The following is a 244830-nucleotide window of genomic DNA, read 5'->3' on the forward strand; positions in this document are numbered from 1 at the left end:
GTACATTTGTATGTATTTAAACCTGAGTACTCAAAACGATTCAAATAGATAAAATATAGTATGTATTTAGTAGTTCTATATCAAATTTGGAATAAAATTCGTCAAAGAATTGACATCTGTCGATCTGTACATTTGTATGCATTTAAACCTGAGTACTCAAAATGATTCAATTAATTAAAATTTAGTATGTATTTAGTAGTTTTATATCAAATTTGAAATAACATTCGTCAAAGAATTGACATCTGTCGATCTGTACATTTGTATGCATTTAAACCTGAGTACTCAAAACGATTCAAATAGATAAAATTTAGTATGTATTTAGTAGTTCTATATCAAATTTGGAATTTACTCAAAATGATTCAGATAGATGAATTTTAGTATGTATTTAGTAGTTCTGTGTCAAATATTGATTTTAATCGATCGAAAAGATGCGCTCAAAATTCATATTCGATTAATTTTTTTTTTTTCACAATTCAACAAGCATAAAATGCTGGTATATGGGACTCTGAAAATAAATCTGAGCACTCATGGCGTTTCTCAGCCTTACTCATGTCGACAATTTCTATGCTAGAGAAAGAGTAGTGACATCTCTTATTAGGATGTGTATAAGAAGAAATTATAGATATTGTCAGACATCATTTCTTATTTTTATATAACATTTCTTATTTTTCCCCTCAGGTATAAATTTCTTAGATAAATGCAGAATACACGACGAAAGTTATTTAATTAAATTGACAAACTATATATATATAATATATATCATATCATATCATATTGAGAGTTAGAGGGGAAAATAGGTGATGCATCATAGCTTTCATTTAAATAAACCTCAATATTTTTATGGACAAATCCGTCTGTGTGATTATATGGTAAATAAATTACTGAGTCAAATAGATTCAATAATGGATCACGATCTTTATTTGATACAAAATCACGAAATACAGGTACCAAAACACAAATGAATCATACACAAGAACAATGCTTACAGTAAACAACAATACACTCGTATATATTGTTAATAATAAATCGTAGTAGCAAAAGCGAGCAGAGAGAACTCAAGAAAGGTCAAGACTCCAAAGGGAGAATTCACTCAACTACTCACTGATTTTGACTCATTTTCTATTGCGCGCCTTCAATTTTATAGCCCCCATATAAGTATCGAATGTTCTAGAACAAACACTGGAACTCGGGTCTTAACGTCGCCAAGATTCTCGAATGCTTAGGATTCATCATTTTTGTCGCCAGAATCGCTAAATTCATTATCAAGGCGCCAAATGGGCTCCAAAGATTACAGATGGCCCCCGGCAACCGATCAGCATCTGTTACAGTTATAAAACCATTTTCTCAATCACGCTGGGAAAGCAATATTAGAAATTCATATCAATATGATTGAAATGTTTTTAAAGGAAATTTATGTAGTTGATCAGGATTTAGTTTTTAAAAATCATTCATTCTTGTTATGTGCAATGAATTATTTTATATTTGAAATCAAATCTGTTTATTTATTTAAAGTAGGTACTTCTGCAGCTCTTAGACAAGGAGAAAGAAAATTTACAAAAATATATTTTTTCTATAATTTCTAAGTATTCACAGTTTCAGTTTCCATTGATAAATGTCTTTTTGTTCAGCAAGTAAAATTACTCCTTTTCTTTACTTTTTAAATAAATTAATAAAATTTCTTTTTTCTAGATTCCAATGAAATCAGCTTTCTCCGAAGCTATCACTTTATTCGAAGCAATTTCTACAAACAGATAGCAGTGCTGTTTTCATACGAAAAGTAAGTATTATTCGAAACATTTTATTTTGCATGTAAAGGTTTCTCGACTGTTTCTCAAATCTTTTGTTATATTTAATTCTAAATAAATATGTATAATATGTACCAGCCGGAGTGGTCTCCTTAAAACTTTCTCGGATAATCTATAACTGAAGTATTTGCCCTCTCCTTCCTCATTAAAACTGTAGGCCTTAAAAAAGGTAGTGAATGCCTCAAGTACTTAGAATTTTATTTTCAAAATCTGGCACATGAGCGTTTTGTGCTTCATAGCATTCTGAAGAAAAACGAGTTCTGCCTTTTGTCGACTGCTTATAGACGAGTTGGAATCAAAATTTGATACAGATTTACAATTTTTGTAACCCGATCACATCCACATTTCGCTTATTGAGGTCGTTTAGTTTTTGAGTTAACGCATTTAGGCGTATGCATCACTTCTATCCATCATTAGACTTGGTTCAATGTTTGAAAAGAATCCACATTTCAAATGATTAACACTTTGACTGTTGTGATGATCAGTGGTGTCCAGCGGGAAATAAAAATTACAGTGCAAGAAATTCTGCGCGGCAGTCAACATGTTAATATGTGTATTAAATTTTATCGATGTGTTATCCTTTGCATTTTGTAATTATCCAGTTCTCTCGGTCTTAGACAAAGATCTTGTGAGTTGTCTTCATTCAAATTTGATAAAAGTCTACAAATTTGATGTAAATACCGCTCACTAACATCTAACCGAAAGTGTTTTTGAGTTATCATGTTCGCAGACAATCAGACAGACAGACAAGCAGATACAATTCCAAAATAATATATATATTTTTTGGATGATAAGAAATCTGAAACATGGAGATTCGTCAAAATAATTACGCCGAGTTTTAGATATATTCCTAAAGGAAGACTACCTATTGCAATAGTTCTCATGACCAGACTTCAGGAATATATATATATATATATATATAATTCTAATTAATTTCTCGATTTTTAGCCTAATTCAGCCCATGTCAAAGTCATTCTAAAATATTCTCTTATTTCCTGATCCTATTCCACTTTTTCTTTCTAATTAATTCAACTGAAGCTTTGTAAAAATGACTGCGTCATCAGTTCCACGTGCCGAGTGAAGGGATCCCTCTTTTTCTCTTGTCAAGGTCGATACGTGTGAGAAATTCCAATTAGAAACGACACGTGTTAGAAATCTCAAGTTATATAAAATCGGGGATAAAATGTTCAGTGGGCCTTCATTCTTCTCTTTTCGCTCTGTGTTGTGTGTGTGTATTCGTCACTCCTGCTTGTACTTAATGCGTGCTTCCCCGAGATGAAATAAAACGACGTCAAGAAAACGAAAGTCTCTTCACTGTCTTCGAAACTGCCTTCTGATTATATATATATATATACAAAAGTATTAGAATCAAGTTAATAGGAAAAACAAAAATCAAAGAAAAATTAAACCAAAAAAATTATTAAAAAATATTAAAAAAGAATCCGGCCTGAAGACTTTTTCAAGGGTCACCCTCAGGCAGGGATTCAAATAAAGGGATTTTTTCTGTGAGGACATACAGACATTAAGTCTAATAATGATTCCTCGTGACCCGAAAATCCCCCGAAATTATGCTCAAGAGATATACCATTTTAACAGAAAGGAAATACCAAATAACAAATTAGAAAAAAAAAAAAAAAAAAAAAAAAAAAAAACACCACAAAGTAAAAATACAATAAAAACAATAACAATAAAAACAAAAACAGCATTAAAATTAAAATTAAAAACGAAAAGCCAGAACATACCATCCAACAGTGAAGTAAACTTTAAACAATCGATTGTGATTTCCTGTTTTTGAAAGTTAACGGTAAATTATGTAAACAGAGGTAGGCACCCAGCGCCATCTATTGAGTGAACCAATATGCAAGTAAATTTCTATTTTGATTTAAGCCAAAAGATTAATCCCAAACCATACCTTGTTTAATTAAAAAATTGACATTACAGTAATTTCTAGGAAAATCATTTTTAATTAAATTTTTAAGGAGGTTATTTGATGCTTCAATATAAGAATTTTTATTATTGCAAACCCTTTTGATCCTGTTAACTTGTGAGAAAATTAGATTTTTGAAAATTTTAGAGTTTAGATTGGAATGGTAGTTACATAGTTTTGTTATTTTAAAGTTGAAATCATCCCTTTTATCGTATATACCAACTATTGTTTTATCATTAGCAATTTCGATTTTTAAATCCAGAAAGGTAGCCTCAAGTTGATTTATATTTGTATCTTTTAGAATTAAATCTTTTGGATAGCAATTAGTAATAATATTAGTATTGTCGAAGTTAATCAAAAGTAGGTCATCAATATATCTCCACCCGTTTATTAAATTATATTTAATTATTTTTTTCTCATAGTAATGCAGGAAAATATTAGCTAAAGCACTTGAGAAAGCTGTCCCCATTGGAATGCCCTTGACTTGTTTATAAAAATTAATACCATTAAACACGTAATTTTCAGTAATATTAAAATTACATAACTCAAGCCAGTTATTTTTAGGAATGATATTTTCATTTAAATATTCGTCATATATAAAAGTGCAGACCTTTATTAATTTTTCGTGAGGTAGATTAGTGTATAAATTTTCGAAATCAAAAGTATTAAGTTTATTAATGTTGTTATCTTTAAGAAAATCCAATACTTCTTTGTTACTAGAAATAATAAAGTTGTCTTCATTTTTTATTTTGTCCAGGATAATTTTTAAGTATTTAAAGAAATGTTTACCCGTATAGTAATTATAACTACCAGTGCTATATATATATATATATATATATATATATATATATATATATATATATATATATATATATATATATATATATATATATATATATATATATATATATATATATATATATATATATATATATATATATATATTATGTAGAGGTATGTTAACTCTGGCTCGAAAAACAGGCCTCTACTAATCGGATAATTTATCAAATTAAATATCTCTCATGGGCCCTAGGGGAAAGCCCGATTGAGATTAATGCGTAGAGATGGCTCATATTAAGAGAATCACACACTAATTTAACATAAACAAATTTAAAGAACTGCTGGGCCGCTTTACATCGATGGACACTAGTACAGTACCGAACACAGTTCTTAGAGAGGGAATCAGATAGCTTCTTATTGGCTGTTGAGAGACGACGCGAGCGCCGCTAGGATGACACTCCGTACCGCGAACGCCGCTAGGATGACGCTCCGTACCGCCAACGCCGCCAGGGGGACGCTCCGTACACTATTTATATATATATATATATATATATATATATATATATATATATATATATATATATATATATATATATATATATATATATATATATATATATAATATTGAATATGTTGTTAGAAATGTAAAAATCTCGAACGAATTCATAAATGGACCCTCTAGCTCAGAGCTAGTGAAAAAAAAAAATTTTTTTTTTGGGGGGGGGCGTGGGGTGAAATTTTCGTTTCGCTATAACTTTCTTAGTATTGAAGATAGAAAAATAAATCCAATTAGCCACATTAGCGCCTCATTAAGACGAACAACTTTTGGGTTTAAAGTTTATCGATAACTGAAATATTTCAGAAGTTAGGGGCTGAAAAGCAATTTCCAAGTCCTAATTTTGACTGTTGCTAACATCAACGATTTATGCTGCCAGATTGTAACTTAGATGTAAAGGAATTTACCTTAGTTATCCAGTTTGCCAAAATGATTTTTTTTTACTATTACTTTTTGCATATTTCATATACGAGAAAGTGAAAAACAGACTTTTAAAAATATATGTTGCATGGGAAATAGTTTCATTAAATACGTATTTTATCATAAAAGCCTTTCATTTCGTTTTCCAATTTGATACCAGCCAGAAAAATTGCATTTTATATAATAACACAGTTCAAACCGAAATATTTTCCGCTTCAAAGAGTTGATGTCCAAACTAAGTGGGGAGAAAAATCAAGACAAGCTGAATTCTTTGTTTCTTAAGAAAAGTAAACTCAATAATCTATGCAAATTACTATGATTCGATAATCGTACATTTCGAGTTTTGGGGCTTTTCTATGACGTAATATACAGTGACAAAAGCAGAAGAATTTCAGAGAAACAAAAATATTTCGTCAGTAGCTCTCGTCCTGACCTTGAACCAAAACATCAAAGAAAGCTCCAAGATTGATAACAAGACCCGTTACTTTAAGATATTCTTGAGTATTTCCTTATAACCTGAAACTCGAAAATATCACGTTTGCTATCGCCAACCTATGGGTTGCTAGATCCCAGGTACAAATATGGAGTGAAGCCTGCATTATATTAAATATTGAACAAATAAATAAAATATTTAGTTTCTAATCTAAGAATGGAATATGTAATATTTATTTATCTATATAGTAATATTTCCCTTTCAACACGTTGAATTAGAAGAAAAATAAAACTAATATAACATATTTTTCTTGTTTTAATAAATTTCAACAAATTAATGTCATTCATAAATCGTTATCGTTTATAGATATTTACCATTCAAGAAAGAAAATCAAAATATCAGAATTAGAATCGTTCTTCTAATTTACAAAAATTATCGTTATTACTAAACAAACGAAAACATTTGTATAAATATAAAAATAAATGTGTTCAGCATTTTCGCAATCGTAATATTCCAAATCATTAAAGGTATAATTTATGGTGTTTCCATGTTGAAATCTCTTGCCTTAATAGCTGAACATTTATTTTTAACTAGCCGCCTTCAGCTATCAGCTGATTCCTTGGAAATAAGGATCACTATAATTTTCAATTAAATATTTTATTACAATTTCGTCTTAATATCTTCTTTAGAAGAATATTCTTAAGCTTCAAATTTTGACAGTCATTAATTAATGGTGTTTAAGAAACCTCACATTGCTCTGGTTTATTGTTGAGTTTGGTATTTCTCTCATTTTCTGTTGTTTACCCTAAAATTAGAACTTTTTTATTTACTTATATGGCTAGTGACTTCACTGTTTGTAAACAATATTCTTTAATTAGACGTCCTGTATTTCTATAAACACTATTAGAAATGACACAGATTTAAACTGTATTTTACTTATTAAAGCATTAATAAAGTTATTATTAATGTTTAATAGCTTATTATTTTGTAATTCATAGAATTTTAATTTTTGGCAAATTTATTTGTTAATAACAAATTTGGTAAATAAGTTAATATAATTCTTTTGATAAATCTGCTTACTGTTAACCATATGCTCTAGACAGCTGTCTAATTTGCTATTCGAAATTCACTATTGCCTAGAGCTGGGCATATACTACATGCAGGTGGAGGAGTGTTTTTTACATGCTTTCTAGAAAACTACCCGCTTTTTTAAGCTTCAAAATAGAGCTTGCAGAGCATCTTAAATTCTTAAAACTAAAATAATACTCCAAGCAATTTAGAATTCATTCGGCTTGTTTATTCTTTCAACATACAACTTACAAACATTCCAGAATGTTTACAATTGATCATCAGCTATTATACAAAAAATAAACGAAATAATATTTATAAAATATGTTTATCAAAGAAAAAATCGTTTGCTTTTACTTTTAAATAATATTTTAACAAAATAAAAGTAGTAGCAGTTATAAAATGTCTGAAAAGGAATCGTCTGCTAAATGTCTATTAACAGATTTAGCTTATGATATTTACCGATGTGTGTATAAGTGTTAATCTTAAGCCGATATTACTAGGTTGTTAGAATCACGCATGCGCAAAACGAAAAAATGATTGAATAATGCCATATAGTTATCACGTTGGGGTAAATGCTTGCCATTCTCCGGATAGCAGTTTTCTTTTTCTGCGCATGCGTGGTCGTACTGACTTGGGGATACTGGCTTTCAGGATGTTTACTCCTAACCAAACACAGTGAAAAATCTTTGATAGTGATGCGGTAAGGAATTCATTCAGATAACAAATTCGTTTTTGAATGGAAGAACCGGATTATCAAATGAATAGAATAGGCAACAGACTAAAGGACGAGGAGAGGTTCGATGTTTTGCATTTTTTTAATGCAAATTAATTCCTTACTTTCATTTGATTTAGTACTTTCATTTGATGTAATCAGAAACTTAATAAAATTTCAAAATATTATTTTTGTATATTTTTTTTTTCATGCTTCAAAAATCTATTTCTAGATAAAAGTTGCTGTTGTTTCTTTTTCAGTTGTCTCAATAATTTACAAATCAACAGCTGGAGCAAATTTTGTATTAGAACATTTAGAGAGCATTAAAAATCTTTGCTCTTTCTTCTTGCCATTTTATTAAAAATTATTTTTTATTTTAAATTTTTTATGCGCGAGATACGATGAATTTTCAATTAAATATTCTGTAATTTTAATCTTTACCGATATTTGTTCAATGAAAATTGCTTTTATGAATATTAAATTTAAAAAATCAGATCTTCTTGAATATTGGGGAGGAGGAAGTGGAAAGTTAGCTTTAAAACACCTATTATTTGTAATCCCCAAAAAGGTATGGTGAAAAGCATATAAGCCAGTTAACAGCTACGCTACCCGAGCAATTTCTTTTGTATCATGGTCATGTTACTGGGCTGCAAACCACAAGGTCCCAGGTTCTATCCTCGCTCCTAACAAACCGCCACATTGGTGACCTCGGACGATGATCCTTCAACAGCTGTTGTGGTGCCATCTACCCACAGCAAAACAAAGTCGTCGCACTCACTTGACGCAGCAACACAAAGCCGTCAGACTCACTTGGCGCAACGGCATCAGCAACAACAACCACTCACCCACACACAATCGTCATAACGCTTGGTATTTCTCAAATGTTCAAATGGGTACAGGCGCATAAGAATCAACAGCTAATACATCACCAATCAACAGCTCTATCGTTCATCTCACCTACGGCTCACTGGAGGGAGAGTCTGTGGTGAGAAGCGTATATACCAGTTAACAGCTACGCTACCTGATCAATTGCTTTTCTATCGTGGTCATGTTACTGGGCTGCTAACCACAAGGTCCCAGATTCTATTCTCGCTCCTAACAAACCACCACAAAGGCATAATCCGGTCCTGATAATGAATTACTTAAACTGTTTAGATTCATAGCACCCTCAGAGCTATGTAATCTTCTAATAGAACTCTATACCCCTTTTCAAATGCATGTCTATATTAGATATTTGTAATCGCAGTATATACGTGCTGTTAATAAGGCAAATAAAGAAAAGAAACGAAGCAGAATTTAAAATTTGCATAATGTTATTTTATTTATCTACTTAATAATAACATAATTTGAGCTACTGGTATATTACTAATGCTTTAATCATCTGACCTTGTAAATTGGACAAACATAATATCTTTATCTTTTTATTCAAAATAGATTTATAGATGTTATGTGCAGACTCATTTCGTATTCTGCATTAAGAGCTTTCGCTAGAATTTGCATTTTTTTTTTTTTTTTTTTTACTGTACCTTTTACATTGTCAGATTTTCGGACTAGATAGCTGCTTAGGATCACTAGACTAAGAGGATGGGGGGGAGGGAAAGTAATCGATTTTTTAATAACTTCATTTTCCTAACTGCCAAATAAATAATTTGTATTTATAAGCAACACAAATGTGCGTATTATAGAATATTTCAATAATATTATCAATAACCGTTTATTAAATACAGTTGATCAAGTTTGTATATGTTTCAACACGTTCACCTAGTTATTAGAATATTTTTGAACATTAAAATTCTTCTTTAGTAATATTAAGATCAGATGTAGATGCCCGACTGTCCAGATAATAATTAGATAGATGATAAAAAAAAAACATTTTTGCAAAGGAAATAAAATTTTATAAAGAGGCTAAATTAAATAAATTATTAACTCTTTAAAAATATGAAACAAAATTGACCATTTAATTAACAGAGGGAACATCACTGACCCTTAACATTCCATAAAGCGTGCCGCCTTATCTGACAAATACACGATTACTTCGTTTTTCAGTAACTATATGATGCCATCTGTGAGAGAAAATTCTGTCGAGTTATCTTCCTAGTTTAATTTCAAGAAAAATATATTGAGTTTCTGTTTGTGTCTGCTTTAAATTGTGCTTATATATTATTCTAATACTAATCTATATTATTTACTAATTTTAACAATATATACGGGTGTATCTGAAGGATACAGTGCGACCACATTTGTTTGAAAAAACACGAGAACAGAATGTTTAGGCTTATCGAAGAGCTTAATTTAAAGGTCTTTTGATTATATTCGTTAATCGAATATCCACCATACTCTAGTATGTTGCAAGAATTACGAGAACCTTCACTTTCGATTAATTAAAAGGCCAATTTATTTTAAGCTTTCATATGCGCATTCAACGCATTAATGCTTGTGCATCATACGTGAGACGATTCGCACTGCACTTATAAATCAAAGCCTCAATTTAATGGAGGATTTACAAATTTTTCGGAGAACTCAAAAGATTTTCTATCTTTCTTGTTCCAATGCATTTAATGATATATTATTAGACAAGCAATCAAAAAAAAAAAAGACTAGCAAGTTTAGTATGGCAAAGGCAAGAGAGCAAACGATTTAAAATATTGCTTTCTTTACTCTCTTTTTTTATTTTTTCTAATCTTTTCCTCTTTTTTTTCCCGCGCGTGCAGCAAACGATAAAGTTTCGCGCCTGTTTCGAATATCTTATCGGTGCTGTTAGTTGTCTGTCATTTTGGTCGAGTTTAGTTGCATGTGTTCAGTGAGAGATGAGCAGTAATTTAATGCCTTATCTGTTTCATTCTTCGAAGTACTTTTTTTTTCCGTTTCGTTCTTTTTGAAACTGAAAACCGAGAAGTAAAATTTATTCGAAAAAGAGAAAATGAGATGAAAGAACAGTTTATTTACTCCAAACTTCACTCATTTGGTATCTTAAATTTGCGTTAGAAGCCTCAGATAAGAGCGTTGTTAGAATCGTGTTTTACGATATAATAGAAGAGGTGGTGATAAATTGAGTAGAAAGAAAGGAAAATTTCTCTGATAAGAGAATTATTTCTTTTAATTACTCTCATTATAAAATGTTATCTTTATTATAATCGTTAATAAAAAGTGAAATTCGTTGCTTTAAAAGTAAATTATCGAAATTGATCCATTAATTCAATTAATGTAGAAGCTTATGCATTTATTTAAGTTGCTTTACAGTTCATTAACTTTTTTACGACTGTGCGTCAGATTGTTTACTTTTTCTTCTTTTTAATTCAAGGAAAAATTATACTTGATGAAAAAATACTACTATTTCAACTCTCTTATAATAATGAAATTAAGAAAAATGAGTAAATCACCCAAAGCCTTACCGAAAATTTACCACCCCCTCCCCCCCCCAAAAAACCATTAATGTTTTCTGTATTGCTTTTTACCTTCTGTATTGTTATAAGTTTAAATATCTCATCAAACCATTTGATGACCATTATTCAGTTTGACACAAATATGTCTTTGTGGATAGGAATGTGGACGGGCTGTTTTTTAATAATTCGAATTGATTTTTTTTTTAAAAAATAGTTTGATTTTTTCCGCCATAATTTCTGAAAATAAGACACACCATTTTAATTTTGTTTTTTAAGAAAACCAATATAATTATGATGCAAATTTTCCCTTTTGCAATGTAGTTTAAACCTTTTTCATTGTTTCGTCAAATAATAAACCTCGTGATTTTCTTTTATTGCTAAAAAGAAGTTGCAAATAATAAAGAAATAAATATTCTCTTTAATATCTATAAAGTATAATGAAGAACAACAAGGCGGTTTTACGTTAGAGAAGAAGACAATATGCAGCTTTAACGCTAACTACACAAACAGTTATGTTTCCAATGACATTGTGAATTTATAAAACTTTATTAGGAAATTTCAGGCACACGGTAACAGCACAGGTATAAGAAGTGTTGGATTCCCAATTAGACAGCTGAGGTAGAAAGAGGAGAAACACAAGAAAGTATAGAGAAAAATTTTAAAAATACTAGCCAAATATATGAAAATACAATAAAATATTAGTATAATATTTGCATTTTGTGAAGCATAATTAGTCAGGTCCCGATGTGTTTCATTTAGTTATTACAGTATTTATAAACATCGAACGTGTACTAAAATACTATTGTACGTATACATGGATAACGCGCAACAAAGAATCATTATAAATCAATAAATAATAACATATTTATTTTTGCAAAGTTACTAAAAATATTAACCTGAAATAAATCTTCAAAATTTGATTGAATTAAAAATGTGTTGAAATGTGGAACTAAATTTATCACTATGTTAAAAGAAGAACCCTTACAATGCTTATTTCGTAATTCCGCAAAATATTTAAAACTGATTTTGTATTTAAGGCTATTAAAATGACAAGACTTATATATGTATCACAATCTGATGCTAAAGCAAAAGGAAACTCTTTTTAGGGAATTAATAGTTCTGGAGAAACAGCTGATTGCCAAAAGAGACATTCAAAAGATCATACCAAGTACTTCAGTTTAAAAAAAACATCATAACTTTCGTAATAGAATGGTAGCATTTAACAGCCATTGCATTATGATTTCAATTTTTTAAAATTATTGTGCTGCCATCTATCAACAAGATAAATAACTTTTTGTTATTGAGCAAGACAACCAAGTTTTGTTTCGTTATTGTTAAACTCAAACAAGAATATTGACAAAGAAATTACAATGGGATTTAAGTCATCAACAAATGAAAATCCCAAATATTCGAACAAAATATAGCGAAATGTCGAATATGCATGATTCAATTTAAAATATACTGACGATACTATTTTCCTAAATATTTTTGGGAAAACATGCAATTAAAAAAAAACTTAAATTATCTTTTTTTAAAAATTATAATCATTTGTACAATATGAAAGTTAAATAAGCATTATAAAGTATCTAAACTTCGGGCAGTATACATTTCTATTAACTTCTTTTCTGTCAAAGGGCGAGGGAAAAGCAATTCTGATATGAGTATGAAAAAGAACAAACTCAATTTATATGGTAAATAATAACAATTAATTAATTCTTATTTTTCAAAATATATTAGCATTTAAGATTTAAAAAAAGTTATAAAGACTTATAAGATATATAAAAATCAAATCAAACCTGCTTTGAAATTTTTATCAGTATCCTCCTTGTTCATGAAGTAACTAAAATCATTTCAGCATTATGTTCTTCTAATTAATTAAATAAAGCATGTCATTGCCTAGAGTAGATAGCTACTTGTAAATAAATTTAAAAGCATATTCAAAGAAAGAAGACCATCCCGAAAGTGTTCGATTGATAAAGAACAATAAATGGGGGAATGACATCTTTATCTAAACTTTAGTATGGGAATAAAATGGTGTGTTAATAAAAATACATTAAAAAAATGAAATAATTATGACTGGAAGATGCTACAGATAGATGAAGTTCAGAAAATAGTTTTGTTGTTAAAATTGTAGTCTCTTATAAAATATTGGCTGCAATCTGACGAAAGAAAAAAAATACCCAAACTGGATACTCGGTTTTCTTCGTTATTCTACGAAGCAGAAAACATTCTTGAAAATAAAAATTCGAATATTCGTGCCATTCAGGGCCAGTTTCAAGGTCCACAATTTTATGCAGGGGTAAAAGATATGAAACTTAAAGATAAAAGAATAGATAAGACACAAGTAAAAGCGACCCCTTTATTCAATAAAGCGAAAACATTATTGAATATTAACTAACCCCCTATAGTTTTTTTGGGGGGGAGGGGGAGGAGAACTATTCCTTGCTCCTTATTTCCTTAACCCTTTAAAGGGCCATTTTTTTTCTAGTCCTATTATGTTAAAATATTTTTAGGCTTGAAATTAGAATAAGAAAAGGGATTCATTTAGCTTATTAGATAAATTTAAGTTGATTCATTAATTAATTTGCTTAATTAATAATTAAGTAGCGAATCAAGACACATCATTTTGTCTGAGATAAAGAACTAAAGCCTCTAAGTCTCTGACTTACTAAAAATATTTGTCAGAACTTATGCCAACATGCATAATTTCATACAAAGATTGATAAATTTGGTGGGAAGCATACTTCCCACTGCCCTAGAAAGGGTTAAAACAGATGATTCAGGCATATTGTATCATCTTAAGACGTGCTAAAGTGATTCACTGCAGCACTGGTGTCAAAGATTTTAAATCTTTGTATCATTTAGAGAAATTTATGAGGATTACGCTTTGCCAAAATTACTTATTACCGCATTACACCCTAGAAAAATGCATAACCTCAGTAATATTTTTTTTTCATCTTTTATATTGAATGTAGGAAAAACATACAAGACTAATCTATTCAAAAATACTTTGCCTGGAAACTGTCACAAAATATCCTTTTTAAAACCTGCGGAATTGTTCCTTGCCTTTATTAGACAATATAAATGTAAAGCAAGGAGTTTGGAAGAAGACGGTAAATCTTTGAAAGTCATGCGCAAGTCTACTTCCGAATTTCATGTAAACTAGGACAGGGTTTTGTGCTTCTTAATCTAGCGATAATTTTTTTATAAATACTTTGTAAGCGCTCTTTTCGACAAATCTACAATCTTGGTCAGAAAACTCTATACCAAATTTTATTTATGTAAGGCATGACCTTTATAAGTACAGAGAGAGGCAGATACAAAGAAATAATCGGCGAGATAAACAGCGAGGATGAAAACGTGGAAATTCATCAAAATCTCGATGCCAAATTTATAATACAGTATACTCCTGAATATCCAGCCTAATGTTGGGGAAGGGCAGGTCGGATAACAAAAGAGTCGGATTAGCCGGAGTTCTATGAACTCATTTCTTTGTCCACCAATGCCAGAAGACAAAGTTTTTATACCAAAACTCAAATGTTAAAATAAGCATTTCCTCACTTCTAATTGAGTACTAAACCCTCCATTTATCTCAAGTCTCATAGAATGTGAACGTGGCCGCGGCCCGATGAAAGATAGAAGCAGTTGCCGGTAACGTGTCCAGTTAAAATAGAAGGCTCTGTGCTGGTAGTTTATATATGTTTATATACTGCAATACAAAAATTTATTAGAAAAAAAGTGTGTTAAAGGATATAAACTGTTCACTTCTTAGCATGAATTCTGTACACTTTACAGTGATATACTTAAAGAAATATTAAGAATACTCCAAGAAAAATTTACAAATATTTGTTAAGAACAGCGGCAGCAATTAAGGTCCGTTATACACTGACGAAACAGTGAACTACGAGCAGTACGCTGCTCTTTTCCTGCCATAACTTGCATTTTGCACACGACACTTAGGAGGATCGTAACAGAAGTCCACTTCCAATGCCTTGGTAATGTTGCCAATGCAATGCCTTGCCTTCCTCAATTAACTACATAAAGAAACTACGCCGGATAATCGTGAACCGGATTCTCGGGTGTGTATTGTACTTTCTCTTTATGTTTCTTGTGTAAGAGACGGAGATAAACTGTGAAAATAATATTTGAAATGAATACCAAACAGTAATTTATCAACTAGAAAGTCATGGAAATATTTCAAAACAAAGCTGGTAATGTTATAGTTGTGGTAGCCCTGCGCTAAAAAAAAAAAAAAAAAAAAAAAAAAAAAAAAAAGGAAGAAATAGGAATATAACAACATCTATCCATTTTTATCCTTTTAATTTTTTTTTTCAATTAGCCATGGGGAAAAGTGACGTAATATAAGATCAAAATAATAACTAGTTAATAAGGGGCGGAAAAGAGAATGGGGTTGGTGGCAGAAGGAATTTAGATTACAATTCATTGGAAAATTGTCTTTAAATCAGTTAATTAAGTATTAAATTCAGTTCATTTTTGATAACAATAAAGATTTTTTTAATAAACATTCTATTTGTATTTTCTTTAATATATTCAATCATTTTTGCATAGATTGGTGAGTCATTTCCTTACTTTTAATTCGGTGAAAAGCAAGTTCGGAATCTTTGAAGTATACTTTCTTTTTAAAAAACGCATCTTAAAGGTTCTTTTGAAAGCTTACCCTAATTAATTTTTCAACTTAATATTAAAATTTAAAAAAAATTCTAAAATAAAAACAATTTTATTTAATTCATTTATTTTATTGTTCATTTAATTAATTTAAAAAGAATTCTATATCAATAATCAATTGAAATTTCATTTTGCAATAGTTATTCTAAATAAATAAAAAGAATTTGTTAATTACTCTTACAAAAAATAAATTCTCGAATTGGATGATGACATTATTGAATTCCTTATATAATCTCGGACTTGACATATTTCTGCAGAAACGCAGATTACATAATTTGCAGATGGAATTTTATTATTCTTGAGATGTATTTTCTTTAATGCAATAATATTACAATATTTTTAATATCTCGAGCACTTTTTATACAAATTTATTCAATTTATTATTCGATTAATCATATTTTACTTCTTGGTATTTATGTTTCCCACAATTCATTATTTCCTGAAAACGATTTTTTTTGGGGGAGGGGGGGGGAGTTCTGTTTAAAGCCTGTATTTGTCCTTAAACATTTTTAAAATTAAAATCGATGTTAGCTTTTATTATTTATGTTAAAAAAAAGATTTTCCCATTTTCGCCTTACGACAAAAATATCTTTATTTAAAATTCTTCTGGGATTAAATTCATGCATAATTACAATGCCAATCTTCCCTGAATTTTGACAATACCTAAAGGATATTTTCTGCATAAATTTTAACTATAATTTCCTTTGTTTCAATATAATTCAAACCTCTTTCATTGTTTTGTTAAATATTCAACCTCGTGACTTTCTTTTATTGTTAAAGGCTAAGAAATAAACATCCTCTTTATTATCTGCACATTATAAATGAAGAAAAAGAAGGTGAAGTTATGTTACAGCGGAAGACAACATGCAGTTTTAACTGACCACATAAGCAGTTATGTTTCGAAAGACACTTTGAAAAGAAAAAGAAAAAAAAAAAAAAAAATGGGAAAAAACTCCCCAAACAATGTGCCATAACATTAGAATTTTCTTAAATGGATCATTTGTTAGAATGATTCAATGAATTAAAAAAATGTTTATAAATTAATCTATTTATATGGAATAAATAAATAACAAACTAATAGTCTTACTTTTTTTTAAATCTCAAATGCGGAGAATTACCAGTTGTTTATGAAATGCACAGTTCAAAATATCTATAGCTTTAGAAATTACAAAAATCTTCTAAAAATATATGTGCACTTAAGATGGCACGAAAATTCTAATCCAGCATTAACCATTACCTTCTGCTTAAGATCATAGAGACAGAGAAGGAGAGTTTAATATTCATAAGCAATAAGACCACTTCAGAGCCGGCCTTCTCTATAAAGGGGACCGGGTGCAAGAAACCATTTGGGGCCCTAACTTTTTTATAAAGTAAAAAAATAACAAACACGAATATATAATATTATTGCATAATTATTTAATGCATGCTTTTGTTTTACAATTGATTACTTCGGAAAAATTACAATTTTTTGATTGTCAGTATAGCAAGTGCATGTAAGCGTTCCACACACATGCTTGATCGAAGAAAGTTTTTTATTAATTTTAATTTGATGAAAGAAGGCAGAATTAGCTATGGTAACTGCCATCGTAAAGAAAAATTAACACAGTTAATATAGTTAGGAGTAACACATTATAATTATTTAGTATGTATTGCAGTAAATCTTGTACGTTATTTACATCCCTTTCACACAAAATCAAATTTATATATCAATGATTAGTTTGAAATACTTTTAAATCTATTTTCTAGTTATATAATACAGTATCAATTACAGTGCTAAAAAATAACATCTAAATTTCTCTACTGGATTTTCTATAACTTCAAATTCTGCTTTTCGGAGTGTAACCCTTTTATCTTTCGAATTTGTTTTTTACGAAAATGTTCTGAAATATTCAAATTACGTGGTATCACTTTTGCTTCTTCCAAAAATGTGTTGAATTTCATTCTTAAATTTTGGATTCAAGTTTTAATTTTATTAATTAAATTAAAAGACGAGTCAAGAACAATTGTTTTTGCTTGAAATAGTTTATTGATAGTGTTAATTTTAGACAAAGTTGCAAACTATATTATTAAACAGAAAATAAATGGTATTTCTTGTATTTAATCCAATAGATTTTTGCTTCGTATATCAATTTATTATCGTTATTTGCGTCCATAAACTCTTCTAGGGCATTAAAATTTGTACAAACTGTTTATACATTATTTTAACCGAATCTATTCTAGTTTCCCAAAGAGTATTGCATAATGGTTTAAGATTACATTTAAATGCTTTTATAGAATGTCCCATCTTTTTGTATATGCAAAAAATAAACAATATAAAAATTGCAAAATCCCCCCCCCCCCAAAAAAAAATGTACAATATATACTGTTGTAAATTGCATCGCAAATTAATACATTAAAAAAGTGTAATAGGGAAGATACATAAATTCCATTAGGGTTTAGAGCAATTATTCTAGGTAATACATTTTTATATTTCCCTCTCATGTTATTATATGCTTGTCGCCTACAATTCATAATATTTAAATGAAGCTCTCTTAATCTTTCTAATAGAATTTTCTAGTCCTACACCATCATATCAGTTACTTCAATAAATCTTATAAATGATTCATTTATAGTTAATTTTTTCTCTTCAAAATTTATATACCAAATAATAACTGAAGTGAAATATTAGGAATATAATCCATTTGGATACTATAGCACATGGTGGCTTTTATATGGTCTTTAATTTTGTTAAGGACATTATTTCCTAATGCAGGAATAATTTGTTCTTGTGATTTACGTGCTAAATGGTGTGCAGTTCTATTTTTCAAATTTTTTGCATGGAATGTTCATTGCTCACTTATTAATTGCTCATAATGTTATTTTAGTTCTTGGCCATATTGAGGGCCCCGGTGCATAGCATCCACTGCACCCCCGCCCCCAGATGGCTGGCCATGGACCACTTACTACTTTTTCATTACTTCATGATTTAAGATATCAAGTAAAGCAAAATTCAAGATGTTAAATAAAGTAAAAATAACAATTTAAGAAATTATGTGAGATACAAAAAATTGTTTCAACAGAAGAAAAACAAACAATTTAAACGTTTGACAAAGCAAGGAAATAAACCTGAATTCAATTCCGACAAATAGAGTTAATATTGTAGATCATATCTAAAAATATTTCCATTTAAAAAATTGGGTAAAAACTATACAATTAAATATATAATTAAAAAGTTGAATACATGATTTTTTTAAAAAAATTTAATTTGGTGTAATTAGTAACTATTTTTGTATGTAATTATAACTTCAGAAGTTATCTTTAAAACCATTGTAATTCTGCTTCAGTTTTGGGGAAGTCAACTGATTCAAGGGTGTGGAAAAATTGCTTTGAAATGCATGTTCCCATTCTCCAAAGTATATTTGCATAAAGTTGAGTAACATTAATTCCAAAATTTGACTTGTAAAGCAACACTGGACAGACAGCCAAGACACAAATTTCTGCTTTAGTATTATTAAATATAACTGCAAAATGAACATTAAATACACACAGCTTTTTCTTCATAAGATGTATAAAAAAAAGGTATCATCACAAAAATGTATAAAAAAAATTGCATTTCAAATATTTAACTTTTGGTTGTTAAGACAGGCAAATTATTTTTACAATAGAATATTGGGTTGTAACCATAAAAGATAACCACTACAGGGGACTTCTAATCAGTAAAAATAAATAAAGTGTTTAAGAAAGGTTTAATGGAATATAAATAACATGTAAAGTCTGTAGTAGCAGCTTTAAATGACAAGCTTCAGAACACTTATCTAAGTATTATTTAAGAGATTATTGCCGATACTCCATTTTACTAACAATTTTATCAGTTATGCTATATATGACTTGTAATGCTTTTGCCCATACAACTTTACTTTTGAGAATTTGTAATCCCTTAAATCCCTGTAGTTCATTTTTTTGGTATATCCTTTTTTATTTACCTAATTCACTAATAAAAAAGAGCTCCCTTTAGTGGACGTCCTTGGTGACTCCATGAACTCTTGGTGACGCCTTTAAAATAATTTATTTCTGTGTGCCTGACCCAGGCTTTAAAGTTTGTAAATGATGTTTTAGAATACTTTGTACTTAGGACAATTAAAACAAATAATTAATCATATACTAACAGATAATTAACCTTCTTAAAATATAAGCTAAAGAAGAGATGGATATATTTAAAAATGAAAGAAATTTTAAACTTTTTAACCTAAGAATCCTTGAAATTTCTTTTCATACACACAAATGACACAAAATTCTGTAATTTCCTTTCAATAATAAAGATACTGGATGGAAATCTTTGTTAAAATAAAACTGGACAAAAGTTAAATAGAATAATTACTTTTTCATCACTTTTCTTTTTTAAACACAAACAAAACTTATTGGTTTCTACTGATTTTGTGTAAGGTCAGATGAAAATTAATTAATGATGTGCCATTAATTCTTTCACTCATTCCTAATTCCTATCTCAGTGATTAGTACACTTTTTTTTTCTAAAAATAAATAATCATTCTATAAGAATTATCAAAATGTTAAAATTCTTACAAATAAGATATATATATAACCAGAATTCATACACCCCCCTTTTTTTTGCAATGATTTTAAATTAGTTAAATCGCATATACACATTTGCAGAAATCAAAACAATTTCACTCCCACAAATATTAAATTAGATCATTAAAGTAAATATTTCAGATAGAATAAAGATACTTAAAAAACTAATATTTTATAAATTTCAATAATCAGATTAATCAGTCAATAATCCTCCATGAAATTTGATAAGATAAAATTTTCTTATTTACAGTACAATATAGAAAAATAATTAATTGTCACAAGAGCATTAAATCTTGATTCAATACATTTCAAAACACAGAGAATATAGATGCATAAACGTTCAATAATGTATTATAAGAAAAGGAATATCTATAGACATAATTCAATGACACCATCAATAATCCAACCACAGTAGAGAAGCACATTAACTATGAATTGTAAATAATATAGAAAGACAAGATATAACAACAAATAACATAGATAACCAAATTTCAATTAAATTAGCACACGTAAATAAATGTATGGAAAAAGTTTATAGCATGTCATTCTTTTTCTTTTGTTCTGAAATATATTCCAATTAAGATTTAATATTCTTATGTGACGTGCCCTCCTCCCCCAATCTCTGCAGCTCTTAAATAATCCAACTTTTATGTTTCTCTTGTAATTGACACATTTTCAGTTTATACAATGAAAAAATAAAGGCAGCATTTTCATACAAAAGATTGTGATTTTATTTACAACTTTCAATGAATTTACATAAGTGTATATAAAAAGTATGTCAAAAACTATCTAATTCACATTAAGAATGCTTATAACACAGTATTTCTTCCACATAAATTAATTTAAAAAATGCATTTGTACTTAATGTTGGACCATTTTGCTGATGCGCTGAGACTTGACCTAGTGGAATTTATTATGATAATGATGCATGATTATTTAAAATGTCTTTCTGATTAGTTTTGATTTGTGAATTTTATGCCCCAGCTTTATACTGCAAAGAAAAGGAAAGAAAATATTTTAGTTATTAACACATGGAGCAGTAACAAAATAGCACATCAAAAATGTAAAAATAACAATTTCATTGTTTCCAAAGTTTGCTTTAACATATAATTAATAAAAGAAATAAAAAGTAATATTTTTTTCCATATAATATATTGATATAGGTCCTAAATTTATATATTCTTAAAAAGAGGATACATTTACAAAGTTACTACATATAAAATCTTTAAAGAACAATAATTAAAAAAAAAAAAAAAACTCCCAAATGCTCTACACAAAATAAAAACACATACATAAAGATAGTGACAATTAAGTTGGAAAAGAGTCTCAAATTTCAAATAAACTTGAGAACAACAAACAATAAGATATGTGTCCAGACAGTAATAAAAACAAATTTCCTTTTTAGATGGAATGCAAGATAGCATATATTTTCCAAATTCATCACTGCAAAAGGGTTTTTAATAAAAGCAGAACTAGATGATTGACCTTAGATAGACAAAACAAAGAAGGAACTCAAATTAATTTTTTTAAATGAACAACAATGACAAAAAGACTTATCATGTATATGATACAAAAAAGGACACAAAATACTTCCATTTTTTCCAATAGGAAAAGAGCAAGTATTCATAGGATAGAAGTCTACTTCATATAAATTTACAGAAATTCACTTTTAAGAGAAATTCTGAATAGTTGAAAGAATTTGGCTTAAGTCATCAGAGGAAATATGGATTAAAAACTAAAACAAAACTTTAATTTCACACAAAATAAATGTCGCAGCCACCTTTCTAGAATTCTGTAAATTATTGCCCAAGACTTGATTTTATTTAACTAGATGCAAGAGGTTAAAAGTCATTAAAAAAATAAGAAACTAAAGTCAAAACAGCATGTAAAATACAGAGAAATTCCAACATCTGAAGCATATGCATATCTATTTTTGGAAAAAAAATAAAAATTGAAAAAATAATAAAAACAGTACAGACATCCTGAATGAAGTTATTTTGATTTGTAAATGGTGAATCACCGCATTGATATGATTTAAAACATAAGTATAGGTATGTAGATATGTAATGTGTATCAGACACACTTTAATTTCTGATGGGTTTTTTTTAAAAATATAAATCATACAGCATTTATAGTTTTCTAAATTTTATGTTTGTTAAATTTAATTTCATAAATTAAAGTTTTTCTTAAGCTTCTTTTCTTCCGATGTTTGAAAAACACACTCACTTCACCGATAAGCTATCTGTTAGCTGCAGTGTCTGTCTTCATTTCTGAGCACAATGTGCAATTACTCCAGATCTATTTTTCACATTCTTACAGAGTATTCACCATTTGCTTCGCAATGCCTAACGTTTTTTATGGTGACCCTATTCTGTTTTTCATTTGTTATCTGTTTTTTAACTTTCTTAATTTCCTTAAGACTTTAACACTGAATTGAATATAAAACAAAGTTCTTATACTCAGCATAAGTAACTTTTTTTTCAAAAAATTTCCTTATTAGAATTCTAGTGCTAATATCATGAGCTACTTCCTTTTTATAACATCTACTAAATTTTTATTTCCTCATAAGTAAATTTTTGAACAGGGTTTTACATTTCAAGTTTGTTTTCTTAATTCCTTTGTATTCCACTATTTTAATACTGAATCTGATATAGCATAGCACAAACTGTCTTATACACTAAAAATTCTAACAAACAAATCTGATGTCTTCTTTAATTAATTTTTATTTAACCTATTGAATTTCTCGCATTCATATCAGTGTATTCTGATCATTGAAGTTCTCTTATATTTAGATGTTTGCCAACTGGTGAGTACCTTTTCCTTTACAGAAATAAATAAATTTTATTTCAGTATATTGTCACAATATATATTAAACCTAATATTAAAAATGGGGATATATTAACTAATAATCAAAAATGGGGATAATATATTAAGTCCCTGATAAAGCATTACAGATACAAAGTATAAATCTGATTGTGCTATAAAATGTTCAAGGTTCCATTAACAGAGACATGTAATAGAAATTGTAACTCTATTATAATCTAAAATAAATAAGCATATATTTTTTAACAATCATATGAATAATAATAATACTTTTAATAGGTTGTATCACAATAGTATAACTTATAAAAGTTTTAATTTTTAGATTAGATAACTAAAAATAACTTTATACACTATTCCAAATTTTACAATAAGCAAATATGAATTTTTTTCAATTACAAAATATTATTTTCATATTTAAATTTTATTATACGATAAAAATGTTGTGATGAAAGGTCATCTGGAAAAAAAAAATATAGTCATTATGAAAAGTTACAAATCAGTTAATTTCAAATTGGAAACTTTTAGGAATAAAGATGAATTTACTCTTTCAAAGTAATTTTTACTGAATCCAAGACATGACTATTGGAAACAAATGTGATACATGCTACATAGGCAAGAATTTTTAAAAACAAAGAGGGCAGAAGGGAATACTGGCAACTTTTAGCAGTTCAAAAGAGAGAACCCTGTTCCCAAAATAAAACTGGAAATACATAATAATAATGCAATACTGGTAAAAGCACGTGAAGCAGATGAAGATGAAAATTGCCATTTATGCTTTATTCATTGCCTACGTGATTTCCAGCTTCAATTATTCATTGCCTACGCGGGCTTCAAATCTCCCTGGCCATAAACAATATCATGTTCTCACATGATAATAATATAAGAAAATGCTTACAGTGCAAATAAAGACTGTTAAAATTAGAACAATTAGGTCCTTAGAAGCATAAGAGTCCTACATAGCTCAGAAGCTGAGGTGCTTTGCAAATTTCAATTTATACTTTCGGTGAGTATGCCTGCATAAATTTTAAAATTAACAGAATATTTTATATTCTACTGTCACACATAGCATTGAAATTTTTAATTTTGTACTCAATTCATTCATAAGAGGTGACTGCCAATCTCATATCAAAACAAATCAATATTTAAAAAAAAAAATAATTTAATGTTTTATCTTTGAAAGTGCATTACGGCGAGCCATTGCTCACAGTTAAATAACCATAAAAAGTATTTAGTAGAATTTTTAGTGACTTGGAAACTGATAAAAAATATGAAGATTTTCCCCACATTCTTCAAGAATTATCTGATAGAGGTTTATAGATTTAATTTTTACTTTTTATGTAAAGATCTGCTTATTTAACTTCCAAATATTTACTATTACGAAATATCTTGCAATTGCAATAACATGGGAGGGGGCTATTGTCTTCTAAAAAGTACGACATATAACTATTTGTGTAAAAATTTAATAGCATGCCTGATGGAAAGTCAAATGGTAGATAGAGAATTTTAGGTATTCTAATAATGTGATTTTATTAAATCTATTATTTATTTAAATTATAAGTTTTAATCAGATCATTTAACATCTTTTCTACAAATGCAACTACTATGATAAACACAAATAACTAAAAACAGAGTAAGTTGAAAAACACTCAGGTTTATTTTAATAAAAAGGAGTAAATTAACTCATTTTAAAGAATTACGCAGAACATTTGCATATTTTAGTTGGGCAAAGATATTCAATATTTTGTAAATATTAGTTACAACATAAGAATATATGTTCTATTTTAATCACTGATACAAAATTATATTTTAATTCATAATTCACGGATCCAATTTTGATGGCAATACAAATATAATTTTTAAAAAATGCTAATAATGAATAAAATAATTTTATTAATAATTTCAATAATTTATCAAATAAAAGTACTTACTGAATAAATGAGCAGTTGTCTATTTTATGATGCAATTCATTCATTCAGAGCTTCTTGTAACCTCTTCCTTGCTTCTAGAACTCTCTTTTCTTGTATTTCAATATCTTCATCAGTCACATGAAGACCCTGGATAAGGAACAAATATATTAATAACTTTGGATCATGGGGAAACTGAAATTAGTATTACTACAAAACTATGAATTGCCATTTGTGAATTACATCATATGCTTTTTATGAGTCTTAAACCTATAAAAAGAGTTTCATGAAGAGAAATAATTTTAAATCCAACAAAAATTCGAATTTATGTATTCAATGTTGAATTTCAGTTTTTAAAACTAATTCTCATCATGCATGTCATTGCTTTTATACTTTTGGATCTTATTCAGAAATATAGAACTATTCACAATGTTATGTGAGAAATCTTCCAATAATGTTCTTTCCTAAATCAAGATTCATTGAAAAATTTTAGTTACCCCCTTCCCTATATTATATCTAGGGAAGGAAACATATCTAGTTATAATCTAAATTTCTTTAATTAATTTGTTATGAAATTCACACAATGTAGCCCATTAATGAGTTTCACTAGCATTAATATGTTCTGTAATTAATTTTTGAAACTTTAATCAGGGTATTTTAAAATGGAGCACTGATCAGAGCATTTTAAATAAATCAGAAAACAACAACAACAACAAAAAAAAACCTTTAAATATATTCTTGAATATAGCAGGCTCTAAGCAAATATTATTGTTACAATGGAAACATCATCCATTTCTTTTATAAATATTTTTTTGTATTATTTATAGGTTTTTAAACATATCAATCATTAAAATATTCTTAACATTATACTCCGGGAAGCCGAAATGCTGTTACTGAATACAGATTATAATTTTAGGAGAACAAATTTAAAAAATGTCTCGTAAAGTAAAAATGTATACAGATACTCACAAGAACTAAAGGCTGTTTTGGATTGATATAAACTCCTGGATTTTTATCAAGAAGAGCTTTAGGTTTATTCTGCCCAGTGATTGAATGTTCATTTATGTGCAAAGCTGTTGCAATGCTTCTTAATATAGTTTCATCTCCTAACTGCAAGCCAACAGCTAAAAGGGAAACAAAATAAAGAAATGATTATGATGATTTTAACAACAGGAAGTTGGGATTTATTTTAAAACTTTTGTACCTTTGATTTTAGGTGGCAACTCAAATGTCTCAATAACTCTTCCTTTTTTATCACAAGCATGTATTCCTTGTAGACGTTTCTCCCAAAACAGCTTGAAAAAAAAATTAAGATTTTAAAATAATCTCTCTATACATAAAGCATGACATTTATGTTTCTTACAAGAATTTACAATTTTTATTGAAGATTGATGAAGTTTGAATCATGTGATCTTCAAAAAGAGAGAAAAACACTATTAACTTTTCAAAGTCCAGAATTTAATTAAAATCAAAGCAAGATTTTGACATTTTTCTACAACATCTTCCAAAAATAATAATAATAATCTCACAAAAATAATTTTTGCACGGTTTTAAAATCAAAAACATAACCTTCTTATGTTACCAATTTAATTGTGGTCAGTTTCACCCTCTAATGTTAACATTTTCATTTAAAAATAATTTGTAACAATACTACAGAAATAAAAATCAATTTCATAGTAAATTTATGCATTTCTGTTCTGCATATTATTCATGATGTATAAGATTATATCTTATTTTTTGTAATGATAATTGTCACACAAGGATGTAATATTATGTTTTCTTGTTTATTTATTTGGAAATTTTAGTAATATTTTTGTTTCCTCTAAGGATTAAAATAGAATAACAAAAATTTAAAAGAGAAGATTTTAAAGAAAGATTCTTTTAAAAGTTTAATTTTTTTTATATATATATTTACTCCAAAATAGAAATTAATAGATACTCCAAAATAAAATTTAATAGATTTAATATTAACCATACTTTGAAATTATGAGTTCAAACAATTATTTCCCAGCTTACACTCATTTAATGAAGTATTTACTTATTTGATTTGATAAGTCTTGAATAATAAATGAGTTCCTTGCACTAGTACAAATTAATAATATTTATAAAGTGATAATGGACATTTGCTTTTTACTTTGATTTCTGTTACCAAATTTAACTTTCTTTGCAATTTCAACATTTCCATAATTTGAGTTTCTTTTCTTTTAGACATTTTATCTACAAAAAATTAATCTTTACTTGTCACAAACAAATACATGTCAGCAATGTTAATAAGGTTTTCAAAAGAATTTTACTAAACTAAATTTGCTGCTCTGTTAAAAATATCAATCAACATTTAGTACTTAAGAACAAAAATTTTAAATATTGGAAAGTTTTCTTTTAAATATCAGATAGTACATATATTAGTATACTAAACAAATATATGAAAAATTCATAAAAACTAATAAAAAAAACCACTATTTTTAATATAAATTTTCAAACAATTTAAATAAAAATATGGTATATTATTTTTTGAGCTAATGCAATAATAAAATAATAGTATAAATTATTTTGCGTAATAGCCTAATACCAATATAAATTATTTTAATGTTTTCTACAAACATAAACTAATCTTAATATATGAATTAAATCATTCAATAACCGTCTCAATCATAAAATGAAAATTTGAAATATAAGAAACAGTAAGTGTAAAATTGTAAATTTTACAAAAGCAATAAATTAGATTTAGATAACTTTTGATACTCACTACAATAAACTCTCTAGGTCACATATTGAAGTAATTGTTATTATGGGTGATATAAACAGATTTATTTTTTTTAATTATTAAGAGAAGATTGGATATTTCCATCTTTTTCAGAAGAAAAACTGTAGCATTTACTATGTTTTGACATTTATTTTGATTTTTTTTTTAATTGTGTTGCTAAGTGTTTTCCATCAACATAAATCTATCCAACTTTTATTTCTCAGAAGGAAATACATTTGCCATATGTTCAATAAACAAAACTGAATTTAAAATGTCTTCCTATCAGTAATATCCCAATGTTAAGATGCATTTTTACAAGATAATTAATCCTTTAAGGACATTATTATTAATTAATTGGATTTTATAGTTTTAAGGACAAAAAAAAGTAGCTTTTCAAGTATATAAACTGAGTTTTTTTGGCATTGAAACAGATTTCTAAAATATAAAGAATATTTCAACAGTAAAATTTATTTTTATATCACAAAAAGAATATTTGCTTTTGTATTAAGCTTTATATACAAAAATAACGACATAGTCATTTAGGAGATAAAAACTCCCTTAACAAAGTTAATGAAATATTGATCCTCAACATTATTTTATATACATAATTCTAAACAATTATGGAAACAGAGAATAATAAAACTCTATTTGATTAGTATCCTGGAAGTGAAATTTTACATTAAATTAAGTTTAACTTTAGTTTATTTATATTGAATATGATCCCAAAATGGAAATCTTAAAAAACATGTGATTATTAAATTCAGTTTAATGACAAAGAAAATAAAATAAAAAATAAATATGAGTTAGCATGAATTCTTAATAAATAATGTATCAATAAATTAAAATTTTTTTCTTTTATTTTACATTTAAAAATATATTTTGGATACATTAAATAAGACTTCCTTTAAAAATGTAAGAATTAACTATGAGTAATTGTCTTAAGAAAAAAAAAATCATAAAAATTTATGGTATGTATTTTTGAATATTAAAATCAATTTTTTTAAAAATTTCAATTTTTCTGGTTATATTCAAGCCTGATATGTAGAAATTGCAACTGTGTATTATTTTTAGATAAAACTTTTTTTCCCAAAGCCTTTTATTAGCCAAAATAAGCAAATGTATGAAGGTGCTGATATTATAATAAGAGAATGATAATTGAAATCTTACAAGTTTTTTTCTATGTTGATACTTTTATATCAAAATATTTTCATCTTAAAACAAAAATTCAGTTAAAAAACCATTTTACAATAAAAAGTTAATAATAAAAATTTTTTTAAAAAATCAAAGGCTGAAACTTTTTTCGAAAGAATAAACAAACTTGTTTGGGTTTTTCTTGTGGACCATGTATCACATCAGAGTTAACCTTGGATTCTCGATTCCGAACTATTGTTACCGACTGCTTGAAAATGGAAGCAGTTTGTCGAATGGGCAATACAATAGAAGTGTTGACTTTTGTGGTAGTTGTTTCCTTTTCTTGCTTTTCATCCTCTCTCTTTCTTTTCGTCAGCAACATAATATTTTATGGTTATTCACGCAGCATACATGGACACCTAGATAATAAATATACTTAACTAAATAACAAGAATAAAAAGCAAACAAAGAACAATTGTAAGAACAATCACAAACTGTTTTTTTTTTAGCAGTAAAATGCCTCAAATTAATTATTGTTAATAATGATATAATAACAAGATGGCAGAATTATGTCAATATAAGATTTTGATAAGACATGCTACATCATATGGGAGTGAATGTTGAATACTTAATAAAGAATGTTCATTTTTGACAAAAACATTTTAAGGGAGATTTTTGGAAAAAATAAAACAACATTATGTAGTAGATTATAATATCTAATCTTAAAAATTATTTAAAAAATATCACAAAACTAACATTTTTAAAATAGTAAAAGCATCTCTTATTATATAGTTGGACCATAAATTTAAAAACAATGTTGCCTTTTCCAAAAAAGTTTTCAAGGTGGAAAAAAACAGAAAGTGAAAAGAGATCCACCAAAAGTGTTGAAAAGGATCCAAGAGAGATGAAAATGAACCCATGGATGACTATTGCACTCGATAAGGTAAGATGGAAAAAACTTGAAGAGATAATCTTAATTTGTAACAAATTGCAGAGCTTGAAAAGAAGAAGCAATATTGTGGGACTAAATCAGAATAATAATTAAATTTCACTGTTTAACTTTTTAAAAAAGCTTTAAGGGTTTAAAATTTAAAACTTTAACCTCATTTGGAATTATTTCCTTAAAAGAAAAGACTGGGCATTTTCATTTTAATTAAATTGAAAATGTGTAAATAATAGTACATACTCTTAAGCTTTAACTTTACATCACCAGTATAAATAACAAATTTTCTACAAAGTAATACTCATAAGATAATTATAAATAATACAAATCTAGCAAACTACAGAAAAATGTTAAAATCTACATTTTTATGAGCACCTTGGTAAATCATATAGTGAATTTCAAACTAAAATCAATACTAACAATTTTTGAAGTTCAAATAAAACAAATGACAGCAATGTGAAACATCAAAATGCAGTCAAAGCAATGGCTGGCAAATAGAAATAATGCTTCTTTAAAAATCCGTTTATTTCAGTTTCTTTAAATACAATTAAAGAAAATCTATATATAAATATGTGAATTTTTTTCTGGAAGATAATAATAACTATTAAACAAACTATGCCAAAAGAGTATATAGAAAAGCAATTTTTAGAAATTTTATTATTTAAGTCCTTAACTTAAGAAATTATAAACTGTATTTTTAAATAATAAGCCTTTCCTCAGTACTAGAAAATCAAACTAAAAAAAACGATACAATGTAGAATTTCTAAAACACTAATAAAATAAAATATAAAATGAATAAATAAATTCTATCCAAAATAAATTTACTTTCTTCTTTCAAATCCTCAGAGCGAACACATCAAAATATAAACTGCGATTCATTTCGTTTCATTTCTTTTAGTAGCTTTTCTTTTTATTCAAAGACTATAATAATTCTAATAAAATCAGCAAATTCAAGAACAAAATTGTTCGCTGATATAAAAACATAAAAAGAAAAATGAATAACAATTTTTAATACATTTTGTTAGGTGGTTTAAGGAGGTATTATGCATTAAAGAAATGAATGCTAGAAGATACTATGGCTAAAGTGAACTGAAGAACTAACAAATCCATCCGAACGTGTGGTTCACTTCAATAATCTGGCAGCGGCAGGGTAAATAAGTGTTTTCCATAGGTTGGATTCCGTAAGGAAATATCTAATATGGTAAGATAAATCCTTTAACATCTTGCTTATTATTTGCAAAATTCTATATTTATCAATCATTATGTATTTATTTATGTCCAGAAATTGTATTTTGTAGATTATTTTTATGCTGTGACATATAAGTATTAACCCTAAAACATAACACCGCTGTATAGTAATCTTTAGCTTTATGCATTGAATAACTGTACAATTTTTCATAATGGTATTTTCATTTAAAATTATTTAAAACAGATAAATAATTTTTGCATTATGTTTTTCGCGGATTGTACGAATGTAACTAATTATGTTTATAATTCTTTTTCAGGGTCGGGTTCGTACGAAAACTGTGAAAAAAGCTTCACGTGTAATAATTGAAAAATATTACACTCGTCTTACTCTAGACTTCCACACAAATAAAAGGATATGTGAGGAAATAGCTATTATTCCAAGCAAAAAATTAAGGAACAAAATCGCAGGGTAAGTCTTAAATTTTATCAATAAAGCTCTTTTCCATGTTGGTAGAGATAAACTGTTAATTAATTTGACAAGAACATATTGCTATCAATACTTTAAATCTGTATTTGACTGGAGTTTGTGGATATATTCATGTTTACTTTGTTACCATGGTACTATTTCTGTAGTTAAGTTGTCAGAAGCATTCAATCTTCTATGCTGTACCATTTATAATATTACCAAAAGGAAATTTTAGTGTCATAATACATTATGTAAATCCAAATGCATTTCTTGTTCAGTTGTTGATGTTGGAATATATTAAAATTGCCTTTGAATGCATTATCAGATATCGCCAACAATTATCTAATTCTTGTAAGTATGATTTGGATTTCATATTTCAAAATACAAATGGGTGTATCATACATGTATATCCTTATATCAGAAGCAGAAAAAGGTTAAAATTTGTATTTACTTTGTCTTGATGGACTATTGGCATCTTCATATTTGAGATTTATCCATTATCTGAAAGGAAAGGCTTTTCGCTTACTTATATTTTAGATATTTATACACCAGAAGTTCTCGTAAGATTTTAGAAAGATATGAAGAACAACTCTAAGCAAAATATTTTATATAGTGTCATAAGCAATATCTTATATTAATGAATATTAGTGTATAATTTTAATATAAGATAGTAGCATAATTTTGATATAATATTTGGAAAGGTATTAATTCTAAGCTGTTATTATTCAGCTAGTGTATTTTCATGTTTAATTAAACAGAATATACTGAAATTTAAGCTAATTAAGCATATTCTGTAAAATTAATTGGAATACCTACTTCAAAACAAAAGTGCTAGCAAATAAAACTTGTGTATTTACAAGTTTTATTAATATGAGTACTATGTTTGTCCAGTGTTAAATAAAGTTGTTTGGATTTACATGAATTTGCCATCCATGTAAGAAACTAACTAGACTGAATGATTTAAAATTCTTACCATATATCAGATATAAATATACTTTTCATAAAAATAAACAAGTATGAATTCTGTTAAAAGTTTGACCTTTTTGAGTTTGACTTTGAAGTCTGATATGTTGAATCAAATCACATATTGAATAAACATTAGGATTAAGATTAAATTAACTTAATTAAATCAATCCATCCATCCTTATTTACATGGTACAAGGCATTTACTAGTTTGAATGAAATTATACATTGCCAGTTTATACACAGGTATAATTAAATTGAATTTTAAAATGTTCATGATAAAATTACTTGGTCTTCCTTGTTGTGGTAGCAAATCGATAATTTCAAATCCGACATTTCGTTCTGTCGAAGTTTTGTAGAACATTTTGTATGGTGCAGCCCTTGTAAATCTGATCCAGCATATGGTTAAACAATTCTCTGTTTCACCATTGGTATTTTTATTTCTTTTTAAAACCGCTTTCTCCCATAGGTTGTGTTGAAAATAAATATCTGCATTTCATTTATTAAACATTTGTTATGTTTTTGACAACTTCATATTACTTTATAGTTATCCTGGAGAATATACAAGGAACTGGTTTTCCGGATTGTCAGTTCTACCACTTTAAAATAATGATCATTTGGTAAAGTTGAATGACCTGACAACAATTGAACAATCGGTGATAGAAGTAAACATATTATCTAAACACAAAATTAAGATATACTTTTTATTATTTATGAAATACTGTACAACCACCGATTTTCATTGTCAAAGATTGATAATGTGTCTGAAATCTAGGGTGTTTCTAATTGCCACATTTGCTTCACCATACAACAACCGGAGCTAAATTTTGCCATAATATATTTGGTCAAAAATAATTTCAATCTAAGATGGACTTGCACCACTTTCAAAATAAATTTTCAATGCTGTTAAGAGCTAAAACTTCCATCTTCCACTTAGAATCTGATTTTTTTTATTTTAAATTGTTTGCACATAAAAGAAATGTAACAAGTTTTACCTGTAACTACCATTATCTCTCTCTCTTTTTTTTTTTTTTTTTTAAATGGACTTGCCCTACTTTTAAAAGAAATGGCTCATTTATTATGATTGTAAAATTCTCTTACTGGTGATTCTTTATATTTAAGACACATTGCATCCCTGTCATATTCTTTTATTATTGAAAATATTTTGAGTGTTTGCCAACTTAATATTCAAATGAAATCAATTTTAAATTATTTGAATTTTCTCTTTCAGTTGCAATTAACTTTAAAAAAATTTGTTATTAAAATACCTTATAACTTTTATATATGCATATTTTCATTCCAAATTGTTAATTTGTTATTTGATTCATTAATATAGATTACACTAATTTGTGCCTGAGTTTGAGGATATATAATATTTAGATTAATATATTGATTTTTGTTATAGTTAAAAAAGTGAGATGTTATTATATCAGTTTAGATCTTATATGTTTGTATAAATAAACCTAAGATGTTGAATGCTAATTGCATACACAATTTTACCATATGCATAATTGTAAATAAATACAAGTAAATTTAATGGGATTTTTTTTTTTAACTGGAGGGGGAATGTAGCTTTTTTAGAATGTGCTTGTTAAAAAATCTTATAGTAAAAAAAGGTTTTTGAAATTCTCATTTGCATAAGTTTTGTTATAATAATCCAATTTAAGAATTGTTAAAAATAGAAAACTGAAATATAGCGCAATGAGTAGAAGGTTAAGAATAATGAAATAAAATAAAGATATGTATTTTGATCTATTTTTATGTAAAGTATTCCCATTAAAAATTAAAAGCTGTTTTGTTATGTTAGTATGTCATTTTATAGGAAAATAATATCTAAATCTGAAATGCTAAAGTTAATGTACTTTTTAAAACAAATTAAGATATCAATTGTGTGGTTTATTAAGCTGGATTTCTGTAATCGGGATTATTTTGAGATGATTCAATGGGCTTGTACTAGATGGCTATAAAGTAAAAAAAAATCATTGTATTCTAGTAATGCTTGCAGTGAGTCATTCTGGAGAATTTAAAATTTTTGTTGCAGTCAGATGATGCATTTGTATTGACTTGTTGTTTTCATCTGATATTTTTAATGTGGAATCCCAAGTCATTGTTTCTTCCCTTGGTAATATTGCGGATTTATTTCATTCAGATTTGTAACACATTTAATGAAAAGAATCCAACGGGGCCCAGTCCGAGGCATTTCCATTAAGCTGCAGGAGGAGGAGAGAGAAAGGAGGGACAACTATGTACCAGAAGTATCTGCTATTGACATCGATGTCATTGAAGTGGACCCAGATACAGATGAGATGTTGAAACAGATGGTGAGTATTTGTCTTATAGTTATGTCCTGTTGTAACTTTTGAAATGGTCGAGAGATTCTGCGAAAGTTATTGGTATAATGTACATAGTTTAAATACGTTTTAAAAATTCATTTACCATTTCTCATTATCCGATGTGTGAAATCTTACTAATGCAAATCCCTTTGGATGAACCAAAACTATTCTTGAATGTCTCCGTTTTCTTATTTTTAGTGGTGTGATTGATAGTACAGTTTGGAGAAATAAATGTTCTCATAAATTCATTATTTGGTTGAATTTAGTATGCAGCAGATGTTTCTTTTTGTTGCTTAAGATTTTATTTTGCAAGGCTACAGTGCTATTAAAAAAATTGGGTAGATCAGTGGTTCTTAACCTTTTTAAGCCGCGACCCAAATTTGAGAAATAGAAAAGGTCAATTTTATCATTGCTTTATTTTAGATCGTATTTTTAAAAAATCATCAATCCTACGATGATGATTTTTTTTAATTCTACAAATTATTTATTTATTTTTTTAATAATAAAGATAAACAAAAGTACTTTTCGATCCAAGGAAAATTTAAATAATAATCAAGTGTTTTTAATAATTTTTATTGACCAAATTAAAACATATTTATAACTTTTTGAAAATAATTGACATTTTATCTTATTCCTAAAAAAAAAAATCAATACCTATGTTAAGTCTTTTAAATTTTAAATGCAGTCATACAGTTTTAATGAGAACCTTGTGCTTGAATACATTTTGAAAGATCTTCAGACCTCGGTTGAATGCTTGTCAAGGAGCGCCTTATATCTATTTCAGGATTTAACTTGTTCCGGTAATTGTTTTTGATTACACACAGCCGAAAAACCAGCCTCACACATATATGTTGTTGAAAAAGGCAATAATACTTTTAAGGCTTCTTTAACAATTATTGGCTTTTCGGTTTTTAATTTTAACCAGAAAGCACATAAAGATTCGGTGTTTTTGTAGAAATTGTATCGAAGTGCTTGGTCACTTTGTATTTCTATTAATTGTTCTTGAAATTGATTAATATTAACAAATTCCTCATGCAAATCACTTACATCAAAATTAAATGGCATTCGAACCCAATTATATTTGAAAACATCGTCAGCAGGGAAATATCGATCAAAGTCTGCTATTGGTTTTTCTAAATGATTAATAATAATTTTCTGTATTTCAAAACACTGTATTCTCTTGTACGCCCTCGCCAGCTTTGCTCCATTTAGTTCTCACCGTTATTATCATCACACGTACTTTTTTCTCTCCCTTTTTAATCAGCTGATATTTTTTGATCTTGTTAATCACATTCATTTTCGATTGTTGATATTTATTCAAGTTGTCATTTCTAAAATGTCTGAAATTTGGTGTATTACTAACTTTTTTGGTTCGACTCAGCGCGACCCAAGAAATATGCTTCGCGACCCATAGGTTAAGAACCGCTGGGGTAGATCCTAGCGCAGCCCACCTCTTGGCGTCTTTTTGAATTCTCGCCAAACGAGTGGCAATAATGTCACCAATGTGACAACCTAGGCGTTTTTTATTATTTATTTGCAATAATATAATAAAATAAAATTAATTTAATTTAAAAATAATAACAAATATTCAATTAGTAGTCAGCTTGGCAAGATTTCAGATAAATCGCCAAGAGGTGGGCCCATCTAGGATTTTACCAAAAAAATTTGCAATAACTCTTATCTTGTTAGTTACTAGAAAATTACTTAAATATTTGAGTTTGGAGATTAAATTTTGCATTCATATGCTGCAATAATTATGGATTATTTCTATAAATTATGATGTTAATTTCCAAAATGTTTGTCATTTATAAAAGTTTTCTGTATAGTAATATACATTTGTATTTTGTATAATTATTGACCAAAATATTGAAAATTCACTTTATTTTTAAACTAGTTGCAAACCTAATTCACCTGGTATATTGATTATATTTAATTCTAGAAAATATATTTATGTCTATGATTGTGCCAAATTGTTCATGCATTAAGTTTTTTTTTTTTAATTGCTCTTTCTTATGCAATGTCATAGTTCTATTTTAAAAAATTGTAAATGTCTTTCTCATTTACCTTCTAAATTTTGCAATATTATGACTTCACACTTTTTTCTTGCAAACTGTATAGATAATAATTAGGATCCTTTAATTTTCAATAGGGAAAGGAAATTATTTATATAAATATTTAATGAAATTATGTAAATACTGTTGAAAATTATAATAAATAAAACATCCTTAGAAAGTATTCAAAATTCAGGAAAAATTTGCAGAACATCAGATTAGTATATATATATATATATAATATGTGTGTGTGTTTTAAATGATGTAAATTTATTTTTGCTGTTGTATTCTTGGAAGTTATAATAGAAAAATGACAAATAAAAAAATTATGTAAAAATCATTTGTGTGGCTGTATATGATGGAAAAACATAAAAATGGTGCTTAATTTTTAATTCATATTTCAAAAACATTGAAATGCACATTCTCATTCTCCATAGTATGCATGTCAGTTTTGGTAGCTCTAAGTATAAAGGTTTGGCTTATAGAGTACTAGCCGCCTTCGGCGACCAGCCGGTTCGCCAATCTTAATGTTCGTTAAAATTTTAATAATTAAATATTTTATGCAATTTCTACTTTAATAGCTTCTTCAAAATATTTTAAAACTTCAAATTTTGATTATCATATAATTCATTCATAATATTATAAAGGCCTTCAGTCATAACGTAATATGTATCTCTCTCATTTTCTGTTAGCACCCGTAGAATTTATGCTTTAAATTAAAGTGGAAAGAATTTATCTTCAATTAATATAATATTTTTTACTGAAACAAAGCATTTTTTTATAATCTGGTTACTGAAAATAGAGTCACTCAGCGTTTAAACTTTATGGGCACTAAAGAATATCTTTTTTAATTTATGTAATATCTCAAGAGTTGGTCAACAAAATTTTCTTAGATTCATTATGAGCAGATCGATTCATTAACAATGTTTAAATTTAAATGCATCAAACACTAAGAAAATAAAACGAATCGTTTAAAATAAACGGTTGAAAACAGGTTTTAAAAAAACTACTTAAAAAACGATGTACTTAAAACTATAAGCATATACAAAAAAATATATAACTAACATAAATACAATTTACTTACAAAAGCATGGAACTAACCCAAAAATAATTTAAATCATCCATTGATAACGTTGTCATGGCAACAATCAGAACAGAATGCGCATGCGTGAATTATCTTCGCCGGTTACGTAACACAAATACGTGATTTTTTTCTACGCCAGTTGGGGTAACGCTATGCGGATTAGAAATTTTTAATTTCCTTTATTCTGTTTTATTTTAATTCAAAAGTACTTCAGAATGAATCTGAAAGATTGATTCATTAACAATGTTTAATTTTAAATGCATCAAACATTAAGAAAATAAACAGAACCGATTGAAATAATCAGCCGAAAAATTTTAACCCTAGCCTCATTACTGTTGGGAGAAAAAAAAACTGAAGCCTTTCTCGTTTGGCGCTGGATATAATGGAAGATTTTTTTGGCGGGAAAGTTAGTTTTTAATTAATAATTAAAATTCTAATTAAAAATTCGAAAAAAGAAACCGCAGGTGCACATTCCCAACCTCCAGGGTATACATGTACCAAATTTGGTAGCTGTATGTCAAACAGTCTGGCCTGTAGAGCGCCAACACACACACATTGAGCTTTATTATAAGTATAGACTAATGCATATACACATTCATCATTATTATAGGTAAAGATAATTGAAATTTGAATTGATCTCAAAAAAGTGCTCCAATCTATACAATCTCGCTTTCTAAAGTAATTTGATAATCTTCAGCAATCTGGGTGTTTGTCTTTATTTGTATAAATGTTTTTATTTCTTTCTCCATGCCTTCTCTTATTGTGCACGTAACATAGAATATTATAGCATTTTTGTCTGCTGGTATTTAAAAATGAATTTTTATACTATTTTGATTTAACACTCATGGATTTTTGCACTGAATTTTATTTTACTGATTATTAAATAGCTTTTAAATGGTTTCTATTTAATGGGTTTTGGATAACCTCATATAAAGATAATGTGTTAAAGAGGGAGGAAACAAAATATTTGAAGCAATGATTTTCTAGTTCATATTGGGAATGTTTTGTGTTAAAATGCATTTATAGATGTAGATGATTTATATATTCTGACATGCAGGCTATTATGCTAAGTTGAAAGAGAAATCTAATATATGTTTTTCTCATTGTTTTTTATTCTATTACAGGATGTTGGGAAAATCCCCGGACTGCAAGTTGCTATGCCATTTTCTGGTGGACCTCGTGTATAAATTAATAAAAAATTTGTAAACAATCTTGGTGTCTTTATTTCTAAACGCATGTTGTTTTTTCCAAGTATTGTATATGATAAGTATGTGTACAATCTGAAGATGATTTTTTTTTAATTGTAAAAGGGTTTCCCCTCCCTAAATGATTTTCAAAACTGGATTAATATAATTGAAACTAGAGAATTCTTTGAATCTGAGTCTAATAAATATTAAATCGTAAAGAAAAATGAAAATGTTCTGAATCTGTTTGAAATGAGTATTTGTCATAAAAAGATCAATGTTATACCAATTGCAAGTTTGTTCTTTTTATTTATTTATTTAAAGCAAGATGTTTGCTAGATTTATTTATCTTATTTTTGAAGTTTCTAGTTAAGATTCCTATTAAAAATGAAGTTGATAAAATGAAACATCTATAATATGTTCTATTGGTAGTAATATAAATGAATTATATACTGCTGATAACTGTTGTATTTGTGATGAAACTAGTATCCTGGTGTTTGTTTTTACTCATTTCATATATTAATTGGCTGATTTTCTGTAGTGTCTTATTCTAAACATCTAATGGCAGTAATTTTTTCTAAAAAAAAGATTTTCTTCATGTAGATGAAAAAGTTTTTGAAGTGTACACAGAGATGAATGAAAGATGATAAATTATACTGGGAAAGTGATAGTTAAAAATGAAAATTTTGGAGAAGTTTAATTAAAAATTAATGGAATCAGTGCATGATTGGGTTAGGATTCCCAAAAATTAGGGAAAGGAGACCAGCTTGTAGAATTCTGGGTATTTCCACAAATCTAGGATTTTAAATTTGTGAAATGTATAATCTGAAATTTTTTCATTAGGGAAATGTATTCCAATTATAAGTACATGGATGGTTTTCTACCAACAAAAATATAAAATTTCTTGTTATATTGATGCATTCTATATAAACAAAAATGTTAGTTCTCTTGAACCGAGCATCATTTATAACATTTTTGTATCGGCCAATTCCTAATTGAGGAGATTTTACCTTTAAAAAATATAGTGTCTTTTGACATTTGAACAGTGGTAATTTTTAGAAAGGAAAAAAAAAAAAAAAATCACAAGTTACTGTAAGATTTGGTGACATTCAAGATTTTCTAAAATCAATAGATGTAAATGAATGAGTGGGAAATAAAAGAAAATACTTTTTATAATCCCCATATTTTTTTTTTGTTTTAATTACTTTGGTGAATTGAAGTAGTGGTGATTGATGAAGGTGCTAATTACTGGAAATTTTCTTCTCGAATAAAGCCTTAAATTCGTCTGTTGTATCTTGAAAGGATGTTGAGTACTGTCAAATGTTCTCCAGGACTTGGATTATTTCTGTCTTGATGGATGTGGTTTAATCCATTTACTCAGCATCACTATTCTCACATGAACTGCAATGTTTTTCGTCCAAAAATTTTGATATGAAAGCTTTTACAGTTGCATGTGGGCATATAGCAATGTTAACACATTGATGCTGCACCCCTTCTTCATTTGTAGTTGGCAGCAAAATCTCCAATGGTTCCGGGTCGATGTCTTCGCTGATGGTTTCTTCTTATTCCGCTTTATCTATGAAGCCTATATGTCGAAAACTGTTTGTAACGTGTCGTTTCTATCTAGTACTTATATCAAATCCTTTACGAGCTTTTTTGTATTTTCGTATCAAGTTAAAAGCTGTAGCAGTGCAGTTACGTGTGGGGGGGGGAACAATTGATAGCTTTTAAATTTGGTGTTAATTGTTAGTGGTAGTTATCGACAATAATGGCAACATTTCTTTTCTGACACGAAAACTGATAATCCAGTTTACGAATATGTCATTGCCAAATCATAGTAATCAGTGCAGTTCAATTTAGATCCATTTTCAGTTGGAAAGGATTTAATAATTTTAAAGGAGCATGTGCTTTCACTTATCACAAGGGTTTCAGTTTTCCATTTCCACTCATATTAACTCCAAGCAGAAGTGCCGGACAATCTTATATTTCCAGAATTGTCCTTTTCATCATCAAATGACAGTTTTATCGGACAAAAGAGTAAAATAAGCCACAAAAATATTTGATGCATCAAACGTACTATTTTTTCACTCTTCTGTAGCATCAAGGGCTGCTGTTTCTCCGCAAATCATTTTAAAAGAAAAACGTCTTTGAAGCGTTCTAGCCAGCCGTTGTTGCTGCCGAAATCTTAAATGCTCAACTCGGCAATTTCCAGTTTTTTATTTATTTATTTTTTGAGAATCATGACAGGAATTGGCATGTTTAACCATCGAATTAAAACCTCATTCTCTTTAAACTTCAATTTCCATATTTTCTTTCGTCTTTGCAGCTTTTGCAATGACTTGTTTCGATGAAAGGGTATCTTTTAATGTATACTTGGGAGTATAATTTTCTTTGGCGGAGAATGTTTTCGAACCATTTAAGTTTTTATTCTTCCCCTTTAAAAGATAACGAAGTAAATTTTCGTTTTGCTTGGCATGTTAAAAAAATAACCCTTATAGCGGTGCTTATTCGCTATGAAATGAAGTCGTACTTGATTGCTGTCAAGAGAAATGTTTACACTCGACAAAAGTCGCAGTGAGAAATATAGTGTGTTGCATAGAGAAATTCCAAAAACGCGTATCCCGAAAATGGGTGTTGTATGAAAAGGGATGTGTAACAATAATAGGGATCTACAAGTGTTTTGCTGAAATGACAAACAAGGTCGAACATTCCCAGTAAAGGCTTGCCATTCTTAAAATGGAGGGGCGGGCTGAAAAGATATCACTCGGTAATGCAAAATAGAAAGGGGCCATTTTTGAGGGTAACGAATTATCTGGCTAGAATTAAATTTGGCGATGGGTAAAGGAGAGTTGTTTTACATTCTGGTGCATGAGACTTTATCAGGATCAAAGGAAAATGACTTGAGGTTTTACTGCAGTTCAGTAATTCTTAGCAAAATTTCATTACCATTCGATTACTTAATATCTGTCAGTTGCACGTATATTAAAAGAAAACCCGAATCTTGATCATACTGTAATTGCAAATATTAATGAAGCAACAATTGTTTTAATTATTCTAAATTAATTTGAAGCTTTACTCAGTTGTCTGTACTTTACAAATATGATCACAATCAATCAGTTGGATAGTAATAGCATTCTTAATGCATTATTTCTACGTGGGAACTAAAAGAAATTTATTTTAAAAAGTGGAATAGGTTGGTTCTCTTAATGAATTACAAGATTGTATTTTTTTTTTTTTTTTTTTTTTTAATATACTTAAGTTATTTGAAAATTCTAGTCCTGAATCACTAAAATAAACATTCGTTTATCCTAGAGATTATGGACTGTTGAATACAAGAATTGCCTTTGATTTTCCAGTCTGAATTATAATCGGATACATAATTTCATTAATTTTGATGACTGAATTAGAATTAAAACTTCAATTTATTGGTATCGTCAGATATGTAATTGTCAATGTCACTGATATAGCTTGAGGATTCACGGATGAAGCTACGAATGCAAAATACATTTGAGGCTTTTACTCGTTATTGTAAATTTGCCAATGATTTAGTATTGCGATCTGTCAAATTTTGGGACTCGAAAGGCAAGCAAAAAAAAAAAAGATTTCCTATGCCATGTTATCAGATCTGAGAGAAGATAGACTCCAGATATGGATATATAATTTTGTTGAGATGATATTAAATGAATCCTGAAGCATGTACTTGGATAACAAAGAATCTAAAGCTAATTTAACTTGTAGCAACTGTAGAATTTTAATAAAATATGGAATCACGAAAGTCAGGTTGGATATGCAGGGCGTTTTTGGTCTGTTTTTCAAATTGATCGAACTGTTTGCACTAAATATTGTACGACTCTCCACAGTGTTATTCAATATCCTAGATCACATGTAATATTATAGTGTGGAACATTTTGTGTTAATAAATAATGAAAAGAGCTCAAGCGATTTAAAATTCTTACTCATTTAGTGTAGAATTAATTTCTTCTTGATCAATAATAATACAGGATTTGTGAATCGCGCCAGAGAGAGGTAAGAAGGATATCGATGTCCATGAGAAATAAACATACACGGTTTTTTTCATTTTTTTAACCTTGAATATCAAAGAAGCGAAAACATATAATCTTTTCTCGTATGCTATTTACATTTACTAAATCACTGGGAAGGGGGGAAATTATTACATTTACTTTCTCAATTCCGTTATCATATCGCGAAGCTTTTTTTAATCTATTCGCAATATTCAAAGTAGTTAACCACTATGCTGCTCTAGTGTGACATGTCGACAAAGACCACGTATCCTGTTTAGAATAAGAATGAAGGAGAACACCCTTGTTTATTTAACAAAACATGGGAAATACAATAATTAACTGAACATCAAGGAGTTTATTTTATTCTTCACTTAAAATATCTTTATTCATCTGTTAAATTACTTTTTGGCTGAACTCTTGCAAAATTGTGAAAAAGAGAGTATCGCTATTCACTTTTCCATTTTAGCAATATTTTACACGCATTTTCTTAATGCTTGTTAGAGATTGAAATTTAGTATATTTAAGTTGGTTGATATGAAATTGAAGACAACTTGGGATCGATATGACTGCCATCTTAGCATCTGCAAACTGTATTACTTGTTTATTGAGTGCAATCGAAGCTTAATATGGCTAGAGTTAAAATTCAATTGTAGCATTTTCAAAGAGCAGGTCCTAACTCATCCGCTTAGAGTGTCTGACCATGATTTCCTTTGTGTTCCATGTTTTCTACCTTCTCGGATAGTTTGCAAATTGAAATTGGAATTGCCTTGCATATTACAACGACGTGCCTTATAGCAGGTAAGATATAGATAACTAATTCAGACATTATGGAGACTGAGAAACAGAATTTGAACTTATCCTTCGAGTAGTAATTTCATATAAAAAACATTTATTTATTTTTACGTTTTTAATTATTTGTATACAAAGTCAAAGTGTAGTCATCGTAAAAAAATTCGACGTCGAGATTTTATCGAATCTTCCAATTTCACACCTTCCTGAGACCGAAAAATAAATTTTTGGAATTATATCTGTTTATCTGTGAATACGATACAACTCAAACACGCTATAAACTAGCAGGATAAAATCTAATCTAATATGCGGTTTTAACACTAAATTTATAGATTTCTATCAGATTTTGAATGAAATTCATTGATAGGAAACTTGTCTGTCTATTCAAAGTGCATAGTATGAGAGAAAATTTAAAGAATTAGATCAATATAATTTGGTACACAGTTTTGGCATCTAAAATTTAGATCCGTATCAAATCTTGATCCAAATCCGTCGGTAGATTGACCGTTCTTGATTTTGGATCTGAACATTCGTATGCATCTAAAACGCTGTTACTCAAAAACACACTGTCAGATATAAATTGAATTTAGTACATATTTTCTTTTACAATTGCACTTCTGTGCCAAATTTGGTTTCAATCGGACAGTTTCAATTCTAACATTAAAAATCTGAGCAGTCGTGACGTTTACAGCCTTGTCGAAGACGTATAATTTTTTTCAGGATATTATTACACTTTTGCTTGGGAATTTCAAATAAGTGTTGAGGAGGCCAACGTCTGTGGTTTAATTGTTAAGAGCTTAGAGTAGATTTTCGGTTTCTATAATACCTGTTTGCATTATCATTCAATTCTGGTTTATCAAAGCATTTAGGAAATGATTTGAATTGGTATAATCTATAATTTATTTAATATCTATTTACTATTTCCTTGAATTTAAATAATAATGTTCTGTGGTAATATAAATTATATGTATATATAATTTTTTTTTAACTTCTTATTTCATTCGACTATGTTTCATATGAAACATTATGATTCAAAACTTTTCCCATTTCCTGGTGTTCTAAGGTTACGAAATTTTACACAATTGTTTCATTTTGATGACAATACGTCATTTTAATATTTTCAACATTTAATTATTGGATAATTATAAATTGGATTAAATTTTTATTCAGTACAAACAGTGTCACGTGGTAATGAGTTTGTAGAAAATTGATTTCATAATAAACCAGTGTGAGTGGTCTACTTAAAACTTTCTCGCATACTCTCTAATAAAAGTGTTATCTCAGAAAATGCCTTGCATGGAATTAGCATACAATAGTTACGAAATATTAGCGTTTGGTATGAATTTAGCATTTTTACTGGATCTTTCTTTGGCGAGTTTTTTGGCGATTGACTCCTGGCATATCCGAAAATCGAATTCATGATTTAGACGCGTTTTTGCCAAACGATTGAGCCCAAAATTTGTCACAAAGTGTCATATCAAATTCTATATGTTTCAGTCAATCCGATTTTCTAGTTCCGTGTCGAATTTTGGTTTGAATCATACATATTCTCACGATAGATTCTGTAAAAAAAATGTTAAATTCATGCCAAATATGAGAATTTTGCAATTATCGTTCGCCAACGCCATTCAAAGTATTCATGGCTTATAGAAGATTCAGAATTTTCTGAGGGGGAGAATTAATCGCAGGATATGCGAGAATACATCGTGGAGACCATTCCTTCTGGTTTTTCTCTAAGGATTGAAATGAATTTAAAAACACTAAATTAGATGTTAAGGAATATGCTTTTGTCTTCTAGCTTGCCGAAAGGATTTTTTTTTTTTTTTTTTTTTTTTTTTGAGGAAAAGTTAATGGAAATTTGGAAATTAAAAATAAATTAAATATGTTAAATAAGGAATTCATGTAAATGATTACGATATGTACGAAATAATAATTTACATAAATTAGTTGCACTGAAAAAACTGAAAAAAAAAACTAATAAAGGTCTCTCAGATTTGCAACTCATTTAACAGTTTCACGTCCGCATGGATTATAAAAATTCCCTTCTTTATTTAGTCAGAATTCTGAGCTGATTCTCAGAAGATAATTCAGAATCTTGTAATAAATAGATACTAAAGTGTATTATTTTAATATCTATTTATATTATTCTATCTATTAAAAGGATATTTTAAAATTAATAATTTGGTAAATGTTTATCATTTGCCAGATAAATTTTAAAATAAAAAAAGAAAATTTTTCTTTTAAAAATTCCCTTATTCGCGCTTTACAAGTGTTATGTGCCAAGAACTCTGAGAGAAAATTCCGAAAGAAAGATCTTCTAAGAAAAGTGAAGGCCCTCTAAAGAAAGAAAATCCTGATTTCTTCAGGAGTGTTGATTGTTCTCTATATAAAATTATCTCTGGCCTTATTTTTGTGCATGGTAATCTCTTAATATGCTATCGCTATGTATTTATGTATGGTAATAGCTTTCACTATGCTCGGTTATTTAAAGAGGGCTCTCTATTCAAAATACGCCTTTGCAATTAGTTTCCTGTATGCAGTAGCAAAAATAAAACATAAAGAGTTTTTCGATTTTGCTGACGATAGCATTTTTCTCTCTTATCTGCATCTTTTGCGTGATACCAACTTGAGGGACTTTTCTCAGTATATAATTGTAAAATCTCGACCTTTTTCCGAAGCTATAATTTACTGTTATTATCCATTTATAATAGATAGTTATAATAGCTTAGCATAAAAAAAATCATGATTAACGATTTTTTTTTTCTTTCGGATTTCTTTTTTGAATGAAGTCTGCATTTTTCATGCCTATTCATGCCGACGTATAATTTTAGCAGCATTTTATTTATGTGCTGCATTTTTCTGTGCGTTATTTTAATTTTAGCTATAATCCTTGATTCAAGTATATATGAAAGAAATTTGATCAAAGCATGTAGGTACCACTCGAGGTAAAAATCTGGCTTAGTTCCATTAAAACAAGGTAGGATGCCTTACTGAAGGATTTTCAGAAAAAAAATTGCTAATATTCCTATTTCTTGAAAACCAACCGGGTCCCTAAAATAGAAATTTGCTGTTAAAGCGCACAAAATCTACCAGTCTTTGAATAAATTTTGTCAAGAAAAAAGACAGGTGATAGAATACTCAACCACTTGCGGTGGTAAGAAATTCATATGTGCACATGCCAAAAAAGTCAACTGTAGCCTCCAGAGAGGCGTACATAATATCCTATACCTAATAGAAAGCGGAAAAATGTTAATATCTTTTTAATAAATTAATTTTTGACTTAAGACTGTACTCCTGTTAACTGTGGTCCGGAAAGTACTGTCGACGGATTGCGAACATCATTTTTACTTCTGTGACAATTGCCTGCTGATGTATGTAGTATGTCGTTGGCGATTCTGTGATAAAAGCATGGCACGTCTTTTTACAGCAAGTTAATCTTTTTTTTCCTTCGATACGTTTTCCTCGACCATGCCAACCATCATTGATGAGCTATTACTAGAATACTGTAAAGTTAGAACATCTGAGAAATTGTTTAATCAAAACGTTATTTTAAAATCAATGATTTTCTCTGGGTTTTTTCAATGAGTATCTGTGATATGTTGCTTACAAAGATGTTGCGTCTAATGAAAAAATTTATAGAAACACAAATAAAGGAATGAGTTTGTAAATAACTATACAGTATTTATTTACATTCAACTGTACACGAGCGATTTGGTCTCACTGCGAAGGAAAACATCAATGAACAACAAGAAAATGAACAATAAGCTCCAGACCATGAATAGTAAGCTCTAGACAAGTGCGTACAATAAAGAGATGCAACAACCACTTCAGCAGCTTATTCAGTTCTGAAAAAATGATACGATTGCAAGTTTCATTCTGGAAAACGGAAATACCCCAAGAAGCTTCAGTTTTCTAAATAAATCGGATTTCTTGTGTTTTTTTATTTTTTTTTCTTTAAATGACCATTTTCTAAATACTACATTCCTTTTGATTTCGCTTTCTTAAATTTCATATTAAGATTGTCTTAAACTGATTCGAATAAATGGTTGGCTTTTATCCTTTTTTCTTTTATAAGTAAATCCTTTTATATCATTTTACATCTCATCTGCATTAATAAGTTTCATTAGGTTGGCAAACAATAGTTTAGAAGGATTTATTACAAATTGTTGAAGTAAATCCTTCGTATAAGTTGTAATGTCGAAAGGATAAAAGAATCAATGAATTCATACGAATAACAAATCAGGGGTTTTACTCTTATACGAATATAAGAAAAGCTACTTTGAATGGAGACCTGAGAAATTAAGTTTTTCAAGCAAAGTTTCAGAATGACTCAAATGGTCACTAATATTAATTTGTATATTATTTTTTCTAACATTAGGGACATTGTCATTAAAGTTCATAACTTCTTATTATGTAATGAAAGGAAAATGAAATAGCAATGAACTTAGAAGCAAAGGAAAGAATCTAAGTAAATGCAAATTTGAAATGTAATGGAAATGCATCCTTTCAAACCAAGTTGTTTTTTTTGTTCCCAATAAAGCCTAATATTGTCATCCAAATGCTTTGTACTATATTTTCCCTAAATCTTTGAAAGCTAATTTTGTTAATTTAAGTGATTTTAAAAATTAGTTAATCAGCATGTAGGTTCAGAAGATTTTAGCCATACCTCATATATATTTCTCAAATCACATCTGTGGACAGAAAACCCAGAAAAAAATGCACACTTTCTTATAAGCTTATTTACGCTACTGATGAAACTCGCAAGTCATAACATTCTCAAAGAACTAAATAAGCAAAATATGACAAACGTTTTTTCCCCAAAAGGATTCCCCTTACCAAAACCTAAAATGCTGCTTAATAAGGTGGGAGGATGATATTGGGTTGGTAGAAATCATCTGAAAATGTTTCCACAGGGAACAGCACAGTTTGATCGCCAGCGATTGGGAGTGCCTGTGGAATGAGACTTGAACCTCTCAGTGGGAAGTATCTGCCGTTGTCGACTGGAACAACAGTTGGGATGACGGTGGGTTGGAGTGGGACGAGGAAGGGTTGGCCTGGTCGGCTGATGATCCTTCTAGGGTTGAAGGGCTGTCTTACCGTGGGGATTCTTCGAGCAGGTACAGAAGGAATGACGGCAGCGGGTGGAGACTGCAATGACTGGTAACCTGCATTCAAGCATTAAATGTAAACATCTAATAGTGAATAGTAGCACAGTTGGTAGAATAGTAGAACAGAAAAAGAATTGAACGCATTTATCGTTCAAGAGACTTTTGTAATGCCTTAAGGTGATATTAGTGATGAAAACTGGATAAAGAATGGATTTTTGTTTGAATATTTAAACTTCTGCAGGGACGTATAAAATACAGTTAGAAGCTAATTTATCAATTCATTTTAAATGTGGCTTTTGTACCGAGTGAGTCTTACTAAAGCATGAGTATTTTTGCAAACAGCATCAAATATTTTTTAAGTTAATCTTTTTTTAGAAAAAAAAAAGGAGAGATAGTAGTCATGAATTTTAAGCTGCTTTTATTAACTTTCAGTAAGATTTAATAATGAAAAATTGTGCATGAAATAACCATTTTATTTTTATTAAAAGAACTTAGTTCACTTTACAATTCTTGCATATTGTTAATTAAAATTATATCATTGATATGGATATAATTGTAATTTGTAAGTTCATATTCAACACCTCTTGAAAATGCTCTGACTTCGAATTGACCCCTAGTTTTCGAGTTTATTTCAGGCATTACCGTATTTTTTAAATTTTATTTCAGGCACATTATCGAATCCTTTCTGATGATGTGTCTTCGATTCTAGAGCATTCACTAAAATCACTTATCAGTATTTCAGCACATTTTTTTTTTCTTGGTAATATTTCACTATCGTTAGTTTCATTATAAATATCAGGTAAATGCATGTTTATTTCTTCTGATTTTTCTAAATTTCTACAATAACCTTCATCTTCATGGTGTGCACTACTCTTATTCGTTACGGTATTTGTTTCACAACATGTTTTTCCTTTAGTAAGGCAGATGTTCATGCAAAATGTTTGTAAGAATGAAATCCTCAGTACAAGTCAGGACCAAATTGTTGTTGGTCAAAGTCAATCTAAGGGTAAACAATACAGGATAGTTATCTATGATATCACCATAAGTAATAAAATTGTTGCTGAATTCAGTACACTAAAAATTTTTAACGGAATTTATTATATTCAACAGTAACTTTAACTGCATGACGAATATACTGAATATGAATTGTGCAAAATGGCATGAAAAACCAATGGCGAGGTATACTAGTCATTTTACTGGAAAGGTTTAATTCTTTCAAAGATGCTCTTGGAATGTGGGCCTTCATTTGAAGCATTCGGATTGTTATAAAATGTATCAATAAAACGATATATCTAAGGAATTTTGCTAATTAAGGCTAACATAATATTCTTATAAAATATTAATGAGATTCCATGACATTCAAAAAATTTTATATAATATGGAACTTAAACCTCAAAGTGTTATATGAAAAATAAGTTTTCTTATTTGATCATAGAAAGCATTGAAAAATATAATTCTGTAGACATTCATCAAAGTATAAATACTTTTGTTACTGTTTATTTTCTCTTTATTTAAATTCTGATAAACAAATCTTCGATCTTAATGGGTTGCTTTATATTATTGCTAAATAATATTTACAAATCATTCCTTGCTTCTATGTGCAAATTAAGTGCTCTTATATGCATCGACGGCAAAATTATATTCAGAGCTTATTTGTTAGATTGCTGTAATTTGAATTTTTTTTTTTTTGATTTCTTAAGTCTATTGTGAAGGGAAAAGAATTTTCAAGTGCAAAAGAAAAAAAAAATATTTAAAGATTAAATTTCAACTTTTTTTTTTTTTTTTTGTTATTAGCATTTTATTAGGTTTTTAAATAATTTTTTAACCAACATACTAATCGAATTTTAACTATAACATGCCAAATATCCTGGGATAATATTAAAAAAAGCTCAAATGGCAGGAATAGTTACATTTTGCTGGCAAAGTGCCAAGAAGTGCAAATGATGGTTTCTTATTCGTCGTTAGACTCAATGCTATTAGTATCTTATTGTTGAAAGGAAAGTTAACATGGTATATTCTTACCGTCATCTGCGCTAGATTGAATGGTAACATCTGCTGGGTTTTGGTTAGCAGTGCCGGGTTCGTTGGTGGAGATGGACGCTCTGAATCCATTTTCATCGGCTACGTACTGGACGATTCTTTCACTTCCATCTTCATTTTGTACAGTGTAAGATCCTGTTTTTCTGCCATATTCATCTCCCGTCTCTTCGTGGGTGCTTCCACCGTTGATTGCAGGAGCCAAATAACTGAACTGGTAGGGGGTGGAGGCTGACAAGTCATCGTCCTGAAAGAAACGAGAAGGTACTGTTTGCAAAACAACCAGTGAGAAAGTGACTCCGATAAAGATTATTTTCCTCCCCTCACTTAAAAATCGTACAAGGCCATGCACACCACGAGGATTCATATTATCAGTTGCAGAATCCAGTGCATGAGAATTTTGTGCTTCGTAGTCTAATGAGGAAAAACGAATTTGCCTTCTGGACGTCTTTTTGTCGATTGATTAAAATCAAAATTGAACATAATAAGTATAATGTTGGTAACAAGATTACATACTGAATTTCATTTATCTGAATCATTGCATTTACACGGATGGGGATATACAGATCGACACATGATTAATCACTGAACGGATTGTTTAAAAATGTAATATAAATCTACATTTTAGACTCTAAAACTGTGTTCCAAATTTTATGCATCTTGCTTCTTACGTTTTATAGCTATCATATTCTCTTGCATATGGAGAGACAAACTTTGTTGATGGATTCCCTTCAAAATTATGAGAAATCTACAAATTTTGTGTGAAGACTATAAATCAAATTTTATCTATCTAATCCAAAGCATTTTAAAATTATCGGGTCCATAGGGAATTAAGAAGAATAAGATATTCGAAATACCAATTCTGCAGACTTTATTTATTTACTTTAAAAACTCTTTTTGGAATTAAATAGATATTTTTTAATGTTATTATCGAGCCAAGGCGAATGGGACGGGCGATATACAAACAGCCAACCCACTCTCCAAACTTTTGTGCATTATATCTCTAACTTGTAATCCTCTAGTTACAACATTCAAATGATCAACAAATTACCACGGCATTTAGCTAGATTCCTATAGGGTTGCCAAATTCAAGTAACTAAATAAAAACTGAGTGCAGATATAAATAAATTCAAATCAAAATTTCTGGCTAAAGTTTGGCAAAGTTTACCTCAAGTATTTAAGTTTTTGCATAGAAAAATGTGTTTAATTAGATACATTTCACATGTACATAGATATTAAATTTTACGCAATATATTTCTGCCACTGAATCGGAGAAAGTAATGCTTTTGTGATTAAGAATTATTCTTATCATTTAATTGTTTCTATATCAATTCTATTTAGGCGTAATTAAATATATGTAATAAATAATTGATTCACTTAACCCTAATTCTGCTACGATAATCAAGATGCAAATTAAAAATGCCTCGAAATAAAAAAAGAAGCTATGGAAATATTTAAAGAAATTTAAATCAAAATACTTATTATTTAAGAAAATTAAAATTGCTGCCTTTATAATGAAATTTATTGTTCAGAAGTTTATGAAAGAATAATAATAAGAAGAATTAAATAAGAATTTTATTCGGAATTTATTGAAAAAACTAATAAAAGGATACTCACTGTTAACAATACAGCTTGGGAGTTTACTAGGGCTGCTAAAGCAAGGATAACGGCGAGCTATAAAGAATGGAGTAAATATTTTAGATATTTTAACTTGCTTAACTTCTCTTTTATAATCAAATAAAATGAATGAAATTTAGTTTTATGGTTACATTATATGCTGATTTCAGGCTTTCAATTTTACAGAAGGTAACACGGTTAATATTATGGAACCAGTTTCAGCACTATCATATATTTCAAAGTTAATATTAAATGAAATCGGAACAGCTTTCAACTGTGATATGGCCTTATAAACGTTATGCACACTTGGACGACTGCTTTAACATACGATTTTATGATTATAAGAAAAAATAAAATTCGAAAAATTTTCATTAATAAAATTATGAATATAAAAATTATAATGAAATGATTGCGATTTTTCAAATAACAAATGATATTTAAGAATTTTTTTTTCTAATTTTTAAATTAATAAAACTATAAAATCAAGGATTTCTAGATTTATATGCTTGTTATTGCACTCAAATATGACATTAAACGCAGGATTCTTTTTTTTTTTTTTTTTTTTTTTTTTTTTAGCAGCTATAACCCAGACAACAAAATTAAAAATTTTAAATATTCAGTTTTTAGTTTTTGCTAATATTCCTTTTGGATACAGACTTTTTTTCTTTTTTTCTATCTTTCTCTGTCTTAGTTAATTCGAAAAATAAAAAAAGCTGATTTTTGTTGTTGTTTATTATTACATTGAAAAATGATATTGAAATGCTAGATCTGATTAATGCCTCATTGCGTTTATTCATTGTTCTAAATGAATTTTATTCATATTTTAGAATTCTTTTTTACATTTAATTAAAAAAAGTGTTTGAATTTTTTTTTTATTATTTTATGCATTTTTTTTTTCATTTAATTTTAATTTTTTTCTTATTTTTTCTATTATAATATGCAATAGCAATACTATAAAAATACACTCAATTTTGATACTATATAAATGCTTATAATTAGCATTATCTACAAGAACATTATCTTTATACTAATTCTTTGAAGAATTTTTAATGTGTAAATGCTTATTTACATTTAGCTTTAAGATCAAGTAATGCTACTGTATATTCTTTGAAGGATTCGTAATACATAAGTATAAGAAATTACCTGAAACATTGTTTTTGACACAAGATTCACTTTAACACCAAAACCTTTAGTTGATATTTGTTCCAAAGCACTGGAGTGAGTATGACCATCTCCATTAAGTCAGACCCTTTTATACTCCTCTTGAGAAAACCGGAAGCGGCCCAGCATCACGTCATACCTTAAGGGAAGTAGGCAGGATGAGCTATAGGATGAGGGATGGGAGGCACGAAGAAAAACCAAACAAAAACAGCAATAAAAAACTGTAACAAAATTTCCCTTTCTAATGTTCAAAAAAACAAGTTTATCTCGCCATCTTGAGTGTGACATCTCAGCATTTAGGCAGTGACACAGTTAGTGTCACTCGAGGGAGACTTCCCGCTTTTGTTTCGTCGTCGTGCATAATTCATGGTTAAACCGCGGAAGATGGCTGTTGTCGCCGGGAGGGGACATAACATTGAAAAGTGCTTCTTACGTTAAGTAGACCACTTTGCCATTTTGGTATATGTAGATGTTAGGGATTATGTAGCGATTGTGCAATGGTCGGTTAAACTGGGTGTTAACAAGTGGATAGAAAACACTCAGTTGGCAGACTTGTTTGTGGAGATTGCGTAAAATGAAATGCTCATTTTAATAGCAATGATATCCAATACTTCCTACCAAATAAGTTAAAGATAAAAATAAAACTAAAGTGTATCTTTTTTAATGTGTTCAAATTTATACGAAATAATAACAAATTCCAAAAATGAGGTTCAATATTTCTTATTTATCGTATGGTATATACAAATCTTTAAGTTATGCGGCTGTTATTTTAGTGAAATGAATTTGAAGTTACATAAAGGCTATTTTACGAGGATTGAAAGTTCAATATAGGGAACACTATAATTGCATCTATATATCACAGGTAGTAGCTTGTAATGTCTTTAGTCTTTATTTTGTACATTTTATTTCCGGAGACGTGGAACAAGTGAAATATTTGAGCCAGTACCAGTTCTGATAGTATCTCGGATAGGACGATTTATTAGTAAAAATATTTGGAGCAATTTGATACCAATCCTTGACAAAATTTTTTGTTCACTGGGAGGGGAATTTACTACTCCCAGATATGGACAAATAAATGTTGATCTAATTGGGCGCTGATTATTTCATCCAGATGCTTCATAAACGCTGATGATTGCATCAAAGTTGATATCTGTGTTATATGAAATATATTATTGCTATTATTATATTCTCGAGACCTTCTTTTATTATAGAATAGACCTCCTTATTTTGCACTGCGTTCAGATACCGAAAAAGTTACTTCGGTGAGTAACCCTTTCTCAAAACTTAGCATTCCATTTCGCTCATTGCGCATAATATTGTGTACTATGTGCATAATATTTAAGTTTTATATGCAATAAATTCGTAAAGTAAGAAATCAATAAAATCACACCATCAATTCAAAACTATTTGAGGGCTGTTTTGCGACAGTCCTTATTTTGAATCAAGGTCACTCCCATCTCGAAGCATAACAACCTGTTGAATATTTAATGGAATACATATTAGCTGCGTTTTACTGAAATTAACATACAACAAAATTTTAAAGAATTAATTTAAGAGGCACTACGCCTTATTTAAGGAGGTGGGGCGTTTCTTAATCTCTCTCTCTCTCTCTCTTTAATATAGTATAGTATAATTGAAAATCCGTTTTATGTTTGAATCGCTTGCAATTCCATCTCCATAGAGGAAACCTTTTTCACTCGAAATTTTTCTCGCATATTTCTTAGTAATTGAAAAGATGTTTTTTATGGCACTTGCCATGGTCAAACCCGTTGTTACGAAGACAGCGATTTAAGCCGGTGGGAGAGAGTCTCTTGTATTTTTAATAGCGCCAACTAGTGCCAAGAGTACGACTTTGCTACTCACGCATCACTCACTCGCTTGCACAACCCCTTTTTACAGGAGGGCACATTCAAACATCTCACAGATAGAACAACGGAAGAACAACCATGCCCAAACCAGGACTCGAACCCAGGACGTCCAGATCACGGGGAAGACGTGCTACCCCTATGCCAGGACGCCGGCATTGAAAAGATTAACAGCGTTATTAAAAAGTTTTTACTTCCCACTAAAAATAGCAAAATGAGAGTTAAAATATTTAAGGTTTTTGAGCCATGACTTCTGAACCAATCACCACACAAAAATTATTCTTACACCATATAGAAATTCAAAAATTTAATTTTATAATGACACCAATTTCAATGTCAAACCTTTTTTTTTTTCAGATGTTTAATCATTTTTTAAAAATGTATAATCTAAACACAATTTTTATCAATTAGTTTCTTTTTTATCGGAATATTAAACCTATTTCACTTTTTAATCATATATCATTCACTCGCTTCGGCCAATATGAATGTTTATTTTCGTTCTATAGAAATTTTTATTTTTAGTACGAAAAATAAAAGTGAAGATTTTAATATGACATATTCAATATATATAACATATTTCATAATGTTGTAGAAAAATAATATTCAATATTCGTGCTGAAGGCTCAACATAATTTAGACAATGACTTTTAAAAGAGTTTAAAGATCACTATAGTCATAGTATAATAATTTGAAAGTCAAAGTATAATAATTTCAAGAGTTTTTTAATACACTATTCTATTTAAGATCCCATATATTTTTTGGAAAACTAGTAACATTAACTCACAGCAAATATCTTTTATAATGGAATTCAATGTAATTCCACAAGGAAGATTCATTCATTAAATTTTATTATTCCTTTTAACATTTCGTGTTTGCAAGTGATATGATTTATATTTGGAAAAATCTATCTTTTAAAATTATAAAATATTTCTAACATAATCACGATCCTAGGAATTTCGGTATTAAATAAAAATAAAATTTATTACTTACTTATAAATAAATTATAATTTTTATGCAGCTTATGTTGCATTCATAATATAAGTTTCTATTTTTGATAGAAAAATAGTCTTTTGAAGCAGCAATTGAAATCATTTACTTCTGTTCATCTGTGGGACTTAATTCGTGATTTCGTGACAGAATAAAAAATATGCCGCATTAATTTAATTTTGAAATCCAAAGTGCCTCCCCATACCATGTAAAAAAAACATTGGTTCACATCGCGTTGTATGATGCAGATATTCATACGTCGAGATGTCATGCTGTTTACACGATTAAGTCGTCATGTGATTTGGTCTTCAAGGCAATGAAAAAAAATTACATCGTTATAAAATTTCAATTTTTTTACTTTTTTATATGCATAGTATATAGAAAGTAGATATAGTAATCGTCAAAAAATTTAAACTCGAGATTTTGACGAATCTCCACGTTTTAGACCTACCAGAGTTCCAAAAACACAATTTTCGAAAATATTGTAGCGGATTGGGATGAGCTACAATAGAACCTGGGACCTTGTAGTTCGTAGCCGAGTAACATGACCACAATACAAAAGCAATTGCTCGTGTAGCGCAGCTGTTAACTGGCTAATAAGCTTTCACTACAATATCCATCTGTCTGTCTGTGACGAAGATAACTCAAAAACGCTTTGAACTTGGTGGTTGAAATTTGGTATACGGTCTTTATACCTAATTTGAAGATTTCTATTCAATTTTGAGTAAAATATGTCCAGAGGAAGTCCATCTGTCCGGCTGTTTGAATACATGTTAACTTGATAGTTACAAAACTAAGAGAGCTAAACAGATAAAATTCGATACACAGAATTAACATCTGTAGTGTAGACATCTGTCAAAGTTTGAGTGAAAACCAACAATGGATTGATTGTCTGTTCGGTCTGTACTTTCAGAAACATGAAAATGTGATTATTCAAAAACTCAAGGACTCAAATATACCAAATTAGATAGAAATTTTGCGATTACAAGTGTAATTTTGTTTAATAAACACTAGGGCTATTTTGGGACGGACCTCATCATTTTGAACCGTGGTCAGATGACGAGGACGACGCTTGAGCTGGCACCCCCCTCTTCACACCACGCCACACCAGCGGGAGGACGTTTGGCCTTGACGGATTAAAACGTGCAATAGATCCTCTTACATGACGGTTCTTCGGTGGAATCGGGACACGAACCTGAAATCCTATGGCTCACGAGCCGAGACCTTACTACCAGGTCACCGCGGCCATCGATTGAGAAAAAGTGTCTGCAGCAGATATGCGAATTTCGGATTATATTAATCGCATACCAGGAATGAATCGCCAAAACCCTCGCCAAGGTTGGCACGATATTCAGTAAAAATACTAAATTCATGCCAAAAGTTAATATATCTTAACTGTTGCAAGCCAACACCATGCAGGGCGTTGTCTGGTATAACAAGTCTAGTATTAGATTAGAAAGTATACAAGAAAGTTGGGGGAAATCATTCCCGCTGGCTTTATAACTGCCATTTCTACTATCACTTGCGTGAATTTTGATGAAAAGAGATATCTGTGAAAGTGCCTATGTATGATTGTTGAAAGAAATGAAATTTTTCGTTGGCTTTGTTCTAAATTTTATCTTAAAAATTCTAATAAATGATATTAACTCGTAGACTATCAATGGGATGCATATTTCCTCTGGAATAATGTATAATAGATAATGGTATTTTAAAATAATGCTGAATAAAAAAAATAGTCTGAAGGTAAAAAAAAAAAATAGATAATTTTAAATTAAGTGCTTTTTTTTGGTGATCTATCTTGGTTTGCAGGGATTCAAGTAGGAGCTGCAGGAATGATCGAAGAAACTGAAGATTGCAGTTTCAGCAAACCTGAATTTTAAATGTCATTTTCTTTCACTTGAATAGCACAACTTGTATGTTAATCTTCTGTACTAATAATACAGAATTCTGTGTGTGTTGGAGCTCTACTGGCCAGATCGTTTTATCTATAGCTACCTGACTTAGTACATGTGTGTTTCTGAAAGCGGAAATGTGTAATTCTATTAAAAATTAAGCAAAATGTTGGCGCTTTCCTGCGATGATTTCCGATAATATTGCAGCACAAAATTTTTTGCGTCAGATTAAATTAAAAAAAATTTCAATAGTACCACTTTTTTAGTCTATAATTTTTTTATACAACTTTTTTAGTCGTATAATTTTTTCGACTTCTTTTTTAGTCGTATAATTTTTTAAGTAGTATATTTTTCAATTTTTTAAGTATTTAAAAAAAATATTTTTAGGCATATTATACAATAATATATTTTATTGTTGAAGTGAAACTCAAATCGTTTTCATCGTTGATACTAGCAACACTGAAAACGATTATCCTGACTCTTTTTTTTTCTTTTGTTGATGATCAAGATATGAAGATTTGTCTTATTTCCGCTATTTACATCTTCAGTGTAAGATATGCTTTTAATAAAAATGTTGAATTTTTCTTGTTCTTCCATTTAAGGTTTAACTTTAGAACTAAGCAATTATGAGATTTTTTACAAAAAGTATCCATTTTATAAATACTGTTTCTGTTTACAGTAATATAACTTGCTGCATAACGACCCAGATATAAAATCAAGGAAATGGCGTAAGGTTTCTAATATAATACAAACTATTTGTCAGTCAAAATGTGAAGTTGAAAAATATTTTATAAAGAAGTCAATATTTAATTGAACTTTTTAGCAATTTTTAATCTTTGCGCACCAGTTGCTTAGTTAAGGTAGGTAGTTTTAAATATGTTTTTGATTGAAGTAGTTTATCTTCAATAATAGTAATTTTATGAGAACATATTAAGTGAAGTTATCGCACACGGTACTGTAACAGTGAAGTCCATTGATTGAGCTATAAATATTTTCATCGATATTGATAATTATAAGGAATAATTATAATAAGAAAAACTAAACATTAGTTGTTTGTTTTGAAAATTTTTTGAAAAAATGAATTTTTGGAGTTTTTGTATAAAAGTGACTTTAGGAAGTCAGTTTATCAAATCAATTTAAGCCTTTTTTTTTTACATTATTAAATTTCATCAAAACAAACAATTTCCAACCTTCAAGACAATTTTGTTGTTGTTGTTCCTTATGGCACTTGCCATGGACAAGCCTGCTGTTACGAAGACATCGATTTAAGCCGGAGGGGGAGCGTCTCTTGCTTTCTAGTAGCGCCAACTAGGGCCAAGAGTACGACTTAACTACTCACGCATCACTCATTAGCTTGCACAACCCCTTTTTACAGGGAAGGGAGGCACATTCACACATCTCACAGATAGAACAACCATGCACAAACCAGGACTCGAACCCGGGACGCCCAGATCATGGGGAAGTCGCGCTACCCCTATGCCAGGACGCCGGCAAGACAATTTTGTATTTCGCAGCAATCAGATATAGTTCACTTAATTGTGACGTTCCTGTTTTAAGAAATCATTTTTGAAAAGAAAGACCCTCATTCGACGCGTTCAAATCTAAAATGTATCTATAAAGCGATATATGTATCTTAAGGATCGTATCCTAATTATTGAAAATACTCATGTAAGTTTCTAAATAAATCTAAGTCATAAGAAATTTGGCCTTTAACGCTGTTGTCATATATCAAAAGGTCGGAACTATATGTGACGAAAGAAAGTTTTTTTCCTATTTGTTAATAAAAAGAGTATTGAATAATATAACATGATAAAATTTTATTAGCGTATAAATACTTCTATGAACTTTTTCTTCTTATATAAATGTTTCGATTCTGATGGAAAAAAAATGTTCTAAATCAATTGTTTATTATTATTGCTAATTAATACTTTTGCAAATTATCGTTTTTACTTTCTAATAAATATAAGCTTCATATCATTGTTAATATTTAAAAATGATTTTAAGTATTTTTAATTAGTATAATTTTTAGATTTTTCTGAATATGGGATCAAAAAAAGTTTTGGAGAAATGTTTGTGCTCTGATAGATAGAAATATTATTAAATTTATATTTCTAATAAATCCATTTCCAATTTATACATATTTTTAAAAAATAAACATAATATTACATAGCATAAAGCTATAATAATTTAATTTCAAATTTTCATTTGTTTATTTTTTAAGAAAATCAATATCGAAATATTTGTTCTACGAATAAATCGTAAATTTTCGCTTCTTTCGCTTTTCATTGCAGTATCTTAAGGTAAGTTTTACTTTCTTCTGGCTTAGTGGCGTAGCAAGGGTGGGTAGGCAAAACATTTCACAAATAATCATTATCGGCGATTTGGAAAGGATGAATAGCATCCGAGGTATGTTATCATATTTCTCCTCTGTCACCATATTTATCTAAAAAATGATCCAAAAGGACTAATATTTTATCTCCTTGACGTCTCCAAAGAACGGCATCCTGGTCATCTATAACCTCCTCTTATTACCCTCCGTTCCTTATGCCGTTGTTCAGGCTATGCCATTAAAATTTTCAACAATTTATGACGCATTTTCTTTAAACATTTTTACATTTTCGTATACATAGTATAGAGAAAGTATAGTAATCGTCAAAAAAATTTGAACTCGAGATTTTGTCGAATCTTCACGCGTTAGACTACCCTGAGGTCGAAAAACATTTTTAGAAATTGTCCGTCTGTCTGTGACAAAGATAACTCGAAAACGCTTTACGACAGATTGTTGAAATTTAGTATACGGTCTTGATGCCAAATTAGTATATTTTTTTAATCAAATTTTGAATAAAATCTGTTAAGAGAAAGTACGGTTGTTCGAATATAAATTCTCTAAATAATTGCAAAATGAAGAAGACTTGTTAGATAAAATTCGGTACAAAGATTTAACATCTATAATGTAGGCAGCTGTTAAAGTTTGATTCAAATCCAACAGCATTTTGACTGTCTGTCGGTCTGTATCTTCAGAAACACGTAAACGCGATCATTCAAAAACGCAGTGACTTACATCAAATTTGGTATGGGATTCTGTTATTACTAGTGCTGTTTTGTATCAAATTTAGTATCAGTCGGTTGAGAAAAATGCTTCTAAAACACGAATACGATTTTTGGCATGCGAAAGATTAATCGCCAAATAACGCACGCACAGGAATCGCCAAATATTCAGTAAAAATGCAAAATTCACGCCAAAAGTTAACATTTCTTAACTATTATCCGCCAGTGCCATACAAGGCGTGCTCTGGCGTCACAAATTTATTAGTGAGCAGGCGAAAATGTTTTAAGATGATTACTCCCACTGGTTATTAATTAGAGCTACATTTTCTCAGCGTGGAATTTTAAAATAGATTTCGAAACAAGAACCAGAAAACGAACGATTTATAACTCTCATTTTGCAATTCCTGAAATTGAAATCCATCAATTACTAACCAAATTTCACAAGCTCTGAAACATCACTGGTAGGCTAAAACAAAGATGGATTATGCACCCAAAGTGTGAATGTTCGTATTTCTTTCACGTCTTCGTCCGGTATTCCTCCCACGAACATGTCATGTGGGTCAAACGTGTTTCTCACCTTTCCGGAAAGGGAAAGTTGTTGCAGGTGTAGCGGCGCTGGAGAAATCTGCGGAAGTAACAAAATTCTGAAACGTGAGCATATTTTTTATCTTTACTTCCTAATCTAAATTTATTAAATACTTGTTTTGGGGACGGAAGAATGGAATATTATAAGCTTAGAGAACAATGCAAGGATTTCCATAGAATTTTCGTTCTTTAATTGGCAACGCCAACAACGAAGACGATTAGCATGATATACTAATTTCGTTTTCAGTGAAATTGAATTAAGTTTTATTTAACTAAACAAAAAAATACAATAAAATAATTAAGAAATTAAAGACAGAAGTGGATTTATTGCATTATTTTACTTCCGAAGATAATTATATTCAAAGAATAATTTTCATAAGGGATATTAAGAAGATTATTAAAATACAATCGTAACGAAATTGTACTATAAGATTTTTAAATCGTATTACATATAATTTATTACATAAATCGGATTTGCATATCCATTAAGGATGAATAACATTGAATTAGAAATGATTGAACAGTTTTATCTGAATAAACTGAAAGAGGTTTCAGACCTTTTGTGATGGAGATCCTGATCTTTTCCCCCCTTCGTTATCATTAAAAAATATGCTCGATTACATAATGTCATCATTCAGCTTCAAATTTCTCTACTAGTTTTAAAATATATATTAATACTTCCATTTAATATATCAATAACTGTTAATCAGTAATCAATATTTAGCTTCGCCTTTAGTAACAAATACTATATAATTTTGGCATTTTTGAGAAAAATTATTTGAATCGATAACAATTCAACAAAATAAAGAACACTTAAAACTTGTTTTCAAGTCAATATTACCATTATATTGCCTATAATTCGTCGGAGTGACTTCAGCCTGCCTTAGTAAGGGGAGTAATTTGAATGACAATTATCACGACTGCGTGGAACTGGGAACTAAGATTCAGTTCTAATGACCATGGCCTACCATATTACAATCCCTGCAGTTGGAGGATTGGTAGCCTTGGCTTTGGAATGGGGGTAACTAGGCTTGACAGCTATAACGTACATATCCAGGAAGCAAGAACCATACTGGAGACTTTTGATCGTCATATTTGAGGCTCCTTGAGAGGGAGTTAATTTTATATAATTATTAATATTTAAATAATATTATCAGTTTCAAAATATTTTGACATTTTAGATTTGAGAATTATAATACAAAATGTTGGGTAAAATAATTGATAAAAATACGAGAAAAGTGCTATATTTTTTCATTTCAGTTTTACAGTTTCCACTTTAATAAAAATTAATTGATAACAATGTAATTCATAAAAATAAATATGAATATGTATAGTTTTTTTTGTTAATTTATATTCAATGGAAATGAATAAAAGAATAAATTTATTTAGTTCTCAAAAGTAGGGAATCCAATCTTGTATTATCATTTGATAAAATTTTAAAATTGTGATGACTGCTTAAAAACAAATCTTCTTGTGTCTCAGAAGGGGAAACTGAACTGAGTATACCAGCATCAGATATGAAGTAACTCAGGTTCATTAATTTAAATGTAACCTGACGTTGATTTAGACTTCAAGATTCCGTAAGTAATTGTATTGGGATTCAAGTTCACTAAACTCCATGGTTTATCTAACGACAGTGGTTTCCCCAAATCTTTCTCGCATGTCCTCTAATAAAGGTATCATCCCAGAGAATGTCTTGCATGACATGTGTCTACAATAGTAACGAAATATTAACTTTTTCATGAATTTAATTTTTTTACTGAATCTAGCGTGTGATCTTTGGCGAATATTTTTTGTCTATTAACCCATAGTTTGCTATTAAAAGTATCCAAAAACTGAATGTGTGTTCGACGCGTTTTTTTCAACCGACTAACCGAAATTTGACATAAAACTGGACTTGTCAAATCACAAAATCCCGTACCAAATTTGATATATTCAAATCACTGCGTTTTCGAGTTATCGTGTTTACATGTTCTGAAAGCACAGACCGACAGACGGTCAATGGCTTGTTGGATTGGCTCAAAACCTGATAGGAGTCTATACTATAGATGTTAAATCTGTGTACCGAATCTGTGTTAAATCTGTGTTCTTTTTGTACTTATCGTGTTAATTTATATTGGTACAACCGGACAAACAGCCTCCCTCGGAATGGAATTTGCTCAAAATCTGACAGAAATCTACAAATTTGGTGTAAAAATCGTATACTAAATTCTATCCGAATAGTTCATAGTGTTTTTGAATTATCTTTGTCACAGATGGGAGACATTTTACAAAATATTCATCCAACTCAAGGAGGTCTAAAATGTGGAGATTCGTCGAAATCTCAAGTTCGAATTTTTTTGACGATTAAAATATTTTCTCTATATTTCATATAGGAGAAAGTGAAAAAGATCTTTACATTGCTTCAAAACGAGACGAACAAAGTAACCAGATATTTATTTGTAATAGATATTTCTTCATAAGTATTCACTAAAATACTTAAGAAATATTATGACTTCAACAAGAAAGAGCCAAAAATTTTATATTAATCATAATTTTTAAAAAAATTAAAATTTTATAAATTTTTGAAATTTAAATTATTATATTATATCTCTTATTGCTCAACCTAAGATTAAAGTTTGAAAATCTTTTAGCTCAGACTTTTCTAGAAAATATCAGAAAGGCTAAAAGCACTTTTTGAAACTGAAAAATGAACATTTGTATGATGGAATAATATATAATTAAATGAATTAATTTATTAGGTTTTACGTCTGTTATAAATGCTATTAAACTCTGGAAAATTCTTTAGTAGTTATATTTTCACCAAGATGATACATCTTTTTATTTTAATACCCATGTATTTTACGTAATTAAACAGAATTAAATTTCTCAATTGATATATTTTTATATATGAAATTTCTTCTGTGTATTTTTTTTTCTTTTCTGTAATTCAAATTTAATGATATAGTTTTTGAATTGGTTTATTTTTCATTTCTTATCCGTTGCTATTTCTTTCAGTAAATAATATTGTAATTATTTTTCTCAATTTATTATTGAATTCATTTAGGGTTTCAAAATTTAAATCTGATTTTTGTAACTTTTTTTTTTTTTCAATTTTGGATCAACTTTTCCAGATGTTTCAAAATTGACACTTTAAATTTTCTGGCTTATGGGAAAATAATGTCTTTTCATGATTTCATTACAATAAAAGCAGGTGTTATTTCATTAGCACTGACGAAAGTTTATAGTTATAAAAATGTGCTTTCATATAAATAACTCTTAATATTTTTCATTGTTTTGTAAATTACAATTTTCTGAATTCAAATTGGAGTTTAAAATTCAATGACTATGTTTTAAACTTTTAGGTGGGTTTTTTTCTGTAAATGATTTTATCATTTTGAAGATGATAAAGCAGTCTGTATAGTATAAATAACTTGCAAAATTCCATTCTACAATCCCAAACACTGGTGTGATTTCGTAAGTTCATTTCACACGAGAGCGTATGATCCCTGGATAAATCATCAATAGTTGAATTCTGAATCTTTCTATTTCTTGAGAAAGTTCTAAAATTCTGTTACATTGTACATTCAATATAAGAAAATCCACGACAAATTCCCCAGCTTTAATCACAGCACCGATTTCGGTAATCTGTACTTCAATTGAAAGCTTATGAGTCCCTTAATATGACATCAATGGATATCTTGCTTATTATACACTCTTATTTCTCATTGTCAAATGGCAGCAATCAGATGTAAACAAACTGTCGTATGAATTTCAGACTATTTCATTGAATGTTTTCACAACTGCAATACTTAACTGTGGTAGTTAAGAGAGATGCAAAATATTACTAGAAATGTTTGGAAAATGTTCGTCATATTACCAAAAAGTCAATTCAGTCAGAGGAAAGAAGCTATAAAAGCAATTAAGAAATAGGCTTCAAACAGTTTAATGCAGCACAAATAGGCTTTACTTTCATCAAGTCGCTATGACTCGCCTAAATAGATACTCATGTCTTCCAAAACAATTCTTACAAAAATTGTCTTTGTATAATGTTAATTTTTAAAAAAATATCTTTTTGATGATATCACTTTCACTTCCATGCAATTTTTCCCTTAAATTTAATAATATTTTTTAATTCAGTTTGATACACATTTGATTCGTTACAATGTTTTTAAATGCTATGACGGAATTTAAACTCATCCATTAAAACGTTCAACTGCGAGCTTTTAATAATTAATTATTTATTTATTAGCAGAAATTTCAGGTTTTGTTCCCCCAGTAGTAGAAAGTCCGCTTTTATTTCGCAGAATATACACTTTTTAATTTTCAGTAAATTGATTTATTTGAATTCACGTTTTTCAGTCATCAAATAATCTGGTAATTTTTTTATTATAAAGAAATATATATACAGGGTGTCCCAAAAAAATGTATACACATTTTAGCAGCTGATAACTAAGTTATTTCTTCTTTCTTTACGGACTGAACCCATTGAACCGAGTGATGGCAGACAGACTTGAATTTGAAGAAAGGAAATTTATTCTAAAATGCTACTGGAAGTATGAAAATGCAGTAGAAGTGCAAAGACAATTTAAGAGGGAGTTTAACAAAGAACCACCTACACGAGTTACCATCACTCGAATTAGAGATAAGTTTGAAGCTGATGGAACTGTTCAGGACTTCCATAAACCTGCAACAGTTGTTCAATTGAGGGAAAACATTGAACATGAATGTACGAATATCCCAAGGGAATTGTTCCATCAGGTGTGCTATTCCATCGCTTCGCGTTGTCAGCAGTGTCTGGAGCAGAACGGACATCAGTTTGAGAACATGCGATAACAAGACAGTAGAATGATATTTGTAGAATCTTTTACATGTTGAAAATTATTTGAATTATAATAAACCCCAAATTTACAATTATTTAATGTGTGTATACATTTTTTGGGGACACCCTGTATATATAATATCCATTCTGTGTGAATTTAACAACCTAAAAAATTGATAATCTGGGCGAACAATTTGGTCGCCAAAGGCTGATATTATTAATAGCAATAATAATATAATCATATCGACAAGTTTTGATGAAATATGTCTTAACACAATACAGAAACTATTTGAAAGAAAACTAGATCAACAATCTTATCATTACCTGCAAATTTGCGAAATCGAATAAGATGTTAAGGCTGGTGATCCTGGAATAGTTATTTTGCAATTGTCTCAAAACCTTAGGAAGGTGGAAGTAGGCGATCATTGATTAACGTATCTTCGAATCAAAAGCTTTTATAGAAAGTAAGGATTCTCGGAAATAGTGCAATGGTAATGGTTGTGGTCCAGTATTGTGGAGAATACTGCCGCACTTTTTTTCTCATGCAGAATATACAATGAAATAATATTTTTGAAACTTTTCTCGAAAAGGGAGGGTGGCAGAAGGAAGATGACTATTTATGACATATTTAGAAGTCATAAGCTTTCACATGAAACAAAAATTTGTGAAATGAAATCCATAGTTAAAACTGGAGTATTGTTAGTTTGATTTTCCTAATTATATGAAATATAAAATATATGGATTGCTTTCTCAGTTTCAAATATAATTTAATACAATTTTGTTTATAATTTGATACTGTAATTTAACAATTGATGGAATGAAAAAAAATATAAGAATCTTTCCACAGTTAGCTTGTTTAAAAAGCAGGAACTAATTTTTTTTAATAAACAAAGTGTATAAAAAGAAAAAGAAAAGATATTGTAATCGTTGGAAAATTCTGTCTTGATATTTCCTTGAATTTCCATGTTTTAAGCCTCCTCAATTTCATTAAAAAAAATCCATTTTAGGGATTATCTTTACCAATCTACTGGTGAACACGATAATCAAAAAACAAGAATAAACATAAATAAATTTTCATAAAAAATGTAAATTTGTATCCAATTTTGAACTAAATCTGCAATGGTTATTTATCTACAGATCTTGTTCTCTTTGTGTCTATGTGAAATTGATAACACAAAATCAAAAAACTTACATAATAAATTATTTATAAAATTTCATTTAAAAAAACTGTAAATCAATATCAAACTTTATAAAAAATTCGTCAAAGCATTGACTGTCTGTTCAAGTTTATATGAATCCTTTATTTCAAACATATTACATGAATGGATAGCTGAAAAGCATGTGGAAAAATTACCTAGCAAATGAAATTTGGTAGGTAATTTTGTTATCAAAATTGGACATCTATAAGAAATCTTTTTAAATTAGTCAATTATCTGGAAGATTCTGAAAGAATTGCTGTGCCTTTAATCACAATAAAAAAATTAAAAGATCTTTAAACGGAAATATTTTTTTAATCAAAAATCTGAATGTCACAACAAAAATCGTAAAAACGTTAGGTGCAGACAAAAATATAATAAAATTCTAAGCAAATTAAGTTGCAATCATGCAATCATAATCATAGTGTGATTTAATTCTTTTATGAATATTATGGAATAGAAAAATCAATATTCCTCAAATTAATTTCTAGATGTTGCCATCTTTACAAAATCAATTTTTAGCTAAATTATTATATTAAATGATAATTAAGAATACTAAAATTATTAAAATATTCTATTGGTATCGGATATATATTTCATATAAATGAATAATGTGGAATCTAAACGTTAATATTCCTCAGTTTCTAAAAGAGGCCATTTTTTGTGAAGTCAATTTTTAGCTAATTAATATATTAAATGACAGTTAAGAACTCGAAAATTATTGAAATATTTTTTTTGCTATTATATTTCATATTAATGAATATTGTGCGGTCTAAAAGTTAGTATTCCCCCAATTAAGTTCTAGATGATTCCCTCTTTGTGAACATAATTTTTAACTAAATGTTAAACGATAACTAAGAAATTTAAAATTATTAATTTTTTTATTATTACTGTAGGGAACCAATAATTAGATAAAATTTCAAAATTCTAGTGCGCGAGAAAGTGATAGGAAAATTAATTACAAAATTCCAATCTTACAAAATTAAGCATGTAAATCTTAAAATAATCTTAATCTTAAGCATCTTAAATCTTAAAATAATCTTAAATCTTAAGCATCTTAAAAAAAGCTAAGTAAAAGCATTTACAAAGTGTCGACACGAATGATAGTGCGACAAAGCAAAGCAAAGGAAATAACACTCCCATCGGTTTCAACTTGAAGGAAATTTGCATGCGTCAGTTAAATTGGGTTAAACTCGACAGCAGATTTCCAATGACACACAATTCAAATGTTGATGGACCATTTGAGTTTGCAGAAATACGTGTAGCAATTAAGAATCGTCTTTTATATATATATAAATGTTGCGAAGACAGTAATCTGTTTCTTATCAAAATATTCGTTAATGACTCTGAGAGTTTTTAAAATAAAGCGATTGTTCCAAAAACTTTCACGTTTTGAAAAGAACGTGATTCATTTTTTGGTCTTTACCTACTTTAACGTATTGCTACAACGTGAGTTTGAGGGACAAAAAAGATTGGTTTCACTGCTGATTTGCTAACGCTTAAAAAATGTTGCGAAATGACGTTTCATTTGTCTAATTATTATGACATAAATGTGCTTTCGTAAATTTTTTTCGTGTTAATACACAGCGTTTTTATTTTGAGAAGGATAAATTATTCCACCGATAGTTTAGACAGATTATAATTAGGCTAATAATCTTTGCGCGTGGTCGGCATTATTTTAGTAGTTCTCTAAGACTGATAAGCTAAATAATGTATTTTGAAAGTTCCTGTAATTTTAGATAGAAAAAGGAAATAACAAGGTTTTTTTAATGTTTTTTAATATTTGACTAACTTTGTTTTTTTCCCATATTCGAAATATAGAAATAGAAAGATTTGTTAGTATCAAAACTTTCAATGTCAAGACTGTAATGAGTCTCTCAGTTTTAAACCTCAAAAATATACTGAGCAAAATTTTTAATTTAAAAATAAAAAGCAAAACAGAATTTCTTTTTTTAAATACTTAAGACAAATGCCCCTGATAACCAGCCTTATCTTATTTATTTTTATCTTTTAAACTTATTTATTTATAATTTTATAAAAGATTATAACTTATTTATAATCTTTCAATAATTTTTATTTTTTTAACTTATTTAATTCTTATTTATTTTTATCTTATCGTATTTTTCATCTTTTTAACATTACCTCATAATAATAATCAGTCATAACAATTTTAATTCCAAACAAGTTTGAATATACTATCCACAGGTATTATAGCATGTTTAAATTCGCTAATGTACTTTTTTTTTCTAAGTTATTCGTTTATTTACTAACGAACAGACAGAACACGGATAAATACAACACAATAATGGCAATTCTTAAATGAGGACCGCATATCAATTTTTATTTTTCTGATTTGTATTTCAGAATTGTTGTGTTTAGAGATATTAGGTAAAATTATTTTTATGACTTATGATAAATTAATGCTTGAATCGTGGAGATATATAAAAAAAGATGAAGGTCGGTTTTCTTTGCTATTAAAAGAATCCTTCATTATAGAATTCTTCCACAAAAAAATTAAAAAAATCGTGAAACTAAAAGATAACTATCTTTTTAAAATGATTTTACGCGATATAAATTCGTTTTAAATAATATATACTTATTACTCCGTTCATAAAATCTACTATATGAATGTATAGACGATGCATAATAAGTAGATAGATATCTAATTTATTAGATCTTACTAGATATCTAATTGATTAGATATATCTGTTAGATTATATATCATTTATTAGATCTTATTAGATACATCTGTTAGAATAGATTAATTTATTATATATTTATAGATGTCTAATTTATTTATAGCTCTCTTACTTTCACAACTAATTCCTCGAAATATTAAATTTCTTCTACATAACTTGATGCTCATGATTTTTACAGCAACATAATTTTAAGCATTAAGCGAATTACAATTGACATTGAAAGCATGATATTTTAATAACCTTACATCTGTTCTGCTTATTGTGTACATGAACATTCCCAATGTAGTTGGATCCCATGACATCATAGTGCCAGTAAAAATGTAACCGGACAGAATATTCTACTTACTGCTTTCTTTGTTTTTCTGTGATCTATAAATTCTTTTTCTTAATTCTTAGATAAACTGTACAGACAATAAATAGAATCTTTCTTCGTTAATTTTCAACAATGGAAGCGATCAACTTGCATTTCGACATTTGATGAAACATTGACTGAAGTTCGAATTTCAATGTAAGAATGATATGTATTGTTGAAAATCGCACAAAAATATTTTTAAGGGATTGTCAAATTCATGGAAAAAATTGCACAGCTAAATTGGGTTTCGCTAGAGACTTTTTTAAATTTTAAAATGGTATAAGTGTTATTTTTGTGTAATAATTTCAAAACTATCATAAAAAAAATACCGGGATCTTGCGTGGTTTTAATATATATCTTTAATATCCCTCGCTAATAAATTTTTTTAAAAAAATCTCTCTTATATGAGCATTTATAATTTCTAAAATACACTTGCTCCAAATTTAATAGCATTTTAGGGACATAGACTAGTAGACACATACAAATCTCCAATAGACATGTAGACTCTTTCTATCGAATATTTACATTGCAGTGCTTTTTAGCTTTTTTCAAATTAGGTCACATTTCTCCTTGAATTACTTATATATTGTAGTACCAGGAAAACCGAACTTCGCTAGGCAACTGTTTGTAAAATCGTGTTTTTTCGGAGAAAATATTTAGATACGAATCACATATTGATTACATATGAATATTTTTCAATCTTGCCTACAAATAAACTGGTCATTTAAATAAAAAAAAGTCATGGATGCACTTAGTTTAATATATTATTCAAATTGATTAACACAGTAATTGAATTGTTGCTGTTAGATATAAGCCGAACGTATTCGTATTCGGATAATGTCATATGGCGCCATCTCACAAAATTTTGAGGTACCAGTAAGTTATCATCCTATGGCTACAACGCAAGTACCTCAAAAATTTGAGAATCACTTTAGGACATTATCAGCATAAAAGCTGCTTTTTTTTTAGAAAGTCATCTATTAAAAAGCGAAACCTAATCTAAACATAAAATTTGATCCAAATCGTTAGAGCCATTTCGGAGATAATTTTTAAATATAAAGAATATTTCTTTTAAAGTTATAAGATAATAGATTATCATCAAGTCACAAACGTTTGCGATTAAGATATAAATTTTACGAATATAAAACCCTTTCTTTGCGGATTGTTAAGTTTTCATAATAAGGACAATTGAATTGCAGCGGAAATGAATCAGAAGTAGGAAAACGTTCCTATTTATGCATGAAAATTCTATTCTTTTTATTTCTGGCATTGCATTTTAAATATATTAGTCGAAAAATGTTGGCAGCTATGTAAATATTTTTGAACAAAAAATTTTTTTATCATCCTTTCCTTGCACCTGTACGTTGGGTGGTGCAAAAAAAAAAACAACTATCAGAAAATTCTGCAGTTTGTTCAGGCGTCAAATAACCATAGTCTCTTCAGCCGTGAAGTGAAAACTGTCAAACGGATTTTTGTGATAGTTTTTCCATGAGATTATAAAGCCATCACAATGGAAGTAAAATATTTTGAATGTTTTCAATTTCAAACTTGGTCAGCTGTAGAAGAACCCAGGTGCTCCAATTCTTGCGTCTGTTAGTTGAAGATATTTATATTGCTGATATTCTGAAAGTACTGATATTTGGATAGGTATCTAGAAGCAATCGTTTATGAAAAAGTTTTTAACTCTCTAAAACCCAGTAATCTATTCATAAGGTAGATGCATTTCATTTTTGTATTTAAACCAAATGTCGTCTGTTGTTTCATTTTTGCTTTTTCTAGTAAGTCACTTAATTCCAAAACAAATTTTCATCAGTTACACAGCTTTTGAAATTAAACTGTTTTTATTTCATTGATTTATTTCGTTTGGCTGAGCAAGAAATTTAAAAGCACTCTTTATTCTTTCGTATTTTACTAAATCTAACAAAAAATTGTTATTGCATTTTTTTTTTAAAAATAAAGTTTTTGAAATGATTTTGTGTTGTGTTCGGATAATTGAAATAAATACAATATTTTTTCTGATATTTAATTCCCTTTTAGGACTATTTAAGAGTTATCTCAATTTCAAAGAAATTTAATGAAATCTATTTTTTTTATTGTTGAAAGGTTTGAAGATAAAAAGAATTATTTGCAGATTTTTTCATGGAGAGGAAAAATGAGCATTCATAATGAAGTCAGTTAAATTTTCAAATTTATATCTTATAATATATACTTATCTTTTTGTTTGTTTGTTTTTATTTTAGATGAAGCGAACCCAAAACAATTCCTCTTGAAGTTTTCTCCAAATTTATATTGCGATTACCTGAATATACTGCTCAGACTATTTGTAAATGGATGATACTTCTTCTCAATTACTTTCGAGCAAAATTCACATCTTTTAGGAAAAAATCTCGCAGACTTTTAGAATTCAAAAAACGAAGCAAAATAAACTTTTCAATAATACCTATTTCTTTTAAATATGAAGATAAAGATTCGAATTAAGTTTTTTATATCAATTATCTTTGTTTCCACTTTCATTCTGTTTTTTATTGTTTACTTTAAACTCTATTTGAATTTCCATCCTACCTTTGACCGTTCAACCCTCGATGAAGAGGTTATAAAACCCGTGGACGAGGTGGTTGCTCTGAAACAAGAGCTCTGGCTGGATATGCCAAGATTTATACCGCGAAGAAGAAGACGTAAAGTTAGAACTTCGCATGGAACATATGGTGACAGTAATCGAGCTGTAGAAGTAATCGATGACAATGAAAGTGATGCAGTACTTGATGATGTCTCTTCTTCAAACAAGTAATTTTTTTTTTTTGTATTTTAAATAAAAAAAATTAATAAGTAAATAATAGTGACCGCTAATTTGAAATGTGTTAACATAATGATATTCAGGGTTGATTCATTTTTATTGTTTTTAAAATTTTACTTTTAATAATAGAAGCAATAACATGCTTAAAAATAAATTTTAATATTATCTTTGTAATGTGATTATATATAAAAATGAAATTAGCAAAATAAAGGAAAAATTTCATTAAGAAATATACTTTAAAATATTTGGAATAAAATATTGAATTTAGTGAAGAAATTACAGAAATAAAATTTATATCTTTAAAAAGCTATTTTTTTTAAAAAAAATTAAAGCTGTGTAAAAATAATTTTTTCGTGAATTTGTATGCTCTAAAATTATTGGTAATAAATTCTAAATCGAGTTTGATAGTAATCGAGCCATAGAAATTACTGGTGATGATGTAAATAATGCACTTCTAAAAGATATGTCTTTTTCGAGCAGGTTAGTTGTTTTTTTATGGTTTAAAATAAAAATGGAGATTCCGAATCTTCCTTATATTTCGCAAAAAAATTATAATGGGGTCCCCTAGTCCGAAACATAATGTTTCAGTAATGATTCGTCTATCTGTATATTATCTGTAAAAAAATTAACTATAAGAAGATAGTGTGTAAAAAATAAAGTGCATTTAGCATCGCCGCAACGTAGCATTGCATAAACGAGTTACTAAAACAATAAAACGTTATTGAAAAACACGCTTAAAAGATTTGCAAAAATTTTTACAATTAGAGAAAAAAAATAATGAACGGAAATAAAAAATGATACAAATTAATTTTTTTGAATTTTAAAAATTGTGTCAAAATGATTTTTATGCAATATCATATTCGACATTAATTAGGAAAGAAGTTCAAATATCGATAAACGTATAATTAATTTAGGCCACCTCTTTCCTAGAAAGCATGTACAAATTAAGAAATAACTGCTTAGCATTATATGTAAATATGGATCCAATGATATTCCCTATAAATCGTTTTGCACGATTATGGTTTGCGCGGTCGGGCCTAAAATAACATTTGTGCCATAAAATCATTTCAAACCAAACACTTAATTAAGTTATTTGATATAATTAGCTTACTTAGGCATTTGCTTCCAGTTTTAAAGAATTTGCTATCTTTTGTTTGTTTAAAAAGAAATTATGATCAATTTAACATAAAGAATTTTACTAAAAAATTAACATTGTTCGAAGGAATTTAATATTTTACTCTCTGAAAAGTATTTATGCCAAAATTATTTTTCTGGTTATATCATATTGTAAAATTGCAAGGAAAAATGAATAAATAAAATTTGTGGTGGTTCCAGTGCCATTTGATTTAGCGGATCTAGCCAAATCCTTGTGTTCGTAATGAAGATGAATTATGGCATCTATGGTTGATCAAGACAATCTTGAAGCACCTAAATAAAAATCTAACTTAATTCCATTGTAAAGAAACTTTCTAAACTTAAGAAAGCTTTTAGGAGAAATTGGGCCAAATTTTTGTTTTCAGCTTGGTGGAAAAATAACACAGCACCCCCCACTCTGTTTGTAAATAGAAATTCTTTGCTAAAACGTCTAAAGCTGTGACAATTTTTTATTCATTATAATTAATAACATAGCTAAAAGAAAGAACCCCTAATTTTAGCCCGATTCATGCATCACGACTAAGGTTATAGTTAGAGATTTGAAAACCCTTATTCAGCATATGATAATGGGGTCTCTTTTCTTACTGTTACACCCAATGTCAACTACTTTTTAGTTATGCTTGATCGATTTCTTAATGAATAAAACAGCTTTACAGACTTTAATTTAATGCAAATCTTTTTAATGAATGCTATTGATGTGTATACTATTATATTATTGACGGATGAAAAGATACTTACTTAAAAATAGTTGTTGTTGTTACTTATAGCACTTGTCATAGACCAGCCCGCTCATGAAAGCAGCGATCTAAGCCAAGTTTGTGCAGTAGCTTCTGAGAACAGAAGTCTGACTTCAAGCTCATATGAAGATGACATTCACACACTCGCTTACACAACCCCTTTATGCAGGGGGGGGGAGGCTCTTTCACACACTTTAGATAGAACACAGGATAAAGAACAACCATGTCCGAACCATGACTCGATCCCGGACGGCCAGATCACGGGGAAGACGCGCCACCCCTAGGCCAGGACAATGGCTTTAAAAATTGTTCTCAGTAGAAATGGTTTTTAAATGTAAAGTACGCCATAAATGTAATTTTGCCTTCCAAGAGCACCAAATCTATGCATCAAATTTTATAATCTTATTTTTAAAATATGATGAATCCTCGATAACCATAATCAAAATTTTTTGAAGGGGTTCAGATAATATTCCTATGACGAATTCATTTTTTCGCAACATATTGATCGAAGATTGTCTCAATGCAAAGGAAATTCCTTTTTCGAAAGACTATCGGCAACTCTTTCCAGATCTCGTTCAACTTTCCCAAGAAATGAAAGCTTCTCTATTATTCGGTTCTGGAAGCCTCCAGTCTCACACTGCGCAGCAACAGATATTCAGCACTGAATCTAGGTAAGTTGAAGAATTTCAATAAGTAGAAGAATTTCAATAACCAATAATAAAAATCAACCAGAAACTGTAAACTTTCTTGTTCCACATTATTTCTGTTTCTTTCTGAGCATTTAAATTTATTTTATACAGATTGTTCACCTGGTGTAGGGCACCACGTGTTCATGGAGGAGAAGCTCCTGTATAAATTAGCAGGTTCTCACTCCCTTAGTGATGTAATAATGATGTGGAGTTGAAATATCTTCACTCCGATGTAAAAGCGTTCTTGTCATATATTTCGTCAATCAATGACAAATACTAGATTGCGACAGTAATGGCCATTGGGTTTCCACTTTGTTTTCACTATCTTGATGATTTAACTCAGTTCTATATGCCAAGACAGAACGGGAATAATTCTTTTGTAATTATGATTATTTAATGTAATATGTGAATGTTACTGAAAGAATTTAAGCAAATTTCAAAATTAATAACGAAACTTGAATCAGTATTTTCCTTATTTTATTCTTATCATAAGTATTTGATTAACTTTAAAGAAAACAAAATGTAGGATAGTATTGAATAAAAAATGGCATAAAATTTTTCATTTCATGTTTAATATTAAATTTTTATACGAGAATTCATTGATTTTAAATGTTTAATGAATTAATTGCCTAATTATAACAATCCGTAGTAGCTGAATTAAAATTGATATTTAATATTACAAAGTCCCACGAAGGGTACTTCGTAATTGAGTATGAGAAGTTTCGAGCATGTGGTTTGTTCTCGTCACCTCTGTGGGTACACGAAAAGGTAGGGGTCTGGCTCCTCCCATCGATGATGGAACGTACTTCCAAAGGGAAGGGTTGTACCGTGACTGTGATAGCCTTAGGACTCAACCACAGTTTTAGCCAGTGTTGTTGTTGCAGAGGTCCAGTGATTCAGATACGGAGGATCGGAGTAACCAGTTTGAGGTTGCGATTTGATATTATAAAGTAAAGTTGATGAACAGCTTAAAAAATTATTCAATCACGTACAACAATATGTTTATTCTGGAAGTGCATTTATAGTTTATAGTATAATATATTATTTAATATCCACATATTTAATGTGCATGTATTCTTTCAATTTAAGAGACAATCTGACAACCATGCAAAGATTTCAAAACAAAATTAGTATTCATGACTTATACGAAAAGAATGACCCAGATGTTGATGTTTTGTTAGAAAAAATGGCTACTATGAAAATCAAACATATTGGTAAGTTTTTCTTAATATGATATGAATATTTTTGTTTTTTTAAAATATAGGTAGTTTGAAAGTACAACCATAAGAAAAAATTGAAAATAATTGCCAATTATAAAAATATACCTAGAAAGCTAAGATAAAAGTTTAAAAAAATTCACTACAAATACACACTTAAAATGTCATAGTATGTAAATATTATGACTGAAACTTATATCAAAAATGAAATTACAGTGATCTATGGAATCGAAACAAGTCTGCCTAAATTGAGACAATATTTTTAAACGAATGTATTACCTCTGGCAGCCGTACAATACATGGGTATAGGACAGGGGTGGCGAACCTTTATGGATCAACGTGTCAGTTTTTCTAAAGAAATGTTTAATGAGGTACAGATGTGCTGCCAAATAATTTCGATTTGTGATTATGGAGAAAATAATAAAGCTAAGTACTAACAACTCGAAACTCTTTATTTTACTACGAAAAAAATCATTTTGTTCTGTATAGTAGTAAAGTTTTTAGTTATACGTGCAATTCAAACTAAAGTAAGATTAGTGTGACGTCAGTTGTTGCAGATTAGATGACAAATAAATTATGTTAAGATTGTAAGATGTTACTTTTAGCAGAATGCATGCTGAATTGGAGTCATCTGCTAAACGTTTTCTAAGCGAATATTTAATCTTATTCGTCTCTGAAAATAATGACACGCAGACAAAAGTAGATGACAGTATCGTTAAAATAGCATGAGCCAGCTTCTTCAAACCGTTAAATGTGTCTGGAATTGAATTCCATGTTTCCAAAATTTCATTGGGGGCATATTTACTTATATTTCTTGCTAATCGTTCTGTTTCGATCAATTCCAACTTTTCCCTTGTTTCAATACACTTTTGATTCTATATTGAAAACTAGATTGGAAATCAATCAGCTACATTTCAAATTCTTCAATTTCCAACCAATCGAATTGGGATAATTTCAGTTTATCAACTGAAGTCTCATCAGGGTACATAATAAACTTGAACGTTTCCGATAATTCTTTGAACTGAAAAAAATCTCGCTAAAAATTTCTTGATTGAAGAATCATTTACGGAAATAAATTCTTCAATAACTTTTTCTTCGTCTGGTTTCTCATGTACATCTAAATCATATATATATAATTTCAAATTTAGAAAGTACTTGTAGTTTCTTATAATAATTTCGTTTCTGAAAACATGCAGTTTAGCGTGAAAAGCTCGAATGAGATCCATTATGACGATAATTGTTTTCTATGTACCTTGAAGCCTTTATGTTCAATTCATTTAAATGTTGGCACATGTCCGTAAAAAACATCATCAATACTTTCATAATATTATTTAAAATATTTCCGTTGGTTTGCAGTTTCAGAAATACACGTTGTGAGAAGAAACGAGGAAGTGGTACGTAATTGTAACTGTAAAAATAAGGAAAAAGGTAACAATTCTAATCCTCCATCTGTTTTCAGTTGAATACCCAAAAGGAACACAACTGAAGTTGATTGTTACATTCGATGACGGAAGCCAAGCTTTGTTAAAGCCCATGAGGTAAATTTATGGTGTTTTGGTTTTTGAACTCTTTTATTTTTGCCTCAACAAATAAGAGAGAGAGAGAGAGAGAGAGAGAGAGTTTCCACGATAACCTCCAAAAATGTTCTCAGAACAAAAGAAATTTTATACAGTTTCAAAATTTGAAAAGTTATCTTTCTAATAATATTAACTTAATTGCTCTCCAAATTGGTTTGAATTCGAGAAATTTTTAAAAAAATAATTCTTTGCCTAATTTCCAACAATATATTACATTGTTGCTCTGAAATTTATTCAGTTTCTCTGTTTCATCAAATATTTAATTGCCTGATTTTCTTTCATTGGTGAAAGCTAAAAAGGATTCTGTTTATTAACTGTGCAGCTTACAAAGCGAATAAAAAAAAGTGAAGATAAAATACTGTTGAATTTAGAAGATGAATGAACGAATATCTATGATGTCATGGAACTGCTCTTCATTGCAAATTTAAATGTGAATAGAACTTAGGTAAGACAATTAAAATACCGCGATTTTAATGTCAAACAGTTTAAAGGAAACACGACCTTGAAGTTATATCTAAAAGATTGATCTAAAATCAAATATAGCCAATATTCCCGATGAACCAGATGTTGCCTGAGGCTACTAGTGTAAAATAAAATAAAACAAAGTAATAAAAGGTAGTTAACATTGTTGATAGAGAAAACTTAATTCAATTTAATCTTTTAAAACCAATGTACTAACAAAACTGGAAGCATAAGCTAATATTCTTTTAATTTTGTTTTACATTATTTTATTTTTGTGATGGACAAATGTTCTTCCATTTCGCTATTTTAATTTTTTTTCAACTTTAGTGATTGAAAACATATTTTCCATTTCTTTGAAAAAGCAGTTCTTTTTCCTAACTTTATATCAAAGTATTGTATAAGACCTAATGCACTTCAGTTATCCATTTTGGATGGCATAAATTATCATGAGTTTTTTTCTGTTTTTATTTTCCATTAGTTTTGAAAATTTAATTTTTATATAAGGCATCAAAGTTTGAGAGGTTATTCGAAACTAAGCTAAAATAAATATAAAATGTTTGAAATAATTATCAACAATTATTTCGATTAATTTTAAGATATTGCTTTATACGCCGATAATTACATATTGAAAATCATTTCAAATGTTGTACTAAACTAGTCAAATCAATTGCAATTTCTATTACCTTGCCAATTTCGATGGATCTCTCAAATTGTGCATGAGCCTTCAAGTGTTAAAGATGGAGATTTTAAAACTTTTGCTATTTTGTTGTATATATTTTGTTTTTATTTTTATTTTTAAATTTATTATCATGGCATTAAGACAAAGGTAGATTTTATAGATTTTTTCCACGACATGATATTATTAGCACTGCTTCTAATTAAGAAAAAAATCCATAGCTATACATATTATTAGCTATTATATATACATAGCCCAAATATGTATATAAAAATTGTGAAATTCATACAAGTAAAATTAGGAAAATATATTCTTGCTATTCCTTAAAGAAAATATAGTTATTAAAATTTTATAGCTTATTCTCTCGTTTTCAGAAACTCTTCTATCGGTATTTTTCGAATTTCTTTTCTTTGTGTTTTAAATTTAAACCAGTGAAATTATAAATTGCATTTATAATTTTCTTTCTTTTGTCAGACAGATTTGAACGTAAGACAGAAACAAATCCGAATCACTTTTATTTCACCGATTTTGAAAGGCACAACAGTGAAATCGCCGCTTTTCATCTGGACAGGTGAGTCTTAATATTCAAAAGAATGGCATTTTACATTCTTGATAAAGCACAGGAATTGTACGAAGCTTGCTTTAATGCAGTTAAAATTAGAACAACATTTAGATATCTTTACCGATCATAGACATTTTCCAAATAAATTTGATGTATATATGAAACATACTTCATATATGTCTCATGTAGATTTGAATTGGTCAAGTTTCTTTTTTTATATATTTTATACAGAACTTTGGATTTCACCGTAAACAAATTTTGAGCAGAAAAACTAAAAACACAAGATAAATTCAAAACTATATCTTACATTTTTTTTAATGCATTATCAGATTTAAAATCTAGAAAATTCATATTTGAAAAATTCTTTGTAATACGTAAAAGATGAAAGCAACATCATTTGAATTCATGAATATGAAGCAGTTTACATCCAGGATGAAATTAAACATATTGTCACGTAGAACTATAGTATAGAACTCAATGACACACACAAGAAGTAGAGCTAAACCAATTTATTAACTCAACTCTGAACTGAGAATACAGTAACTGACAAATCTTCTGCTTTTATACAAGCAGAGAAAGTTTCAGAATACTCTTCTGGAGACAGTAAGAAAAGTCCAGAACACCTGTCTGGTAAATTAAAGAAATGTCCAGTATCTTCTGGAACAGGAAATAAAGGAAAACATAAAATCAAAGAATTAAGTATTTATATATAGTATTAATCGCATTGTCTCTAGAGGGATTCGAACCCAGGCCTCTTGATCATGAGACCAGCGCCATGACCATTCGGCCATGGAGATCCGACTGTCTTTATTCAATGCGGCATTGCTCCCTCTTTAGAAGAACAGCGTCTCGATGTTATGACATTTCATTGTGTGGCTCTAGTTCTCGATCGAGTCACAGGGCCAGTATAAAGGTGGGTTCAGACGAGGCTTATTATTGCGCGCAATAGAAGGTCACGCCTACTTCAGGAAAATCACGTGACTGCAACGGGACAATGGTAAATGGTTGTCCCGTCGGGACAACTATTAGCCATTGTCCCATCAACGTTGCCTCAACTGTTCACACGGGGACAATAGAGGGACAACAATAGAGGGACAACGATTGCGCGCAATAAAAAGCCTCGTGTGAACCCATCTTAAGTTGTCGCGTCTTCACGGGGAGTAGTCTCTTGAGAAATGTCTCTCTCCGGAACCTCCATTATTTCATAAGAATGTTGGTCGTCTTGTTCTTCTGGGTCATGGTAGGGCTTCATGCCTAAAACGTGGACAACTTCCTTCGGTTTTCGCCTTCTAGAATTAAGATCGAAATCGGCTATTTCATAAGTGACGTCAGACAACCGCCCCAAAACTTGATAAGGGCCTAAGTACCTCTTGAGGAGGTTCTCGGAAAGCCCTTTTTTACGAACTGGAATAAAAATCCACACCAAATCCCCTGGTTCGCATGCCACCATCCGATGTTTGGAGTCATAATGCCGGCGATCTTTCTGCTGAGCCTCGAGAGTTCGTGCACGAGCTAATTGCATCGATTCTTCTGCCTTATTGATGAGATGGCTAACGTAGTCGTCTTCCTGGTTGAACTCGTTGGGACAAACAGGAAACATCGTATCCAACGACGTTTCAGCTTCTCGCCCATGTAATAGGTAGAAAGGCGTAAAACCTGTCGTGTCGTGCTTGGCAGTGTTGTAGGCGAATGTGACGAACGGCAATATCTGGTCCCAGATCTTCTGTTCGACATCAACATACATAGAAAGCATATCTGCTAGCATTTTGTTGAATCGTTCTGTGAGACCATTTGCTTGCGGATGATAGGCTGTTGTCATTCGGTGAGTGATATTGCACAGGCGATTAATATCGGACACCAGCTTGGACTGGAAAACTTCAAAAAAGAAAATGCCGTGTTGCTTTTATTTTAGATGCCTAGTGTGGAAACTCGTCTTGAAGTGATCCTTTACTAATTAATAATCTCTGGCAGCGAATGAGCTAGAAAAAGAAGAGTTCAGCTTCTAATTGATTCGACAAAATCAGGAAAATGTTTTATTAAAATGTGAAAATAATATATGATAATAATATAAATATTTGAAGTTTGTACTGATTTTCTGTTAATTTCCATGCTAAAATGTCCCAGAATACTCAAAATTTTCGATTTTTTTTCAATTTTTTTCATCAAACCTTTAGAAAGAAAATTTGTCAGAAAATTTCATAAATCACATATGCAAATGAAAATTTAAAATTGTTATAATTACTGATATCAGTTGTATCTTGCCAGCGTAGTATTTTGACTTTTTTTCAACTTATTCAGAAAAGTGAATTTAAAGGGTGAGAACTTCAGTTTAAATTAATTGCAATTTTTTTCTATATTTACTTATTATAAAAAAAGTGTCATTTTGCTTCTAGAAACAAATCATTTTATTTTTGGAAAGTTTTATCTTTTGAATATGGGTTGGAGATATATTGCATTGTTTTACTTGTCGCCAATAACTTTTTAAAATAGCTCTTATCTTATAACTTGCCCTTTGAACCATAAATGAATTTAACCTTCTGATTGGATGATGCATCGTACTTGAGATATTTATAAACTTATATATAAGAACATGAAAACTTTCAAAATATTTAAAAATGTTCAAATGTATTTTTTTCTTTTAAATTAATTGCTTCTTTGAAATAATAAAAGATTTAACTTTAAAATAATTCTATGATTCGACGCACGAATTAGATATGCCCCTGAAGATGAAGAATTAACAATTATAAAAATTTATTGGTGCAAGTTGACATCATAATCGAATAAGTTAATGCTACTTTACTTCTTCGGTAAATCCTTTCACATACCTGGATAATAAAACGCAAATTTTCGTTCGGCTATATATATATAATGTTTCATACTTTTAAAGAGAATTTGTCATGAAACGCAAAAACATTTTTTTTAAACTTTGATGAAAATTTTCTGAGATTTTATTTTTTATTTTAGAATCTTGGGTTTCAGGCGTTGCCCTCCAGTGACCGGAAGAAAAATGAATCTCAAAATGGATCTTTATGACAATGCTGAAAAGGAATTAAAGAAAACATTTTTTATTTCTCCTGGTATATATATGTTTGATTTCATTTATTTGATAAACACTTTAGCTTTATTTTTAAAATAGTTTATATAAATTTTACTTTATAATTTGATTAGTAATTTAGATTATAAATATTAAAGCAAACGGTTTTCAAAGGAAAAGTTCAGCAAATTTGAAAAAATTAATTCTTCCAATTATACTTTAATTACACAAAGAGTATATCTATGAGGATTGTCCAAATGAAAAGTGAACACTTGTGAATGCGTTAGAATGATTGCAGCTATAGAAGCGCCACCGAACAGGGATATAAAAGTTGTAGGAGGTGTGCACTGCAATGGCGTTCAACAATGAAAGCTGTTTGTGCTAGAGAAGACTGGTCGAAAGTAAAGTCGTGCTTCGCCAGATCGGAACAAAGTGAAATAGTATGCTTTTTTATTTATTTATTGCCGTGGACAGCTCTGTATTGATTTCCTGCCCTGAGAGAGCACTATCGATTCAACACAATACTGTAGTACTCTGATGAAACTGCGGAAAGCAATCAAAAGCAAACTACCAGACCTTCTCACACTACAAGAGATCCTTCTCCATGATAATGCTTGCCTGCACGTTTCCTGTGAAACTCAGATGACCTTAAAAAAATTCCGTTGGAAAAATGTTGGAACATACGCCATATAATCCTAATTTGTCACTCTGTGACTTACACACCTTTCGGACACTTAAGGGAACATTACACGTTTGAAGGTCACATTTCCATTTGGATGACGAAGTGAAGGAAGCTGTGTAGGACTTTCTCAAGAATCATCCACTATCTTTCTACAGCAAAGGGCTGCTACCTAAACGATGAGACGTGTGTTACAACGCCCATGGCAATTTCTTTTGACTCCCTATAAAAGCATTCTTTTCATTCAACTTCGGCAACCCTTATATAATTTTATGCGATGAAAATGTACACAAATGAAAATAGTTAGAACTGGGGAAGTGACGCCTTCCTATGCTAATGCGGCCGTGAACCATTTTTTAAAAAAACTGATCGAAATATTTCTAATGATGAATTTTGGTAGCGAAAGAAATTTATTTATAAAAGTTTTTAGAGCTTCACCAATTTTATATAAAATAATCCTCTATTTCATAACTTCTCTATCTTTGATCCTATTTAAATAAAAATAAATATATGTATCTCTATAAAATTATTTTCTAGTTAAATATTAAAGCACATTCTAAAAAATTGCTTATAACCTAAAAATTAAATTTAATTTAATCAGCTATATTCGTTAATGACTTTCACATCATGATAAAATATAAATATATTTTTATGTAATACATTTTGTGTAATAATATATAATAGCAAATATTAAGAGTTATTATTGAAGAAAACTAAGGCAGCGATTCAGCATTTTTCTAACAAGCTTCAATGGCTTCGGATTTACATTCGTAAATCAAGCGTAAGTTGTAACTACATGTTTTATTTATTTTTAATTAATAGTATAGCTGAAAATCCAGTTTTTCAAAAATGTGTTGAATAGAAAAGCATTAAAAATTTTGTGAAAAATACAATTATCACTTCTTTTAAACCAAAAATTGCATATAAATAATCTTTAAAAAAAACATATTTGAGAAATCTAATTTCTTTGTTCGAGTTTAATTTTTAATTATAAAAGTACTATTTTTATTATCTGGATTTACCTGGAGTAGGTTCAAGTTCATTATTTATTCATCAGAATTTATTTTTTAATCTTATAATATCTTTAGTACTTCTTGTTTATCAGTAATGATGAACAAAATTGATGGATCTTTCCAAAGAATTTGTCATCATCCTTTCTCTTTAAACATCAGAATCAGAGATTTTTCAGTATAATAGAAAGAAATGGTTATTTAATTGATAATTACTTGAAGTCATTTGTCAGATAATTAGAAATAAAGATTTAAAAGCAAATTTAATTCACTCCAATTTGAAAGTCAAGAAAAATGGGAGCTTTTCATCCTTCTTTCAGAGCCCCCCCCCCCCCCCCGGTGGAAGATATATCGAAAGTAAATTCACTTAAACTACTTTAACTGAAAAATACCAAATAATGAATTCTTATCATCAATAGAATAGATTTAAAATCCTACAATAAAAACAAATGCATGTTTCTAGAACAATTTTTAGTTTATAACATTATTTGCTAATAGATGTTAAGTTAACATAATAAAGTTTGTCATGTGAATGTGACGTTTCATGAATTGGCTGTACTTCCTTTTCAGCCGACAACATATGCTTCCACGGAAACTGTAAGCAGTACTGTGATACCGGCCATGCCATCTGTGGTCAGCCTGCCATCATGGAAGTCAGCCTAGCCGCCCTATTGCTTTTGGAGAGAAAGAAGTGGAAAAATCCTTGGAGAAGGTCCTACAGTAAGAGAAATCCGATGGCTGAGTGGGAGACAAATAACCTCTATTGCCAAGTGGTCAGACAGCAGGCACTGTACAACAATTCAAAACGTTTGGCTGATCTAATGGATATTTTCATCTTGGATTTTTTGATAGGTGAGTATTGGTCAGTTTTTTTTGATGCACGTTAAGTTTTTCTGGGCCAAATATCCTCCTGCTGATTTGAATGGGAAAATTTAGATGAGAGGGGGGGGGGGGGGTGCCAGATCATGTATTGTTCATCGTAGTCATCTGACCACAATTCAAAATTGGGTCCTAAAAATATTTGGATTGCTAGTATTTTTTCAATGCGTGAATTTAATCAAACAAAAGAGAGGTGTCAGTTGATTGGAAAACAAGATTTAAAATATGCATGGATGAATTGTTGGAATATTGTTTATAAAATCTCAATACTGAAGATGTTAACAATGAACCACTAAGGAGCAAGATAAAATAGAAACTTTCTATAACATTAACATTATTATTAACATCTTTTCACTAAAATTTAAATTTTTTTTTATCTAATCGGAATATGCAGATTAGAAAAATATTTCTAAAATAACAAAACACACTTCTCCATTTGCTGAATTATAAGATGTTGATAAGAAGATTTTTCGTGTTCACCTTGAGTATCGATGTTCTGGTTGTATTTTTTTCGAAGAAGTTCTTTAAAAGAATGTCCATAATCACTTACATAAGAAGCACATTTTAAACTTGTTTTTAAATCTCCCATGACGCATATGATATTTCCTAAAAATTTAAACTAAAATATATCAAGAACGGAAAAGAACATTACATTTGGACACATGTTTATTACATGTATCCAAAATTTACAAATCAAAATCCTTTGAAACAAAACGCATATATCTTTTAAATCAAAAAAAAATTCTTAGGTCTCACTTAAGTACTATATAAGGAACTTGTAATAATATAATGTTGAGGTGTATAGAATATACCGAGAATCGTGTAAAAGATTTTTCCATGAAATAATATTTAAAAATATAATTCTAACAGCAATTTTCTTTTGAAATTTCGTAAAGATGTTATAACTACACAGTTGCGTAAAGATGGATTTATGAACATTCCTAGTAATATCTCATCCCATTACGAACATTCAAAAGATTGCCTCATTCTTCATTTATTTAGCAGTGATTAACACTTACTGGAATTATCTTTGCCGATACCTTATAGAATTTCTTCCGAAGAAATAAAATATTTCGAAAAATCTTATAAATGGAAGAAAAATATGATATGTCCATTTGGTTTTAAATCAGTGGCATTGATCTCCGCTAAACTTTCTCGCATACTGTTTGATAAATATGGTATACCAGAGAATATCTTGTATGCCATTGGCGTACAATAGTTACAAAATATTAACTCTTGGTGTGGATTTATCATTTTTACTGAATCTGTGTCATTCTTGGCCAGTTATTTGGCGATTATTCCCTGGCAGACGTTAATAGAATCCAAAAATTGGATTTGTGTTTTAGATATGTTTGTCTTAATCCATTGAAACAAAAATTTGGTTCAAACCTGCACTTGTAGTCGCAAAATCCTAATTTAACATTAAGTCATTGCGTTTTTGAATTTATCACATTAACATGTTTCTGAAATTACAGACCGATAGACAGTCAACACGTTGTTGGTTTTGTAGGTATCTACACTGTACATCTGCAGTGTTGACAAGTGTATACACCATAGATGTTAAATCTGTGTACAGAATCTTATATATCTAGCTCTCTTCTTTTTGTAATTATCGGTTTAACTTATAAACGAACAGCCGGTCAGACGGACTTCCTCTGAACAGATTTTACTCAAACTTTAATAGAAATCTGCTGATTTGGTGTAAAGAGCGCATACCAATTTTCATTGTCCAACTGAAAGCGTTTTTGAGTTATTTTTGTCACACATACAGACGGACAAACATTTTCCAAAAAATGCGTTTTTCGAACTGTCCATCCACTCGGAGAGGTCGGAAATGTGGAAATTCGACACAATCTCGAGTTCGAATTTTTTGACGATTACTAAACTTTCTCTATACGACGTATACGAGAAAGTAAAAAGAAAGCACCATAAAAGTCAATTTATCGATACAGCAATATAAAAGTATTAATGATTAGTTTCAAAAAAATTAATGTAACAATCAAATATTGCAGATGTAATGTGAAAGTTTCTAAAATGCATTTCTTTTGTCATCTGATTATGAGTCTTAATTTGAAAGACCAAAAACAAAAATGTGGTCAGTATGTAATTCTGCCCGATAATGTCCGAATATCTCTTGTAATTACGAATAAATAAACCATATATTTTAATCTTAACTAATCATGTTATATTTTATCAAAATAGAATAAACTAATTTTTTTATTCAATTTTTGTGGCTATTTCTTTTACAGAACTAGAAAATGAGACTAGTTTTGAGAAAATGAGACTAGAAAATGAAACTAGATTTTTAAGAATTTTTCTTCGCATTCTTTTTGAATTTTTTATGATAAAACAACAAAAGAATTATAAGATGAAGAAATTTTTCTGATAATATCATTTCTTGCAGGAAATATGGACCGCCACACTTATGAAACTTTCACACAGTTTGGAAACGACAGCTTCATTTTACATCTAGACCAAGGAAGAGGGTGAACTAATATTAAAAACTTATTTTATTGCTAATTAGTAAATATTATTGCATATATATAAAATAAATTTTACGCATCCATTATTCTTTAACAGATTCGGTCGAGCAAATCATGATGAACTGTCCATCTTGACTCCTCTCAAACAATGCTGTTTTCTGCATTCCAGTACCTTCCACAGACTGGTGGATCTGCAGCATAGCGATATAAAATTGTCTTCTCAGATGCGCTGCTCTTTGTTCAAGGACGCACTCTTTCCCATTTTGTCAGAGGCTCATTTGGAAGCTCTAGATCGAAGACTACAGATCATACTCCATACCATTAGAGAATGCCTTCAAAAACAGGGCATGAACAATGTATTTTACTGATGAAATTGAACGGAAAATAAATTTTGTGAAAAAAGGAAGTTCAGATGTTATATATATATTAATTGAAAAAAAATTACTACCTCATTTTATTATTATTTAATCCTTTTTATATTTTATGTTAATTCTGAACTGACATTTTACTGAAAAAAATATGTTTTGTAACATATGTCAATAATAGATTACACTTCTGCTTTTAATGTGTCGTTGTACATTACTAAATATTGCTAATCTTTTCATTTTGATTGATTTGATTTATTACTGAAGTAATTAATTTGGTAACTCAATAGTATAATTTAACTATTTTTGTCAAATTAAACATGAAATATCAAATTTGAAACTATGATCTTAATTCAAATGAAAACAAATAGAGAATGCTTTCAATTACGAGAATATTTTAAATACCAGATATCACGAAAGAATCAAAGCCTGCAAGGCATTCTGTTTTCCATAATATTTTAAAAATACAATTGCAGCTAAGAAAGGCATTATTTTCTTTAAGTACTGAAGAAATTCCCATGCTATTAGAATTATATAAAAAAAGTCCAGTTTGAATACATTTAAAATTAAAAAAAAAGGATGAGATTAATATTTCATTATTTATTTTAAATCCTCATATTATTATGAAACTATAAGCAAAGCATTTTACTTCTGAGGAAAAAATATATTATGTCTCGAATTTCTTATCCTTAAATAGGATCATTTTGTAAGTTTTCGTGTTTACTGGAATAATGCACAAATACCGTGGTGCTGCCATCTAGTGGTAAAATAATAAATTATTTACTTACTCACGTAACATATTTTAAGTTCTACATTCTTGGTAGCATCCATTTCATTGAAAAATATGTTCCCTCATCATGTGCGTTATAAAATAAAGATAATAAGTATTTTCTATAAATATATTTAATCTTATAATTTAAAATAAATGCTGGGGAATTTAATGATGATGAATTTTTTTTTTTTTTTTGATATTTTAGTGGTCAATTTGAGAGTTGGCTTAATAATATGAACAATTTTGTTAGAAACTTTCTATATACTTTTATCATTAAGAGCCATTTCTTATGCATTAAATATGTTTCACACTGCTTGTTAATTAATAAATTTGCTTTGGCTATTGCATTAAATAAAATAATATGTTTCTTTACATTTTCAATCATTTATGTTTTAATTGATCAAATTCTTAAATGATTTAAACAATGTCATGCAAATTTGGAAAAATAAGACTATGTTAAAATAAAAGGTCATTTCATCTAATAAAAGTTAAATGTCAAAATAAATTCTAAGAAATTCTGCTCCCATGAAATTTTGTTATAAAAAATATGAATATTCAAAGCATTAATTATCTTTTCTGAGTAGTTATAAATTTGTTATCTCTTCTATAATATCTGGAAGGGTTATTTTTAAAAAATGTGATTATAAATAACTTTTTATTGTTAATATTAGTTTATTTCATTATATGCATATGTATTTGTCTTTGATTTGTTTTGCTGAGGTGCCAAATGTATGATGTGTTTTATACAAAATTTCATTCCTTTGTTTTCTAAATATTTTAATGCAAATAATTTGTCGAAATTTAAATTAATTTAATCTTTTCACAACTAGTTCAGTCTTTTGCTGAAATAAATAAGTTTAATCCATTCTTTCCCTTTTACCAGTCAATATCATTTCCTTACAACAAAATTTATATTATTGAAAAAAAATCTTAGTTGATAATAATTTAATCATGGAAACTTTTCCGAGAATAAATATCTTGTAGTTATTACTAACCTCAAATCTTGTTTTAAAAAAATTTGTTAAACTTTTGATGCACAGAAATCTTTATTAAATTGTAATCAGAATTTTAAAATGAGCGTAAAAACTTTTTAAAAACATGATTAGCCCACATATATGTTTTTTGACTTTTATAAAGAGAATTATCACCATTTTAGTATTTTTAAATTGACTTCATCATTTTAATTTTAACAATTTATAAATATTTAATAAGCTTTCGTATTAAATAAATATTTTTCATTTATTTTCTAATGAATGGATATGCATTTGCTAATATATTATCGATCTCATTAAGTTTCCGAATCCAACAGTTTCTTTTTTATTATTGAATAAATATTCATTTTGTATGCTTTAGATGAGTACTTTAATTTTCGATTATTTTTTATCTACATTCTGTGTATTGAATATAAAAGGATAATTATTAAATTATTAGATAATTATTAAAAACACACACTTTTTTCTTTAAAATTATTTATTGATGAAAAAGGCGTCACAATTCTTAAGACAACGGTAAAAAAATTTCAAAAATTCTTAATCTCCTCCCCCCACCCCGTATTTCTTTTGAAGATCAGAAACTTATTAAGTTAATCATTGAAGTTACTTTTTAGTATACTACACATCTCAGTTACAATAACACACATAAAAATGAATATTATAAAAATGAATTAATCAATCATTAATATGAAGTATCTATTAATGCATCAAAAATATTCGAATAAAGCAACAAGCAAATATTTCTAGATAGTATATCTCTTTAATAATTTAAATAAGAATTGTAAATATTAAAATTTGGAAGTATTTACACAGATTTAGTCAGTCATACTTTTTTACCAGCCGCCTTTGGCACCTGCTAGTTTGGCATGGATATGTTTAATTTTACTTAAATCCTCTACATATGATTTTATGCCTATAATTTTTCCAATAAAGTGTTTCTATACACTAAATGGTGACAGACATCAAAATCATATTATATTAATAATTTTACACCTGTTCTATTAGTTATATATGCATGAAAACCTTTCTAATGGAATATAATTCCATGATATCACAACATCAATTGAAACTTCAATATTTACCTAATCTATTTTAAATTTTACGTGGTTTCTTACGAAAATGCTGTATAAGTTCCTTATTCCTCTTATAAATTGTTCAGATGAAAGTCTCCCCTTCTTATTTTTCAAAAAAAAAAAAAGAAAAAAGAAAAGAAAATAGCGCGATTAAATATTTGTTAGGAAACAGTTTAACTTTTTTCTTGTAAAAAAGTAAAACAATTATTGAAAATTGTGTAAAAAATATTTTTAAAAATGTCAAAGTTCTAGAAAATAATGCATGATAATTAAAATTTCAGCATTCAAAAAATATTCTTTGATTTTTTCACCACTTTAAAATTCAGTTTTCATTCAACAGTATTTTCGGAAGCTGTAATGGCAAAACATAAAGTTCTTTCTTAATTTTGAATTAATTAAAATTAAGATTTTTAAAACTTCATTCCAAAATGCACTCTTCTCACTTCAAATAACGCTAGGTCAAATACTCTGTTCTATGATCAACATGCATACACCTACACATTTTCTTTTATCATTCGTATAGACATAAATAGAAAAGTAGATAAATATTTAAAATTTTTGATATTTTCAAACTCTCTGTTTTATAGAGATTTAGGATAGTAAGCAAAGTATATAAATTTATCAGCAGCGTTAAGAATATTTTAAATAATTTATGCTAATTTGTACAAGTTATTTTATTTGATTTATTTTCAGCGTATCTTTCTAATGATATAATTATGTTTATAAAAATAGTGGAAATTTTTAAACTTTAATTATTTATATTTATATTTCAATTAATATTTTTAGAATTATTTAAAGAATGTTATCTTAAAATGCTATTTATTTTCTAAATTAATTATCTCAAATAATTTCAAAATCCTATAAATTTTCGTATGTATTTAAATTACCCATAATGTTGTCATGCATCGTACTTCCTAAAATTTTAGTAATTATAGTTTTTCTGAAAGTTAAAACATGAAATTTTAATTTCCAAGATTGGCCGTTATGGGGCGCTTCAGTACCATCTACATTAGTTACTGCTTCTCTTGACGCCATAACGCTCTAATGCAGAAAAAAAGAAAGGCTGCCAGTCTTGTTTGCTGTTTTCATCGCTTATAAATTAAGTGTTATAATGTATTTTCAACTTTGGTGTTTCACTGGATTATTAATTATTTTCCCATTGATATGCATATCTAAAGGTAAGTGTTAATTATAAATTTTCTACCATATTCTCAAATGTATGTATCGTTTTCTATGTTGTTTAAAGCAAAGTTTACCATCAATTATTTATACGTTGCTTTCAGTAATGATCTATGTTGTTTTCAAACCGAAGTCGAGAATAAAGAGATGCTTATTTTATTAAAAATATATGTAATTAAGAATTTAGAAAAAGGAAAAGTCTCACGGACCAATTTTCATCATATAAATTTCGATAATGATAGGCACTAGATGTATCGATTATCCTGATTTTCTTATCTATAACGTACCATTTTACTCTGTAAAATGCTGTACTTTTCATTATTTACTAATTTTTTATGTACTTTAAGGAGGGAAATATAGATGATTAAAAAAAACCTTTCAATTCAGTATGAAACTTTCAAATACATTCAATAATATATATTCCAAATTATTCTATAAGTAATATTCATGCCTAATAAGCGTTGCTGTTTTTCCATTTCAGTTTAGCAAAAATATCAAAAGTTAAAAATGATTCCATAATTTCATGATATTGAGAATTTTCTTAGTAATTCAAGGAACAATCATGCTATGCGTTGTTTATTCTCTTAATGCATATATATCATATTATATACTAGTGCTGCATGTACTGCAATTTGTTTTAAAAATAAGACAATTTAACAAGCGCAGAAGTGCACTGCTGTTAATATGAGATAGATTCTATAAATTCTGCTGTAAAATGTATTAAATATTCAAATTCTATGCTTCAAAAATTGTAAAAAGTTGAATGCAACATAAGCTGAATTTTCTATTTATAGGAATAATCTATAATATCATTTCCCTTTTATTTTATTTTATCTAATCAGTGTGAATTAAAAAGAATTTCATTTTACGTCAAAGAATATCAGCATGAAATATTTATCCATAAACAAGCTTAATTTTTTAAAAGGTGTACTTTATGCCTGAAATTAAAAGGGAAAGGTTTGAATTTGCGAACATTTTCAGTGAATAAGTTAGTTATAAATAGACCGAAAACGTAATTCGAAATGTTTTTTAAGTTGAACAACATGCCATATTTACTTTACAGAGAATCATGCAGATTATATTTAAGATTAATTAAAAACATATTTAACTTATTTCTTACCATAAAAGGATGCTATTAGCAGAAATTTGCGGTATTCATCAATGGCATATCTTTTTATTTACACCTTTCTATGGATTAAAAAAATATATGCTTTTTATTGTTCACACTATTAAACATAGTTACAGAAATCAACAATTGAAATCAAAACATAAGTAAATATAGAAACAAAACTGCATTTTCTAGATAAAGTAAATAGAAATTAAAAGAAAATTAAGTAATTAAGTAAGTTAAAATAGAAATTAAGTAAATTATTTGAGATGTTCAAAATTTTCTTCGCCCTTCATAAATGAGAGAGAAACTATATCCTTTGTTTAAAATACTCAAACGAAATTCAATAGAAAAAAAATCATCTTTCTATTTCATATCATGTATAAAGTTTTGTTACATATTAATAATTTTTATGTTATGCTATTGCGTTCTTAATTATGAAAAAAATAAGTAAATGAAATATCAAATAAAATTTAACATATAATTTTCTGGGATTCTCGAAATCCAAACTACATCATTGACGTAATCAGTTTTTAATGATCATCAGATTTCATCACTTGCTCTTATGTTGGGATTAAATCTTTATAAATAGCAACTTGGTCTAGAAACAAATAATTAATGAATGAATAATTTTAATTTATTAAATTATTTAGATAAAATGAATAATTTTAACTTTGAAGTGTTAATATTTTTTTCATTCTTCATTTTTTTTGTTTATTTTTTACTAACAAATAATAATTTGGGTTGGGTAGTTAGAAAGTTATTGTTTGTATTGATGTCTTGAAATTCTTTGAATCGGCTGATTTCTAAATAAAATTTATTTACATTTTATTTATTTCTATTCAATAAATATATATGTATTCCTGTAATAATGCAAACGGTTACAATGTAAGGAGTATTGATAATTTTGGGAAATGACAAACATTATTAAAATGGAGAATTCTAATTTCTAGGAATCTTGGAAGTGCAACCATTTTCCTTTCCTCAAGGTATGACTGAAGGGGAAAGAGTGATCGTTGCTTGTACCACAAAATCGAGAGACAAATCTGGCGGTCAACTTTCTTTCAAGTGGCTGAAAGACGGCAAAGATTTGCCGGTCAAAACCCAGACAAAATCTTTCGGAGATTTTTCGAATATTGTCATCGATCCTGTGTCGGAAGAGGATAGTGGTAATTACACTTGTGCAGTGACTAGTGGAGGATTGCATGATTCATATACAGCTCAACTTACAGTCATGGGTGAGTATAAGAGCATCGCGATCCTATGGCATTTGAATTTAAAATAATTTCTATTATTAATTTTATTAATAATAGAATAGAATAGTTAATTAATAATGGAATTATTATTATTAATTTTTAATAATAATAATTCAAAATAATTTGCATTTAAAATAATAAGTATTCAGATATGAATACTCTAATACATTGTTTCGAGATTTTTTTTTATATTGAAATTCTTTAATTGCTCTTATGAACAAAGAGATTTACAATTTTTTTATATGTTATCTTATTTTTTAAATATGAGCTATATAACATAATCAAGGTAAGATGAAATTTAAAAGAACATTCACTTTTAATATGTTTTTTAAGTATTACTAATAAAAATAAATAAGTTATAGAAAAGATATTAGGAGAAAATTTCTTAATTTTCAGGAACTTATTATCGCCACACAATCAATAGAGATCCTTATAGATATTATTATCAATCGATAAATTAGGAAAGGAATTAAGAATTCAAATATTAATATAAATGAATTTGAGTTTGGGGTTGTTTCTTTGGGAAAAATTTTCGTAATCATAATTCTGTAAATTTTCGTGTATTTCGAAAAACTCTTTGAAATTTTAGTTATATTTAAATGAATATCTTAAAATTTTATTCCTTTAGTTCCTCCTCAGTGGATTATCGCCCCTAAAGATGTGAGCAGCTTCTCTGGGAAATATCTGGTCATCGATTGTAGAGCATCAGGAAAACCAACACCAACCATATCCTGGATGAAGTCTGAAGGTAAATAAAGTTGATACAATAATTCATGTAAAATTTTAATAAGATGAAAAATTATCTTTTTATCAGTTTGTTGATAAAGGAGTGTCATCATATGTTAATAAGTTTTTGATAAGATCATTTTCTTGATAAGTGTGTGTGGGGGGGGGATTCTTTCCATTTTTAAAGAAGCTTTCCATTTTTAAGAGAAGAGACATTTTTAAAGTTGATGAATTCTAAATCTATTGCTAAATCCAAAGATTATAAAAATGACTTTTTGAGAATGAATGATTTCTTTAGAAATCATACATTTTTTTTCGCAGGTCAAACGTTGCATGTAAAATCTTTAAACATAATTATGGAAAAGATATACTTATTTTTAATTAATCTTTAAAAAATTTTTAATAATAAATAAGAACTAAAAGATAATCATTGATATATGTGATTGCTTGCAAGTTCGTTAAGAGTGATATATGAAGTGGTAATTACTCTTTTTTTTAGCATTTACAATTAATTATAAATGAATAATTTATACAAATTTAATAACAATTATTTTTAAAAAACAGAACAATTTCATTATAGATTTCTAAATGCTAAGAGAGTCTATAAAGTTTGTTTTAATTAGAATATCAGAAACTTCACAAAATATTATTTATATTCGATAACTTAAATTAGTATCCATGAATTGAAATTAAGTATATTTATATTAATATTCTCTTTTTTGAACATGAGGGCTATTTTGGAACCACCGTTGTCATTCTGAATTGGAGCCGAACGACAATGCTTGAGCTAGCAACTCTTCACTCCCTTCTGAACTCCTATGTCACATCACTTAAAGAATATAGTTTTAAAAACTTTTCAATTTTTCGAATGCGATATATCTACTTTCTTATTTCAAAATATTAATTTCAGTGGAAATCTAAATACTACTGGTGATTTCCCCTTTTTTTCTTTGATTAAAAAAATAACATTAAAAAAACTCAAGAAGGGAGGTTTCATATCAATTCAAAGACACCACAGTTATAGGCGTATCTAAGATTAATTATCCTGGTTGATAGATCCATTTCAAGTACCCTTATGGTTTGTTTTGAAGCTGGAGGAAATTCAACCATTTACAAAGAGACAAGACTATGCTGAACATCAAACATCGAAAATAAATAACATCTAGGATGGTTAAGTTCTGTTCATACTTAGCACCTTAACACCACACCTCTATTTATAGAGTTCGTGTGGATCGTGTCTGGTTTGATATAGACGCAGGTTCAACTTTATTAAAAACCAAAAAAAGAGAAAAAAGTTCTGTCCATACTACTTTACTTCAAAGATTGTGATATTATAAATAGATAAGGGTGCACACAGTTAAATGATTATGCTATAAAAATAACTATATATGGACCATAAAAATTTACAAAACCATTGTAATATAAAAGTATGATATTTTTCAACTACAAAGACTTAAAGTCACGAAACTATAAAGCTATACACAAAAAAATAGGCGAATACTATAAAAAAGAATTAATAATAACAGATACATTCTTTTATTAATTAAAATAAAAGATATTTTTTGTATCAGGCCATGGAATGGAAGGATTTGCAGCAGTGAGTGAATCTGAAACACTTCGTCTGGCAAATAATGGCAGCCTGATCATCGAACAAGTTGAAAAGTCCGATGAAGGTCTTTATCAGTGCATAGCCACAAACTCAGTGGGACAAAATTTGAAGGATATTTCGATCAACATATTCGGTAACAATTGCTTTTATAATTGAATTGTTTCTCAGCTTAATCATTTCCATTTTATAAGCAACGATATTATTAGATTTCTTAGAAGTTTTTTTGTATCTATGACTTGTATAAAATATAAATCATTTGCATAATTGCATACTTTACAACAATTTAACTAATTTCTGAGAGGGTATCGTTTTTTATAAACACGAATCCAATCTATATAAAGGGTAAGGTAATGGATGTTACATTATTAATTTAATAGACGCTATCAGTGAGGTATTTTGCGAAAACTTAATAACATTCTGTAAATAGACAAATTTCACGAAGTTTTCTCAATATTCTTCATTTTATAAATGTCCTTAATATCGCAAAACTCATCTTAAATTAAAATTATTTGTGTATTTCGCATTGATGATTTTGTGCAATTATTTACTTTTATATCTTCAGAATGAAAAATATCTCTATTATATTATGTAAATTAATTAGATATAAGTAACATAACTTATTTAAACTGTTTTGTATGGTGACATCTCTGATGGATAATATTTGTATATACCTTTGTCTTATTTATTAAGTGATAATAAAAGAGATATAATTAAAATGTGCAATGAAAATAATTATATTGAAAAATAATCCACTTTATCTGTGATATATATGTTTAGTAAATTATTTATTACTACATTATAGTGCACTGCGTATTTAGTTGTCTCTTTTTTTTATTCTACTAAGCCTGTATTCTTTTTGCAATATGATTTTTGTGATTTATTTTTGTATTTGTTTATAATTTGCCGTATGTTGTGATATGTTATGCATTATAAATAAGACTGAAAATCTAAAGAGATACAGCAAATAGTGGAATAAATCGACGCACCAAAACCGTCGAACCAATACAGAAATAAATAACAAAATCTGAAACAATTTCACAACAAACCGACAAGAAAAATGGACTATTTTATTCATTTTTTTTTTCGTTGTAGTGTTGTTAGTTAAAACCGCGTTCTTAATCTTTATATTGTTTTAACATTGAATTCACTTTATAGATGCACTACGCGCTTTAAAAATCTTATCCAAAAAGAATTATGGAAATGATGTACATTTTCAATCACGTGACTTTCGATTAAACAGAGTCGGTTTTTCCTCAAGCACAGATGAAATATAGAAAATTCTGCTAAAATATTTTGACTTATCATTCCATAAAATTCAACTTACGATATTTACTGTTCACCTTACGCTTTTCCGATTAGCGCAAAATACTCAATTGTTGCGATGTCTTCACGTTATTAGAATATCGAATTTAATCTATGACTTTACAGAACAAGTTGTGAAATATCAAAATAATACATATAATGTAAAAAATATTCTATATAATTTTTAAATTATTAAAAATACTTTGATCTTCTTTATGATCAATTATTTTGTTTGGAATAATAGTGTGCTGATTTGAATTAAATATTGTATCGTATCTATTTTTCTCTACTATTGCTGCTGTGTTATTGCTATATTGTAATAAACGCTTGCAAATTAGAAGCTGCAGAAATCAAATCATACTGAAGACAACTTAACTAAAAAAATTTATTTACTTTGTACTTGTTTCACATTACTTCTAGTGTGCTTTCTTGCTTTGTGTTATTTGATTTCTAAAACTTTTCAAGCCTGGAAGATACTAAAAATATATATAAATGATTGAAATTTCCATTTCTACATTTAAATAAATAAATTATAAATAATGTATTTATTTAAATTTTTATAAATAAATTAAATACTAATGTTTACGTGAAAATATTTTATACATAGCTTTATCCTCTTGGTTTTATCATTAAAATTCTTCTAATTTTGATAAATATTATATACATAAAATCGTTTCATTCATCAAAGACATTTTACTTGTAGAATCTTGAATATAAATCTTAAGGTATGTATAGTAACAAAGGCTATCATCCCTCATACGTACACCTCTTGAAGTTTAAATTTTCTCTGATCAATCTGCTCATACATTTCCATACTTGAGTCAACACAATTAATGTTACTGACTTACGTCTTTTAACTTGTAAATATACTTGCTAATACAATATGATGCAGTTTCATGTCATTTTTTCTTTCAATAAAACGATTAATGAATTCTAACATTGAAATTGCTACATCTAATATGCTTCGTATCATGTAATCTTTACGATTCAACAAAGTTATTTATAGTTGAAAATTTATCGTAAATTCGGAAATATTGATATTTTAGCTAATACTGATATGCGTCAAACGAATTAAAAACTATTCTTAAAAAAATATAAGAAAAGTAATGACAATCATCCATAATCTGAACTACAAGTCCAATTCGGTATACGTAAAATTATATGTCGAGAATTTGAAGTGACCGTTAGAATTAAGCAAATAACATGGTTAAAACATGGACCTGGTTTGAAAATACTTTTATTAAAATTTTAGGATAAAGATGATTTAAAAGCTTTATTAATCCATTTCATAAATTGTACTGAATTCATACATTATGCAAAATAAGTTATTTAATTACTTACTAAAATTTCCTGATTAAAGTAATTCATTCGTTATTCATGTTACTTTGGGTATAAATTTCATACTTTTTGATGTTGTTATTAATGAAATTCAAACAATCGCAGAAAGTTTTGAATTTATATTTTTATAAATGCTTGAAAATTTGGTGATATAATAAAGAAGTGCACATCTGTGATAATATAAATATTAATATTCAGTATTCGTTTCTATGATGCAGGCATTTTGCATCTAGTTATCAACGACTTTTACATCAATTTATTTTAACATTTATCCCATTTTTTTTTTCTTATGAATTGCGAAATCACTCACAATGAAATAAATGAAGTATTGAAAGCACTATTTTTTATCATATCTATAAACGAATATTCATTTTAAAAATTAGTTGAATATAACATTTTTCAACTTTAGTTCTTATTTCCAACGATACGCGGCGCTAAAATAGTTTTCGCAGTTATTCTAATGTTGATGATTGCAGGGACGCTTTGACTCCATGCGATTGATTTAACTTACTAGAATCTTGTCTGAGTATAAATTAGAGTTTTAGTTGCATTTTTTATCATTAATTATGATATCAAAGGAGCTGAAAGGAATATATCAACCATATATAAACTACTCTAAGCGATCCATCTTTGGAATATTTCTGACAACAATGGTGGAGTTCATCGTCGTAACATCTGCAGGTTAGTTCTTATTCAATCAACTTATTTAAAATGCTTATAAAACATATCTAGTTCATTATTAGATTATTTAGTTTCCTACTGACTAGTTTTTATATATATTTTTATGTTGATCTTTTATACCTTAGCTTCAGAATATCTAAAAACATATGCAATTATGATTTAACGAGCATATAAATCTAATTACGTATCTAGTTATGATTTATATCATAAGAGAAAAAGTGTTCTTCATTAAGAAAATGAAGTAACTTGAGTAAAAAAAGATTTGCGAAAAAACGAATTTGCATTCAGACAGTTAGAATATATGATTCATATATTATATTTTTTATTTGAATTATTTCAATTCTAGTAATTTTTGTGTAAGATTGAAAAAACTAAAATGATTGTTTATTTTAGTATTTGTATTAAAAAAGTAACTAAACAGTTTTTAATTGTCTTTTAGTTCCTTCTTCATTATTTTATATTTGTGTTTAAATAAATAATGAAGCATTTATAGTTTTAATCCATCAAAAATTTTTGAAGTATAATTTTTCTGTTTGTTATTAAGCTGTATTTTAAAAATAAAATTCATACATTTTTGTAAAATTATATAAGAATATCAAATTATTATGAAAAAAATTGTGTTAATTTCTTTAATAAGTTCCTCATATCGTTAATAGAAAGAGTTTTTTAAATGTTCATAATCTACTTTTATAAAGCAACTTTAAGTCATTCTGAAATCTATCCAAACTATTTAGTTTTTCTTTTAATTTTAGGAAGCTATAAGATTTAGGTTACTTGTTTTTTGTTGTTTAAAATAAACTATGAAATTGCTACATATATATCTATATATATATTTCAGCTCAATCCAAAATACAGCCTTTTAACTTTCCATCCAACGTCATCGTTGGACAAAAGGCTAGTGCTGCATGTACTGCAATATCCGGAGATCCACCTTTGGAATTCAGATGGCTCAAAAATGGTAAGGATATCTCTTCAGGAGAAGTGAAAGTTCGGACATTGGTGGATGTATCCGTCTTGGTTATCGAATCTGTTGATGTGTTTTCTACTGGCAATTACACATGTCTTTTGAGGACATCAACTGGATCAGACTCTTTTACAGCTCCTTTGGATGTTAAAGGTAAGAAGTGTGTTTCTTTAAAAAAAGAATTCCAACAGGTTATGGCATTACATTTACGTTACTTTAGAAAAAAATTAATAAAATGAGCGATACTTGACTTGAAATAAACTTAACTAATTAATTTATTTATTATGTATAAAATTGGAATGTATTTTTAATTCTTCCAATTTATTTGCAATGATAAACATTCATACTTTTGATGGTTCATCAAAAAAATTCAGAAAAATATGTTTTAAAAAGAATGTAACGATAAGAAATGCCGTATACTCAATGTTTCTGCTACAAAAGGTCCCAGACATGATATAAATATGAAATCATTCCAATTCTCTGAGTCAAACATTTCAAATTTGTTAGAAAAACACTGAGTCTCAAGTCAAAAATGTTTTGCTGATTTTTTATATAAACTTCTGAATATCCCAAATCATTTTTTATATCACGATATTTACCTCAAGCAGCTTTTAATAATATAATCAGTGCTGGATAGCATTCCCAGGCACTCACTAAAAATTATCACAGGCAGCAATAGAAAAATATTCATTAAATTTTATTACTCCGTAGTGTTGCTTTATTTACTTTCATTTTTATTTCACCTTAATTCACCTCACTATTTAAAATATTCTATTACTTTATTTTCAATGTTGAATTGGGATAAGGAATGGATGCTGGAAGAAATCGAGAGTAAAAAAATTCTGTAAAGTTTATTTATTTATTTTTTTCATATAGCTGTTGTTCATCTAACAGGAATTCTAAGGAAATTGTCTGACCGATTAATCATTGTTTAGAGAAGGATATGTTAGAAAGATATGAAGACTTTATTTAATCATAATTAATAAAGAAAATAAGAATTTATTTTTTGCGTGAAATGATTCAACATTAATTATTAATAAAATAACTATTATAATTTTGCAGTAAATTAACTTTATTAATTCTGTTCAATTTTATAATATTAACAGAACAATAATTTTTTTAACATTGTTTCATTTATTTACTCAAGAATGCCATGCTTCGAAACATTTTAGGTGTTAATTTGCCCAAATTGAAAGCACCTATGTGTAAATTTTTTACGTTTCGCGTATTTAACTGAATTTTTTTCGCTATCTGTACCAAAAGTGAAATTAAAAGAGGTAAATTGTATGAGGCAAATTTATTTCCTTGTAGTTACTGTATGATTTTATTTGAGATTTCTAATAAGAACAATCCTATGACTACAAAAATATAAACTGATACATAATTCGGATTAACGAACAAAAATATATCATGAAATAATTTTTTCAATCGCATAATTAGTTACGAATTGAATCCGGATCAATTATCAAATGTGAAATTTTCCATTTGTTAATTAGTTTGTAAGTAAATTGCATGTTTTGCCAAAACTAAATCCACATCCTTAGTAAAACAAGGACATTTATCAGCAATTGCTTTAAATAATTGCATCTTAAATTTTCTTACGATTTTAATAACCTCATTTTTCCTTACAGAACCTAGTAGGTGGTTAAATAACATTCAAGATCAAGAGTTGAAAGTTGGAGAAAATATTTCTATCTTATGTCAGGCTAATGGTCTTCCTCTTCCAAAAGTTGTATGGAAAAAGAAAACTGGTAAGTTAATCAGTATTTTTGATAATGTGGTTTAATATAAGAAAACTATTTAATGTCTAGTTTCAAACTACAGATTATGTATATTTCATTATGAAGTGACAACGTAACATAATTTTGGCTTCATATTGCATCTGAAATTTTTAGAAAACTATAACGCTTTTTCTCTGTTATAATATGACTTTTATTATGAAATCAAGCATTAAGGAAATATGAAAAGAATTGATAATGTGCATAAGTCATTTAAGTGCTGTATTTTCTTGAAAAAGAAAATCTGTCATTAAAGAATCTTACAATCAATTTTTCTTATGTATTCATTCTAATATATATTCACTTTTTATTGATGTAATTTTCTTTAATTCATGTTTTTTAATCAAATTTTTAATTTTAAAATACTTTTATAGGCAATAATAATTGTTCCACGATATTCAACTGAATGTTTTTGTATCATTCATAAATATTTATAGATCAATACGTAACTACCACTAAATTATTATTAGTGATAGAGAAAATTCAGCACAAAGAGGATTTTTTTCTTTAATTTAATTTAATTGAAGATGGATCTATAATTTTTATATTACAACAAATTCTTGGGTTATATCTTGTTATGTTACGAATGTACGAATCAAATAGTAATTTTTTTTTATTTAAGGTGATGAATTACGATTTTTATGATTTTCGATATTTCCATTTTAAACAAAGCTATATTCATCAGGATTTTTGAAGAAGTATTTTAGAGACCTTTAATAGTGTACAATTCCTCTATTTCTTTACGGTTATAGATAAATTTTGATAAATCTTAGGAATCTGAAATTAGCTTCTAATATTTATCATCACCTTAAAATAAAATTATTGCTCATTTTACCAATCAAAACAAATGAAATGATTTTCTGTTGTGTTACCTTTCTGTTTAAGAATTTTTACAGATAATTCTTTTTTTAACTATATTATTACAGACAGTGAATCTGACAAAACGACATTGGTAGAAGAACAACAACAGGCCCCAGGAGTTAGTAAGCTGCTATTAATTAACACCAAACCAGAAAATAGTGGATATTATGAATGTGAGGCCAATAATGACGTTGGTCAACCTATATCAAGAATTATTAATGTTAATGTATTGGGTAAGAGAGATTTGTTATGATTTTATAAAAGTGTGGTTCTAATATAATTGTTTTGATTCGAATTACTTTTAAAAATGATCGAATGGACGATCATTATCGAAAAAAATTCTTTTTTATATATATATTTAATATAATATGCATTCTTTTTAATTTAGATAAAGCCGGTAATCAAAAATAGCCTTCAATGTTATTAATAATCAATGCATAATCTATCATTTTTTTTCCATTGAGGGAAAATAATTATCTTGTAATTTGTATTTTTGTATAAAAGCAGTGAAATACACGGCACATGTGTAATAAACGCGCTAGTTTAATTTTGGAATCCTCTGCGCATCTCGAATGATCAAAAGAGACAAGAGTTTACAGAATAATATAAGAAATTGTGCAGGTATACGTTATATGAAACTTATAGTTACGTTTATACTAGAATTGTGCAGTCGTATTACTCGACTTCGTTCAGTTTTGAAAGAAACTAATGAAACCATTTAAATTAGATTTCCTTCTCATTACTAAAATGTATATGATATTATATAAAAATATATATTACTCAGCACTCTTCAAATTTTATCCATCGACATTATTTATTGCATAAACGCAATGTGACTCAACTGCTAATTTTTCTACCGGAATTTTTCAAAGATGATTATAACTGAATATTTTATTTATTTACAGGTGTAAAAAGAATTCGAGTGTTCAATTTTTCCATGAATCTCTGGTGTCATAATGTTCAACTGCAATTTTTATATCAGTTTCTTATAAAACTAAAAGGGTTTCTAGATTATAAGTGTTTATTTCAACATCAAAGAATGTGCTCCCCACTTTGAATTATTAAATTAATTATTATTCAAAACATTAGTTTATTTTTCGAAGAAAAAATTATGACATCGAGTATACTATCAGTTGATCAATTATAATGTTGAGCTAAATCATCATATTGAGTATACTATTTTAGGTACTTTATATTACCTACATAGTATCGATGACATTATTATTAGAATTTATTTCGAATATATATTATGATTTTTTAAATATTTTTATTACCTTATAAATCTAATTATTGTACTTTATTAAACTTTATTAAATGAGCAGTGAACTGAGAATTTATTTCTTTCATATTTTTGCGTATAAACAACACTCAGTTTATGCGGTTTTTATTTATTTTCGGTTTATTCAATTTAAAAAGATACTTTAAAAAACGAAATAATAATAGTGTTTATTTATGAAATAATGGTATACCTTAACCACTTAAGCCGACATCAACTTTGTTCAACGTCATATAGAAGCATAGTTTTAAAAAAAAGTGGTCTTTAAGTGGTTCGCAATAAGTGAATTTCGTTTCTTAAAGGTATTTTGCAGAAAACAATGAAAAATGATTATTGGGAAATTATTTCTATCAAATTAAATAATTATAAAACATTTCATTCGTTTGCCATTATGTTATTTCTTAAACGAACTTTTTCACAAACAAAAGCAAATAATTTTGGTGACATTGGGCAAAAATTTTGTGGTGTTTTGGGGCAATTCAATTTACTTTGACAATTAATAGGTTGAATTTGAAGCAATCCAATTCCTGTTTTCATGTAAGAATATAAATTATTGAATGATTTTATTTGAAAATTATGTTAAATAATTTAATATAATGGAGTGATGAAAACTAAATAATCCTCAATCAGCCGTTTCTAACCGACCATCAACTATTCATATAGTAACTGATCATTCTTCCTATCTTAGAATGTACCGTTAAATATAAAAAAATATATATCCGTATTTATATAAATGGAATTCTATCAGCTATCAAACAAGTCTTATGGACGCTTTGACTAAGCATGTTATTCATAAAAAAAGTGTGTGTGTTTTTACTGTATACAAATGATTACATATGCTAAAAATGTTTAAAACATTTGATATTTTATTATTTTTAAAATGATAAATATTTTATCTTTAATTAAGAGTGTTATTATTTCTGCATAAGATATATATATAGCTTTTTCTGCCGGCGTCCTGGCATAGGGGTAGCGCGTCTTCCCCGTGATCTGGGCGTCCCGGGTTCGAGTCCCGGTTTGGGCATGGTTGTTCTTCTGTTGTTCTATCTGTGAGATGTGTGAATGTGCCCTCCTGTAAAAAGGGGTTGTGCAAGCGAATGAGTGATGCGTGAGTAGCAAAGTCGTACTCTTGGCCCTAGTTGGCGCTGCTATAAAAAATAAGAGACGTCCCCCTCAGGCTTAAATCGCTGTCTTCGTAACAGCGGGCTTGTCAGTGGCAAGTGCCATAAAAAACAAACAACAAACAGCTTTTTCTTGAGAGCATTTATGTATATAAATTTATCTTCATTGAAAGTGATATATACAAAATGTTGTGTTTTTAGCTTTTATCGTTTCATTTTTTCCAGTAATAAAACCCTCTTAGTGAAAAAATAATAATCACATTTTTTAAGTAACATATTTTTGTGAAAGTGTTCATTTACTTTTTTAAAAGTATTTTCTAGATTCATTTGATATGCTAAAACGAAATGATTTTTTTATTATAATCATTATCTTTATAAATAATATTTAAACACAAAATGCACTTGAGATAAAAAATATTTTGAAATTTCTGTTGTTGATGTTTTGTATATTTTGATGTACTGAGATATTTTAAAGAGCCTTTATTTGTAACATTTCTTGATTACTAAGAATATTACGTAACTCATTGCCATAGTTCGATGTTACTATGTAGATGTGTTTTTACAATATTCGAAATTTGAGTATTAATTTTTACTACATGCAAAAATATGTAAAAGGAAAATTCGCCACTTTTTTTACATTTGCTCTGCTATATATTTTTGGTATCATATATATATTTATACGATATATATTTTCAACTATTCTGCACACAGCCCTATTATTTCAATTATTCCGAGCCATTTTATGGCATGTATTTTACTTTTTTAAAAACGATATATTATTTTTATTTCCATTTCATATCGACCTTCAAGAATTTTATTGATATGTATATTTTCAAATTATTTGTGTTCGTTCTGAAACTGACAATTTTGCATTGACTTTGATTTGTGTTCGTTCTGAAACTGACAATTTTGCATTGACTTTGATCTGTGTTAATAATTTATGAAAAAAATCTGTCACATAATTATACGTCAATGGAAATGAAATTGCTTTTTAATATTTTTTCGCCTTTTGAAATGAATGAAAGGAGAAAAAATCACTAAAATATAATATCGCAGAAGTTTTTAAACATACCGCAATTTATATTTTATATCAGACAAAAACCGAAAAAGCTGAAAAAAAAATTCCTTTTTTTTCTCAATACATGGTTCAATTATCATTAAAATCATTCATGAAATATATTTTCTATTTTAGAAATTTATAATTTTCTTGAGATAAAACAATTGTTTTGTCTATTTCTTAAGCATTGCGTCGAATTATTTTGAAAATAAATCACTTTCTTCATTAAGCAAAAAATTCAAATCAAGAGTGTTTATATTTTTAAATTATTGATATCGTAGGGTATCTTTTGAATAAATATAAATACATGAAACTGAAAAAACAAAACTTCAATGGAAGGGCTTTCAAGCAATGTGCCATTATTGGAACTTGGATATATTTTTTTTAAAGTACAGAAGTTACAAATCTTCACTCATTCCTTGAAATACAAAGATAATTTGAAAAATGGAACTCTTGCTTATGCTTATTCTTGTGAAAATACTTATGCGTTTCTTATTTTTGAATACATTTGTAAAAATACATAAGCGTGCTCTTACTCGTGAGTATTTTTTTTTTGAAAATATTTATATGTTTCTTAGTTGTGCATTTTTTAACGGAAAAGACTTATGTTTTCATAGATTTATTCCAATTTATTATGAATTTCCCATTGATATGACTTCATATTTTCAACGTTAAAAATGTTAAAATAATTTTGTTACATTTTAGAGATATCCCATATATTTGTGAGTTTATACGTGTTTTACAAACTTACGTGAATTGAATTCGCAGATTAAACATGTTAAAATAGTTCAAAAAATTGTCTGGTGATGGCGCTAGTGCTGTGATCGTCAATATGCTCGTACAAAGCATACGAACGCCATTGAGTTAATACTTGAGATGATTCTGTGTTGATACGCTATAAGTTATATCTTTTAAATAAAATACTGTGATTTTTTTATCACTAAATTATTTTTTGAATAATCAAAGTGGAAAAAAGGATACAGAAACATGGATAACAGTCTTTCGTTTTTGAGATGGATGATAGTAGGAACAGTCTGTTTAAACGCTGGAGTTATATCAGGTAAGAGTTTGTTAAAAGTGTTAACGTTTTTTATAATTTATGCATGTGTATATTATCAGTTGTTTATTTATATGTTTATTTGTTAGGATTTATATGTTTTGAATTTTAGCACATTCCTTAATATCTGTGTTTCATGAAACAATTATTATTTTTACAATCGCTTCTGTATTTCATATAAACAAATCATTAGGTTTTTTTTGTATATATTCAAAAAGCAAAAGCATTCATTAAATCAAGTTAATGTCAAAAATATAAGCTATTTATTACTTTAATATAAAGTAGCTGATTTAATGTTTTTAAGAAAGGAATTTAATAACATTTCATTTTGAGATATTTTGCAACTTACCTTTTAAATACATTTAAAAAAACAGCATCTATAAATTTTCATTTATAACGGAAATTGATTTTACGAAATAAATAAGAAGGTTTCTTAAGCAATTTTATAAACTAACTTTAGAAATACCCATTTAAAGAAACAATAATCTGATAAAATTCTTTAAAAAAAAAACGAGAATGAATTCTTTTCACGATGCACCTTTTGGTACATCACTTTAAGCTAATGTTGTAGTATATATTTTCCAACAGAAATAATATTAGAAATATTAGAAAAATATTTTTTTTCAGCACATAATTTTTACATGAAAAAGAAAGATTGTTTCTAAAAATTCAGCAAACTATAATTTTTAACTGCATGTTTCTATAACATTTTAATTAATAAACACTAATTTAACGATTTAATTATTACCATTTTAATTACTTTCTAATTCAGTTTGTGATATATCATATTTAAAAAACTTAACCAAGATTGCTTTAGAGTTATTATAAAAAAATCGTTTTGTAATATAAAACATGCATTTAAAAAATTAATATGTTAAATACATCATAAACTGAACATCGTGAAGCACATTCGTATGAAATATAGTGTGTTGGATAAAAATATTTTATAACATACGACCGCGTTTTATAGCGATTGCCCTAATTTTTCATCTTATAACAATCTTTTTATTTTTGAAACTGAAAATGAATTTTATGTGAAATAATAAATAAGTCACTTGGTTTAAAGCTATTTTTATTAAATTTTACAGGCCACAATTCACTTAAAATTCTTCCTTTCTCATTTCCAACTTCTGTTCTTGACAAAAGAGCCATTGCTACCTGTGCAACTTCTACTGGAGAAAAGGTCGATTTTAGATGGATCAAAAATGGAAAAGACATTGCAAAACACAATAATGTCAATGTCAGATCGTATCCAGATCTTTCCAATTTAGTGATCGATCCGTTAACAGAAGACGATAGTGGTAATTACACGTGTGTTGTGACTTCCAGAGGCGTTACTGCTAGTTATACTACAACCCTGGATGTCTTAGGTAATACTGATGTTTAGAGATATTTACATACATTTTCAGATTTATTTCAGAGATATTTACATACAGTTGTAGATTTAATTCAAAGATATTTACATACATTTGTAGATTTATTTCAGAGATATTTACATACATTGTAGATTTATTTCAGAGATATTTACATACATTGTAGATTTATTCCTGGCTGAATTTTTTTAAAAAAATTAAGAATTTCATTAATTGAGTCTTTTAATTAATAATAAATTATTATCTAGTTGCTTTTTAATTAAATTTCAAGAAGATTTTTTTAACATTTTAAAATTTTTTTGTAAACTTTTGTTAACCATTTTTTATGACTTTATTTTATAATTTTATTTTAATAGACGATACTTTGTATTAAAAAGAATCTTAAATATAGAATGTTGTATATATTTTGTACTATTTGCGGCTGTTTTTTGTTCAGGTATTTTTACATATAATTTTGTTTTTGTCTCTGTTAAAGTACCTCCTGCTTGGAAATTAATGCCAAGTGATGTTGATGCTGTAAGTGGTGAAAACATTGTCTTAAATTGTCAAGGAACTGGTCAGCCTCAACCAATAATTATTTGGCATCGAACTATTGGTATGTGTATTATTTTTCTCTTGGAATTAATGAACATTATCCTTTAAATAACACACACACACACACACACAAATATATATATATATATATATATAAACCTTAAGATTAACATCATTTCGATATATAAATAACCGAAAATATCCTCCAAAAACAGTGGAAAGTGTATTCATATACATTTATTTACACTTTTACACTTATCAAATCTTAAAAGAGAAACTCTCTTTAAATTTTTCTTTTATTGTAAATAAGACTGCCTAATAATTTTTTCCTGCTCTAGTAATAAACAGAAATCGCTTATAAGGCGATAAGATGGGAGAGAAAGATAAAACGTTCTAAAAATAATTACTGGGGATATAGATTATTTCCATGTAGAGAAAATATCCTAAAGCCATAAGCTCCTACATTTTCTCTATATCGGACGTCGATCTTCTTGCAAAGAAAAATTATTGACATACAATCTTTACCAAAAAAGCAGATTTGTTAAAATCTGCTCGAAGAATACCGTTAATAATTTTATTAATTTTTTGTGTTCAAATGGTAGTGTTTAGATTAATCATTTTATCTTAGAATGCTAATATTTAATTAATTATTCTACTTTGCTACTTTCTACTAGTAAATTAATTGGTTTTTGGAAAAATTCCTTTTTAAAAAATTTAGATGGATGTTGCTTGTTATTCAAATAATGCGATTAAGTTATATGTCAAAGGAAATATAATTTTATCAAAAATGTAATACATTAGAGATTATCCTATTTCCAAAAATCTATAGAAGGCATTTTCAAATAGCTAGAAAAAATACAGTACAGTTTGCTTAAATTTCTATGAAGATCACTGCAGAAATAGAAATGTTGCAATTGTAGTGATTTAGCTAATTTAAGAGTCATACGTTAGCTTGTTGGTAGAATTTAACCAATACCATATATTGTCGTTTTATAGGTTTAGTCAATCAGATGCTATCATTCTAAAAGGTTTCCACAGCTAATTTTTGTCACTGGAATTGAGAGAGCTAGCTCTTATATGATTTATATTAATCCTTTAATTAAACGTTCCCCACGTTGTGTAAACATCATGCAGAGAAATTATTGCAAAGAAAGAAAGAAATTTTTGCTGATTTTATTACGAAAATTTACTTTTTTACTACACCAGATACTTCAGGCCTTCATTTTCTGTTAAAAAATTAACAAATGAACTTTAAAGAAGCATAATTCGTAGATAAGAGAAGAACCAGTGTAAAAATAAAAGTTAAATTTAGCTAAAGGAAAATGTCAAAATCAGAATACTCTTCAGATTTAATTGAAGTTGATACTTTATTTATAAGAAAGTATCGCTTTTTAATATTTTTTTTGTCTGGAATGCTTGATATTTTGAGTTTTCCAACAAAATAATTAAAATAATCAAATAACATTTTAATCAGCATGCATATATCATGAATCAATATACATGCTCTTGGCAATTATTGAAATAATTATAGCTTTAGTGCTACTTTCTCTTCATTCCTTAACTTATTATTTCATTGCTTAATTTTGCTTACGACGAAAGATTAAAATATAAATTTTACAGTGAAAATGTCATTTTATATCCTCAAGAATATTCTTAATTCTAACTTAGGAATCTTCAACGATTGTTTGATTTTTGCAATTTTACAAATAAATCATCATATAATATTTTTGAAATTATTGTAATATAATTTTAGGTGTGAATCCGGATTTTGTCCCTGTGACAAATCAAGTGCAAAGTAATGGAAGTGTGATACTAAATGATATTACCAAAGGAGATGAGGGAATGTACAGATGCAACATATCCAATGGAATAGGCATGCCACTTGTAAAATCTATTATTGTGAAAGTAATAGGTGTGTATATCCAAAGATTTAAGTTTGAGGAGCTAAATGATAGATTTTTAAAATGTCGTTTCTTTCCTTTTTAATGCTGATTATATTTCCTGTATATGCTGTAAATTCAAGTAGACACAAATGATGTTTAAGAGATTATAATAGTTTTATCTTTATCATATTATATATTCTATACATAATTTATTTCGGCTATAATATTCAAAGAATCATCGAGTGAAATGTTTATGTGCAAAATTCCTTTCAATGACTTCTATTTTAATTTGTAATTTTAAAGGTTTGAATTTGTGATATATTTATTGAAACAGAGTATTCACTGTTGGCTTATTCTCATATGTACAACAAAAAAAAAAGATTTGATAATTATATTTATATGCTGTTTAATGTGTGAATATTCCTACCTTCAATGGTGAATGTTAGATATGTAATTTATTCTCGCTGTTTCAATTGCTTATATATGGTTTTTCTTCTTTACAACTGTTTACAAAAATATAAATGATGTGATGACAGTAATTTATCACGAAAATATCATTATATACCAAACACATCTACAAATCCTCATTATCTACAATCCTCATTATCTACAATCCTCATTATCTACAATCATCATTATCTACAATTATCATTATCTACAAATATCATTATCTACAAAACACAAGCATAATTATGAAGTTTAAACAATCAAATACATAAGTATTTTGTGTGTCTAAATTATGAAAACGATTTTTATTAATATTGATGTTCTAAGTCCTTGCCGCATTTACTACCTCAAATGAACTGATGATCTTTAATACTTACACCGAAAATACTTTATCCATTTATTTGTGTATATATTTTGATTATTTATAAAATGTGAAATCTTCTTTTAGAAAGTTTATACTAGTAACTTACTTTCTTTCAGTAATTTTATGACACTATAATTTTTTTTGCCACTTTATCACGTCGGTCTGGTAATCAACTGACGAGACAACATTTTACCTGAAATATTGTATTATTTGTCTGATAAAGGTTGGTCATTGAAAAACAAAGCGAGGATAACTGAGAGATCCGATGACTAACTACTCTACTCATCGGATTCTTTTTATAAACGTACGCACAATATTCCTATTACATACCGTAAAGTAAATAACCAAACACCATTTCATCTTTCTGATCAGCGCAATATTTTGCAATAACGATAAATATATAAAAATATCTCATTATCGAGTGATCATTCAAAAATACTTGTGTCAAGTTTAAATCCATTCAAAGTTATTCCATTAAATATTTTAATTTGAACGAGAAATGAGAATTTTATTTTCCTCATAAAATAAATTAAAGCATTTTAGTTTATAAAATGACATATTGAGGGCGCTAGTATGCACTTTCAGCTTCATCTTGTTTTCGTACGCCATTGTATATTATTATACTGAATGTGTTCACGCTTTTGTACACTAATAAAGTTGAGCTACGGGCATGAGTGTATATATTTTATAATTTTATGAAATAATCTGGGCCTTTTTTACTTGTTTTTATCTTCTGGGTTAAAAGTCTTAATCCGTTGACGAATTAAAGTAGATAAGATGCGAGAAATTATTCTTTGTAGCAAAGTACCCCTCCTCTGCATTTTGCTGCTACTCATGGAGAACGTACTTTTAGGTAAGTGAATAGAAATTCATTTTATTAAATTTATTTTTACTGCATTTTTGTGATAAATTTAAGAAAAATATTTCGCATAATATCATTTCTAATTAAAGAAGAGCAAGCAGTTTTCTTGAAAAAGTCATGCGTTAAAGAATTCAGTCTCCAAAGATAATATTTTTAGTGTATGTTTTCAAATTCCCATATTCAATATATAATTTCGAATTTATCATAAACAATTTTATCGATCTAATTTTATAATTAAGGGACAAATATTTTATTGCACTGATCTTCGTGATTTGAAATTTCGTAATGATAGCTATGCATGATGAGAACATTTACTATTATTTCATAAAATACAAACATAGATCATTACTAAATATAAATCGCAATGCACGAAATTCAGATATAGGTCATTACTAAAAACAAATCACTATAAGAAAAATTGTTTTCTTTAATGTTTTAATTGAACTATAACTAATAGCTTTTTTTATAATTTAAACTAAAATTATCAAATAAAGTAGTTTTGTTAAAAAATGTTTAAAATATGTATAATATGGAATATAAACTGTTAATACTAATAATTTAACTATTCCATAATCTGCATAACAAATCACTTGAAACTTTCATAACCAAATCTCTTTTGCTATTTTGAAAAAAGTAATTTGTACAGCAAAAGAGATTTTATAATAAATTGTTAGCCGAAAAATTGAATGAAAATACTGGCATTTATCTTTACACATGTGCTTATTTAAAATGCATTCCAAATTACACTGTGTAGATCTAACGTGAATTAATAACAACAAAATATATAATTTATATACATAATTTAATTCGCAATTTATATAAACATTTAATCATATTGAATTTGAAATTTAATATTATGACGTCTGTTTTGTAGGCTCTTGTTAACGAAAGGTATCTCTTGTATTTCAATAACATACTAAGAAACTATTTCGATTCGTTTGAATTGAATTTAAAAGATTTCAACATTAGTTCTGTTAATAAATTAAATACTTCTGAAAAGTTGATTTCAAATAAAACAAATTAATAGTTTTCAGTGATGTGAAAATATTACACGTTTTACATTTTGTCATTTTTTTTAACATTAAAAAAGAATTATGATCCAATATATATATATATATATATTTCTTTACGTTTAGGAGAAAGCACTTTGATGATACAGCCATTCAGTTTTCCTGCTGAATCTGTCATAGGTAGGAGAGTAAGCGCGACATGTACACCGTCAGCTGGAGAAAAAATGGAATTTAAATGGCTTAGAAACGGAAAAGAATTATCTAAAGGATCGAATGTAGATATCAGATCATTTTCAGATCTTTCTAATCTCGTCATAGATCCGCTATCTGAAGAGGACTCTGGAAACTATACATGTGTTGTTAATGCTAGAGGCATGACCGCTAGCTATACAACCACACTGGTTGTACTTGGTAAGTTTTTTTCCTTCAACATTTTCATTTCAGAATGGCATATTCTGCAATTTTTATAGAATATGTGCAGTGATTTTATTCGTTTGAGCATTTATTCAATTACATTGTATTAAGGTTATCTATTTTCAATTACAGTAAAACTCCTAAAATTTTAATTTGATTAAAATTTTACTTCCTTCCATACATTACATTTATAAGCCATAAAAAATTTTTAATAAAATTTGATGATTCACTGCGATTGAACATCGTTATTCTATTTTTCTTTGAGTAATTATTATTACTATTCAACTTCCTGTAGCATTGTAAAATTTTAAATGAAAATTCCATCATATATTAGAATTATATATTCCATCATATTTTGTATAAAGCACTTAAATGCAAATACTTCAAATGAACTGTATGGTAAGCAAAAATATACAGGGTTTATAATATATTGTATTCTATAAAATAGCAAAAAAAATAATAATACTTTTTTCAAATTGTGAAGGCAAAGTTATAAAAATATCTTTTAATTCTATCATGGTGTCGCAGCACATAGAAAAATGAGAAATATTGTGGTATTGCAAATATTTTGAAGATAATGCAGATGCTTTTTATTGTCATAATTTATAGTTTTAGCTAGAAATATTTAACAGTTCAAATTTAATGAAATCAAAACATACTTTATTATATTATAAATATATCTTTGAGAAATTTTAAAATGAGTAATGTATTTTGGCCTTTCTTAGTCTGAATAATAAAAAAAAATACACAAAGCATTTTAGTTTATATATTTCATCGAGAATTGGCATTTAAAATCTTTCTATCATCTAATTTTATTCAAACACGTTCATATTAAAATATTCCATAAAAATTATGCAGTAATTTTTGAAAACATGTGCTTTATTTTAAGGAACTAAAATTTAACAATAAAATATTTCGCAGTCCCTCCTTCTTGGAGTTATATGCCATCTGATACGGATGCTCTCAATGGTGATTCGGTGTTTTTAAATTGCAAAGGAACCGGAATACCAAAGCCTACAGTAATTTGGTCACGAACTCAAGGTAAAACATTTTTTCTCTAATTAACTTTTCAATTGAAATTTTAATTCAATATTATTTTATAAACATGTCCATTCCTGCATAAACATTCCTGAAAATACCTATTGAGCTTTCCATTTCTTATCTTCAAATGAGATTCTATATAAATAAGTTATTTTTAAATTTCTTAATATATTTGTAATATTATCTTATATGATATATAGGATTCCATATGCATAGATATTTCTTTGAAATTTAGAAAAAAATTTCTAAAGTAGAAAAAAAATAGAAAAATAAAATAATAAATTGCTTTATACATTTGAAAAATATACATTTTGAAAACATATATTTTGAAAAATTCTATTTTGATACATTTGATACATTTTGAAAATATATATTTTGAAAAATTACATTTTGATACATTTGATACATTTTGAAAATATATTTTTTGAAAAAAATACATTTTGAAAAATATATATTTTGAAAAATTACATTTTGATACATTTGATACATTTTGAAAATATATATTTTGAAAAAATACATTTTGAAAATATATATTTTGAAAAAATACATTTTGAAAATATATATTTTGAAAAAATACATTTTGAAAAATATGTATTTATAATACATTTATAACAAAAGGAATGTGAGGTTATCCATACTTTCAAATTAATTACAGTTCGAAGCCTGAATGAATTTGAAGTAAGATGTGATAGATGGATATTTATTAAAGAAAAAAAAATAGCTGCTCAAAACTTACCTGTACATGACATAGCAATGTTGCAGTGAATCAAGATGCATATCAAATATTTAAATTATACTATTTTTCCAAAAAAAAAATTAAAATTTTGTCTGACATTCTTTGCAGCTTAAAAATCTATATTTACCTTTTCGAAGAATCTCAGGCTCCTTAATCATTAGATGGTGGCGATCGAATTCCACCATCCATTACTCCTTTTGTCGTGATTCATGCATTTCATTTGATCGTGGAATAAGCATTCTCACATGTGTTTGGCAAAGAATGTATAGGTATCGGCTTTTCATCAACACTTAAAAATACTAAAATAACTGAATTGCACCAATTAAAACAACTGCATTGAATCAACATTTATTATTTCATTATAATCACAATTACTTTAGCCAAAACATTTATTTTTTTACTATAAAATATATAAACTAATAATGTTGAATAAAATATTCCATTTACTAAATATTTTGCTTTTTTTATTCAAAAATGAATATATCCATAAGTTTAAAATAAAATTCCTAATTTAAAGTTTTTTCCTCAGTTAAAGTGATAAACGATTTTAAATGAAACATTTTATTGTTAGAAATTAATTCCAATATAGGAAGCAGGTATCTTTGTTTTTATGAGCTACAATTTGAATACTATCATCATTTCTCTTACAGAGTTTCATAGTTCAGCTGCCTGTGAGATTTATTCTCCTTGCAGCTCTATTACAAGTTCTTTATTCTGTTTTTAAGAAAAATTTCAAATAACTTTCATTTGCGATCCCTTTTCAAATTTATTCTACAAATTTCAATACCGATTACACCTCTATAAAAAAAATTGCGGTTAATTCAGATCCTTCTATGAAATTAAAATTATAAGAATATTAAATAAGATTATATGGATTGGACCGGACAGTCTCCAATTTTCATTAAATACCCGAAGTGTTCCGAATTTTACTTATAAGAGAGATCTTAATATTCGAACTCTTCATATATATAGAATTTGATTTTAAAAGTTATAAATTTTTAAAAAATATATATATAAAAGGACCAGATGTATGAGATTCATTGGAATACTCCAAATTTTCGGCCTAATATTGGGTTCTGAAAAAATAATCTGAATCTAAATTAAATGTCCTATATAGCCCAGCTTTTTATTTATCATTAAATAATTTATATTTAAAGAGGTGAATATTATTTTTTTGAAAGTAAGCTTTTAAAAACTTCTCTTAAATTTTTCTGTACAAACAGTATAACCAATCTAATACGATTAATTTGAATGAATTATCTGGAAGATTAAAAAGTGAAAGTAACAACAAAATATATTATTTAGTATTTAATATAATATCTTTGTGATTGTTAAAGGTTTAATATTTGTTGTTTCAATGTTTCAGAATTTTTATTTCCTTTATTTGTTTCCATACTGTTTGGAATTTTCTAGCATACTATACATCTCCCTTTTTCAGACAACCGGAGTGATAAAGTGTTTAAAAATTCTGGTCCTTTATCAACCTCTTATCTACATATTACAACAAAATAAAATATCCCACCTTCTTCCACGCAATCTGTTTTAGATTCTTTTACGATTTTATTATTTTTATACTTTATTATTTATTTATTATTCTTTTATTATTTAGAATGTTTTTTTTTGGGGGGGGGGGCTTTAGCTTCTTTTGTATTTAGTCCACATACGTATTAAAAATTTTTTTTAAAAAGCTAGTCCTTTAAGAGCTATTTAAATTCCATTTTTTAAAATTAAATTATGATCTTTTTATTGATGTAAAATCACTTATAGCATACGCCAAATCATCATCAAAATGCATCACATACTACAGAACAGCAGTACAATTTGTTGAATCACACTGTTATGGCATTAGGATGCTGATTATAAACAGCGATTCTCATATTTGAAGAAGTATTCCAATTTATGTACAAACGTTGCATATTAGTATAGATTTAAGATTCCATGACTCTAATGAGTATCTCTAACGACTGTAAAGTAAATATCTTCATTTTGAAGAAGCTTTAATAATAAGTAAAAGAGTAAAAACATATAAACTAAGGATTTTAAATGTTTTAAAAAATGAAACAATTCGTAATATTTTGTTCTGCTTCTAAATTTTATTATTTTTTTATATCAAATGTAGGTGAAAACATGGATTTTATCCCTCTCGCTAATTCGAATAATCCCAGTTTATTGGCAAATGGAAGTCTGCATTTTAATTCTATTGATAAAACAGACGAAGGAATGTACAAATGCAATGTTTCAAATGGTATTGGAAATCCTCTTCTGAAAACAATTATCGTTAAAGTTATAGGTATGTATGGGTATAGAATTTGCTCTACAGATTCTGTTAGATTCAACTCAATCAAGACACACTTATTTCCTACCTTACATTTATTTCATGTCACTTTTATTTTCTTGAAATAAAAGCCCATTAAAATCTGAATATGTTCTTTTTATGTCTTATTAATAATTTTCCTAGACCAGAAACAACAGGAATAATTTTGGAATGCTTTAATAAATCCTTATTAGGCACAGATATTTGAAATAGAAATCCATATCGATATGAATTAGTTAACCTCCAGCTGCTTATTCCGCGATTTCAGCGGGATGGCAATCTTTCCATTTTCTATTGCATCCCTTGTTTTTTGCAATTTAGAGTGTTTGTTTTGATGATTACAGATTTTTATTATATCATATTATTATCTTGTAATATATAGTACCAGTTCACTCTGAAATATATTTGAACTTATTTGCAAACATCGCATTTAAATATTGATTTTAAAGAATTACGCTGCCAGAGGATTAAGGGAGTAGGTTCATACGGTCATAATGCTCTGCTGAATTTGAAGTTCAATTTGATTTTTGGAAGAAGTTAATTGAAAATAAGTAAATACACATTAACATGCCATCTGTAGCCACATTTATACATGGCTGTAACATCATATGTTCGCTTGAATGTGACGGATACAAATTTGTTCAACACAATATGAATACATTTTTTCCTCAGAAAATGAAATTACACTGTAGGTAATTCCACGTTTTTGTATTGAATGAAATTTCTTGAATTTGCAATAAGAATTTTTATGTCATTTAAATAAATGAAGCAGATATGTTCATTTGTAATTATGTTGTCTTTCGGTATTCCGATTCTCAAATTTTTAGTCTTCATAAAAATTTTAAATGATGTCGTTTTTATTTGATAATTGTATTCTGAAATTGATATTTATATTTAAACTTTTAAATATTGCAGTATTATGAATTATTTCAAAGAAAAAAATTTTTTCTTTAATTTAAAGCATTAACATTATGCTTGAAAATCCTTTTTTAAAGACATTTGAAAATTTCGATTTCTTATGCAATACCGAACATCATTAGTTCGGATTATTAATATGTAAAAAAGAAACATTTGAAACAGACTTTACTGGAAAAAAATATGAAACACCTTTTATTAACTACTTTGTAATTAGCATTTCATTTTTGAAATTCCATTTTAGCTCCTTAAAAAAATCTTTTTTTCCCTTTGTGTGATTTTTTATGCAATATGACGATTATTGTTCAATTTTATTAAAAAAATATATGTTCAATTAACCGATATAATCTTATATATGAAAGTATCATTAATTCTGCTATTTAAAAATTTAATATTGGATGAAAATAGAAAAATTTATTCGATTGTTATGTTCCAAAATAATAAAAATACGAATATTCATTTGAACTCAGTCATTGATTCAACAATGGATTCATTTTTGTTGCATAAAAAATATCTTCGCTTTAAGATGAATACCTAAACGTGGACCAATAAATGCTATTCTTCTTTTTAAACCACTTTCATTTCTGCCTTCTTATTCCTCAAAAGAGCTATTTTTTTGTATGCGAATCCGATATTTTATCATGCATTTAATCTTTTGCCATGAAATGCAGTTATTTAGAAATAGCTGTTCTTAGATTAGAAGAAGATTAGAAGAAGACTGTAATAATTAGTTGCAGTATTGTTTGTTGCATATTCTTTTGCGTTATGTTTTGAATGCCATATTGTTATATAGGAACGAGATTGATAGATAACAACCTATAATTTCTATAAAAGATTATTTTACTTTCGTTTCCGTTCCATATTTATGCATCGCCTATCATGCATTTAATCTTTTGCCATGAAATGTAGTTATTTACAAATAGCTGTAAGCTGGTTCTTAAGAAGACTGTAATAATTAGTTGCAGTATTGTTTGTTGCATATTCTTTTGCGTTATGTTTTGAATGCCATATTGTTATATAGGAACGAGATTGATAGATATCCACCTATAATTTCTATAAAAGATTATTTTACTTTCGTTTCCGTTCCATATTTATGCATCGCCTATCATGCATTTAATCTTTTGCCATGAAATGTAGTTATTTACAAATAGCTGTAAGCTGGTTCTTAAGAAGAAGACTGTAATAATTAGTTGCAGTATTGTTTGTTGCATATTCTTTTGCATTATGTTTTGAATGCCATATTGTTATATATGAACGAGATTGATAGATAACCACCTATAATTTCTATAAAAGATTATTTTACTTTCGTTTCCGTTCCATATTTATGCATCGTCTATCATGCATTTAATCTTTTGCTACGAAATGTAGTTATTTACAAATAGCTGTAAGCTGGTTCTTAAGAAGAAGACTGTAATAATTAGTTGCAGTATTGTTTGTTGCATATTCTTTTGCGTTATGTTTTGAATGCCATATTGTTATATTTGAACGAGATTGATAGATAACCACCTATAATTTCTATAAAAGATTATTTTACTTTCGTTTCCGTTCCATATTTATGCATCGTCTATCATGCATTTAATCTTTTGCCACGAAATGTAGTTATTTACAAATAGCTGTAAGCTGGTTCTTAAGAAGAAGACTGTAATAATTATTTGCAGTATTGTTTGTTGCATATTCTTTTGCGTTATGTTTTGAATGCCATATTGTTATATATGAACGAGATTGATAGATATCCACCTATAATTTCTATAAAAGATTATTTTACTTTCGTTTCCGTTCCATATTTATGCATCGTCTATCATGCATTTAATCTTTTGCCACGAAATGTAGTTATTTACAAATAGCTGTAAGCTGGTTCTTTAGAAGACTGTAATAATTAGTTGCAGTATTGTTTGTTGCATATTCTTTTGCATTATGTTTTGAATGCCATATTGTTATATATGAACGAGATTGATAGATAACCACCTATAATTTCTATAAAAGATTATTTTACTTTCGTTTCCGTTCCATATTTATGCATCGTCTATCATGCATTTAATCTTTTGCTACGAAATGTAGTTATTTACAAATAGCTGTAAGCTGGTTCTTAAGAAGAAGACTGTAATAATTAGTTGCAGTATTGTTTGTTGCATATTCTTTTGCGTTATGTTTTGAATGCCATATTGTTATATATGAACGAGATTGATAGATAACAACCTATAATTTCTATAAAAGATTATTTTACTTTCGTTTCCGTTCCATATTTATGCATCGTCTATCATGCATTTAATCTTTTGCCACGAAATGTAGTTATTTACAAATAGCTGTAAGCTGGTTCTTAAGAAGAAGACTGTAATAATTAGTTGCAGTATTGTTTGTTGCATATTCTTTTGCGTTATGTTTTGAATGCCATATTGTTATATATGAACGAGATTGATAGATATCCACCTATAATTTCTATAAAAGATTATTTTACTTTCGTTTCCGTTTCATATTTATGCATCGTCTATCATGCATTTAATCTTTTGCCACGAAATGTAGTTATTTACAAATAGCTGTAAGCTGGTTCTTAAGAAGAAGACTGTAATAATTATTTGCAGTATTGTTTGTTGCATATTCTTTTGCGTTATGTTTTGAATGCCATATTGTTATATATGAACGAGATTGATAGATATCCACCTATAATTTCTATAAAAGATTATTTTACTTTCGTTTCCGTTCCATATTTATGCATCGTCTATCATGCATTTAATCTTTTGCCACGAAATGTAGTTATTTACAAATAGCTGTAAGCTGGTTCTTAAGAAGAAGACTGTAATAATTATTTGCAGTATTGTTTGTTGCATATTCTTTTGCGTTATGTTTTGAATGCCATATTGTTATATATGAACGAGATTGATAGATATCCACCTATAATTTCTATAAAAGATTATTTTACTTTCGTTTCCGTTCCATATTTAAGCATCGTCTATCATGTATTTAATCTTTTGCCACGAAATGTAGTTATTTACAAATAGCTGTAAGCTGGTTCTTTAGAAGACTGTAATAATTAGTTGCAGTATTGTTTGTTGCATATTCTTTTGCGTTATGTTTTGAATGCCATATTGTTATATATGAACGAGATTGATAGATATCCACCTATAATTTCTATAAAAGATTATTTTACTTTCGTTTCCGTTCCATATTTATTCATCGTCTATGTTGTGTAGAATATTGTAGATATTTTGATCATTTTACTCAAAATAATGTCTATATCATCAATATATTTTGAATATCGTCTAAGATAATTGTAATTATGTTAAAATTGCAATGACTCATTACTGTTATAACAATACTGACGGACGCGCTGAAGCTCAATCGCGGCGATGTCTGTAAAACAGAGAAATATGTTTTTCATTCTTGTTATTTGTGATTCATAAAACTGTGAACAAAAATATGTATTCACAATAATTTTCTAATAGTTTTTACTATGATTATCCTTAATATGCAGATTTTCACCATTCACATTAGTGCGACAATGAATCCGAGTTTATTTTTTGAAAAAGGAAGGTTGTTGTTTATTATTCCTTATTATTTCTTAATCCTATCAATTGCCTCCTGAAAATAAATATTATTATTTTATTTCCAAGAATGTCGTCTGTTAATTATATTAAGAAAACTTCAATAGTATAACAAAATTAAAGAATATTAGTAAGATGTATGTTTCAATGCTTATCCTCTTTTTAAAAATCGATCAAGGCGATGTTATTTCGCTTTCGACCTTTGTTATATATTTATATAATGAATATGTATTATAATCATCAATATATTTGATCTGGGTATTTCAATGTACCTACATGATTTTTCTTTTTTGAAGCACAAAAAATAGTTTTTGGTGTAATTTTCCGATTTCCCCGTGTGAGTGAACTCAAATGTTCAAGCAATTCTTTAGATTTATGACATTTTCAATGTATTTTATAAATTCAAGCACTACATCTATATCAAATTTAGGACAAATTCCATCAAATGAAAGAGATAATTTTCCATAACACACATTCTGATTTCTTAGTTATGAAACTACATTTAAAAAGTCGTATTGAAAATAATTTATTTGCCATTCTCATTCATTTTGACTTTGGGTGTAAATAGTTTATGCCCTTTTAATTGTTATATTTTTTCTAACTTGCTCATTAATACAAATAAGTCAAAGGAAAATATAAAGGTTAGAATGAAAAATGTTTTTAAAATAATGGTTATTGTAGAAAAACGAGGCAACAGTCAATTTTTGATGCATACTGCTTTCCGAAATTATTAGTGATGACAACATAATAATGAAGTAATTTTGGATGTTTTAAATATTCTTTACGGGTACAATGTCAAAGTTTACTTATATATCACCTACGCAATATTACTTTTAATTATGGGTCAAAAATGGCAACAAATGGAAATAAATGAGAATGTAATGGAAAAACTTCTCTATTAAAATTCGAACTTTTACCTGCGATACATTATTAAAATCTTATACTATCTTAATGCATATCAGTTTGATATAACTTCATGCAGTGTCAGTAAAATGAGTAAATATGCTATTTAAATATATTTAAAATAAATTTTCGTATCTCTTTCAACGCTTTTGAAGCTCACAATGTTATTAAAACTCAGGCTGTTTCACATGGGTTTTAAAAGGAAGAAAGTAGATGCGATTTCAAGATTTGTTGATTCATGAATTTTAGTTCATAAAGTTGAAGAATGAGGGCGCTACTATTCGCTTTCAAGTCTCTCTCGCTAACTTCAATTTACTCCAGCAAAGAACGCCATTATACTTCTAGTGTTTGGAACTGTGTGATGCAGCCTTTTCAATTTTTAAATTTGATGTGTCGTATTTTATCATAGAATTTTACTTTAATGAAAGTTTTTTCCACTTGTACCAAAAACTAAAATACTTCTGAAGAGATTCGTAGAACTGAAAATCAAGATGCACCTGGTTAAGAAGATCAGTTTACTGAGAATATCTACTCTTTTTTCACTACAGTTGATAATAGGTAAGTTTTTCAAACATTACGTTTATTAGATATTGACAAAACTTGTAATACACTTTTATATGTCTTCACGTTTATTAAAAGCATTCTTATTTCAGTCAGAAACATTCAGCGTCATATTTTTATCACACACTATATGAAATATGTTCTAGATTAAAACTTGAACTAATTTCCTTTTTTTATGAAAATTCTGAAGTCAGTTTACAAGATGCTTGTGTCACGCTTTTGAAAAATGAAAGGTTTTGATCTTTCATACATTCTGTAAACAATAAGATACTGTTTGAAAGAACAACAATTTCTGCTAAGTAATTTGTATATTCAAATAAGAAATAAAAATATGATAAGTGTATTGAAATTAAAAATTAAGACAATATATTGTAATTTATTCAATCAATAAAAATAGAATCAATCGTTTGTTTTGTAATTAACTTTTGAATAAATTTCTTATCATTTGCTTATCTTGCTTTCAAAGTTTATTGCTTAGATTTAAATATGCCGTTTATTAGTATGTAATGAATCAAAATATGTACTTCATAGTTTGTCTTAAATTTATTTTTCATTTTGAAAGTAAAATTACAAACATAATAAATAGCTAATATTTTATTGGAGATTGATATGAACTTTCAATCGAGAATTCATATATGTCTATCACACATAAGTAAAAAAAAAATTGGAAATTAAAAATTCCTCAATTATCTAACTAGATTTTCTAATTTATAATTCATTAGATATTACTTAAAATAACATATTGTATATATATATATATATATATATAACATATAACATATTGTATATATATAACATATAATATAATATATAACATATTGTATATATATATTTGCATGAATCTTTTTTTGCAGTTTTGGGTGAAAATTCATTGCAAATACAGCCGTTTTTTTTCCCAACAAATTCAGTCATTGGAAAACGTGCCAGCGTCACCTGCACACCAACTGTTGGTGAGAAAATGACATTCAGGTGGTTTAAAAACGGTAAAGAACTATCAAAAGGAATGAACATCGACATTCGATCATTTCCTGATCTTTCAGCATTAGTAATTGATCCGTTAAGTGAAGATGACACTGGTAATTACACATGTATGGCAAATGCTAGAGGCTTAACTGCAAGCTATACTACTGCATTAGAAGTATTAAGTAAGTATAAGCAAATTAATTCCTTTAATAAATCCATTCACATATATTTTTGAAACATTGATTTTTATTGAGTAAATATGTGCTATTATTCATAAACAAGATGTTAGGAAACTTATGTTATTTTTTTCAACTGTTAACTATTAGTTATTTATTTCAAAATTATAAAAATATGACATTTGCTTCAATTTAAAAAGTGGATCTGTCATTAAAATATGAAACTGAAAAAAAAAATCTAAAAAAAATATTAAACAGATATATTATTAGATTATAATAAAATTTTTCAATACAAGAAGATATTAAACAGGCATATTATGAGATTATAATAAAAATTTTCGATCTTAAGAAATATTTTACCGGTACATACAGTTACAGACATATAGATTACAATAATTGCAGATTATAATAATGAATATACGAATTAAAGGCATCCATTTTATCACTACAATGAAAGGGTTAAAATCTAAAATGGCATCTTCAGATAGAAATAAATAAAAAAAAATCTCTAATTGTTTATTAAACACTGAGAATAACATTTTACTTTAAAAATTCTAGTGGCATTTTTTTCTCTAAAATTCCATATTGTGTATTGGTCTATGTCTCGAAATTTCCCAATTTTTTTTTTTTTTAGTTCCGCCATCTTGGATTCATATCCCAAATGATATAGATGCTCTCAGTGGTGATTCTATCATCTTGAATTGCCTTGGATCGGGGACACCAAAACCAACAATTTCATGGTCAAAAACACAAGGTGATGATAACTTCTGAAATTCTTAAAGCGCTGTTAAAGAAATATCAAACTTGAAAAAAGAATACATTATTATTTTTACTTGGATTGTATTCTAAATTTGCTTAAAATATTTCTGCATATGAACAATAAGACAAATAACTAGTATTATTCGACGATGAATTGTTTATTATCAATAAAGAAATAATATTAAAAAAAACAAATAAATTATTATAAAACACAAGTAATTATTAAATTACAAAACAGTTATAATTAAATAAATTATCTTATTTTCATTAAATATTATTTCATTCATTTCAATTCATTTTATAGTTTTCAATATAAAAATATATTTTACGAAGGAAATCATTATATTATCTTTTTAATATTGATTCCAGGAAAAATAAGTCAGTTTAAAGAAGATTAAGAAGGAAAAATATATTCAAATTTAGCAGCAGGATATGTTTGGATTTTATAACCGATATAAAGTGTGAAAATGATTTAAAATGAATACTGGAACATTCAAAAGACAAAATTTGAAAAGACTAAGTATCTTAGCTTCCAGATTACTTGATTAATATTAATAAATATTAATAAAATAATCTTAAATATTAATCAAGTAAACCCATAAGTTGGATTTGACTAATTCTCTTAAAATGAGAACTTAACTGAATGACTAATTCTCTTAAAATAAGACGCACTATATTGCACGCAACTGCCTATTAGCATTTTAATACAATTTTGGAGTATGTATTTATAAAAGCAATCTTTTATTCTAAATGAAATATTCTCGAGGATTTAATAAATAACAGTAATAAAAATATGAAAACTAAGTGTTACGAATTTTTTGAATATACATCATTATTGAATGTTCATACGTAGTCACAAAGTCTGAAGATGTACGCAGGCACATGTAAATGTTTTTTCAAAAACTTTTAATAAAAAGCCCTCCTTCTTGTACATCATAGGATCCTTGTTAGTAATGTTATTTATGTTTTCCATGTTAACATACTTATCAGAAATTCCGTATTATCTTTCATAGATAGAAGCATGTAATCATTCAAAAGCTTAAATTCCTTATTAGATTTTTCAATTCGTATTTATTAAAAGTGATTTAATGTCACTTGTTGAACTTTTCAATCTTATTTTGTAAATTAATTAAATTAAACTTGCCAACTGGAATGTTTATCATAAGGAAATAATATATCTGACTCGGAGAGGATGTACTGTAGAATTTCAAACCTGTGGGTTATAGTAGTAACAAAATAGCTAAGACTTTATGATTCACCTTCATAGAAACTTTGAAACGACATTTTATTATAAAAATTTTTTTTCTAATATATTGTATTTAAAAAAAACTTATTTTGCAACTAAAACATTTTTTGACGTTCTTTTGTATGCTCTAATTCTAATTTAATCAAGCCGTTTTTTTTCAGGGGAAAATGGTGAATTTTTACCTTTGTCAAATTCTGCGCAGTCTAGTATTTCTTCAAATGGAAGTGTGTATATTGCCTCTATAAATAAAGAAGATGAAGGAATGTACAAATGCAATGTATCTAACGGAATAGGCGCATTTCTCACTAAAATTATCGTTGTGCGAGTTATAGGTATGTACATTCAGCAGAATTAGACAATATAACAAAATCTTGAAGAGCCAATGAACGTATCAAATAAGCTAAAACTCATTAATATGTTTTAAACATTTTCTTTCATGAGTACATTTTTCTTAAATTCTTCATTTCTATACTTCGAATGTTTCAAAGCAATTTTATATTTGAAAAATACATCTTTGTGAATTTTTAATTAGTATTTTGTAAAATTAAACTGATTATTCCACGTATTTTGTTTTACGTTTTGAAGAGTTGCTCGTATAAAAAATTCTACGTTTGAAAAAGATGTTAACAATTTCATGTTAAAGGTAAAACAATGGTCATAAATACTTACGTTACACTGTTTGATACAACTTTTAAATAAATTCATATTCATCGAAGAAGTGCCTTATTAAAACACACAGGGAAGCTGTATACTTTATGACTATCCATAACTTTCTCATAAAGTTCATAATATTGATGGTTAACCTTGAATTCAAAGCATAATAAATACAATGGCAATGAATTTTTTTTACGTCGATGATGAAATAAAGTGGTTCGTAATGGCGAATGCAATTTTGTTGTACCTTACTTTATAACATTCAATTATTCATTTTATTACAAATCTTTAAATGGTTATAATGTTTTATAGATCTTATAATTTAATATTTGATACGTTAATTTACGCTTTAATATAGTTAATGCACCTTGTAGCAGAATTTTATTCCAAAATATCCATAATTCCTTAGCTTCTGATACAGTCCAAATTCAGGAAAGCTTCTCCTTAAATTATTTTTCTTGTAAATGGGTATTCAGTATCTCCCATTTTATGATAAACTTCTTTTTTCAATCCTTGAATTCTCTTTTTAAATGTTCTGTAACTTCTACAATAAACTGCATTGTTGTTGTGTCGATAAAATACAAAATTTATTTTATATGTCTAAGAAATTCATTTTACAAAAGTTATTGATGAAATAATTGATTTATGAAGATGAATTTATTATTCTTAAAATACAGCAAAATGACTACTTCGTATTCTGAAGATACACGTAAAAATATGTAAATAAATAGATTCAGATATTGTTTATTCAGCTTTTTTATTGACAAAAGTGAGGAGTATTGAAAATATAATTATGTCTAATATATTGCTGTTTTAAAGTTCCATAAATAATGTTAACCATATATGCAAATATTTAACATATATCATAGCTTGAAAATGTATTTTATATTTCTGGTATGGCTGTTTTTTACAAGAACCTTATATTTCGTTTGAACTTATCTTCACTATAAGAAAAAAGTTATGAATGATAAGAATGTTAATAGATTATAGAGAGAGCGGTCATTTTTCGTGCTTCGATGTGAAATGTGATTTTAAATACACTTCACTTATTATAAGGTAATTCTCATTGATAAATTAGAATGTTCGTAACTTGATAAAAATCAAGTTATTACAATATATACTCTTATCAATTTTATACTTTCCTCTTAAGTTTATACTGTTCCAGGGAAATTTGGAAAATGCTTATGAGCCAATCATTGTAATTAACTAAAGTTTTAAAAAAATATATATCATCTGTTTTTCTTAGTCAATTCTTCACGTGTATTCACAGTGGTATTCTTTACGATGTTTTGTTTTGTCATTACGTTTTGGGTAATATTATCTGATTGAAAATATATACGATTGAACTGTTGGACTGATTGGACTCTAAGACCGATTGAAAATCTATATAACTGAAAAATTTTATTCTTCGATTTCCATTTTTTAAAGTTTTTTGTTCTCCTTCAATAACTCATTTTATAGGAAAATGGTTCACTAGTAGAGATGTCCAATGAAATTGAATAATAATTTTAAATTGTGTCAAGAATCGGGTATTTTCACTCAAAACAAATAAAAGGAAGTATGCAAGTCTGCTGATGATATTTATTTTCAATTAAATGATATTAACACACATAAAGTCTACATTTTTTCACGAAGAAAAAAATTCATGATGTTTCTCAACTTGCTCCGAGCTGGAAAGTAAATGTTTCATTCGACTTTTTTTGTTTTTCTTTCTTGGAAATATCTACTTTAACAATAAGTTGTTTAAATGCTCATCATCATCCAAAATACACTGCTTTCTATTTTCAAATTGAAACTTACTTTAAAAATTTAATGGATTGTTTCAGTATTTAAAATATTAAGATTCTGAATTTCCAAAGCGTCACTGTGAGGTATGATGGAGATACTTATATTGGAACGCAATGCAATTCAAATTACTGGTTACAAATCTGATGATTAAAATTAATGTTTTTTTATTTTTAAAAAATATATATATGTGATTCAAGAACTTTGATTTATACTAAACAGTTTCAAAAAAAAACTTGCTAAATTATGATCATTGATTTCTTTTACTAGAGGCATAATTATGTTTAATATTCACATTACTGATTTATTATCACTATTTTCTTGACCGATATTATTCTTGCCTTTCTTGTGTATTTCTTGAATTCTTCTCAGATTGATATATTATGTAAGTTATTTTTATTCTATTACGTGCATGATAATTTTAACAATCCGTTTTTTTAATCTGAATTCTACAAAATGAATGCCATTTTGTATTAATAAATTTATGAAATTTTATTCGATTAATTTAAAACTGAAAACCAAGAAAGTAATTCATATTATTATATTGTATATTAATTGTTTTGTTTGAACATATTAACTGTTAAAAGTTTTTAAAACTATGTGTGTTTTAATAATTTCGATATACTTTACTTTCTAGTTTTAGTTCAATATTTCACATACTGATGGCGCTGATGTGCATTTTCATCATAAGAAATAAAACATGTAAACGGTTCAACGCCATTATACGCTTTCCTACTGTAAAACACAGTAGTGCTGTTGGTTTGTTTTCTGAAAATTCTTTGTACATTCGTTGATCATCTACTATACAGTAGCGCTTTCTATTTGGATCATTTGAACGAAAATTTCGCTCTAACGCAACTTTCAAATTAGAAAAATGGATAAATGGCAGCTCTTCTACTACATCATCTTTATCTTGATGCTGCGTATTCGAAACACAAGTAAGTGCTCCTTTCAAACTTTATAAATTTCTTTCTAAAAATATTTGAACAATAGTATTTGCAATAACTATAAACTAATTTTTTTTATGAAATATGATTTAATGCTTAGTGAAATATAATAAACCAAATGTACTATTCAGTATGAAATATTTTTACTTAAAGAATTTATTTTTAATACTACAACTTTTTAATGCTTTCTCAGAATTTATAATCGTTTAATTGAATTTAATAATTATTAGATACTCTCAGACTAAACTGGTATTTATATGATAAATTAAAATTACACAATAATGCATTTTAAGTGCACATTTAGAAAGATGAATTCTTGATTTTCAGGTGGTAATTTCATAAAGATTCAGCCCTTTTCTTTTCCGTCTGATTCTGCTATCGGTAAACGAGTAAGTGTGACTTGTACACCTTTGACTGGTGAGAAAATGGAATTCAAATGGCTACAGAATGGAAAGGAAATAAGAAATGGAAAGCCAAATATACATATAGCTTCACTTCCATTGATCTCTAGTCTTATAATAGATCCTTTGCAACCTGATGATACCGGGAATTATACTTGTGTTGTATCTTCCAGAGGAATGTCAGGAAGCTATACAACATCTTTAGAAGTTATGAGTAAGCTAACTGATTTGTGAATCTCATTTATAATTCATTTAAAATTTTAAGATTCGTTTGTGTATCAATGAATATTATTTAAAGAAAATTAAAGCATACATAATACAATATTTTTGTGTTACATGCAATATTTTAATTGTAAACCTATACATAAACTTATTAAATATCTGTTAAATGCATGTGATTTCATTTACTTTGAAGTATTTGTTCGCTTATTCAGACTATAAAATTGCAAATTACTTAATAAGATTTAGGATGCACTTTTAAAACAAAAATTATAAATTGTTATGTCTTAAATAGTCTGTAATCTAAATTGTTATTAAAGCATATTTTTGACACAAAATATAAAATTTGTATTATATTTCGAACTAAAAATATTTTATTCAGAATAGGAAGAATTTAAAACATTTATCTTAAATAATATTTAAATTATAAGCAAATATTTGAATAAATATTAAGTCTTAGAAACCTTTGATTTAATTATATTAGTTATATAAGAGTAAATTACATCTTTTTTAAATGAACTTCTGTACAGAAAAATTAAGACTATATGCTTAATAGGCATAATAATTTTAGTTATATGCAAAATATGTGTTATATGTTACTTAAATTATATTGGGATAAGTAAAACAAAACATTCGAGAGATTTTGTTATTAATTTTAGTTTTCTTAGTTTGAAGTTAATCTATTCAAAATTGATGCAAACGATGCTATTACCTCTGAGATGCATTGCAATGAAATTTTTTTAAATTAAATTTTAAATTATTCTATTTTCTAGTGTTTTTAACTAATAAAACCTCACTAATCTTTGCTGTGTGATGTATTTAATCCAAACGATGCAATTTCGATATAGCAATAACTTGAAATTAATTGAATATATTTTTAACTTTATTTATCAAGTTGTTATAAACTTATCTTAGAATATCTATGCTATTAACAAAATACAAAAAAGATAAATGTTTCAATGATAATTACATTTTGTTAGCAGTTATTCAACAAAATTTTTTAAATGCAATAAACTAAAACTTACATGTTTTATGTAAGGCTATAAAAGAAGACTTGATAAATTTATTGAAAAGAATTTAGTAGAATTTTAATTTACCTCTTCTTTTTAGTGTTTAAATGTCATATATCGTAGTGAAAAATATATTTCGCCATAAAGTCAAATATTCACCATCGAGAAATTTAATTAATTGAAAATTGATACCTAAATACCATTTATTTTTAGTTCCACCTTCTTGGAGTATTGTACCATCTGATACAGATGCTAGTAGTGGAGATTCTCTTTCACTACCCTGCAAAGGAACTGGACGCCCAGATCCATTTATCAGCTGGTCCAAAATTCAGGGTATCTACTTCTAAATTTTAAACTATAGTTTTATTTTTAAAAACGAGTATTCTATTAAAGAAACATGTGTCATATTATTTCACCATATAATTGCGCAGTTTCTAAAAAATGTTAGTATAATAATACGAAAGTCTAGCTTTTATATTTGTCATAAGCAATTTAAGCGGTATCTAACAAAAAAATTCGTAATAATTTTGTAAACTCATAAATATATTTATCAAAAACTTTTTGATAAGATATTTGCCTAGCTTTTCGATCAGTCATAAACAATTTAAGCGGTATGTAACCAAAAATTCATAAATTTATCAACTTATAAATATATTTAGCAGAAAGTTTTACAAAAGTATTTTACTGATTTAATCATAAATCCTTTTTGTTATGTTAAAAGAAATTTTTTTCGATTGTATTTAAATTAAAAATTATTTTACAAAACTAAAAGTTCCTTTTTTCAACGAAATCTACAGAGGAAAATTTCAATCTCATCACTTAAATTAGTGAAAGTGAAACTAATCTAAAAAACGCTAAAATTACTTTTAAAAAAATAAAGAGTAATGATTTTTTTTATCAAAATTTGATTTGGATTTTTTTAGAGTACTTTTTTTGACCAACATTTTTAATTTTCCATATACTAAACTTTTAAATATAAGTTTATAAACGATTCGCCATCAATTATATATCAAATTGTTAATAATATTCCAAAATATGATTTTTATAATCATAAGTTTTAGAAACTAAACATACCAGATATAAAATATCTACTATTTTTAATATTATTATGTTGTTTGATTGGTCAAATAAAGGCTATTCCAATACTAAGTAGTCAAGCACAAGAGGTGTAAAATATATGAACTTGCTTTTTTGCAAACATAGTTTAATGGCTGAAAAAATACATTTACAGGAAATCGGGGGAAAAGCAACACCTAGAACATAAAAATTCAAAACGCTTGATTTTATCGTAATTATGTTGTGAGAAAATTATTATAAGTTCCAAATATTTATTATTTGACTTTGATGTTTTTCTTTTTTTAGGCGAAAATATTGCTTCTTTATCTACAGCCAATCAGGTATTTCCAAATGGAACTCTTCATATTGAAAGTATTGCTAAAGAGGACGAAGGAATGTATCAGTGTAATGTATCCAACGGAGTAGGAAAGTCTTTAATTAAAACTGTATTGATAAAAGTGATAGGTATGTAAATATGGTTATTTAATATTTGATTAATAAAATAAAATTCTTTTTAATTCAAGTGAGTGGATACAATCAAAAGTGATGATTATGTTGATAATAAGTACAAAAATTAGTAACAATACATTTAAAATTATGCCAATTTTCGTGGCTGCCGTATATCGCAAGTTATACAACTCAATAGCGTGTGTTGTGTGCAGTTCAACTCATTTTTTTATTGCATATGTATTGTATGTAATATTTTATACATTTTTAATATATATAGCATAATGTATTATACATTTTTTCATCCCATGGGGAGAAATTCATGTTTCTCTTTATAACTTTTTATTACTCGACAACAAACTCTCTGAATAAAAATCATAAAAGGGTTCTTTTTGTGTGACACCACATTCCGACGAAAACAACAAAAAATAATAATTTTTCAAAAACAAAGGCGCATTTCTAATAACAGAATTTTCGTTGATTTTCTCAATGTGTGTCGTTGCATTTTTCATCATCAGCACTTCTTTGAATTAAGTAATTATGTTTATATGAATAAGACTTCGTAAAAAATGAATAGCCTAATATAACTTTAAAAGCTGATCTATTACATATGAACTGATGAATTGAGAGAGAAGTTTAAGAATTTGGGAAACATTTTCATATAGCTATTTACTAAATATTTTATTAAAATAAAAATATTCATTAAAAAATTTTATTTTCAGAGCCCGGAGATATACGCCAAATAATTGAATTTGAAATTCTTAAATATATAATAACATTATAACGTGTTTCTATTAATTTGTATTTTTTAAATATATATTAATAATGTTAAAAAATGTATCGGTGCATATAATATTATTTATCATGTTATCAATATGTTACTTTTATCAGTATGTATTACATATATTTATTTTATTTTTTCGTCGAAACTTTTAGAACATTTTGGGTGATTTGATTCTTTAAAAATGCATTATATTTACATCGAAGTATTCGCTATTTTACACACATTATATAAATATATTGTTATGGTGAAGTTTTCTTACCCTTTTCTAAAACAATACCAAAAAAACACTGATTAAATATTAATTTGAAACTTGTATATTGTTTAGCAACTGAGTGATACAAATAGTAAAAGGTTTGTTTTATAATTTTTTTCCATTGTATTCTCCCTGAATTTATTTACAAGACAATGTACAAGACGCGTTTTATAAATATTAAATGTGTACTTGGAGGCAAAGCATATCAGAAATCCCAACTATGCTTTATTTAAGATTTACGAAAGATATATAATTTGTTATTTTATCTTATTTATGTCCATCTGAATTTCTATTGAAGGATTTGAAGAAGTATCGAAAACATCTTTATTATTAAAGATAATTCTGGAATAAGGAATGACAAGGAATGCTTTTTTCAGAATTGCGTGTTTGAAAAATTTCTTTAACAAAACTTTGTATTTATATATATTATTATTGGCTTTGATTATTTTACTATATCCATTTCTTTATACATTTGATTTACAAAACTGGAAATCCAATAGAATTTCAAAACGCTGCTTTAATCAATTGCAAGACATGGCTGTTTTAGATCAACACCATTGTTTTAAATGGGGTTTGTGTTTTTCCAAATCATAGTTTTTTTAAAAACTAAAATGGTACCTCAGAAATATTTGAAAATATTCGTTTAAATTGAAATATTAAATTTTTGATGATGAAACTCGCTTATGCCCGTAAGATTATCACGACTTACTTTTTAATCAGAAATTTTGATTTTTGATTATTATTGCGTCCAATTATTTCTTGGACATGTTAAATGCTTAACTGCAATTGTGAGATTGAGAATTGTACTAGTACTAAATATTCAATCTGTTGTGCCATAAGGAATAAGAAAATTTTATTATCATTTTCATGCCATAATTTATATTTGTTATACTTTTTAGCCTATTTTGTAGTTTTTTTACCTATTATCTTATATGAATGCAAGACGTATGACCTAACGATAAACCATACGGCTGCGTTTTTCGTGTTAATTAATATGTTGTACAAAATGTAATAGCACTTATTGCTACTTTATAAAGTTTTGTATTTTTATTCCATGTTAAAAATATCTATTGTTGTTTCAAAAGATATTTAAATTCCATTATTCCGTGTTGAAATTTTTATTTTACTCATTTCCTTTGTCTAGTTCTAATTTAATTTGTTTTATATCATTAATCAAGATTTTTTTTGTATCATCAATTCTAATTTACTAATTCTCTTATACGATTCACAGTTATGGTATTTCATAGTTCCTCTAAGCATTAATATAAACAACTCTATTTGAGAGTTCGGTACAAATCATTCTTTACGTCCATCGATTAAAATTTAGTAATCTTGTGTATTTAGATCTTTGATTTGGTTTATATGCTGATGATTTCTTATTAAAAAATTCTGCTTTTAATATTCTTATTAATGCAGATTAGATTCACACTTTTAACATGTATTAGGAATATAGCTTTAATTATGTCTTAAAGTAATTAATTCACATTAAAAAAATTTATGCATAAGCATTAAAAAATTTATGCATAATTTTTCTTGCTTTTGATTTATGAAAATGGGATTCGTTTTATATTTACATAATATATTTTATCTTTCTGGATTGTATCAGAATATTCGATAATGGAATATTCTGACATCTTTATGCCATGGAAGAAACGACTTTATATTTCTTTATGATGTGGAAATTAATTATTTTGAAATAATTGTATTTAATTATATAAATTTATTTTTAGTGTTGCTATATATTTAACACGTTTAATCGAAAATATTGATTTATAAAATCAATAAATTTCTATTACATTTCTTCGTGAAATACAATAACATCGGCTTTTATTTTTTAATGATTTAAAGGCTATCTTTTATGAATAAAGAAATTCAATTTTTTTCTCTAACAGAATTTTAGTTATTCAGATTAAACACTGAGGGTGCTACTAGGCCTTCCACAGTTTTGTTAGAAGACTACAGCTAACGCCATTCTGAGTTACTTCTGTTTAAGCCTGAACAAATGTTGGTGTGATATTTTTTAAGAGTCTGCATATATTTTTTGAACTTTTATTCTCAACTGGTACTTTCAATAACATTACCATTTATTCCATGATACAATTCTTGCAACTTATGACGCTCTCGAAAGATAATACGAGCAGCATGATGAAAATCATTCGCATATTAATTACAACTGGATACCTGCTTCTGATGAAATTTGATTCAATAGGTAAGTTTATATCTTTCTTTGCAAAATATAAATTTTGTATTTTATTTGTTTTAATGTACAAGTTGTTTTACCATGCCTTATTTAATGAAAAACATTAATCTTTGATTAAATACTTTTCTTTAGATTAGTTTTCATTATATTGTTCAACGCCCAGTGAAAAAAAATTTAACATATCATTCTAAATTGTTTTATAGTGCTTTGAATTTTATTTTATTTTTCTTCTAAATAAATATTTAAAAGTAAATTTATGTTTCTTTTATTATAAAAATAATTCTCCAAATAAGACAGAATCAGGAAAGGATATTTGGTAAACATAGTTTAAATGAACTGCTGATAATAAGAAAATGAAATTTGTTTGCATACATTTCATTTTAAATTATATGACTTAATGTGAATTAGAAAAGAAATTATTTTTATAGTTAGCCAATGTTACAAATATAATATTTCAGTTATTCGTTGTCATTGTTATTCATTTATATTTTTCATTTGTAATCTCTCTAATTGATTGGAGTGACTCAAGATTCAAAATATATACAATCAAAATCTAGTTATTAATTAAATTTTTAACGATAATTTTAATTTTAGCGATAATTAAGTAAATTAAAATATATTTTAAATCGTATTGTAGTGGTTAATCAACTTCTAATTTCTCAAAAACGTCATTTTAAAAATAATCTAAGTATTTCAAATAGAAATGACTAGCATAAATTTAACATGAAAAATTGTAGATTCTAAGAATTATATTAAAAAGGTTTTATTTCATCTTTTCTTTCCATCATATTTATTTGCAATTTTCAAAAATTAAATAAACATATTTGACAAATATAAATCGAATCTGATGCTCATGATTTATTCTTGACAATATCTTAATTTAAATTGTCATAAACCATAAGCAAGTTTCTTTTATATTTTCAGAGGGCGATTCCTTGAAAATTCAACCTTTTTCATTTCCATCCGATTCGTCAATCGGCAAACGAGTAAGTGTTACTTGCACTCCTTTGACTGGAGAAAAAATGGAATTTAAATGGTTGCGAAACGGTAAAGACGCTCTGCCGGGGAGACAAAACGTTAATATAGTCTCTCTTCCTATGCTTTCTAATCTTATAATAGATCCTCTCACATCGGACGACAGTGGTAACTATACTTGCGTGGTTAGTACGAGAGGCTTGACCGGCAGTTACACGACATCTTTAGATGTTTTAGGTAGGTAATATTTTTAATTAATTTTTATCATCTATAATTAGTTTTTATTATTTTCATTAATCTGTTAATATCGTCTACTTTAGACCTAAGAGTAGTTGCTTCTAAAGTAATAAAATGGTTATCAAATTCCTATTCTTTTACTTTTTATAAATATTTTTCTGAAAATTCATTTATTAATTTTCACATTTTTATTTTGAATTCCTTATAAATACATTAATAGACGTACAAAATATTAGTGAGAAATAAGTACCCACTATGTATTTCCGTATTAGTTGAAGATTAACTATTAAACAATAAAATATCTTATTTGCCAGAAAAAAAATACAATAATTTTTTTCGTTCCATGGCATTTTCTTTCTGGTGTTTTTTAGCATTGTAAAGACTAGAATCCCAATTTATTTAAAATATTCAGTAATTATTTTAGCTTGTAATCTAATATTATACCTTCAATAATTTTTTTCTTATAAAACTTGACTCTATTCATCATTATACATTGACAAATTTCATTTTAATTATTTAGAAGAATATGCATAAATATTAGCGATTAATATGTTAGGTACATTTTGATTTAAATAACTATAAAAAGTAAATTCTACATAGATATTTCTTATGATAAGATTTCATCTCTGTAAAAATAATTCGTAAGAAATAATTTATGATGTTTAATGAACTTTTTTTTACATTTTTATCTGAATATTCCAAAATATGATGAAATCCAATGATTTTATATTTGTGTTAATATAATTTTCAACAGTTCCACCATCTTGGCAATCGATGCCTGCAGACACTGATGCAAGTAGTGGTGACTCATTATTGTTAAACTGCAAAGGAACTGGTAAACCAGAACCATCTGTTAAATGGACAAAGACGCATGGTAATTTGTTTTCACATTTTAATTCTGTTCAGTATTTTTAAGAGAATACAATTAATCCTAGATATATAAGATAGATTGACAAAAATACTATGTAAATTCTAAATGGTTGATTAGAATGAATATTGAAAATTTGAATAATTCCAATGAATTTGTACCATATTTAAAAAAACAAAAAGCTATTTTCTAATAACTATTGATTAATTGAAGTGCGATTTTTTACATAATATATTGACGTAATAATAAATATTAAAATATACTAATATTTTATTTTATTTTTATTCTTTGATTTCATAATTGACTTTTTTAAAATGTGTATTTACTATCATTCTTTTTAAATTGTTTAATGCCGAAATTTTTTTATGCAGTTACTGATGTATTGTAGGATTTTCTTTAATGAATATTTTGTTCTAAATATAAACGGCCTGGAAATTTTACTCAAAACTTTTTCAACGCTCTGATTTTGCAAAATGTTTACTGAAATTTATTGGAATGGCAACAATTCCATTTCTGAAAATTTCTGAATTTTCTTCGCTTGTGTGTGTGTGTGTGTGTGTGTGTGTGTGTGTGTGTGTGTGTGTGTGTGTGTGTGTGTGTGTGTGTGTGTGTGTGTGTGTGTGTGTGTGTGTGTGTGTGTGTGTGTGTGTGTGTGTGTGTGTGTGTGTGTGTGTGTGATTGTCGCGATTATCCAAGCATATTGAATTGAATTCATAGAATTTTTATGCAATATAAATTCAAAGAAATTGCTTGACATTTAAAATAAAACTATGCTGCAAATAGTAAAAAATCTTCAAATACTAATATTTTTCTTTTTATCTTTGTTTTTTCTCTGATATTATTATTTAACCTACATGTGTATAAAACAACCGTTTGATAGGCAGTAGCACAGCTCAAGTTTCCTAGTTTTACAATTCCACTAATTTTGCAATGATCTATTTTTTATATATATTTTATCCAAAGAAATGTAGTGCTCACTAAAGTTCAGATATCATTTATTGTTTAGTTAAATATTTTTAGCGGAAAATGACCAGATGTTAGCAGCATTCATTAATTTTTAAGAGCAAAATAAATACATAAATAAATAAAAATAGCAATTGCATTAAACATCTTTTGATTTTCTTTTTCCCACAGTAATATAGTAGAAATTCTTTGCATTGATGGAAAAAAAAAAGAAACAAGGAGTAAAGTTTCATTTTCATCGGGCAATCCACTAAGAAAATGGTTTGGACCTAAAAAGATAATTTTCAGCAAAGACAAACTAAGAAACATATCAAATGTGATAAAATTAAATCTCTAATTTAAAAGTATATTAAGTTCCCAAAAGTGTAAATAACTTAAAAAATAGTGGCTTGTGACTTTAAAGTACTTTCTTGATAAGTTAAATATGACTGCTGTAAAAATACCAAGCTGAAGGTTTTTAATTATTGAAAATGGAAATGGAAAATAATCATTGAACGTTTTTCAAAAATGATACCATTACTGAAATACCTATACAGAAAACAAAAGAAATGCAGGTTATTGACAATATTACAGATTTAATTGATAGAACGACTTAATCCACAGTCTGTGCCGAAAATCAGATATCTTTCAATCCATATACATATTTTTTCATGCTCCCTTAAGAAGTAGTAAATAAAATCAATAAATAAATAAATAGAATTATAATTTGAATGACTCCCATGTTATTATTAACAGATACTTTTACAAAATATAATACTAATATTATACAAATATATACTAATATTATACTAATATTTACTAATATTATGAAAAATTCCATTCGAATTTATTTTTAATGATATTTAGTGATAAAAAAAATCTTTCACTTCAGGGAAAAAACAATGAACAATTAAGCAGAATTGTTCAAAAAGGTTTTTGTTGTCTAAAAAAATACTATGTATTTTTTAAAAACTTTTAATTGATTCTTTTAATAATACCTTCATTTTCATCATCTGTAATTAATTTCCATTATCAAATACATTTCTCATCTTGTTTCTATAATAATTTTTCAGACTCTATTATAGAACAGTTATCTTCATCTGTAAAAGCTGCATATTTGAATATCTAGTGAAGTAAAAGCTTCAAAAATCAAGAAAACTTTATTCCACATAAGTTCATAAATACTATCTTATTAAAAAAAAACACTTCTACGACAAAAATGTAGCGCTCTCATAATTAGCTGCATTTTTTTAAGTGTTTAAAATGGCATTTTTAATGAGATATCTGATTTAAGTAATAGTAATTATTAATTTCATTTAAATATAGGTGAACATTTCGATTTCATTCCAATAACTGCATCGAATCAAGTAGTCATCTTTCCTAACGGCAGTCTGAGCATCCCATTAGTAGCAAAAGAAGACGAAGGCATGTACAAGTGTAACGTTTCTAACGGAATAGGGAAACCACTTGTCAAAACAATAATTATTAAAGTTATAGGTATGTGGACGATTGTTAATAAAAAATCGTTTCCTTTTTTTAGTCTGTGTTTTTTATTATTATTATTCAGATAGAATATAGTTTTCCATTTCTTTGAAATATTTTATATCCGAACAACTGTGAAGTATATATTTTTAATGTAATTATTGTTTCAACATTTTATTGTTGAAAACACGCTGATTGTCCTATTTCACGTTTCATTATGTAAACTCACATCGCATGCCTCAAAGTGTAAAAGTAATTGTTTTTATGTTTTTTTAGCCATGTTTTTGGTTAAGATCGTCCGATGAATATTTGCAATGGTTAAATGTGAAATTCTTTCAGCATATATTGTTATCAGTATTTATTATTTTTATCAATACAAGCGCAAATTAATTCCTGTAGCCGAAGTGAAATTTTATGTGTCACACGAATGAAATAGATAAGCCTTTTAAGGAATAATTTGTTTCTTTTTTCATTACATTTCATTTTATCAAATGTTAGTTATATAAATACATAAAAGTTTCTTTTTCTGTCTATTTAATTACATTTTATTCTTATACTGAAAAATAGAAATAAAAAACAATATCTAGCGATCAATTCAATCCCTTCACTGTTTCAGGTAATAGTGGATTATAAATATAATGAAGTGGTCTAATGAATTAGTACCCACAATAACCGAAAGTAACTTCACACATGTTGGTCAATCACTCTAAAAACATGGGGCAATGCGCTCCAATTTTCTAAGGGTTTTATCTTTTAAATTATTAAATACTGCAAACGATTTTTGTGGTTGATTTGTCCATGCGTAGAGTTTCAGATACAGCTTCCGCTACTACTGGCTGATTTAAAATCGTATTTAATAATTTAATTTGAATTGCCAAATATATATATCGCATTTTTCCCATTTTTTCTGTAATGATTATCTTGGTATTTTTTCTTTCTATTATATTTGAAAACTATACACTGTATCCAAATATTTTTATTGTATTTTTGTTACTACATATTCTATCCAAATATGTGCTGCGTCCAAAACGATCCGATTCTGTAAAGTACTCAGTCAATAGTATTGCTTCAAATTTTATCGGAAGCTGTAAAAAACAGTTTCAAATTTAAAAATTGTCTTCATTTTTTAATTCATACTTGTATTGATTTGTTTTGATTCGTTTGAATAATTTTTTCCTTTTGTCTATGATATTTAATAAATCTGTAATACAAATATTTAAAGCCAATATATGACTCTAATAATTTTTCGATCATATTTTTAGCCGTTTTGATCTAATTTCTAACCGATTAAATTAAAATCTCTTAGAGTTTCCCATTCAGTCTCCTCTCCTCACATTCAGTCATGTTCAAATTTGTCACGCACCTTTTCATTTAAAGTTATTATAATTATATGACTCTCTTACTATGAATTTTCTTGTGTGAAGTATAATACTGAATTATATATCTCATCATATATTAACTCGCATTTTTTCATTTGAAGTTTTATGTTAATATAGTTTCCATATAAATATCGAATATAGAAATATCGTCTATTAAGTCAGTAATCAAAATTATCGCATATAGTAATATTTTTGTGATATTCATAGAAAGAGTTTTACACATTTTATCCGCTTTGAAACACATCCATTAGTCATTTTGTTGCATATAAAGCTGTAGTAGACAAAAGAAAAAAACTGCAAAAACATATTGTTGAGCATTACGTAACAAGTTGTATTCTCTTTGAAATATCTAATGCTGGTATACTGATATCCGTCATTTTGCATTGAAGATCCGAATCGTTGTTTTATGACTTATTATATTTGATGATCTAATAAAAAAGAATCTGAGACAAATTAGATATGAAAGCAAAGACTATATACAAAAATTCTTTATCTCATTTTTCTAATTATTACTTTTTACAAGAAACTTTTCTGTATAAATAAATGCCACAATCTAAATTAATTTTATAGCTTAAAACGAGCATCGTAATCTCAAATATATCGTAATATTCTGTTATGTTTTATGTGTATATGACTGCAATCAATTTTTGCGATGAGTCTTTTTATATTCTTATTAACATTTTTCTATGTATTTCATCTTTTTAATAAAAAATTTCATCAATGAAAAAGGTTTATTGAAATATTTCTGTATTGTTATGTTTTGAAAAGAAACAATTATTTTTATTTTATTAAATTATATTTGCATTGTTTGAAATTCCAGCGTTTTTTGATACAATGGGATTATTTTGTAAAAACTGTGTTCTCATTAAGAAATAGCATATTTACTGACTTATGAGAGTTTCATATATACTATTCGAGATACTTTATCTATTTTTATAGCAGATGGTACATTTCCTAACTATTTTCATAGAAATGTTTTGAAACCTCTTCTGTCATTTCTGATAGAATTTAATTTGTCAAATCTTTAATGTTATTCCTTTTTATAAGTCATTAACTAAACTCTTTGATTTCTTTAAAACAAAAACAAAAAAGTATTGAATAATTTTTATTGAAAATACTCTGTTGCAAGAAGTATCGAAAATATTTTACTTGTTTTCAAACATACAGAAAAATTTGCAAATCTGCGAGAATTTCTAGACACAGATTTTTATTTGTATCTTTAAATTATTGTCAAATAAATATTTTAACTTCATTATTTATTATTTTTTACTGTGATACAATTTAAGATACGTATATGCAAGATTATAATCTCTTGAACAAAATTTAGTTTGTGAAACTGAAGAGTGAGGGCGCTGCTACTCACTTAAAGGCTGATAAAATACTATTTTCTATGCTATCGCCATTGTAAATGAAAATTGATTGCTCGAATACATTCGCAATTGTTTTTGTTATTCATTCAGAAAATATATGATTTTTAGTCTAATTTATTGAACCTACTTTATCTATTTTTAAACATCAAAAGTTGTTAAAATAATCATATATATCTTCATCGTTTTCACTGTTTTTAAATATGCCAAACAGACGCTGTCCATCTGTCTTTCGAACGTATATCATACTGTCGTTTATTTTACTTTTATGGAATGAGATTGCAGGTAAGTCTATATTTTATTGTTAATATTATACTTTTATTGTTAAATTTTGCTATAATATCAAATTTATTTGAATGTTTAAAAGCTAAGATTATTTGTAGCATTAGTAAAAAATATTATAATTAAAATAATACTTCTTAATTTTATTATTAAGCATAGCTTATTATATGATTAGACAAAAATAATCAATTATTTTACGATTCAAACAAATAAAAGAATTATCCGTTATTTTTGTAATGCTAGTAACTATACAAATTTTGAAATGTATTCTTGTGAAATATATTTATTAAAACATAAAATTTGAAACACGTTTCAGGAGAGAACTCACTGAAAATTCAACCATTTAGCTTTCCACCTGAATCGTCAATAATTGGCAAACGGGTGAGTGCAACGTGCACACCTTCTTCAGGAGAAAAATCGGAATTCAAGTGGTTTAAAAACGGGAAGGAGCTGACTAAAGGATTAAGTGTGGATATTCGAACATTTCCAGATCTTTCGGCATTAGTTATAGATCCATTAACAGAAGAAGATGCTGGTAACTATACTTGCGTTGTCAATTCGAGAGGCTCTACAGCTTCATATACTACCAGTCTTCAAGTTTTGAGTAAGTTAACATTCTAATATTCTAAATGTTTGACTTTTTCACTGCATTAAAATATTTTTCTCAACACTAAAGAATTTATTTGATCATCTAAAGTACTTTTTGTGTTTTATTTGCACATGTCTGAAGAATTATATTCCGAATGAAATGCAAAAATTTCAATATGAATTAACTGCGAATTTGTTTTTGCATTTTGCAGTATTTTCAATGCTAATAAAAATTGAACACTATTATTTAAATATAATCATTTATAAAAGAGTTACCTGAAAGTCGATGTTAATTAAAAAGTTACATTACATTAAAGTTACATACAGTCGGCATTAATTAATATTACAGTTACATTAATTAAAAATTATCATTTAATATCTTGGCTTTAAATTATTGATATTTGTTTATACGACTGAAAGTATGCATATAATTTTCCAAACATAAATCATGCATTATTATTAATTAGATATAAACACTAGCTTATATGTCATGACAATAAGTAAATCAAACATTAGAAATAAAAAAAAAAGTTATTTATAAAAAATCCCATTTTCTTATTTAATGCATTTTTTTCTTTTATGTTATTTTTAATAAAAATTTGCTCATATTAATAATTATTATATATTTAAAATTTATAATAATATCCATAAATATATATAAATTTATATAAATACCCATTTTCTTTAATCAATGACTTTAAAATATTTTCTAGTTCCACCTTCTTGGACTCTAATTCCAAGTGATATTGAAGTCTCAAATGGTGATACTTTAATGTTAAACTGTAAAGCATCAGGAACACCAAAGCCCACAATCACATGGTCTAAATCTCAAAGTAAGTTTTTTTTTATCTCTGTAATTCAAAGTAAGTTTATAGAGAATCATATCATGAATTACTTTCAGATATTTTACTAAAATACTTGCTTATCTGATTATGCATGCAGTTAAGTAATTATGGTAATTATGTAATGCTCTATTTTTTTTGGGGGGGGGGGCATGACATCTATTCACTTCTGTTCTTTCTTTTACTTTTAAGATGAATACTTAAAATTAAATCATCAATCAAAATTGTTTTTTGTAGATTCATTTTTATATCCAAATAATGTTCAGTACAATGAATTCCTGTATTGTTATAATCATAATTGTGAATGTTATCTAACATATACTTACACGTTGTTTTCTTATACTTTCCTACGACATCATATCTTTTATCCTCCTGTAAATTGCGCCATATATTTACATTTAAATTGATATGATGTATTCAATGTAAATCACGTCAGCATGAACTGATTCGATTGTATAAATAATTGCTTGAAATATTTCATTGTTTTCGGAAAATAATTTATTTGCTTAACGTAAAACAATTCATATTCTGATTTGAAATTTATAGTTTAAAACTTTCAACAAATATTAAATATTCAACCGTTAAATTACTTTTTTAAATTTTTATTCAATAATGTTTAAAAAAAGCTTATTACGCATATCTAATCATTTTATTAACAAATTGGGTTAACATACACACTTCAGTTTAATTTTATAAAATTTAAATGTCTAATCAACACTTAGAAGTATAAATAACACAGTTAAAACAACATTAAGTGGGGTTAAACGTTTTGATTTGGCCGGAACAGTTCCACAGATACTAAAATTATAAACTAGAATTACTTGTTAAAAATTCTATAAAAATTAATTTTAAACTTAATTTTTTACATATAGAAAAAAATAGTATTATACATCTTGATTAGTTAGGGCAATCTCCGTTTCTTTGTCTGAAAGTGAAAAATTGTCTTGAATTTTCTTTGACCAATGTTTTTTTTTTAATTATCAATAAATAATTTATTTTAAAAACTTTGAGCTAAATTGAAATTTTTGACTTTTTGCTTGTGACGAATTGTCCTTCTTAACTTTTACTTTACAAAAAATACGATCACACTAATATGAATTGCATGGTTGGATCAATCCGTAAAAAAAATGGAAAAAGTACTCCAAAAGTGCTTTTTTATCTCTTTCTGTAATTTAAAACAGTAAACCATTTCACTGTCTCTTAATATTATAGAGAATATATGAATATATTAGAGAGTTATCTAATATTCCCTATATTTCTTTTTAGTCCTGATTTATAGTGCGAACCTCATTTTTTTATAAATCTGATTACTTTAAAAAGTATATTAATTAAGATTTCCTGATATGTGTAAACTGTAATGAAATGAAAATACCTGTGTGTGTGTGTGTGTGTGTGTGTGTGTGTGTGTGTGTGTGTGTGTGTGTGTGTGTGTGTGTGTGTGTGTGTGTGTGTGTGTGTGTGTGTGTGTGTGTGTGTGTGTGTGTGTGTGTGTGTGTGTGTGTGTGTGTGTGTGTGTGTGTGTGTGTGTTCCTTTTCTTTTTGTGAGAAGACATTCAAACTACTATATTTTCTTAATTAGGTGATAACATGGATTTCTTTCCAATCTCCAGTTTGTCTCAAGCATCTTTATTTTTAAACGGAAGTCTTCAACTTAATGATATAAAAAAGGAAAATGAAGGCATGTACAAATGTAACGCATCTAATGGAATTGGATTGTCTCTAATAAAGACTATAATGGTTAGAGTAATAGGTATGTAATTAGTATAAACACTGTTTTTCTTATTTGGAGATATTTTAAAGCCTTTGTCCATCGATCTACTGGAAGGCAGTATTTTCGAAATAAATTCTTGTTTTGGCATTGTTTCCTTTGATTTTTTTTGTGTGTCTTCAATATCCTATAATTTATATTAGACAATTTAATTTTTCTGTCTATAACCTAAAATCCAGGGCTTTATATCCTCTTTAAAATTATATTTCATAAACCATATTTCATTCATATCCTTAACATATGTTTATCGATATAAAATATAATGCAATTTTATGTATAACTATCGGATAATACTAAAAATTATTACAATTGCTTGTAATATGGTTTTTTTCAAAACAGAATTTTGCTTTAATCATTTCAATTGCATGTATTCCATGGTGAATTTTTTTAAAAAAATGTGTTTAAAAGCATTACGATTTAGAAATGATTATTTTATTTTGATGCGTTAGAAATATACAATCCATTCCTTTTTGCGTTTTTTAATTGCCTTTATAATAATTTATACTCTTTTACAGAAATAATCACTGTAACATTTTATATATTGTTGTACATAACGCTGGACGTTTGTATAATAACTTTTTAGCTGGTTTTGTGTAACATTTTGAAACGTTTCATCAAAAACTTTTTTCGTCAGAAATATTTTCCATTTGTTGCTTGTTATTCAATATTATGCTTATACAGTATTGCAAACTCGTTAAAGTAACGTTATCTCTTGAATCAATTATTGTGATATTTGATTATTCTGCTGCAATATTTTGTTTGACATATTTGCATCTTTCAGTATGGTTTTTAAAAACATTTTCTCTAATTTTCTTTTATTGTTACAATGCTATTGATTGCACACAGAAATTATGCAGACATTTCAAGCATATTTTTTTTCATATGCTCATGATAATGTTCAAATTTTGATCAACATCTGACGTTTATTTACTTTATACAGAATATATTCTAATTGTTTTTATATTTGAATGAATTTATATTTTGTAATTTAAAAATATGTTGATTTTATTTATTGCGTATTTTTTCTGTGAGAAATCTTTGTTCAAGCTGCATATTATTATTTATTACACAATTGACGTTTTGCGTGTTGGATTATGTAAATGGTTTGTGCTGTATTTTACAAATAGTATTTTGATAAACATCGTCAGTGATCGAAATATTTAATAAACGAGTTGAAAAGGAGAAAGCGTGATGGTCGTTTTGATGTTCTATCAAATTATCTATTGAGTCTGAATTTTTATCATATAATCCAAACAAAGCAAAGACATCTGATGAAAGTGGTTGTTATTTTAATTTTCAAAACTATATCTATATATTTTTCCAAGACTTTTATTTGAATGATATGTAAATCACGTTTTTGTTGGCCAATAGAAATGAATGGTATTCAAAGTTTGCACGTTTACTACAGTTTTTGAAAAATATTTTACTCTCATACATTACTTGAAAATACATTACTCTCATAATAAAGTCATATAAATAAAATATATGAGTACCTTTTCTGTATATAAAAAGTTAATAAAAGAAAGCTAGTATGCTCATGAAAAATACAGCAATATTCAGATTGGGTCATATTTTCTGATATTACTTGACATAATCAATACGTGTTTGAGCTATGTATCATCACTTTCTATAAAAAAAATTTCTCAATTCTGCTTATAATGGTCCTGATAAAAAAAATCTAAGTTATCATGAGTAGTATAAAACAACAATGTGTTATAAAATTAGTTTCTCTGATATTTGAAATTTTATATGAATTTCAAACTACGTATTTGATTTCTTTGTTTAATATACAAAAAATTCTTTTGCTGTTTCTTCAAGTATTCGTTTTTTTTACATTCTGAAACTAAAATTATATTTGTGTTAAAATACAATTAATTATTCTAATTTATAAAGTGTTTTATCTCTGTATTTTCTTAAATGGAAATTTTTAAAAAACATAATGGGTATTAATGACACAAAACATTTTTATGATTAATAAAAAAATCATATTCAAAATAAAGACGAAACCTCTACGGATATTATATCTTCTTATAGTGAAATTTTTATTGTTATTTTAAAATTCATTACTTACAACTTATATAATTTGAAATTGTATTGTTTATGTTATACATAATTTCCTTCTAAATCAAGGATAAAATTAAAAGTAATTAAACATTCTAAATATTTTCTACTCGAAAAATACATTTTAGTTGTTGTATTCATTCATTGAGGGCGCTAGTAGGCATCCGTGAGTTGTATTCACTCTACAGAAAGCTAAGAATAACGCCATTAGTAGTTTTCACATGTAACTAAACTGGTGGTACTGTCCGAAACAGTTTCGTTTAAATTCATCACTCTCGAACGGAAATTTTAATATATTGTGAATATTTTTAACTGTGGCATCTAATTTTGCTTTGTTAAATATTTAAGAAACCGAGCTTCCAGAATTTGAAAGATGAAACAATTCGTTGTGCATATACTACTACCTAGTGCTCTTCTGTTGATTTGTGTAGGTAAGTAATTTTTAAATTTTTGTTTTAAATGCTTTAAATTTCTTGTTTAAATTCATAATTTTGCTCAACTTTTTCAATAGTTTTTGATGTTTATCTCTTTTCTTAAAAATATCAATCTAAGTTTGCACGTTTCGACGTACAAAATTTTACACTTGTATTATTGCATAATTGTAAAATTCAAACATTAATAAGATAATGCATATTTTTTATAGAATTTAACTATAAATAAATCATTCCGCATTGGAAAAGTATTTCTTGTAGAACTACAATTATGAACTTACAGATCTCAGACAAGTTGCAAAAATATAAGCAATTTAGATTAATATATTCATTTTGTATGTTTATAATAATAAAGAAACGACATCATATTAGTTTTAAAATCTTTTTTTAAAACTAGTTTCAACTTTGTTTCAAAATATGTACATTAATATAATTTTCACAAAAAGTTCTGAAATATATATCTTATAGATGTTTTAAAGTAGAATATTAATTTTATTGCTCTTTTTCAGGGGCTAATTCTTTAAGAATCCAGCCCTTTTCTTTCCCTCCTGATTCGGCCATAGGTAATAGAGTCAGCGTAACATGTACCCCTCTGAAAGGTGAAAAAATGGAATTTAAATGGGTACGCAATGGTCAAGAACTTGCGAGTGGACGGCACAATATAAATATTTTGTCTTATCCAATGTTATCCAGCTTAGTTATAGATCCCCTGACATCTGAAGATAGTGGAAATTATACTTGTATTGTCAGTACAAGAGGACTAACTGGGAGTTTCACTACAAGGCTAGATGTATTAAGTAAGTTTTTAAATTCTTATTAAGTAAGTCTGTGAGATAAAAGAGGTTAGAAAGCATGAAATAATTCGATTAGAAATTGACAATTTTCTTTGCAAACAATTCTTCTACTTAAATTAAGAACAAATCAAAATATAAATATTTTTTCTTATAAATAATTTATTTAATGTTTGAATATTTTTCAAAAAATGATAATATTTAAATAAAATGAATTTCCTAAGAAGCAATGTATTTATCTGAAATAACTTCATAAGACCCTTGCTTTAACCCTTTACACTCGGATAGAGACTCACGCTTACTATTCAAGGCGTTTTATTTATTTATAATATATTTTTTATTGTTAAAAGTATCTGCAGAGTAGTAAGAAAATGCAAATTAATTAACTAGAGAATTCAACTTAAAACAATTATATATGTATTTATTTTTCAGAGCAATAAACCAGTCATTTTATTAGATGAATAATTATATATAGAATTACTTTTTCGTAGGCAAAGGGCTTATATATATAATATGACTCAACGAAAAGCAGCAAACAATTTTAAGACAAAAATATAACAATTGCTTCTCGATAATTTCGCAAATTTATCAAAATAAGAAAATAAATCATGTAATTAAATTAATTATGTAATCTTCTAAAATTTGAAAAATTTCAGAAATACTTTAAAAAGCAACCATTAAGCATTCGACATAAATAACACCTTAAATATTTATACTGTGTTACTAGGTACATTTGAAATATTTTTTGTTCTTTTTTCAGTACCGCCTTCTTTTATCCTTACCCCTTCCGACACTGATGCTAGTAGCGGGGATTCTCTTATGCTTCATTGTAAAGGAGCTGGACGCCCTGAACCTATCGTCTCGTGGTCCAAAACTCCCAGTACAAGTAAATATTATTTATTTTTTAATATACTAATAACATTATGAATTTATATATATGGATAAAATCAATCCTTTTGTTTCACAACATTCTGATAAAATGGTTTTTAAACGATCCTACTCAAAACTTACAAAATATTTGAGTAATTTTTTTAACCAAAATTTCCAAATTGAACGACACAAAAAGCATGGCATTTCACAAAGAATATATTAGGCTGTTCTAATTTGTTACAGAAAGTTTTCATTTTGACAACAAGATTTTCAAATGAAATTACTACTGATTATATAGTTCGAATTTTCTCACCTATTGTTTGCATTCAGCTGCAAATGCTAGTTTTCCTAGAATATTTTTGATGTTGCATGAAATGAATTGTCCGTGCTAGAGAAGAATTGGATGAATAGAACGAAATAACTTGCCTGACTAAATTGAAACCATATTTTAAAACATCAATTTAAAGGAAATGTGATTTTTTCTATTATTATTTTCACTGTGATAAAAATTATTTTGATATTGCACAACTAGTTAAATTTAAAATGCTTAAAATTTAAATCTTAATAGATTTTAAGAATTTTTGAAATGAATTATTCTAAATACAGGAAGCTGTAACAGTTTGTGAGTATTATTTACTGTATTTAAATTTTAAAATGCAAAACTTGCTTTTATTGAATTAACATGAGATCGTTTTAGAAATATCTTGTAATGGACCTGAAAATTATGAGCAAAGAGTGTAAAAAATATAGAATTACCAATATCTTTCAAATCTAAAGCTTCTTTTTTTGTCCTTTTACTAAACTGAAAGATTTTGGTGCAATCATTATTATCTTCAACTTTTTTTTATTGCAAAAAAAAATACAAAATATATTTTAAAAATCAAATTACCAAGTTAATAAAAAAAGGTTAAAAAATTTTATGAAGAATCAACATTTTTATAATGCAATTGATATATTTCTTTATGAAAAACATTGTAGAATCTTTAAAACTAAATGAAATCGTCTTAGGATCTTTTGCAAATCTTTAATAATAATAAACAATTAATTTAATACTAATAACAATTTTTCCTGTGAATTTGAGTGACAAATGTGTACAATAAATAATAAATGTTTTCAATGAATAATAAATCGTGCTGTGAATCGGCATTTTAGTATATTCTAGTTTAAAAATTCCCAAAAGTATTTTTGATCAAACGAATTTCAGTAATAAAAGAGTTTTTCTTACAAAGTTGGTATTACTGCCGTTAAAACAGTTTTACAGAAGCTGATATTGCCATTTGATGATATGCTTTAACTATGACCGATTCATTATGAAAATGTGTATAATGTCTTGTGTGAGCAAAATATATAATTTTATTTTAATCTACCGGTTTATATAATGTAAGAAAAATTGTGGAAACATATTCATATGTTTTTTGATGTCTTTGTTTCTGCAATATTTAGTCTTTTAGAAATAAATAATCACTACTTCTCATCGTTTTATGCAATAAAATCTCATTCATCGAAAAATTACAGCCGTACTTACAGAATTAAGAGTTACTACTATAAACAATAAAACATCCGTATTCCAGATTTAAAAAAAAATATTGAATCATTAATTAATTCTAAATCGGAACTAATATTATTTAATATATTTGTTAAAATACAGTGAAATTTTTAGATAAAAATGATTAATACTTTTGATAATAAATATTAAGAAAATGAAAAAAAAAGTAATATGGAAGTTTTATATTACTTCTATATTATCTTTGGAGATGAATTCACAATTAGAAAAACTTCACATAAATATTTTGTTACATCTCTTAAATAGTAACTCATTGCTTTTTTATATAAATTTCTTCAATTTTTTGATGATTAACAGTAAAAATTCTGTCATTTGCAGGTGGATATTCTGATTTTATTCCAATAAGTGAATCCAACCAAGTAATTGTACATCCGAATGGAACTTTACAGTTTCCCCATATTACAAAAGAAGATGAGGGCATGTATAAATGTAACGTATCCAATGGAATAGGAAATGATCTAATAAAAACTATTGTTATTAAAGTCATAGGTATGTTATCTGTCCGAAGTTAGCAAATCATATTTCAACCTATATCTGTTATTCATTTCATAATTAATTCTGGGTTTTTCTTTCTTTTTTTCCTTATTTATATTCAAAAAAGAACAAAATAGTTCATACATAAATATTTTATGATTATTAATACACAAATTGATTGCAATTAATATAACTGTTTTGAATTGATTTTGACATACATCACACAATATGTAAAAGACGTAAATATGTTATTTAAATTTTTATGATTTTAAATATTCTGCCATTCGTATATCATTGTGTACAAATACAAGGGAAAATGGAATAGCATATCAATAATTTAAACTTTAATGCCATGTACAAAATCTTGCGATGATAGGAGCTTTTAATGAAATTTGATTGAATACATGTAATGTTATTTGAAACAAACACTAAGAACAATGCATTAAGGAGAGTTGCTATCAAATGTTTTAAACTGATTTACCATTTTTATATTATGTTTCTCACCTTTTATGTCAGCACAGACAAATAAATAAATGAAAGTTTTCTTGAAATTTTGTTGGGTAATAATGAATATATCATCCGATTGTTTTTTTTTATTTTAACTGTGTTTTTGCTATATAACTATGAATATCCAATTTCATTATGATAAGTCGTTATAATTTTATTTACTTATAATATGATTCTAAGCATTTCTAATATTTATGATATTACTTCGGAATTTTTATCTTTACTCTGATATTGCAAACTGGAATTGATAATTCTAAACGGGATATTAGTTTGATGTGATTCGTATAAATAATTTTTATATGCATTATATAAAAAAAATCATTTCTATTTATATTTTCTGTAAAAGGGCCCAAAAAGGTCATTTTAAGCCTTTAAGTGATTAACTGATATAATTATTTAATGAAATTATATTTGTATACTTTTATTTGGAATAAAACTGTAAATGAAATGAAGTAGTACACACCAAATACATTGTGCAGATTTAATTTTGAATCTGTAACGTATCTTGCAGCAAAAAAATGGTAAATGATGAGAGTTGTTGCATTTACTGCGGTTGATTTGAATGATTTTTATTTATTTATATATATAATACTGTGTCCTTTTTGATAAAGTATGTCTGATTATTTTTTAAAAAATTGGCGCTTTCACTTTTCCAATTCCATCTCTTGTCAATCTCCTGAATTTGTAAATATTCCATGCAATATAACAAATTTGTATTTCTTTTAGCAAAATGATCTCCATGCATTGATTTTGTATAATGAGTATAAAATTATTTTGCCATTTTTCCGAAAAGAAAACTAACAAATTCTGTATTAGTTTATTTTTCCGTCATTTTTATCAAGTACGTTTGTGCGTGTACTCATTTCTTAAAACAAAAAAGTGAAAAAAGTTCAGTCGTTTTCTTTTGTGTTTTATTGATTAGAGAAAAGATTTATTAGTGAAAGAATCTTTATGTCAAATATATTTTTCATTCGTGTTAGTATAGCGTACATTATGTTACTAGTTAGAATTTTTAACTTTTCTTGGATGCGTTTGATATCAGCAAGCGATGTAGCTTTATTTGCAATCAAAATTGAAAATCAAAGGATGTGAAAGAAGTTGCACATTACACAATTGGCGCATTTAAATAGATGGTATAAACATTTTAAAGATGGAAAATCTAGTACAATTCTTGAAATTATATTGCTAATTGCTTTTAATTTCACTTTACTTTTCTATGTATCCTTCAAATAAAACAGTAGTTATAAGAATTCTTATTAAGTAAACCCACATTATGTAAAATATATTCATATATGGTGATATTATCTTTTTTATTTTTGTTTTGCGACCATTTGTTATCGATTATTCGTTCATTCGTACTGGATTTAATTAAACGTTAAGGAATTTGCAAGTGATAATTATTGTAGTTATTGCTACAATATATCAAAGGATTATTTGTCGCTATATAAAATATGATATTTTTTATTTTTAATATCATTTAAACTCTTTTTTGTAGTATTCTTCTATTTTCTTTTGTATATATATTTTATCAATTTAATTTGTAATTTTGCAATGGTTTTATTTCCGCATTTACATGAATTATTATCAATCATTCTTGAATTTGAATAAGCTGTAGTATTCAAACCAATATGTGAAAAATGAATTATATACAAAATTAATTGTCATTTATGGCTTTGAATTTACTGTTTTTACTTTAAAAATGTAATAGAATTCTTTGATTTTACGAATTACAATATATTCAGGGATGTATTTCTTATTTACAATGACAAACTTATTTATTCTACGTTTTTTTTCTATCAAATTTATGTCTGTGTCATTTAAAACAGATATAATCATTTAAATGTATGGATAATAAATTTCTTTGAATTTCTTATTCATAAATTTCGCATTAGAAACATATCATTTGAATATCTCAAATAAAATATTTGGTTTCAGAATTTATTTAAAATGCAAATAATTTTTTAACTAAGTAAAAGTAACAAACTTTTACCGCTTATATTGCAATGAACTGAACTTGATAATACATCTGCATTTGATTATCTTTTTATCCTCTGGTTATCTTTTAACAAAAGGCGATTTTTACCGACTTTTCTAGTCCGATATTAACAAAAGAACATAAATTTAATAAATTCGGCCATGTGTTAATCAACATACGTTTTGAACTTTGTGTACATCTTCCTTTGATATAATTAATCATGGTTTTTGTTTACATATTTTGACATTTTAATAGTTTTCAATTTTTTACCAGATTTTTATGAAATATATACAATACTTTCGACTTTAAGTTGGAAATTCTAAATTTTCTGAATGGACATTTTTTGATTTTGTCCTATAAAAACTATAAAAAAAATGTATAAAATAAAAGTAATAAAGCAGTACCTGTATGTAATAAAAGAAATATGAATATTGAATATAATACAAGGAATATGTCCAAAATTTGTATTCCAATCACTCAAATATACATTATGAGAATTCCCCTGTTCTTAAAATTCTTCCGACTATGCTTGAATTTGTGTGTATTTCTTTAAAATAATTATAATAAAGAAATAACGTCACACGTACAAATACGATTGTCTTTACAGAAACAGAAATTATTTTTTTATTTGAAATACCCAATTCAGTATTATTTTCAATTTTGCGTTAATAAAAATAAAATAACATTCTATATTTGTAATATATTTATACCGAATGTCTTTTTGTATATAACCAATTTACTTAAAAGTAACATTGGTTTATTCTTAATGAAATTTTTTTTAGTTTGTAAATCTAAGTAATGATGGCGCTGCTGTTCTTTATAGGACTCTCTTCAACTAAATGTAAAAGCAAACGCCATTTTATACATAAATACGTGATCTACCATGAGAGTGTTCTGGTTCGAGTTAGTGCTCTTCCATTATTTCTTTTAATGAAAACAATTTACGAAACTATTAATACAAGGTTGAATATTAGTTCACTGAATAGTGTTCAAGCTGACTTGTCTGTTTGCATATTATCAGAAAATGAAGACATTTCTTGGATATCCAAATGCTTTATTTAGATGGACTCTTTTGATTCTTCTGTGGCAAAATTTGTCAGGTAAGTCTCACAAAAATTGCTGTTTCTTAAAAGAATTTATTCTATATGCATCTTAATTATTTGAAATTTCGAATGTGTTTTAAAAATTAATTGCAACATTTTTTAATAAAATAATATGATATATTATTCATTAAGTTATATATACATTGTAAATATTTAATTTGAATCAATTTACTTATTAATTTAATTATATAATTCTCTTTTTTTATAAATTATTTTCTTTTGATTATTTAAGTACTTTTTTAATTTTGTACTGTAGCAAAATGTTTTTAACAAAAGGTTTTACAAATGATCTCTTTCTAATTACTCAGCTCAGATCAAATGAGCATCGACCAGTATAAATTATTTTTTGAATGATTAACTTACAATAGCTCAAAGTACTTTGTTTGTGTAAGTTTTCGAAATTCATAAAAAGAAAATTCGTTTCAAAAAAACTTTTTAGAACATTTCCTTAAAATGACAATAAAAATCTTTTCAGAAATAATTTTAGAAAAATATCTTTCATTGAGTATGGAATATAATCAAAAAAGTACATAATATATCTAATAAATAAATATTTAACAATCATGCCCAAATTAGATTTGATTTTATATACTTGTTTTTAATTATTTAATCATTAATATCAAATTCTTATAAGTAACATTTGCTATTTTTAATTTAAACTGTTTTAATAAATTTCTATTTATAAATATCATCTTGAAAATTCAGATTATTAAAATATGAATTTCTATTTTAAAGCTTATTTACTTATATTTTACTTTTTTTTATTAACAAGTACAAAAATGAATACATTCTATAACCTATGTTATTTGATCTATTAATAAAATAATTGTTCTATAGATGATACCTATTGAAATTATGTATTATTATAAATATTCATAATTTCATAGTTTTTGTTTCAATCCCAATGTGCATATCTTATTCGTGCAAAATTTTGTATGTCAGTTCCAAATTTTTAATAATACATTTATTTTTCAAGTTCTTATTTAATCTTTTTATTTCTTAATTTATAGCGGATCACTCTTTGACAATTCAACCCTTTACGTTCCCTTCAGAGTCGGTGATTGGTAAACGAGTGAGTGCAACTTGCACTCCGTCCACTGGGGAAAAAATGGAATTCAAATGGCTTAAAAATGGTCAAGAAATCATGCATAAGAAACAAAATATAAATATTTTATCATACCCGGTTCTTTCAACCATCGTAATTGATCCATTGACATCCGAAGATGGTGGTAATTACACGTGTGTTGTTAGTGCTCGAGGCTTGTCAGGAAGCTATACTACTCACCTGGAAGTTCTTGGTAAGATATTTTTTCTTATCAAAATCAAATGTTTTTAAATAAAAAAAAGCTTTCTTGGAGACTTCTCTTTAATATATTTTATACAGTATTGAACGAAATAAAATAATTCAAGCTGCAGGAAATAATATTTACTCGTTAAAAAATATCTATCTTATATTCAACATTATCACATAAACAATATTTATCCATAAACAAAATACAACTAAAGGTTAAAGATAAGTATATAGTTTTAAGTAAAGCTCATAAAAGTGAACTCTATATTTCTATAGTTCACCTTTCATTCTAATTAATAACCACAACGAGCCACTATTTAATTCGCATATGTAATGGAATCAATAGATTTTTACTTTAAATTTACATCAGCAATTTTATTTTTTAATCCGTTGAATTTTTAAATAGAAAAAAATGATGCAACATCTTAGAGCTTTATATATAATCCGTTTTTATTAGGTGATACACATATTGAAGTTTGACATGTAATTTTGGTATTTTATAAATTTAGTTTCATTAACTGAGATTTTATTTCCTTGTAGTAGAGAAGAAACAATAATTTAAAGTTTTTTTGAAATCTGTGTTTTCTTCATGCATTTTTATTAAAGTATTTATCTTTTAAAAATTATCTAAGATTTTTCTTGTTATTTACATATACGATTATAATTTTATATTTTATATTCCTTATATAAATATGATTTTATACTTTTTAGTCCCATCGGTTTGGAAACTGATTCCTCAAGATTACGATGCTGTTGATGGGGAGACTGTTATTTTACACTGCCAAGGTTCAGGAAAGCCTGAACCACTTGTAAACTGGTACAGGACAATTGGTAAGTTATCCTTTATCTAATATTATTTATTAAAATCACATCATGAGACTTTGTATTTTCTATATTAAAAAAAAAGCATAATTTGAATTTTTTTATCCAATTTTATTCTTATTGCCTAATTTTTTTTAACGAAGTAGGGGGTATTATATTCGAAATTTAATTGACTAATCTGAAAAGTGAAAAAAACTTAATTGATTATTAATTCACGAAATTTAATTGACTATTATCTGAAAAGTGAGAGAAAAAAAACTCTGTAATATTAATCAAATTATTACATAATGCATTTAAGTTTTGGTATATTTGTTTCATTGTGTTAAAAAAAACTGCTTTTACGTAATATTTATAAAGTAACTTTTTTTATCCATCTTGATATATCTTTTGTGATTTACAAAAACTGTAAAGGGAAGTTGTCTTCTAAAACTGTTAAGGTTTTAATAAATATCGTTTCGTTATTCTATGTAAGCAAAAGATTTTATTTTTCATTTTTTATGTTCCTGTATTTATATAATATTTGGTAACTTTAAACTCACTGACGCTCGATTACTGATTTCAGGCGGATGAATCTTCATTCAAAAATTTATTTTAATTACTTTTTCCTGTGTTAAAAAGATATTATGTTCTATACAGATAAACTCTTGCATGAAAAGTAAATTATGATTTTTTTTCAATTCGGAATGATTATTCTCTCATTCTGTTTGGTTGGATTACATTATCCATTTTAAAAGATGAGTATTTCTCGTTGTTCTTTCAGTCAAAATTTTATCCTAAAGTATTGAATGCTTTCTCAATTATCAATTTAGGTATTATTTTATGCAAAATGGGAAAAAACCAATGACTATTTTTTCTATCTGCAGGTTCAAATAGTGAATATGTACCAGTGGTTGCTTCAAACAGGGTACAGACACATTCAAATGGAAGTTTAATTATTTCAGAAATAATGAAAGAAGATGAAGGAATATATAAGTGTAATGTATCTAATCGAATTGGCGCAGACTTAATAAAAACAGTCGTGGTAAGAGTAACTGGTACGTGCAAATCATTTGCAATGTTTGTTTTTTAATTTGTATATATATATATATACATAAGAACATAAAAAACACTTCGCTTTTCCGAAGTATGTATATTTATGTGTCTGTGGAGTACCTCGAAAATATAAATTAATTTTTATAATTACTCAGTCATACTTCAAATCTTAAACATCCATATCTGTTAGAAATTTACAGAAGTATACGAAACTTAAGGAAAATGATGAAAAAAAAACACTAATGTCTTGGTAAGATATGTTAGAATTGTGCCACATGTATGCATTGATTTTTGAATTCTTTGTGTATATTATTTGATTGTGTAATAAATTACTAAAACTATTACAAAATCGCTGAGGCCTGTGTATCTATGAAACCGAGGTAAATGTAGTTTGAAAAAAAAAATGAAATATTTAACGAAAATTAAATAATTTATTAAATAAAAAAAGGTTTAAATTTTTTAATCGACGTATTTATCGCAATTCACACATACACAGAAATTGAAATGAATTATAAATATGATTTTTAATAACTTTTGTCTATTTCTTTGTTTGGTTTAATTATCATATCGTGTATCATTTTTACGCACCGTACATCAACTTTTAACAATAACGATTTCTTTATGAGAAATATAACCATCAAAAGAAATATAACCATTTCGCTACAATTATTTTTCAGAAAAAAAAATTTCGTCGAAATAACGAATTTCTTCACACTTATGTTTTACTATATAAAAAAGAAACATTAATTTTATCGTAATTGTTATCAAACTATTGCTAACAATCATTTGTGCAATATTATTATTCAAAGGAACTTTGTCTATGATATTATAGATTTGTTTGAAAATCAAATGAAGAAATTTTTAATTATGATTTATTTCAAAGCTGAATATGTTTATTCGAAAATGTACTGTTTCTTTTCATATAATTCTATAATTGAATGCAAACAAATATATTTTTTGCGTTTTGATAGAAGAACATTTTCAATTTCATCCGGAAATTCCTGGAGTAAAATGGATTGATGAATATATTACTTATTCATTACATTTATTACATTCTTTACATTACTATTATATTTTATTTGATGACTGCATTTATTTAAGATACCCCCCCCCAAATTCAACGATCAAACAAGAAAATTTATTTTCGAATCGGATTACATATTTTTAACTATCTGCATTGAGAAAATTTTTAATTTCAATAGGAATTTTTTTTTATCTCAAATAACATGTATAAATATTTTTATACAAACGATAAATTATTTCAATCTAAGTGCAATATTTGAATTCTTATTTTTGTTACGTTCATATCCATATGTTTTAATGTGTTTTTTTAAAGATTAATTCTTCCGATATTATATATTTCTCTATTTTGCTTTATAAATATTCCATGAATTCAAGGGAAAATAAGGTCTTCGTTTCCGTTTCCAAATTACATGTTTTGTAACAAATGTAATAGATACATAAATTTGATTTCAAAAATCGTTCATTGTATTTATTTCATGGTATAATAAATGTCTATTTTTAACCCTACATCGTCAAACTGAAAAAAAAACGAATATGAACGCCTCCAACTATGATATAAGATGATTTACTCTTTTATTAATATTTTTACATTATTGTTGTTTAATACATATATGTTGTGTTGAACATTGGCGGTGTTAACCAACTGTTGTTCTGTTTTTTCTCGTGCAAAATAATATATCTCGTGCAAAAAAATATATCATATGGGACTTTCAATACAACGTTTGAATATTCTATTTTCGTTCGAACTTTGTAGATGGTTTTTCCATCAAAATAATATAGCTACATGATCTGCGATAAAACATTGCTTTTTATTATTTGATAATTTATATTTCTAATTCTGAGAATATTTTTATGCTCAATTATATTTTTTATTTATATTTAAGTCTATATTTTTGCAACAATCCCCTTGGCATTATTTGACTTGTTTTATGTGATTACTTAAATAAATAAATGTTATCAGTCTTTCACAAATTAATAAGAAAATCATTTTAATTTAAATTATGCATGTATGTTGTCTTTACTTACCTTCGATATGAATTATTATTAAAGTTTTTAGAGTATAATCATTTTTATTAATCTTGAATTCTTACTATTTCATATGATTCTTAATGATTCATTTATAGAGTATTAATAGTTCGTCAAAAAATTATTTGTCGTTAAGTAAAATCTTGTTTTTATTGCACAAAATTATAATCGAATTAGAGATTTCAAACGTATATGGTATTTCTGAAGTTAGTTTTTGAATTATTGTTTGAATGGTGGTTTGAAATTTGTTTAAAATATCTCATAAGAGGAATTTTATTCATTTTACTGTGTACTTTAGTTTTACTATAGTAAACTATAAAAAATTGCATCTAAATATATGGTTTGAAATAACTTAAAAAGTAATAGTATAAAAGAATCATTGTGAATTTAATCTCTTTGGGTTTAACAAAATATGTCGAAAATTTTAAAATATTTTGAATATTTTTGGAGAGCTGAAATATAATAACGATGAGTTTTTCAAAAATGAAAGGTCAGTTCTCAATATTTTATCTTTTATCACAAAAGCAATTGGGAGTGATGTATATTTTTGTTGGCATTTGAATCTTTGAATGAAAAAAAAATTTTAATGAATGATTAATTCCACATCTAAATCACTCATACATGCATTCTGTATCATGAAAATATATTACAGAGTGCATTTCAATATCCTTATATTTTCTTTACCATGACATGACAAGCTGCTAAATGCCTGTCAAGATAACGTAAAAATTAAGAAATGGGAGCGTTTTGTTAAAAATTATTCATATTCCATAAACATAACTATCAACAATCTTATCAATTTTATTTTCACTCTGGATGTCTAACTATGTTATTGTCTTTTCCAGTTTTGTCCACTTTTCAAACATTATGTTTTAGTTCGAAGTTTTAATAAACGAGGGCGCTGCAATAAGTACAAGTGATTCTTTAGCCAAACGCCATTTCAGTTTTCTAAAGTGTTAAACAAGAATCAGAAGCGGTCCTATGCAATATTTATGTACATGCGACGCTTTTCATATATAAAAAACTCGTTCAACTTTTTCGCTATCTCTCTGTAATTATATATAGAAGATTTATAACAAATACAAATATTACAATGTTTAAATACAGATCTGTCATCCTTTTTAGTTGCATCCTATTTGAAATGAATCAACTCATCAAAGGTAAGCATATTTCTTTTATAATGAATATTCAGTTTTGTGTATATATATATATATATAATATATATTTATATTTATATATAGTCACATATTGCATGAAGTTTACTAAGATATAGATTTATCTCAAGAATATACAAATTTACTTAATGTAAATAATTAAGCTTTTATTTTGTTTCATTTGATAACCGATTGTTGTTGAATTATATTATTTGCTGTGCATTATTTCGAAAACTAAGAATTGAATCATTCAATGAAAAATTCGAGTCAGAAATTAGGAAAACAGCTGAGTTTTTAATTTTTGCTTAAATGCATGTTTAGTGAATTATTAATATCTGCCAGCATTTCATTTAATCCATATCAACACTTATCGAAATAAAATTTACTTAAAAAAATTATGAGTTTTCTTCAAAGCATTAACTATTTTTTTTTAATTTTTTTTTTATTTATTTTTATCTCATACTATGAAATATTTGCTCTTAATCTTTTAAAACTTTCAGCGATAAATTTTTGATATTTTTACGTTTATCAAACGTTGATATATATTTGCATATTTTTGAATTTTATTTAAAAACCAAGTGCATGTGTTAACACTTAATCATCAGCATTTTACTTCCAAATGAATGATAAAACTTCTTTTATAAATTAATTATGATTACTCACAAATCATTGTTTTTGCTATGTATTTATAGTTGAGTGAAGGAAAATAAATATGTGTGCAATCAAAAGTAAAAATGTGCAATGATATATATGTAATTTTTTGTCCAAATTCCAGGTGATTCACCATTTAAAATACAACCGTTTTCCTTTCCAACTCGGTCTGTAATTGGAGAGCGTATAACAACCATTTGTGCCACATCAACGAATGAAAAAATGGTTTTCAAATGGTTGAAAAACGGAAAAGAAATCAGTAACTCCAACAATATTCAAGTGAGATCGTTTCCAGAGTTTTCTACTCTCATTTTAGATTCGCTTAGAGAGGAAGATGCTGGAAATTATACTTGTATAGCAAGTTCCAGAGGTTATACTGAAACCTTTACTACAATTTTGGAAGTTTTGAGTAAGTAATTTTGTATTAAGTTATAACAATTACTTTACAATAATAAATATAATATCAATAATATTTTGTATTTTAATTTAAGGAAGCAAAATATTAAAATATTTTATCAAGATGAAAAGTTTTTCTTTCTGTTTTCAAAAGATTCAGACTGCTATTATGCTTTTTTAAACTTTCCTCGGTGATATTAGATTTTCAATTAAAAATAGATTTATTTTAATTAATCGTCTATATTGCAAAATTAATCCATTCTAATAAATATTGTTATAATCAAAGATCTTTTTACATTTCGTACTCATTCTTTTAATTCCTATAATTCGTAATAGATTTCATTCACATTTCGTAATAAATCGATTTATAATGAAATAAATTACATTGAATTATTATATAATATTGGTGATTTGCTTTAATTTTTTAAAAAATAATTTGTAATATAACAATCTGTTTGTTTTTTTTAGTTAAAATGATTTAGCTGTTATGGTACTTTTATATCCACGGAATTAGTTTAAAACATTTCTAAATAATTGAATTTTGTCCGAATTTTTATTTTACTCTGAAACATAGTTTACTAATTCTCTAATTTAGAAATAATGTTAAGTATCATATAGTTTTTATCGATTTATAATTAAAAATGTTGATGATTCAATGATTCTCTTTCATATCTGTTTCTTGATATTTCATTAAAACTTTTATTATATTATACTATATTATATTATATGAAACATCCTGTTTTGAACTGTATTTCATTTTACTTCAGTCCCTCCATCCTGGATTAAGTTTTCAACAGATATCGATGCAGTTAGTGGAGATAAAATTTCACTTGACTGTCTTGGAAATGGAAAACCCAATCCAACATCCACGTGGTCAAGAAATATAGGTATTATCTTAAACCTAGCATTTTCAATTACATATGTTATTGAGCATATTTCTCTTACAATATAAAAATGCTAAGGCTTTATATTACTATTTTTTTCTGATATTATATTAAAAAAAGGTGGAAACAATTAAAAATTTATTAAGGTAGTTAAATTATTATCTATAAGAACGATAAATGTTTTTGAAAAAATTTCTAAACTTTGTACAATTGTATACCTCTAAAAGATTTCTGAAAGTATTTAATTACATCAGCTATGAATATAAAAACAGATATATTTTTTATAAAACGTCAGAAGTACTTGATAATACCTAAAATGTGTAGGCAGGGTCTACATAAAGTTTATTTTGAATACAAGATTTTCGCAATTTTTATACAAACTCAATAAAAAATAAAATTTGCAAAAGTTAATGCTATTTGTAAATCATATTCTGAATAATAAATCAGACATCGGTGAATTATAAGTCTGTAATATAAGTTTGTTCTTATTTCTAGCTCAGACAATTGAATACATTCCACTGAATAACTCTTCATCTTCAGTTATCTTTCCAAATGGTACTCTGATTCTAAATGAAGTCAAAAAGGAAGATGAAGGACTTTATAAATGCAATATTTCCAATGGCATTGGAACTTCATTACAGAAAACTATTGTTGTCAAAGTTATAGGTAGGATCAAAATATTTTTAAAATATGGCACATACGTTTGTGATCTAAGTATTCAAAAAAAATACTTATACTAATTCCTTCTGTTGACTGGAATTTTGTGGGAAGAATTGTGTTGTATTTTTTATAATTCTGCTTATAATGAAATTCAAAAGAATAGTTTATAACTGAATAATTAATGCACAATATTTGAAATAATTATGGTGTCTCAGATGTCTGTCTTTTATTTGTTGAATGATTCTTGTTTTCTTTAATTTAATATATCTTGTTTATTTACTGAATTTGACATATATATAACATATATATGACATATATATAAACTTATTAAAACAATTGGTATTCATCAATAAGTGTTAAACAAATAAAGGGATTTCTTTATTAATTAAAGGTATCTTTCTCTTATCATATTCAACCCATGCATTGCTGAAAATTTCTTTTTTCCATAAATAAATTTACGTTTTCTGTAATTTTACTTTGTGAATACGATCACAATCTCATTTTTCATATCAGAAAAAAAATTGCGCTGTTCTAGTTTAATTAAGCAATTGTTATTTTTATTTGGATTTGTGTATTTAAATCTGATCTTTTACACATGAATTTAATCATTTGTTATAAATTTAGTTCATGTAAAATCACCTTGAGGGCGCTACTATACTTTAGTTGGAGTTTTATCATAATGTACAGAATTCGCCATCTTATATATTTACTACTACAAAAACGGGAGTAGGTGTTTTTGTTAACGCTTGTTTCTACTGCACTCGTTGAAGATAAAGCTACTTGTATGAATTTGAATTTGAATATCATAATATTTTAAAGAATTCCTTTAAGAAAATCTCACAGTGGGCCATGTTGAAGAAATTCTGGAAAATCATCATTTGGTCTATCTTAGCATCTTTGATATCTGGTAAGTTGTATATTTTTATTTTATTTTAAATATGTAATAAATCATGCAAAATTTAAAACGTGCCATTTATTTTATATACAGTTTTGTATTTAACATATATATTTTATAATGTATTCTTGTTCCTCTACTGTAAACAAATAAAAACCATGATTTATTTTGCTCTTTTTTTTATCCATATTCGTATTGATATTCATCAAAAAATAATACTGTTTTACAATAATAAAATTGAATTTCGAAAAATAATAGTAAATGAAAATATTTTGTTTAAAGTAGAATATAAATGCATCAGTAATAATACTAATATACTAATCTAACATCATAAATTCTTAGGAATGTTTTTTATCCATATGTTTGTTTGTTTTTTACTTTGAAAAACTTACTTTGTCTCACAAAAAGTAGAATTTAAAAAAATGTATATTTATTTTATTCTTTGAGAGAACGGCTGCTTTGTATCATTAATGTAAACTAAAATTGAACTTTTTTTTTAAATGAATACTGATGAAAATCATTTTTGCACGATTTTAGTCGAAATGTGACTTTTTGTTTTATATAAACTTTGCTGCGAAAATTTCAAATAGATTTTGATTGTTTGTTTATTAAGTTTTTTTTCTTTTTCATTCATTGCCAAAAATCGATATTTGATAATTTTTCATAGTATTTTAGGTTTAACAATGAGAAAAATAGAATCCAGGTCCATTATTTAATTTTATTTATTCGTTTTCAAATTTAAGATTTATCTAAATCCAATTGTGCAAAAAAATTATGAATGGATTTTAAATTTTTTTCATTGTAAATTCTCAATATAGAAAAGATTAAATAAAGAAGTGATGTTATCTATTTTCAGGTATATCGTCTTTTAAAATACAACCGTTTTCTTTCCCGGCTACGTCTATAATTGGTAAAAGAGTTACCACTACTTGTTCAACTACAACTGGTGGAAAAGTCGAATTCAAATGGTTGAAAAATGGAAAAGAAATTATTAAGAATGGAAAAATTAATGTGAGATCCTTCCCTGAATTATCTAATCTTATTATAGATCCATTGTCTGAAGAAGATAGTGGTAACTATACATGTGTTGCAAGTGCTAGAGGATATTCAGAAAGTTACACAACAGTTTTAGAAGTACTGAGTAAGTGAGATTTTTCGATAAATCTGTACACGTTTTCTATGTATTTAAATTTATTTTTTAACAAAATGTATTTTGCATTTTTTCTTTAAAAACTATTTCAGAATTTCTGTTTTTATAATTTATGGTTAATCAACAAATTATACATTCCATCTAGTTGTTGCAGTTTTTATGAAAAACCAATGATTTATATCGCATCAAATTTTTAGACAAAAATCATTATAAAACATAGAAAACAAAGACATACATTAAAATCAGATTCAAAAACTCAAATTTTATCGAATTAATAATTAATGAAATAATGCTTCTAAATCAAGTAATATTCTTATAATCTCTTTCCTACATAACATTTGTTTTTCTTTGAAGTTATGATAGTTTTGAAAATCGTCTCATCAGTAATCACATTTTATTTAATTAAAATTTTCAGTTCATGTTTACTATTTTTAATTTTACTTTATTTTTATTACCTTTCAATTACTACATTATTTTGTGATAAAAAAATCAAATTTTCGTTTTCAGATATATTTTCATAAAAAATTGCTTACATAATTGATTATGAAAAAGTATATGAAGAAGTATTTTACATTTAGACAAGAAATTGCAAAGTAAAGTATTGCTTTTTTAAGGTAGCAAAAGATATTTCAATGTTTGTCTTATTCTTCAAATTTCTTATTTTGATTTTTTTTAATTCTTTTCTTTTTGAAGCACTTCATTGATATTCTTAGAATTTGACCGCTCTCTCCTTGTAAGATAGCTGATTGCGCTATAACGAGTTTTCTATTAGCAACAATTCTAATTCTAATAGCTTAATAAATTCTTTTTGCTATTTTCTTAATATAAGAATATATAGTTTTTCATATGTGCATTCCTCAACAAGCATAAAAGTAGATTCAATAATATGCTTTAATACCTTAAACAAAAGTAATATGTATGTTATTTGCGTCATTATATTTTAATAATTCTCCAGATATATTCAGTTCCAGCCAATTATTAAAAAGTACATTTTCGTAATAACCTATTTTGCTGCAAAATTTTGAAGCAAGTTCCTAATAATAAAATATCGCAGACAATTTTTATCTAATGAAATTATTCCTCCCTTGAGATAATATTTAATCTTATAATTTATTTTGTAGTTCCTCCTATGTGGAAAATTTCTCCTTCTGATGTTGAAGCTGTTAATGGCGATTCAGTAGCTTTGAATTGCTATGGAACTGGAAGACCTGAACCAATAACCATATGGTCCCGAATTTCAGGTAATTTTTTTTAATTAACATAAAATAATTTTGTATAATAAATGGAAAACAAAAGAAACGTCATTATTAAATAAGCCAAATTGGTTTATCAGATGAACTGCCGAATAAACTGAAATCCATTGAATCTACCTATTAAAATGAAATTTGGAAATTTTTTAATCATGCTATTTTTCCCGTTTTTTTTTTTTTTCTTTGGGGGGGGGGAGTCTGAATCCTTTTGAATTTCCAAAGAAATCCTGCTGCTTAAAACTTTCTCATTAAAAAAAATCTTTGATATATTTTTAATTTTCTACTATTTGTTTCCTTTTATTGTTTTCCCTTCTGTGTCGTTTTATGTTAATACTTGTTTCGTGTTTACATATTTCATTATTGGACTGTAACTCCGATATCCTGTAATACATTTTCTAAGAAAGAAAAGCTGACAGAAAGTTCTTTAAATTAACTTCTTTTTTTTTAATGATTTTTTAAAAAAAGTCATTTGTTAAAATCATTACCAGAGATCAGCAAATTCAAAATAGGAAGAAAGGAAGGCCGAAAAAAACGAAATGCAATCGCATTCAGAGCTTCTATATCTTCAAAAAGTACTTTTTCCCCTTGATTCAGCTGAGGTGATATTTATTTTATACATATTCGATATATACATATTTCAAAATATTAATGAGTCAATTCGTTCCTTTTCCAAAATGTTAATTCATTTTTAGAGAATGTTCATGCAATTCATTTAAATATTATTCAAAAATCTTCATTTCACTGAAAAAAGTACCATTCCTTTATTTATTGGAATAGTAATTTGATATAAATAAAGATAATATTTTATTTGTACAGCGTTAAAAATGTATCAGTAAATGTATTCAATCATAAATGTTTCTTCTTTTCCTTTCAGGTCTATCTATGGAATACATGCAAATTTCAAATTCTGAGCAATATGAATTGCAGAAAAATGGGAGTCTGATATTAAAAGATATTCAGAAAGATCTCGAAGGAATGTATAAATGCAATATATCGAATGGAATCGGAGATGCTCTTGTAAAAACTATTATTGTTAAAGTTATCGGTATGTTATATTTAAACTGTAAAACTAAATTTAAATGAAAGAGAACTGTTGTAGTGAAATAAATATTCAAATTTGTTAATTTTATGTGTTATATCTTCTTAAAATTTGTCAAGTTTGATGATATACTGCGATCAATATATACAGGTGCATTAATGAGTATGTGTTTTCATGTCCATTTTCAGTACACACATTTATTTACTTGTTGTTGTTGTTGTTTATATTTTTTTATATAACAAATGACGCATAATCTCTATCTGGCGCATGTGTTTATATCACTTACGCTGAATGAAATACAAATTAAAAGTTTTATATCTAAATACTATCAAATATGATATTACTTTCTTATTCATTTCTGTACAAATTCTCGTATTTTGTAAATTAAATGAAATATATATTACTCTGAGTTTCAAATTGCATTCAAAATAAATAATGAATAGATTCGCTGGAGTTCCAAAGAAAATTTTATATTCTTTCAATTTTCGATGTTTGATGTTTCTTTGTCGGATTTATCATAGATAGAAGGATAAATATACTTTTTTAACTTTTAGAGTTCTTTATGTTAATTTTTAATCCCTTTTAATAGGAATTTTTTCTGTTTTGAAATAATATTTGATATACTTTTATCAAATCTCTCGATTAGTTGGTGATTTTGAATATTGGTGGCGCTACTGTCCTTTTTCACTAGTTTTTGGAATATGGTCATATTTATGAACGCCATTACATGCTCTGCGAGTAACAACTAAAATTACGTCAATTTAGAGAATTCGAGCGGGTTCTTTTCCGTAAAAGATATACTAACGAAGTTCCTCTTCAAGAATTTTAGGAGCAGTCATCAAAATGTTCCAACGGTGTTATTACTTTACCGTTTTGCTACTTATAGAACTCTGGCTATTAGAAAGAAGTTACTCTTCTGGTAAGTAGAAATTTTACTTCTTTTTGCATTTAATTGTGAATTTAGTATTGACATATAATCTTATTATTGTTATTACTATATTCACCATTTAAAGTTACGGATAATTTGAATAAGTCTAAATTTTTTTCCTAAATATTTTGAATATTGCATGAAAGAAACAATGGGAACAAATAAATTTATTTTATTGATAACTTTTTGGAATGTATCATCATAAACAATGTATCGTTTTGCTTTAGTTAAGCATTTAATATTTATGGAATTTATACGAAATTATTTGAGTAAAATGAACAATTTTTCTAATGAATTATCTTATCCTGTAATGTATATTATAATTTAAAAAAATATTTGCTTTTTTTTTTCTTTGACAATGAAGGGTTTACAGTTTAAATTAGTACCACGTTTGATATTGCAATATACTTTAGGAAAATAATTAATATTAACTCTTTATTTTAAAATTTTATGAACTGGATGTAAATTCCTAATTAATTCAATTGCAGGTGAAAGTTTAAAAATACAGCGCTTCAATTTTCCTACATCTCCAACAATCGGACAGAGAGTTAATGCTATGTGTGCAACTGTAGCTGCAGCAAATAAAATGGAATTTCATTGGTACAAAGATGGTGTGGAACTTGTCAAAACAAACCGAATACAAATAATATCTTTTGCCGAAATTTCCAATTTAATCATAGATCCTTTAAGTGAAGAAGATACAGGGAATTACACATGTAGAGTCACTTCTAGAGGAATATCAGATAGCTACACGGCTTCACTTCATGTTTTGAGTAAGTATAAAAAGTTGACTAGTTTAGAAAACTAATTATTTTTCACACCTTTTAGTAGTTAAATGAAATGATAAATACTCTCCATATATATTTTTCATACATTCATTAATTAGTATTTATACATTTTTCTTTATTCTCTTAAATTAGTTATCTTTTAAAAATATCCTGCAGTATCAAATTGTTGTCAAATTCTTGAATTGTTTTATTAAAAATAAATACTTGTAAATGTACAATAATACTTGTAACAAATACTTGTAAATTTCATAATTCTGTTTTTATATCACTAATATATTCCATTTTATCATTACTGAAAAATTTAGACTAGTTATTTTTAACTTCAAATATAACTCTAAAAATATTATAAAATAATATAATAATAATGCATTTCACTTCAATATAACAATGTTACATCAGTTAAAAGGTTACAAACCTGTTTTGCTTGCATGATAGTATAATTTTTTTTATATTTAATAAGATATAAATTAATGTAGGTTATTTAAATTTATGATTTTTAAAATTTTTTCAAATAAAATAAGATTTAATTGCAAAATTATCGAATAATTAATGTAAGAAATTTCATCAAATTTAAAAGCATAAATTAATCAATGCTTTAAATAGTTTTTAATGTTTACTTTATTAATATTAAGCACATCTACAGTGCTTAATATTAATAAAGTGTTTGCATGTGTTTATGAAATATTAAAATAACTGTTATATTTTTCCTAATTTTTTATTATTATCTATTTTTATCAGTTCCTCCCTCTTGGAAGCACAAGCCTGTAGATATTGAAGCTAAAAGTGGTGAAAACATTTATTTGAATTGTGCAGGTATAGGCAAACCTGCTCCTATAGGAAAATGGAGTAAACTTTCAAGTAATTTTGCTTTTATTTTTTTGATGTCTCATATTGCAAGACGTAAATCTCGAATAACTAACTTAATATTTGTGTTAATGACAGATTCAGGTTATTATTTATTTGATTAAAATGACATTGGATTGAAAGTAGAAAAATTATACAATACCATTTATAATAAATACTTAATTAATGAAAATAACGAAAAATTCCTTTAACTAACGTTCTTAAAATTGTTTTATATGCTATAATAGATTTTAAACTAATAAAAATATTGAATTCGTTGATTATTGAAAAATAATTTTTAGTAGATTAATTGGCAATTTAAATCATTATTTTGGAACATTTTTCTTTATAAAACTTGTATAAAAAATTTCATATAGAAAATGATTTAAACAAAAGTAAATGTAAAAAAATATTCTCAAGTACTAACATTTAAATAAAAAACATTTTTATAAACTATATTGGAAATTAATTAAATATATGAATTAGTATTATAATTTGTTTCCTATTTTTGATATTTAATTTTTCATTTCCAAAATTCTTTGTTTGTGAGAGAAAGAGTTTTCAGTTTTAAATACATATATATTTCTTTTTTCAGGTATTGAAGCGGAAGGAATTGTACTTTCAAATAACGAAAACATATTGATACATTCAAATGGTACTTTAGAAATAAGTCAAATCAATAAAGAAAACGAAGGATATTATCAGTGTTCAATTTCAAATGGTGTAGGTACAGAATTAAAAAAAGATGTTAATATTAAAGTAATTGGTAAGTTTTTTTTCAATTTCTATGACGTACTTTTTAGGCAAATGATATTTATGCTGGGTAGATTTATATAATTTTTTAATGTTTTTAATGCTTATCAAAAAATGGATAGTGGCTCGGCAATCTATAAACGCTCTTTGTAAATCGAATATCGAAAAAAAACTTACTTGTTTTTCTATCCCACATCGTATTTTAAATTAGAGGCACACAAATTTACTTTAAAGGTTTAACAAATGTTGATAATTAGAAGATTTTCTTTTTATCAAATGTGAGTAAATTTCTAATGAAGAAATATAACAAAAATTTCAAAATAATTAATTCTTGAATTTATTCATTATTGGGATGAGACGAACGAACTGTTTTTGGAATATTTTTATACTGATGAATATGCTTATTATTACGTTACATTTCCCTGATTCCAATCATTCTCTCTTCTTCCCGTGGGTCCTTTAAGATGTTGTGTACTTCAGATAATGAACATAAAATGCTGTTTAATCTTCTATTCGTCATTTTCATGTACGTGTTGTATATATTTGTTTGTGTGTGTACAATAAATATGATGTCTAAAAGAACCATTATCAAGACCTTACTGAAAAACAATAAATATATATTTTAAAAATTAATTTGTTATATTTGGTTTATTTTGCTTATTGAGTTTTTCAATGAAAATTTAAAAAATTACCGATGCAATATTTTCATTGAAGTTGGTAGTTCTTTAACTAAATCAGAAAATCTGCATATAATTGATGAGAAAAAGCACTTTGGATTGAAATAAATTCAGTTCACACAATTTTTTAATTTGTGTACTTGTATCACTTATATATTTGCTTTGTGTTTCTGAAATATGACTTCTGTTTTGCTGTACAATTTTATAAAGATATTTAAATTCTCTGAAATCGTAATTTACTACTAGTATCAGCTTTACTTTGATCCATTTTTCATTATTTTTGATACTTGTTTCAGTGTTGTTTTTAATAATGAAGGGAAATAGAGAAAACTTTTCACGCTGTTTCAATATGTAACTTACGATGGAAAATGTTTATTTTATTCTAGTGTAATATATCTTTTAATATGTTTCTTTGAAATTCATTTATTGATTATTCTCAGAATGAATTGGCTTATATACTATAGAATATTGATCCTTTCTTAACACCATTGTCAGATATTTGTTTTACTTTTAATTATAGTTGTTTGGAATATTTCTCACCTTAAACTGTCCCAGCGCATCAAAATAATATATTATTAGGGGTACGAACTTATAAGTTACCAAAAAAAAATTATTACATGTATAAAATGTGTATTCTGTTGTAATTTTTTTATTCCATAACACGTTATAAAAATCTGTATTGTTTATTCAACCACGCCATTTTTAAGCGCAATAAAAAATATCTTATTGTTGAAACCAATACAATTAATTATCTTTAGAAAATATGTAGAGGAAATGAAATAAATTATGCATATTCTGTCATCGGCTTACAAATGTTTAAATTTTAAATTTTTTCCAACATTATATCATAATTTTTTTGTTTTCTTCTATTTTTATCGTTATCTAATATTTTTTACTTTTACTAGTGCATTTTTTCATAATAAAAATAAATATCTTTCATGAAATAAAGGCTTTTATTATTTACTATTTTTACCACTACGTGGCGCAGTGAGCATAAGATACAATGCTTGAGTGTTTTTCTTATGATAGCCATTTTAGTGCATAAGTTCATGCAATGAACTAGTTCTTTATTTAATGTCTTTATTCACTACAATATTATATGCCTTTCGCTTGAACGATTCAAACAAATTTCAAACACGAATTTTAGTGTGTTCTCTCAACAGCAGCTTGGCGTCTGATAAACAATGCTTTTGCACCTTTTATTTCTGGAAATCATTAGTTTTGGTCTGATATCGTCAGAATACGGTAAGTGCTGCAAATGTTTATTATTAATAAACTTTAAGTTCTAAAATACTAGTTACTAAATTTGTTTTTGTTAATTAGTACAAATATATACTCCGTACGTAAATAAAATCTAATCTTTCACTGACATTGTTCTTCCGTGATTATCTAAAATTCTCATGTATTTATGTAAATTTTAATAAGCGTCATTTTCAGATAAATTTGGTCATTCAGTGTATTTTTTTAAATATGAGATTGGAACTTTGATTTCTAAATTAAAGCGGCTTCTCTTATCCTAATTAATTTGTTATGATGAAATATAATTTATTTTAATGTTTTATTTATATCAAATGGCCGTGCATTAACAGAGAGAAACATTTAAATAGAGAGTATTGCAATTGATTAATTTAATGATATACTTCCTTATCAAGTAATTAATTTGATACCTACAGTATGAATTTGATAGTATACTATCAAATTAATGCTGTTGTTGCTGTTTTTATTTATTTGCTAATTTTGCGATTATAAAGTTAATACTTCAAAAAAAGAAGCTATATGGAATTTCATAGTAATTTAAGTAACATCGGGAATATTTATATATTTGATTTTTATTAGCTATTAATAATTATTTTAATTATATTATGTTATTTATAAAAGAGGAATAACTGTAACCCTGGAAAAATTCATTAGAGAATACTAGGTATTAAATAACTTTTAGCAAATTTCAATCACAATTATGCTTTAAAAATATTATACTCAGCTTTCAAAAACAACATGATTTTAACACTGTATGCTTTTAATGAGCTGAAAATTTATACAATCACTATGCATTCCTTATGTAAAAGCTAAATCAAATAAATAATTTTAAAAAAATTATTGAATTTTTTTAAATATTAATAATATACATCATTTGCATTTTTGGTATTACAGATAACTGGAAAATACAACCTTTTGTATTTCCACCTGCATTAACAGTAGGTACGAGGGCTAGCACAGTATGTTCAACTTCTAGAGGATCTGGACTTCAATTTCAATGGTTAAGAAATGGACAACGTCTCGAACAATCCGCCAATATCCAAATAAGATCGTACACAGATTCATCTATGATTCTAATTGAATCTTTAAAAGAAGATGACAGTGGAAATTACACGTGTGTTGTGAAATCAGATCAAAAGACAGACAGTTTTACTGCTGTCTTGATTGTTTTGGGTAAGTTTAGTATGTAACATATTTAAATGATTCAATTTTATAATTTCGCTGAAAAGTTTAATTTAATAAATATGTGTATATGTTTTGTATTAGTGTCATAATAAAATCATTACAATATAATTCATATTCTTCTTTTATTTGCTGATCTAAATTATTTTTATTTTAATTTTTTTTATTACTAATAACATTTATTTGAATTATAATGTTTGGTTTTAACATTAAATAAATATTTCATATTAAAATCATTTTAGTGCCACCATCTTGGATTAAAAAACCGACAGATAAAGACGTCTTAGCTGGTGATTCCATCATTATACCTTGCTACGTTACAGGAAAACCTGATTCAATTATACAGTGGAGCTTTTCAAGTATGTATTAATATTTTATAATAGAATATTACATATCAATTTCTAAAATAAGAATCGGACATCTTTTGAAGTTACTATGTGATGAATAAATAATAAAATTAATAATTTCTTCTTCCCTAATTATTATTATTATTATTTACTTCTTTAAACATCTTCAATGCTATTAAATATATTTTAAAAAATAATGTAGCACATAAAATTTAATACTCAATCTTGGTTACCGAATAAATTTGATGATTTTAATTTGTAAATCCACATTTTTTTTATAATAATAGAAATACCTGAAGAACTATTGAGTTCTGGCACTCCATTTACATCTCAGATTATTATTTCTTTTTTGTATGAAATTGATATAAGCAAACTTTATCAAATTCTGATTTTTATCAAGTTTGCTTTTTTGCATTAAGTATCTATTAATTGAGAAACAGTATTTACAAATATATAAGCTTTGATGGAGTTGAGAGTTATAAAACGGGAAACTAATTCAGGCTTAGTAAAAAAAAAAAAAAATTATTTAGTTATTATTTTTTCTTCGGGCTATATATAAAAAGTTATCGAATGAAATATTGGCCTTCTTACAAATTCTATGCTTTAAAAGTTATTTCTCTTTACTTTTTAGCAAAAAAAAAAAAAAAAAAATAACATTTGTTAAAAGTGTTATTCAAATAATTTCGCTTCCAATAGTTCATTATTTTTCGTAAAAATTTACTGAAGAATTTTCAAGCATAGAAAATATACTTCTGGGAATAAGATCATTAAATTTTAAGTAGAAATTATTTGCTTTTGTTTACATAAAAAAATATTTCACGATTTCAACATTACAGTTTCCATCAATCCTCAAATATTAGCAGAACCTGTATGTTTGTTTTCTTACATAAAGTATCTTATAGTTGAGAAACAACATTTACAGATACATATATCTGTAATACAAGGAGAATTGCAAATTTTGTATAATTCCTTTTTTCTGTATCAAATTTTCAACGTTTTTTAAAAATAAAAAATAATATTTATTTATATACTATGCTTTCACTTTATGTGTTAGAAAGATTTGCATTGATTCATATGAAAATCAAAACTTAATCGAATATTTAATATACAATCCATTTTGGAAGCATTTTTTTTTGTAAACATTATTCTAAGTTATTTTAATTAGATTTATGCCTAATTTCTAAGTTTTGATTTTGACCAAATTATTCAAATAGGTGGTATAATACTTTTTTTTAGAATAAATTTATAAAATCATTTTGTGTTCCCAGAAAATATTATTTCCATATATTCAGTTATGAACATAATAAATTGTAAGTAAGATATCATTGCATATTTTAAGTATTATTTAATACAGAATACAATTTTTAAATGGATTTAACATTTTTAAATTATTCTGAAACAAAACTAATAGTAAAAGATAATGTCTACTGAATATGAATAGTACTTAACGTTTTTTGAGATATTTATATTTTGAGGAATATTGACACTAAAATGTCCTTCTCTTTTCTACTAGGATTAGAAGAATTGATATTCTCAAATATTGTCTCAAGTGAAGATTTTACTATTCATTCAAATGGGTCCTTGAGTGTGAATAAAGTTCAGAAATCCCATGAAGGCCTTTACAAGTGTAATGCGAGCAATGGAGTTGGTGTAGGTTTAGAAGCTACGATGTCTCTCAGAGTAATTGGTAGGAGCGAAAGAAATTGTCTTGTGTATAGTTAAATGAAGTTAATTTTTTGTTATGTATAAGTTTTTTTTTCCTATTAATGAGAAAAATAAATAATTGTATTTCATATACATAAAAACTAAAATAATATCATGCATTATTTCGAATTGCAAAGTGTAAAAATTTTTATTTATTGGGTTTCGAAACTAAAGTCTCTATTATAGAAATTCATATCCAAAAGAATTATTGTGACATAGTACTTCACAATGGTTTGCAACAAGACAAAGTTGTATTTCTTCCATATGTTCATGATATTCATATTTTTTTCTTTTATTTCATGTTGGCATGGCACATTTTTTGCTGTCAAGAAGAAATTTGACAGAAAATTTGACTTGCTTATTTACTTATCGTTAACTATCATATATAAATGATTATTATGTTGTTTGCATTATACTTTATGATTGATTTTTGAGTATTATAAAAATCTAATAATTTTTCACTTTTACATTTGAATTTTATTGGGTCTCTTTTTACTGGTTTATTTTCATTTTTCCATAACACTGATAAATATCAAATGTTATAACAATAAATAGTATAAAACGAATCAATGAAAAAAGTTATTATGGTTTAGATCAATGTGTATAAAAATTCTCAAAACTTTCTATCATAAAACGACATTTATGAGAGAAATATTTGAATATAATCATCCTGCATTAAAAAGTGAATGTATTTAATGCACATAAATTAATTGTCTATTACAGAACTTAATTATTCTTATTTGCTTACCATTTTAATATGCGCTTTTTTATTTTGGAATAAATGTGTTTATTGAAATAAAACTCAAAAATAATGATATTGATTTTCAAAAAAATATTTGTTTATTTTTCTTTTACCGTTATGTATTTTGAAATAATGTTCAGTAAATATAAAGAGTGAAAACATTCTGTATGATTGAAATTCTGTATTATTAGAATTTATAATGATACCGTGATTTTTTTTAAATTTAACATTTTTTTTTACTTGAAATTTCGTGTTTCAAAAAATTTACATGTATGTCCTGTTGCATTACTAAAAAATATTTATCCATTTTCAAAAAATGGCTGTATTATTTAAATCAATTTTGTTACTGTATATAAAAGGATGATATCTTTTTCATAAAAATGAGCCAAGAAATAGATTTTAAGTTTGCTCATGAATAATTCCTATTTCGGTTAATATGTGGCGCTCCAATACTGCCTTCTCGGTGCAGAAGTATATCGTAGCGTTCTTTACTTTAGTGTGCAAAATTGTCTTGACACTGGTGTGCATATAATGTGTATATTTCTCGAAATGTGGTTTCACTTTTGTAGATATTAATTCCTTGTTTGTACATTTCAAGTCGCATATTATTAAATACAAAGAAGTTCAGACATTACTTTGTATCTAATCATCATGTATGCTCAAAACATTATTTGGTCATTGATTCTTATACTCGCCGTATCCGATTCTCCCTCTGCCTTTCAATCAGGTACGTACGTATTCTTGATTAATTTCTTTACATTTAATAAAATAAACTTAACTTTTCTAAATTGTATTTAAATACAAATGATAAATAAATTGTTTTTAAGACGAAATTTTTGAAAATTTTTATGTAACATTTTTAATCAAATTCTGAATTATATATTTTTAAAATTATCACTCAAAATGATGTTTAACTTTAATTATTATTAATTATTAAATAAGGTTTGTTAGTCTAAAACATTACGATTGATTTTTAATCAAAATATTTATTAATCATAGATTAAATTATTTTTAGCATACATATCATCTTTGTTTACGAATAATTTGTTGCGGTTTATCTTATGTTTAAATATACATTGCGTAAAAATAAATTTATTATAAAATTATCTGACACTTTGTATATTATTTAAATGCTTATGTGTTTTTGCATTTTCAGGGTCACCAAAAATTCAGAAGTTTTCATTTCCAGATCAAGTAATATCTGGTACCAAAACTAGTGCTATCTGTACTGCAATATCTGGAGTACCTCCTATGGAATTTAAATGGTTCAAAAATGGTCATTCTTTAAAAGTTACACAAAAATCAACTATTCGTACTTATGCAGATTTTTCTGTTATCTTTCTTGAAGACGTCGATCAAAGTAGCAGTGGAAATTATACTTGCGAATTAAAAGGGCCGACAGGATCTGATTCATATACAGCTATTTTGGAAGTAAAAGGTAATGAGGTTATTTAATAACTATTGCTATTATTTAAATAAATATTTAAAAATCAATATTCAGGTTATTTTTCATATATTTTTATGTTGCATTTAATAAAAATTTTAGCTATGAATTATATTTATTTGATTAAAATTTTTAGTAGTTTTATTCATTTTACTGTTTTGTATACTTTAATAAATTTTAATATTGATTTGTTTTATAAATTACAGAAACAATTTTTAGACGAAATATTAGAAAGTTCATTATATCTATTTTAATATACACAATTTTTTTTATTTACTAAATTAATTTATTGAGAATTTTATTTAAAACAAAAGGTACTAAATACTTATTGTTTTTCTATTATTTTTTTTCAGAAGCTCCAAAATGGTTAAAACAACCAAAAGATACTGCCTTAAATAGTGGAGCTAATGCAACTTTAGAATGCATAGCCACTGGTCATCCTCTGCCAAATGTCACCTGGAAAAAGTCATCTGGAGGTGAAAAAGAATTTTTAATCCTACTGTCGTACTTTATATTATAAAAATTTGTATTTCTCACTTTGAATTAATCATTTACCATTAGTTTAGCGTGCTTATAAAGTCTGGGAAATAGTATTAATTATTATAAATTTTCAATGCTAATTTTACCTGTAAAGGAAAATAGCAATTTCTTCAAATGAATATTATTTAATAGATGATTTTTATGAAAATATGTGAATTATAAGGATCTGTATTTATAAGTGCTTTTTTTACTGAAGGTATTGCAGAACACTATGAAACCATTCATGACCAAAAACAAATAAAAGGTAAAAGCACATTGGAAATAAGACAAGCTTCAACAGAAGATTCAGGTTACTATATCTGTGTGGCAGAAAATGATATTTCTTCCATAAAGACGATTGGTATTATAATATCTGTTAGTGGTAAGATTTTTTGTAACTTTATGTTTTAATTTGTAACTTTATGTTTTAATTTGTAACTTTATGTAACTTATGGAATTTTTGAATTTATGTAATTTTATTCATTAATGGCACTATTTTAATTCACTTTATACCAATAAAATATGAAATTGAATTATTTTCATTGCTCTTTATTATTGAAAGAATAAAAAATAAAAATATTTTTCAATACTGCAGGGAATGTTGTTTTTTTACTCATGATTTTAAAGTTTGTTGTTGGATTTTTTTCAGTTTTGCTTCAATTTAAAATTATACGATGATTTCAGATACTATCCGTGAATAAAACAATATATTAACAGGATCCGGTATAGAAATATCTACTATAACTACTTTTTTAGGAAAGAAAAAAGTATTTTATTCATGCGAAAAAGTTAAAGTATTGGTTGAAAAATATTCATTTCTTGTATTCTGTTTGAAATTTATAATTTTTTTAAAATTTCGCGTGAAGTTTGTTGTTTAAGCGTTTGCATCACATTTATATTCTCTTTATTTTGAACAAATAAGTTGTATTTTTTGGATGAAAATTATCACAAAATTTTAAAACGTTTTTATTCCATTTTCATCGGTTTAAGTATGTATTTGCATTCAAGTATTTTACAGTATCCATTAATGAAATGATGGATATAAACTGCATTTCTGAAATTATATTTACTGGATAAAAATCATTGCAAAATGTTGGCAATTTTTTAAAATTCCATTTTATGTTTAAGTATATATTTGGATCAAAGTATTTTATATTACCCATTACTGAAATGATGCTTATGATTTATTTATAATTAAAAAGCTGATATGTGGGAAAGATTTTTTTAATTTTATTGAATATTCAGGTATTGGAAGTATTGATATACAAATTTGATTACAAATAGATATACAAATGATTTATAGTGAGTTTTATGCATTTCTATATTAGATGCATAAATAGCTGTTAAAATGCTTTGCATATATTTCGTGATTTAGAGATGCATCTCGGGAAAATATTACATAGGACATCAAATATTATGTACTGCTGAACTAAAGTCTGCAGTACATAATTGGATTTTTTTCCAATTATGTACCAATTCCAATTATTAATTTCCAATTATTCCAATTATTTTTTTCCAACTATTATTATACAAAATGAAATTCCTACGGATGGTTTTACTATTCTGTGTCAGAGTTGATTGCATTTTTTAATTCAGAATTTATTTATTATCAGATATTGTTTATAATATGCTGTTAATTTTTCCTAAAACAAAAATATTGAAAAAAGAATAAAATGTGAATAATAATAAAAATATGCATTATTATGTTGAAGCTTGTATTTTGATATATATAAAATATTGAATATATTGATAAAATATTGAAGCTTTTTTTGCGTTTCCCTTTAAACGACTGATTTAATATATATTTTCAGGGAAAAAATACATTTTACTTTCTCACTTCACAATTTCATTTCATTGCATTTAAAATTTATTATTATATTATTTAAGATGTTCATTTGCATCTCTCTAAGATAAATGTATATATTTGTATGTATATGTTGACGTTCTTCAGACCACATTGTTTTACCTAGAGCTATAAATTTGATACATATATATCTAAAAGGATGAGAATGAGTACCTCGCAACGATTTTTATAATTTTTAATTATTTAAATATAAGTGTCATTTGTAAGGCTTTTTCACCGTAACTTTCGAAAATATTACAGCAAAAAAAATAATTTTTACATTATTTAATATTTAAAAAATACTACTAATATTTCATCATGACGTTTTCCGATTGCTGATAATCAAAATATTGTGAGTCGATTCATTTTTCTTCTTCATATTTAATACATTCCAGTATAAGACATGCTTTAATTTTTTTTAAATATTTTTGTGGTGGTTGTACTTAATTGCTTTCTTAAAATGCAACTGAGTGTATAAAAATATAGGACAGAAATTTAGGGAAATACATAGTACATTGAACAAAGAATTTGAATTATATGATTATCATGATTATAAACTTTTGAAATGTAATAATATTTTTTTATAAAATTATCAAGACCAAGTTATACAAATTAATTGATTGAAACTGTCAGAAACCATTAATTCCTGCGAACCAAGTGGTACTAAAGCAATCCTTATTTCGATTGCTTTTCAGTAATTTTTGTGAATTTTCTTAATACTTCGCATTGTTGATAAAATTCTGCGAAATTTTATTCCATTACAATTTATGCTATGTAAGAAAATAAATAGACCAGAAATACTTTCTGCAGTTTTTTTTGCACTATATTTGCATTATTTTTCTCGTCGTTTTGTAACTCTTTAAAAATTGTTGAATTTTTATAGCATTTCATTTTCATTGTATGTTTATCTTCAGTTTATAGAGAGTATCTCATACAGAGAAAATTAATTACCTTCTTTTAGTAATATATTTTTATATGCATATCATTATTTTACGATTTAGTTACAAAAATTTTCAAAGCATATTTATTGAATTATTTATATTTTTATTTTTATATCCGTATTTTTTTTAAACTGGGCATTTTATGCATAGCGTATTAAATTTATTTGTTTTTGTGCATCATTTAAGAGAATCTGTATCTATTTATCAACTGAATAAATCAACTTAAGAAATTATGAAAATACTCTCTAATTTCAGAATTTCACTTCACAATATTTTTAAAGCTTTCAAAATATATCATAAGAATTCATATAATATATAAAACATTGATGAACTTTCTGTTTATAGTTTAATGCACGCTCTATAAATGTATTTCTTTTTTCCGACAACATGTGGCGCTCTTCTACTGCACAATGCAATTCCAAACAATGCGGCGTCTTTTCCATAATGCATCTCACTAATGTTGTATGTTTATAAAATCTTATCAATTGAAGAAGTTTAACAGAATCAAATAGCTATCGTATACTTCCCATTCGCTATAAATTTCTTCAAATGTGTATCCTGTCGCAAATTTGCTGTGATATATTGCTGCTGTTCTTCATTTTCAAATCATCAGAGCTTGTATCGGCATACAGAAATGGTGAGTACTCTCCGTAATCTTTTCTATTTACATTTTTTAGATGTTAGATAAATCGGATGAATGTTTCTATATTTTCTTAATATCTTTGCAAAATATATTATATTTATTCTTATTATTAATTTTATATTTGTAATGGTAAACCATATGTAACCGTTACGAATAAAGTAAAGTTTACTTTAGATACGTTTTCATAAATTAATAGTTTGAAGATTATTATTATGACATTTCTAGTATATTGCATTTAATTTTAAAATAGTTACGAAAACTACCACGAGGCTGATATACGTAATGAATTACATAATAATGTAATATTACAGTGGTAATAACGTAATAATCACATTTGTTCTATTTATTCCTAGGAATAATGTAAACAAAAAAAATTTTATTACCTGGGGGAATAATGCTTTTTAATAGAATATAATTTTAAAGTAATATTTTAATAATTTGACTTTCTAAATATTTCCTAGTTATTACTTTATTCATTTTTCAAATAATTTTCCAAAATTTAAAACTATAGCATGCAAATTGAATTTTGCTCAAATAAAATAATTTGTAAAGCTTAAATTCCATTGTACGTGATTTTTATACATTGTTTTAAATGATTTGCTCTTTTTAAGTTTGCATATAGTATTTTAACTGCCTTTTTTTATTTTTAAATACTTTACTTTCTTCTTTATCCTTGTAAATTAGTGCTGTTTTATTTTCTTGTTCTGTGAAAAGCATTCTGAGATTAAAACTTAAATTATCTATTTCAGATTTACCTAAAGTTCAAAAATTTTCCTTTCCTGATCTTGTCGTCACTGGACAAAGAACAAGTGCTCATTGTACAGCTGTATCAGGAACCCCACCAATGAATTTCAAATGGTTTAAAGACGGTCAAATCATAAAACCGGTTCAAAAATTTTCAATTAGATCAGGAGCTGATTATTCCATTTTGTTCATAGAAAATGTTGATTTGTCAACAAGTGGGAATTATACTTGCGAACTTACCAATTCTGTAGGTGTTGATAAATACACCACAGAGCTTCAAGTGAAAGGTAATTATTTTATTTGGAATCAAACTAATTAAAATTCACAATTAATTAAGTAAAAACTAAAATTAAACATATTAATATGTGTTTATTTTTACATCAAATCAAACTTATTATTTCTTAATATTCTCTAATAATGTCTTTTAAATGTATAAAATTATTTTAGAACCACCGACATGGTTAAAGGAGCCCAAAGATGTCTACATATCTGCAGGTGAAAATATCTCAATAGAATGTTCAGCCACTGGATTTCCAGTTCCGAATGTCACATGGATGAAATCTTCAGGTAATAAAATGTTTAAATAAAACTATGCATAAAAAATAATGTATTTATTTATTGTCTTTACTAAATTTTATTTTTGGGGTAATGATATTTCAACTATTTTTATTAACTTCCTAATTTTTATCTTTTATGAAAAAGAAATATTATTATATTGATTACTTTATCGTATTTAAGCGCTGAAGAAAATTATCAACTTAATTACTATGCATAATAATAATAATATAAGGTTAATAAATAATTTAAAGTTAATTTTGTATTTGCCTTTTCTGTTTTCATCTTGCATATTTTAATAATTTTTAGAAGTTTTTAGTTATAAATTGCTCATATAATTACAGAATCATCCTCAACTAATGATAAATCTTAATAATTTACAACTAAATTTGAAAATTATCAAACTGTTTTGCGAAACAATCAATTGCATAACAAAATTCTATGTATATATTCGGGTTTTTTTTCCCTCATTAACGAATTATAATTTTTTCTTTAAAATTAAATAATCTGTATAGATCTTCTCAATCTTTAACGTTTCTTCTCTATTTAAAGTAGCCATTTTATTATTATTAATAATATTGATATAATCGCATGATACGGTAAAATTTGTCTTCGAATGGTCACATATAAATATTGTGTAAATTTTCATTTTTAACAAAAAATTGTGCTTTTTCCAAAATTCTGAAATTTGCAAATAGTAGATTTTATTTGTTCCTGATGAGTTTTAATGTATTTTATAATAACACTACAGATAATTATTAAGAGAAATTGAGCATTTTGATTATGAAAATAAATTCAATGCCCCTAGGGGCTCCAAAATTCTAATACAAAAGAAAATTTTATTATCGTTAATTTTAATATGATAATTAAAGCATACGTTATATACAAGAGAAAAGTTAGAAGAAAATGTATTCAAATTAAATAAATTTTATTAATTGTATTAATTAAATAATTTTAATTAAGTTTTTTAATTAAATTTTAAATTAAATAAATAGAAGAATTATTATAGAAATAATAATTCTACTATTATTTCTGAACAAGGATTCATGTTATTTTTTCAAAACTTGTTTAATTCTTCTTTTAATAATCGAATAAAATAAATGCTTGTTTTCATTAATAAAATATAAAAATTATTATGAAACACTGAATTTTTATTTATTTAATATACTGGAATCAAACTGAAGTTAAAATAAATGAGCTGAATATAATCTGCTATTTTAAAATTGTATTCTGTCTTAATATTTTAAAATAATTTCATTTAACTAATAATAAATCATTGTTCTCTCTTTCATTTTTACAAACTCTAAATAATTGTTTTGAATTAAATTGTAAGAAAATTTTGAAGTTATGGTTAATACTAATTTTAATATTTACTAATCTTATCTTTTTTTACAGGTTTCAAAGATGGTTTAGAAGAAGTAAAGTTACAGCAACAAATGAAAGGCAAAAGTATTCTTCTAAAAAAGCATGCCAGCATTGAAGATGCTGGTTTTTATTTATGCATAGCAGATAATGGTATATCCAAAATCCAGACAAATGGTATTATTGTTTCTGTAAGCGGTAAGATGCATATTGTTTTATTTTCCAAACATTTCAGACAGTTGTAATTTTATTTTTCTTTCAATTGTTTTCATATATATCTAAATTTATTATTTTGCAACATTAATATTATTTTTGTGAACTTTTTTTTAATTTATTAAAAAAGTTATCGCATTAATAAGCTGAAAACAATTTTTTTAGTTTATTACTTTGTATTACTTACTAAGAAAAATAAATAAATAATGTCACAATTTTTTTTCTAAATAAAATATAAATATTTTCTGATACAATAATTTGTTTATTTCGTTGGCACCACGTGGCGCTCCTGTATCGAATTCTTCTCTATTAGTACTGCATTATCATACATAATAGAAAATAAAACGTTTACCATTACGAAAAGTGCGGCGATGCTCTTTCCTGGTCAAAAATATCCATTCCAGAAATTTCTCTAAATTCATTCATAACTTATTTCATTTTCGTGTTCTATTTTCATTGGTTATCATGGATTCTAGAAAACAACATCTTACAAAGAATTTCGGACGCTATTTCATAGCCGTCATGTCTGTAGCATCCTGTATAAGCATCTTTCCTGTACACGCTGGTGAGTTTTCATTTTTCTTACTATGCATAGTTTGTTAATGTTTTTTTTAATAAAATAAAAAGCAATATTTTAAAACAATTTAATTTCACGTTGTAAACATATATTTTCAAATACTGTGATCAATTATTTCTAATTTAAAATTATCTTATCGTGTTAATAGTAAAGATTATATCTTGTAGTTAAAAAATAATATATTTATTTGCGTAGAATATTTTATTTCGATGTTATTCATTGAAAAAATATTTCATTATTATGTATTTCGTAAAATTGAACCTGCTTTATTATTTATCAAAAAATCAACGATTTATATTTGATGAATTTGGTATGAAATGTAACATAAACCACGTAGAAAAATAAATGTAATTAATGAATGTTTTAATTTAATTGTTTTTCTATGATTTGTTGCACTTACATTTAATTTATTTCATCATTTAATCTATAGAATAGAAAATATTATTTCTCATATTATTTTGTTAAAAGGTCTGTTTTTATATAAAGGTGAGTTGAAAGACATTTTTAATATATTGTAAAAAAAGACAGCGAATAAATATATTAGAATTAATTTACTGCTTTTAATTCATATTAAAAGTCCTTAATATGAAGTAAGTGTCATACAAAAGTGCTGCTAAATTTATATCTATGATATTTTTATTCTAAATCGCATAGATAGTGATTATTTACATAAAATCATATAATTTTCTGCATGCATAAAGGAATTATCTTATTTAATTAATTTCTTGTTTATTTGTATAACTTCAAGAATTCATACTTCAGATACTTAATTTTTAGCTTAATGAATATTTAGAGAAATGCTAACCAATTATAGTTTTCATTGATATTTTTATACAAAATAATTAATTTAAAGATTAATGGAAAATTAAATTCTTCAATTTATATAGAATTAGGCAAGTTCTCTAACTTTTGGATCCCTCATTTTCAAATAGAATTACTAGCTTTTAAATAAATTCAATACCTTATGTAAGATTGTATATTTCTGTTTAAACAGATTTTCAAATGATGTTTTTTTTCATTTTTTTCATCAATGACGAAGCATTCAACTAGAATCTATGTTATTAATAATAAATGTGTTCTTTAAATCCTATTATGAAAAATTTATCTCATTTATAAAAATTTAATATTTCACATTTGGTATTTCGCACTCAATATACAGGAAAATCTTAAAAGCTTATAAAGTTTTACTATGTAATTCTTTATATTATACAGTTTAAAAAATGGAAAAATTAGAAGATATAATGTTTTTTATAAATTGTTACCTATGTTTAATTATATATTATTTTCCTTTTTTAACTAATCATCTTCCCTAAGGAAAAGTAGAAATCGTGTTTTATCTGTTCCATGCTTTTTTTGCTTAGTATGTTTAGAATTAATTGCTTAAAGTTATCGTCTGAATTTGCAAATCACTGTGATGAAAAACAAATGATTTTTTTATTTGAAATGTATGTTTTGTATGGAAGAAAAATACAGTCGCTCACGATTATTTTTAAAAAAAAAAAAAAACTCATTATGCCTGTTTAAAAATAACTTACAAAATAGTAAAAGAACAAATTTTAAAATAATTTTTTAAAATATATATAAAATTTCAAAAAATCTAAAAATTTAGTTATAAAAAATAAACGAAGAAAATGTTTATAAATTTATGAAGTAATCTTGATTTTTTTTAAATTCTTTTATTTGATTACATATCTTGACTGTAGTTTAAAAAGTCAACTGTAGAGATATTAGTTGATTTCTTTTACAAATATATATTTACTAGAATATAATCTGAAAAATTCTAACTTCGTAATTTCTTCTTTTAGCTTCACCAAAAATACAACCTTTCAATTTGGCATCTCATTTCCGAACAGGAGAAAAAGTAACACTTTTTTGTGCCATCAAATCTGGCACTCCCCCTTTCACATTTTCTTGGATGAAAAACTCTCAAACACTCACTGCAGATTCATCTGTTGAAATTCACCAAGTTAAAGACTTTTCAAGTTTAATGTTTCCATCTTTAACGTTAGAGTCTAAAGGTAACTATACCTGCAAAGTCTCCAATGCTTTTGGAACAGATTTCCACACAGAATTTCTTAATGTTGTAGGTAAGTCAAAAATCAATTTAAATAAATATTTGTATTTAACAATTTGGAATAAAATTATTCCTCAAATAAATTTTAAAATATTCCTTGAAGTTGAAGTATTACATTGCACGTCAAAAGAGCAAAATATTACTATTCTTAATAGTCACAATTTGCTCTTCTCTTTTGCTTAGTTCCGCCAAAATGGCGAAATCTGCCCAAAGATCAAGAAGTTGTAGTTGGCGAAGATTTGTCACTAAAATGTGAAGTAGAAGGTTATCCTGTTCCAACTGTGTTATGGAAAAGTCAAGACAAAGGTAAGGAAAAAAAATATATTATTTATTAAAAAAGTAAATATGTTACATTTATTTTTAAAAATTCAAATTAAAGTACCTATTTCCCTTTTTCTCAGATTTAAAAATAATTACATAAGTTAATACTAGATACAAGTAATGGATTATAATTCTTTGGGATTTCTCAGAATAATAAAATATAAAATAGAAATAATACTTGATTAGTTCGGTTTTTCATTAGTATTAATTTGCAAAAAAAGGCAAACAAAACCATTTTAAAATTAATTTTTAATAAAATTAGGTAATAAAAATGTTTTTATTAAAGAATTTTATTTTTTATGTTTTGAATTTGATTTCTTTCATTAAATTTTAATTTGTCCTAAAAAATGAGTAATTTCTATGAAAATTATGAGTGAACCCTAAAATGTATTAAATTCTTCGAATGTCTCAAAAAATACTTATGATGGATGCATTTCTTCAGAATTAACAATAAATGATTACAAATGTGTCTTAATTCACATTAACAATAATTTTGGCAAATAAGTTACATTTATGACAAATTAAAACATATTAAGCCCTTTTTAAATCGGCATAATGCATAATAATAAAATTAACTTATTCTTATGCTTTCATATAAAAGTTCTATATAAAGCTTATAAGTCATAATACGTTTCATTATAAATCTCATTCAAATGTATGTCTTCTAATGAATTATGTAATTTCTAATTAATTTTTTTCATGTATTTCAGATAACTTCAATGCAGCGATTCTCCAAAAAAGCTCAAGGATGAAAGTTGAAGATGGAATTCTTGAAATAACAGGTGTTACAGTAGAAGATGAGGGTGATTACATATGCGAAGCTTCGAATGGTATCGGAAATGGAATATCACATACAATAGTTATATCTGTTCTTGGTATGATTCATGGTGCAATTAAAGAGCTTCTTTATTTGGAATTTGGATTTATTTTATTTATACTTTTGCTTTGAAATTTGCCAGTTGAATTTTTATTTTTGTATTGCATTTGATATATTTAGCACACTGGAATACGAATAAAGACATTTCTTATACTTTATTATTGATATTTTCAGAAAAAAAAACTAATTCACAGTGCATTTTACGATATTACAAGAAAACTTTTTTGCTATTTTTTTCTCTTCATTTTTCCCCATTATTTTGAATAAACATTTGAATATAAATTTTTTTGAAGGATTTTATGAAATTTTTTGTGCAGTGGATGCATTTTATTACATAATTTTGTTTATATTAAGAACGTTATGAAATATTAATCGGGAAAATTTCCGTTTCGTTCCATTCTTGTTATTTATAATTAAAAAAATGGAATAATTTTAATAAAAATTATTGCACTATATATATAAAACTGTATAAAATTCTATTTTCTAATCTAGGGGTTTATATACTATTTTTAACTCTCCATCTTTACACAATGTGGCGCTAGTTGACCGTCCCCCAAGAAAAATTCAAGCGATCGAGATGGCTTTATGTTTTCTCGAATAAATTGCGTCTATAAACAAACCACTTCGTTCTTCTGTACCGTCAATGTAAAGTTGTTTTTAGTGCATTATATTAACAACAAACTGTGATTTTGACTAAATTTTTGTGAAAGACAATGTTTTTCCTATACTTTTCGTTTAATTCGGAATGCAGAATCAATATTGATTTCTACATGGTTTTATTAAGCTTCAGCGTATTAACTTTCGGCGTGGATTCTTACGAAAGGAAAAGATCTCTAGGTAAGTTGAATTATCGTTATTTATTCTTTATATTTTATAAAAACTTTCATTCTTGATGATTTAAAATGAAATATATATATATCATAATTTCCAAATAGTGTGGTATTGTACAGATGTAAACAAAACAGTGCTGCTTATTTCAATAAAATACTGATTACTTGTTATCAACATTAATATATAAACTTTTTCTAATTAATTAAGCTTTTTAAAAGTAGCTATGCTCATATCATTTTTATTCTTCTTTCTATTTTATTTATATTTTTCTAATCACCATCTTTTCTCATAATTCTGGTCCTCAGACTGAATTTTCTGTAAAACTATATTTATAATAGATAAGAGATGTTATAGATTTATATTTTGAAATAGTATATAAATGAATATAAAATAGGTTTATTTTTATCGTTTGTATTAACTTTTTTCTGTATTTTTTCTTTGTCGAATTTCTTTTAAGCTTCCTAATGAAATTCAATATTATTTTTAATAGTTTAATTGAATTTTTTTCAGGTGATCCAAGGATTCAACCATTTAATTTTCCAGAGAAACTAACTGAAGGTCAAAAAACTAAAGTTCTATGTACTGTTATTGATGGCACTGGACCATTTAAATTTCTCTGGTATAAAAATGACCACTCTCTCGCGACTTCACCTTCCGTAACAATTCAAAATAGTGAAGAGTATTCTATGTTGCTCTTTAATTCGCTTTCCACTGACCATGGTGGAAATTACTCATGTGTAGTTTCGAATTCCTTTGGAAGGGATTCTTATTCTTCCCAACTCATAATAAATGGTAAGTTTGGAATTCTTAGATATTTTAATATAAATTTAAAGAAATATATTTAATTTTAGAAGATATTTTATCTAATTTTTATTGTGAAAGATTCTCATATGTCCCATTCAGCTTGGTACTATAAAAAAATTCAATGCTTCATCTATTTTGTTAAAGCAAATTAAAAAATTTGATTAACTATGATTTAAAAAAATTAAATTAATATTGCTGAATTTTTATTCTGAATTCTAAAAAAGAAACATGTAACAAAAATTCCTGTGTATGGCTCATATGAACAAAATTATAATATCTAACATTTACTCAAGATAGCTAAAAATTATATAGAATTTTTTTTTCTAATTAATTATTTTTTTTTCAATTCTTTTGGTTTGAAAATTTCATGACCAGAAACTATGAATTTTCTTCTTAATACTGTAAATGTATGACAGTTTTTTATTCTCTAGAGAATTGTAAAAACTGTGAGGTTATTAATTTCTTTAGTATAGCATCAAATAATGTTATTAAAAAAAAGAACATATGCTTTGTCTTTTATCTTCAATTATTTCAATATAACTACCTTTTTAATCACTTTAACTGAAACTGTAACTAATTTAAAGTACCAATGAAACTTCCAGTACAAATCTATCCATTAAAATAGCAATTCCTTCTATCTTTTGTAATATAAATTATATATTTGATTCTCAAAATTAATTTTCGTTCATTTTAGCAAGAATAAATCATCCACAAAAACTTAAATTTATTCAAATAATTTAATCATATATTATTTCAATGTTTCACACCGAAAATAATCTAATCAGAAAGTAAAAAGAAAGACTCGATGGAAAGAACTTTAAATTAATCTTTATTGGATTTTCAAGCAAATTACATAATTGGTTAATTGAATGAAATTGATCTGAGGCTAAAAATTGATTATCTGCTTGGAGATTTTTATGACTTTCTTTCCCATGTAATAAGAATTCTGGTTATTTTTTTTCAAAGATCTTTTAAGAATAATTTGTTTTCTCGCGCAAATATATATATATATATATATATATAACTCCATTATCTACAATCCTTTTACCCAAATTCCAAAATATACAAAGATGGAAATCAGTTGTTACAATGAGTTGTAGAAATATATAATTACAAAAAAAAGCTTTCAAAATTAATTTTTAAAAAATGTTAGTGATTTTCAACTTGGTTTTTATTTTTTATGCATTTTAAAGTGATTTTAATTGCATAAATTATTTTTACACTATAGTTGATTTGGAAAGGTTTAAAATTTTTTGAATCATTTGAACCATATTTGAAAATTTTCTCACCTCATTATTTTTAATTTTAAGTACCACCTACTGTTGTGCAAGAACCTGTGGACCAAACACTTGAAGAAGGTTTTAAAGCCTCATTTCTTTGTCAAGCTACAGGCCATCCTGAACCTTCTATAACATGGCAAAGAGGTTATTACTCTTCTTTTGGTATTTTTAAGCACTAAAAACTTATTCAGAAAAAAATATGGCATTGTAGCCATTAATTAAAAAGAAAATTTATTAGTTAGTTCATTCAAAATTGTTATATTTATAAAAGATTCAGCGAAATTATAATTTTTAAAATGAATAACACAAAGGTTTTGAATGTATTATTGGTAATTTATGCAGCAATTATTACATTAAAAGAGAAATTTGGGAACAAAATATTTCATGAATGGATTAAATTATAATAATAAACTATTAATCATCACAATGTTTTTAATATTTATAAATACAAAAGATCGAACTTCTGAAATTTAAATAAGTAAACATAGATTTATTGAAAATTACAAAATCATCCCATTGTGTGCGTTTTCCCACTTTATTTTAAACTTTGAAATTGAAATAATATAAAAACTTTTTAAGGGAATTGTGTAAATAAAAATAGCTAATTTTATTTTTTAATTATGAGGAATATTACACTTTGAAAAAATATTGAAATTTCTGATTGATAGATATATTCTCTTATTCCACAATTATTCATTATTTATATTTAAATAATTTTTTTTCTCTTATTTCAGATGAAACAAACAAGGAAAATTTTGAAGAAGGAAGGATCAAGACATTCTCTAATGGGACACTAATCATAACTAGTGTCAAAAAAAGAGACGAAGGAATTTATAAATGCACAATTAGTAATAATATTGGTCAAGATTTACATAAATTAGTTTCATTAACTGTTATTGGTAAGAGATAATAAAATACTACTAATCATGCTTGCCATAATTATATATTGTCATAAATGCTGGGGTAACAATTAAGAAATAAAAAGAATATCAAAAACTGTGTTTTTACTATTTTTTTTTTTCCTTTTATTTCCAAAACAAAATATGAAATATTTTTTCATCACTTGAGACTGAAAATAGTGTTGGTCTGATATTATGCCGTTGGTTTGTGTTGATACTTCTCTGATAACAATATGGCACATTTTATCTGACACTGACAAACGCAATTTTTTTTCCCATGATTTTTTTAAAATATGTGCTACTTTTCTGAAAATCTATGTGAAATACTACTGATTTTGAATATTTTTAGTAACCAAATATGATGCATTTTAAAACTTGAATGATTTCTGTTATTATTTTTATTGTATGTCTGTTATTATTTTTATATATTTAATTTTAAATTATTGTTTCAAATATATTTTAATGTAGTGTTTTTTTTTCTAGATTCTTTTCGCAGATTTTATATGTTTTATACTTGCGTAGAATCCATACAGATGGTTAACACTTATTTCTTTTTTTCAGTTCCCGCTCGCTTTGAGGAGAAATTTACTATGAAAAATGTTCGAAGAGGAGAGACCGCGACTTTAAAATGTGAAGCAGTTGGAGACAAACCACTGAGTATTACTTGGACAAAAGACAAAGCTGAAATCGATTTTAAAAAACATACCAGGTAAAAATGACTTAACACTGTTAGAATTCCTAAATGACAAAATATTATGACCAGCAATAACTTTAAAGTACAGTTAACCGTTCATTTCAAGATTTATTCTTTTCAATAAATCATAAAAACCAAAAATAATTCAAATTACTTTTTAATCAAATAAAATTCAAGGAAATAATTTATTTTTTTAGTGTTAATGAAAACAAAATAAGATATTGTTGTATTCATGAATTTTTATTTCTAAATGTGCTATCGTATTAAACTTTATGCAAAAATCTAGTTATCTAGAAATATTTCAAATTACTTTTTTAATCAAATAAACTTCTAGGAAATATTTTTTTAATGTTAATAAAAATTTAAAATAAAATACAACTGTTGCGCATTCATGAATTTCTATCACTATTTGTGCTATCGTATTAAACTTTATGCAAAAATTCTTATGAAAATGTTCATTGTTTTATAGTATAATGTCTTGTGGCATTCATTTCTTCCTTAACATCCAATGATCCTCAGTTTGATTTTTCTTACATACAAATTGTTTTGCCGTCATCCGAAGATAATCATATGGGATGATAAAATAAGTTTTTATATTTAAGAATATAGATTTATTAAAAGTAACATTGCTTTTAATATTGTTCGTTTTAGTGAAAACTCAAACGAAAAATTTTCAATCATCTTTATCGAAAATGAAATTTTTTTTTCAATTTTTATAAAATTTCTTCATAAAAATTGTTCCTCAAAATGATTATAGAAATTACGGTTTTTAAATTTAGACAACTGATGGTATATCTTTTTTATACTTAAATTAAAATTCTAATATTTAAATAAGAGAAAAAAGTAAATTTCAAAGAAAACTAAACGCCAAATTAGTAAACACATTTATTTGGAATTTTAAGTAAATATGACATTATTCAGGGCACTAATTTTTTTAATGTTATTTTTTCAATTATTTGTCGTTTATTCATACAATTTCTTTATTAATTGATGAGTAAGAATTTTGTGCCTATCAACAATGATCACTTCTGTGCATTTTAATATTTTATACAAGACATATTCAAAGAACTATGAGTTATAATTAATAATGATAATTCCTACTATGATTAGTATTAACATTACACCTTAATATCATCATAAGAATAAAAAGAAATTAAAAAATAAAAGGAATTATGTTTTCAGGGTTTGCGCATATTCAGAAAACATATAATGAACTCAAATCATCTTTGTGTAATACCTGGAAAGGAATAAGACTATGTATTTTCTAAGATTAGAATATGATACATCTATAGAAAATGATTTAAATGGAAAAAAATTATTTTCCATTCAGGTTGGAGAAGTTCGACAGGGATATAGAAAAGGGCTTGAGTTCAGAACTGATTATTCGAACAACTGACCGAAAAGACGGAGCCTTATACGGATGCTTAGCCAAAAATGAATATGGATCAGATGAACGAAATATCAAACTTCTGGTTGTAGGTAAGGCATATATATTGAAAAGAAAATTATGTAAACATTCGCTTTCATTGAAAATTGAAATAAGTAAGCTAAGAACCATACAGATAACAAATGGGAATGGTCTCCAAGAAACTTTCTCGCATAATCTCTAATATAATCACAAGTATATAATTAACTTGTATATCACTGCATTCGATATTAGCCATTAAAAACAAAAAATTGAATTATTTTACCTTTAATTTAAATTATATGAATAATTTGCAAAAACTCAATAATATTTAATGAAAAAACTCATAAAATGATACGGAGTTTTAAACATATTTAATATTGCTTATTTACTATCACAAATTAATAGTTAATCATAGTGAAATAATATTGTAACCGATATGTAAAAAAATATCATTTGTTTCTGTAAAGACACAATGAAGAGATTTTAATACTTTTCGTTAAATGTTTTTCATAGCTTTACAGACAAAATATGATTTCAAATTTGACTATATTTTCTTTTAGATATTGGATCGATTGATATTTCACAATATGATTTTTTTTTCTTTAGATAAAATTGTTTTTCTGTTTTCTAATTATTTATTATTTTTTACTCTCTTCTTTGATACCATGAGCGATAGCGTTAACCAAACGATATTATAACATTTATGATAATGTAATATATTCGAACCATAATAATCCTCTATTTGATACAAATTTTACTCCACAGTTTTGATTGCATACTTTTTTTTTCTTTACAAATTACCTCACAATTATAAAATTTTCTCCCTAATTATGTTCTCTTTTTCCTTTTTCCTATTTTATTTATTATATATAATATAATAAACAATAATCTTAATTCAATTTTTTTAAATGGAACTTTGGTATTTATATTCAGGTATTGAATTGTGAAGTTTTGCATTATTTTAAATTGCAGAAGTTCCTGCGCAGCCGTTAGATGTAAAGGTGAAAGAGGCATGGAGCCGAACTGCAAATATTGTATGGTCCGCCCCTTATTCAGGAAACAGTCCAATAACTAAATACATTATTCAGTACTGGAGAGACAGAGGTAAGAGAAAATTTCTTCTGATTCCAAAAAAAAAGCAATAAAGTTATTTGGATATTGCATTACTTTGAGAGATACAATTTACGTGTTATTATTTAATTTTAAAAAAAATATTACGTAAAAAGTTTCCTAATAAAGAAACATTTTTGATTTAAATGAAAAAAAGATAACATATTTTTTTACTATATATTATAAAATTTGTGCAAAGATAAGTGAATTCGGAAATAAAAATTCATATAGAAAAAAGCAAGTCCAAATTTTCAAAAATGTTCCATTGAATATTTTAATTGGGGTGGTAATTTTAGTGGGTGATAAACAATTCCGAAATGGTATCCTTCTTATGATATATTTGTATTACTTTCATACCTTTTTTATTAAACTTTCCAATCAGCCTAAAAGTCATTACTATATTAATATTCTAATAAATCATTCCCTCTTGTCTTAAATTTCAACTTAAAATTCCAGAAAATAATTAAAGCGCAACAAAACAATTCCTAAATGAATTACTGGTAGATATATTAACTGCTCCAGTCATTTAAACTTTTTTTAAAAAATTTACCGAAAATTCTTTCCTGGATTCTGTGATTTTCAGCTTAAACAAAGCAAGAGGGCAACACGAACGGAAGAAGCCAAAATTTTCTCAATTATAAAATCATCACGGGGGAATAAATTAACTTGCACTTTGAATTCATTTAAATTAATATAGTTCTGAAACTCCAGGATTCCATAAATTCCATGATTTGCACGTAAACATACCTATACATAGCAAGAGGACAATTTGAAAGGATGAAGCGAAGAATTAACGTCTTCATGGTTCGAATAGTTATCTTAAGCTTTCCTGCCATTCAAACTAATAAACGCGCTGTACAGAAAACTTTTCCCTGAATTCCGTGGTTTGCAGTAAAGAAAACATAAACAAAGCAAAAGGGCAATTTCAAATTTATGAAAACAAAAAATCCTTTATCGTAGTGTTATAACAAGTTTTTATTTTAACTTTCCGTCTATTTAAACTAATAAACAATTTGTAACAGAAAACCTTTTCACAGATCCAATAGTTTCCAGTAAAACAAACATAAATAAAGCAAAAGGGCAATTTCAAATTTATGAAAAAAATTCCTTTATTGTAGTGTTATAACAAGTTTTAATTTTAACTTTCTGTCTATTTAAATTAATAAACAATTTGTAATAGTAAACATTTTCGCAGATCCAGTGGTTTCCAGTAAAACAAACTCAAACAAACAAAGAGGGCAATTTGAATGGACGAAGTTAAAAATTAATCTAACATAGCTTCTTCGGTTACTATAAGCTTTCGAGACATCTAAATTAATAAACACACTGCACTGAAAACTACACCGCAAATTCAGTGATTGCAGGAAAACGAACTCATACAAAGTAATAGGGCAATTTTAAAGGACAAACATTTTTCTGCCACACCTTATCACAAGTTGAATGGCTTTCATATATTAGTTTCATTCACAGAGAATTTGAAAAGACTAGGTCAGATATGTGTCTATCATAACGTTGTCACTGGTCAAATAGTTTATATATATTGAGACTATATGTATATTATTTTCGAGCTATTAAACTAATATAAATACTCTACCGAAATTCTATGATTTCATAGATTCCGTGATTTGCAGTAAAATAAGCAAAGCAAGAGGATGATGGTACAAAAATTCACAATTACAGCGTTTTCGCCTGTCGAATAATTATTTTAAGCTTTCGAGAAATTCATAAACACACTGTATCGAAAATTTCCGCGGATTCTGTGATTGGCAGTAAAAGAAACTTAAACAAAGCAAGAGGGCAATTTCGATTATCGAAACCAGATCTTTAACAATCACAGCGTTTTCACGTGTCGAATAATTATTTTCAACTTCCGAGGCATTTAAACTCATAAACACACTGTACCTAAAACTTCCGCGGATTCTGTGATTGGCAGTAAAACAAACTTAAACAAAGCAAGAGGGCAATTTCGAAAGACGGAGAGAAAAATTTAACAATCACAGGGTTTTCAGATGTCAAATAATTATTTCAAACCTTCGAAGCATTTAAATGATAAACATGTACAGAAAACTCTTCCGCAGGTTCTGTGATGTGCAGTAAAACAAACTTAAACAAAGAGAGAGGGCAATTTTAAAGGTTTAAACCTAAAATATCGCTTTCATAACGTTGTCGCAGATTCAAACACATAGTTATATATAATGCACAATCCTGGAATTTAAACTAATATAAGCACTGCACCGAAATTCTATGATTATTAACTATTGAAATTAATTTACTATTTAAATTAATATATACAGAAAATTTTCTACTGATTCTGTGTTTTGCAATAAGGCAAATTTAAATAAAACAAGAGGGCAATTTTCTTACAATTAAGCCAAAAATATCTGTTATCTTAACCTCTTCACAGGTTGAATAGTTTTCAAAAGCTTGCGAGCCATTTAATCTAATAAATTAATTATATCGAATCCATGATTTCAGTGAAACAAATAAACAAAGTAAGAATTTTGTTTTGAAAAATGAAGCTAAAAATTCATCAATCATAGCGTTATCACAGATCTGTCAAAAAACTTGTCAATTTTTACGTTATTAACTTTGCGATAATTCAGTACTTAGAAGGAAAATATATTCAACTATATAATTATCGATTTACTGAAGAATTTAAATTTTACAATTAAACACAAAGTAATTAAAATATATCTGAAGTAAATTTAAACTAATTTTTTTCCAATAATTACTTAATTTAATTATATTTTAACATTTCCATTAAATTAACACCTCAGTGAATTTTAATTAATGTAAAGCTATAAAATAAACGCTCTTTTTATAAAAAAAAATATATAGAAAGAAAGAAATAAAGGAATTTTTTTTTTCATTGTTTTCACTTTAATGTGAAAAAAAAAAACTTTTGAGATTAGAAAATATTTTTTTTTAAATATTTATTCTTTAAAAGCCGTCTTCAATGTTTATCTAAATTTGAAACTATCACGTTTTACTTTGTTACTATAAACATAGAAATTTCATGAAAATTTCATTTTTCCAAAAAAAAAAAACCGCACTGAAGGTAAACATATACCTTAAATGCATTTTTATATGTACGGTTTTGCTATCTTATTCATAGGATATCTTATAAAAATATATTTATCTTATTTATATTATCTTTATCTTTTTAAATATATTTATCTTTGAAATTTATCTTAGTCCAATACTTTTATTATTTAATTTACATTACTTTTATTATATATTTAAGAATAGCTATATAATTGTAGCTACTGAAAACAGAAATCAACAATATCATGTCTACTTTCCGTTTTCACCAATATGTATTTTTTTTATATATATTTAAAACAGTGCATTTTATCTGATATTTTCAGTTTTAAGTCGCACTCTCTGATGTCATGTTATGTATAAATGCACACTGTATTGAAAACTTATTCGCCGAGTTGATGATATACAGTGAAACAAGCTTAAGCAAAGCATGAGGGAAGTTTAAAAGGATGAAGATAGGAATTTAGTAACAAAATGAAACGATTAATCATGAAGATTTGCACAAATTCAACACAAATTTTAATGCAATATCAACTTTTAAACTAATTTATATTCTCGATTATAATTTTTTGAAAGTCTGAAAAGTGTTGAATATCCTTAAAACTTGCTAATTTTGTGACATTTATTCTGTCCCTTTCTCAGGAACAGAATAAATGTCACAAAACGATAAGTGTACATGAAAAGAATGTCTGTCTAGTTTTATAAATAAATTCTAATTATTTTTCTTTCTGCTTAATTTTCCTTCTTAGTTATATTTTTTAATGTGTTTCTAAGCCAAGAATATAAATTCTTCTTTCTTCCAAGAATATAAATACAAAAAAGTTCATCTAACATTCGAAAACAATTAAATATATTAAGAATGGAATTCTAAAAATAATGCTTGTATTAAATGTTAATTCTTTTGACGATTTTCTTCGAATACAGGTGGCCCTCACCGTCTCCTAGAAGATATCATTCCTAGCACTCAAACTCAAGTCTTATTGAAAAATTTGCGACCCGGAACGCCCTACGCCGTCACAGTTCTTGGTGAGAATGAGATTGGACAGGGACAGCCCTCGGATGTGCTCAAGTTTGTTACGGGAGAAGAAGGTTTGGGACTAGAATTTATGATAAAGAATTGCTTAGCAAGATATCTATTACTTTCAAGTGTCGGAAATTATAGAGAATTATTTATTATAAATATAAATATTAAATTAAATTAATTGTCATTAAAAATATTAAATTGCATATAAGTAAGCTTTTTTATCATAAATTTTTAAGATTACATGGAGATTAGTAATTGTACGATGCTTATGAAAATAGAAAAAAGGTTCGAAATTTTGTAAAATTAGATGAAAATTAAATCTTAAAAATTTTTTATATAAATACAGTATTATTCTGTTTAGTAAAACACTGAAGATTCATTTTATTTCTTAAACGTGACATAAAATATAAAAAAAACTATTGATATATGAAATTATACTTTTAAGGGTTTTTTTTTTTTTTTTTTTTTGGTGGTGGTGGTGTTTTTTGTAAAATTTAACAAAAGATTTTATCCTCATTCAGTTGACAATTCCTTGTCATAAATGTTAAAAAAAAATAATCATAAGCAAATTCTTTTGAATTTTTCATTTTAAGAATTTGATACTTTTGCAAACTGTAATTAATTAATTAATTAAGAAAATTATAGAGGCAAAATAATGACAAACTATAATAATATCTTTTAAACAAAATAAAATTTTCAAAAAAAATTAAAGGAAAAAATGTTTTTAATTTGCACTTAATTTTAAATTAGTACAGTTAAATTAAATAAATTTTTGACTAGTGTTATGGTTATTGTGAATTACTTCTCACATAACTTACTGTATCCGTTTAAATATTAAAAATATTACATGGTTTTCTGAGTATTTTTCATAATATTATTGTTATTGTTTTTTACGCCTCCAAGCTATTATGATATATATAATATCGCCATAAAAAGCTGATATTATAAAAATAATATTCGGATAGATTAACATGGTAGAAGAAAAAAAAATCAAAATCATAGCATCTTGACTTGCGAAAGATATAAATTAATATTAGTTTTGAAAGATTTATTTTTGGATGTTATTATTGGGCGTTATGGGGATGGAAGTTATTTATAAACCTTTTATGTATTTCAAAATGCTATATTAATTCCAGAAACACTATAAAAACTACTCAAATACTAGAAAATAAGGTTAATTGAATATAAAACATGATTCAAAATGGGCTTGAGTTTACTAATTTGAGGTATAAACTGATTCACCATTCCTCGCTTAGATATTATCCAAAACCATAACGTTCATTTCTGTTTTTCTCTTTGTTTCTTTTTGAATTTACATTGTTTAGTATTAAAAACACAAAATTTGTGACTTGATAACTTTCACCTTCGCATCTGTACATATTGAAATTAAACAGAAGATAAAGAAAAAAAATTTTTACAATACTTCTTAACAAAATAATAATAATTCCGACTAGACAGAGAGCCACTTCACACAATAAAAATTCATTAATAATGAAATGTGCATTATTTACCTAAAAATGGTTTATCTGAACTCAGACGAAAGCTGGCTTCCAGTAATTATCCATATCACGCTTAATGATGATTTTAATTTTTCACCGTGAAATTAACAGATTGATATCGTTGCTTTTTTGTCATTTTTATTAAATCGTTTAATTACTTTTCATACCAATTTATTTTCATATCAGAAACCATTGATTTCCCTAAATTTCGAGAGCTTTTCTAGGAATAGAATATAGTTAATTTTACAGCTGAAATGTTAAAGGATGTTTAGGATAACGAAACAGAATTCCTTACCGTTAAACGATAAGCATTTGATCGCCTTATATCTAAAACCTAATCTTCATTATAGATTTAAATAATGACTGTTCATAAGAACTGTATAACAGAGACGCATAATATTGTCCTTCTTTGTTTGATGACAATGTCCGAAAATGCTTGAAAGTGTTAAAACGAAAAGAATATTTTGTTCTACAGCTGGTATGATAAAAAAAAGGAAAATAAATACACCCTCACAAATAAAAATTGTTTTCATTCTCAGTATAAAATAAATTTTTCATATATTTTTTATCAAATATATAGAGAAATATTAAACGATATTACAATATTTCATTTAGAATCGTAGATTTTATCATGCAATTTCATATTTAATGTCAAAAAATGTAAACGTTGTTATAACTCATTATTTCCCGACAAATTGATTAAATTTGAGTTCAATTACACCGCCCTTCCCGAGTTCGGGTTACTTGGACTCAAGTAACTTTCTCATGACAAAAACAATTTAAATAGATAGTATGTTCAAATAGGGTCGGGAAATTTAATCAATTTATTATGCGTCTATAAAATTAAAATTTTGGCTTGAAAAAGACTAAACTCTAAGCAAATATCGCAAATTAGTTAAAACTAAGTTGTTTTAACGCTACCATTTGATGTAAAAAATATGCTCATTTCAGGTGCAGGCAATTTCAGTTTATGGTATTATATATTACATTATGACAATAATTTTATAATACAGACATACCGTATACTATTAAATTAATGAATGATGCATTTCTCTATTTAAAGTTATATTTTTGCCTTAATTCAGAACCAGTTGGTCCTCCTACAGATGTCTGGGTTGAAGCTAAAAGTTCCAACTCCATTTTAGTAACATGGAAAGTAAGTCATTTCCCAGATTCTATTTAATACATGATTTAAATGATATTGGCTAAAAAAGTGATCTTATAATATCATTCCTATATCAGTAACATATGTTATTGATAAAGAAAGTTGCAAGGGTGAACTGTATTTACATTACATTACATAGTGGTACCTTTCAGGGTAATTTAAATTTTGCTTTTTCTAATTAATTTTGCATAATTTCATTATTACTCAATGAAAAATTACAATTATATGTAATCGAATTAGTGTGGTTTAAGGAATTATTAATTTTTATTGAAGATGAAACTTCATTTGAATATCTGTGCCATTATCAAACCATTTCTGCTAATCGAACCAGTATCGTAAAATTGAATTGCGCTTTTGACGTAAAGTTTTAATAAAATTAACGAATTATTCAAAAAAGAAGTATCATTATTAGGTGATGATTTTTTATAACACTCAAAAAACTATTTATAAGAACATAATCCCACTTTTAAGTGTTTCCACATTAAAAGTGGAATTATGTTCTTAACATAATTCTACTTTTCTACAGTGTGGTGAGTATATTCCATGCATTTTTATACATGAAAAAACGGCACTGTAAACCGTCAATAAATTTCACATTGCTTAGAAGGGATTCATACTATTTTTAGAACAGAAGATTCATTAAGGAAATACAAAGGAATTAAAGAAAAACAGCGACATTTGTGAATCCTCTTATCAATATTGAACGTTTAACATATTCAGCAGATCTTTTACCTCTCTTTTTAATTTATTATGTAAATTTTTTGCTCTTCTTTTAATTTCGAGAAAGGATTACGCTGAAAATGCTTCAACTTATACTTAGCGATCTCACTTATGGTCTTACTTTTGTAATTGCAAATGAATGAATCAATCATTTTGTAAATTTTGTAGGAAGAAAAAAAAGAGTCATGCTTCGAGAGTATTCGATTATTCGAAATAATTAAGATATCAATCAGTTAGGATAATCAAGATTTGCATTTTGTATTCTCTTTTATTAACAGCAATTTACTCAATAACGGCTGATTGATAAAGAATCATGAAGGAGTAAGTTTAAAATAAAAATGTATTTAGAAATATTTCGTATTTATTTATGAAATAAATTTGATATATAATATTTCTAATTAACTCTTATTTAAAACAAATAAGTATCTTTTTTTTTTTACTTACATGGTAGCTTCGGGTTCGAGAAAAAAATACCTGCGGCAAGAAAAAAAATTGAATCTCTGTTTCTACCGTCTGTGGAAGAGAATAAAGTTCTATATTAACTTTATTGTTTGCTACGTGAGCACAGAAGTAGAAATCGGCATCTGGCTAAACTGTAGTATTCTAGAAAGTCTCTACAACATTTTTCTCTGCATTTCGCTTGAGAGAATTTTCCCAGTCTTTACATAAAATGGTAGTACCCAAGGAAAATACCAAAACAGCTCAAACGAATTTTTAATAGTCAAGTCAATTTGTAATTTTGTTCCGCAAAAAAAAAAAAAAAAAAAAAAAAAAAGATTTGAACCTTTTTGTCTGAAACGTCGTAGCATGATAGTTTTTTTTGTCTGTTTTAATATTATTTTCAAAATTTAATATCAAAAGGTTAATTTATAACAAAAAATAAAAGGCACACATACAAAATATATATTTAATATCAACGCAGCGCATGCGAGTATAAACGCAGTCACAATGCAAGATATTATTTAAAATTAAACTTACAAATATTTTTAAAAATTTATTAAAAATAGATTTTAAAAAATTATGAAAGTGAATTCGATCCCACTGAAAAGATAATCTTTTAAACTTGTGTAAAATGATTTTTGTGTGATAATATGCCTTAAATTTATAGTGAAAAAAGTTAATATTTCGATTAAATTTTAATTAAAGATATAATAAAAATTTCGCAAAATACTTCTTACTTAGCACCTATAATCCACGTATAATCTGGCAAAGTAATTAATACTCTATGCCCGACAGTTTAAAACATTTCAAAAGATTATTGCATTTTCTTGTCCCATGTCTCATAAAGAAATTTCGTAATCCAAGTAAGTCCAGCCTGTAAACGCTGTTGTAATAAAAATAACTGGAAACAAAAACCAGCACTTACCTCTTCTGCTTGGCGACTAGTCTTGACAGATGCTTCTTTAATTTGTTCTTTAAAACCTCATAATTATTCTAGTCAAATCAGTTCCACTAAATCCATAAAAGAAAAACAAAGCAACTTAACCTATTAATATCGCATTAAATCTATTAATATCGCATTAATATCGCATAAACTGAATATTGTAACTTATACACAGCGAAAGAATCAGAAAAGTAACCCATGAAGTTCAACGAAAACGGGTAAAAAAGCTCCATTAGAACCACTTTTTTTGAACTACGAAGTTCTACTTAATGAACTTATTTGGCGACAACTCGCTCCTGCATGCGCTTTTTATCAAACATATAACGCCAAAATAAAGAAATTAAACAGTTGTATCATTTACTAAATTTCTGTAGAAATATGAATTAGTCTTCTTATATGGATTTTATTTTCTGTATTTCGGTATTTAATTTCATGCATAATATAGAATGAACAAATGACTATTTTGAAAGGTAGGTATTTTCTGAAGGATGAAAAATTACTCTCGAAAGACGTAAGTCACATAGTTAATGAATTAAAAACGTATAGTCAATCCACCTTTAATGAATATTAATGAGGAAATATTTATTTTCTACTCTGCAGAGTTTTATCCTTATTTCTAATGTTTTATATATCGAAAAAAATTATATATTTTTTTAATTTTAAATGTGTAAAAAATCAGCATTTTGTACTGACTTTTTACTGAATTAATAATACATTAAGAAAATTAAATAAAAATAATTTTAAATAAATGAATAAAAATAAATTTAAACAATGATAATTTTTAAATGTTTTTTTAAATAGATAAATACAGCATTTTACAGATTTTTATTATATAAATAATAAAAATTATGTAAATAATAAATTTAATTTTTAAATATGCATATTAGAAAATATAGTTAATAACTTTTCTTTTTTAATTAAGTGATAATCTAAAGTATATCTATTTTTTTAAATGTCTTACAAGCATAATGTAATCCTCTGTTTTACTATCTTACTTTATTTTATTCCGTTTTTGCAATACTTTATTTTAGTCTATTTTAGTATCTATCTTACATAATTTAAAATTATTAGGAAACCAAAGACAGTACCTCAGGCCAAACAAATAGTCCGATTTCGCCAATTTTGTTTTGTATGAAATCACATGACTTCTGGATATATATCAATAGTCGCCTACCTCCCTTCCACAATACCCTCCTTTTTTGAGAGAAATATCAGAAACACTTATTTACTGTACCATTCTCTGTGAGGAAAACACACAACGGAATAACTTACTCGCAACCACTGCACCAATTTCATAGATTTTTATTTCATGTAAGAAATTATGATCCCTAAATTTGTAAACAATGAGGGTTTAATTCCCGCCATCCTCCATTTTCAACAGAAATCAGAAAAACAATGTCATTGTATACTATGGAAAAAACCACAATAAAATTGCTCGGCCACACTGATTGTATTGACTGCACAAATTTTTATTTCATATGATTGCTCATGGCCCTTTGATATGTTATTAAAAGTCGTTTTTCCTCTCCTCTTCCATTTTCGAGAGTTATTGAAAAATAAAACACCTCCACACACACCCCAGCATTTAACAACTGGAATGATTTTGCCAATTAATATCACCACAGTGCATGTGTAATCATCAGTAGCTTTGCCAATCAGAGTGTCCTGTAACTGTGCAAGTATAATGTAAATTCTCACTTAGATGTAATCTGTACTAGATATATAAGATGTAATTCTTCAAAGTTACTTGACAATGTAAAATTAGTATAATTAAAATAATGCTCGAACAGTTGGTCAGTCACCGAAGGCGGAAAGTCTATTTTAAAATCCACTTTCTGGCACTGTTTTTTTTTTAAATCATGAAATCTAAAGAAATTGGATTTATATAAGAACGAAATTTAATGTATTTGTTTCTTTGCTAAAACTTTACATTTCAATCTAATGTATGTTAAACTTTTTTCATGGTATGTTGCATAAAGGAGAATTTAATGCTGTTTCAATATTATCTGGTCCCTTTGCAAAATTATAAGAACGAAAAATTGATTTTCTAGATTCTTACTCGGCCTTATATACCTGTTTTTTCGCATATTTATAATTAACAAAACCAAACACTTTTTCTGAATATGCATAAAAATAAAAAGTATATATAAAGCGCATTAATTTTTATGAGTACTATTTCCCTTCTATTCTGACATTTTCATAGAGTATTGAGTTTTAAGAAAATTGTGCACTACTTAAAAAACGTCGCATCATGAAGCCAAAGATTTTTCTCCTGGTTATCTCAACAGATCATCTGAGTAATTACATGTATTAGAAGATCTTTTGAGATAGCCCGATTATCTCAAAAGATCTTCTAAGTTACATCATGTGGACATTTATGAGCGGGTAAGAGTTACAGTTACTGTTACATTTATTCAAAATAAAACCATTTGACTTAAAATTGTTATCAATATGCTAATTAAATTCGGTTCAACTCCTATGTTAAATTTAGATCCAAGAGACCCATAAAATTGAAACATAACAACATTTTCTCTTATGCTATGCTTAATTTCTGTTGTTGTTATGTTCTTATTTATGACAATTAGACAAATCCACTGCAGTAGCTTCTGAGGGTAAAGGCCCCTGAGCACCCGGGGGCAGAAGTCTGACTTCTAGCCCTTATGAAGATAACACTCACACACTCGCTTGCACAACCCCTTTCTACAGGGGGGGGGGGGGCTCATTCACGCACCTCACAGAGAGAACACAAGGAAGAGAACAACCATGCCCGAACCAGGACCGCCTAGATCACGGGGAAGACGCGCTACCACTAGGCCAGGACGTCGGTACTGCACTGTTTATAGAATGAATATAAAATTGAAAATGAAAAAGAATTTTGATTTTTCTCGGATTATTTAAGTGTCCCAAAATCGTCCCGTTTTTAATATACGAATAAATAATTAATAATAAAAGTCGTTGTATATATACTATGATTATGAATTCACATTGAAAAAAAATACACAAATATGGATAAGTCTGACTTCTAGCTCTTATGAAGATGACACTCACACACTCGCTTGCACAACCCCTTTCTACAGGGGGGCTCTTTCACACACCTCACAGATAGAACACTGGGTAAAGAATAACCATGCCCGAACCAGGCCTTGAACCCGGGACGCCCACATTACGGGAAAGACATGCTACCCCTAGGTCAGAACGCCGGCATGTTAATTTCTGAAAAGCAAACGAAACGTATATTGCACCATTATAACTTGAAACTGTCCATATAGTGATAAAATGTATATAAAAGTTTTAGAACCACATTTTTGGGGGGGAAATTGAAACTATTAAATATTATGAACAATATGAAATAAATATTTGTTCTAATAATAAATATTACTTGCTATAGCCTCCCCCGCGTGAGCTTTGGAACGGGGAACTCCGTGGTTACTTCGTGGGTTACAAGGTAGATGGCACTTCGCATCCGTACTCCTTCAAGACGGTGGACAATGCAGCTAACGACAGCCACGAGTATCTTCTGACCAACCTCATGAAGTCCAACAAGTATAACATTGTCGTCAAAGCCTACAACAGCGCCGGCACTGGACCACCCTCACAGGACCTCATTGCTAAAACCTTAGACGGAGGTAAGATACATAGTGATTGATCCAGATACTTGCGCCAGTCTTAAATATTATTTACATTTTTACATGCACAACTACTGCTAAACAAAACAAAATGCTTTGATACAAAGACACCCAAAAAATAAAACACAAGAACACTCTTCTCTATATAAAATGTATTTATTTAAGTACTTAATTTGTTGGCAGTCCTACGCAATTCAGCTACAAACAGTTTGCAATAGGTTGAATCAAATTAAAGAAATCGTTAAAGACGCAGAACTTTATTTCTGATCTTCCCTTTCAAATAAATACGTTGTACCATAAACTCTTCCGCGGATTCTGTGATTTGTAATAAAACAAACTCAAACAAAGCAAGAGGGCAATTTTTAAAATTGAGGACGAAAATGTCTCTATCATCATAACATTTTCACAAATCGAATGCTTATCGTATAAATATATAATATTAGTTTTTTATCTCTTTAAAATAATATAAACACTAGTCGAAACTCTATGATGCATGGATTCTGTGATTTGCAGTAAAACAAATTTCAACAAAGCAAGAGAGCAATTTGGAAGAACTATTCAAAAATTTAATAATCACAGTGTTCTTAATAGTCGAATATTTATCTTAAACTTAAAGCCATTTAAATTAACAAACACGCTGTACCGAAAACTCGTCCGCCGATTCATTGATTTGCAGTAAAACAAACTCAAACAAAGCAAAAGGGCAATTTTAAAAGGTAAGGCAAGTGTCTCTATCATCAAAACTAAATCAATCTAAATCAAATCATCAATCTATCTTAAACTAAATCAAAAATTTAATAATCACAGTATTCTCACTAATCGAATATTTATCTTAAACTTTCGAACTATTTAAATTAACAAACACGCTGTACCGAAAACTCATCCGCCGATTCATTGATTTGCAGTAAAACAAACTCAAACAAAGCAAAAGGGCAATTTTAAAAGGTTAAGGCAAGTGTCCCTATCATCATAACGCTGTCGCAAGTCAAATAGTTATCATATATGTATTAGAATTCGAACTGTTTAAACTAATATAAACACTAATAAAATTCTATGGCTCATGGATTCCGTGATTTTCCGTGAAACAAATTTAAACAAAACAAAAAAGCAATTTGGAAGAACTAAATCAAAGATTTAATAATCACAGCATTGTCACAAGTCGAATATTTATCTTACACTTTCAAACCATGTGAATAAATAAACACATTGTTCCGAAAACTCTTCCTCCGATTTCGCGATTTGCAGGAAAACAAACTTAAACAAAGCAAAAGGGCAAATTTAAAGGACTAAGTCAAAAATATATCTCATCGTAACGTCTTCACATGTCCTCATCTCATATAACATAGCCTTTAACATGATAAATTCTATTTAATATGCTTTATATTACTTAATCTTATATTACAATTTGATTTTTTGAACTATTAAGATAATTTATTCATTACTGTTTTGTGAAATAAAATAATGTAATGCATTCAAATTTTTAAAAATATTTACGAACTATCGGAAAGAATAATTTAACAGGAATGTATTAATTAAATAAATAAGACATTTGTTACTTTGATAATAACATATTCGTATAAACAAAAAGATTCGACTGTAGTATATATCTGTTTTTGATTATTAGAAATCTTTCGAAAGTACCCGCAGGAGGGTTAGACATCGTTTGGACTAATTGATTTTAAATATTTTTTATCCCAAATTCTAATACTTACCTTGGAAATTGTTACTGTCATTTATATTTTGTTTCCTTTTCAATTTTCTGCTTGTACATTTTCTTATTTTTTATTATATTATTTAATTGGTTTAAAATTTTAAAAAGAATCACTCCGAAGTGCACATTCCTACCTTCCAAGTATAAACATGCCAAACTGTAGCAACTGTAGGTCAAACAGTAGCGCCAACACACGCATATTCATCTTTATTATTAATACAGACTAATTCTTTTAATTTTCAAAAAGTTATCTACAAATTTACTAAAGTAGAATATAATTCCATCGTATCTTCAAAATTACATTCTTCAGAAGTACAAAAACATATTTTATATGAAACAAGTGAAAAAGAAGCAATGTAAACTTAAACACTAAAAGAGGAAAATATCCGTTATCATTAGGAAGTTTGATACTTTTGAAACTGAATTTTTAAAAAAGGGAAACAGAGAAAATAAGCTTTCTATATTTTTTTCCTTCATCTTTTTTTGTATACCAATACAATAAGTTACGTTTTGAGTTTAATTTGTCGATATGAAAGAGAACCTAATTTTCACTTGAAGTTCCCAAACTTAATCTAAATTTACAATTTTCGTATCAAAGCCGCGTATTACATTTCATTTATATAGCCTGTTTGGTTCTAAAATATCCTGTTCTTATACACGCCGAGAGGCAAACAGATGTAAAGTATATTTTACTGACAAAATTTGACAAAGATATATAGTTTGGGTGTAAAAGTGATGCCCTTTTAAAGTAGTAAATTCATCTTCCATTCTTTTTTGGAATCGTTCATTTGTACACAAATAGACGGTCATTAGCGGTCAGCAGTTGACCGATATGCTTTAAAAGCAAATATAATTCAATATCTCAAATGATTAAATCGTGAAATTAAGTTTTAATGATCTAATTATTATTCTAATGATAAAATGTCATCCTTCCAGCTCATTGTATGTTAGAATTATCCTTTTCAATGCACACAAACACCGACGGAACAGAGAGGCTTCCTTTTTAAAAGAATTAGCTCCTAGTAGATATATTTCTACAATTTCTGTATAAAGAACGCAATCTAAATATAATTCATCTAGATTTCGAAATTTCAAGTTATTGTGTACAGTCATACAGATAGACATCTTTTACGAATTGAGAATTGTCTAAAACGTGATGATTCATCAAAAACTCACGAATGAATTGCTTTGATGACTACAATACTTTTTCATCATATTCTAGGAAGTAAAAAAGAAAACATATACGCAAAAATCATGAAGTAAATAAATACAACGGATTGAATCAATGACTAATTGAATTAAACTATTTAAAAATAAGAATGTAGAATAAATTTTTAAAAAATTTCGCTAATTCTCTGTAATGATTTTGTTTTAATTTTTTTAAATGAGTTTTCAAAGCAAATACTGAATTTTTTTAATACTTTTATTTAATGTAGCAAAGATAACACTTTGTAAATGCTGACAAATTTTAGAAAACTTCATTGGAAAAGAAATTTGGAATTGACCTAATATCTCTCTTATACTTTGTTTCGTCTGCTTTAACAAAATAAGTATCTTCAGCTGATTTCTTAAATTGAAATCAAACTATAAAACAGAATTTTAGCTGCTTGAATATTAAAAATAATAACAAGAAATTGCTTACAAGTTGTGTTTCATAAAAAAAAATCCGAAAATCATCCTTTACCAATTTAAAAACAGGTTATAGAATCAATTCTTATTTTTAAGAAACAAATCAAATGTACCCACCAATTTCATTTGGAATCCTGCAAGATAAATTCTCCACATAAAATAACATGCAACTGATTAACAGAACAAATGTAATATATCACGTGATTTTATCATGTAATGACTTTTCCTTTCTTTGATCATTAAATATTTTTCTTGTTTATCTTCAGTAAAATTTATATTTCAATAATTCTCAGCGTTTAGAAATCGGAGGTTAAATGTTTTTAGTCTATCAATATGAGTTTTCGTAAAAGGTTTTTTTTTACATCATTTTTAAAATTTTCTTAACCGCTATTTGCCATTATTTATAATATGTAGTACCGCAAATAACGTTTCTTTTAATCTTAAAAGAAAAGAAAGTATTTTCTTAAAAAGAACTGCACGATTATTTGACAAGATTTGTCTACTTTTTACATTTAAGGAAACAAACTCTGTGACATATCAATAACAACATATTTTTTATCTGTCCTCTCATCAATAAAATACATATTTTATCAATAGAAAGTTCACAGTAAGTTCTACCATTTCTCAATCTCAAGACTTTTTAGAGATTATATTAGTATTGAGTAATTTTCAATATAAAGCAAAAATTGTAATAAAAATTCTGAAATTTTGCTGTACTTAAGATTTAGCTAAAGAATCAAATAATAATGAAAAAAATTTTAACGTGCTCATTTTTATACACTGTTGCTCTTCACTTTGACATAATTGGATGATTAAAATTCAAGATAAAAATACAGGGTGTCCCAAAAAAATGTATACACACTTTAAATAATTGTAAATTTGGGGTTTATTATAATTCGAATAATTTTCAACATGTAAAAGATTCTACAAATATCATTCTATTGTCTTGTTATCGCTTGTTCTCAAACTGATGTCCGTTCTGCTTCAGACACTGCTGACAACGCGAAGCGATGGAATAGCACACATGATGGAACAATTTCCTTGGGATATTCGTACATTCATGTTCAATGGTTGCCCTCAATTGAACAACTGTTGCAGGTTTATGGACGTCCTGAACAGTTCCATCAGCTTCAAACTTATCTCTAATTCGAGTGATGGTAACTCGTGTAGGTGGTTCTTTGTTAAACTCCCTCTTAAATTGTCTTTGCACTTCTACTGCATTTTCATACTTCTAGTAGCATTTTAGAATAAATTTCCTTTCTTCAAATTCAAGTCTGTCTGCCATCACTCGGTTCAATGGGTTCAGTTTGTAAAGAAAGAAGAAATAACTTAGTTATCAGCTGCTAAAATGTGTATACATTTTTTTGGGACACCCTGTATAAGAAAATGCCTAGCGCAATGAACAAAACGTTGTAGGAAATCTAAAATAGTACTTCATATGTTTTTCAAAATTTGAATTTCCAAAATATCTTTGTGAAGAAGTCATTAAAGGCATAGTTACACAAAATATTCCAACTGTCTATATTTTTGTCGAACCAACGGATTGCTAAAAGCCTCTAGTTTTGAATTTAAGAAAAAAAGAAAAGGGATTAAAAATATTATTTAAATTGAAGATTGATATTCTTTTCAAATTACCACGTTACAGTTATCAACAAACACTTTCAGGCAAAAGACAAAGAAAAATAACAATATTTTGCTTCTTTGATCAGATAATATGTGATCAGGTCATATCTCGACTGATATTCAGATCTCAGAGCCTGTAATCCGAACACAATCCATATTCCTGCAACTTAAATGAATAAATTTGAAATTTTAAAGAAGTTAAACTAAACGATTAGACTAATTTTAAAAGATGGTAGCATTTATGTTATCAAACAAAAGACTTAGTATTCCGAGACTGAATGTTAGTATAAAAACAAAGATATTTATCTGCTATCATAGTTTATGCCCTCCAAAAAAAAATCTTTATTTCGCTTAAGTCTAAATCCCTAAAAGCGAAACCAATTCCGAAACTAAGCTGGAAGCAACAAAAGCTCTCCCTTGTCTACTCACCTTCCCCCTCCCATTTTTACACACATCAAAGATGACGTCAGAGAGCACCCTCAATGAAGTCCATTCAAGTCAGGAAATTTGAAGAAGAACAGGGTTGCCAGAATCACTTATGCCTCCGCCAACAATGTAAATTACGATCGATATTGTGCCAAGAATTGATATCTTTTGGCTTCATTTATCATTTTGCACTATAAAATGTTCTACAAGTTATGAATAATTGATTTATTACATTCATTAAACGAACGAAATAACTGGATAAAGACTAAATATATACGAAGCATTCTTTGATCAGCGACGCTACACTAATTACCTAATGGCCATGACAAATGAAATCTTTATTACTGTATTTGCAGATTGAATATCCTAATTAATTGGAGTCAAAAAAAGAAAGAAATTTAGTCGCCAACAACGTGGGACAATATTTTTTTTTCTCCAAACTATTGTCTATTGAATCAAAAGGTGTTCATTATAATATAATCCCGAATAGTAAATACGAACTTTTTGGAAATATTCCTTAAGTGTAGTTCTAACGAAAACTGTAGATTCGGTTTCTAAAGTCTAATATTACTCTTATGGACTTAGATCATTTAAGATCAATTTCAACTGAATAAATTTAAAAAAATTATTACTATTTTTGTTTTTTCATTTAAATTTGATCATATCTGTGATTTTTAACTGGTTGAGAAGAATTAATTTCGAAAAGATATTCAATTGCATTCTTATGCCGTGACGCCCTGCTTTGCGATATTTGCCAAATATGGCCACCCATGTGCAGACCACTAGTAAATGTTAGGCTACTTCCATTCTTTATTTGAGGGTATGTCGGAAAATCGAAAATCTAAAAAATAGTTAATTGCGAATATAATTTTCAATTAAGCTGATGTAGTATTATTTTTTCAGATTAAATGATATTTGAATGAAATGCTAATACTCTAAAAATGTTTTACTTTTGCATAATAACGATCCATGAATCAGTTAGATGCCATGCTTGAATTAATTCACTAAAAAACCGTGGTAGATTTAACTATGCCCTTTTATTTTCATTAAGAGAAAATGAAATTCGGTGTAAAAAATGGTGATTTAATGCTATTGAAATAAAGCTATATATATATATATATATATATATATATATAATATTTAACAAAACGATTGAAAAGATGATCGTTAAATAGCTAAATTATTATTTAAAGTTTCATTTACAGATGCATTAAGAAGTGTTGAGGTGTGAAAGTATTGTTACGTATTTTTACAATGTTGACTGTTAGAGAATTCTTTTTTTTAATACTGAAAGCTTTTGGAATTATTCATTAGTATTCATATTTAAATTATCATTTTTCTTTCTTTTTATTAGATTAGTTGAAATTTAAATAGTTTTCATTGTTATGCTTAACTGAAAATTTTCTTTTATAAAAGACACTTTTAAATTTAAAAATATATATATATGAACTTGATGAATGCTTCATGTTCATTCTAAATTTCTTATGCAGCGTTTATCATAACCAACAATAGCAATCACCAGGGAACAAAAATCTGCTAAAAATAATTTATTTAATAAATATGTTTAACTTGAGATCACTAAAAACACATATTTTTAGTACGTATTTTAATGTAGCATTTTCTTTTAACATTCATTTCATTTGAAATAATTTTTTATAGAATTTCACCCCATAAACAACGTTTTATAACTCTTTTGAAGGTATTTTTAAATCATATTGAGTTGAACATATACCTGCTATAATTTTTTTAAATCTGGAATAAAATAATTTTCTAAATTTAACAAAGGCGAAATTTGTTCATATTTTGATTGCATGTTTAATAGAATTCTCGTTATAAATCTTAAGGCTTATAGGTTTTATCCCCATCATAATGTAATTTATTTAAAAAAATTTTAAATCTGTAATTGTGTGTTAAAAATATAGATTACATTTTTTTACCGCTGTAAATATATTTCTAAATTTATTCACAAGTATCATTCTTTATACTTTTTATGGTCTAAAAACTACTTTCATATCTCGGAAATGGCCATCTTCTTTCTTTATCTTAATCAAAAAGCTAAACAAAAACAAAGCAAGCACCATGTGTTCGCTGATGTCTGACCTCCGTGTCAACTGGTTTCTCAGAACAGCTGGCTCTTTTGGCGTCCTTACGTCATCCGGCGCATCCGGTTGACGTCATCATAATTTTTGATATTTTGATTTCGATTTTACCCCCATCTAGTGTCACAGAATCATAACTTTTTCTCGTAACAAAACTGTAGAATTTCTAGAAAAATATATAGGGAGCTTTGAAAACTCAGTAATTTCTGAATGAAACTCAAGAATGTGGGAAAATCGAACCTACAGGGTTATATAACTTCGTCTTCTTTATTCTGAATTCATTATAATAGAATATTTTACTATAGAAGTAGGAAAAATAATTTGTGTAATTAGATTTTGTTTTCTAAAACTATCATGCATTTATAATTATTTATACTTAAATTAACGCTGTAATATTATAATTTGTTATTAAAAAAAACTCCAATGCAAAAAGTAGTTTAGCATAGTTTCTATTTTTCTTTTCGTTAATGTTTAAGAAATGTTTTTAAATTCTATTACTTTTTTGCACATTAAGACATTTATCTTTGTTTTATTATTGTTTTTCAATTACAATAATACTACAAAGAAGTTATCCGTTACAATACATTCCAAAGACAATTTTAAAAATCTCTGACAATTTTAATGCAATAATTATATTTTTTGCAGTAATTCATCACTATTATCACTAGTACATTGTATCTTTGAATACAAAGGAAAGTATATTCATTTAAACTTACAAATTAATTATTAAGCTACATGAGAAATTCATTAAAATAAAATTTTAAAAAGGGGAAAGCTTAAAATTATATATTTCATATTTAAATTTAATTAATGTCCCATTTTGTAGTTATATGAAAGCTATTTTGGAATGAATTTTTTAATTCTGAATCTTATAAATCTTTCTTATTATCTGCATCAGATGACAAGGACAACATCTGACCTTGCTTCACATCTTCTAAACTTTCACACCACACCAGTAGTTTAAACTCTATGTGTTTAGCAAGCTTGTTTCGCAAATTGATCGTGAATGTGATGCTCGAACCATAAGCTACCATGACTCAACTACAAAACCATCACGGCTTTATATTGCGGAATTTAAAAGAAAACATGAAAAATAAGTTGAATAAAATTTTGAGTTCTAATCCTCCTTTGTTTCTTCTTAAAGAAAATATATAACAACTTTCGTTTGCCAAATCGACCCACATCACCCAGAGAAATATCTGAAGTAGAAATCAGATATATATGATATATATTTTTACATAAATTTATAAATTTTTAGCAAATATTGAGAAAAGCTCATTCACAGAAAGTATGACAGTCCGAGAGCAAATAAACTCGTTAATTACAAAACATAATAAACTAGATGAATACAATTTGGTACACAGTTTTAGCATTTGAAATGTTCATCCACATCAAATTTTGAATCAAATTTCTCGATAATTTGAGGATCTGTCGGTCTAGATATTCGAATGCATGTAAATACGGTCACTCAAAAATGCAATCAATTTAGTTAAATGAGATATGATATGTGATATTACTGAAAATGAAACTCTGTATAAAAGTTCACTTTCAATCGGTGGATAAAATAAATATTTCACATGCATATTCGTTTTACTTCACTTAAGTACAAAGCGGTCATGTGCAGGATCCTAAAAAGGAAAATCTGAGCACTCATAGTGTTCATAACACAGACAATTTTTATGCTAAGGAGAGAGGGTATAACAGTTTATCATGGTGTATATGAGCAAATTATCTGCAAATTGCAAATTTCTCTGGTTTAATATTTGAACCGAGACAAATTCAACAATATATTAATGTAAATGTGTAATTGGGTTTTAAATGAACAAAAATTAATTCATTTGAAACATTAAATCACTCATTTTCCGATCCCCATTCAGTGTTTTTCCTCTTTTATAAACAATCTCTATCTTTTATGTTTAAATTTTCAATATATTGTATTTAATTTATTACGAAGAAAAGCTGAATGACGTTAAATATTAATGCGTGATATAAATGAAATATACTGCTACTGCATTTTTCTTTCTTCTTTCATTTTTCATAAGTCTCATTGACTTATATTTTTCTTTTATTATATACTAGACGTCTCAGGCGACCAACTGGTTCGCTGGAAATATTGGTTATATTTGATTTTAGATATATCGTTTAAATATAACTTCATGTTCACGATTCCGATTAATCGTCTAACATCAATGCTATATTATTTTAATTTGTTCTTATTTATGTTTTATTAATGGTGTACATAAACATTTCTGTCGGAGACGGTCCAATAAAAGTATTTAAAAATATATAAATATTATTTATATATAATAATATATATATATTATTTATATATATAAATATATAAATTTTATTTATTATTCATCTATCTTCTGTATTTCGTGATATTCTAATTTCACTTTAATTTATCTCATAAACTTCACAGATATTAAAAAGTATCTTCCTTTTTCAACTTTCAACAATTGTAGAAAATCACACGATTGATTATTTGATAAAACATTAAAAAAGATTTGAATTTCAGAATAACAATATAATTTATTGTTCAAAAGAAAAAAAATTATTTTTTTAAATTGCCAAATTAAAAGAAAAACGCTTATTTCCTTAATTTTATATTTAAACGTTTATATCAAGTATCAATATAAAGTTGATGTCATTAAAAAGATAATTTTCTAAATTTTGAAACGGTACGAAGATAATTTTTGTGTAATAATATTTTCGGAAGTTATCTTCAAAATTTTACTTCGTTTTTAATTAATTAAAATTTTAAAAAATATCTCCCAGGTGCACATTTTTACCCTACAAAATATCAAAAAATATCTCTCAGGAGCATATTTCTACCCTACAAAGTATATATTTACCATGTTTGGTTGTTGTAAGTCAAACGATCTTACCTGTCTAGCTCAAATACACACACACACACACACGCGCGCGCGCACTTTCATCTTTAATATTTGTAAAAATGAAGAAAGTTGCTATCTAAGTGTGTTCATTTGAAAAATCAACAATATCATTCGTGCCTGAATTTTTTCTCTCTGCTGCTTTCAGATGTACCAGAACCTCCATCGTTTACTGTCGTTGCTGCATCTGAATCCAAGATTAGCCTTAGGTGGGGAGATCCACCTTCAAGAAATATCCCGGTTACAGGTAACGAATAAAAATCTTCACAATTTTTTAATTATTTTCAAGATAATCTGAGATTGTTTAATAACAGTCAATCAGAAGGCTCTTGAGATCTGTGAATAAGAAACCATTAGACATTTCTTCTGCGCATTATCATTTTTTTTTAACATTCTATGTTTGCCAATTCATTGTCGCCAAGCTTTGCTTGGCTTTTTTCTTATATCATAAATTTAAAAAAATGGCGAAATTTGTAAAAGTTATTTCAGAGCAATAGTTTTCTATTGCAGGAAATAGACATATCTCTGAAGAAAAATTTGATAGCCTAGTAAAAAAGGATTTAAATAATTCAAAATTAAATCAATTTATCTGTTTAAAAGAAAGATTCTATGCTGTAACGAAATTTTCCACTATAACGTACTTTAAAATATAGATATGAAATATGAATATGTTCCTTGCAAATCATTATCTATTGGCCTAAATAATCGAATCTTAGATAAATACTCTTAAAACAAATAAAATTTAACTCACTCCCTTCTATTTAGATTCTGGGAAATCATTCGCTGAAATACGTCAACTAATGGGGACCATGACATAGAAGAAATATTAACTATTTCTCTACAAAGTTTATGCACTGAAGCATTGTGAATTTATTATGATCTCATAATTCTTTAATTAATTATAATCTAAAATAAATTTCATCGTAAATTATATAACTAAGAAATGATTTTGGCCTTTAAATTTTATATCATTCTTGACATCGATTCCCTAAGTGTCTGATAATATGTTTATTGTTTTTCTTTAAAAAAATTTATTAGAAAAATTGAAAGGGCCCAATGTTAATCATGAAAAACAATTTCTACTCGTAGAAAACAGGAAATAATCATATAATAAAGAATATGAGATAATTGATCACTTTTAATATTAAACTTTCGTTACAATTATTCTCTAGGAATTCAAATTTTTATACTGTATTTGTTTTGTTGTTGAAAAAATTTAACAAAAAATAATAGAAAAAAAATTAGACATTTTTTTTTAAGTTTATATCACCTTAAAAATATAAACATTTAAAAACTGTATTTTTTTATGATTCTACGATAGACAGTGATACAGAAAGAATAATCTTCTTAATTATTGACAAACCAAAATTAATGGGCTGTGTAGATTGCCAATTAACAAAATATTTAAAATTTTATGTAATCTCGAAATTATTCGTCTTTCCAATATTTGCATCAGTTCATAATACATTAATTTAAAATTATCGATCTGAACTGTTCTATTTTTCTGCACAGGATACACCCTCCACTATAAGAAAGAAGGAGGGGAGTGGTATCATATCCCCATCATCGCCTCGAGCAGCAAAAATCGATTCACCATCACGGGCTTGGAGAGCTCCACGCCGTACAAAATCTACATCACAGCATCCAATCAACACGGGAACGGCGAACCCAGTGACATCACCACGGTCACAACTTCCATGAAAGGTATCCTCTAACCCCCTCACCCTCTTTAGCTTAAGAGGTTCCAAAATATGAAAGCAAATACGAAAATTAAGCATCAATTAATAATGTATAAAAATAAATTCAGTTTAAAGGAATCAGTTATAAAATTTGAAATATCAATATTTTTAATGCTAAAAATTTTGTGTAAAAAATATTTTGTAATAATTTTTATAATTATTAATTATTGTAATCAACTTCGTAAAGAATCGTAAGTCGCAGTTTCAGAAGCTCTCTTTTGATAAATCTTTAGACGTTTATGTTTAATTTTTACCTTCTAATTAGATGAAAAAATTCCCTATAGGAATCTTTCTGATTTCATTAACATTTAAGCAATTTTTTTTCTTTTAAATTAATATCTGCATATTTCTGACAGCTTTTAAAATTCCAATTTTGCCCCTTCTATGTTCATGTCAAAATCGTCAGTTTATGCAAAAAAACTATTTAAAGATTAATTTATTGTCAGCAAAGTTATAAGAAGAGAGTCACGGATTGTATAAATTTTAATGTTAACACTTTTTTCGAATGATTTTTTAAGAAAAAAAAAATTTTAGTTCATTATAAAATCTGATTCTCAACCTTCGTCAACTTGAATGATAATTAATTTTGCTTGTCATGCTAAAAGAATGACTACTGATTTACTAAAAAAAATCTTTCGTACTAAATATGTATTTTTTTTTCTAATACTCTGTTTTTTTCCTCTAAATAACTGTACTCTCTCCCATAACACGATTCATTCGTTTTGTGTTATATCAAAAATCCTGCTCAACTACACTAGCATAATTAATACAAAAAAATGGGGTCGTCATATTGACCTAATAGCAAAGGCTTAGCTTCAGAATGGAAAGATCTTAGATTCGAATCACGATTCCATCGAAATTCATTCGTTTAATTTTGTTTAATTAAATTAAAATCTCGTTTTAAGGCTGCACAATAGCTATTTTGGGATGATCCTTGTAATTTTGAACTGTGGTTTGATGTCCAGGACAGTACCAGATCTGGTATCATTTTCTCTAAACTTACAGACTTCACGAGCAAGAGGAAAATTGAACATCAATGGATTTAGTATGTACCTGGTCTGCACAGATGGCAAATCTTCCATAGAATCGGGTTCCAAACCTACGACCGCTCATTACGAGTATTTTCTGATTCCACCCCGGTTATTTTGCAGATCATGTGTGCTTCTGTTAAATTTGTGTTAAACAACCTCGTGTTATTTTTGTGTTGAAGTTTAGAGAGTGTGTGCGGATTATCTTACAATTCAAAATTATAACGTGTGTGCCAAAATAGCCTTTATGTCGCTTATTAACGGAACTTAAATCTAGCTACTTAACACGATTTAAACAGTAAGACAGAAATTTTCTATTGTTTGCCAACGGATTCTAAAACCCTTTTTGCGCATGCGTTAGGATGGGTTTAACTCTTCAAAATAAGGGTGAGAGGAAAGATGAAAGGAGGGATGTTTACATTTAACAATAAAATAAACTCGGATTACTCGTATCAATAAATAATACAATCAGAAACAACACGCTATTCATATATGCGTGAAAAAAAATTGAACAAAAAAAGTATCTAATAGGGCGAAAATCAAGGTCAATGAATGACAGAATGACGTGATGGTCTCAGAATAATGAAACGAACAGTACTTTGCGAGGAATGTCAATCTAGTCCTGCTTTTTGAAAACTTCGTTGTTAGAATGCCGATTTGATTTATTATTTGTTCATTTACCTTATGTAAGGTTTACTAACTAGTATGAAATGAACGATAATAGTATTCATTCTGCCTCCTTTCCAGGTTTCGTAATCGGCAATTCCGAGACATACGTGGACCTCTCCGTCATCGTCCCCGTGGCAGCATGCATCCTCGCCTTCTTCGTGGTCACGATAGTCGTTATCATTTACTACAGAAAATCCAAAGCAAGGAACAACCTGGAGAGAGGTAAAATCATTTTCTAAAATTTAAAATCACAGAACTATAGCTTGTTACTGTTGTTAATAACTTTTCGAGTGAACACTATTGGAAAAGTTATTTTGTGTATCATTATGCCATCTTAATATAATTAATAGTAATTGAAAATATAATTAGAATTTAGTTTTCGAGCATCTAGTTTATCCTCACGTACACCTCGTAATTGAAGATGATAAGCTTCCGACATGGTGGTTGGTTCTCTCTAACCCTGTGGGTACACGAAAAGGTGAGGGTCTGGCTCTTGCCTTCGTACTTCCTAAGGGAAGAGTTGTACCGTGGCCGGTGATGACCCTTAGGACTCAACCACAGTTTCTCCAGTGTTGCTGTTGCGGCGGTCCGGTTATTCAGTTTTTATCCGTGTGCCTTCAGGCAGGTCGGAGAGTCAGTCTATGACTTAAGCCTCTAGTTTCTCTAGCTTCAGTAAATTATACAGTGAAATCATGCTCTGACAACGAAAGTTGTTTCAATATACAATATTTTGATACATAGAAACTTGTATTAGTGCATTAATTTATAAGGTTGTTAGTCTCAGCTTTGTGTATATAGTCCATTTGAACTATTTTTACAATAATGTAAAGTAATATCAGTGACTCTACTTCAACGAATTTCATATCGTTGAATTTCACCGTAATTCGAAACAGGATATGCATAAGTGTTTCAAGAACCATGCAATTTTCTGGAAGTCCCATTTTTTGTCTTTTTGATTTGTGATAATCGAAAATACATCTACCAGTACATCTTATACACCTTTAATCCTCTATGTTATTTTTATAATCAATATATCTTTTCACAATTAAAAGTATCATGAATAAAGTGTCAGTGATAAGATTTTCTACTGACAAATTATATTGTGTGTGTGTATATATATATATATATATATATATATACAAAAGTAATCATAAAGAATTACACCCGCCCTGCAATAGCACCCGGAAGGACATGCACAATCAAGTTGTAGCAGCCAATAACATAGGGGTCTATAATTCGCCCAACGATGCAAAATCGTTTCATTGTGAACATCTAACGAGCCTTTCTATAATACAGAGGTACAACCCCCATGGATGATGATAAAAAAAGAATAGCACCATCATTAAGGTACCCAAATAGGAAGCGAGAACATGCTTACTGTTTTGGGATTTTATTATTCCTATATTTGAAGTACCCTGGTGGGTTAAGGTTCAAATAAAAAAACAAGAATAATAATAACATAGACAATATGACATCGTGAAATTTCTTTATCATAGAGAGGCAGCTGCCTCACACCTTTTTTTTGTGTTTAATACGCAATTCAACAAAAGATTAAATCATTTAAGGAAGGAGGAGGGCTGAAGGTGCAGTACTTTCCCAATGGTTTCCTGATTTATATTTTATTTCTTTTTATAGACATCCATTTACGTCAATGAACACATAATGGCGACATCTCAAAATCGGATCTACATTTCCGTTTCCCTTTGATAAAAAAATTCTTCAGATTCATTCCAAACAATAGGCTCACTGTACATTTACTCAAAAATCATAAAATGTAGCAACCAGATTTTAATAACGATTTTCAGTGGCCCTTAGTGTTTTAATTTTTCGCCTTTCTTATTTCAATGCCATTCCTATAGATTACATCAAATATGAGAAGACGTAGGTTGTTATATTTTAGACCCTTGTCCATAAATCACTTTTATTAGTAATTTGCATATCGAAGCATACGTTTATGAAACAGTCATTTTTGGTTTTTGATTCATTAATAGTTATTTTTTTATGAATGAAATATTAATATTATAAAGGATGATTATTTATTAATCTCTTGTTTATGATTTGTATAAAATAATAAATAGCGAATGAAATATATATATATATATATATATATATATACTAGCTGACCCGGCAAACGTTGTTCTGCCTTATAAATTATTTCTATTGAGTATTTTGGTTGTTAACGAATGCATTGTAAGTGTGTGGGGATGGGATTTATGACAAAAAGAGGAATGGAGCGCTGTAGACGATGATCGCCAATAAAAACAAAAAAATGCCAACCCTTCATTTTCTCAATGCAATGTATTTCATTAACGTAACGAATATATACATTGTTTGATCTCTTAAAAGTTCAACGTAAAGTGAAAAAAGTAATATATTTTTTGTCCTAAAGTATAAAAATGAAATAAAGAAAATCAATATTGAATTCGAAGAGCAATGAATGTATGATATTTTTTCTCAGTCCGTCTTTAGCCAACACAAATAAGCTCGATAGTTTGCCCACGCGAGAACATGCCACGTGTGAAAAACATCTTGTGCTCAAATCTAAGCCGCAAACAGACATCGTTTGACCTTGCGACTTATTGATTGTCATTGCGAATGCCAATCTAATAGGAAATTGAACGCGTTTGAATTCGATTGGCATATCTGTAAAGATTATTGGAATTCGTGGCAACAAAACATTTTCGGCTCGGAATTTACCATTCAAAATGGTGGCTTTTGAATGGTATCCATTTTTTGGATACCATGGTGGCTATCCATTTTTTAACGACCAATCGCGTGTCATTGCACAGCCATGGTGGGTTCAAATTCCGAAATAAAAGAACTGGAGATCCAACTTTCAGTCGTAGAAGGTGTGGTGACATGCCTGGCAAATCCAGTGAGTTCAAAAACTCTGTTGGATAATTTACAGCTTCGTTAGCATCGCAAACTGTATCGATCGATTTGTATGATACTAAGTCGCCTGGCAACGACTGCTGTATCTTGAAGTTTAAATCGTCGATGTCCACATTTTTTGCTGTCAAAATGGCTCTTTCTACCAGCCACGCATGATTTATGTGCGTACATCAATGAGAACATTTTGCGAATCAACGATAGTGCAGAAATGAGTGGGCAATTTTATGAATTCAGTATTTTATTAGCAACTTTTCCATCGCCAATATCTAACAATGAGTCCGAGAATGTGTCAGTAGATGGATCTTGTAGCATTTGGACGCGAGTGTTTATTTTTAGCTGGACTTTTTCAACTTTACGCCACAGTGGCGATGATTTCAAGCAAGCGTTGATCTCATCAGAGTACGGTGAACGTTGATAGGAGCACCCTAATTAACTAGCGTTATGAAATATACTATACGACCTATTCTCATACCTACCAAATACACTAAAAAATTTCATGAAAATCGATCGAGCCGTTTCGGAGGAGAACGAACACAAACACCGTGACATGAGATTTTATATATATATATATATATATATATATATATATATATATATATATATATATATATATATTACTGTACAAAATTTGTTTCAAATTTCCGCAACCCAGTTTTGTATCAGGCACCGTTTTTGTACAGATCTGGTCTGAATTTACCTAGAGATGATTAATGATAATAAAAAAGAAAATAATTTATTAAAAACAACTTTTTGCATGCTGTTTTATAAAATATGGTATCTATGTTAATTTTAAGTCTAGTTTTAACTTAAAATATGATGATAAAACGGTAAAATTGTTAATATTCCAAGAAAAGGTCAAAGCAATCAGCAATTGTCCTTTTAATTTCAATGTTATAGTCATATTAATGTAGTCAAAATACTAAAAATTTCAGTGACGAAAACAAATGGTTAAATTTTTGTTTTTAACATCATTTCGTCAGGAAAAAAAATACATTGATTGTAATCGTATTATAGATTTTACTTTTAAATTGTTTGCTATTAAATCAGATATAACTCAATTATAAATAGGCATCATAAGTATATATTTTTGCTATAAAAAATAAAAGTTTCCTTTCAACCACTTGAAGATTATTGCTATATTCGATAGAAATCGTGTATCATATTATAAGCATGCAATAATATTAATGAAATTAACATGATTAATATATAGTTAAACATAGAAAATGCGAAAGGAATGAAGTTTAATCTTGAGGAAGATGAAAATAATTAGTTTATACTCGTAATGTGCATACCGCATGTATACAAGTTATATTTCTGGAATCTGTCAAGAATTGTGTAAAAGCATGTCACAGGTTGACTACTCCAACCCTCCCTGAAGCACACAGAAAAATCTGAATAACCGGACCGCTGTGACAGCATTGGCGGGAACAGAGTGTGAACCCCTTCGTGAGAGGTACGTCCTGTCATCGGTAGGGGGTAGACGACTCCACACCAGTTCTGTACACATCCGAATGGCTAGAACCAATCACCAATATTCTCTTCCTCACATCTGAGGTGTCCTCCATTGGGAAACTTCCTAGAATAAGACAACATGCAGTTACATGTTACACGGCATGCACCATTATATGTATAATCTATCTGTCACGCCATATGCATGTAAATCATTCTGCTTAGTTCTACATCATTCTTTGGCCTTGATTTCTGCCCATTAGATCCTTTATCATTCAGTTACTTTCTCACTTGTAAATAAGCCCACTTGTAAGTCACATCTAACCGTGCTATTTTATTTTAACTCAAAATTGTGTATTGATTGCTTATAAGCAAATAACAAAATGGCTTTCAGGAGTGGTACAAAGAATATTTTATATAATATCATTCTTATGTGACCAAGATTATCTGCCGTTGTTAATTTAAAAATACTGTCAAAAATTCAATAACAAATAAAAAAAGTATTTTAGCATAAAAAACTATTATTATTTTATAAAAAAAATGAATTATTAAATTTTTGGAACAGAAATCTTCTATTTATTCATCAGAATTTAATATTTAGGTCCCTTACAGTGAATAAAAATTGTTCTAAAGTATTTTATTGTGAATTAGAATCTTTTCCTCACAATATTACGAGTTATCCGCAATTTTTTCACTGTCTAAGTCAGCGAATACTCCGAATTCACTTTATTGTTAAATGTAAACATCTCCTCTTTTCATCTTCCCATCAGCGGTCATCATCCCTATTTTGACTAAATAAAATCTTTATTACGCATTCGCAAAAGCGTAGAGGATTTTCGAATCCGTGATTGAACAGTAGAAATCCTTTTTTTTTTAATCAAAATACTTCCTATTCTATTAGAGTAAAATGCACAAAAACGTTTTTACGATTTCCACGATATTGTCTTTATTCACAGTATTGAACAACAATGAAGAGATATCGTTCTTATGCTAATAGTTATTTTTCTCATAGAAGAAGAAAAATTATTCCATCCGTTTTGCGACTGTTAATAGAATTTTTGGAATATCGATTTCAGGTTTCTTTGTAGCTTATTTTTCAAATCCACCGGTTCACTCTTAATGATTTTAATTATACGTGTCAATTGACATAGCAAAATTTTAATGTTCTACAATTTACCTCATCTGGTTGTGTTATATTAAATTTTGCAGCTCTTCAGGGAGGCAAGCCTTTCCCGTACACGGGATCGACGCAGAGGTACATTGACATCGACAAGACTCGTCTGCCTGCTGAACCGGGCACCCTCACTTCCTCGTATGCCACCATCCCTGCAGACCAGATCAATGAGGAAGGCACGCAGGAAATGAAAGCCTTCATGCATGGGGTAAGAATTTTCTGCATCTAGAAACTTTAGAATAAATGCTTTCTATCATATATTTGAATATGATAAGTCAATAATGAAATAAAAATGATATAATATTAATTTCTTACTGAACTAAAAAGTAGAAGATCGAAAATTTTAATTTGATAATTCAATAATAAAAATAAAAATTAAAAATAATCTTTTATCAGTGAACTAGAAGATAGAATATCATATATTTAAATATAAATCAATAATAAAGATAATAATCTTTTATTAGTGTACTAAAAGATAGAAAATAATTTTTATATCAAAAGTATAAAAATAGAAATTAAATCATGAAAGCACCAGGGTCTAGATTGTAGATTTTCCGCGATTGTTAATCCCAAAATGCTGTTAAAACTTTGTGAAGGGTAAGAAAGGTTCCTCCATATAAATATTAGGAGTTTCAAATAATGTTACCGTCCTACGAAGAACAAAACAACAATTTATTTTTAAGCAAAAAGAGTAAAGAGAGAGCTATCCTCCCCTCCGCCTCAATTCTGTGTATTTTAACTCACAATACAAAGGTTTTATGTCTCGCAATAAAACAAAAAAAAACGAATACAGATTTTAAATGTCTTCTTTTCAAACGATTGAGTCGGAAATTTTAATATAAATTTACAATTTATATCTAAAAACAGTATACCATTTTCCATTTATCTAAATAGCTGCCTTTTTCAATATAATAAACCTTATTCATGGAAATAAATAGGCAGGCATGGTTTGAAGGATTTTCTTCAAAATTTAAGTGTATTATGCATTTTAATTTTTATCATAAAAATTATATATCATTTTCATCCATCTAAATCAACATTTTTTTATTAATCGTGTGTACTTGCACACAGACAGACTTCAATTTAACAGATTGTGTCCAAAATTAAAAAAAAAAAAATTATAGTTTTTTTTTATTTATTTATTAAAACTACATACCATATTTCGCTTTGAGAGAGTCCAAAATTATGTTTTTCGCATTTAGAGAGTTCTAACACATAAAGATTGTCAAACTCTCGAAGTCTATTTTTTATTTGTTTGACGATTACAATATTTTCCCTTTTCATACGCGAAAGTAAATACGCATATTATGGTTTTATTTACGAAAGAATTTTGTATGGAGAAGAGGAAAGAATGTAATACCACAAACATTAGATGACATGCAATTTAGATGATGATATCTGCATTTGTTTATCAAGTGATTATGACGTCATACGAAATATCTAGAATACAAAAAACAAATAGTAGGGATTAATTGTCAAAAGAAAAATATTCTAACTTCGTAGGGTGTTTTCTGTTTTTTATTATGTGAGAACATGATGTTGTTTTGGTTAGGGGGTTTTGAAGCTCGAAATCGCGTGCAATGAATAAAGCATAAATGGCAATTTTCATCATTATCTTTTAATCGCATATATTTTTTTACCTGCTTTAACCAGTATTGCATTATTATTATGTATCTTCTTTGAAAACAGATGCGTTTTTTAAAGGTTGACCTGCTTTTATCAGTATTGCTTTATTATTACGTATGCTTCTTTGACAGCAGATGCGTTTTTAAAAGGTTGACGTTTGAAATAATAAATTATATTTATTTTTATGAAGATTTCATTCTTTAATTTGCAATCGTTGCTAGTAAAAAATGAATAATGATTTCGCGAACGCTCAGTTTCGAATCATAATTTTATTTAATCATCAGCCTTGGTCACCAAATACAGATACTGTTTAATATAGAAGGTGTCTAAGAAACCTTGGATATTTTACATAATTATATTATACAAAAAATAAAAAGTATGGGAACAAAATATATTTACTAACTTACAACAGAGTTACTAAAGTTAATGAATCTCGATGTGAAATTTTTTGATTATATGTAGTATTTCATAGCGATTCTAAAATTTACGTTATGCCTACATACACATCTGAGGAGTTATTGACTGAATAGCTGATGGGATACATTGTTTTAAATTTTATTAATTAGCAGGGGCACATGATATCGTCCAGTGGTGTTAAATTTGCGATCGGATAGTATAACAACTGATTGAAAGTTTCTGATAAATACTTCATTAGACCGCACTTAACGCCATCTATTTAATTCTGGAATTAAAAAATATATATTGTGAAACAAGACTATAAGAGCTGTGCTCTTAATTATTTTTTTACGTAATTTTGTTATATGTCCAAGATTTTCGATACATTCGATGTATTCTTATTAATGATGCCAATCTTTCTTTACTTTCAGAATATGAAAGATAGACCATTGCCATCTAAACCTTCTTCCATGAAAAAGAAAAACAAGGGGCACGTTTATGACACTGCACAGTGAAGACAGCATCTAACGGGACTATGAACGAAATGAAAGAACCTGCTTATCAGAATGAATTTCTTATAGTCAATAACATTCTGAACGGGACCGTTTTTTATACTCTAAATCAATGTGCGATTCTGATACTCGGTATGTGTAAAAACCAAACAATAATTTAATTCTTTCCGAAAACGATCCTAAATCTTATTCATAGGATTATTTCGGTAACGATTTGATTCTGTAGAAAATACTCCTATATTATTCACTGAAATTAATCTTTCGTGTTCCTTAAAATTTGGTCACGTGCTCATTTATCCAGTAAATGAAAAGAAAAGCCATAAAACCAGTAGATTACAAAAGAATGATCCAGTTTTGAAAGGCTATATTTGAGGAATAAATAGTTTGCATATTTGATCGATTGTTAATTTTTTAAAGTAGTTATTTTCAAATTTCATTACTATAAAATCATAAATATTGTATTTTGTTGTGCGTTTACACAACTCTTATGGCTGTGAAATGCGTGAATCAGCATGTATAGTTTGAAACGAACATGTCTTTGCAAAACTTTCTGCGTATTGTATCATTTGGTAAGTGGGTTTTCTATGTTTGCAAACGAAAGCATGGCGAATCTATAGCACAATTTGTTTAACAAATATTAAAACTTTTGCTTTTATAAAAAGTCCTTTTTCCTTATATTGACGAAACCGAATACCGTATTCGTGCGATGAAACAGTTCATCAAACAACATTGGCCTATTCTCTTTTGGCAAATACAAAGCTACATTACAGAAAGCTACATTACTTCCTATTGTGTGGTGGCAATCCTAAATTGAAAGCAAAAAAAAGTAAATTTTAATAATTCTATGAAGGACAACCTAATGACTAAATGCTTTAGATTTCAGAATGTATCCCTCGCAATGATATATAAAACAATACTCAAAGTTACTTGGTAGCAGAATTATAGCCTTTCAAAACTGGAATGATCAAAGAGGAATGAATCTCGTTTTTTTTTTAAATAAATCATTACTTGATACTAAAACATTACTTGATAAAGTTTCAAAAATTTTAAATTATTCGTTATTTAAAGAAGCCTAGTTTGGTCATCTGGCATCACTTTAAATATTGTTCATATTTTATTTATTGTGATTTAAACTTACAAATTTTCTGAATACATTTTTACTGTGCCAATTTTGAAAAACATCAATTTAATTACGATGTTGTTTCCAAATTATTTATGCATTGTTAATTGTGATCATTATCTTTTCATAGAGAATTTTTTTTTCTTGTACCTTACTTGATAACCATTCTATAGTTAATTTTTTTCATATATAGTATAACCCAAAAGGGTTTTACGATATGATAAAAGAATTCGAAAGTGTTACTTTATAGTTTCCCCTTTTATTATTACTGCATATCAGCATAATTATAGTGGAGCAATAATATGACATCATTATTTTTAAATAGGCAGCTTTCGAAAATTATGAAGTGACCGAATACTTGGCAGTTGCGTTGTGTGTGCATGTTAAGGCTTTATTTGTAAGCTTTTTATTTTGTCTTTTTTATATATCTTTGTGTTATTGACTAGCTGACAGAGGAAATAATTATCAGATCCTCGCAAGAAGTATTTTATTTTTGATGTATTATTATTAGTTGCCCTTCTTGTGTTTGACCATATCAAGTGTTTTATGATACTTAATTTTGTTACGTTTTGCAATAAATCATTTATTACACATATGTGTGTCTGACTGCAAAAATAAAATATTAAATTGGCGGTGTATAAAAATTGCAATATATATATATATATATATATATATATATATATATATATATATATATATTAGGGTGTCCCAAAAGTTTCTTTCTCGTAGCTCTATGAAGGGCTTTATCTGGCTCTGCTTGTGCAAACATGCAGGCTTATCTATTAGCCGTCTGTGTCATCGGTTTCAGTCGTACTAGAGCTCTACTACACCCCAAACCGGGACTACACCCTAAAAAAGTTCTTTTGTCTATTTTTTGAGATTGGAAGGGCGTAATTTTCTACGAGCTCCTTCCTCAATCTGAAACAATAAATTCTCGCAATACTGTCATCTACTGGATCAATTAAAAGCTGCCATAGAAAAAAAAGAAATGGCCAGAATTAATGAACTGATTTGGTGTTGCTTTTAATCATGACAACGCGAGACCACATATTGCATTAGTCGTAAGAGAGAAGCTCTTACAATTTGATTGGGATGTTTTTGCCGCATCCTGCATACTCTCCAGATCTCGCTGCATCTGATTATAACTTCTTTCTGTCCTTAAAAAATTATCTTTGCGATAAGCACTTTAAATCTATCATCGAAATAAAAGCGCACCTCGAGGATTATTTCTTGTCCAAAACACAACAATTTTGGGAAAAAAAAAGCGTAATGAGGCTCCTGAGAGGTGGAAGAAGGTAATGGAGCAAAAGAGTTCTTATATAACAAAATAAATAATATCTTAAACAGTAAATATTGTGTATTCATTATATATTAGAAATAAGAAGGGAACTTATGGGACCCCCTAATATAATACAATATATCATCATTTCTGAAAAAATTGAAGACTTGTAATTTAACTGAATCTGAAAAGCGATATATCACCATTTCCTTTTGTCCATTAATGTCTTGATGCATTACTTAGAATCTTAATTCATTACCGACTGCCAAAGTATTTTTGCAGATTTTCCAATGAATAAATAACATGTATGTTAGATAATATATTTGATAAGAGTAAAAATATAATGTAACCTTGCTTAGCGAGCATAATTCTCTCTCAAATCTTACCGTAACGTGGAACATTCGTTAAGAAAAACAAATTTTTCCATAGAAATCCGTATAAAATAGAGCCAATAAGTTCTACTCAAAAAAAGAAATACTCTAACAAATTTATATTAATGTACTTTATTATTTATAATGCCTCCTTTTTTTAACAAGAAAATTGCCTAAGGACTTTTGCGTTAAGCTATACTTCAAAATTTGGTGAAAATGGGACACGGCATTATCGTCAAAATGAATATATAACACGCATAGCTACTGCCTTATTAGGATGGTACTTCTCAACATACGCCGCAATAGTTTCCCATGCTTTCAGCATCTCCTTTATTTGCTCTGTGGTGAATAGCGACCTCAGACAATGAACCTTCAACCTTCGTACAGCTGTTGTGGCGCCATCTACCCGCAATCAAAGTCGTCAGATTCATTTGACGCAGCAAAACCAAAGGCGTCAGACTCACTTGACGCAGCAACCACTCACCCACACACACTCGCTACTCAACTGGGTACAAGCCCATTAAAACAACAGCTAATATTACATCACCACTCAACAGTCAAATCGTTCATCTCTCTTCGGACTCACTGGAGGGAGAGTCTGTGGTGAATAACATATAAGCCAGTTAACAACTACGCTACACGAGCATATGCTTTTGTATCCTTGTTTAGTTACTGGAGTGCTAACACAAGGTCCCAGGTTCTATCCGTCGCGCTTCACACAATCGGCTAAAGCTCTATTACACGTATCATTTCTTCGTCTTCTAATGAAATCTTTTCCACAGCGTTTTGCTGTGACACTGAATGCATTTCTATAAGTTCTTCCATAATTCTGACTATGTTCTTTCACCAACTCATCGAAGTCATTGCTATTCACAATTATCCAGAAACAAAATCACATCGATTAAGACTCCACAAGCACTTGCTCAAGCCTTTCGTAGTTGCATTCGACAACGCTATACGACCAAATATTCTTCTATGTAAATATAAGTGTTAATATAGACTTCAATAGTGTTAATATAGACTAATGTAGACCAATCCAGCATATGACGTCACTGTGTCTTTTATTTTATTTTGTTTGTTGTGTGAAGTGGTCATTAGGCTAGGTTTGACTATAATTACTTTTTTTTTTCTATCTGTTGTCTTTGACAGAACACCGTCTTCTTGTATCCCCTTATCCATAACTATCTCGCGCACTGACAGTTTTGATGAACATGATATGAAAAGTTTATTACAATAAAAATATTTACATAAAATATAAAAGAAATAAATATTTATGGAAATTGCAAACATATATATAAAAAAAAGGAATTTTATAAAAATTTGCAACAGCAACCGTTTATTTTAATTTTCTACTTTATAAATAGGATAGAATAAATATCTGAAGTAATAAAAATGGAGTGATTTAATTAATTTTTTTAAATCGTTTGTCCAATGTTTATTGCATTGTTATCATAACATAATAGGTAAAAAAAAAAAAAAAAGCAGTAAAGAGAATTTGACGAAAGGTCATTTGATTACCAGTTGCAACGAAAAAAAATATCTTTTAGAAAGATTATTATCTATGCAAATGAACATAAATAAAATTTATAGAGATCTCTTCCTGTATTTTCATAACGACTATCAAGTGTTTCACACTTAATGGCCAAGAAAATGTCGTCTATGGCACTGTTTTTTTCTTGGTCATTAAGTGTGAAACACTTGATAGTCGTTATGAAAATACAGGAAGAGATTTCTATAAATGTATCAATGATAAAATAAGTTATCTTATCAGTTTTTTTCCTTGGACAAGAAATTGTTGACGATTCTTTTCAATTAGTCTTGTTCGAAGTCTGGTGTTTGTTCCTTTATATTTATTGAGACTCTGAGCAAAATGTAGTCCATACCAGTCCTATAGCAGCTACAGTTTTGGGAAATCAGTTTATATAATTATTTTTGTATAACATTCCATTTCAAAGTGTAGAATTTGCTTTTTATTTTTATGTGGTATTGGTTTTGATTTCAATGATTCGTTGTTTTAAAACAATTAAAATAAAGAAGACAGATTGAAATATATCGAACACTATATTGCTGTACGAATTGAAAACTGTAAGCCTTTAAGAAGCAAAAATTTCCCTTAACATCAACAATAAATGTAGAAAAAGAACAGAATGACACTCTTTCATGAAATCACAAGTATTCTGAATATACTGATGATATTAATTTCTAGCCACCTTTGGCGAGCACCTACTTCGTAGGAAATATTCATTACGCTTAATTTTAATTTAATGTCTTTTTCATAACTTTAATTTTCTTCTTGAACCTCTCAAGTTGTGGTAGACATTAGAGCCTTATTATTTTAACAGCCTTACACTTATTCTGTCTATCGTGTAAAATGAATCATCTTATTCGGATCATGTTCCTTAGTGCCATTAAATAACATTAAATAATTAAGCTTCATCCTTCACTGTTTTGTAACTTCGATTTCATATTCTTCAATGAACCTGCTGTCATAAGAAATAAAATCTTTCTTTAGCTTTCAACATTGAAAGAAAATCGTGCTGTTAAGTATTTGATAAAACAATGAAAATGGTTTGAAAGGTTGAATTTAAAAAAAAATAATAGATAAAACATTTAAGTTCGTGTCATTAAAAAGATAATTTTTTGATTTTTAGAATGGTATGAAAATAATTTTTTTTACAATAATATTTATGTTAGTAATCTTGGGAAAATGAGAAAGCCTTGTTTTATTTTTAATTAATAAAATTTTTAATTAAAATTTCAAAAAAGTTGCTTTAAGATACACATTTCCACCTTCCAAACTATACTTGTATCAAATTTGGTTACTCATAAAAATACCCTGGACTTGTAGAGCGGTAACATGCACACTCCTCTTTATTATTAGTAGATAATTATCAATAATTAACGTAATTCATTTCTAAGATAAGTAGAAGTTGATGAATCAGTATCTGATCTTTTTTTTTAGAAGAAATAAACTTTGTCGTGGACTTTTTCCCAAAATGATGATTTATTGTTGTCACATAATGATGCAACATTTATCACAAAATCTTTACTTATAATAAAGATGTGAGTGTGTGTGTGTGAGAGAGGGAGAAATAAGTGTCACCTACATGACTTCAGATCGTCCCTCAGTGTTCATCACTAAAGAATTGCATCTATGATCTTATTATTCAGTAATTCTTAGCGATCGGTATCAAGATCATCGCTTAAATTTTCTTTCAGGTGAAAGCAGAAAACGCAATAATATTGCTAATTAACTACAATTTAATCAAAAGCTTTGTAATTGAGAATTACACTTTAACTTTCACTGAGAAGTCCAGATTTTAAAAGTTGACTTCAAACCGATATGTTTTTCATTTTACACACAAAGCTTGAATTGAGGTATGGATAATCAACTGGGTCAAATAGATAACCACCTATGGACCTTGCAACTTTAAAGGGACCTGGAGAATTTTTATATCATGGCTGGGTAATTTATTTCATAATTTTATTTGATTTATAAAGAGCGTATATTCGAAATTATTCAAATTAAAGTCAGATATCATTTAAATTTCAGAGAATTACTCTTAGGAATTATGTTTTAAATGTTGCCTACTTAACTTAAGAGTGCTAATTTCTTTTTAATTAATTTATTTATTTTGGAAATTGATTGGCTAACTTATAAGCCATAAGTACCGACAAAGGCCATATTTATTAAAGTGTTTATACTGTTTTAAAAAGCTTTGTAATGTTTTACCATTTGGGGGGGGGATTGCTTCCGAATTCAAATTTTTCATACACAAGAAAATGAAAGTAATTCCTTTCAAGGCAACCTATCAATGAATTTTTCAATTTATATGATTTTGGTTAATTTAAATTTGCTCAAATAAGTGTTCAATTTTTTTTTTAATCTTAATTAAGGTGAAGAAGGAAAAGGTAACTCTGAAATTTGCATTGCCTAAAAACAGAGCTTAATACGTTTCTGATTAGCGTATAAAAAAAATTTGAAAATTTACTGTGAGAAGTGTCACAAATTCCATTTCCAAATGATGAGAATGAATGATTTAAAAAGCATTTGAAGAAATCCTCGTGAATCATTCAAGCTAGCATATTAGGAATAACTCAACGAGTTAATTAGAAATTTGGTTCTAAATATTTTTTTGAAACTTTTTATTTGAATTTATTAATTATGTTATGAATAACATTTGATTTTCGAAAAAAACGGTTCGAGCTCATATGAATAATTTTTTTCTGTGCATCTTATACAGCATAATTTTTATTCCGTATGAAATTCAGAGCTATTTCTGTGCAAAGTAATTTTTTATGTCCTTGATATCAGTATTGGACATCGTTTTAACGGTTACTTTGGATACGACTTGTGTCCAGTTTCTCGATAAACATGACAAAATCGAGGCAATAGTCCAAAAATGACATGTCAGAAATCCGTCATCTTGAATGGCTACAACATATAATAAAACAACTTTTAGGGTAGCAATAAAGATTAAGAATGATACAGTTGTCGAGAAATAACCTCAAAATAGTTCAACTTTAGCGAATGCACATTAATCTTAAACTTAGCCGTTGCTTTTTTCTCGCATCAAAATAAAAATCTTAAACCATTCATAATTTTATTTAAACATTTGGATTATCTCGATCTGATACAAAAGAAACATTCTAATGAGATATATTAATTAGATAAGTGTTTTGCAAATGTTTCTCGAATATTAGTAACAATTAAGTTCAACAGTGCATAATGAATATTAATTTAATATTCATTATAATTCTTAATAATTATTAATCTTTATAATTATTCTCAAGATAATTACTAAGATTTCACATTTGTTCATAAATAACTCAATTCCACAATTCGTAAATAAAAAAAAATAAAAAAATAAAAAATATTCCAGTTAGAAATCTTATGAAACCGATATCACTAAAAAAGAAAAAATTTACCACAATAATTAATTTCAAGCTATTCATTTCGACTGTTTTCTCTTAGTGTCAAATTTTCTGAGAAACTATCAATTCAAGCTTTCTCTTTTCTTTAAACTAGATTATTAGTTATGATTATATACGATATTATACTTTTCCCACCACCACTAAAACATTCTAGTCTCCAGACGATTTTACTTAAATTTCAGAATAACAGTAAATAAGAAAAGCAATTTACAATTAATTAAATATGAATAAATATTCTAAACAACTAGAAAATATCAAAACATCTAAATACTTTTCTAAATTTAAAAAAAAAAAAAAAATGTTTACTGTGTAGCATCAAGGCTCATATCCTTTTCTTTCACTCATTTAAAATCTTTTTTTTCTCTCAGAGACAAACTTTTTTTAATAAAATCTTTTTTAATGGAGATTGCCTCTCCTATCGAAAATTGAATTTATTTTGTTCTTTTTTCAAAAGAAAAAAAAACCTTTGAAAGCTATATTTAAATGCATTTAATTTTGGTCTAGTGATAAATAGTTCTCATTAAATCAACGACACATTGACTCAGTTGCCATATCTAGATATATATTTAAGCAGATAAATTAACTATGTTAAAATATATGACAAATTAATGTTTCGATACGCCTTTTGTCAATGGAAGGTATAATTCATTGTTCTGGTACATTAATGGAAATGGTTATAAAATAATGCCTATCTTTGCTTTGGTTTTTCATGCTGCAAAGCATACTTGCTCACGTGTACCGACATAAATAAGTCTTTTCCCTTTACACAAAATTCAATAGGGTTTCTTGTTCATTTTTTAAAACACTCTTTTCTTTCTCTCTTATCAATGAACAATAAGTGTTGATAAGCGTTCTCTCTTTCTTACCAATAAACAATAATCTTGAAAATGAACAATAAGTGTTTATTTTGCTGGTAAAGAAAGAATGCGTTATAGATTTTAATTTAAATCAAATTCCATCTGCACCGTAACACTCTTCATATTTTCAGGTTTTGGAAATATCATTCTTTCCGTCGGCCACATAATTTCTTTAGTGTGTCATAACTACACTAAATTTAGTTTTGCTTTATATTAGTACTCG

At 27.2% G+C, this 244830-nt stretch overlaps 6 protein-coding genes across 19 annotated transcripts; 4 read left to right on the forward strand and 2 right to left on the reverse strand.

Moving 5' to 3' along the window:
* Positions 1-21076: 21076 nt before the first annotated feature.
* On the reverse strand, positions 21077-30801 carry LOC129969171 (methyl-CpG-binding domain protein 2-like). 2 transcript variants are annotated; one of them, XM_056083607.1, is made up of 6 exons: positions 30712-30801; positions 29131-29362; positions 26274-26364; positions 26039-26193; positions 25094-25219; positions 21077-21333 (listed from the first exon to the last, which is right to left on the reverse strand). In XM_056083607.1, the coding sequence occupies exons 2-5, from the start codon at positions 29323-29325 to the stop codon at positions 25130-25132; spliced, it is 531 nt and encodes a 176-aa protein (XP_055939582.1). In that variant the 5' UTR covers positions 29326-29362; positions 30712-30801; the 3' UTR covers positions 21077-21333; positions 25094-25129. The 2 variants fall into 2 exon arrangements, with proteins under 2 accessions (XP_055939582.1, XP_055939583.1); XM_056083608.1 differs by lacking the exon at positions 30712-30801 and adding an exon at positions 30307-30391.
* A 142-nt stretch (positions 30802-30943) lies between these two features.
* Positions 30944-39181, forward strand: LOC129969172 (40S ribosomal protein S17-like). Its single transcript, XM_056083609.1, has 4 exons — positions 30944-31087; positions 31392-31543; positions 34653-34824; positions 39096-39181. The coding sequence occupies exons 1-4, from the start codon at positions 31085-31087 to the stop codon at positions 39156-39158; spliced, it is 390 nt and encodes a 129-aa protein (XP_055939584.1). The 5' UTR covers positions 30944-31084; the 3' UTR covers positions 39159-39181.
* Positions 39182-47640: 8459 nt separating this feature from the next.
* Positions 47641-63359, reverse strand: LOC129968338 (uncharacterized). Its single transcript, XM_056082195.1, has 5 exons — positions 63235-63359; positions 53872-53941; positions 52729-52785; positions 51097-51358; positions 47641-49131 (listed from the first exon to the last, which is right to left on the reverse strand). The coding sequence occupies exons 1-5, from the start codon at positions 63357-63359 to the stop codon at positions 48821-48823; spliced, it is 825 nt and encodes a 274-aa protein (XP_055938170.1). The 3' UTR covers positions 47641-48820.
* Positions 63360-73921: 10562 nt separating this feature from the next.
* On the forward strand, positions 73922-89636 carry LOC129968339 (extracellular serine/threonine protein CG31145-like). The gene is made up of 9 exons (XM_056082196.1): positions 73922-74098; positions 76456-76671; positions 77779-77903; positions 79366-79444; positions 81100-81192; positions 84148-84260; positions 86477-86758; positions 89190-89271; positions 89366-89636. Exons 1-9 carry the CDS (start codon positions 73959-73961, stop codon positions 89634-89636), a joined length of 1401 nt encoding a protein of 466 aa, XP_055938171.1. The 5' UTR covers positions 73922-73958.
* Positions 89637-93581: 3945 nt separating this feature from the next.
* Positions 93582-98504, forward strand: LOC129968340 (cell adhesion molecule Dscam2-like). The gene is made up of 4 exons (XM_056082197.1): positions 93582-93648; positions 95711-95995; positions 96642-96761; positions 98311-98504. The coding sequence occupies exons 1-4, from the start codon at positions 93582-93584 to the stop codon at positions 98502-98504; spliced, it is 666 nt and encodes a 221-aa protein (XP_055938172.1).
* Positions 98505-101497: 2993 nt separating this feature from the next.
* On the forward strand, positions 101498-237758 carry LOC129968884 (cell adhesion molecule DSCAML1-like). Of its 13 annotated transcripts, none has more exons than XM_056083202.1 (15): positions 101498-101669; positions 102508-102786; positions 104265-104384; positions 105338-105505; positions 199068-199215; positions 200531-200679; positions 201581-201712; positions 205685-205849; positions 208369-208439; positions 213941-214178; positions 224709-224807; positions 226073-226264; positions 228075-228218; positions 233547-233719; positions 235965-237758. In XM_056083202.1, the coding sequence occupies exons 1-15, from the start codon at positions 101555-101557 to the stop codon at positions 236046-236048; spliced, it is 2277 nt and encodes a 758-aa protein (XP_055939177.1). In that variant the 5' UTR covers positions 101498-101554; the 3' UTR covers positions 236049-237758. The 13 variants fall into 13 exon arrangements, with proteins under 13 accessions (XP_055939177.1, XP_055939185.1, XP_055939186.1 ...); XM_056083210.1 differs by lacking the exons at positions 101498-101669; positions 102508-102786; positions 104265-104384; positions 105338-105505 and adding exons at positions 115119-115237; positions 116383-116667; positions 117592-117711; positions 120567-120737; XM_056083211.1 differs by lacking the exons at positions 101498-101669; positions 102508-102786; positions 104265-104384; positions 105338-105505 and adding exons at positions 126496-126676; positions 127534-127824; positions 128453-128572; positions 129985-130155.
* The last annotated feature ends 7072 nt before the right edge of the window (positions 237759-244830 follow it).

The sequence above is a fragment of the Argiope bruennichi genome, chromosome 5 (assembly GCF_947563725.1).
Source record: "Argiope bruennichi chromosome 5, qqArgBrue1.1, whole genome shotgun sequence".
NCBI lineage: Eukaryota > Metazoa > Arthropoda > Arachnida > Araneae > Araneidae > Argiope > Argiope bruennichi.

Bases quoted from the DNA above. Each gene is read 5' to 3' on its own strand.
- LOC129968340 (XM_056082197.1), top strand. From the start codon at position 93,582: ATGTATTTTCAACTTTGGTGTTTCACTGGATTATTAATTATTTTCCCA. The intron at 93,649-95,710 runs GTAAGTGTTAAT...TCTAATTTCTAG, and splicing joins ATTGATATGCATATCTAAAG to GAATCTTGGAAGTGCAACCA. The intron at 96,762-98,310 runs GTAAATAAAGTT...TTTTTGTATCAG, and splicing joins ATCCTGGATGAAGTCTGAAG to GCCATGGAATGGAAGGATTT.
- LOC129969171 (XM_056083607.1), bottom strand. From the start codon at position 29,325: ATGTTGCTGACGAAAAGAAAGAGAGAGGATGAAAAGCAAGAAAAGGAA. The intron at 26,194-26,273 runs GTACAAAAGTTT...TTTCCCTTTTAG, and splicing joins GTTGCCACCTAAAATCAAAG to CTGTTGGCTTGCAGTTAGGA. The intron at 25,220-26,038 runs GTGAGTATCTGT...TTCCTTATCCAG, and splicing joins CAAAACAGCCTTTAGTTCTT to GGTCTTCATGTGACTGATGA.
- LOC129968338 (XM_056082195.1), bottom strand. From the start codon at position 63,359: ATGACGATCAAAAGTCTCCAGTATGGTTCTTGCTTCCTGGATATGTAC. The intron at 53,942-63,234 runs GTAGGCCATGGT...TACTCACTCCAG, and splicing joins ACTGCAGGGATTGTAATATG to TGCTTTGGAACAAATATCAA. The intron at 52,786-53,871 runs GTAATTTCTTAT...CATTCTTTATAG, and splicing joins TGTCAAAAACAATGTTTCAG to CTCGCCGTTATCCTTGCTTT.
- LOC129968884 (XM_056083201.1), top strand. From the start codon at position 195,406: ATGTTTTTCCTATACTTTTCGTTTAATTCGGAATGCAGAATCAATATT. The intron at 196,316-197,637 runs GTAAGTTTGGAA...TTTAATTTTAAG, and splicing joins TTCCCAACTCATAATAAATG to TACCACCTACTGTTGTGCAA. The intron at 200,680-201,580 runs GTAAGGCATATA...TTTAAATTGCAG, and splicing joins TATCAAACTTCTGGTTGTAG to AAGTTCCTGCGCAGCCGTTA.
- LOC129969172 (XM_056083609.1), top strand. The intron at 31,544-34,652 runs GTAAGTCTTAAA...TATTTCATTCAG, and splicing joins TTAAGGAACAAAATCGCAGG to ATTTGTAACACATTTAATGA. The intron at 34,825-39,095 runs GTGAGTATTTGT...ATTCTATTACAG, and splicing joins ATGAGATGTTGAAACAGATG to GATGTTGGGAAAATCCCCGG.
- LOC129968339 (XM_056082196.1), top strand. From the start codon at position 73,959: ATGCCAAGATTTATACCGCGAAGAAGAAGACGTAAAGTTAGAACTTCG. The intron at 76,672-77,778 runs GTAAGTTGAAGA...TTTCAATTTAAG, and splicing joins ATATTCAGCACTGAATCTAG to AGACAATCTGACAACCATGC. The intron at 84,261-86,476 runs GTATATATATGT...CTTCCTTTTCAG, and splicing joins AACATTTTTTATTTCTCCTG to CCGACAACATATGCTTCCAC.